Source organism: Macaca nemestrina, chromosome 4, assembly GCF_043159975.1.
Source record: "Macaca nemestrina isolate mMacNem1 chromosome 4, mMacNem.hap1, whole genome shotgun sequence".
Taxonomy (NCBI): Eukaryota; Metazoa; Chordata; class Mammalia; order Primates; family Cercopithecidae; genus Macaca; species Macaca nemestrina.
Window position 1 is genome coordinate 64,460,699 of NC_092128.1, and position 288,358 is coordinate 64,749,056.

Consider the following 288,358-nt stretch of genomic DNA (forward strand, 5'->3'; position numbering starts at 1 on the left):
CTCTAAACCTCCGGGAGAGGCGGTTCTGTCTAATATGTCTCTTAGAATGGAGTCATAATACTTAATTTCTAGACGCTATCACTCTTCACTTCTAGGCAGCAGAGCAACATTTGACAAACAGATCCTCCTCAAACTTAGCAAAGAGGCTTTATTTGATATTTATTCGATACTCATTCCAAAAACAGCAATTGGTCTTAGCTGAAAGGCTAATGTTAAAACAGAAAAGTAACTAAATGTTTATGGAAATAAAAGAGCTTTGACTTCACAAATGTGAATGAAAAACTAAGTAGAGTACTATTAACAATTTCTTGACTGTGGTGAAATAACATAGATATTCTTATAACAGAGTTTAAGGGTTGGACTTGAAAGTCAGGGCTTGCTTTGTCAATTTTCAGCCTAAACCAATAGAGAATAAATGTCAGAATAACCGAATTTGGGTTCGAGTCCTATCTTTGTTCCCATGTGGCCTCAGACGAGATATTTAACCTCTCTGTGCCTTATTTTCCTTATCTGTGAAATCTAGATCAAAATGGTACTGACTTCAAAGAGGTTGTAGGAATTAAATGTTGCTAATATTCTTAATACACTTAGAACTGAAACAAACTATGTGTATTAGTATGTGTAAAATAAAATATCCTTGGATAATTAATCTAATGTGGAATTCTAAGTTTTTTCATTAATAAATATCAATTAAAATGGTATTTACTTTATTAGATTATTAATGGATTAATATTTTGCATTACATAAAATACTAGCTTCTATAATTATTGCCTATTAACAAAAACAAAATTAAATATCTTTTAGCAGTAATAAGAATACTTACTACTGATATTTCCAATTTACTAATGGGCCAAAATATAGTATTGTTACTGTTAACAACTTGGAATTTAGATCAGACCGCCTGGATGTGTATTTTGGTTCTGTCATTTACTAGCTTTGTGATAGCTGTAACAATGTTAAGCCACACATTTATTCTCTGCCAGTCTCAGCTGCTGCTTCTGAAAAATGGAGCTAATAGTTCCTATGTCTAAGGGTGGTTTTGAATACTGAATGAGATTATAGCTGCATAGTAGCTGGCATATAGTATGCATTCAATAATTGGTGGATATTAATAACTTCTTTAGTTTTTATTATGTTCCCAGGTTTGAAACTCATATCTCATTTTTTCCAAGAAGCTGTATTTGAGATTGTTGCCAGTAAGTATCCTGGAAAAGTCCATGGGAGACTATTTCACTGAAAAATTAACTAAAATGAAAGTAACATTCCAGTGGAAAATATAGTGGTCTAAGTAGTTACTTAGGAATTCTGGACTATGGGTACCGTCACTGGAAGGAGTCCTCTTTGTGCGGTAGCATCTGTGGTGGGATCTGTGTCCACAAAGGAGCAGACACTCCCATGAACAAGTAGCTCAATAGCGGTCCCCTCTCCTGTGGATCTGCACAAACTGCATTGCTATTTCTTTCCCTTTAAAACCTCAGTTACAGAGACTTGAGTTGATTACAGCCCACAGTTCATCACACATTATTATCATTGGTTTGTGCAAATCCACTCTCTTAGCCTAGCCCACTATAATTGTTGGGCTGGGGCAAGAGTATAAATGGAAGACTCAGGCTTCAGGTTCATGACTGACTTCTCTCTGCTCCCTGAACCACAACCAGCCTCAAGCAAATGCCATGTGAATACCCCAGCCTACACATCTGTATTCCATCCTCCACTACTAACTTCCCTTTTGGGCCTGGGAGTGCCACACTGACGAAGACTCTCCTTGATCAAACTTTAATCAAGCTTTCTAATCCCTCCTCTCAACTAGGCTTTTATCTTGAGTTTCAGTGTCTATCCTTGTTGGGCCTGCCTTGCTGAGTTTTAGCAAGAATCCTGTCTAGTTGATGTAGCTAGGATCCCTCACCCTTGATATTTTATCCCCCGATTATCTAATCAAATTCCTCATTCCCAGCATCCCCCAGGTAATATCTGATCACTGGACTGCCTTCAGCAGGAATACTGTCAAGGCAGTATTCAAGGCAGGTCAAGAACCTGCCACTGACCCTGATGTTTCCTCTTAGTAATTTTCCATCCACTGACTACCAAGTGGTTCCTTGGCTACAAAACTCCACTTGTCCATGTTGTATTCAGAATTGAGCCCAGCTCTATACTAAGGTCTCTTTTCTCCTACTGCAGTAATTCCTGAATAAAATCTATTTTTATTGATTTAACCATTGTCCAAGTCTGTTTTTTCTTTAATAACATCGTGGATTACTGGACTCAAGAAACAGAAATTCACAAGCCCTAGAAGTGTGCTTGAGTTTCACTTACGGAGCAGAGGGGCAGAACATGCAGCTGCCCAATTCCTGGGGTTTTACGGCAGATACTCCACTTTTAATTTCCTCTCTCTCCTTAAACTATCATTTATTTATGTTAAATTTGTATATTTTGAAGTTTAATGACTATATTTGTGAACATGAGTGTTTCAGCTTCATAGGCACACATTGTTAATGTATAAAATGATAATAGGTTGGATATTTCAATCATTTCATTATTAAGTAAAAATATACTGTTCTTTTTCACTTACCTTTCATAGATTAGTTCCTTGTGAATCAATAAAGCACAGTGTAAATGTTCTATAATAATTTTGATTGGAATTCAACTCAATTTATCTTATTTGGAAAAACTTAAAATCTTTTATTATAATATTAATATTGGCTTGTTCAATCCTTTAGCCTAGAATGTCTCTACATTTGTTCAGATCATATTCCAATTAAAGTTTTAATGTTTACTCCATAGAAGTGTATGTATTCTTAGTTAAATCCAAGACGTTTTATAATTTTTCTTATTTTTGTGTTTTAGTCCATTCTCACATTGCTATAAAAATGCTACCGGAGACTGGGTAATTTATAAAAGAAAGAGGTTTAGTTGGCTCACAGTTCTGCATGGCTGGGAGGTCTCAGGAAATTTACAGTCATTCTGGAAGGTGAAGAGGAAGCAAGGTACATCTTACATGGTGACAGGAGAGACGGAGAGGAAGACGGGGGAGCTACCAAACACTTTAAAAACCATCAGCTCTCGTGAGAACTCCCTCACTATCATGAGAACAGCATGAGGGAAACCACCCCCCATGATCTGGTCACCTCCCACCAGGTCCTTTCCTTGACACGTGGGGATTACAATTGAGATGAGATTTGGGTGGGGACACTGAGCCAAACCATATTATTGTGTGATTAGAATTTATTTTTAGTTTATAATTTTATCTGTTAATTCTGTTTTAAATAAATGCTATAATTTTTAGGCTAATTTTATGTTTATATTAATAGATGTTGCTTACTAATTTTCCCCATTAGAAGATAAATGTATCATCTATCAACAATGATGTATTTATCACTTCTTTTCCAATCCTTTTAATTATTGCCTACTTATCTTTCTTTTAATATTGAACATGACTCTCAGTACTATGTTAAACAGTAGCATTGATAATAGGCATCCCTGTTTTGTTCTGCAATCTAAAAGGAATGTAACAAAATTTTGTCCATATGTTTGCTTTATACATTTGATTTATAACCTTTGCCAAATTACAGATTTTTTTTCTACTTAGAATTGGCTAAAGAATTAAGTAAAAAAATCATTGTTTATCAAAAGTTTTTTTTCTTTTTTCCAGTTAGAATAATAGCTAGGTTTAATTCTATGTAGTTGCTGGTAAATTACATTTATCAATTCTTTTTTTTTTTTAATTTTATTGGGATATAATTCATGTACTATACAATTTACTTGTTTAAATTGTACAACTCAATGGCTTTAGTATGTTCGCAGAGTTGTAGATTCCTTTGTTACTGAACTATACTAACTTTCTGGGATAAATCCTTAATCAAATTATTATTTGTCATGTTTAATGTAGATTTTATTCAGCTATTAACTATTTATCAATTGATATGTAATGCAAAACTCAAAATTGTGATAAATTAAACTCACTTCTGCATCTGTCTTCCAGATCATGAAACAACATTCTTAGAACCCCAGAAGCCCTTATTCTCTTCCTGTTATTTCCCTTTCCCTCAGGGAAACCACTATGTTGACTAGAGATTACTTTTGCCCATAATTTCTTTATATAAATGGAATCATAGAGCGTATATTTTTGTGCCTCATTTTTTTTTCAACCCTTATATTTTGAGATGGATCCATTTGTATGCAGTTAAAGTTTACTAATTCTCATTCCTGTCTGAAATTCCATTTGCATAAATGTACTATAATTTAATTACTCATTCAGCTGTAGAAAGAAATTTGGAATGTTTCCAACTTTTGACAATTAATAGTGCTGCTGTGAACATACTTGTCAGTGTATTTTTAAAAATGCAAGTATACCTTTCTGTAGGGGCTGTGCTAGGAGCAGTATTGATGAGTTATAAGATACATCATGCTCAGCCTTTACAGATTTTGCCAAACAGTTTTACAATATTTGCCTCTGTTAGCTATTTTCTTTTTTTTCTCTTTCTTTTTTTTTCTTTCTTTGAGACAGACTTGCTCTGTCGCCCAGGCTAGAGTGTGGTGGCATGATCTTGGCTCACTGCAACCTCTGCCTCTCAGGTTCAAGTGATTCTCACTTATAATTGGGAGGCAAATTATGAGAACACATGGACACATAGAGGGGAACAACAAACACTAGGGCATTTCAGAGGGTGGAGGGTCGGAGGAGGGAGAGGATCAGAAAAAAATAACTAATAGGTACTAGGCTTAATATCTGGTGATGAAATAATCTGTATGACAAACCCCCATGACACAAATTTACCTATGTAACAAAACTGTACTTGTACCCCTGAACTTAAAATAAAAGTTAAAAAAAAAGAAAAAAGAAAAAAAAGAAATAGGAGCTACATCTAATGATGAGAGTGAAGGAGAAGTAAAGAAGAGCAGAGATTTAAAAAAGTCTTCATTGAATTCAGATCGCTCCTTCTAGTTATTTCTGGGGTCCAGCCACATCTTTGTCTTTGTATCTTATTATGCATATAACAAATTCCCTTTTTAGCTTAAACTAAAAAATAATAATAAAAAAATATTCTTATAGGCTAATACATGATCTATTTTTGTGAATCTTTTATATTTCTTCAAAATGTATATTACCTCTCTTATGAATGTGGTGTTACAGTGTTATATATATGTTACTGTATTCTTCACTTACTCTTTTGCTACTTGTACTATCAGCTCCCAGGAATAATGCATTAAAATAGCCGACTAGGAGAAATAGGAACACTTTTACACCACTGGTGGGAGTGTAAGTTAGTTCAACTATTGTGAATGACAGTGTGGTGATTCCTCAAGGATCTAGAACCAGGAATATCATTTGACCCAGCAATCTCAGTACTGGATATAGACCCAAAGGTTTATAAATCATTCTATCATAAAGACACATGAATACAGATGTTTATTGCAGCACTAATTACAATAGCAAAGACTTGGAACCAACCCAAATGCCCATCAATGATAGACTGGATAAAGAAAATGTGGCGCATATACATCGTGGAATACTATGCAGCCATGAAAAAGAATGAGTTCGTGTCCTTTGCAGGGACATGGATGAAGCTGGAAAACATCATTCTCAGCAAACTAACACAGGAACAGAAAACCAAACACCACGGATGTTCTCATTCATAAATGGGAGTTGAACAATAAGAACACATGGACACAGGGAGGGGAACATCACACACCGGGGCCTGTCAGGAGGTGGGGGGCAAGGGGAGGGAGAGCGTTATGACAAATACTGAATGCGTGTGGGGCTTAAAGCATAGGTGATGGGTTGATGGGTGTAGCAAACCACCATGGCACAGGTATACCTATGTAACAAACCTGCATGTTCTGCACCTGTCTCACAGAACTTAAATTTTAAAAATAGCCAACTAAAGTTATTGATCATTTAGATTTTCCTAAATTAATCATCCAGTTATTGCTTAGATTTTGTGATATTCGATACATATGCATTTTAAGTGGATGTATTTTCTCTCTGTTATGACTCTCATCTGAATTTAACACCATTTTTTGCCCCTTTACATTTGCAAATTTCCTTATTATGCAAATTTTCAAAAATGCACAGAAGTAGGGAGAAAATAAGTTCCCTGCATCCATAAGCTAGCTTCAGCAACTATTGTTTCAAAAGTATATATTCTACTTTTCTTATTCTAAAAATTATCTCATTTCAACCTTTAATGTTTGTCTTAACAGATAAAAATGTCTTTAAATATAATCACTAAGCTGCTTATATTTCTTCACCTAAAACATATTTTGTCAGATATTAACTATTTTTTGCTCATTTTTGCTATGTATTTCTTTCCTTTAAATAATACCCTTTATTATTTAGAGCCGTTTTAGATTTGCAGAAAAATTTAGTAGAAAGTATGAAGATTTTCCACTATCCCCACACATGCATAGGCTCTTCCCACTATCAAAATTCTCTACCACCATGGTACATTTATTACAATCAATAAGACTACATTGACACATCATTATTACCCAAAGTCCATAGAGTGCATTAGGATTTATTCTTGGTATTGTATATGTTCTATGGGTTTAGACAAATGTATAATGGCATGGAGCCTCTCTCACAGTATCATAAGAATAGTTTCACTGGCCTAAAAATCCTCTATGCTCTGCTTCAATTTCATTTAGCTCTGCTCTGATCTTGGTTATTTGCTTTCTTTTGCCGGGCTTGAGTTTGGCTTGTTCTAGTTTCTCTAGTTCCTTGAGGTTTGACCTTAGATTGTCTGTTTGTGCTGTTTCAGACTTTTTAATGAAGGCATTTAGGGCTATGAAATTTCCTCTTAGCACGACCTTTGCTGTGTCCCAGAGGTTTTGATAGGTTGTGTCACTATTGTCATTCAGTTTGATGAATTTTTTAAATCTCCATCCTGACTTCATTTTTGACCCAATGATCATTCAGGAGCAGGTTATTTAGTTTCCGTGTATTTGTGTAGCTTTGAAGGTTCCTTTTGGGGTTGATTTTCAGTTTTATTCAATGTGGTCTGAGAGAGTGCTTGATATATTCTCAATTTTCCTAAATTTATTGGGGCTCATTTTGTGGCCTATCATATGATCTATCTTGGAGAAGGTTCCATGTGTTGTTGAATAGAATGTATATTCTGTTGCTAGATGGAATATTCTGTATATATCTGTCAAGCCCATTTGTTGCTGGGTATAGTTTAAATTGATTATTTCTTTGTTGACTTTCTGTCTCGATGACCTGTCTAGTGCTTTAAGTGGAGTATTGAAGTCCCCCACTATTATTGTGTTGCTGTCTATCTCATTTCTTAGGTCTATTAGTAATTGTTTTATACATTTGGGAGCTCCAGTGTTTGGCGCATATATGTTTAGAATTGTGATACTTTCCTGTTGGACAAGGCTGTTTATCATTACATAATGTCCTTCTTTGTCTTTTTTAACTGCTATTGCTTTAAAGTTTGTTTTGTCTGATATAAGAATAGCTACTCCTGCTCACTTTTGGTATCCATTTGCCTGAAATGTCTTTTTCCATCCCTTTACCTTAAGTTTGTGTGAGTCCTTATGTGTTAGGTGAGTCTCTTGAAAGCAGAAGATGGTTGGTGAATTCTTATCCATTCTGCCATTCTGTATCTTTTAAGTATTGCATTTAGTATTGCATTCAATGTCAGTATTGAGATGTGAAGTACCATTTGATTTATTGTGCTATTCATTGCCTGTATACCTTGGTTTTTTGTTTTGGTTTTTTAAATTGTATTTTTTTCTAGGTCCTGGGAAATTTATGCTTTAAAAAGGTTCTGTTTTGATGTGTTTCCAGGATTTGTTTCAAGATGTAGAGCTCCTTTTAGCAGTTCTTGTGGTAGTGGCTTGGTAGTGGCAAATTCTCTGAGCATTTGTTTGTCTGAAAAATACTGTATACTTCATATATGAAGCTTAGTTTACCTAGATACAAAATTCTTGGCTAACTGTTTTGTTTGAGGAGCCTGAAGATAGGGCTCCAATCCTTTCTAGCTTATAGGGCTTCAACTGAGAAATCTGCTGTTTTTCTAACAGGTTTTTTTTTTTTTTTTTTTTTTTTTTTTAATAGGTTACCTGGTGCTTTTGTCTCACAGTTCTTAAGATTCTTTCCTTCATCTAAACTTTAGATAAACTGATGACAATATGCCTAGATAATGATCTTTTTTGCAATGAATTTCCTAGGTGTTCTGTTTCTTGTATTTGGATGTCTAGGTCGCTAGCAAGGCCAGGGAAGTTTTCCTTGATAATTTTCTCAAATATGTTCTCCAAACTTTTAGATTTCTCTTCTTCCTCAGGAACACCAATTATTCTTCGGTTTGATTCTTTAACATAATCCAAGACTTCTTGGGGGCTTCTTTCGTGTTTTCTTATTCTTTTTTCTTTGTCTTTGTTGGATTGGGTTAATTCAAAGACCTTTTCTTTGAGCTCTGAATTTCTTTCTTCTACTTGTTCAATTCTATTGCTGAGACTTTCCAGATAATTTTGCATTTCTATAAGTGTGTCCATTGTTTCCTGAAGTTTTTCTTGTTTATCATTTATGCTGTCTATTTCCTTGAATATTTCTCCTTTCACTTATTGTATCATTTTTTGAATTTCCTTACATTGTACTTTGCCTTTCTCTGGTGTCTCCCTGATTAGCTTAAAAACTAACCTCCTGAATTCTTTTTTAGGTAAATCAGGGATTTCTTCTTGGTTCAGGTCCATTCCTGGTGAACTAGTGTGATTTTTTGGAGGTGTTAAACAACCTTGTTTTGTTATAGTACTAGAGATGGTCGCTGGTTCCTTCTCACTTGGGTCAGAGGAGAGGTCTAGAGCTGAAGACTGTTGTTCAGATTCTTTTGTCCCACAGGATGTCCCCTTGATGTAGTACTCTCCCCCTTTTCCTATGGATGTGGCTTCCTGAAAGCTGAGCTGTAGAAATTATCTCTCTTCTGGATCTAGCCACCCAGCAAGACTGCAGGCTCTGTGCTGATACTGGGGATTGTCTGCACAGAGTCCTGTGATGTGATCTGTCTGTGGGTCTGTCTACCACGGATACCAGCAACTGTTCTGGTGGAGGTGGCAGTGGGGTGAAAAGGACTCCATGAGGATTCTTAGCTTTGGTGGTTTAATGCACTATTTTTGTGCTGATTGTCCCCCTGCCAGGAGCTGGAGCTTTCCCGAAAGCATCAGCTGTGGTAGTATGGAGAGGAACTAGTGGTGGGCAGGGCCCTAGAACTCCCAAGAGTATATGCCCTTTGTCTCCAGTTACCAGGCTGGGGAGGGAAGGACCATCAGGCAGGAGCAGGGCTAGGCATATCTGAGCTCAGACTCTCCTTGGGCAGGTCTTGCTGTGGCTGCTGTGGGGGATGGGGGTAAGGTTACCAGGTCAATGGAGTTATATTCCTAGGAGGATTATGATTGTTTCTACTGTGTCATGCTGGTTGTCAGGAAAGTGGGGGAAAGCTGGCAGTCACAGGCCTCACCCAGTTCCCATGAAATCCAAAGGGCCGGTCTCACTCCCACCATGCCCCGCCCCCAACAGCACCCAGTCTGTTTCCAGTCAGTGGGCGAGCTGGGCTGAGAATTTGCCCCAGGCTACCCACATCCCAGCTGCAAAACCAAATATGGCTTTCTTTCTTCCCCGGCCTGTGGAGTCTGCACACTGAATTCACTCCCTCCCCTGAGTTCTGGCCAGGAGGCTTCTCGATCAATTCAAATTGTTACAAAACTCAGCTGGAGACTTCCTTCTCCCTGTGGACTTTTTCCCGTGCCTCTGGCTGCCCTCCGGAAGGACCCCTGTGAGGCCAGGCAAAAACAGCTTGCTAGGGAACCCAATGAGCTTCCAGGCCTTTTTCTGCTGCTTTCTCTACCGCTATATTTCACTCAGTTATCTAAATTGACTCAGCTCCAAGTAACGTCAAAGTCTTCTCCCATAATCTAGGCCCTCAGTTTCTTCAGTGGAGGGTGTGTTCGAGGGTGGATGATCCCCCTTTCCCACTTCCACATTTTGGACCCTCACAGTATTTGGGGTGTCTCCCGGGTCCTGCAGGATCAATCCACTTCCTTCAGGGGCTCTGTGAGTCCTCTCAGACTTGCTGATTTGTTTCTGCATTTATTCTGTAGCAAAAATTCATGATGCAGGCCTCCACACACTGCTCTGGGCATCCGAGTTGGAGCTGCAATCTAGTCCTGCCTCCTGTCCGTCGTGATCCCCGTGGACTCTTTGCTCAGTATTTTTAATATATATTTGTCTTCTTTATTTCTGTATCTTTTTGCTTTATGTTTATTTCTTATTCATAACTTGCTAGAATTTTTTAAGCCTATCTGAATTCTTTGTCTTAATTAATGAATTGAATATTTTATTTTTCCATTTGTTTTACATATCATATTAGGTCATGTTTCCATTCCCTTGTTTCATATTTGATACACAAAATCCACCCTCATTCCTTTCTTTTGTTCTGCTTTTTCCTGGATAAAAATAGTTCTCTTCAATTAGTTTAAATGACGTTATTATTTTATTTCTATAATGATTGTCCTTAAGACATATATGTATTCACGGTTATGATTTCTTACACTTATTGGTATCTATATTTCCTCACTTATAAAATAAGAATTGAACACTTTTATTTTCATTTGATTCCTATCACCCTTCACACTATCCTGTTGACATTGTCTTTTAGCATTTCTTTAGGGTTAATTGAGAGGGATAAACCAGAACTTTATCTAATTTGCCATCTTGGAAAGATATGTCACAAAATACTTCTCTATGCTATTCACTCCCTTGGTTAGAGTAAATGGAAAATAAAGAAGCGTTGTCTAAGCTGTGTGATTTTCCTTCTTAGATTGCATAGATATACATCTCTATCATATACATCTCAGTTAATTCTCTACATACAGAAATATATTAATTTTTATATTTTTGTTAAATTATTTGTATACTTATATAAAATGATGCTATATGAATGTTAAATAACCAAAAGATACTATTTTTGTTTGTTATTTGTTGTTTGTTGTTTTTATGTAATCACAAAAAAAGCAAAGAGCTACAATTTTCATTAATGACTAGAAATGCTTGTTTCTGAGGAGCTGGTCCAAAAGAGCTGATTTCTGTTTATCAAATTACATGTATCATCCTGGGTTCAAATTCAAATCAAAATTCTAATATATATGTATTTTATTTTTAAAAATACATAATGAGTTTTATTGTTACTATTTAAGTCGATGATAGAAATTAACTTTATTATAATAGTTTGTGTAAAAGTAATTGAGGTTCTTATCATTACTGTTAATGGCAAAACCACAATTACTTTTGCACCAACTTAATATTTTGCTGTTAATGGATCAAATATGTAAATATATCCAATATGCCTAATTCAACTACATTTTTGAGACGATATACGATGGTAGAAAATGGATGAGAAACTGTTATAATTTTGGTTTGGTCTCATTTAGTGCTGAGATTTAAAGTTCTAATAGAATTTTTTCAAGAAGACTATATCTAAGACTTTGTGCTCTTTAAAGTAAATCAAACAGAAAAATAATAGGAAAAAATAATTTAAAATATTTTTAACCCAAAACTGTCAGAGAAATCTGTCAATATTTTACTATGCCATGAATTTACATCTTTAAAGCTTTCTTCAAAGACCTCTTCAAAGTTCCTGTGCTTAAAGAAACCATCTATTACAAATTCTATGGGCCCCCCTGTCTATCAGTTTCAAACTGTGTAGTTTATGGCACTGAGTCCACCTGAGTCAAAGCAATGTGACAAAAAAAAAAAAAAAAAGAAAAGAAAAGAAAAAAAAAAAAAAAGATCAACAGCATCAGTTTGTAATTGTTTTCTTTAAAACAGATGAGCATTCAAAATGAAAATAGAGCTTCATCAATTTACTAATTGAATTTAAAAATAGGTACATGGGGTAGGAGTTTTAGAAAATGCTTTAATTTGGTGGAATTTTTTCTTACTAGTTTTTACAATAACAAATCATAATTTAAAGAAAACTTATTTTGCAAAAGTTTTAACTGTTTTAGTTGATACAGATTGTAGTAGATATTAAGAATAAAGATTTAGTCCTTAATAAAATTAGTTTCTGATAAAAAAAGGAAATTCATAAACTTTAAGCTCTTTTATACCTTAGAAACATCGCATTGGGGTACAGAGAAATTAATGTTGACTTACATCAACATATACACTAATTTTAGCACCAAGTTGACCATCCCTTTCTGTTTATGTTCATTGCATTCCCTACTACATTGCTTCTGTCATCTGTAGGCCAGAAACCACAAAATAACCCCAACTTTCATTTTGCCTGAACACCAAACCGATATATAAAACTGCCTACTGGATACTCCTCAAATCTTCTCATACTCATAGAGTTCAATGCTGAAACCATGTTCTCCCAACCCCATCCTGTTTCCCCCACTGTACTTCCTCTTATTTTTAAATGACACTAACATCCACACAGTTGTACACCATGAACATCAAGGAGTCGTTTTAATTCTGTGCTTATTTTTCATATATGAAAATTCTGAAATCTCACTATGCCACTTCTCTGCTTAAAAATACCAAAATGTCTCCCCCGCCTACAGGATTAAATCGCTACATAGTGTGAACAAGAACTTTCTAATAATCAGACCCTTGTCTTCTTGTCAAACTTTCTGTAATTTCCAACACATGAATAAAGTGTGGCAATTCTCACTCTTAGTTTTTGCCATAGCTACTGAAACCAAAGGCTACTTCCAAATATCTTTAAAGACTAATTACAACAGCACAAATTACCGCAGGAGATTCAAAGTTTTTTTGTTTATTCGTTTTTCACTGATAAAAATGACCTGCAAGAAAGCTAGAATTGAAACACAATTCAATAGTTGGAGATAATTGTGCAACAGTAATTTATTTCAATATATTAAAAGCGTAGAGAAATATCACCCATTGAACAACCGTTTTCCTGATTCATTCAGTAAATTGGTCTCATTTTCTCCTTATCTATGTTTTTGTACTTTAAACTAATACTCTCAGAATATGCTACCCTATACTTCTAAAATACTTGTTTAAATATTCTAGCTCCGGCGGGGGGCGCGGTGGCTCAAGTCTGTAATCCCAGCACTTTGGGAGGCCAAGACGGGCGGATCATGAGGTCAGGAGATCGAGACCATCCTGGCTAACACGGTGAAACCCCGTCTCCACTAAAAAATACAAAAAACTAGCCCGGCGAGGTGGCGGGCGTCTGTAGTCCCAGCTACTTGGGAGGCTGAGGCAGGAGAATGGCGTGAACCCGGGAGGCGGAGCTTGCAGTGAGCTGAGATCCGGCCACTGCACTCCAGCCTGGGCAACAGAGAGAGACTCCATCTCCAAAAAAAAAAAAAAAAAAAAAAAAAATTCCAGCTCCTCACTAGCAGAACCCAGTAAAATTGAGAATTTGCAAAGGTCTAAAATCTTGGGCTAAATTTTGACCTATGTCTACACATAAAATTTTCGTTGTGAATTAAAAGTGAAAATTAAATTGATATAGAATCATTCTTTAAGAAAATAACCATGTGTGAGACCATTTAAAGACATCTAAAGTGATGTAAATATTTCTTCTTTATGCTTCAGGTTACATAAAGAGCATGAGTTGGTTTATAAATTTGATTTGTAAGCCAGGAAAAATAAACTTTATATTTTAAACATTAACCTTAAACAGTATTCAATCTAAGAAAAGGCCAGCTCAGCTGTTCAGAGTCTTCTGGTATATTAAGCAAATAGCTTGATATCCTAGATGTCTTAGGCATTTTCACAACAATATGTTGTTACTTTGAAGACTAGACATTATTCTTAGATCTCTGAGGTCAACCAAGGTCTTAGCTGACATATTTTTAAAATAATCAGGGTGTTCAAGAAAGTCCATGTTTTAAGAGCAACTGGAACTGTATCTACTGTATAGTAGCCGAATGTTTACTATTTCTGTGTTATTCTTTTTTCTCTTTACCTCTCTCTTTGTCTTCAGAATTTACTACTGAGTAATTTGTTCTTTTGTTGAGGTAGAGATACTTTATGTACTTTTTATTTGAACTATTTCAAGCACACAATTATGTTGAAAGTAATATAGAGTACTGAAATTGTAATCTAACAATCAACTTTTTAAAATTCAACTTTTTATTATATTGGGTTTAGATTTTTTTAAAAAAGAATTTTAGGCCGGGTGCAGTGGCTTACAACTGTAATCCCAGCACTTTGGGAGGCTGAGGCGGGCGGATCACAAGGTCAGGAGATGGAGACCATCCTGGCTAACATGGTGAAACCCCGTCTCTACTAAAAATAAATAAACATAAATAAAATTAGCTGGGCGTGGTGGCGCGCACCTGTAGTCCCAGTTACTCTACTTGGGAGTCTGAGGAAGGAAAATGGCATGAGCCCGGGAGACAGAGCTTGCAGTGAGCTGAAATCGCACCACTGCTCTCCAGCCTGGGCGACAGAGCAAAACCCCGTCTCAAAAAGAAAAAAAAAAAAAAAGTATTTTAAAAGCTATTGAAACAATTGTAGCTCCCTATGTCCTCATCTTTTCCTTTGATACTTACAGGAAAATTTATTTTGAATTTATTACTTAACTTTTCCAAAAATTGTTTTTGTATATTTACTACTTACATATGAGCATATGTACCATAAGCGTTATCATTTGCTTCTTTAAACTTGATGTACCCGGGACAATTTTTTTTGCATCCCTAGACTCCTTGATTTTACTTGTTTAACATTATATTTTTTAGATTTTTCTGTTAATACATACAACCTTTCTTTTTTTATTAATTTAAATTTCTGTATCTATTTAGTAAGCATATTTCAAGTTATTCATTCTCCTTTTATTGAACATATAGATTGTTTAGTTTTTCTGTTATAATTATCCTGTAATAGAGTTTCAAAAATGTCTACTACTACACATGTGGAGAAGTTTCTCAAGGGTATATATTAATTGTTAAGAGCTTGTTCTTGAGATAATTATACTCCAATACAGTTAAATATATAGATGAGTATTTTTAAATAATCAGACGGCAATCGGAAACTTTTTTTTTTTTTTTTTTTTTTGAGATGGAGTCTCACTCTGCCTCCCAGGCTGGAGTGCAGTGGCCGGATCTCGGCTCACTGGAAGCTCCGCCCCCCGGGTTCACACCATTCTCCTGCCTCAGCCTCCCGAGTTGCTGAGACTCCAGGCGCCCGCCACCACACCAGGCCAATTTTTTTGTATTTTTAGTAGAGACAGGGTTTCACCGTGTTTGCCAGGATGGTCTCAATCTCCTCACATCATGATCCACCGGCCTCGGCCTTCCAAAGCGCTGCAATTACAGGCATGAGCCGCCGCGCCTGGCCGGAAACTTTAAAAGAAGTAGTTACTTGTGGTCATAACATTAATCTCAATCCACTAAAATCCAACTTCATTGGATATTGCCAAATCACTCTCCAAGGTGAGTGTTTATGCCAACATATATGTAACGTAAAAGTATACGAGCTTTTGAAACAAACAATAAAGGTATTTTCAACTTCATCTTCTTTGGGCAAGAGGTTTTTTGACTAGTAAAGCCATGTTAATAAAGACAGCAAGTTGTGTGGTCTTTTACATGCTTTCCATTCTCAACTAAACTAATACATTCTTCTTTCTTCTGTCTTGGGAATTACTTAAGTGTCTTTATGTATTCCAACAAATATACCTGAAATTTTCTCAATTATTAATCTTGTATTTCATCTACAGTAAAAGCTTGGACGTGATCTAGTACCTAACAGCTCTGCTATGGTCTGAATTTTTGTGTTCCCTCTTTCCTCAATTTATACATGAAAATCCTAACCCCCCCGCCCAAGGTGATGGTGTCAGAAAATGAGGCCTTTGGAAGGTGATTAGGTCATGAGAGTGGAACCCTGATGAGTGGGATTATTGCCTGTGTAAAATAGGCCAAGGAGAGCTCATTCACCCCTTCCACTAGGTGAGGACAAACAAGAAGGCATTGTCTATGAATCAGAAAGTGGCCCTGACAAGACACAGAATCTGCCAGTACCTTGATCTTGAACTTCTCTGGCTTCAGAACTGTGAGAAATACATTTCTGTGGTTTATGAGCCACCCAGTTTATTGTATTCTTTTAGTAGCCCAAATGAAGTAATAATTTTTAAGTGTTTTGTGTGAAAATTATTTGTTCTTTTAAAGACTATTAGTGTAATCTTACAAGCTTATCAGTAAAGTCAGAAAACTTGACATTTCTCAACACAGTATCTCTCTATATTATTTGAGTACCATATTTGTAGAACATTATATTATTTATTTGCAAATATTAAATGTTCTTCATGTGTGTCCCAAATTGGCAAGAAATATGTCTGTAAAATAAATTTAAAAAATGTTTTTATAAAGCAAAATTAAAGACAATCCACACCTTACTCTTTAATAAATTATACTCCAATACAGCTAAACATATAGATAAGTATTTTCAAATGATCAGATGGCAATTGGGAAATTTAAAATAAGTAGTTATTTGTGGTAATAACATTTATCTCAATCCACTAAAACCTAAATTAAATCACAATAAAGCTTAGCAATATAATTGTGTCAAATTGGGTGGGACACATTCTTTTCTTTCATAAATGAAATTACTGCGTACTTACAGTGTAAAACACATCTACTGAACATTTCTGAAAATACTGCATCTTATATTTTCTGTAGTCCCATTTTACATAAAAAAATTACCATATTTGGGGTTTAAAAACAAAATTTGCACACAAACCAGTGGTTTTCATAATCATAGAACACTAATGTTTATGTTTTATTATAATACAACCAAAATATACATTTAACAATTTTTAATTATTTCATCTACAAGACTACATTTCTTTTAAAATAGCAAAATTATAAATTCAAAATTGATTGCTAACCACTCACAATACTAGAATTAAATTACATGATTAACTATGGCATCTGACAGATTTTGCACCTTTCCAAAAACCATCTATCTCAAACACTTCCCATAAATACTTTATACTACAAAATATTTAAATGAGAGGTATAAGTCATGTGTACGATCCTGTCTTTGCACTCCTAATGTATGGAATCTGGGAATCTTAGATTTTATTTGCTTTACCTCACTTGTAAGATGAATTATTTAAAATTGTGATCATTTACGATGATAAAAATACATCTCCTATAAAAACACTTCAAATATCTTTTTTTCTCTTTTTTTTGGTTTGTTTCTAAATTATCCATTCCCAATAAGGCTAACCAATTCCAAGATGTTTTTGAAGAAAAATGTGACATTCTAAAGGGAGGCTATTTCAGTTTTGATTTCCACTTGCATTATATAAATAAATATGAAATATAACATTTAAGTTTAAGAAAATCAGTATTTAATGAATGTCCTTTTTATTATTTTGTGGACAGTTGAATGATATCAAGCTGTTCTTAGAAATTTAATTTTGATAATGAAAAGTAAAAAGTGACTACTGATAACTTATTGTTTAGCTGAGGCTGTAAAATTCAGCAGGAACAAAACATACTAGAATATGAAGAACCAAAATATGAACCAAAAGCAAAATTCAAGAGTAAGATCATTTTGTAGCCAGCATATTGTAAAGAGCATTATTTTAGCCAACAGAATGATGAGACTTTAAGAATTTTAATTCTTCAACTACTGTTGTGCCTTTTGCAAATTACTAAGTTTCTCTATGACTACTTTTCCATTTCTTGAGTAATTTGGTTGGTTTCCGAAAGTGTTTATTCAATAATTTGGATGTAGTGTTTTGAGCTCTTTGGAAAAAAGGACTCTACATAAATTAATTAGACTATTCATTTCTAAATAAAATCTTCAAATTTACAATAAATTGAATGTAAATGAATGCAGACATGCAGGATTCTATTTAGCAGCATAGATTGCTGAAATGAAATTCAGAAAATTCAGAAAAGAACACACAAGGCAGTCAAAGACAAAAGTATTAGAGACAAGAAAAATTCAAAAACATGAGTAAACAGGCATTTTAAGATCCCCTCCATAGAGAATCAATTTCTTAGAATATTTGAAACCATTAATTATACTTTTCTTTTTCATTATTTTAAGGCACATTTGATGACATAGTCAGTGGTAAGGAAGTATATAGTGTGTTTGTGGATTTAATATATTCATATTCTCTCTAAATGTTCTACACAACTAAAAAGCTAAGAAAAAAACACAGTTTAGATTTTCTTTATCTTTAAAAATACACATAAATATTTGTCCTCTATGTTGTTTTTTGTGTGAAATTTTATTTTACCTATAATATTTTTAATATATTTTAACTAATTATCATAAATTAAGAGTATTGTATCCAAAGCAGCCAGAATATTAGAGGTGGTCATAAAATAAGTTTCCAAAATTTTGTTTGAATAACTAGGATTAGAAAGAAGTAATTAAAAAATGGTTTGGACATTCAAATTTGGATAGAAATAAAATTTATTTTCATAAGTCAATCCTAACATTTGAGCTTCATGTAATTTTTCCAAAGTCATTCATATTTACTCTCGGACCCACAAATATTTTGAATTATTTTTTAAATTAAAAATATTCCCACTTAATTGCTTTGAGCTCACTATGAGTTCCTGGAACATTTTGTCCAAGCAAATCTATAATTACAAACACTGTTGTTATGCTATTCAATTAGAAGTCTGGTCATGCCACACAGTTCTTCTGAATTACTTTTTAAATGAGTGATTTGTTCTGGTTCACTTTTATTAACATTATTCCTTAGGTTTCCTTACAGTGAAACACCTACAAATATTCATCAGTATAATATCAAAAGGGAATACTCAATCTCATATATCAGTTTGACCAGTTTGACTACTTTGAGATAGGTAACCAATGCAAATAAAATAAATATAACAGAGAGATAATGCTCTCAACATAAAGCCACAGATTTTGCATTAAGTTGCCCTCTAATCACATGGGTTTCTCACAGACTTTTCTTTCAAGATATGTAGAATGCATGAGAAACGAGCAATGTCTGTTATTTAGTTTTCTGAAAAGCTGCCTTCCATGTGAGGAAGTGACTAATTTTTCATTTCACACTATAAAGGGCGTGAAAAGGCAAAACCGAGGAAGGGTAAGGGTTCTGTGTTACAAGAAGGAAAGGTGAGTTCTGCTTAAACAGACAGGAAACACATCATACATAGTCAGAGGGAAAGTCAAATTGAAAACATTTGAAAGTACTAACAAAATATGAAAGATGTTTATGTTAATATTGTGAGTTTGGTTCTTTTTACACGTGGCAGGCTTATTTATTGTTAAATTACTAAAACAATAATACTACCATTACAACAGATTAACTCAGCAATGCGAAAAAGTTGTGTGAAGAAATGATGTCAAAGAGTTAATTTAACCCTTTCCGTTGTCAAAATTTTACACTTGTTCTGCTATTCAACAAATATATATCCCCACTCCCCAGCAATGTCATTTTCTTAATTCTCTGTGTTATATATTGTTTTCTCCTATTCACTGAAACATAATCACAAAATCCAATATACAGGAAAGAAAAAAGGCAGTAAAAAGAAATAATATACAGAGAATGATAAATATTTTTGAGAGAAAATATATGTTGAAATATCATTGGTTATAAATAAAATGTCTACCCTTCCTATGATTCTTCAGAAAAATTTATTTTTTCCTCAGACTTTTGCTAGCAGTTTGTTATAATCTAGATTTTTTTTAACAGATGAATTACAAATTGGCAGCTACTTATACTCTAGTGAAAAGAGCTCCATTACTCTCACTTTATTTGTGATTGTTCTTCCTTTTCATGGGGATATGAGTTTTCCCCAAAGACAGAATTTATGGCTGTCTTTCCTTCTGTCTTCTAACAAATCCCATCTGCATGCCTTTCCATCAGGATGCATTATACATCATTATGTTTTCCTTGTTTTATTAAAATATTTTCCCATATCTTATTAAAATATTTATTAGGCATTCTGTCCCTGTAGAGCTTAGCATATATTCTAAAAACACATAACTAAGCACCAACTTGTCTCTGTGAACCTGTTACTCCTGACTAGTCAATAGAAATCCTGGGGGAAACATTAATGCCCTTCAGTAAATCAATGTTGTAGTACAGTAAATTTAACCCCTGTGGCCACAAAGAAATAATGCACCTCTCCAAATTCCTATACCATTCTCCAGGAGCGAATGGCTCCCTGGGAAAGTTCCTGTTGATAATGGAAGTAGTCTTAATTTGTGTCTGACCTCTAATTCTCTACCACAAGGTAGCTGGTTCTCAATAGGAATGATATATCTGTTCATAAGAACGTAGCACAACTGCATGGTAAATTCCATGCTTAATGGACATTTGAGGGAATAAAGCACCTTATATACTATCAACTTTGGTGCTTACTTAGCTCAATTATTTACATGACAATAAATTTCAAAACTCAAAACATGGAACATTTACAAATGTAAAGCCCCTATTTTTAGGATAATTCTTATACTTTGCTGGTACAAGATTTGTTCTTGGAAAACTTGTTCAAATGATTTTTTTGCCCTTTCTTATATTCACCACATATTGTCTTAATCAGATTATTGTCTTGTGCCTTAGCAAAACTCCATGGGAAGCATTTATGAATTATTATAAGGGATATACAAAACAGAAGACAGTGTTTTTGTAGGTAAATAATTCTTTTCTTTAAATTAAGTAGAAAACTACGTGGCCACAGCTCTAGGGAGCTCATCCAGGTCTCTGTGATGTCTTCTATTTCTTTTCTTCTTCATTTCCTGCATGTGCTTCCACTTTGGGCCCCCCTTGTTTCGCTGTCTCCGCTTCTCCCTGTGCCACATCTGTTCGCAGTACTGGTCAAGGCTGAAGTTTGGGCTGCTAAGGATTTGGATGTAGTCTTTGTATCTCAACCGTGACTCAGCCAATAGATCCTTGACCTGCCCCTCCTCATGCTCTGCCCTCTGGGTATTTTCCATCTGTTCATTCTCAATGACATTCAAAGTCAGCTTCACTATGGTGTGGATGAAAGTGTGCTCCTGTGCTTTGCAGTAATATATCCCAGAATCCTTCTTCTGCAAACTTCGAATCAGTAGCCCATATTCCGTTTTGATGATTCTTTCATCAGGCTTCAACTGCAGAATTGGAAAAATATAGGTAATAAATTAAAAACAGAGAGACCTAAGAGCAAATGAAAACAGGCTACATAGTTTTACTTAGATGAACCTAAAAGACATATTCACTGTCTCTTTGTCTCTGTCATCAAGCATAATATTGTCAGCCATAGTTTAAAAGGGTAAAAAAATTCAACTAAAGTAATCGCCCCCAAACTCTATCCTTAATTTTTCACATTTGTATCTTAGTAAGTCTAACAGCCTTTGGAATACAGTTATTTTTTTCTCCCAATTTACAGATAGGAATGAAAAACTGGAAACCATCAAGTGACCTTCTTTACAGAGATTTCATATACAAATTACTATACCAAGATCATAAATTAGCACCTGAAATGTGGAACAAGAATACAACATTTATAATCATTGTATAGAGAATGAGCTTCAGTCCATGCTACTACCTATAATGTAGAATAGAACAATAATTCCAAGTGGAATTTACTATTTTTCAGATATCACCAAATAAGCTATGTGAGTAGCATATGAAAGCTGTAAATGATGACGTCTTTAAAGTCAAACTCAAAGGTATGGGTATAGTCTTTTGGAAGTTAGAGGTGTAATTGAGTAGGACTCTAGTCAGAAGGTTAGCAACATTGAAAGCTGAATTTCCCTCTTTATTGTGGATTGAATTTTCATACTGTATGTATACGTGATACTTTCAACTGTCATTTGTGGAAATATTTGCCATGCCTTCGTATACTATTACATGGTAATGTGATTTCAAGTGTGAGAAAGCACAATGAACACAAAGAACTTCCACTGAAATGTGATGCTCTCCAGCCTTTGAAGCAATATTACTAAAAGACAATTCTAACATTAAGCTTGCCTGGCCCATGATATGGTGTGAATAATGAACCTATCTTCAGTCAAACTAGAGGCATGTTTAACCACAAAAGAGCCCTGCTTAATGTGGAGTATTGTTGAGTGGCTCAGCATTAAGTGGAATAACAAAAACAACAACAGCAGCTACAAAGAAGTCTGGAAGATTTCCCAGTTTACACATCTGCCCCTGTATTGTAGACTTTTAGATGATGGAAATCAAGGAGGCATAAAGATGGTTAAATTAAATTTATTCACAGTGGGTGGATTGTACTCTGCATCTTTATGTGAAAAATATGTAGGAAAAAATCTCCCCAATTCTAGAAATATGAGAAAAGGAAAAGAAACATCTCTGGCTACCAGCCCAGTTAACTAACAAGTATATGGCAAGCCACCCTCTGTGCCAGAGAAGTGCAGCTGGCGGGGAACCATTTGAGGCCAAAGGCAGGTCACAGCTCAGATCCCTGGTTAATGAGGCTGAATGGTCTCCAGGCCTGCCTTCGCTCTGCACTGAATCCACACCATCAGAGCTTTGTGTGTTTGTTTCTCTTATGTTGCCCATTTGGTAAGCTGGATGTGGTATTCTTTTTCTTATGGATTTATTCTAAAAGCCCAGACATTTAGAAATGCTATTGTAATACAAACTAACTTTGAATTAATTTACATTCTCAGAAACCATAGGAGTCTCATGCCTAAAATAAATGTGATTTGAATTAGGAGAGTTCTAAATGGCCAATCTTAAACAGAAATGACAATGTCAAATTTAATACACTATGTATAATTATTTTTTTCCCCTTAGATAATTTCACTGTATATATATTTTTTTAATTTAATACATTTTAGGTCTCAAAATACTAGCTTCATAGCCGAACCTTCTGGTCTCTACTCTGTTTCCTATGATGACTCATTTATCTTCCCCCATTGGTCTCCCATCTATCAAGTTGTGGTGCAGCATATGGTGTATTTGGGGGATTAAAAGCGAAGCTCTTTGAAGGTTAAAATGTGAAGTATTATTAGCAACATTACATACTACTGCCATGCTGCTTGAGAGGTAATATTTTGAAGTCTTTATTACTGTAATTCTTTTAATAGAAAATGGCCTGAGGTTATTAGCATGACAATCAAAGTGGATATCTTCAGTTCTAGTTCATCTCTAGATTTCCTTTACATAACTGGTACTCTTGCTAATGTTTAAATTACATTTAATGTGGCTTTTAGAGATTGTCACAGCTCTGACCAGGACTTTTGATTGTTCTCTTTAATCTTCTGACAGGAAGAAATTATGACTTGATCTCACACATATTGTGCAACGCTTCATCATTGCTTTTGCTATTATCTTTTGTATCCTGTTTATGTTGTTGTACTTTGAGGTCTGGTCCCCTTCCATCTTTTTCCCTCTAATTCTGTCCCCACAGGACTCAGGATTCCATAAACACCTGGCATTCCATTATGCGGTCATGATCTTTCAACTTTCTTTTCTTCTGTGGAGTGCTGGATTTGTTCTCTGGTTTTTGACCTACAGATATCATACTTGATTTAATAAATTTTCAGCTTTCTACATCTAACTAATGTCAATTAGATCATTTAACAATTTTTTTTCTTGCTAAAATTTCAATAATATGTTTTTAGTAAACTGGCAGCTCTAATAAAAGACATTTTGAATAGATATATTTACAGAGAATGTTTACAATCTAGAGATAAAAATCTGTGACCCAGAAACTAAGTAGTTGATTAACATTTGCCTTTACATTCTCTTTCTCTGTAATGCTTTCATTCTTTGCTGAAATAGGATGCATTATGCAGACTGTATCTCAACAGTGAAATGTCAGCACAGTCAATTTAGAAAATTCAGCTCCTCAAAGAGGAGATAATGTAATCTCTGGTCATTGATTTAAACTCTTGGAATTTTCTCCACTCTAGAAGTGATAAGTAAAAACTGCTCAACTTTACAAATTAAAACCACGTTTGAGCTGGGGTCGACTATCCATTTGCCTAATGTGAACAAGGATAATATATCTGGCATTATTAAATGTAGATCTCCAGTGAAGGGCAATTCATTTAACATGAGAAGAGTAACATGGAAGGGACAAAGGACATTTAAGTATTAAGCAGCAGGTAAAGGTCAGGGACTTTATCTCTTATAATAGCAGTCTAATGGTAGTTCTTTTACAGATAATTCACCTGTGAGTTCTTCCATAGTAAAAGCACTGCACATGCCTTGGAAGAGGTCAGGGCTTCAAAAATATCCCCTTTCTCTAACAGAAAATATTACTAGTGGGAAATTAGGATTAAAAAATAAAGAAAGCTGCTTGTGTGAGAGAATAAATGTCTGCAAAACTGTGGCAAAAATTTTTCTGTATTTAAAAAATACACTGAAAACTTTTCTTATTTAATTTGGAAGAAAGGAAAAGGAACTGGAATAGAATCATTTGTATACATGTTTTTAAATTATCAGAGTTTACTTACATGACACTGTATATGATCCATCTATTAATATACCACGAAACCAATAATTCATATTTTTAAGCAAACATTAGAAAAAGGAAAACTTGCTAAACCGATGCTAGAGCAATGAGCTCATTATTAAAAAGAAAAATCAAATATATACATACATAAATAACTACTAGATTAATTTACAATCTTTGAGTACATGTAAATATAATATGTAAAATATAAATGTAAAAACTCATAAAATAACTAGAAAAAATATATGATTGGGGAAGGAGTCTTTTTTTTTTTTTTTTTTGAGACGGAGTCTCGCTCTGTCGCCCAGGCTGGAGTGCAGTGGCCGGATCTCAGCTCACTGCAAGCTCCGCCTCCCGGGTTTTACGCCATTCTCCTGCCTCAGCCTCCCGAGTAGCTGGGACTACAGGCGCCCGCCGCCTCGCCCGGCTAGTTTTTTGTATTTTTTAGTAGAGACGGGGTTTCACCGTGTTAGCCAGGATGGTCTCGATCTCCTGGCCTCGTGATCCGCCCGTCTCGGCCTCCCAAAGCACTGGGATTACAGGCTTGAGCCACCACGCCCGGCCAGGGGGAAGGAGTCTTTAAGCATAACAGGTGAAATATCAGAGCCATAAATCAACAGATTTGCCTGTATAAAACGAAATGTGTAGGAAAGTCAGAAATTGTCAGAAACAAAAGAAATGTAAAATAAAATAAATGTATAAATGTATAACATTAAATTATTAATATATGTAATATACAAAGGACTTATTACAATTGTTATTAAACAAATATGCCCATATAAAGTAAGCAATGACAGGCAAGACAATTCGCCAAATACAACTGAAGCCAAGAACCAAGACACATAAGAAGGTCAGTTCGCATCCACTAATATGCAAAGAAGTAGCTATTAAGGCAATACAGTTTTCATATTAAACTGGTAAAGATTTTCTTAAATTGTGAACCATAATTTTGCCTCAGGGATTTATAACAGACACTAATACAGTGATTTTTATGTGAAATTAGCAATATGGTGTTGTTTATCAAAATCCACAAAGATAACAAATGTCTTTAACTTATTTTACTTCTAAGATTTTTTCCTAAGAAAATAGTTAGAAAAGCAGAGAAAGACTCAGATATAACAAAGTTCATTATTATTATTTCAAGCAGGAACATGATCTAGTGAGAGAACACCTGGAATACCTATGGATAACTACGGCATCAGGGTGGGATGTGTGGGAGACAGAAAAAGCATGGTATTGACATTAAATGATAATGGAAAATGCTCACAGTGCAATGGTGAGTGGGAAAAAAAGCTGGAATAGACATCAAAATATTATTTATGCTTATCTACACTTAGTGGCCTCATACTTATTTTATGTGTTACAATAATTTTAAAATCATTTATATTGCTTTTAGAATAAAAATCAAATAAGATCGACAAGTGGAATAATGCAAATATTTGAAGATGTTTTAAAAATATTATTAACATAAACAGAGAAAATATAGTACGGCCTCGTTTACTTATTCAGATCCCAAAAGTTCAACAGAAGCTTGGGGACTGCCAATTGACTCGTTAGTTACAGCATAAACATCATCAATTTTAAGAACGGTTTTATAAGAAAGTCAGCAGATAACTGACTCATGACCTCCCGTACAGCACCCAACTGTGAAACAGCTCAGTAAGGAAATGTTCTCCTCCTGGCAGAGAATAACCTGGTGACAGCCTCTGTGCCACAGGAGATCACGGTCCCTCCTGCAGGCTGTTTTGGAGTGGAGGAAAGATTCCAAACTGTGACCTTATGGGTAAGAAGCAGAAGGCATCCTGCTGGGAAAAATGCTTCAAGTATAATCTGGATATTGCCCTTTTCCTCAGCTCAGGAAGCAGTATTGCATATCCTGGATAATGTGAAACTCTCTATTTACAAAGATAAATGAAAATACCAGTTGAAATATTACAGTGAAGATACTTTTAAGTAAAATTCAATAAATATTTCTGCTCCATTGAAATTCATGGAGCATGGTACCATTATGAATATATAATATGCTTTTAAAAGGTAAATTAAAGTAATGCACAGAATTTTCAAGAAAATGCAAGATGTGAATGCAAACAACCACAGGCAAATGTAAGTATCTAGAGCTGAGAGATGAACTCAAGCAGAGGACCACATAATTTTAAAAATCAGATTAAATTTCCCATGAAGAAAAATCCATTTATTAAAGACTTATATTTAACTGAAAAGCAATTATCAAACTTTATTTGCTATGAAATTCAAAATATTGGTTTGTGACACTTAAGATTAAAACATTGCAACATAATAAAAAAATCTGCAAGTTAAAAAATTTCAGTATCGTTCTTTCAACATTTCTAGTAAATGCCTTGTATTTTGAAATTAAATAATCATTTCTGTATCAAATAATATTTCAATATAAAGGTAAAAAATTGAACCCTTAAAATAAATATGCAGTGTAAATATGAATCTGCCATAGTCTTAGGACTTATAGAAGTCAGGAATGATGATGTATCTAGTTTTATTGGTGAAATTTGACTTAACAAAACATGAAGTTATTCTTTTATTTATATATTAAGTATGTAAAGAGTTAACACTTAGAAAAAGTTATTCTTGTAGCTGTTAGATGAAGAGAATGATGTTAAACTCTTCATGTAACAGTATAACTATATCTTTAAATCAATTTCTTATGATAAAATTTGATTTTTTTTTACCTGAAGTTTTCTTAACCTCAGCATCTTTGACATTTGGAGTGACATAGTTTTTTATTGTGAGGAACTGTGCATTGTAGAATTTTTGGTATCATCTCTGACCTCTACCCAGTACACACCAGGGGCACCCACTTGGCCACCCACCCACCCAGCTGTGATGTTCAAAAATGTCTCCAGACATAGCCCAATGTTGGTACTCTGGAAACAAAATTACCAGAGGTTGAGATCCACTGTTCTGTACTAATATTTGACTTAATTACATGTACTATTTTAAATGTTTATAGACTTGTCAATAAGGCTGATATTTTAGGGAAATTTGATCTACTTATATAAGAGAGAAACTAAGTGCTAGAGAAGTTACGATCTGCTCATGAATTCTCAGGAGTCAAGCCAAAGGTAGAACTAGTATTTTCTAAACACATGATTAGTACTGTTTCCTGATGCACATGTAAAATACCCTCATTAATAGGGTATCTGTAATTTTACATGCATATTTTACAGTTGTGAGAGCCTCTTTATTGAAATTCTACATTCTCATATGCATTTTTTCACTTAATATTATAGTAACTTTTGAATTTATTTTGTTCACTTAGAAAATTGGGGGCTCAGGAACATTACCAAAGGTTTAAGGACCATGTTTCAACTCAAGATACATAATTCTGAATCCTGTGTTTTTTCCATTATTCATTACAGTGTCCTTAGTTTAACATGTCTGGATACTTATCTAATTTGCTCATATAATTTGATAAACATAGATATTTCTGTTTTGTTTGTTTGTTTGTTTTTAGATGGAGTCTTGCTCTGTTGCCCAGGCTGGAGTACAGTGGCACGATCTCGGCTCACTGCAAGCTCCACCTCGTGGGTTCATGCCATTCTCCTGCCTCAGCCTCCCCAGTAGTTGGGACTACAGGCGCCCACCACCACGCCTGGCTAATTTTTTTGTATTCTAAGTAGAGACAGGATTTCACCGAATTAGCCAGGATGGTCTCGATCTCCTAATCTCATGATCTGCCCGCCTCAGCCTCCAAAAGTTCTGGGATTATAGGCATGAGCCACCGCACCCGACCAGATATTTCTGTTTTAATACAACCTCAACATGCTTCATTTCATGATCTAAATTAAACACAATGCAAACTAAAATGTAGTCACTATGCTACTGTGGGAAGAAAAATATGGTGTTCTTGTTATTAGGGATTTGTTCCTAAATATAGGCAATCTATGAAATATGCAATTTGGAAAAAAAATGTAAAAGTCTTTAAAAAATTCAGTCTACTTTTAAATATATTTTATGAAAACATTTGTGTGAAGTTGGCCTATTCTTATCTAAAAGCTCTTGTTACTTTTGGTGTTAGTAAGCAAAACCTGTTTTTTTTTTTTAATCAAATAATGATAAAAGTAGCATACAGCACTAAAAGTTGAACATCTCTCAATCGTACACTATTTCCCTCAAAGTGAGTATTCTTTGATGACAACAGCTTACCTCCTCTCGATGCTCATCCCCTGACCTCTGGATATACCATTTAATAGTTGCTTGTTGGGATTTAGGTATACATTCCAGAAAGGTTGAGTTAAATTCAATGCCAAAAATCACCTTTTCATCAGCAGTTTCATGACTAATGCCTGGAAAGCAAACATGGAATAAGAGATTAACCTTGACCTGATTTTAAAAGCAATGGGAAAACAGACTGATTCAGAACAGATGCCATAGGGAAAGAATCATATACATTATTAAAGAGAAAGGAAATTCATGTTATAATATTGTTACCTGAGACAAATATTACACAATAGATGGATTTTTAAAATTTTATCCCTGTATTGTAACTTTTATTCTTTCATCAATATATTAGCTATTTGCACTTGATTTTAAAAAATAATGTTCATAATATCTAACTCTATATATTGAGATTTTTTTCTTTGAGCTGAATAAATCTTTTGCATCTTTTAGTGCTTTAATACTTTTTTGTTAATATAAAATATAAACAATTTTGTAGATAGTTCTGGAGCAGTTTGCTTTAATTTAAAGGCAATTTCTATCATGAATTGGTCCACAGAGCTGATCAGATAACATAAAATTTTGATATCAGAAAAGTAAGTTATAGTGATCTACGCTTGACAAAATTCTATGATGATGATCATGAGCCAGATGCACTAATACTCAATATCTGGGCCTTATCTGTATTAATCTATCATTTTTATGCTTTTTTATACAGAGGGATATTTTAGCCCAATATACATTTGCTATGAGATAGTTACTGGGATGCTTAAAAGAACAGTGTCTCAGACACCTTATTCTCGTAAATCAATGCACCATCTGAAATACATTCCATCTAGAGTAGCCAAAGGCTGTGTCCCTTGTGTGATCTAAGAGCTCTAGCTCAAATTTGATCAAACAAAAAATGACAGCTGCTCAGCTTAGCCCAAATATGCACTATCTCATCATATATTCAGATATCTCAATTTTACAGATTGGCTTACTTAGCACTATAGAACATCACCTAGAGTAAGGTTTAAAAGACCAAGTGAATCCTAAACCTAAGCATACAAATGATCAGCAATGGCATAAATGCACATATGTTAGTTAGGCTTCTTTTCAAGAAACTTATTTTGAACTTACTTGTGTTTTACCAGCAAGGATTAAGTCAAGCATGCTGACACCATTATGAATTAACCTCATCTAACCTTCAAAATGTGTGGATTCCATTTAAAACCTGTAGTCAATCAACTATCTCCACCAATTCAACAGATTATAGCTGTGATTTTCACAGTTAATAAATTCCTAATGCACAAAAAGATCACTGGTGCCACTTATGGAAAAGAAAGATATGCACCATCTTATAATAACGGATACAATTTTCCTGAGAAAAGGATTTTGTCAACAAAGTAGGGGAGGATGCAGGTTAATTTTTGGGATATGGGGCAAGGGCTCAGGAGAAATGCCATTAGACTGACTTGACCAAAGAATTGGTCAATTTAGTAAAAGATAAATTGGTGAAATCAACTGGAAAAGTGATAGCGAGCTCATTATCTGAACTCTTTTTTCAAATTAATAAAAATAATGTCTGACATCTCTACATCAGTTTCACTGAAAATGAATTTATTGTTACTTCCAACAACGTTTGTTTCATTTCTGAATTCTAAGTTTTCCATTTTAAAAGTTTTTAAATGTATATAGATGTATGCATATTATATACACATACACACACACACACACACACACACACACACACACACACACTCATACACAAAGGTTCTGCATCCTTAATTCAAAAATCTGAAATCCAAAATGCTCCAAAATCCAAAACGTTTTCAGCACAGACGTGAACCACAAGTGGAAAATTCTACTTGATGGGTTGCAGTCAAAAGGCAAGGACACAACATACAGTTTATGTGTGCATAAGATGATGATTGCTTATTGGTAACATCTAAATTCAGAGTCAGGAATGGTGGTGATGCCATACAACCACAGATTGTCCACATTGGTGGCTAAGAAAATAACACCTTTACTTTCTTATGATACAATGCACACACACTTTGTTTCATGCACAATATTATTTAAAATACTATACAAAATTACCTGAAGGCTATGTGTATCAGGTGTATATGAAATATAAATAAATTTTGTGTGCAGATTTGGATCCCATTCCAAGATATTTCATTATGTATATGCAAATATTCCAAAATCTGATAAAATATGGAATCCAAAAACCTTCTGATCCTAGGCATTTCAGATAAGGAATATTCAACTTGTTTTATTCTATCATGACCTAAATTTTAAATGTGTAAAAGTTATATACAATAGTGTTTGAAATAGTTAAAATAGCTTCTTATGACATGTAAGATAATAGTGGAGTATTTTTTTTCCTCCAGATTGCAGTCAAAAAAATTTTTTATAGTAAAATGCCTAGAATACCTCTTTATAATAAATATATAGCTTATCATTGAAGTGCAAGATTGATCTGTTTAATGTTGTTGAACTATTTTTCTGTATGTATTGCTGGTTTTATGTCATCGATAACCATGCAGTTTTGCAGCTTTTAACAATAAAAGCAATAAAGAAAGAAAATAAAGAAGAAAAGAAAAATCTTTGCCCATTATTCAAGACTTGACTTCCTAATAAAATCCAGCACACATTTATGATGGATTAGAGACAAGTCAATTAATTTGTAAATATCTTTACAGTCTCTACTCTAACTCCCACAATTGATTCTCCACCTCTAGCATCTCATATTCCAATCAATGTTTTATACAGGTATCAATTACTTTTATTAAAAAAAAAAACTTTTCTGAGCAATATGAAATAGCTCCTAGCACCTATAAAGTAAACATAAAATTAATAGAATCATGTAGACACTTTCACAAACTTTACCCAATCTATGTGAGGTCTTTCTGATTTTAATTATTGTTTCTTCATTACTTTATAAAATCTAACTTTCTCCTGAAGGCATGGCTCAAATGCTATCCATCTGAATATCCCTCTATTTACTTGTCTATTACACAACTGCTATTGTGTGCCTAACACACTAACATCATTTTAAGTGCTAGAATAATATGACAGGATGAATATGAATTTCACTGCCCTCTAGAAACTTACATTCTAGTGACATAGACAAAGTAATCAAGTAAATGAATAAAGAAGTAATATCTGCTACAAAACAATAAAGGAGATTAGAAAATACCACGGGCAAAAAAAAAAAAGTACTTTAAATGGGATGATCAGGAAAGGTCTCTCTGAATAATTAACATGTAACCATAGGATTAATTGATGTAAAAAGATGGAGCTAAATAAACATCTGAAAAACGAGTTCCTCAGGTACAGAGGACAATGAATGCAAACATACATAAGGCAGCAACTCATTGGTGCTTTTGAAAAAGAGAAAGCTACTAAGTGAATCTAGCAACAGTGATGTGAAGGAGGGTCAGAGAATATACTAGAGATCAGGTCAAGAATAATCTTACATGCCATAGGAAAGCTTTCCATTTTTTTACCAATTGTTCTAAGAAGCTATTGAAAAATGTTGAGTAAGGGAGTGACATGCTCTGACTGAAGTTTTTAAAAAGATGACTCTGGCTAGTAAGTGGGGTATACAGCTAAGTGGGGTACAGATAGAAGTGGCACAAGTGTGGAGGCAGAAAGACCAGTGAAGCAGCTACTGAAGAACTACTATGGCCTTAGTTAGGCTGGCATTTGTGGGTGTGATGAGAAGTAGGAAAGCTTGACCATGGGCCAGAAGGACTAATTGAGAGGTTGGTGATAGGATGGGAAGGAAAGAAAATATTATAAAAGTGACTCCTAGCTGCTTTTTGACATAAGTAGCTGGGTGAATGGTGTGCAATTTGTTAATAAAGGAAAGTCTGCAGAACAAATAGGTCTTGAAGAAGATAACAAGAATTCTTTCTCAGAATAAGTTTAAGATGCTAATTAGGCCTTCAAGTGGAGCTCTTTAGTAGGCATACAAGTATCTGTGTCTGGCATGTAAGGGTGAGTTCAGAATTGGACTATGAATTTGGGAGGGAAATAGCCTCTGACAGTGTTGAAATAGACAGTATTAGAGAGTGAGTAGACAGAGAATGGGAAAGTGGCTCGGGACACTCCAATATTTAAAAGGTGGGACAAAAAGGAAAGTTAAGGACACTCAGAAGGCACAGTTTGCAAGGTAAGAGGTAAACCAGAAGGATACGGTACAAGGGCACATAGGTATGCTGGAACATCATTTCTCTGAAAACACAACAAAACAACCAAAAAACTAATTTGTAGTGCTTGCTGATTTTGCTGGTGTAAATACTCCCAACATGTCTGACTGATTCAAGCTTTCAGTGGTTTAAAATCAGCTCACAAAATTTCAAAATTTTAAGCAACCAACTTATATGAGGCCACATGAACTGGCTCCAGCACACAAATGCATGGAAGTCAAGAGAAAGTGTTTCAAAAAGGAGGGAGTCACAGCTTAAGTAAAAATGAGAACTGAAAATTGGTCATTGGATTTGGCAAGGAGGAAATTGCCGGTGACCTTCACAAGAATGGATTGGATAGAGTGATGATCATGATGATTAGAAAAGACTGCGTGCAGTGGGTTATAGCATGAATAGGATATGGTAAAGTGAAGACAAAAATTGTGAGTGCCTTAGGCAGCAACTATGTTTTGTGTCAGTTTCTTCATAACATTTATCATTGACATAGCATTTATTTTACTTGTTTTGGTATTTATTGTCTGCTCTCTCCCCTAACATACTCTTGAATATAAGTATTGTGAGTGCACAGATTCCGTTGTTGTTTTCTTTGTTGTTCATTGCTATATCCTCAATACCTATAATCATCCCTGATATATTTCATATGCATGTGTAGAAAATTGCATATGTATCGCACAGTAATGATTGGTAACTAAACCAATGGACATCACAATGAATCACCTACACATTAGAACAAGAACCCAAACATACTAATCTGGATGAAGGCTTATTTTTCAGAAGAATTAAGTTATAAGTTAAAAATAACTGTTTTGCTTTTAAATCAAGAAAACACTACCAGACCACCGGTTATAGATTATGAAATCTGGGTTACTTACATCTCTGGTGGGGTGGTCAGTAACATTGTGATGAATGTGCACTTCCTCTACCAGTTTGTGTGTGTGTGTGTGTGTGTGTTTGGTGTGTATGTGCACATATTTTCTATCTGAAGGTAGAGCTGGAGAGTGGAGAGTAACTGAAGCTCTGGAATACATACTTTTATCGATTTTTTTTTTCTCTGTTTTCAGAATCACTCACCAGGCCTCCTCTCTACTCCCCCACACTGGCCTTCTCCTTCAGGCTTTCAAGACCTTCTATTCTATGATTCATTTTTCTAAACAATACAGCCTCTCTTTCACTAAACTCCCCTATCACTAATTGTGCCTTATGACATTTCCTCAAAGATTCATAAGCTCTCTAAGGAGTTTCTTAGTCACATAGTATACCCAGGACAATTACATGCATATGAAAGTCGCTTAATAAATATTTATTGATTAAGTGAATATATGATTTGATAGGTGAATATAAATAAAGTATAGGCTACCTAAAAACTTCTTTCAAAATAAGACCTACACTTTTACCAGACTTCTGGGAGGTCTATTTGAGTTTACTCTAAATGTCCAAATGTTTTCTGTTATATCCTGTTTTATCTCTAATAGCAGTTTTCAAACTTTATAAGGATGGATATGGTAGTAAAAAGAAACAAAGGCTACAGTTTAGGAATTTTAAAAGACATATGAAACAAATAATGATATAACAAAGGATTATTCTATTAGGCACATAGACAGGGGTTGATTTATACAATTTCCTGTTGCTCTTCCAGAACACGTGCATTACACAAAATGGAGATATTCCCAGATAATAGATGGTTTAAGTCATATAATAAAAGTACACAAAAGAATGGGCTTAGCATTTTAAATCACAGAAAAAGCATATCGAAGCTGTACTTACTGTCTTCGATGTCCCAGCACTGGGTGATTGGGTCACCATATTTTACGTCTTGGCGTCTAGCTCTCCTACGGAAAGGGGATTACACTGATTAGAATCTCAAGCATGATTACCATCATATAGAAAGGCTACATCTAACACTAACAACAGTAGCAGATGCAGTTTTTTGCTTGTCTTACAGCTCAACTTAAATGCAAGTCAATATTCCAATCAATCTAACATTGATTTAAAAAACTACTGGTAGTGAGGTCCTAATAGAAGAAATCCTGTTCAGACAATGAGATGACATGAATTTTATTTAACTATGCTTCTTTTTCTCTGATTTTTCACAAAGTATTCAACAAAAAAGGTTAAATAAAAATATAATCCTGGTTTTATATAATTAAAATGAGGATAGCTACTCTTGTTTTTTTTTTGTTGTTTTTTGTTTTTTTGTTTGTTTGTTTGTTTTTGAGACAGAGTTTTGCTTTTGTTGCCCAGGCTGGAGTGCAATGGCGCGATCTCAGCTCACCGTAACCTCCGCCTCCCAGGTTCAAGCGATTCTCCTGCCTCAGTCTCCCTAGTAGCTAGGATTACAGGCATGTGTCACCACGCCCTGCTATTATTATTATTATTATTATTATTATTATTATTTTGTATTTTTAGTAGAGCCAGGGTTTCTCCATGTTGGTCAGGCTAGTCTCGAACTCCCGACCTCAGGTGATCTGCCCGCCTTGGCCTCCCAAAGTGCTGAGATTACAGGCATGAGCCACTGCTGCCCGGCCAGTTACTCTCTTTAGGAACTCTCTTTTTAGTCAGTCATCGAGAAATAATAATATATAAAAGAGTTCAGTCAGTGGATAGGAACATATACACAAATACAAAACACCTTGTCATGGAAAGATTCATTATTGCATAGATTTAATTAAGCAACAAACTAAATACTGTAACTTGAAATAGAATTATAAGTTCAATATGGTATAAAAGACTACCTGTTATTTCTATCTGCTGATGAGTAGCTCAAATTGTTTTTCTGGTAGTTATGATAATAATAATATTAAACAATGGCTTTTGTATTACATCACACATTTTCCTTAAAATAAAGTAGTAACTATTTTATAAAAAAGAAAAAGAAAAAGAAACAAACAAAAAAACCCTGCTACATCTAAGCAAGTTCTTACACCCTTACAGCATATTTTCATTTGCTTGGGCTATTTTATTTTATCACTTCAGAGACCAGAAAATCACCAATAAACGTTCTGTGATATCTAGAGTGTTCCTTGAGGGTAATGCTGAACAGATGACAACAGATGACAAGATTCATCCATTATACACATCTTTTGGCTCACATGACATTATGTTAGGTAAGGGAAAACATCACAGTGGCATGTCTGAAAGATCAGAGATACAGTCTTGGGAAATACAAGAAGAAAAAATTATGATGGTATAAGGTAAAAAAGGTCAAGAATGTTTTTAAATCTTGGCTTCTTAAGGAACAGGGTCAATTCATCACACTGAGGTTTATTACCAACTAATGAGCATTCTTGTTTTTCAGCTTTCCAGGAAAGCATTCCCCAAAGACTATAATGAGTATGTTCTTGGCCAAAAACTATAACAAAATGTGGGTGACTTTTAACTTGTAATTTCTAATAATCATATGTACCCATTTCAATTTAATTCATGGATTTCAGGGAATATAAAATGTTTTCTAATTTTAAGTAATATTTGTTATTGCACTATACATTCAATCAGTAATTTCTTAGAAATCAGAATTTGAGAAATCCATAAAATTCCAAAAAGAAAAAAGTGTACATGTGGTAATGAGACTAGCATGTGCCTGTTAGTTTGAAAACAGACCTAAAAATACATTTGCTTACATTTCACCTACAGGAAAATATACTTTGAATACTTTAGAAAATAATGTTACTATAATTGACATTAAACTAATTAATATAATATATTTAGCTAGCGGCAAGCATATCAATGGACATTCAGATTGTTTGCAGTTATTTTGCTATAAAAATAATGCTGAAATAAACATTCTTGAACATAGAACTTTGTGGTACTTTTGCACATGTGTATATAGAACAAATTCCTAGCTTGGAATTGTTGGCTCAAAATAGCAATATTTCTAAGAACACATAAAGCAATGAACTACAAACAGCAAGGAAAATGTTCGTTGTTTAATTATATGAGTGGCAGAAATTGACCAAGTTATAATTATTAGAGTAAAACCAAAATTATACCAAGTAACTGGGCTACACTGTGGGTTTTATACAATCTGTGCTTGTACCATCATATATATTTATATATTATTTGCAAAACAGTAGGCATCAGTATATGCATATTTAGAAATAAGAAATAGGGAAGGAACAATTATAAAAAAGCCAAAATAGTGAATAAACAATTTATTAAAATTGTTTGAAGTTCCATATTTCAGAATTTCAGAGCGTCTGTTTTATCCTCCTTCAAAATTAAATTTTATGTAAAAATATAAAACAACATTTTGATTTCAATATTCCTTCCATAGGCCATGTTTGGTATATATTTTCTCTTTAACTTAAACTATAAGACAAGGCATTAATGTGAGATATTCATCTTGTAGAAAGGAAGGCTTTATACTAACTCAATGTGCCTCTTACCTTTTAGAAGTAGGAGCATATCGAGAGCATGCATTTCCATCCCAGGCACAGTAGGGGTCTCTGGCAAGACAACAGTCTGCACAAGCTTTCCCATAAGTGTCGCATCTGTGCAAGGAGAGCTGAACTAATCCATCTCGGGAACCAATGTACAATTGTTGCTGCAAATCGGGTAAAACAAATGAATTAGAAGCATCTTTCAGACTAGTCTTAAGAATCTTCTTTTCTTGAATATCACATAATACATATAAATCTGTTTCTCTGGGTGTCCTGCCCGTTGTAAACACTTGTACAGAAACATAATGAGGAGTAAAATAAGTCAATCATTTCTATTCTGGTTGGATGATAGTTTGAAGATTTTGATGCTGAAATAGACAGCATTCTACAAGCTTGGCAGTAATTTCAGAAGGTCAAAAACCAGCTGCTAGACAGGAATTAAGATGTCAAATTCTTTCTCAATACTAGAAAATGTACTTTGAGAGATTATGTCCAGCACAGATGCTATAGGCAAAGCTCACGGTCTTCCCAAGACTTCCCATGACTCCTTATATAAGAGATGACTGAAAATAAATTTATAAAGCATTCCCCTGGTTTCAGTTAACCATTTCATTTGTTTCATTTGTTATTGAAGTACTGATCCTTGAAAGAACATGAGTTATTAGTGGGAGAGAGAGTATTTGTTATCATTCTGAAAGAAAGTATTAAACAGGCTTGAGGGATGCCATATCAAAAATGCAAGGCTGCATGATACTGAAAAACCCAGCAAATAAGATCACATTCTCAATATGAGTCCTGAAAGTAATGAATTACTTCCCTTATACATTCTTTTGAGTATCTGTGGTAGTAGTGGTGGAGGAGGAGGGGTGATAAAAGTGAATAAGCCACAATCTGTGCCAAAGAACTCATGGTCCACTCTAGTGGACCATTTCAAGAGTTAAAGGAGGGAAATCCATGTTAGAAATAGGTATCGGCATAATAACATAGTACTCAACTTACAGAAATAGATCTTACACCTCTAGCATCCATTAAACTGTCAATTAAGACTTCCTAGTTGCTAAATGCAATGAACACTGTTTAGTATTTGTTTTACTGAAATTCTCTATACTGTTTGACACTAATGACTATATATTCCTTGAAACTTTCTCCACTTTCTATTCTCCCTTTTTATTTCAGATTAAGACATTTGTCTCCTTTGTGATTTCTTTTTTTGCGTTAAATGTTGGGTTTCTCTCTTTTCGCTTCTTATTTATTTACCTTTTATATTGTACAAAAGACTTAGACATATCTTGAAAACAGTATAAATATGAACATAATAACCCCCCTAAATCTATTCCTCCTGCCCTACCTTGGAGAGCAGCACCCTCATCCACCAAGTCATCCAAGACAGAAATCTGGGAGTTGTCTTTGAATCTTCTTTCTCTCACATTCAATCTGTCATCACTTCATTTCCATTCTCTCATACAGAATTTTCTAATCTATTTTGTCTCCTCCCTCTCTACCGCCACTGACTTTGTTTCAGTCCTTATCACTTCTTTCCTGGATTACTTGTAAGTGTCCTATTTCTGCTGGCTTTGATTTTGTTTTCCAACAACCACCACCTCTACCCCAGTACCCAATCTATCTTCCACACTGCCACACCAGACTGATTTTTCTAAAAAGAAAATCTTATTATAATACCCTTCTGCTTAATCATTAATGTATTTTTGTTTGTTTGTTTTCCTTTTCAATGGCTTTTTTCTTTTTTTTTTTTCTCTCTTTTTTTGAGCCTGGATCTCACTATGTTGCCCAGACTGGACTTGAGCTCCGGGGCTCAAGGTATCCTCCCACTCTAGGTTCCTGAGTAGCTGGACTACAGGTGAGCATTACCGAAGCATCCAGGGGTTTTCACTGTTTTTAAGATATGCTACTAAACTTCTTAGGAGGATATATAAAGATGTGTCTAATCTTGTTCTGTCTTACTTCTCCAGATTCATTTCTAGCCTTCCTCCCCTTTGAGCACACATATGATCCATAACCTAATTGTACACACACTTATTACAATAAGCTATGGTCTCTCACTCTTCACACTTTTGCAAAGATTCTGCCCTTCTGGTTGGCACATGCTCTTCCATTCCATTCTCCTTTTAATATCTGGTTAACTAGGACATCCTTCATAATTCAAGTTGTATGTCTCGTCTTTCAGTTATCTTTCCCTGTTCCTTCTGGCTCCCTTTAGGTCACTTTCTTGTCTCTGTCTCTCTAGTATATACCCTATTATTACTGTGCAGTGTTAGCGTCTTCCTTTGACTCTCAGCTCTACTGTGAGCTTCTGGAGGTTAATGGCGAGCTGTGTTATTCATTCATTTATGTACCCTCCAAGCACCTTAGGCCTTCAATAAATAAATGATAAGTGAATAAACAAATAAATGACAAAGACCTGAAGAAGAAAACTATGTAGATCATTTTCTAAAAAAATCACTCTGCCATAGGAACTGTAATAGATTAAGACAATTTTAGCAACACTTTGATGTTGAACATGTCATATGGCTTTCTTAAATATTGGGGGTGCAAATAGAAATAATAGTGCAGTCTGAATCTCTTGAATCAATTACAGTTTGGAATATCATCAGAGAGTTATGAAATCATGTTAAAGATTATTACTATTATTATAATTAGTTACCATTTACTTTACACTTGTGTGTCTGCTCTCTGTTTAGAACATTACATGAAGCATCCTCTTTAAACTCCCAACAAACTCTGGAGGTGGATATTGTTTTTCTAACTTCACTGTTGAGGAAATTGATTGTGAGAGTTTGATATTATGTGACATGTTGAAGGTTGACTTTTGGGCTGTTTGTCACCACAGTTCATATTCTAAATCCTAGACTCCCAGATTTAAAACCCTTTATAATGGTTAGGGTTGATATTCTACATGAATGTCTAATGGGCTTGAGAGAAGGACATTCTCATGAGACTAGGAAAGTGAGTTCAGTTTTTAAGATCCAAAGGAAGGGGAGAATGCATCATTCAATTAATGAAATTTAACTCAATTTCTCCCAAGGCAAGGCTGAAACAATGGTCTCTAATGAATTATAAGATAAACAAATAACATTTTACATTTCTTAAAATTTAACTTCCAATTTCAATGGATTGTTTTCCAAATAAAGTTTGATTCAAGCAGCCCATTGCTTTTGTGGTTAACTTTCACACAAAAGTTAAAAAGTACCTGCTTCAGAGACAATTCCATGTTCAAGATGATCGACGAGTGCTGAAAAAAGAAGTTAAATGTCAATAAAGATAATCATTAACAGGTTTTTATATTAAACAATATGTTGTTTTATCTGATGCCATATATCACTGAAGTAAACATCAAGTCTATTACATAAGGAAAAAAAGTTCTTATTGTTTGCTATTTTCTTCAAAATTTAGTGTTTGAACCTTAACAGAAATGATAAAAATCATTATTTATAGTATCCTGTTAAAGATAAGTGACCTAAATACATAAGAAAATACTCTGCATTGAAAATTGTTCCCAGTTACTCCCAAGTGTTCTTCTTCTAAATCTGCTTATCTTAACGGCTTCCATATAAGTCAAACTAGTGTTGACAAGAACATCTCTGTAATTATTTATTACCTCTTTCTGCTCTTACTTAGATCAGTGGTTCAAAAAGTTGTTTTAAGTAGCAGAGTTTTGAAAAGTTATAGTGCTCCTTGTGGATGACCACATTCTTTACGGAACACTATACAATACTGGTGCAAATGATTTCACGATATGAACTAAGGCTAGTTTTATTTGTAGAAAATATGGCTTGATGCATGCAAGATAAAATCAGAAACATGAACAAAAAAGCTACCAAACGAAAAAGGACAAGATGATTTAAAAAATTTCCATCTACCTATCATCTTTCTGCTATTTTTCATTTAGCACCAGCTCATATTTACTAATTGACAAGGACTACCAGATGTTAAAGTTTAAATAAATATGTTAAAGAAAAATTTCAGTGAGAAAGTTCTATCAAATAGCATTTTTTTGTTATCAATTTTAAAAACATGGCCAAACATCAAATTATATACATAAAATATATTCAGTTTTTTGTTGTATCTCAATTATACCACAATAAAACTGTTTTTAAAATGAGAAAAGAAAACAAAAGCTGGTCATTATGTAATTTTAACAGAAGAATCCAAGTAATTCTTCTTGACCACTGTCTAACACCATTGAATGAGACTTGTTCTAATGCAACTATGTGTGTTACAGGGACTGTATTTTTGGCCTCTGGGTTCACACTTATATTTGACATCTGGCCTTCCCCTAGGAACCACCCAAGATTTTGTTTTGGTAGACACCAGATAGCAGGTCTTGTTCTTGTTAACTCCTTGACCACTATTATCATCACAATGTAAACAGGATCCTGTGGAACTCAGTATGTTAATTAACTTGAGCACCTCACAGAGGAGGGCTTTATTCTCTTTTAAAGCATTAGATATTGACATGGAAACAATCTGTTTTAATAAACAGTCTCAATAAAAATGTTCTAATAGACAAAGCATATTTTTTAAAAAGTTTCTCTAAGCAAAAAAGTATTTCAAATGTTATTATCAGCAAATAATTGTAAACTTAATTTTACCGAGGATTTACAAAACATGCCACAGTTGAGAGTTACTGTTAAAAGTCAAAGGTATTCATTCTCCAAATCTGGAGAACTATTCTTCTAGATCTACTAACTCTTTTTGGCGGGCGAGAGGAATTTAGCATACATGAAGACTTAGTATCATGCAACCTATATATTTTTTTAAATTTCCTTACAGAAAAGCAGGGACACATGATTTATACACTGGTCTAGTTTTCTCAAATTCAATTGGGGAAAAAATTGAAAAGTAAAATTTATAAAGTAGAAAAGCATCTGGATAGTAAAAGAGCCCCCAGGCTTTCATTTAATGTGGCAATTTGTCTGACTATATGCTTGGAGAATGCAGTAATGAGAGGCAATCCCGGGAGCCCTGAATTCAGCGGTATGCTACAGAGGAAGGTGAGTCCCATTCCTAGTCGCCTATAAAACTTTTTCCACTGCTTCGGGAAAAGAAAACTAAGAAAGCTAATTTCAAAGGCTTCTCTGGGAAACGTGATGATGTATTAAAACAAGGGTGCCCTATAACAAGGGCTACTCAGTTTCAACATCTCTTCTCCTGGAACTCTGGACTAAGTCTTACCTTGAATATCTGCAACTCCTCCAGCACTACCTCTTCCATATTCCACTTTTCCTTTGAAATGCTGACAACTTTGAGGACAGTTCCAATGTCTGAAAAAAAAGCATAACGCATGATTCCATTGTTTCTATCTCAAAAATCAGTGGTAAGCATATTCCCAGAAACCTTCAAATTACTCCCCTCCTCTTTAAATGCCTTACAAAAAAGAGATTAAATGAAACATATATGAAATGAAGTTTAATGTATAAGTTTTGTCCTCCTAAAATATAGCTTTTAGCTAGTAGAACACCCATTTATAGAGAGAATATTAAAGGATGCATATTCAGAGTATATTCTTAACAAAAGTAATATATATAATGTCGAATTTAAATATTGTTTGAAATGTTAACAAGGGTAGAGCAAATGTTTTGAACCTTAACTTAAAACGTTAACAATACATTAAAATAATAAGTTCTCTCTCTTCCTTCCATGTAATATATATTTATTTAATAGTTATTATATCCAGTTCATGGAAGACAGATATATATTCTTTTAATAACATTGCCAAATGAACAAAAAATTCATTGCAGCTATCTGAGGGAAACTGTAGCTCACTCTTCAAATGTATTCCATCTTCAGAATCATTATTAATAGATGAGAAATGGAAGATTTGTTTAAAATTATTTAACGTCAACTTAATACAAGGTTGATAATGCAAACCAAAAATTGACCTTTAAAAGAGGTATCTTAAATACATCATCTTACATTGAAATTCCATGAGGTGTAAGGTTAGTATAGAAAGAAAATTAAAAGAAGAGTTTAGAAAAAGAAAAAACAATCCCACTTTAATTTATACAATATAGGCATTTTTAAACTTCTGAGCACTGGGGTTGGAGTATAGTAACGTATATAGTAAAGATCCTGTTTGCACAAAATAGTCTGAATTATGTAATTGTTTTTAAATAACTCTGGGAATTTTGAAGAATTTTAAATGTACATTTTTCCAAATATCAAAATTAAAAGCCTATCTTAGCAGGTCTAGAATTTTCTCAGTAAAGGTTAGATAGTACCACCTAGTGGCTAACTGACGTTCATTGCAGTGAATTGCTGAAGACCTAGTTTTGGGTGGAGGGTGCAAATTAAGTGTCAAACTTGTGGGAATTAATAGCAACTAATTAATTCTACTTTTGACTCTTTAACTTCTATCTCTGTTGTCTTGGGAATATCCCTTATTTTTCTGGTTTGTGGAATTGCCATCTGGAAAATAATCAGGTTTGACAATCGATGACAAAAGTCCTGTGAGTCCATCACACACATACTTCCTAATAAACCTAACTTCTATAAGACCCATAATTTTTTAAAATAAAATTATTCTAAAATTGTTTTGAACTCTTAAATATCTATTCTAATAAAAAGTTTTGTTTCTTGAAAATTCTTAATTTTTAATCTTTATGAAATGCTTGATCCATTAAGTTATATAACATGATATGGAATACAGTGCTTTTGTTTTAATGATACATGTTATTTTTACTGCCATTAGACTTTCCATGACATTATTAGTTAATACTTTTACCTTTTTTGAGATTAAATTTTTCTTTTTATAAAAACATTTTAATCATTTCATAGTTATTGAGTTGACATGCAAAGGAAAATACAATGGGCTTAAAACCAAGTCTATGAAATACATTTTAATGCACAAAATTCAAGAAGAAAGATAATCTCCAAGAACTTTCTATTTAAAGACCTTCACAAAGTAATGCTTAATGTTTTCGAAAATCTATCTTAAGTCAACTAAGTTAGTGATTCTCAAAATCAGGTGAAGGAATCTTTTGGGCGTATACTTGTAAAGAGAGGGAAAGGCAAAGTTTGAAAATAAAAATTGCTTTGCCCTACCTGTTTAATTTTAGTTCAAAATCATTCAACAAATATGTATTGAGCATGTAAGGTAGAGCAGGCACATTGCTGTCAAATACATTTTGAAATCTCAAATATGAAGTTCGGAGATATTTATGATTATCAATTAAAAGCTACATAATTTTAAGAAATGTTGACAAGGTTTTATCTAATAATTACTCATTTTGATTTTGAACAATAAATATTTTTGAAGTTTTTCTTCTCTTTGTCTAATAATAATGAAAAATTCCTTTTGAAAAAATCCGAATCCAGTTTTAGCTTACCTGTCCCAAGAAACATTACATCGTACTGGCCATCTTCTGCAGTGACATGATCCACCACTATCTGTGTCAGTCTGTAATCCACATTGATTCTCTTGAATGTTGGTCCTCCTGCAACTGGGTATATGGACTTATACATCACAGAGTGCCGCTTTATGAAACTGATGACATCATCTGGAAAATCTCGGGTGGATTTAATCAGTGGGTCATAGGTTTTGCTTGGACACTGAAAATAAATGTGGAGAAAAGTAAAGACATTGTTTATGCACCTGAGAAGTTCACACTTATTTCCAACAAAGCTTGTATAGCTTATCATCAATAGTATTAAATGAATGGACAACAGAGTCAATATGGAATCATGTGTACTTGTAAATAAATGCAGTGTGCCTCCAATAAATGTAAACCCAGTTTTCTCCTTCAAAAATTTTCTAAATTATATCTGCATTTTTTAACGTTTCCATAGTGAATTATTTTCTTATGAAGATTATTTCTTCTGAAGATTGTTTCTAATGAAGATATTTGAAATCTAACTTGAAATAACTGTTAAGAAACTGATCTATAAACATGAGAACATGTGGAAAGCCATTATTTTCAATTTCCTTTGAGTAATTTATAATTTCGGTTCAAATGAAACCATGTTTAATTAAAAAATAAAAAAGGAACAAATAAACAGTTCACAAAAATTAATTTCAAAGTATTTAATAGCTTGAAATTGTAATTATGTAGTTTCTTTTATAATTAGTGTGAAAATTACACTTCGAACAATTCAACAGCTCTTCTCCTAAAGAGTCTGCGAAGAAACCCTTACGGAATTTTATACTTCTGTCTAAAATTGACTTATGCGCCTTTCAGCATCCACTAAATCAATAGTTAGCATGACCTGCCCCCTGGTGGTAAGAGTAAAAAGTTCAAAATGGTCCAAATCAAATGAATTTTATGTGCCTTTATCCAAAAAATAAAGGGGAAAAAAACACTTTATGATTAGACTTTTTTTTTTTTTTCCAGAAAATATCACCTCTCCCACATCCTAAGTCTATTTTATGTTTAAACATATTGCAATTTAGGAAGGTACCTCATATAGAACGGTTCTGTTATAATATTTGAATTCCTAATGGACTAATGCATTCTTTTGGAGTGGAAAACTTTAGTCAATTAATGCAGTCATGGAGAATAAAATGATTGACAGTAAGGAAAGGTTTTTTTTTTTTTTTTTTTTTTTTTTTTTTTTTTAAATGGTGCCTTTCCTTTATTTCAGTTTTTAGAGAAATTGGAAACAGTCTCCATGGAACTGAACCATTTATACTTGGCACTAATCAGAATCATGCCAAGGCTCCAAAAACATAATGTATTCATATCAAATATTCAAGAGTGTCATTCTTAGGGAGCTGAAGATACTAGAACTAGTTCCAATATTTGACTTTGACCCCAAATTTTATACCAATAAAATAATAGTGACTCATTATGAATTAAAAGAAATATCAAAGAGGTTTTACTAAAAGTCTGTTAATGTTTTCCTGTAAATACCTTAAGAATATCTTTAACAAAAATTTTCAATGTCTGGTATTAAGAAACTGATACTTTCTTGATATTTACTTATTTGTCCCAGGTCTGCATCAGAGAGCTTAGAAATGTTCTAGAATATTAGCCACTTTGCATTTACTTAACACACTCTTAACTGGATGTCGTTCTAAAGATCTAAGTCTGCAGGTTCAATCATTATTTCCAGCACTTAACCTTCAGCCAAGCGGAATCCGTCAACTCGATAATGGAAGAGCCCTGCATTAAGCAGATTAAGCAGGGACTCAAAATGGATATGGAGCTCAAATGATACAAAGCTCTTGTCCAATTATAGGCTGCGTGTTTGAGGCTCAGTCAAAGACGATTCATAGCAGGCTTATAATGCCTGCGGTTCAATCTGGTTGGTGTATCATTAGAATCAAAGCCAGAGCAAGATTTTGCCTGCACACATTTTTTAAAAAGCCCTCCAACTTAAGAAAAAATCACTTTTGACTTTGCGGCTGTAGTTGTGCAGTAGCCAAAGTTTTCAAAGAAATAATATCATGACATTCAAGCCATAGTTTTTGATATCAAATTGTTAAATAATTAGAAATTTTAATGTAAGAAAGTATAGCTGAATGAAAATATAAACATTTAGGAAAAAATAAATATTAATTTTCCTCATTGCTCTGACAAAAAAGGTTTAAGTGTAATAAAATCTAAGGGGAAAAAAAGGGAAGGAAAACCTGGTTTCTATTGACTATAAAATGATCTTTGAAAATATGTATTTTTTCTTATGGCAGCTTTTCCTCATGGCATGTTGCCAGTGTTTGGATAAGATCTTTATCCTCTCAATTGCTATGCGTGATATCTCAGGTCTGCGTCTCCACTATGCTTGCACAAACGAAAATGATTTGGTAGAGTTACTCTGTGAAGTTTAGGATAGTACAGTTTGAATTAAATATTGTTATTTTAGTACATTCAAACCCGGGAAATTTTTGCTTTGATATCATATAGCTGTGCCGCACACAGATCTAAAAATAATGAGATGCCAAGCAATGTATGTAGGTAAGAGTAAAGTAGGAAAGAAAAATTCCATAAAGGCAAAGAGACAGTGTAGGGAAATGCTACATCTAAAGCAGATGGTCATTCATATTCAGTTATTTTCCTTTAACAAATTCTAGAAAATTCTCCTATGGCAGCTATACATCTCAGGTATTAGAAATCTAGTGGGTTTTTCTCTGTATGTACGTACTTTTAATTTCTCGGTATTAACACAGCCCACCTGAACATACCATAGGCGGCCATTTATTTCTGCCTTCAGTTTTCTTACATTTGCCAGTTTAGCTACTAGGAGTGTAGGAAATAAATCAGGAAATGTATCTGTGTCTCTACCCACTGTTGTAAAATACTCAAAGACAGTATTCTTGTCTTGTGCTGGAAATTTTAATACCAGAGCAAAAGAAGAAGAGAAAATAGAACATGCCTAGACATACCCTGAGATGAAAGGGAAAACCCGACAGCAACAAGCCCTGGTTCAGGGCCTATCTCCCATGGCTGGCTGCCACAGCTGGCTAGGTGTGATCATGTTATGCTTGGCAAGTCCGTGTGTTTGTCTAGGGCCTTTAGTAGTGGAGTGGGAAGCAATGGATAAGAGGAGAAAAATGGATTTTATCCAATGAGAGAACTTTTCCCCTTGGCAAGACCCCAGATAGCTGCCAAAGGATTTTTCTCCCTGCAGCTTCAGGCTATTCTCTACAGGTTGCAGTTTCCTTTTAAACAAATCAGAGGAATGACTAACGTGAGGGAAGACATAGCAAAGGAAAGACAGAACTAGGCTTTCGTTTTCAGAAGCTTGAGTTTTATTTATAGAGTAAAAATGCAAATGTAACAGTTGCCATCTTATCCCCCTGCTTATTCATCGAAGAGTCAATCTACAACAGATAAGGGCAAGGAAAGATCCTATATTAAACATCAGAGACAAAGAGGCCTGGGGCAAACATATAGAGGTAAATTTCTGTCCTTCCCTCTCCCTCTCTTTCTCTTTAAGGTTCCCTTTCTCTTAGAGGAATTTCTATGCCAGAAAAAGCAAAACACTATTGAACACAGTAACTAGCCTGGGATTTGAAGAACTTAATTTTAAAAGCAAATTACTTGCCCTCTGGAAAATAAAGCTGAAGCCAGTTGGAAAGGTCAATTCCTGTTGGAAGCCTCTTGACTATCTCCATTTTAGGGAAAAATGGCCTACACACAGTTAAAGGGAAATGACAGTGATATATGATACATCTCCTTTAGTGTCATCTGTTTTAGGAATCTGGACTCAGAATGTCCACAGTCTAGTCCTGCCTCTGCTTCTCCCTTCTAGAACCAAAACCAGGACTGAATGAACAGAACTAGAGATATCCTCAGTAATTTAGAGAGATGATAAAGTAATTGTTATCCAATAAGTGGAAGGTAATGGAGTGAACAAATATTAAAGAGAAAATAAAACTGTGAATTCAATATGCTAGAGAGACATGAGTGAGCTACTGATGCCTAAAATGAGATATCCCCAAAAGTTTTCTGCAGACTTTGAATTAATTAGGAAAGACTTGCTTAAATGAAACAAACAATAACAATAAGATGTTAGCTACATTCCTCAGGCACACAAATGGGAAGATAGTGTGAGACACTATGAGAGAATTCTTGCATCATACTCTGTAGTTTTCAGTGTCCTTTGGAAAGACTATTATAGTCCAACACTAGACAAATTAATAGAAAGTTCTGGATATTATTTTGAATTACATTTTTTTTGTTTTGGTAAGTTACACTTATCTTTGAAAGTCAACTGTAAAACATGTCTTTAAAAACTCTTACTTAATAGGATCAGCAAAGTTTACAATTAAAATCTAATGTATGAGGTTAAGAAATACATATATTCTGAGAAACATCAGCTCTTTAGGAAAAGAATGTATTTAGAATCATGCTGAAGCTTAAGTAAAATAGTTTAGGTGGAGCAGGAAGAGAAAACAGGGTAGCTAAAGAGTTTTGACTTGTGGAATCCATGGTTACCTCAAACCCTTGCTGCTGAGAAGATCAACCAAGGTAAAAGTTGGAATTTCTAAGCAATATTCCAGTTCTAGTTGAAGAACACATTATGTACTTCAAGTCCACTATGAAATCCCAATTGTTGATATTATGTGTTATTATCCTATGATCCATCTTCTCCAAGGTTTGCTTTTGTAAAGCAAAATCAGAAACCAAGCTCAGGCATGGCAGTGATGCCTTGATATGTTAGAGTGAAAAAGACCTTTCTACAACAGAAGGGTATACCAGGACCCAGAGATGGTTCATGGTAGTGCATCTGTAAGATGAATTTTTCAGTGGATCCAGAATCAAAAGAACTTCATAATTTCTCAATGACTCTTACAATGTTAGAAAGTCTAATGATTTGATGGGAAATAAATGATTGTCAGACATATCTACACCTATATCTCAAGTTTGAAGGTTTTATCATATAGCAAAAAAGAGGAACAATAAAGGTCCTACAGCAAAAGAGGAAAGTTTTAGCATTTATATTTGATTTTCTCTAGTGAAAACCAACGTGAGTTGTACATGATGGGGCCTTTTTTTTTAGACAAAGATTTGAAATCTTGCAGAAGGGGACATATTTCATTATTTTACATTGGTGGTAGTTGAAAATATGTATTTTTTTCTTAATAGAGTTTTACAGAATATTCTTAGTCAAATTTTGTTAATCAAGATTTATAGGGTATTTTATTTTATTTTATTTTCTCACTGAAAGGACATATATTCAGAAGAAAAACCATGGAAGACAATTAGCAGAAAGAAGGAGGTTAGCTTAGTGTTTTTGATGTTTTATGTGACTTAATGTTTGTTTTCTCAACATAAAAGAGTATTAAACAAGGGTTTCATTGAACACAGCGGCAGCTTTTGGGGTTCCTGTGTCTCACTTTGCAATCTGAGCTGAGTGTGCACACAAACAACCGTGGCTCATGGACCTGCAATTGGTATTGATCTTGGCACCACCTACTATTGTATGGGTGTTTTCCAGCAAGGAAAAGTAGAGATCACTTCCAATGATCAGGGAAACCAAACCATGCCAAGCTATGTCACCTTTACAAATGCCAAACAATTGATTGGTGATACTCCAAATAATCAAGTTCCAATGAACCGTGCCAGCATGACTTTTGACGCCAAATGTCTGACTGGATGTGATTTGGATGATGCCATTATCCAGTGTGATATGACCCCCTGGCCTTTCACGGTGGTAAATGATGCTGGCAGGTCCAAGGTCCAAGTAGAGTACAAGAGAGAGACAAAAAGCTGCTACCCAGAGGAGGTGTCTTCTATGGTTCTGACAAAGATGAAGGAAATTGCAAAAGTTTACCTTGGGAAGACTGTTACCAATGCTGTGCCAGCTTACTTTAATGACTTTAATGACTCTTAGCATCAGGACTATCAAAGATGTTGGAACTATAGCTGGTCTCAATGTACTTGGAATTATCAATGAGCCAATTGTTGCTGCTATTGCTTACAGTTTAGAGGAAAAGGTTGGAGATGAAAGAAACATGCTAATCTTTGACCTGGGAGGTGGTGTTTTTGATCCTCACTATGGAGGATGGAATCTCTGAGGCCAAATCTACAGCCAGAGACACCTACTTAGGTGGAGAGTACTTTCACAACTGAATTGTTAACCATTTTACTGGTGAGTTCAAGTGCACACATGGAAGGACATCAGTGAGAGCAAGAGAGCTGTCCGGTGCCTCCGTACTGCTTGTGAACGTGCTAAGCATACTCTCTCTCAGCACCGAAACCAGTACTGAGATCAGTTCTCTTCATGAAGGAATCAACTTCTATATCTCCATTAACTGTGCCCAATCTGAAGAACTGAATGCTGAGCCTGTTCTGTTGTCCTCTAGATCCCACAGAGAAATCCATTTGAGATGCCAAACTAGACAAACCACAGATTCCTGATATTGTCCTGGTTGGTGGTCCTAATTGTATCCCCACAATTTAGTAGCTTCTCCAAGGCATCTTCAATGGAAAAGAACTGAATGAGCGTATCATTTGATGAAGCTGTTGCTTATGATGCAGCTGTCCTATCTGGAGACATCTCAAAATGTTCAAGATTTTCTGTTTTTGGATGTCACTCCTCTTTCACTTGATATTAAGACTGCTGATGGAGTCATGACTGTCCTCATTAAGTGTGATACTACCATTCCTACCAGGCAGACACAGACCTTCACTGCCTACTCTGACAAGCCTAGCATGTCATTACCAAGGATAAAAATCTTGTTTGGCAAGTTTGAGCTCACAGGCATACCTCCTGCACCCCTTGGTGTTCATCAGATTGAAGTTACCTTTGATATTGATGCCAAGGGCATCCTCAATGTCTACTATCACTGATGACAAGGGCCATTTGAGCAAGGAAAACATTGAGCCTATGTTCCAGGAAACTAAGAAATACAAAGCTGAAGATGAGAAGCAGAGGGACAAGGTGTCATCCAAAAATTCACTTGATTCCTATGTGTTCAACATGAAAGCAACTGTTGAAGATGAGAAACTTCAAGTCAAGATTAACAGTGAGCACAAACAGTAGATTCTTAGCAAGTGCCATGAAATTATCAACTGACTTGATAAGAATCAGACTGCAGAGAAGGAAGAATTTGAACATGCACAGCAAGAGCTGGAGAAGTCTGCAAGTCCATCACAAACAAACTGGACTAGAGTGCAGAAGGCATGCTAGGAGGAATGTCAGGGGGATTTCCTGGTGGTAGAGCTCCTGCCTCTGGTGGTGATTTTCAGGGCCCACCACTGAAGAGGTTGATTAAGCTAACCCAAGTATAGATGAAGCATTGTTCTACACAGTTAAAGCACCGAAGAACCCAAATTTGCTGCAAATTCTATGGCAGTTTTAAGGTCAAGTTGCTATAATAAATTAGTGGGCATTCTCAATGCTTGAATATGGAACATGTGCACAAGGAAAGGAAATAACATTGCACTTTATAAACATTGTATTGTAAGTGGAATGTCTTAAACAAAACTGTATTTAAAGTTGGTATCAAAAAAAGATTAAACAAAAGAAAACTAACCACAACCTCCACCCCTGAATAAAAAAAAGATTTTGAGCTGAAAATGAGCATTTACTTAGTGTCTCTAGTGTTGGATAGTGGAAGAGGCAATGCTGGCGTGAGAAGTCCAGTCTCTAGGTTTTCTATCCGGGCTGTTTCTTACCATGTTATGATGTTCCTTAAATATGGCTTTGTTTCAAATTTTTGAACCAATAAATTTTCAGGAAACCTTAGAATCACCATTTTTCACCAACTATTTTTTTTAAACTATGTAGATACAAAAAAGTAAAAATAAAAGGCTTTTCTCATAGTTGAGCTATTAATAGAAATTATCATGCCTTTATGTTCATCAGCGTCCACATAGTAAAACGAACTTATGAAATATTTAAAAAATACTTATAACTACCTCCTTTTATTTCCTACCAAAAAATGGAGACTTAGTTGGGAAATTCATGTGTAAACTTTTATCTGTAAAAGTAAAACTAAAACAACTAACATTTAACACAATAACAATTTGGGAGTAAATAGAATTTAAAAAGGAATTGTTATTTTTACAAAATCAAACATTTAGTAGTTGTTTAAAAATGGTGGCAAAAGGATTCAAGAAAAGTAAAACATGCATTCTTTTTGATAAGGGAATGGTTTAAAACTGAAACTCACTTTTGAGCAAACATTTATTAATACTTTACATTTACACATAAATCTAAAAAATACCTTGACAACACAAAATAAAACTGCAGAGTACATCAGTTATAAAAAATCAACTATCAAATTGGAAATTTTCTGCCTTTACAAATCTTTCTTACATTCTGGGTTTTCTAGTAGTTTGTTATTTTGGGTTGGATTCAATTTGGTTTCTGTCTCTGACCTGTATGATTTATTCACTGTATCATGGACCCTTTAATATTTTATTTCACTTGGAACTTCCTATTACCAAGACCCGGCAGGTCAATAATGATTGAAAAAATCCTCCTGAACAAAATATGGCTTGTTCAAATATTCTATCTGGACAGCAGAGGGCAGAAGAATCACTTGAAGTGAAGGCATTCTGTAATATATCCTTTTGCATCCTTGCATTTCTAGGCTTATTAACATTGCAGAGCAGTGATGTCACGGTTAAGCTAGGAGTTTAAGTTTGACTTTTTGTCAAAGAAGTACAGCATTCTGTCAAAACCAAAAACTTAAAGTAAGCATGGCACACTGCAAGTTGTAGTGTTTATTTAACTGAGTGATAATGTCAACAGAAGTAACTACTGGGAGAACAACTTAGAATTCAATCTTAATAGCAATACAGGTGCAGAAAATGTAAAAACAATTTTTTTTAAAGTAATCTATGTTAAAGCTTTAACTTAAGTGTAATACAGCTTTTAGTAAAGGTTCTAACAATTTCATAGAAAGCAAATTAATCAGCAATACTTTTATTAAAGTAAGATGTGTTCCTCTGAATTGCAGTAAGATAAATAAGTGTAATAAGGTTTCAAAATTCATTATTATTTGTGCAGAGAATAGACAAATCTCTGGAAAAAATAGCATAAGGTTCTGTTTGGTTGTTCATTTGTTATCATTTTGAAGGTAGAACAAAAGGTGGGTTAATGGCTTTTGATTTGGAGTTAAGTAGAGTAAGTTTAATTCCAGTTATAACAATCCATAAGCTGTGAGATCATGAACATATGTTTACCCTCACTGGGCTTGTTTCTTATCTATAAAATTGGGATAATAATACCTATGTGTTTGTTTTAAGAATGTAGTGAGATAACATATAAGGGCTTATCAGAGTGTCTGGATCGCAAGGAGTGTTAAATCATGACTTTGATCAAAATATGCTGGATATTTAGAGAAACAGAATCATAACTTCATGTAAACAAAAATTACTGAAATTGGGCTGCTTTTAGAAAACAAATAATAAAGAATGCCAGGAGATAATGTAAAATTCAATGCAGCTAATTTTAGGTGGGACATTTGGCAGTATATCAGTGAGATATATATTAGGAAATAAGTGCATATTAGATAATATTAACGAATAGAGAGAGAAGATTGATCAGAAAATTCAAGATCCCTCTTCATTCTGCTGTTTTTGGCAATATGATATTGGTAAAGTTATTTAATTATTCTGGGTATTCATTCCCTCCCCTGTAAAATGAGGGTGAATTATGTGGTCTTTATCATTCACTCCAGTTCTTACATTCTCAAATTTTATAAGCATACTTACCTGATATGCTGTGAAATATAATTTCAATGATTTTATGTGTAGTGTTATTAATGGTAAAGTTAGTTTCTGTAAAGTGTATTTGTATAACAGATTTTCACATCACATACATGATGCTCCTAAATTCAACATCAGTATTCTAAATATAAGACATAACGTAGAAAAGCAGACTAATAGCATTTAATGCTAATAGAAAACAAGATGTTGTAAAAATGATTGAAGAAGCAATGAAGTAAAAGGCTACCTATCTATGCATGATTTTAGACTTTTCAAATTTGGTCACAGTGATTTCAAAGAGAATACATAAGTAACTAGTTATTTGGAAATAGCTGATGTCCTTAGCTACAACAGATTTCTATATAAAGTCCGCAAATATGTTAGTAGAAATGATTGTCACTATTCTAACACAGAACCAATTGGATAGGGTTGATCAATAAAAATATTTTAAAATACCTCAATATTGTTAGTCTCGTACTAATAAATTTATATTATGTGGTTTCTACTTATCTAAAGAGAGCATAGATATAACAGTTTAATTCAGTACAACAAAAAGAAAATCTTCCTTCCTTTAACCACGCCTGTAAAAATAAATAAATAAATTTTGACAGTAACTGGCATGTTTAAAATCTCTCTGTTCTATAAAGGGACATAATATTTGATGAAAGAGAGTTTTCTCGGTGGAGTCTTCCAGAGGGAGACTTGGTCTTTCTGTCTCTATAACCGATTATCACCTTAATAGAGGCTACGGTGGAAAGATTCATTATTAGGCATGGTTCTCAGAGCTCAACTTCAGGTGCAAATGCTTTTACATATTTTTAAAGGCATAGAAATTGTCTGATAAACATTAATGTTGAGAAAAAATTGAGTAACAACTCTCTTAAATGACCCTTCTTTAGTCCTAATAATGCTTTTGTTTTCTCAAGTTGTTAGAAAGGAAAAAATAAGTATTTATTTGATGGTTTAGATACAGGCTATTTGCTAAATAATTTTGAACTTTCAAGACAATTTCTTACAGCATAAAGACTGTATTCTGAGTAGCCAGCAGAAGAGACCACTATGTTGAACATAATTTGGTGTTTCTTTTCTCATCAATGAAAGACACTCCTCACTGACATTTTTGTTTTCCTACTTTTGGGGAGTCATTTACTCATATTTCAGAGAAGTGTATGTGTACTTATGAGGACAGTCATGTAAAACGGGAGTTCTCTTTAAGCTTTGCATGACATTCACAGCTGTTCTAGGCAGCAGCAGGGAAAGCGGTGACAACCACCACTTGTAAAGCATCTTAACTTACACTCGAGTTGGAAAATAATGTAACCGTGATGCATCAGCATGTAGTCATTTTGATAATTATTTTCTATTTCTGAGTATTATAGGACTCAATGTCTACATATGCAAATAATTTGTTATTGTTGTAATAAATGTGAATAGTTTCAGCTTCCAATTCATTCTCCTATGATATCTAGATAATTGAAAAAAAAAAAAAAAATGGCCTGAATGGTGACAGTCTTTATTAAAAACAAATAAAAACAAAAACAACCCAAAGCCAAAAAGCTCATGTAGTAAGAGAAGGCTCAGAATGTGACAGTCTATAATATGTAACCCCAAAGTATTAATACCGTAAAATTTACCCAGCTAGAGCCGTTTCCCAATTTTAATCACACACACACACACACACACACACACACACACAAACACACACTCCTATGGAAGGTTAAAAATTTTAATTTAACATTTTTATAGTGCAATATCATAGTATAAAAACTAATAACTGGGACTTAGAGTAAGAACAATGACCTTGAATCACAGTAGAAACCAAGAATTTGGAGCTTGGGGTTGAAACCCAGTCCTATTACTAATTAGCTTTGTGATCCTGAGCAAGTTACTGTATCTGTCTGTGCCTGACATTCCTCATCTGCATCATGGAATAAATGATAATAGCATGTGTTTCATGGGATTATGATCGGTATTAAGGAAGTTAATATTTGTAAAACATCTAGAAGAATATCCCCATATCCTAAGTGCTATATTACTGTTCAAATATAAGTAAATGAAACTAGCAAGTACAGCTATGATATTCAATGAATAAAAAATAGTTAAAAAAGAGAATGACCTAGGCCAGGTCCAGTGGCTCATGCCTGTAATCCCAGGACTTTGGGAGGATGAGGCAGGCAGATCATCTGTGGTCAGGAGTTCGAGACCAGCCTGGCCAACATGGTGAAACACAGTCTTTATTAAAAATACAAAAATTACAGGTGTGGTAGTGCACACCTGTAATCCTAGCTACTCTGGAGGCCTAGGTAGGAGAATTGCTTGAATCCGGGAGGAGGAGGTTGCAGTGAGCCGAGATTGCACCACTGCACTTCAGCCTGGGCAACAGAGCAAGACTCTGACAAAAAAAGAAAAGAATAACCTAATTAAAAATTGGGCTAAGTACTTGAATAGACATTTCTCCAAAGAAGACATATGAATGGCCAATGGATACGTGAAAATTGTTCATCACTAATCATCAGTGATATTGAAAACAAAACCACAATGAGATATCACTTCACATCTGTCAGGATGGATAATATGGATAATATCATAAAAACAAAAGGTGAGTATTAAGGAGGATGTGGGGAAATTGGAACCCTTGCACACTGTTAGTGGTAATGCAAAATGGTACTACCACTATAGAAAACAGTGTGGCAGTTCTTAAAAAAATTAAAAATAGAACTACTACATGATGCAGCAATCCTGCTTCAGGATATTTATCTAAAATAATCAAAATTCAGATATCAAAGATATATGAAATATTATCACTCTTAGATAACTGCAGCACTATTCACAATTGCCAAGACATGGAAACAACCTAAATGTCTGTCAACAGATGAATGGATAAAGAAAATTTATGGTTGGGGTGTGTGTGTGTGTGTGTGTGTGTGTGTGTGTGTGTTTGCGCGTTATATGTATACAATATATCTGGGATTATATATTATATATCTATATACATATGAGACTTGTATCATATATATAAATGTATATATGATACATGATACATTTAGACATTCACACATCATACATATATTTATATATGATATATGCATCATATATGTATATATCTATATACATGTGATACATATATATCTCTATATGTGCATATAGAGATATATATATGGGATGTGTGTGTGTGTATATGCATAAAATGGGACTGCATTCATCCTTGAAAAACAAGGAAATTCTACATACACTATGCAACAACATGAATAAATCTTAAGGACGTTATGTTGAGTGAAATAAGCCATTTGCAGAGAAATAAACACTGCATGATTCCACTTATATAAGGTATCCATAATAGTCAAAATAATAGAATCAAAAAGCAGAATGGTGGTTTCCAAGGGCTAGGAGGGAGCAAAACGGGAAGTTACCAATCAGTGGATATAAAGTTTCTGTTAGTTAAGAAGAACAAGCATTAGAGATCTGCTGTACAACATTGTATCTATACTCAATAATAATGGCTGGTAAATTTAAAAATTTAAGGGGATAGGCCTCATGTTAAATGTTCTTATCACAATATTAAAAAGTGAGAAAATTAAAAAATGACTCCTGAAAATCATGCTATTATTTAAAAAAAAAACACGCTTTCACAAACATTGTTATTACTTTATAATCAAGTCAGAAACTATCCTTGAAACAAATTTATATTGAGGAATTATTAAGGGGAAATAGAGATGGTTGTATAGTATGCTTCCCAAATTTAATTAAGTTATATAACAGGAAGATGGAAACAGAATTCAGAAAGCATATCTACCAGCTGGTTCTCCTTTAAGAATGAACATATGAAAAGATAATATTCAGTAAAACTTGAGGAGTTAAGTCAATATTTTTTCTCAGATATTTTGGTAATCATTTTATACCTCTTGGTTGTAATATTCAGAATAAATCCAAAATGAAAAAACACATTTTTCCTCTAATATTAGGTCAATAAATAATCCTGATGTTAACATAACTTAAACTGTCATAGTAATATCAACAAACGTTTTAAAAATCCTTTTACTTAAAATGCATATAACAGCATTTTGAACTGCAGTTGTTTTTTGTTTTAAACAACTGTATAAACTTTAAAATACATTCTTACATCATTTGTGCTTTAAACATGATTTATACTATTTGAAAAAAAATTTTGACTGAGGGTTGTCTAAAATTCCTTTCCCATTTAAAAAATGCATGTTATTCTAAGGTACAATTAAGTAAAGAAAAGATAAATGCATACCAAAAAAGAGATAAATTAAGTGAACCATTATGATGTGGTCTTTTCAAAGTAGAAGTGGGGATTAGAAGACTAGAGCTATCTGCAGAGCTGTATGTGAGAAATAATACTTCTTTGACATTTCCATCTAATTTAGAATAGCTGTCATTCTAGATAACTAAATCTTTCCAGTGATTCTATAAACATAAACATGCTGGGGATAAGCTCCATATTGTCAGCATGGTTACATCCTTATGACATAGTCCATTGTTTCTCAAAGTAACTAAAATTCTTAGTGAAATGTTAAATTTAAATGAAGGATGAAAATGCTAATACATCACTGCAAATAAATAATGGTTATTACAGCACATGTGGCTCTGGTGAATAGCAGAATTTATCACAATTAAATTAGGAATTAAATATGAGCTTAGGAAAATAATTTGATTATTAGGTTGGATACATACTGTACCAGGCCGTGGATAAGGAATTCTCCCATCATACTGCACCCAACGATGGTCTGCACTTTCCTTATGAGCATACGGACCGTTAAAAACGGCTCTGATGTCAGCCATGCTATACACACAAACAGCAGAGCCTTTGAAGATGGAGCTGAAAAAATAAGCGACATCATTCAATCATTCACTGATGAATTCAATAAACATTGATTGAGCACATACTACCAGCAGGTGCTGTGGACAAAATTTACTTAGCACATTAAATTTGACGAGCACTGTAGACACAATGTACCTATGTCCTCAAGTGGCTTATAGCCAAACAATTCTAAACAAGGTGCAATAATAACTCCATTGCCAGTAAATATGGTAAGCAAAGTAGAACATGCATGGGTACCCAGTATTGGGCTGCCAACTAAGTTTTCAGGGAGGAGGTGTCATCTAAATTGACACCTAATAGATAAACAGAAATTATCTAAAACAAACCCTGGAGGATAAAGAGGAATATATGCATGAAAGATTGTTATATTTTTCTATATGTTCTTCTATTTTATTTAAAGTTATCATAGTGTAATGCATTTCAAAGAGCTTACAAAATAAAAAAGTGATATTATTTATTTTAAAAATAATTATTTAAATATTTTAATAATAATACTCTCATTTGTTTTCTTACAATGAATGAATATCTATAAACATTATTTGCTAAATTACTTATATGATTTTTATTAAACTGATTTTAAAATGTTGAAACAATCTTTTTCTTTTTGGTCCTCAAATTTATGAGTTTATGTATTACAGCAGCTCATCTGATACTTAAAGTAATTAAAATTACACAGGATTAGAGAAAGTATTAAGAGGCAAAAAACTCCATAGGAATGTTTTCAAATTTTTGCAAGCTAATAAAAATGAACACTAATCAGATGTCTTTTTATTTTGCTTTATTTCTAGAAATTAAAAGATACTTTGAGTTGAAAACTTTTAATCATTCCCATTTTCAAAAATGAGATCACCCTTTATGATCTAAGAAATATATTAAACATTTTAGCATTAACAAGCTAATGATTCTCTAGCATGGAAACTCAATTATTAATATTCTTGGAGTGACATTAATGGGAACCTTTAGAGAGGTAACAGTAAATAGGTAGGTGGGAGAAAAGTAGCTGCTGAGAATAGAGGTGGTGTTGCCACAAAAATCACAGAACCTGCCTAGGATATTTTAAAGGTATGATGCCTCATGCTTAATGGCATTGCCATTATTGTAGGTTAATTATGTCTTCTTGCTGGACAAAGGATGTGATATGCATTCCAATGTCACCTTGGTCTTTAGGATGGCATTAAAAACAAACGAATAAAGTATAAGAAGAACAAAGAACTAACTTGTAACTTCAAACTCTGGGTGGGCAGAAACTTAATAGAGAAAAAAACGAACTATCTTGGGGCTATATTTTCCTGGCACATATCCGTGCCTTGTGTGTGGAGCACAGTGACTTCAAAGAAAGTGCTGCAATTGGAAAGGTGCCAATGGAACTGGGATTGAGATACTTGACTAGAGGCACTTTTTATACCTTTTTACATTAGGATATAAATTAACAGAAAAATGGAGTCCAAAATAGCAGCTTCCTAGGAAATCGTCTTTATTCTCATATTTAAACATTCACATCCTATATCTTATAATTAACCAAATAGTGTTTTGTTTTCTGATATATTCTGAACCAGCAGTGCATTTCAGTTTATGAATAAGGTATTGTGAACTAAATGAGGATTGTGCCACAGAAAAAAAATTATATTGTGCATATAAATAGATTAAAAATTTATTCACTAGGAGGCAGTAAGACCTTTTCTTCAGTACCAATATCAGTATCTTCAATTCCTTCTATGCTGATGTCAATATACATTGATAACGATTGAGAGCAAAACTGGAAAATATGAAAACTATTTCCAACAATGTAGGCAGTCATAGGGAACAGGAGTAAGGGTGTGCTTTGAACATAGTCAAATTTAAATTACTGAATTCAATAAAATTAAGGCAGGGGGGCCTACATATTATTTGAGAAAGTTTTATAGATGCTAGTACAACTTTTTTTTTTTTTTTTTTTTGAGACAGAATTTCCTTTTGTTGCTCAGGCTGGAGTGCAATGGTGCAATCTTGGCTCACTGCAACCTCCGCCTCTCAAGTTCAAGTGATTCTCCTGCCTCAGCCTCCTGAGTAGCGAGGATTACAGGTGCCCACCACCACACCTGACTAATTTTTTGTATTTTTAGTAGAGATGGGGTTTCACCATGTTGGGGAGGCTGGTCTCAAACTCCTGACCTCACCTGACTAATTTTTTGTATTTTTAGTAGAGATGGGGTTTCACCATGTTGGGGAGGCTGGTCTCAAACTCCTGACCTCAGATGATCCACCCACTTTGGTCTCCCAAAGTGTTGGGATTACAGGCGTGAGCCATCACGCCCAGCGATGCTAGTACAGCTTTTAAGAAAGTCAGAAGGTCTCAATGATAAGTACATGAGAGCATTATGCAAAAAGAAGACAAAAATACAGGAGTAGAAAACATGAAATTATCTTCATTTTCAATCTTTTTTTTTTTTTTTTTTACTACTTATAGGCTGCTTCTCTTTGAGCAAGTAATGTAAACATTCTTTGCCTAAATTAGTAAAGCGGTGAAATACTCATAATAGCCACACCTATCTTTGTAGGGTAACTGGGAAATGATAATAGGATAGCATGTGATGATGTTTTAAAACTTAAGAGTGTCCCATCTCATGATTATAGCCTTAAAAATGAACTTAAACATTTACCCACGTATTTCCTTAGTACTATCAGTATGACACATATCTTGGAATTACGATGATGAATATATGCAAACAACTTTTTTTTTTTTTTTTTTTTTTTGGTGACAGGGTCTCTCTGTGTCACCTAGGCTGGAGTACAGTGGTACCATCATGGCTTACTGCAGCCTCTACCTCCCAGGCTCAAAGACTCCTCTGACCTCAGCCTTCTGAGTAGCTGGGACTACAGACATGTGCCTCCATGCCCAGCTAAATTTTTTTATTTTTATTTTTGTAGAGACTGGGTCTCACTGTGTTGTCCAGGCTGGTCTTGAACTCCTGAGCTCAAGTCATCCTCCCCTTGGACTTCCAAAGTGCTGGTATTATAGGAGTGAGCTGCTGAGCCCGGTCTGCATATGCCTTTCGTACACAGAAAATTTATTTTAGGATTTTATCTCACAGATATATTTGTTCCTATGGGGAATGGCATTTGAACAAGATTAGTCACTGAAGCATTATATGCAAAAGTAGGAGTTTGGAAATAACAGAAATATCCACGTTCAGATGACTGGTTAAATAACTTGTCGTAATTATTATAGGGAATGCTATGCTGGTGTAAAAAGAAAAAATATATGATTTTTACATTGATATTAAATGATTTTTAAGGAACATTAAGTAAAATGGTAAAATGAAAAAAAAATGTTTACGACATGCTACTACAAAGGCAGGGACAAAAAGATCCTATAACTATATTGGCTTGCATACATATACAATTCTCTAAAAGCATTAAAAGCATTTTGTTGAACATACCTGGTTGTAGTAAAGACTCCGTATACTACAGGATTTCTTTCATCTCTTGTGGGGAGTAAATATATATCTTCTATTAAAGGGAAAAAATAAATATTTACTCTTATTTTTCAGTATTACATTTGCTTTTTTGTTAATAATACAACTGAAACTCTGAAAATCTAAACAGTTTATAAGATTAAAATAACAGAGGCACTATATTATGCCTTGAGAAATCAAATATAAGATTGTTTTTTTCTCACTGACTATGTATAGTATGGTACAATTGATAATCTCTAAGGCAGTTTCCAATTAGAAATCTTTGATTTCATAGAAAATACAAACCAAAAAATAAGTAATTTTTACCCTCTAATGTGAAAAAGTTCTGTCCTATAATTGTGTCATTAGTAATTAATTTACCTTTTTTTTTCTTTTCTTTTCTTTTTTTTTTGATGGAGTCTTGCTCTATCACCCAGGCTAGAATGCAGTGGCACGATCTTTTCTCACTGCAACCTCTCCCTCCTGGATTCAAGCAATTCTGCTACTTCAGCCTCCCAAGTAGCTGGGATTACAGGTGCCCACCACCAGCCCGGCTACTTTTTATATTTTTAGTTAACAGACAGTTTGAACTTCTGACCTCAAGTGATCTGCCTACCTCCGCCTCCCAAAGTGCTGGGATTACAGGCGTGAGCCACCACGCCCAGCCTCATTTACTTATTTGGTAACCGTAAGGAAATAGTTACCCCAAAATTAGTGCAGTATTGACAGTAAGTTATGTGCGAATAATATTCTTTAAAAGATTAAGATGTGAATGTGCTTACACACAATATGAGAGGTCATCCATGATTACTCAATATATACTTTAAGCTTGTAAAATACACAATACTGATGAAATAATTTAATGATACAGATTATCATTTATACATTACATGGCAAAAACAAGAACAAGTTCAAGAAGCTAAAAGCTAATAATGCTAACATTATACACAACCAAAAAAGAAAAAAAAATCATTCTAGGACTTGGAAGGAGTTTTTGAGGGAGTGAAGAGGAGAAGTGAAATAGAAAAAGCTGTCTACTGCTTGTGCTTATTCTTTTCATCAACAAGTCGGAGGGACAGTGTTCACCAAGTCTCCTGTACTTGCCAGCAGAGGGCATCCGTGGAAAAAGGAATCCAACTTTTCCTAACTATAGAAGGTGGCTCCTTTCAAAATGAAAGACTGCACAGAGAATGGATGAACTTTGTAGTTTCAGAGCTCATACCTTTCTGTGTCTTGCTGGAGTTTTGTTTCCTTCACTTACTTTGAGGACTCTTACAAAGAGAAGAGTTACTGCATTACTACGTGTGCCCAAACCTAGAGCACTTCCATGTACTTTGCGTGTGAATTTCAGTAAGAACCACTCCTGTAAGGTTTGCTCAGCTATAATTAATCAGGCCAAATTGGAGCCAAAGGGAAACAAATGCCAAGTTACTTAATTAGGCAGTAAGGCTTTTCCAAGAAAGGAGGAAAGAAGGAACTTACGAAGCTCATCAAAGTAAGTATCTGCCCCATCACTTCCAGGAATTGAGCAAATCAATCTGGCCTTAAGAAAAGTCGTCCACTTGTTTATCAGGCTGCGTTGTCCTCCTACATCATTCTGACATGGAAAACAAAAACAAAAGATAAATATTTACCAGCACAATTCTTTCATTCACGAAAACTGGTAGCTATTACAGGTATTACAGTGTTTTATTGATGCCATTGTTTACAAAGACACGGGATCCAGATATTGAATCCTTGAACTTTAAAATAAGGGAAAAGATAGTATATGCCCTCAATCTTAAATGTTTTTCTCATTGTTAAATGAATTCAATACAAGCAATTCAGCTCTACTGGATGAGTAGATGCATATAAGGTAATAGTAAAGGCAACTTGAAATTAAATCCCACCTGCCAATTTTTTTGCTTCATAACTTGCAAGAGACTATTTATTTTTTTAAGTCTCTACTTTCTCATTGATAAAAATGATAAATCTCTTGAAATATGGTTAGTTAATTTTGTTGTTGTTTTTCAGAGATGAGGTCTTTCTATGTTGTCCAAGCTGGAGTGCAGTAATTATTCACAGGTAAGATCATAGCCTCAAACCCCTGGGCTCAAGTGATCCTCCCACATTAGCCTCCTGAGTAGCTGATACTACAGGTGCATACAACTGTACCCAGCTGAAATACGGTTAGTTTGATGAGTAAATGGGGAAAAAAAAAGTCTATAAAATGCTTAGCATAGTCCCAGGCAACTTGAGTTCAATGAATGCTAGTACTGGCTTGTATAGTATTTATAGGATTAAAAACAGTATTTGTAGCCTTTAGCAATATGTCTCTTTATAGACTTAAAAGTCTTTTTCAAATTTAATATCTTACTGATTAAACATCAATGCAACATAAACATATGCATAATAATACATATATAGAAACCATCCTTTTGCCTATAATCACAGCACTTTGGGAGGCTGAGGCAGGAGGATCAGTTGAATCCAGTAGTTCTAGACCAGTATGGTCAACATAGTGGGATCTCATCTCTACAAAAATTAGTCATGTGTGGTGGTGTGTGCATGTAATCCCCGCTATTCAGAAGGCTGAAGGAGAAAGATTGCTTAAGCCCAGGGGTTCGAGGCTGCAGTGAGACATGGCTGTGCCACTGATTCTAGTCTGGGTGACAGAGCAAGATCCTGTCTCAAAAGCAAACAAAACCAAAACAAATCTTTTAAATAATATTTATCTATATTTTCCGTTCTTTATTTTTACTCTGAAATGATTCATTAAAAACGTTCTTTAAGCATTTAGCAAAACATAAACACTTAAATCAATTACACAATAAAAAAGATTACAGGCCGGGCGTGGTGGCTCACGCCTGTAATCCCAGCACTTTGGGAGGCCGAGGCGGGCGGATCACGAGGTCAGGAGATCGAGACCATCCTGGCTAACACGGTGAAACCCTGTCTCTACTAAAAATACAAAAAATTAGCCGGACGTGGTGGCGGGCGCCTGTAGTCCCAGCTACTCCGGAGGCTGAGGCAGGAGAATGGCGTGAACCGGGGAGGTGGAGCTTGCAGTGAGCCGAGATCGCACCACTGCACTCCAATCTGGGAGACACAGCGAGACTCTGTCTCCAAAAAAAAAAAAAAAAAAAAATCACAGTATTCAATAATTCAGCATAAAAATTTATATTCTCATTTTTAAATTAATATATACCTGTTGATATGGTTTGGCTCTGTGTTCCCACCCAACTCTCATTTTGTAGCTTCCATAATTCCCACATGTTATGGGAAGGACTCTGTGGGAGATGATTGAATTATGGAGGTGGGTCTTTCCCATGCTGTCCTCGTGATAGTGAATGGGTCTCACGAGATCTGATGGTTTTAAAAACAGGAGTTGCCCTGCATAAGCTTTCTTTGCCTGCTGCCATCCAGGTAAAATGTGACTTGCTTGTCGTTGCCTTCTGGAATGTGAGGCCTCCACAGGCGTGTGAAACTGTGAGTCCAAGTAAACCTATTTATTTTATAAATTCCCCAGTTTCCAGTATGTCTTTATCAGAAGCATGAAAACAGACTAATACACCTGTGAACACTGAATAAGTATGATTTTTCGTTCATTTGACTCAACTAGCTCTGCTGTGCTTATGATAAAACTAATTTATTTAAATTACTACTGGAGCCTATCTTTTCCAATAATTTATTTACATTTAAGTATAAATTACAAAAAATCATTTATCCTTGAATCAATCTATGTTCTGTAAAGTTAATGAGAAGTTAACTGTTAAGTTTCAAGTCTGAATATCTAGAAACTTTCTTCTTTTATCTCTGAAATTAAACTAAATTAGAGAAAGGCATTTAAATGACTACAACAAACAGGAGAATTTGAAATCATATAAATACTATGCATGAAGAAAGGGGAAAGGGAAGAAGGAAAGGAAACCAGAGACCAGAGGTATTTTTATAGCCTTAGCACCTAACACCACGGGCATCTATGGTATGTGATACCCAGAGTGAATCATTTTTTACATTCCTTTCCCACTAAACAAAAGATACATTTTCAATAATAGTTCTGTAAAACTCAGGAACAATTACTATTTTCTTTATTTGCTCCGTAGTTTATAACACACAATTTTAAAATAATAACTTTGAAATTTAAAAGCAACAACACTCAATAAAATATTTCATGTACGAACTAAAAATTGGCACTTAAGGAACAAACTATCACACCTCATAGTTTGCACTATGTCTCACTGTTTTAAATTTTAAATGATTCCAAATCATTATGAACTTACTCTTGGAACATGTGTGTAACTGAGTACATGTGTGCTGGCGGCTGACTATCCTCACAAATATCCATATATACACATATACATATACATAATAGATACACAGTAGTAAACAACAATTTAAAATCTAGACTGAAAAGACTCTTCTATGATTAGCATATTGTCACTGATACTGTTTACAATTACTGGCATGTGGTGATAATAAAAAGCACAATAATTTTTAATTGGTTTTTGAATAATTTTTAATTCTTGCTAGACAATGCACTCCCTAAAATTCCCTCCACTCAACTCCCGATATGTCACTAAATCCCTATCACTGTTGAATGAAGACATGATTAGTAGTTAATACATAACTAAGAATAAAAGACAAAATTGAAAAAATTTTCAGAATGGTATAGACTAAGGGCCAAGGAGTTTGAGTTTCCTCTAAAATTTCATTATAGTGGGAAAATGGCAAAAGCTTCACTGAAGAGTTGGATTTAATGCTAACTTTTTACAATAATAGATGGGACCAAACTACATACGGAGAAATTGGTTCAGGAAATACACTTAGTGCTGGAAACTAGGGAAAAGGACAATGGGTGGAACAATCCAGCACATCTAGGGAGAATCAGGATAAACTGTGTTTAGTTGAAGACTGAGATCAATTAAAATAGTGAAGGAAAAAGTTATAAAAGTAAATTGGGGTAAGATCAAGGAAAGCTTTAATGCCAGGCCAGAGTGTCTGTATGTTATTAAGTTCGCATGAAGAACTACTAAAAAATTTAGTAATTGGTAAGGAAGTTAAATAATCAGTTTCCTTTTAAGAAAATGCATAATATATTCTATATAGTGACTCTCTTATAAAAAATGTCAGTAATTGCTCTTACATTTATATTTTATATACAATAACTTTATTATGAGTATCATTGTTAAAAAATAAAGTATATTTCAGCTAGTTATTGGATGATTACAGATGTCTGCAGATGCAGACAGATTTATCTAGATATGACTTATTTTTAATGCCAATATCCTCAGATCATTTATGAAAAAAGTCTATACATTAATAAGAATGAGCAAAAATATTGAATCTTTCTCCTAATGTAACAATGAGTTCTGTGTTCACATATAGTAGGATTCCAGTGAGAAGATGTATATCTGGAATTATCAGAAACTAAGATAATTTTAAATAAATTTAAAAATATATTTCCCCATCTATTTCATGACCCTTGGCTTAGACCTTTTTAAAGTAATATATCTAATCTTTACATTTTTCATCAGCTTTCTAGTTGTGCTAAGAAGAGCACTGGTAAAAAAAAACAATTTTATTTTAATGCATTCTTATATATTGATAGTATTTATTAAATTTTCTTTGCCTACATTTGTATGTTTTGAGAGGGTCAGCAGTGAATACTGAAAATAGTGTTGATTCAATAAATATAAACAAAGATATCAGTGATCATGAATATAATGCCAGAGACTCATGTTTGGCTTACCCAACTCAGAATATGTGCTGAAATTATTTTGTTAAGTGAATACATATATAAGCAGAATATCAGCTTAATGACATTCCTTTAACAGGCATACACAGTATTACTTCATAAAAATGAACAATTGTATCCTCTTTTAAACATTTTACTAAGTAAAAGCGACAATAAATGTTCATTTTCAAACATTGCCTCCCTTTCTATTTATAATTATCACTGATATTTAAGGTAACCATGAGAACATTCTAACTAGTAGAATAATCCTATCTAGATTTGAAGGACAGAGAAGGGATTTATACTGTACTTGCATTTCTTTTAACCTGATTTTAAAAAAAAATGAAATTTTTTGAATGAAATAATCTTACCTACCCATCCTACAGCCTTCTCTAGCCCCTCAGAAATAAAAAGATAAAAAAACAAGACAAAACAAAACCAAAAAAAATCCAAGCCAAAGATGAAAGCCACCTGTGGTCAGAAGGGAAACAAATACAGTTCCCGAGATAATAGCACTCAGGAATGGATTATAAGCATTTAATGACTGGATAGTAACTCTTACAGACATCCAGAAGCATGACCTGAGATGGCAAAGTTCAACTCACAAGGAGTTGTATTTCTCCTGCAGGGAAATGTCAGTTGGGTGGATTTTGTTGACCAGTTTCTCAGTCCCTGGATTTGTTTGCATATCCACACAATCTCCTCTAAGAACTTTAAGCCCAGGAGAGGGCTGAAAGAGAGGTAACCACTTTTGTACTAAATTGTCACCTCCTTGCTTATTTTTGTGAAGTTCTAAAGAATACAACCATCTCACTAACACAACAGATTTATTATTAAGATGTCAAAATCAGCAGTTCTTAGTCACCAGTCACTTCTGTGAGTCTCTACACTGTTTATCATTCACTTTTTGTAGTCAGGTTTCCAAAAGCCTTGACACCCTCTACTCAAAGATGCAGATGAAAGTAACAAAGAAATTATGTGTAAACAAGCCTGATCACATGTGTTCAATTTGGGTGGTAAGTAGAGAGGCTGCCTGTTTTCTTTTTCCTGTACTTTTCTAGGTGTTTGCAATATTTCTTAATTTAAAATGATTACTTAAAAAAAGAAAAAAATAAAGACAAAACAAACCACAATTTGCAATACTTCAGCAGCTTTAAAATATAGTACCTCTGAGTCGTTTGATGGTATGATGGCTACATGTTACGAATTACTAAGATCTTCTAATCATAGCGTCTACTAATAGGTAGATCAGACTTAAAGCAGGGTAATATGGCATTACATTTTCCTTCTACTGTCCCAGAAAAACTCAAACTCTTATAAATCTTACATAGACATGTAAAGTAGCTAGCAGCTGTCACACCTGAACTTTTATTGAGTGTGCCTTTTGACCTTTGGGTCACTATGCTGGGTTCCTCTGTTAAACATGATGTTATCTGTATATACCATCCATCCTCTTCAAGGATCCCTCAGTACTTTATAAACGTTGTCATTTTAACCTATATATTAGATAATAGTGGCTTTTGGAAAATGTAATAATTGACTTTCAGCTCCTATGCTCTTAAATCCTGAAGATTTTATAAAATCAGTTTACAAGATATTTGAAAACAAGTGTTTTGTTAATCTACTAATTTGTGTGCAGAGATTTGTAACCCTATTAATGAGTTTAAGTTGAAGGATACTATTTTCAAATCAATAGAAACTGGATAATGACAAAGTTTAAGAACTTTAAAAAAATAGTTGATGCTGGAGTTAGAGGTTATAAATTATTCTTTGCTTAACATTTAGTTATTTTACCTAATACTGCTCTTCTGTATCTTTGTGCAAGCAAGAGAATGAAATTCTCAGACTCTTTGAAAACCATGATATATGCATCCTTTGTGTGCCCCACTCCCTGTTCTACCCATTAGTAACACTTATGCTTATAGATTTTAGTTTGAATTAATACTACTCACCTTCTTTTGAAGCGTGATATAAATACTACAGTATTACAAATTAATAAAAACCTATTCCATTACTCAAACTAACACGGAGGCAAACACACAGGCTTCCTGTTGGCCATTTTTACAAATTCAACAAATAAGATTAGAGAAATTTAATACTTTTATCTTTTTGATTTAATGCCTGTTATATTTCAATCCATCATTAATATTATTTGCTTGATTTGTCATTTATAATAGATCCCACAGCAACTGTCCAATCTACATCTATCTGTGTTGTCTCAATCTTCACTGGGTTATTTCTAGAGACAGATTTTAGAATCTTTCTTTGAAAACTTAGTACAAATGATCTTCATGGGGCTGTATAAATAAATAATGATAAGGATAATCCAAACTCTGGGTGGCCTATTCAGAAGGTTGAAACTATGACCATGACATGGTAGAAACAAAAAGTGAAACCTGGCATAAGCCCCAAGGACACTCATTAGAAGTGTATGCCATATATTGACCTATATTACTATATTGTGAAGAAGATCTTAAATGAGTATATTTCAATACATTAAGTGAACGAATGGAAGATAGTGAAGTTATGCTCATTAAATCAAATGAAACAAACTATGTTGAAATTCACTTTTTAGCCTGTGGGTCTTCTTTTGCAATAGTTGCAATGCTATAACTATGTTTCATTTACCTGGTTCATTGGGATTAAAAAAAAAGGGTCTGACCACTAAAAAGTAAAGGCAAAAATAATAATATGAATTTTAAAAATAAGGTTGTGAGTTTTCACCTAACCATATTTGGCCACCAACTCAGGTAAGTTAAGTTGTAGAAACAACTATGTAACATAGAACATGTAGAAATATAACATGTAGAAACAAATATCTCTTCACTTATTTTCTTTGGCAACTGAAATTATAAGCATTTTTTAATATAAAGAGAAATTTATGGATACCATTTCTCTTGACTAGAGGAAGATCTATTGGTACTTGCCCTTTACTATTTTCAAAGGTTTTTGTCCCATTTCTGATACTTAGGAAGCCCCCCAAAATTCTTGACATATAATAACATAGAGTCTTTTACCTCACCTACTAATAATCTTGAAATAACTTAGAGGAAATAAAAATATACAAACTCAAACATCTAAGGAAAAGGATAGACAAGAAAAAAAACAAAAAAACAAAAAACAAAACCTTTTGTGGCAGGTATTAAACACACTAAGTTTTAATGGATAAATTCTATAGAGGCTTTCAAGGCAATTATTTTTTTTCTGAAAAAAACACTTCGTATTTAGAGACTACTATTTATGATTTGCTGTTAATGACTAAGCAAACAGAAATGGAGAGCATGTTTTTCTAACTACTTCAGAAACTCATAAAAATTATTGGAAATACAGGACTGGTGTAATACACTATCCTAAACAACTCAGTTTCTAAGATTTAGCACATTCAATTAGGTAAATCTAGGCATGTGAAGCAGTCCTTTTCAGGTAGAATCAGAGTTGATTCAATTAAAAAAAAAAAAAAAAAAAGCTGTAGCAAACAGTATAAACCCTTTCCTAGGAATTTCTCAGACAGGAAAATAGATGGAAGTGAAGCAAAAGCACATCTGTAACTCGTGGGCACTAAATCTCTCATTTAGGTTGTAAGTGACATGCTGAAAGTAAGCACAAAAACCACAGCTCAACAGAGATCAATAAATACGGAAAGTGTCATCGGCCTAAAAACACAAATCTTCAAAGGCAGTAATTGTCCAAATAGGACCATATATCAAAATAGACAATGCAAGTGGAATTGAAGCAAAGGGCTATTAATGAGACCCCCAGGCAAGTTATGTGAAAGGGCCATCCAAACTGAATTCCTGGCATGGGGAAAGGAAATACTGAAAAACAAAAAAGAGAATTGGCATAAACTACAGCTGGGATCTGGAGTAGACTCCCGTAAGTATAATGGAGAGCTCTTCCAAAAATGAATAGAATTAAAAAATAATGCAAAACAGCATTGAGGTGAAAAATTGAAAGCAAGTCTCACTGAAGAAACTAGTATTTCCACCCATTGGCTTAAAAGGTGGGGCATGAAGGGAAACACACACACACACACACACACACACACACACACAGAGTAATAAACATCACACAGACATAAATAATGGTATTTTGAAAGTACTAACTTGCAAAGTAAATAGACACAAATCTTTTCATGGGTTCATTTCATGTGGTTTTGGCTGTTCATTCAATTAGCATTTAATACCCCATCACAAAGATCTGTGTTATTTACCATCTACGAGAGCAGTTCTTTGGGGTGTAAGTTGCACCATTTTGTGCTTCAAAATATTGACTGCTTCACAAAATGAAAGAATTGTAGAGCTTGACAAGGACTTTAGAAATCCTTCAAGGTTAAACAATTTATTGGAAAAATAGAGTAAGTAGTTTGACTGGAAAGTGGGAACACTACTAAAAATAATCCATTAGAAAATGTGCTCTACCATGTACAATTATAAACATATTAAGTTTAAAAGACACTCTGTGGATGAAGGTACTTATTCTCCTCAGGCTCTCATTGATCAATATTGCCAAGTAAAATTATCTTTTAAATCAGTTTATTTATTGTGACTCTCTTCATTGATATCCCTTGACCAAAATTTGCATTGTTCAGATCATTTATGCAACTTTGTCCAAATACAGCTCCAAATTACTTTGACTGTGTTCAGAAATAAGATCAATCTTCAAAGCACAAATTCTCTTAAAGATAAAGAAAAATAATAATGGTAACTCCAGCCTTTAAAACTAATAAAATGACGTATCTTATCTTTGGTAACTAACCTGCCCCTAACACCACAAAATACACACACCACTACCATGAACACCAACTTCTTCCACTCCTAAGGACAGGTACACTGATACGGCTCCAAATGTATGTATGATGTGTGTGTGTGTGTGTGTGTGTGCATGCACGTGCACATGAACGTGTGCATATGTGTGATTGTTGGGATTAAATTCACTGTAGTGTGACCAGATATTTACATTATTTATTCATCAATCTCTTATAGTAAATTGTGGCATGCTTGTAAACTTATATATCTAAGTTACTCTTGTTTTTGGTAACTTCCTCAGTTTCTGTCACATCCAAATTCATATGATCTCATTAAAGCCTTACATTTGTTTGGTAAAACAGTCATGGAAGCAATAGGTCCCTGGTGTCCTCATTTGTTTAGGTTAAGAAACTGAGAGAATGAGAAGTAGAGCAAAATGTAAACCTAGATCTGATTTTAAGTTGAACATTCATATACTCCAGGCAAAGGTCATTGATGATATCTTTACTGCCAAATCTAACACCTAGTCTTTAATCGTAACCTTACTTGACCTGTTTTTGATAAGCGACATTTTTGATAGCTGCTTTCTTCTTGAAGCAGTCTTTTCCCCTGACTTGTGACAACACTCTTCTCCAGTTTTTCCACTCAGCAATGACACCATTCCACTCTGCAAATTGCCTTTGCAGACATTTTTCTCTTCTATTTCTTTTTTTTTTTTTTTTTTTTTTTTTTTTTTTTTTTTTTTTGAGACGGAGTCTCGCTCTGTCGCCCAGGCTGGAGTGCAGTGGCGCGATCTCGGCTCACTGCAAGCTCCGCCTCCCGGGTTTACGCCATTCTCCTGCCTCAGCCTCCGAGTAGCTGGGACTACAGGCGCCCGCCACCACGCCCGGCTAGTTTTTTGTATTTTTAGTAGAGACGGGGTTTCACCATGTTAGCCAGGATGGTCTCGATCTGCTGACTTCGTGATCCACCGGCCTCGGCCTCCCAAAGTACTGGGATTACAGGCTTGAGCCACCGCGCCCGGCCTTCTTCTATTTCTTAAATGTCATTGTCCCTTTGGATTCTATGCTTGCCCTTTGATCTTGCACTACAAATCTGTCTGAGCAATGTCAGGCACTTCCATAACTTCAAGATCTGCCAGTATACTGGTAATTTTCAAATTTATTAGTCCAGAGACTACTGAGCCTCAGGTTATATTTTCAACTGGCTATTGAGTCCCCATATCTCAGAACCACATCAAGTTCTTCATGTCCAAATATAAAAATCTGTGCTCATAATTTTTGTTATTTACTGTCTCATATCAAAATATGTATCTGTGTACATGTTCCTGGTCCATACTGTATCTTCTAGGAATCACAATTACGAAGAATAAAAGGGTACTTGTCTACAAGGTGGCTATCAAAATCTCTGTGATGGGAGAAAGAGAATTAAAATGCATTAAAAAATTTAGCTCATGAGTCATGCCAGTCATATTTGAAGACTAACATCTACATAGCATGGCTATTGGATAGTGCAGGTGTGGAACAGTACCATCATTACCAGAATGCTCTATTGGTCAGCCCTATGCATACCAGGCAAATAATAAAAGAGCAGTAATAAAGTGAGGACTTTATAGAAATCTACATATACTTTCTACCTGAACTATCTCTTGAACTTACTCTTAGTGCTTATCTCTTTGTTCCTGTTGTCTTTAGGGAACAACCTAACAGATTCTCCCAGTCACAAATATTTCTGGATCCAGATACATTCTTTAAATAGCTGCTAGCTGTATTTACCTATCTTGTCACTTCTCTGCTTTAAATATTTTATAATCCCTCATTGACTACAGGATAGAGTTCACACTCACTAACATGGAAACACGACTTCTTATCAACTAATTTACCACTCTAATCTCAAAAGTCATTGCTCCCCAGACACATCCCTTGAATTCCAATTACAACAAGATTTCACCGTTCCATAAACAAAAAATAAAACCAAAACAAAACCAAAAAAAAAAAAAAAAAAACGGTCACCACGCTGCCTCAAATGCCTGGCCTCCACTCCTTAGTGTTGTTCCACTTCCTCATAGAACTCAACTAAAGCACCACTTCCTTCGTCCTTGGGCTTCACCAAATCCTTGAGTTCTCAGCTCGTAACTCTATCACATCACATTATGATTATTTGTTGATATGTCTATTGCCCCCACTATAAACTTTGAAAGAAAAGGGACAGTGGTTGATTATTTACACTAATTGTCCAGTAGAGTGCATTTTGCACAGAAATTATTTCATATTTTCTTGCTGTTGTTGAAAAGTGAGATGATAAAATAATAAACAAAAGAGTTATAAAATTGAGAAGATTTACCCATGTTCTGCGAATAATCCTTTACCCATTTTTATATAATGTTTCCTATTGCCAAAGCCTTTTCCCCACCAATCACAGTTTACTACTTAGTCTAATAATAATATCTTTGACAGGTCAATAAAACGAGTTTTACAAGTCAATAAAACAATTGTTTTTCAGTTAGTAAGATGAAGGGAGCTCTTAAATTGTCAGCAGTTCTTTACTGTGCTAACGTATTCAGTGAAACATGAAAACAAATGAACAACTATAACAGTAAGAACAACAAAACCTGAGTATTTCCAAATATGTTCTGTGGGAATATGCTGATGGAACAAATAGAATAAAGGACTCTCATGTTACTAAAAAATCTTTGTCAATTCAGTGAAGCATACAGAGTTTACTCTTAGTTTCCTCTAACGTGATTTGTTCCTTCTTAGATCTTTACTTGTATCTATTGAACTCAATTTTGTTTCACAGCATAGAGGTGCATTCTGTTATTATTTGTCAAAAGAAAAAACAATATTATAATGACGTTGGGGGTAAGAAACAACAGAAAGGAATAATAAGTTTCAAATAATGTCAAAATAATCTTTTTTATGTGAAAATAAGATACCACAGCAACAATGATGCTGAGGTCTTTTTAAACTATTGCTAAAATTGTTATAGTTTTGTAGGACATCTTGTCATATTTTAAATAAAGATTTTCAGTCATTTCTCATGTTGTCAGTGAAATCTCCACTTGAAAGTGTTCACTTTTTGACACAACTTAATCTTAGATTATTAAGTTAGAAACATGGGCAGCATGTGATGCAACTAAGAAACTGCAAGGAAAGCATTTAGAAGCAAAACATTGTAGACATTTGACCAATGGATTATATGTACAGTGAGAAATTCTGAAGACGTGCTCATTTAAAAAAGTGATTGAGTAGAGATACACTAATTAATGAAGAACCTCTATTTTTTTAAAAGTAAATTCATCCATTATATATTCTTCTTTGATCTCACAATTTGTTAGCTTTTTAACCAAGAACAATAGCATGACAGACTCTTGCTGTGTGGCCTCAGAGGTTTTGTGTGCGTGTGTGTGATTGGAAAACTCATTTACGACAATTTTCTCTGCCTTTCCAGTTCTCTAGGTGTTTTTTTCATAATATAAATAAAATATTACATGTTGATGTTTAGAGAATAGGTTATAATTTTAATATAGGAATTTATACATGGGGCAACTACATTTTTCTTTAATATATTTCTCCACCTCTGAGATTAACTTTCAGTATATTTATACTAGGGTAAGACATTACTTTGTTATAAATACATTTCTGTTAAATGGATTATATTTATCAAGAAATAAGCATTGAACTGGTGCACAAAATATATACTTACTTGCTATGTATGTTCATCAGAAAGTGACTCTTGAAGTTCATTTAATTGATTGTAAATCCCTTATTCTTTATTTAACAGAGCTCATTTATACAAATAATGTCAATCCACAACACAGCTTTTCAGGATCAGGATACTGTTGCTATAAGGCATGCTTCAATACACTAACACACTAGGACTACTCCAAACAACAGGCATTCATCTCTAGGCAAGAGGCTTCAAGAGAAATTACTGTGAATTCTTAGAGTCTGAAAGAATGAGAATGCTTTTTGGAGAATCTGTCCCCTGGGGGTGAGGGGATCAGTGGGAGACAGCATTATTGGCCAGGACACTAGGTAAAGAATGATCTGGGCTCACAAGTTGGCCTCATTCAAAAGCCATGTTTTCATTAGCACTTTTAAGTGCAATGATGGTTTGTATTTCTGTCCCCGAAAGTGTTCAGAAGCCTGAGGGTACAGACTGAAACAAAAACGTGATAGGTTCAGATGGAAGAAAATGAGAAGTTTGTACAAGACCAAATAAAGCTTCCCGCTGAGAGTATTTATTAACAGCTCTTCCCCTTAATAACTGAGTTGATGCTAAAGGTGTATATTTAAGAAAAGTTATTTCAGTAGAGACAAATCTAAGCAGAAAAATAGTATACTGAAGTCAAAGTATGATTATAGTAGCATTATTATTCCATAAAGCTTGTATCAATAAAAAATGGAAGCTTCTCATAGAGTATCTGTACTTATCTATAATTTACATAAAATAGCAAGATTAAAAACTCATTGCAGTTTTCTTCAAAATAAATATTTTTCCTTGTGGTTATTTGTTTTTTCCTCTTTGCTTCATTTTCTCTCAGAACCTAATCTAGATTACAGGTCTAGAAAATATTTAATAGAGTAATAATATAACAAAATTTCAGCTTGATACATGTAATGATATATAATTTTACATATGTGATGTGCATGATGATAAAAATATAGAATATACTTCTGATGATACTTAAATTACTCTAGGGATTACATTAAGTTACTTTCATTTAGATTATTTAACATTATATAAAAACATTTTAAGCTCCAGGATCAGGAGAATCAGGACAATGCAATGATGTTACTGGGAATAGCAATCACTGGCAAAGGAATAGCCCTTCAATAAAAGAAATAAGCTGCCAAAGATATGTAACTCACACCAGGGCAACAGTTCAGGCACTGTTGGAAAACAAACTGTAATGTTTAAAAAATGTGAATTCTTTTCTTTTTCTTTCCTTTCTTTTCTTTTTTAACATTTGGATCTCAAAAATTACACATCTAGGGTAGTATGAATCATACCATTTATGAATAATGGGCATTAACTTTGACTTAAACCTTGCATTTTTTCCATATATATATGCTTTAAGTAATATATTATGTATATATACTATGTATATATAATGTATATATGCATGTATATAGGTATGTAATATATTATGTATATATGTATGTGTATATACACATACACATATATATATGTGTATATACACATACACATATATATATATATATGCTTTAAGTAAAACATATAAATATATCTTGCCTTACAAACTCTTCCAACTCGAGAAAGAATGGTTTTATCGGAGGTACTGCCTTCTTGAGATGATTCACGAAAGAAGAAATATATTTTATCGTCATCTGGATTGTAGGTGTCTGGTATGGGGAAAGTTCCAATAAATTTTGCTCCTGTTTGAAAGAAAAGAAGCTATAAATTAAGATGCTGAAACAATCCAGTCATCATAGTATGGTGATATTTCCATGTAAAAGCAATTAGCAGTAGGATTTTAAAAAAATGAACTATGGGCAGGATGTGGAAAATGAGATGTTGTATATAAATGAACATGACACAATGTATAAATATGTATCAGCATAGAGGTACTGAACAAGTTCTCCAGGAATTCCAGAGAACAGGTGAGAACATGACTAGATCAAATTACTTGTAGATCTTTTCAGATACGGAGATACTATGATTTTATATTCTCTTTCTATATAATGAAGTTTTTAACCACCATGTCTTTCTTTTTCTTTTTTTCATTAGGAGACTAAATTTTATTTTTAAAACTATTCTTCACAACTTAAAGCTACAACAAAGGGCAGAGGTTGCATATTTCATATTTGAGTGCTTGTAAGGTTACTGTTCTCAAACATTTATTGTCTGTTCTGCTTATAAATATTTAGTTTCATGAATATTCTGGCATCATGGCTCAGTTCCTCTTTTCTCATTATGAGTAGAGGCAGGGTTATGTTAGCAAACATAATAAAAAGCACGTTGATATTGTTGACCATGAGGTTCTGAGGTCCAGGTGGAGTAGGCTCTGTTTATTTCAATTTATTTGTTCACCTACATAAGAGATTCTGTTGCTGCCCCTCTCTGCCTCTCATCCTCCTATCTTTTACTGATGGATTATAAATTACAGTTGGTAAAAGTATATACTGTTGAGTTTATAATCAGATAGGATGTGTCCTTTGAATTATGTCTCTATTGGTGGGGCATGATAAGATTTCTCTGAGGCAATAACTTTTGTTTTTTAAATATTCTTTTCCTAATTGAGTATACCCTTTATTTCTTTCTTTTGCTGATTGCCGTGGCCAGAACTTCCAATACTATGTTGAATAGGAGTGGTGAGAGAGGGCATCCTTGTCTTATGCTGGTTTTCAAAGAGAATGCTTCCGGTTTTTGCCCATTCAGTATGATATTGGCTGTGGGTTTGTCATAAATAGCTCTTATTATTTTGAGATACATTTCATCAATACCTAGTTTATTGAGAGCTTTTAGCATGAAGGGCTGTTCCATGTCCTTTGCAGGGACATGAATGAAGCTGGAAACCATCACTCTCAGCAAACCAACACAAGAACAGAAAACCAAACACCGCACTCTCCCACCCACAGGTGTGAGCCGAACAACGAGAACACACAGACACAGGGAGGAGAACATCACACACCAGGGCCTGTCTAGGGGTGGGGGACTAGGGGAGGGATAGCATCACGAGAAATACCCAATATAGATGATAGGTTGATGAGTGAGGCAAACCACCACGGCACGTATATACCTATGCAACAAACCTGCATGTTCTTCACATGTACCCCAGAACCCAAAATACAATAAAAAAAAACACACCCTAAGAAATCTTCTTACTTAGTGTCCGGCCACAAATAACAATCATATGGTGGCCAAGGTTAGAGGGCCCAGTCTGTGGTCAGTGTTAGGGGTTCAGTCTGGAGCCAGGGTTAGCTAGGTGCCAGGGAACACATTGAATGATTAGTTCAGGTTAATCCTCTCTTAACTTTTTCTGTACCCCAGAAAGGTATTTACTTTTATGATCCACCATCTACCACATTCTACTCAGAGAACACAGCCCTGAGGGAAGCGATCCCTGAGCTGGAAGGTGGAGGGCAAAGGAAGGAGGAGGTGAAGTCAGAAGCAAGTCCAGGCTGGGGCAACACATGCAGCAGCTGCGACTGTGGGAAGCTCAAGTAACCACCATGTCTTTCATAAAAGGCTTAGGAAATAGTAAATATCTAGCACTGATTTTGACATATTGTGATGTATTAATACTTTGATGAATTTTGTGTAATTGCCCTAGGGGTATAAAAATGGAAACAACCAATAGTGTTTGGTTCAAGTTCAATATAGCAGTACAGGCTCTAGATAAACTTTCTGAGTGTATATCTTTTCTCTGCCACTTATTGGAGTGGTGACTTTTGATACATTATTTACCTTTTCAATGACTCAATTTACTCATATGTAATATAAGACTACCAATGTCATCTACCTAATAAGATAATTTATATTATTACCAAGTGAATTTATATGTGTGTATATATAGCATTTATATACATAAAGCATCTATATAAGCATTAAATTCCTTTTTATATGTGTATATATGCTATATATAGCATTTATATATAGCATTTAATATATATAGCATATATATAGCATTTTATATATAGCATTTATATATTATATATATTATTTATATCTATATATAAATAAATATATAGCATTTATATATATAGCTTTATACAACAAACATTTAGCTTTAACACCTCCAGTATTTCCCCCAAAACAATTTTTTACAATACAAAAGCCAATGTTTACCAGAGTTCTATAAAATCAACAATGACTGAATAAACAGAATAAGGCTATTTATGGTATATATTAGTTAAAAGGTAAAATAAATAGCACTTCAAAAAATATCCATGCTTTTTCCTCCTCCCACCTCATTGATGTCATACTGAAATGTATATAGCATATATATATACACAGCATATATATATATATGTATAGCATTTAGCATCAGGCAAAGGCTGATTTTACAATAAGTGTTTAATAAATGCGATTTATTATTAAGATAGTTATGGGGCTGATAAGCATTATCATTATGATGACAATACAGAGGGGTTAATAGAAAATTTAGTACATCCATGTACTTGTAAAAACAATATGTCATTATTAAAAATTTACTAGATCTGTATGTACTGACCTGGAAAGATGGCCATAATATATGTACAGTGTAAAAATGTTTGCAATATGATAAACCTCTTTTCACTGTATCAGTGACAAATCTATTTGGGTTTCTAAATCCTTGTTTAAGAGTTATTGGGCATTTTAAGTCTTGGTTTTAAATAACTGTGAATTAACCAGGTAACAGATGTGTAATAGGACGTTATTAGTTCAGAAATAATTGGATTAAAGCAAAGAAGACAGACAGTATGGTTATTGAGAAATGAAGGAAAGACTTTAAGTAGGAAATGTGTGGCACCTGGAAAGAAGCAGCGAGCACTGATTTTTTAAGAAGTAGAAGGAAGAGAGAAGAGAAGCCAAAAAGGTTTAAAAGAAAAATAAATTGGCGGGGGGTGAAAAAGATCAATATTGCCTTTTCTAGAGTTTTGCCTAGAGCTCTGATTGCTGTGTGCCCCATGTGTTATGAAAATCACTCTCCTGCAAATGCACAGTAATTGGCCAATATCCCAATAAAGAAAGCTTCACAGTAGCCTTTTTCAATAGACAAAAGTTATTGTTGGGGTTGGGTGTGGTGGCTCATGCTTATAATCCCAGCACTTTGGGGAGCCTGGGGTGGGTGGATCACTTGAGGTCAGTAGTTTGAGACCAGCCTGGCCAATATGGTGAAACCTTGTCTACTAAAAATACAAAAATTAGCCGGGCATGGTTGTGCACATCTGTAATCCCAGCTACTTGGGAGGCTAAGGCATGAGAATCCCTTGAACCCGGAAAGCACAGGTTGCAGGGAGCCGAGATCGCACCAGGTCACTCCAGCCTGGGCAGAGAGAGAGACTACGTCTCAAACAAAACAAAACAAAACAAAACAACAACAACAACAACAAAAAGTCTCAGCCTCTCTGGGTTGGCCGTGTGTCTCCCATCCAATCTCTTCTTTGCTTTAATGCAAAGCTTTGAAAGGAAAACAGAGGAGGGAAATACATTCATGAACTTTCTTCTCCTTATTCTATATTATTTTCCTGTTTTGTTTTGTTTGTTTTGTTGGTAATTTAGAACTTCAATGGACTTTTTATATTCTTGATAACCCCACTTCGGTATGGTTTTTCAAAAACATATAAAAATAAAACTTTAGAAAATCACATAATTTATTTATTTATTTATTTTCTAACTAATCTCAAATTGTCAAGGTCCATTAACAATTCCATTCAACGTCTCCCCCCACCCCCGCCCCGGCCCTCTTTCAAATTATTAGTAAATCAGAAACACTTGGTTTTAATCACTGAGCAAAGTAAAAATCTTTTTTTTTAAATCTCAAACCAGTACTTCAGATTTTTTATTTAAATATGTTTTCTTTTAAAAAGCAACTCTTGGTGTGGCTCACACCTGTAATCCCAGCACTTTGGGAGGCCGAGGCCGGCAGATCACCAGGTCAGGAGATCGAGACCATCCTGGCTAACATGGTGAAACCCCGTCTCTACTGAAAATACGAAAAATTAGCCAGGTCTGGTGGTGGGTACCTGTAGTCCCAGCTACTCAGGAGGCTGAGGCAGGAGAATGGCGTGAATCTGGGAGGTGGAGCTTGCAGTGAGCAGAGATCGCACCACTACACTCCAGCCTGGGTGACAGAGCGAGACTGTCTCAAAAGAAAAAAAAAAAAGGAACTCTTTGTGGGATCAAATTGTTCTATAAATGTGAGATTCAGGTTTCTGAAATTTAAGAAAACAGAGAAATAATGTATTTAATTATTATATTCAAGGAACTTAGTGCAAAAAAAGAAAACTATTGAATTAATACAAGAATTAATAACAACTGACACTCTATATCAAACCAAGTATAATCTGGATTAAGGAAATATTGACAAATGGTCAAGACATGGCTAAGGAGAATGCCTAGCCATGATTTTCCCATTGACTTGAAATGATATTACAACAATGAACAGAGAAAAACAACCAACTGTGGGTTCCCACAAACACAGACCAGGGATGAATAAGAATCTACAGAACTTTTTGAATTTACAGATGTTTAAATCCAGTGCTGCCAAACTGGATGGAATTCTCTAGCTGGACTGCCATGTGTATTTCAAACATATACAAATACAAAAATAAATAAAACCCTATGTATACATGGAATGGGAAAAAGATACATTTAGACTCATTAACTCAAGGTCAGTAATACAGTTGTATGGACAGAGTGGTATGGTGACTTAATAATAAATTCTTAAGTAATATAAATGGGAAGATATATAAAACTGAAACTATGCAGAAATTATAGGAAATGATGGGCTTTCCTTATCTTCACAAATATGTGGGATTAAAATTGGTATTAACATTAGTAGAATTTATCGTGGCACTTACATATAATTAATATAGAAATTACACATGCAGCATGATGGCCCTTGAAATTTTAGTGTCCTGTCAAACCTACAAAATGATTGAATTGAATTTATAATTTAAAAAATAACATAAAGGTACAAAGTGTATAGAATCTCCTCTCTAGAGAGAGAGAAAAAAAATTAGAACTCAGTGATTTGAAACAGGAAAACATAACAGTTAAAAGGGATACCAATATGAAGGAGAGAGTCGCTTATAAAGCTTTCCTCAGTCACTCAAATGGGAGAAGAGGTTCCATGAACTGATTTCTGTTCACTTATTTTCACATTTCAATTAAAAGAAAAAGAGCAGAATAATAAAATAGAATAGAAAGATAAAAGATGTCTAAAAAGAGTATAAATAAATATGGCAATTCATTGTCATATTGTAGAAATGCATAGGACAATCCATTTAGGATATGAAAAAAATCATCCAAGTGTTGACAGGTATGGCTATTTGAAATGGCCAATAGGTAGGCTATGACACCAGTCTACGTTTCAGAAATTTCAGTATGACATCAATGAGGTGAGAGAAGGAAAGAGCATGGATAATTTTCCAAGCGATATTGATTTTACCTTTCAACTAATGTATACCATAGATAGTCTTATTTGTTTATTCAGTCATTATTGATTTTATTGAACTCTCTTTTAAATATTGGTTCTCTTGCCAGCACTGTAAAAAATGTTTTAGAGGGGAATACTGGAGGTGTTAAAGCTAAATGTTTATTGTATAAAGAAATTTAATTATAAGAAAAAGAGTTAGTATCAAATAGTGCTTTATTCTGTGATTTAAACAGGAAACATACTTGAGAGTTAAAAATAAATACAAGTTGCAAGAACAGAATTCCTTTCTTGTAGATTCTGTTGAGGTCCAGTCTTAGAACTCTGATGTTAGTATTTTATGACAGAAGCTCTTCCTGATTTGTTGCCAAATTTGGATAAAAAGAGGTATCATTTAATCAGTGCATACTTGATGAATTCAACAATTTAAAATTATACCATTAGGCACCTGGGCTTTATTATAGCACATTTTCTCCATTTGGCATTTAAGTACATGCCCCAAAAGGAATGCAGTTTGAAATCATGCATTTTCAGATGAACTTCTAGCATGACACCAAGAGGCACTGCCAAAAGAAAATGGCATAAACTCATGTGGCCTGCAGCACACACTACTTCCCTTTCTCCCTATAAACCTCTTTTCACCCAGATGAGCACACTAGCATTATTGAACAGACAGTAAGTTCCTAACTTCCTTTTACTACTTCTTATAGTCTCATTTTCCTATTACTATTGTTTTAATGTTCTCCTTTCATGTGGAAGGAGAGTTTACAGACAACAGATCACCCCAAGAGAAACTTCAAATGAAAACTGTCTCCATATGTTAAAAATGAAACTTTAAAACAAAAGTTCTCATCTATTCCAAGAAAGAAAACAAAAACATCTGCTTGCATCTGAGGCGTTATTGCTCTCTTTCATCTTCCAAGTGGTAACACTTCTTAGTTTTATCCTAAAATTGTAACAAAAGCTCAACTGCATTTGAGTAAACACCCTAGTTTGCATCTATATTCCTATTTCCTATATGTTTTAAGATTAAGTTGATAAATCAAAGTGTGGAACCATCAGTCTTCATTTAGAAATGCCCATAAAAGTACTGTAAAAAACACTTTTTACAACTTCAAATGAAAACTGCCTCAAAGATGAAAAAATTTCATCTTTGCCATTTTGTATCCTCCTCGTAAGGTGTTTGCTAGATGGATTAGTATCTTAAGGAAGGAATCAGGATTCCTACTTCTTAAATCTTGAAACTGGATTAAACAGTCCTAGAATAATTCTGAGAAGGATCCTTATACTGTTAAGTGGTTAGCTGATCTCACTCTGGTTAATGCCAAGTGGGGCACAGAACACAATACGGCATGCACACATGTATCAAGAATTTTAAACTCCCTGAGTGCTTCAGTGATAAAAATGGATTTATAAAAGATTCATGTAGCATCATATTAAAAATGATAATTCTTTAGAAACTGCATCTTAACAGTTAAATATTCAGTTGTCGCAGTTCATCTGTATTCTCTCCACTCCCACTCCTGACTCCAGACAGATGACCCCATTGACTTTGGACCTTAGGCTGACTGTATCTGGAAAATGGCCATTTCTCATAAAGGACAGAAACATCCTCTTAGCAAGCCAATATTTTGTCTAAGTCCATCAGATCCCTCTTCATTATAAGAATATCATCGTTTCTATAATTTCTCCCCTTACTCTGCCCTAGTTTCTGTGGACTGGGGAACTCCTGAATGACTGAGTCTCCTGAAGCATTGTGGTCTTCTAGCTCTGGCCTGCCTTTCCCTCAGCAAACATCTGACTGGCTGCTTGCACTTTCCCTGCTTTCCCTGGCTCCAGCCAGACTGCATAGGTCTCCCTCATTGCTTGCTGAACTCCATTTTCTCTATCTGTCCTAATTCCTGCTACCAGACCCACATCCTTGGTTTGCTGTTGCCCTACATGGCATGCACATATGGCCCAGTTTCTAGTGAGGCTGCAAAGAGCTGGGGATATGCCATCAAAAGAGTGGATTTTGAGCTGATGAACTGTATCATACAACGGAAATGATACAATGTCGGGGGCTAGATACACATATTCGAGCTTCAATCTCACCTCTACTAGCTGTTTAACTACGAACTATTATCTGACATCTAATATATCACCAAATGTAAAACAGTGCAAATAGTAATTCTCTCAGGATTATAACAGTCAAATAAAATAGCACTTTAAAAGTGCCAAAGAAAGGACTAGCATGGATATTATATAAAATAAATTTGAATGGGAAAAGAGAAATGGGGAGAGCTGTTAGTAAACAATAAAATGGTGGTAATAAAGCAGAGATGAAGTAATGAAAGCCCTATAGGAAAATAGTAACCATAGAAATAACAAAGTCAGCAGATATTTTCAAAGAAGTAAAAGCTCTTAGCAATAGATTAGATAAAGGAGAGGAAGAAGAGGAAGGAATCAAAGATAGCTCCAAGGTAACTGGGTGGATGAAGTTAAGAAAGTTAAAATAGATAAAAATTAGGAAATGGATATTGAAGGACAGATTTGAAAGAAGAAGCAATATCTATAACATTCACAAGATTTTAGACTTTAGATCCAATTAAAACAAAGGGTCATTAAACCACTTGTAAAAACCTTAAAGCAATTTAACAGCACAGTCAAAACTAAGGCTTACATATCTTGATTTTTATATAAAACAATAATCTTTTTTCTTTTAATCTAGAATGAAAATGGAAGTCATCCAAATAAATTATTTTTAAGGCCACTTAGTTACAGGAAAAGGTTGGAAATACAATTTTAGGAAACACTGGAACACAGGAAACAGTGGAAACTATTCGGATGGATGAGCTCACAGAATTATGAGGTGTAGAGGGAGAGAATGAAAAGACGGTCAATAATACAAAATGCTAAAGAGATGGTAGAGAATCACACGGAATTCAGGTTTTAGCCCCACTTCTACCTCCCACTGCTGCCTTCAGGAATAATAATGATCACGATGAGATTGACATTAATTCAGCTCTTAAAATTGTCTTCTAATAGACTTCCCAATATGATTTAATTTAATCCTTATAATACCCTGTGAATAGATTCTGTTGTTAATAGATTCCATATTTACAGACAAATAATTTGAATGGACGTTAAAGTTTGATCAAAGTCACCATTCAGGAATTAAGCACAAATAAATAAATTCCACGGAAACAAAGCTATAATTTTGGTCCAAACTGGGATACTTTTAAGAGTAAAAGAACAGAAGCAAACTGAAAATGTCCTGGGCAAAGTAGGTCATATGATCACCCTGACTTTTAACTGCTAAGCAGTCTGCCTTGAATCTCCTAGAATCATAAAAGTCAGTTTTTCTGCATCATAATTATTTACTTGAATTTGGTCAACTGAGACTTCCTCTACCATTTGTCTTTTCTCCTACCTTCAATTTCTTCCATTCTACTGGCTTCTTTAATTGCAAATTTTCCCAGCATCCAAATCTCTTGAGTCCTGCCTCGAGTCCTTGGATTCTTCTATTTACAAGCCAGTGTATTCTCTCTCAAATATTCTTTGCAGTATATTCTCATGCCCATCCCCACTTCCACTACCTTTGTTGCTGTCCCTTTTTCATTTCCCTAGTTTCATGCAATGGCCTCTTGTCTCTCTGTCCTCATCCTTCTTCAGTCTTCCATTCATGCTATTATAAAACATGCTATTGTTTTTGTAAGTTACCTTTAGAAAAACAAAGTTCTGACTCCTTGATTAAAAAGTAAGCCATCATGATTTCAAGATAATATTTACAGCTTTGTAGCCTTGTCTGCCACTCTTGCTTTATGCTTCAGGCTGAGCAAGGCATTCATCATCTGTGAGGTCAGTGACCCTCCCCTATCTATCTATGCAGGCCACAAGGGTAGAGTAGCACCCAATAGGGTCTCAGAAGTTATTTATTAAGCAAATTGTTAAACCAATTCAAAGGCTTCCTAATCTCTAATCTTCTTCATACAGCACTAAAAATAGCATATCTAGGCAAATAAGAGTTGAATGCATATTTCCTACATTTATTGTATTGACAATGCTGCTGACTTATTAATGAATATGTTACAGTAATGGAAAAAAATACTATTGTCTTTTAGATGAGGAGAAACGTGATATTTGCCATCCCAATACAGAGATACAATCTTATACTTCATTTTAAGCCATAAAATATCTTTTTACTCAAATAGGTGTCTAAGCTATTCTATAGGTGACATCTAAGAACTTACTCTCAAACCAAATAATTCCACAAATATCTGACAATGCACAAAAAGATAGCTTTGCTTTTCATGTGTGTCAAGAAATTAATGGATAATCACATAGTCCTGGATATTCTATATTTGTTTTCCCTTTTAAGACTACCTATTAAGGGTACTTTTTTGGCTGATGAGAAACACATTGTTGTATAAACAAATAGATCTGGAGTTTTTGACTAAAGAAATGTTTTCAAAGTGTTTTTCCTTTTGTTTATGTTGTCACTGCTTAAAAGGCACTGAGAGATAAAGAGATAGCCCCTAGGAAATCTCTACCCTGGCATCCTTCACTAAGGTCCAATATTTATTATGGGAATGAAAAATGCCTGCCTGCTTAAATTATAGTGTTAAGTCATTCTGCCACGCAATGGAATAAAGTCATATGTTAGAGAATCATGATAAAATTTGATCTGTTGTAAGGCGGTAGTGGGGAGTGGGGTGGAGTTGAATGCCTTGTAGTGTTCCTTGGATTAATTAAATAAATTCACTTATAAGACTCATGTTTTTTTAAAAAAAATAAACTCAAAATATTGTATGATTCTTAAATAAAATGGTAATCAGACAAAAATATGTCAGTATTAATATGCTTAAAATTTTGAAGAGAAGTGTCTTAACCCAAATATATATTATTTTTAAGCAACAGAAGTTACCATTATAATCTAACCCCAGTTCATTGGGCTAACAGACAGTACATGCCTTGGTCTCTACAAAGACTGCAAGAGTAAGACTGCCTGCTTGAATTCTCACTCTGCATCTGACAAGTTGTAAGACCTTGACCAAATTACTTCTCCGTACTTCAGTATTTTTATAGTATAACAGTTTATGCGTATTAAAGAATAAAATAATCATACATCCCAGATGTCATTGTAAATATGTAAAATATTAATTAGAGCATAGAAGAGTGTTGAGGAATAGCACACACTCAATAAATATTATGTATTACTATATAAACAAAAGGGTTTGGAGATTTTCTTAGTGAGGAATTATTTCAAATGTATTTTATAATGTTGAGCTAAATCAATTATTCCAAAATACATTTGAATGAATAATAATGCACTTCTTATCTATCTTAAACCAAAGGCAAGACAATCAAAAGCAAACAACAAAAAAATCACTAACCATTGAGCCAGTAATGCTCTGAAATGTCCGTTCTGATGTAGTGGTGGTCATGAGTAGGCCCAAGGGATCGAGTGAATGCAGTATCTTTGCCAAGGAAATCAGAGGCTGTTCCAGAGTAGAGGTACTCATCTGAGAGGGAGAAAAAAGTACACAGAGCTTTTAAGAGTACAGCAGTAGATGCTATTTAACATATACAAATTTTACAGCATGACACCAAAGATGTTTGTTGTTTAATATCAGAATGTATTGTTTCATAAATTTCACATTCAGATTTTGAAAATTTATCTCAGTTGAAGAAAGGATAACTCAATTTACTTTGGTAAGCTGATGCTGAATACTTGAATATAAAACAGGGCAAATTCTTCTGAATTAATAATTGCACATGCATCAGCTTCCCTTTTCAATAAATAATAATAAGCGATTCCTCTTTCTCTTCTCCCCACAAGTAATTCAAATAAGTATCATAATTAAGAGTTCCTCTTTAGAATAGACACAAAAAATATGAAAAGCTAAATGCCATAATGAGGAATGGATTGTGTAATTAGTACTTAACTGACACAACCTCAATGACCACAAATTTTCTTTGCCTAACCTCTGCTGAAAGGGAGCTTTCAGCACTGAAGTCATTCTTGGTAATTATAACATGTTGGATTCTTTGTAGCTAATCATGTCTCTAATAGTTCTGATAAACAGGAATTCTTGAAAGGGGAAAGATGTTGCCATTACTGCATACCAAACTTCTTTGTTCTGTTATTTGTGTAAAATGCATGTTCTGTTTCACCAGAGACAGAAAGAAAGAAAAGAGAGAAGGGGAATGTCAAGGAGAAGAAGAGAAAGGAGAGAAGAACGAAGAAGAAAGGAGAAGGAAAAGGAGGAGGAGAGAAGGGATGGTGAGAAGGAGGAAGAAGGGAAGTAAGAGGAAGAGGGGGAAAAGTGGAGGCAGGAGAAGGGGAGGACAAAGAGAAAAGAGAAAAGGCAGGTTAGAGAGAGGAAGAAGATGGAAGGAAGGGGAGTGAGAAAAACATAAGGGAAGGAGAAGAAGGGAGTAAGGATCCATGTTCCCTAATGTTAGTCAGGATGTTGGGTAGGGGTGGGGGTGGAGTGGCAGGAAGAAGGCTGTCCCTGCAGGAGAATATGTTGTCTCTTTGAGAGGTAAACCTTTACTATTTCAAGAAACTTGTTAGTCAACCACTTGGCTTTACATGTAATAGAACAATGTAAAAAATGGCTAATTCCTACAAAGCATTTAGATTTTATGAATGCCTAAATATGAGAACAAATACATTGTGTTGTCATTGAAATTTATTTTTGCTCAGAAATATATCTTTAAAATTCTGCCTTGTATAAGAAGGCATGAAGATACTTTCTATAGTCCCTGTTTATATCCATCTAAATAAGATTTCAATGAATGGTCAGGGATAATTCAACCTCAAGAATGAGATAGCTAACTTCTAAAGAAACACACACACACACACACACACACACACACACAGAGAGAGAGAGAGAGAGAGAGAGAGAGAGAGAAAGAGAGAGAGAGAAAACTCCAGCTATGTAAAGTAGATGTATATTAGGTACTGCTTCCATCCTCTTACAGTATTTCCCTACGATGTATCAGGTAAATGGCAATATTTCATTGTGGGCATATTTTTTAAAAAGAATAAAATAACAACAAAGACATTATTAAAAAGTTTGGTAAACGAAGCGAAATGTCACTTTGAAAACTATAAAATTGCAAGTATTTGAATGTTTTGTTAGGAAAAATATATTTCAACATAAAAATTAGATCTGAATATCCAGGCTTTCAAACTTCTTTCTTGTACCTAAAATTACTTGGAGATTCATAAGGGGTGTAACAACTGCCACCAATCTATTGTTTTGTTTTGCTTTTTATTAAGAGTGTGCCAACTCCACTTCACAAATCAGAATCACAAACCATGTATCTCATTTTCTGAGAATAATGACTGATCATTAGTCACATAATTTTCAAAAAACACAAATACACACATGTTGTCACTTCAAAGCAAAATCACTAGTTTTCACTAAGTGAAAATTAAAATGTCATAGTGCTTCACTCTTATCGTCTATTCAAACATTTGACAGACAAGTTAAATAGAAAGAGACTAAAGTCATGAACTAAACCAAGACAAAAGGAGTCCTTATAATGGTTGATATTCAGAAGTCTTGGCGACATTCCTTGGAGCAGACTTCAGACCACACAGCACTGCTTCTTTGAACAAGATAGCTATCTCATAAGAGAATTTAAGATGTATACAAAGTGAGAGAAGACTAGCTATGCTAGCAGAAATTTCATGTTTCCACTGATAAAATCAGGTTATAGTGAAATTGCAAAAGAAGATGTTATAACATTCTATTATCTGTATTCTATAGCTTGATTAATTTGATTTAATTCACCCACATAGGGAATTGCTAAATTTAATTTCCATACTAAGTCAGATAGGGAGATATTACAACATAAGAAAATCCCCAGACATCTAAATATAAAATATAGAACACATAATTATGTGTTCTTTTACATTATAAAAATTCAATCAGAAGTGCATTTAAAAAGTAACTGTGCAGACACCATGGATTGCTGTGGCCTTCCTTTACTGAGAAGGATGCTCAGTACAGACAAATCTGGCACTAAAATAATGGAAACAAATTGCTGATGGTAGATTAGTCAACAATTACTTTAACTCAATAGGAAAATGTGGTTCAGTCAACAAATAACTCTTAGAAAACCATTTAAGGATAAGAACTGCCTGTCATTTATCTTACCTGTCATTACTGAAGCAAAAGGCTGCTGAGGATCGAAAGGACATTTCAGTCTGCCAGACTCCAAATTATGTGTGTCTAGTTTGAATATAACATCCTGTTATGAGAAATATTAATATCAGTGAGCTTTTTAAAAATATTACAAACAGTAAGAATGTGGGAGATACAAACTGAATTCCAACTCATGAATTTGATAAAATTAATTGAGTATACAGTGCATCATGCTGGACTCCTTACCTTTTTAGCAAACATATCTGGCAAGACTTAATAACCATGTTTTGGTCTCCCTTTGCCCAAAGTGGCAATGATAATACTGAGTGAGTTTTTCAAATGGAAGTAGTAATGTACTCATCAGTACATTTAGTCTCCACCATTATCAATATCAAAATCACCACTAAGAACACACATTTCTTGAGCTTCATGAATAACCTATTAAGCCTAATAAAACCAACTTCATCTTTTAAGAAATAGATTTGCTATAATAATCATACTTTCAGGATAATGATTATGATTTATATAACTAAGCATCTTCAACTATGTCAAATGACTTAAACCTTGTAACAGTTTTTAAAATTACAGTAACATAAAAGTGTTCTAAGGCGGACAGTTCATTTTCAAGTTGTTGATACATCTGGGTAAAAAAAAAAAAAATCCTGTGGTAGTATTTCACTATTATGAAAGCACTGTACACATTAAACCACATAGTTACTTTGGCTGAAACATCTATTTTTATAATAGTGGCCACAGACAGAATGACATTGGCAGACTTTTAGTATTCGGGAAAACAAATAACATCTTAAGTTGAACTTTCCAAGAAAAAATATGAATGTATAATGAATATGGCCCCATGAGATTGAGTGTTTCATAACAATGACAGCACTACCATCCAGCAGAAAGGATGATGACTCACTCTGTGCATGCACTAGTTACAGAAATCCTGCACTTCAGACATTCTGGCTAGGTGACGTATCTATTAGGTTATATCACAGCACCCATGTAATAAAAAGGGACCATTCAGTGCAACTTACGTAGAACACAAGCAACAAAGCAAAAGAGACAGAGAAAATTATGTGTTATGTTGCACTTCAGATCTTTGTTTTTCTTTTGAACAAGACCAATAGTAACTACTGCCTAATTTAAAAAAAAAAAAATACTAAATACTAATAGCAATTTAAATAGCCTGGTTAACAATTTATGGATCATAATTTTAAGTAAACACTTTAATACAAATAATAAGGGTACCTAAATAGGTACTAATCTAACGCCAGCAACTTTATGCCCTTTATCTCATTGAATTCTCACCACCAGCCTAATAATGTAGCTGGTAATACTTTAATAATTCCAGACTTGCAAATATCGCATTGAGGATAGAAAGGGTTACTGACCTTATTCTCTCACATAGCTCGTAAGAGGCAAAACGGAGGTTGAATTAATGACTGTCTCCAAAATTTATCCTCTTAACTAATCTAGTCTCAGAATTTCAAACACATAAATTTAAAAATGTGTTGAAGTTAATTTGTAGACTCACTGTGACCACAACATGATCAAATCCGAGTTTGTTTTGTTAGAATAGGCCAACTAATGAAAAGTTGTAATAGTGGAACTGAGCTATGAAAAAAAGTTTAATGAGAACACATTTAGGGCATGCTTCCCAACTGTGGATGGGGTCAGAGATATGCCAGGGGAAAACAACTGCAGATGGTGACTCGGAAGCATATTTAAATATCATTAAGGGTACATTATTCTCCACAGATCAAATAGATTTATTGACTCAAAAATCTGTAATGGGATATTGTAAAGAGAAAAGTGAATTGAATCCTGATGCCCCAGAAAATTACAGTAAAAAGCTGGAAAAAAAAAGGAAGGAAGGGAGGCAGGGGAGGGAGGAACTGAGGGAAAGAGGAAAGAAGGAAGTATTAAAGAAAAAAAAATACCTGGGAAAATGTAACAGTGGATCCAAGGTACTAGATAAACTCTTAAAATTGTATAGACTTCTGTTTTTGAATACAATATTTGATTAAATGATCCGTGGAAGCCCATTATATTGATATTTGTGGAAGCTGAGGACAAGGTCTCCCTTTATAATCTACTGGAAATAGAAGATAGCAAGAAAGCAAGTTTCCTTGAGCCAGTCAAGGACACATACAAGAAAATAGTATATATATATATATAATGGATGATTCCATGTGCTTCCTGAAATAAACTGACTGAATTAATGGCACTCTATATTTTGAGACTTCAACTTTATAAGATTGCTTCTATGAAGTTCCTTATTCTTGATTAATTATGCAAAAAGCACCTGTCTGAGCTACGCAGATGGAAATATGGGCAGAGAAGTAAAGATGATACAAGTAGGTAGGAATGATAGTAAGAAAACATTTAACAATCACAACAGCTAAGCAACATTATTGTCAATATCATGGCAATTTAAAGATAAGATCTGCAGCAGCAGAGGGGAGGTCCCAGAGGAAACGATACCAAGCCAAGTATTAAACAACTTTCAAGGTTTCCCAGCACTGTGGGATACAAATATTATTTTATAGAAATATGTAAAATATACATATTGTGTATATCCACGCCTGTTTAGCTTTCTGTGTTTCTGTTATCTAGAAATGGATGAATGTTAAGTGACTAGAATGAAGCAAGTGCTATGCCAAATAGTATACAATCATTTTCTCATTTTTATTCTCAAAATAATTCTGTGAAATAGTTACTATTATCATTATTTTACTGAATAAGCAGAAGCGTAGAAAGTTTATAGAGTATGCACACAGCAATGGAGTTAGTAAACTACTGGAACCATATTTCAAACTCTGGCCATCTGTCCTCAACTTACTATTAGAAGTTGTTGACAGCAGCACTGACTTCCATCCTAAATTCCAGCTCCAGTTGGCCACTTGGCATGACCTACTGAATATGCCTCAAACGCAGAATGTGAAAAACTAACTCACCATATTTCCCTCAAACTTGCTACTACTCTCACCTCAATAAATAACACCACTCTTCAACTCACTGGCAAAGTCAGAAATCTGGGATTCATCTTAGCTTTTCCCTGTTTCTTCCCATTGCCCCAGCCACACTGCATAGCAGTCCCTGAAGTATACCTTCTTCTGCTCCTTTGGTGTATTGCTGTTCCCTCTTCCCAGCCACCTTAGGAGGAGCCTTATTTATTTGAAAATGGAAGGTCCTTCTAAACTCCCTCTAGAAGTACAATGATTTATTGGGACTAATGATACATTTAAAAAGTTAACAACTTTCAAGCAGGGCTGCCATACAATTACCTGTACGCCAGACCAGCTGAAAACTGGTCTGAAAACCCCTGTTTACTCATAATTCTCTTATTCATGAAACTTGTAAATTTGACTGCCCCAGAGCTTCTTGACAGTCCCAAGCTGCTAATTAGCTACTAATTAGCTCCATCTAAAATCTAAATTCCCTTTCAGCACTTGTGACTTTTTTTTTTTTTTTTTTGGAGACAGAGTCTTGCTCTGTCACCCAGGCTGGAGTGCAGTAGTACAATCTTGGCTCACTGCAACCTCTGCCTCCTGAGTTCAAACAATTTTCTTGCCTCAGCCTTTAGAGTAGCTGGGATTACAAGCACGTGCCACCACGCTTGGCTACATTTGTATTATTAGTAGAGACAGGGTTTCACCATGTTAGCCAGGCTGGTCTCGAACTCCTGACCTCTGGTGATCTGCCTACCTCGGCCTCCCAAAGTGTGAGCTACTGTGTCCGGCCAGCATTTGTGACTTTTAAGAAGCTATAGAACACTATTTGCCCTCCTCAGCAGGTTGTGAGTTTGGCCTTTATCCTTAGGCCTCAAAACACACTCAAGCTGTGGGGCTATATCACATAATTACACCCTATGCTACAAGCTAACGTTATATATTACCCTGCATCAGAGCTAGACAAGAGAGCATTACACCACCAACAAAGAATGATAGATTCAAGTTTCCTAGTCTCCTAGTGGTTCAGAAATTTAACTGTCAGGGTTGCTTTATTTTCAAACAGTTGAGTCTGGGCTGGTTAGACAAGTTGGTTAGAGAGCAAAATCTATCCATCCATAGTTGTGGGTTTGATTTCTGTTTGAATCAGTTAAGTCAGTATAAAGAAACCTTTTCCATAATCCCAGACTTTACTTTCAAAAACACAGCCAATTATCTTGCAAATATGTGTGGTTACTCACAAAAAGTACAGTCATGCATCACTTAAAGACAGGATATGTTCTGAGAAGTACATCGTTATGCAATGTCATCGTTGTGTGAACATCACAGAGTACACTTACACAAACCTAGATAGTATAGCCTACTGCACACCTAGGCTATATGGTATAGCCTACGGCTCCTAGATTACAAACATGTACAGCTCGTTACTGTTGAATACTACAGGCAACCATAAGACAATGGTAAGCATTTGTGTATCTAAATATATGTAAACATAGAAAAGATACAGTAGAAATAGGGTAATACAATCTCATGGGACTACTGTATTATATGCAGCCTGTTGCTGATGGAAACTTTGTTATGATGCACATGACTGTACTTACAGAAACATCAGGATGACATTGCACATCACCAAGAAACAACTGGGAGCACTTATCCTAAAGCTCAGTTGCTCATGCTTGCTCTAGAGTTACACTGCCTTGATTCAATTTGTTGCAAGACCATTTATTAGTTGGGTGATTTAGCATATTATTTATTCCACTGAGACTTAATTTTTACTAACCTGTAAATTGGTAATTATAATGACACTGGCTTTATTAAGAGTGTTGTGAAATTCCAAAGCAATAATCCATGTAAAGTGGATGGCATGAAGTTCATAACACAAGGACAGTAAACTGAATTATTGGTAAATAATTTAATTGCCAAAATATGCATGTTTCTCACTTATTAAAGTTCTAATTGATATCTGGAATACATGACTCCTAATTAATACATCCTTTATTTCCATTATGCCAATTTGGTCCAGCTGAAACAATAAATTCATTGTGCCAATGACTATAAAGTTTTAACAAAATTATTAAAATATTCTTTACTTAGTGTCCACTATTATACATAACAGGTAAACTTTATTAGATGGGAAAATGAAATTATTTATATAATACAATTCCACTACAAGATCTTATGGAAAATGAATTTTTACCAACAGCAACATTCTATATATATATATCTAGTTAAAAAGGAAAGTCAATAGAAAATAAAGACATACATGGAGCCCATAAAAACAAATGCTTTTAACATTTTACACTATTAATTTTGATCATCCTGCTAAAAACCACTTTTAATAGAAAAACATTTTTATTAGGTAGATCAAGTATATGGTGAAAATGACAGTCCATAGAATGGCTAAGAACACGAGTTACTATATTGTTCATAAACTATTCATTTTTTGTTTTGTTTTGTTTTAAAATGGATCTTCCTATGCTGCTTAGGATGGATTTGAATTCCTTGGCTCAAGGGACCCTCTGACTTCATCCTCTGGAGTTTTGGGATTACAGGCATGCACCTCCATGCCTGGCCATATATGTTTCAGTCTTTATATTCAAATCTGCCTCTTTTATGTCATAAGAATTAAGTAACAACGTATTACAATAAATTATGCTTTTCATGCTTTTTCATTATTTACCTCCTTGTAGACTCCAAGATCAATATATCCACATATTGGATGAAATGCTCCAGTTCCACACACATATATGTGAGTTTTGTTATATGGCTGAAGTACTCTGATGAAATTTGCACATTCTGTCTATTGGGCATAAAAATTAAAAGCATTAACACACAATTCAGGTTTTTGAAATATTATCATTTATGCCACCTGTTTTCCAAGTAGATTAGTCTTCAAAAGTAAGAGCACAAATGAAAAAAGATTTATGAGAAATTCTAGACATCTGTTGTAGCAAAGAAGGCAAGACAAATATAGAAACCATGGGATAAAGGAGTAGCTTTTTACATTTTCGAAGTTATAAAACCATTGAACTAATCAGAATTAGGGTTAATTAGAATGCAAGCCTCTAAAGTGGAACTCAGTGAGGCCTAGAAAACGGATATAAACAGAATGTGAATTAGATGTCCATATTTAAAATTTTCTTTTTTAAATCTTTTTAGAGATGAGACCTCTCCATGTTGTCCAGACTGGCCTCAAACTCCTAGGCTCAAGAGATCCTCCTTACTCAGCCTCCCAAGTAGCTAGGACTACAGGCACCAACCACCACACCTGGTATCCTTACTTTCTACAAGAAATACATAGAACACAAAATCTATCATGATCTGTTATTACCACATAATTTATACTATATAGCTACTACTGTGTGCAATGTCATCTGTCTCAGCTACACTGAACAAAACACTGAACACAAACGTGCATCTCTACCTATTTATTCTATTCTTATTGACCAGATGTCCTACCACTTTTTGCCATTTATTTTCCAATGTTTCAGAGCCTTTAAGAATCAGATTATTTCTGGTTAATTTCAATAATCCCTGTTTTTCTCATGGACTTTTTTTACACCGAGTCAAATTTTTGAAGAAATTTTTGTTTCTTTTTGTTTTGCATAAGCTTATGCCTAAAAATATTTCCTTATGTCATCATGATCTTTAGAATTTAATTATTTTATATGCTTCAGATAGCAGTAAATAGTGACTCTCTCTTTTTCAAAGTATTTATTCTTGTTATTACATATTATTTTCAATCTATCTCCTGCAAGTGATACTGTATCTTTACATATTTGTTAGATGCAATTTCTTAACCATGGCTTCATGATTCTTAGATCCAAAGACACTTAAGTAAACACTGGGCTGGAGTACACTTTTATTCTAGATTGACTTTACCCAGGAGACAGGCAAGTGTTGGGTTATTAAGGAAGTTGGTAATCTGATTATAAACCACTGGATTTCACAGAAAAAGTTCAGTTTATTTCTGCCCAAGTGGCCATAGGTTACTCACCAGTCAGGCATGGATCTAATGGTCCACTGCTGTTGTTGGGGTTCCTAGGAGGAATATATTTAAAAAAACAAACAAACCCCAACAATAGATGATAACCTAACTGGTAGGGTGTTTCTTAGAATGAAATAAAATTTTTTAAAAAGGCAGACAATGACTTACTGATAGGATTGTTATGGCTGTTATGTAGATTAAGTGAAATAATATAAATTTAATACTTGTGTATTCCTTACCCTGATTTTGAGCTACAACGTTTCAACTGGCATACACACACACACACACACACACACACACACACATATTTGTTTGTTGTTTGTTTGTTTAAGCTGCTGGAGTATAGTGGTGCGATCTCGGCTCACTGCAGCCTCCGCTTCCTGGGCCCAAGCAATTCTCCAGCCTCAGCCTCTTGAGTAGCTGGAACTACAGGTGCAAGTCACCAACTCCTGGATAATTTTTGTAATTTTTTGTAGAGACAGGGTATCGCTTTGTTACCTAGTCTGGTCTGGGACTCCTGGCCTCAAGCAAACCCCTAGACACATGAGCCACCGTGGCAGGTCAATACTAATAGTTTTGAACAAACAATGAAGACAAAGTAATATGAGAAAAGATAAGATAAAAGTATGAAAATGTACTTGATCACCAGGTAAATTTTATTGATGACCTCATGGCTAGAGTAGGAAATTTTATAATTCAGCCTTTAATTTGCTCACTCATGCTCGCTTTTTGAAAAGACTTTTATTCCTTGTTTTTTCCTGCACAAAGACGGTAGTGCATCGGGGAGAGCATGCAGGGCAGGGAACAGTAAAATCATATGGCTGGAGTGAGGGAGGACTGACTCACCACCAATTAGTTCATTTTTTCAAAAGCTCAGTTAGAATTTAGAAAGTAATTTTGCAAGATTCTGAAATAAATATTTGGATAAAGAAATATAACTCCCTTTCCAGATTTTAAATTATGGAGTCAAACAGATTAGAAGCCACCAGTGACGCAGCACTGTTTAAAAAGACAAATATGATCCAGGGTAACATTTTATACACAGTGGGGATATAATTTTGTTGATTATTTAAAAAAAAATTCTGAATCACATCTAAAGTATTTCATTTCCTTTCACTTTTCTAGGAGTACTTTATTAAAATGGTGCTAGTCCTAGAAAGTTGCCTAATATGCCAATTTCCTGACTTGACAAGGCATACCTCAGATTAATTTGTGAAATTCCTCCTTCTGTCTGATTGGGCTGACATGGAATAATAATAATAATAAAATGTACGGGTGAATCTTGAAGTATCTGACACAGTTTACAAAAATGTCAGTTGTGCTCAAAGTTTTCTGTAGGGAAGTTGAGAGAGGATGGTTCTCTCAGCAGCCTAGAGGCAATAGAAAGGCCTTGGCTGACTGAGCAAAAGAAACCTGTGAACAGAGATCATGAAAGATAAGGTCTCCCACTTTAAATTTTGGCTGAGGTTGACATTTAAGCCAAACAATCCTTGTTGCAAAAAAAACTTTACAATGACTTCCCTTTCAATTCATAACTTCACTTTTTTAAGTCTCAGAAATCCTGTATTGTTTTATTCTTATATACAAAGTTTCAAAGATTTGTTTAAATAGCATGATCAATAATTAACTTGATTTAATTCACTTAGTGACCTGCAAGGCTATCAATGGTAGTGTAATTCTGTGAGGCATGAAGAAAGATAACTTTGAGAAGCAGCCTTTGTAACTTTCCCTGAAAGCTAATTTGTCAGCTATTGCCCACAATGTCAATCACTGCATGTAACCAGACAACCCAGGGAATAATATATTCAACTTAGGAAAAGTATTGAATTTCTCCTTCCTTCCTTTATTCCTCCTACCTACATGACTTTCCATAGGCCCTACCCTACCCCCACTGGGAGAGAAAGAAAAAGAGAAGAGGGGGAGAAGAGAGAAAGAACCAAAGGAAACATCAACTTTTTAATTATCCTAAGTAATATTAGATGTTTCAATGTTTTATCTCTCAGACATATTCATACATATATAAATAACTAAATAGACAAGTATAAAGATGAATTCATACTTGGAGAGAAAAAAAGCAAAAACATATTAGTCTATGCATTAACACTTAGAATTTTAATTTCTCCCCAGATACCTGGAAAGATAATAGAAAAATAGAAGTACTTGTAATTCTCAAGACGTACGTAGTGTCCAATAAAATCCAAAACAGCTTTATATCTAGTATGATAATTGACTTACAATAGCTAATTTTAATTTATTTATGTTAAATATTAGAAGATACTAATGATTTAGGAATCTTATCTGGTTTTATTTTTAATGTGTGTTACAGAATATTGTTATCATCAAACATTTTTTGACTTTTCACCTATATCTGTCTCTGTGCTACATGTTAGGCTTGTCTAGAAGTTCTCAGACAGGATCCAGGATGCAGAGATATCAGTTTAGGTCTTAAAATCTTTAAAATAGGGCCGGGAGCGGTGGCTCACGCCTGTAATTCCAACACTTTGGGAGGCCGAGGCGGGTGGATCACGAGGTCAGGAGTTCAAGATCAGCCTGGCTAAGATGGTGAATTTTCTCTACTAAAAATACAAAAATACGAAGAAACAAAAATAGCTGGGAGCGGTGGCAGGTGCCTGTAATCTCAGCTACTCAGGAGGCTGAGGCAGGAGACTCACTTGAACCCGGGCAGCAGAGGTTGCAGTGAGCTGAGATTGAGCCACTGTACTCCAGCCTGGGCGACAGAGCGAGACTCCGTCTAAAACAAACAAACAACAACAACAACAAAAAACTATTTAATAGATGGTTAACACTTCAAAATAAAAATAGAAACTCTCATATATCACATTTATACTTAAAAATGGGAAATCTAACAGTGAAGATTTCTAGAGAGCAATAATCAGTTACAGTAAAAGTGCAAAAGAAAACATTTTAAAGAAAAAGATAGAAATGACTATTTAAATAAAGTCTATACATCAAATAAGGTAACTGATAAAGTGATAAAGAATATGTTTTCATGCATGGAACACAAGGCACTATACCTTATGTATACTCTATACATATTTATGTTATTATATACATCTACATATACGTGTGTATGTGTGTGTGTGTGTATATGTTTTATAAATCTGTAAATAATCAGCACAAAAAAGGCAAACAGGAAAATTAAAAAAATACAGCCCGCAGGGATATGCTATTTAAAAATTTTATTTTACCGCTATATAAGATGTTTAGAGTAATGAAAAAAATTCAAGCTAAAACAGCAAAAATAATTTTCTTTTTATTGGCAAAGAATATACATATTTTATTCATTCATATGCATTTGTATTAAGCATTAATTGTATGTTGTATCCAATATTAACAATGGTATATTAGGTAAATACACCCTCCGTTGATCACATAATGTTGGTTAGAGCATATGAGCCATAAACTTTCTGGAGGGCGATTTGGCAACATGTTTATAAAAATTTTTATGTCCTTAACTAATAAAAGTCTACTCAATAATCAAAGATGTTCATAATATTTACATAAAAATTTTTCATGTACAGTGTCATTTTCTATAGTAAAACTGGATATGTACCAAACTTCTAACAATAGGGGATTGATGAAATAATACATAAAGAAATGCAGTGTAACTATTAAAATAGTGTTATAAAAAGGAATTTAATGACATGGGAAAATGCTCATGGCAGTCTGTGAAGTAAAAAAAATAAGTGTTTTAAGTGACTATGTACACAATGATTTCATACTGAAAAATAGTAAATAGATAAGATAGAAAAACATCAAAATGTCACCAGTTATCTCTGGTTAGTGTTCATGGGGGAGGTATTTATACATGACTTGTTTTTCTTTTTTTGCTTGTATATAATTTGCAAACTTTCTACAATGAACGTTCTATTTTAGTTTTAGACTTTCTTGAGAGAAAGAAAGGAAGAAAAAAAGAAAGGGAGAGGAAGGAAAGAAGGAAGGAAGGAAGGAAGGAAGGAAGGAAGGAAGGAAGGAAGGAAGGAAGGAAGGAAGGAAGGAAAGAAAGAAGGGAGAGAGGGAAGGAGGGAGAGAGGGAAGGAGGGTGAATATAATCAAAGAACTGAAGTTCCGGAAGACGCTTTAACTCTGTGTAATGTCTGTGTGGACAGGCTGTGCCCCTCTGTGGTTAAACTGACAAACAGCCCAGGCTCCCCTCACCCTGTGGTTTCTTTTGCTTGGAGTAAGCTGTTGAACCCACAATTATATAGTCAGGACTAAAGACATTTCTTTAGTTACTTTCTTTTGAATAACTTTCCACTAAACAGAAGTAAAATACTACCAAATATCTTCCTGTCACCTCTACCCTTCTTTGGATTAAACTGGGGACTATGTTCAACAAAGTGGAATAGTTCCCTTTTGTTTCCTCATCTTCTACTATCCCCACCCCAATTAGCTAACTTTCATTAGGGTAAATAATTCACTGTTTTGCAGTTATATAGTACCTTTGTGTAAAGGGACAGTCTTTCCAAACACTTGTTAATCCTAAACACACTCTTGGGAAGTAGGTAAAAATTACTAGAGAGGAAGGAGGAGAGAGGGTAATGCCAAACATAATAAAAGATGTCAATAAAATCACAGAGCTGTCTCAGTTTTCTGTCGGCCAAAATCTAAGTAATGCTGTTAAAAATGAGGATCTATGTTCTGGTGATATTACGGAGAGAAATAATTTGAAGGATATAGTTTTTGGATCTTATATGTATATTTTATAATGTTATGTAAGAGCACAGACCTTGGGGCAAGACTTTTGGATTCAATCCCTGGCTTTACCATTTACCAGATGCATGATATTGGGCAAGCCATTTAAGATTTTTGGCTTTAGTTTTCTCATCCAGAAAATAGAAAATAATAATAAAATCTAGCATATAGTGTTGTCATAAGGATTAAATGAGGTTATAAATGTAAAGCATTGAAAACAGTTCCTTGAACATGGTAACTGCTACAAAAGTGTTAGTAGCTATTATCAGTAGCTCTAAAATGAAACATTATTTTAAAGGAACAAGTTAAAATGAGGCAAAAATTAAAAATTATCACTACATGATTCAACAGCAAACTATAGCCTTTAGCAAAAAGCAAAAAGCTCCTCATATCTTTAATCCTGGGTTAGCAGCAAATGTACTTAAAGGTTAGAGGTGGTTGCTAGCTCATAATTATGACCGAATTGAAACAATATGTTCTATATACAGAATCCTACATGGTCAAGGATATCACCTCCAGAAAAGTTTATCTCCGTTTGCTTTAACTTAATAAGAGAGGCAATTAAGTTACTATGTAACTGGAATTAGTGAACATACCCAAGTGAGAACACTGTCAGAATTTAAACCTTCACTGACTGTTTGACCTTGACTGTTTATCCCTGATCTACTCCATGGGAAAACCAGTTTATTGGAGTCAATTGAAAACATCCTTTTCCTTCTTGCCTCCTTATCGTATACTCAATACTGGTGAAACAGAAATATTAAAATGTTCATGGTGGTTATGCCATGCTTATACTGTCCATTAAATGAAATAATTTGAAAAACTCTCATAACCAAAGCATTTTTTTTTTTTCTCCATGAGTGTTCAGTAAAGTATTGGTGCTTTTGCAGACCTGGGTACCTGTTTGGTGTTGGAATATTGAACTGGATGAAGATATCAAAGCCATGGGAGGAAGAAGAATACATTACAGAATAGTTTAATCTCTTTCATCTCTAGTGGCCGAAATGTAAAAACTGTTTCCCACTGCATTTTATGTTAATACTCCCTGATATATTTCTGCTAATATAAATATGCCTGAAAGGATGACATTTAATTCTGTTAATAAGTGAATATAAAATCAGGGGTCACCACAAGTTTGTTTTGTTTCATTTCAATTATTTTGCTTTGTAGTTACTATGTAGAAGTCATCATTTGAGCAAATCTGTATCCCCCATTAGATTGAAAGCTGCATGAGGGCAGATATGATATGAATTTCATATACATATTTAGGATCTCTAAAAATATTTTTTGAATAAATGAGTAAGAAATGAGTGAACTAACCTGTTGTCTGAGATTATTAGCTGTCTGAGCTTCTCCTCACATCATTAGGCATTATGTGTTATATTGTTTTATTTATATCACGTTGATAGAGGATTCTTTATTCATCCTTTCATAACAAACACTATTTGTTATTATTAAATATGACGGTAATACTGAGCTTAATACCCCTGCATTATTGTGGTTAGAGGTACGATTAAAGGATGGTGCAAAAGAAGCCTCAAGGTGTCCATTTTTCTGCCCCAGGTTACGATCTGTTGTCATCTTGGGTTACAACTTGATGTGAAATTTATTTTGCCAAAAAAAAGAGCAATTCTCCCCATTACCATAATGCAAGAAGTCAGGGCAGAAGACAGAATATCTGGCCTGAATCAGAGCACTCGGATGAGGAGAGGAGCCAGTCAGAGTCATGGCCCTCATTGCTGGAGATAAATCAGGTAACACGATTAGAGGGAGCATGCAGGACAGCTTGAACAGTGCAGAAATCAAGGTAGATAAGACCATCCCGCAGACAAAAAGTCATACCTGTTTAAGGGTTTTCTCTGCTCTTCAAGGCAGCTTAAACTAAAAGCTTCTATTAGTACCCTCTAGTTGTCTTTTATGAGTTATTTTATATAATCATTATTACTAATATGTAAATTTCAGAGGAAGTAATTACTAGTTCTTATGCCAGAATTGTCATTCATTATTAACTAATTCTTATTGTTCTTTCCATCATGTCACTACATAAAGGAATTCTTATAGATATTTTAATTTCAACTCAATTGAAATTACGTATCAATTCTGTGTGATGCTAAAATAACTGATGGTTTTATGTACACTTACAAAATACATGTGCATACATGAAAAATATATATTCTTACAACTACAATCTTTTGGATGGTTTATTTTTGAATATTTTAATGTGTTTCTAATCTTTTTTGTGACAAAAAATAATATTTAGAATTAATACATTAGAATATTTCTAGATTTCTTAAATTTTATAAATAATATCATGGCTTTCGGTAAGGTAGAGATATTTTATTCCACAGTAATATTCACATGGAATATGTTAGTTTAGTCTGAAAAATAATACACTAATACCATTAATTCAATAAAGCCCAATATAAATATTTATTCTCATATCAGTAGAAGTTTTACAAAGATAATTGTTAAAGTTTCATACTTACATTGGCATCTTTCCCAGCTAATTTACATAATTCCACCCGTTCCATTGCAGCAGGCCAATAAATCTGCAAAACATTTCAAAGTATGTTACAATCTGAGTATCTGAAACACCCTAACACTCTGCAATTCTGATTAGAGAGTGATGTGTGAAATTGAAGAATGGGTATTAAGCATGTTGTTAGAGTCAGTGTGGGAAATCTGAGATTTAAATATTTCCCAAAGCCACTCTGAAAGTTTCTAAAAGAAAAGTGTCTAGTACTATCCATTTTTGTTAATCTTCTAGTTTCTAATTTAATGTATGTAACAGTAGATACATTATGTTCAGAGGTCCACAAGCTTTATCATGATGTCAACAGAATTTCACATGAGCATTTGTCTAAATAAGCGGCTGTATGTACCATGTTTTTCTGTGTTTACTCAGAGTAGCAGTACATCATAAACATGTGCCATGAAGTGTTAGAAACAACTCTCTGTCAGAGCATAAGTTCTTTCTTCAAGCCAAGGACCAGTGTGAATTTGTTGACAGTATTTAACATGCTTGGAACTCAGATGCATCTGACACTTAGCTAAATGTTTTATAAGCATTATCTTATTTAAATTTCACAATGACCCTCTGAGATGGCTGTACTTATTCTTCCCATTTTGAGATCAGAAAACTTAGTCACGTAGTCTTTAAATAACATGTTGAGGACCACAACACTATGGCAGAGCCACAATCTGACTCAAAGTCCATCTCACTCCTGAACTGGGGGGTTCTCAACCATTATATAACTCAAGGGTTCCAAACTCATTGGTTGATAGCTTTTAATTATGCTTCACAATCTTGTGTTCAAGCCTTTTCTTTCTTTCTTTTAAATTCTGTCAGGAAGTTTTTGTAGGAATTCTGTAAGAAAGTTTTTGAAAAATAAAGTTTAAACAGTTATGTTACTTCATTAGCTTACAGAAAGAAATGCTCTCTGTTAAGCTATAAGCAAGAAGGAACAAGAAAAGCAAGCTCTAAAATCTTATAATATATGCTCCAGGAGTTCCGGACAGACTTTTATTATGTTTCTTACCAATGGTAGCAGAAAATATTTTAATAGGTGAGAAAAAAAGGAAATATCCTGAGGGAATACACTGAAAGAGACTTGTTAAACCTGGAATTAACAAAGGATTTAGACGTCATCAATGTTTATATGATATTATCTTTGTGGTGAAATTTTAGGGTTTTATGTCTCTAAATAAAGAACAGAGAATAGCATTCAAAATAGACGAATACAATGAAATTTTTGAGATTTTAAACGGAAGCAAGATTGTTTACTTAGAGAAGATCTTAACACTCACAAATTACAATCCAGATATGTATATAGGCAGGTGGTAGAGGCAGCAGGAGGCTCAAGTGATGAGCTAACCTTGATAAGGTACACAGTGAAGACCAGAAAATGCTATTTATTCAGAAATGGTTTGAATCACTGTAGTTCTACTATCACACAACTTTAAATAGCAGCCAGCAGTCAAGTGTCAATGAGCTACAGCAATGTAAAGCAATATGAATGGAAATTAGCAACTCAGTAATAGGTCAAAAAAGAATATGTCCTCAGATTGAAAACCGCACGATCTTGCTTTAGATTAAAGTTAAAAGCAACTAAAGTAAAATGGTTACATTTCAGGTGTATAGGCGGGTGCATTTAGAAAAATGGCCAGCCAAAATGGGAGACGAGGAGAAGGATGACTTGGTGGTAAGAAACAGGTTATTTATCAGATTCTAGCATTTGTATTTGAGGGTACATTTTCAGGCATTTAATACATAATTAAGAACAAGAGATTAATGTAAGTTAGTAAATAGATTAAAATGGGCAATGCTTGGACCAATGGACAATGGTTAGTCGTAAACCCAGAATCGTGAAGCCATAACTTAATAATCCAGATGGAACACCGCAGTTGGCCACAAACTGGAGAGTTTCTTCCAATGTTGTTTGTTATTTTTGTTTTGGTTGCTCCTTTGTTATTCATCATTGCTAGCAAAAATAGTGGACTGAGTGCTCTTTTAAAATTGCATTGGCCAGGAGTGGTGGCTCATGCCTGTAATCCCAGCACTTTGGGAGGCCGAGGCGGGAGGATCACGACGTCAGGAGATCAAGACCATCCTGGCTAAAACGGTGAAACCCTGTCTCTACTAAAAATACAAAAAAATTAGCCGGGACTGGAGGCGGGGACTACAGGCGGGAGGCTGAGGCAGGAGAATGGTGTGAATCCGGGAGGTGGAGCTTGTAGTGAGCGCAAATTGTGCCACTGCACTCCAGCCTGGGTGACAGAGCAAGGCTCTGCCAAAAAAAAAAAAAAAAAAAAAAATTGCATCTTGAATTCAGAGTCTTTGCTTTAGATATGAGATTATGAGATCTCTGGGTATCCTCTCACTTTTTTCCCCCTCCAATGGTCCAATTTTATTATTATTTTTAATTTTGGTTAAAAACGCATAACATAAAAAATTTATCATTTTAACAATTTTCGGTGTAGAATTCAGTAATGTTAAGTATATTTACATTGCTCTGCAGCCAATCTCTAGAACTTTTTCATCTTGCAAAAGTGAAATGCTGTACTTGCTGGTTCTTCAATATTACAGTGATTTTTACAAAGGACAACTCTATGTCATTGGACTGAAAATAGTACACAGACTACTTATCCATAACCTGTCAATTGATTTAATCTTTTAATGCACTCAAAATATATTTATTGATGCAGATCTTAAGCCTAGAATTTTATTTTATTTTTTTTTAAGAATATTTTCTTTTTTTTCCTCTTTCTTTGTAACCTTTATTTTAAGTTCAGAGGTACAAGTACAGGTTTGTCACACAGGTAAACTTGCGTCATGGGAGTTTCTTGTAAAGACTGTTTCTTTACCCAGGTATTAAGCCTAGTACACATTAGTTATTTTTTTCTGATTCTCTCCCACCTTCCACCCTCCACCCTCCAAAAGGCCCCACTGTGTGTTGTTCCCCTCTATGTGTCCATGTATTCTCATCAGTGAACTCCCACTTATGAGTGATGAGAACACATGGACACACAGAATTCCATTTTATAAGTATTTGGCTTTCTGTTCCTGTGCTAGTTTGCTAAGGATAATGGCCTCCAACTCCATCCATGTTTCTGCAAAGGACAACATCTGTTTCTTTTTTTATGGCTGGGCAGTATTCCATAGTGTACGTGTACCTCATTTTCTTTATCCAGTCTACCACTGATGGGCATTTAGGTTGATTCCATGTCTTTGCTATGGTGCTAGATTAATGTTTCTTTGAACCATTTCAGCATGAAAGATCCTGTTCTTTTTTTGTTTGTTTTAGATGACAATCAGGTTTAATCGCAATTCAGGAATACATATAGGGCAAATATCTATAGATTTGTTCAGAATTACATATCATACAAATATTAATAATGTAGGAAACGAAAAATACATAACTCTTTCATATTAAGTAAATGAGTTCTTAAAAAGGATAAAGGGTTTTAAGGGTTTTATCTTGTACTTCAAATCATAGTATTGGGTGATTGAGCTAAATTATGAGATAAACGATGCCACCAAAATTAAGTGTGAATATATTCATTAGTAATTCTAAGAGGAGGGGCTTATTTAAAGAATGACAAAATGTGGAAGCAATCGTTTTTGAACTCTAAATCAAGATTTCAAAGTTAGCATCAAGTAGTTACTCTTCATTAACTGTTTGTTCACTAGACATATAATTATGAAGGGCCTTCTGTATGTCAGCCAAGATTGAGGTGCTTGGATCTGAGTCAGGATGGGAGAGACAGAGCGAGAAAAGAGTACACAAGATGAAACCACTGTGCCCAGGGAGCACTGTGGAGCGCTTACTGGTAAACAGCGTCTTTAGCAGTCTCTACTTTTGAGCCTCTGTTTTAAATTACTTGCTCTTAATAGTTTCAACTCTAATGTAATAGTTTGGTTTAGTTAGGTGGTTTCAACTCTAATTTTGTCTCAGGGACTTGACACCAAAATAGCAATTGCACATTTATTCTCTTTGTAAAGAAATACAAATCTGTAAAAGATGCTTTAATGTTTTTGTTGTACATTTTCAGTTATTGCTTATAAGTCATATAATTGTAATTTGAGTTGCATCATCCTAGTTGATGAAGCCATACAACTAATTACAAGCTTCAGAGAATTGACTTTTTGATTAGCAAGTAAATGTTACATACAAGCACAGGGATTCTGAGATGGGATCACAAAGAAAATTTTACTTCTTAACGTAAAATTAAAACCTTCAAAAATAACGCTTTATTGAAATTACATATTGGCTTATTTTGACACAATGCTGCCAAGGTTTAGTAATCACAAACAGAATTACCTTAAATAAAAACAACCCATGATATATCTGATTGTCTTTTAGACTCTAAACATTTACTTAGAAGGGAAAAAGAGTCATTATAGCTGTGTTAATATTGAAAAGATGTCAGTTTAATTATGATTTGTGGTGGACTTTTTTCTTACAGACTACCTAGTCATTAGAATAAAGAAATTTTAAAAAAATATTCATTTTTATTTCTAATTGGAAAATAATGTAAAGAGACAGAATTTCCCTTAATTCAATCTAAAAACACAAAAAACAAGACAAATTCATTTTTAAAGATCCACTCTTATTCTTACATAGAATTGGCAAAATTTTCAATAATCTTTTGAAGTGTTATATGTATATATATCACATTATATATAATGTTTATAGAATGCGATATATAATGTACAATGCACGCACATATATAATAGCATTCCACTATTTTCATATTTTTCTAGTCTCTCTCTCTCTCTCCCACTCCCCCTCCGTGTGTGTGTGTGTGTGTGTGTGTGTGTGTGTGTGTATAGGTACATGTGGAGGGGGAAGTAAGAGAGAGAAAGTCAGAGACACATACAGTTATATAAAGGGAAAAATAGAGATGTTAACTATAGGGTGACTGGGTATAGAATAAGATATGTTCCACATATAGGCTGAAGTTTCAGCATATTTTGTACAACAGCCCAAGACATACCTGTGTTCCTTGGATTATTTTAGTAGCCTAGTCAGTACACTTTGAGATTGTGTCAGTATTAGACAAAAGTCACATGATGTAGTTAAAAAATATAATATCCACATTATCTATTAAATGTCAACCCTCAGGATCAATAGTTAATATGGACAATTTTGAGACAGTGATTATTAATATTCTTACTGTATTTTGAATTCATTGGCAATAAAATGCCTCATAAATCTTCCTGCACTGTAGTGTGTCTTGCACACAGTATCTTGACATATTAAAAGTTGCATGAAACAGCACACAACAAAGCACATGTCCCTGTTTCCAACTGTGTTTGTCCCTTAGAAAGTCATCCACAGATATTTTTCCTTCACTTATCAAAGAGAATCATATCAGAAGCAGAGATGCCATTGCCTAATGGCCAGGTTTTAATTGTTCTGAAATATTCCCACATAACACTAATTCTTAACTAACCTTGTGCTGATGCACCAGATACAGATTTTAAGGATATAATTTTGGTGGGTTGTGGTCTTTGGGACCTTAGAGCCTTGATATCAAGGACTGCAAACATGCGGAGAGCTTACTGTTGCTATCTATCCACGTGCAGGAGACATCAGAAATCAAATGGAGATCTTTTCTGTGGATCCAGAAGAACCTAAGAATTCCTCTCAACTTACTTATTCAGGGTATAATTACTAATTGAACAATTATTAAATAATACTTGCCAATTGGTTTTAATTTGAGTGCTAATTCTTATAGATCTAGTTGATAACAGAAAACTGGCAAACAGAAGTAAATAAATTTATAACATTTCTTCACTTAGAAATAAGAGTTTATGGGTCAACACTGTAAAACAAGTATGTCTCATAAGCCAGTCCTCATATTCTATAATTTACTGACTTACCCATATTACTGTATTTATGTTGCCTTTATAGTATTTCACAGTTGATCATTTGCAAAGGATTAATTTTTTCATGCTAACCTTGGAAGGCTCAAATATTATTGTCTAAACATATATCTGTATATTTTCTTTTAGAGTCGTATAGCTTACTACTACGAAAAGAGACCATATTACTGAAATAAAAATTGTCTTCAGTTCCTCCTTAAATAGGCTTTGTGCATAAAGTTATAGTTTAAACAGATTCTTAAAAAGATTTAATAATATTTTTTAATGAAAATGTAGTGGAAACTGTGTGAATTTAAAATACAAGCTGTGATCTAGTTATATTGATTTTATTTGCTTATCTCTGTCCAAAATCCAAAACAACTTTTTGTCCTTTTAATATTATTTTTACTTCACTTTGAAAAAAAATACTTAGAAGGGACTCACAAAATATTGCAGTATCCCTAACAATTATTGTTTCATTCATGATTTATATAATTAATGAACAGTCATCTTTTAGTAAGGTGAAAATGTCAGACAATTAATTTTTAATTATTCAGTGTTAGGCAAGTCACAGAAACATTCAAATAATGATAAGACCTTATAACATCATCCAATGGAAATTCTAATTATATCTGCTCTTTGTTTCATCTTTGGAGAAGCGATTTAATTGTCTCAAGTTAGCAAGTGCATGGTCAGTCAAATGCCCCTTGGCCTAATTCAGAGATGTCAAAACAACTGAATGAGACACACAAAAGGAAGTTGAAACTTGTTCATAGAACCTAATTAAAGACAAAAATTCAGAACCCTTGAGATAGTGGCCATCTCTTTCAAAAAACAGGATACAAGTTTTTGAATGTCTTTAAAGAAAAAAAAAAAGTCACTCTGAGTGCTATATAAGTATTTGAACAACTAAAAGAGCAATGGTTAATCTGGTTTCCCAGGACAGGGAGGTGTTTTCCTATTGCAAAACAAGAGCAACAGCGCCAAAGGTAAAGCTTGCACAGCTTTACAATTTCTGTCTAGGCCTGGCCTAGACAGAAATTGCTACAGAAGGGAAGTTTAAGTTCTCCACTTCTTTTTTTTTAGATTTTTATATAAGGGCAGGCCTACAAATTTTCCAAGAAAATGTCCTTCAATACAGAAGATGGAGTTCCAGGCACAGTCTAAAGTGGTGTTTTCCATGATATTTCTTCTTGAAGCCTTGGGTGACAATTGTCTTTCCCTTTTCCCGACTCAGCTCAGGAGCCTCACCTGCATTTTAGCCTTCTACCACGAACTATCTCTGTCTTCTACTACACTTTTGCTTATCACATCCATTTGGTACTTTCTTTTTCAAAAGTAAGTTTAGTTTGAGACCTTTTTCCAGGTGTAAAGATCAATTAAATGCAGTGCAATCAGAAGATGTGAATGTGAGTCCCTACGGCATCGCCACTTGATTTGTGACTTTAGGTAGGTGTGAGTCTCAGCTGCCCAGCCTTAAAATACAAATCATCATCTCCACCAAGTTAATACTCATTTGAAAGAAACGTTCAAATGCCAATTTTATTATCATCTCCCTAGAAAGGTCTTTTCTAATAACAATCTGAAGTAGTTTCCCAGGAACACCACACATTTTTTAACATAACACTTCACAATAAGTGTTATTTTATTTGTTTCTTTTTCTCCATTAACTCTCTATTCCCAAATTGAAGACACTATGAGCACAAATGTCTGACCTGTTTTATTTTTCACTATATTCTCAGGATCTAGAAGAGTATCAGGAATATAGTAGAACCTCAATAAATATGTATTGCAAGACCGGGTGCCATGGCTCATGCCCTGTAATCCTAGCACCTTGGGATTACAAGTGAGGTGGGCAGATTGCATGAGCCCAGAAGTTTGAGACAAGACTGGGCAATGTGGCAACACCCTGTCTCTATTAAAAATAATAATAATAAAAGTTAGCTGGGCATGGTGACAAGCACCTGTAGTCCCAGCTACTCGGGAGGCTGAGGTGAGAGGATTGTTTGAGTCCAAGAAGTCAATGCTGCAGTAGGTCAAGATCACATCACTGCAGTCCAGCCTGGGTGACAGGAGTGCGAACCTATCTCATAAAACAAACAAACCAACCAACAAACAAACAAAACCTACCAATATGTATTGCATGAAAGAGAGAGAAATGCTAATATACCATACAAATTAAAATACATTCAAAGAAATTCACAAATGGTCAGTAATTTAGAAGTTGCGGTCCAATTACTCTTGTGGATGGACTTCAAACTTTTGTAGTGAATCCTATTCAATACCTCTAATCCATGACTCACTGAAGTTTAATAAGCACTGATGTCCGGTGTCAAGGAACATTGCTTTTTCTTCCCATCACCTTTAGTACCTGGCATAGAACCTGGCATAGTGAGCGCTCAATAATTATTCATTGAAAAGTGATCTGCAGAGTTTCCCATAGAATTGGACACAGAGAATGAGTTCTTGTCAGAGTTCTGGCGAGGTCTGAGCAGTCTGACAACATCCTGACAGTCCATTACAGTGACCAGATGGGACCTGCACATGAGCACCCGGGCTAGAGAGCCAGCACATCCATGAACGAGTCGATTGTTTTAGCTCTGTGATTACTAGACAGCATATGCTTGGCAGGCAATGGAAACAGATTAATCCCATGAATCTAAGCCGGGTGCCTTATACCGAAGTTAATTTATTAGGCTGTCCACATGCTTTCCATGTGTTTATATTTTCTTAATTTCAAGTATTAAATAAGACTTAAAAGACTGACAATTTTGTTTTACCAATAACTTGATTTTAAGTGAGAAGGTTATTTATTCTATTCTTTTCCCACTATATAATAGACTTCTTACAAGCTAAAGCATTAGACAGAAATGTCTTATTTAGCCCTAGAGTAAGTTAATAGAACTGGAGTCAGAAAATCATTCTGATTTATAATAGTATTTTTGCTTATACTTAATATCAAACAAGCAAGTGTAGAGTCCTCATGTATCAAAAGTCTTGTTGTAGACTTCCTTAAAGAAAGGGAAATAACAAAGCTCTTTTTATGTTAGGTAAAGAAAGGTGTTTAAATAGTCCACTGAAAATTATTATATGTAAAATTATAAACTCATTTAGGTTAGTTATTTTCACAATATAAATGCTCAAACATAAGGGTGTAGTATTAAGGATTTCAAGTAATCTGAGTAATTTTTATGATTACATGCAAAAAGAAAGAAGAAAGAAAAGAGAAAGAAAGGATAAATAAAGGAAGGAAAGGACGAGAGAAGAAAGAAAGAGAGAGAGAGAGAAAAGAAAAAGAAAGAAGGAAAGAAAGAAAGAAGGAAAGAAAGAAAGGAAAGAAAGAAAGAAAGAAAGAAAGAAAGAAAGAAAGAAAGAAAGAAAGAAAGAAAGAAAGAAAGAAAGAAAGAAAGAAAGAAAGAAAGAAAAGAAAAAAGAAAAGAAAGAAAGAAGAGAGGGAAGGAGAGAGAGGGAGAGAGGGAGGGAGGGAGGGAAAGAAAGAAGGAAGGAAGGGAGGAAGGGAAGAAGGGAGGAAGAGAAGGAAAGAGAAGGAGAGAAAGAAAGCCAACAAATAAATCCTTGAATTATATAGACACAAAAGCAGTACTCAGCTTGGTAAGTCATACGTCATTCTCTTTGTGACCCTTTGCTTTCATACTGGTTTAGAGACTCGTTCCATCCCTGCAGGTCTGAACTGCTTCCAAAATAAGTAACATTTTCATATGGACGAATCCCAATAATTCATTAACTCAGAAGTCCAACTAAGTAACATAACCAAACAGAGAGCATTGGATATATTTTTTTTACCATCAACTATGACTCCATTAAAAAAAAAAAGAGTGAGAAAGAGGGAGAGGAAGACTTTCAGTTTGTATACATTATTCCTGAAGTTTACATAGAGAGGGCTCTGGATTTTTTATGAATTATTGCTAGGACTACTTAAGGCTGGCTGAAGTAGAGAATGTTCACTTGTAGTCAAACTGACAGTTACTATGTAGTTTCGAATCATTTGTTTGGAAACCATGGGTCCTTAAACCATATTGTACAAATGTCAAACACATTCATTATTATAATAGCTACACTGAACAGGCTTCTAATGCATCACTTGTAAATGAATGATAAATAGATATAAATGTCTATTCACAGTTGGCCACCTTTCTGAAGGACTATTAAAAATTCTTCTTTTATATACTTCCTCTGACTAAGGAGATGGAGTAGGATGTTAAGGGCTGGGGCAGGAAAATGCAGCTCTCTTAATTTAAACTATGAGAAATCTACATACAATCGCTTCTCAGCCTTTTGGCTAAGATCAAGTGAGAAATCTACATACAGAATAGAGAATAGACTCTCTTCTGCTCCATTTTTCAAACATATATTTCCCCATTCAAACTGAACAACAAAGAAACAGCAAACCCTAAGTTCCAAATTTAAATGCAAACATTTTAAACTAACCAGTTAACATTAATCCAAATTTTACTCATCCATCTTGTGCTAGTTCAAAACCATGAACAACATGTAATTGTTTTCCCCTCTCTAGGTTTCTACCATATGTGATCTGTCTTATTATTTTGGACATTTAAAATTTTCTAACTTTCCTTGTAACTGTATTATGCCTTGTCGCCCTAACTACGATTTAAGCAATAAGATCTGAGTTTTATATTCTATTACAATATGCTTAGTGATAATAATAGATACTCAATGGATTTTTGTTGAACCAAATGAAAAAGAAATGCTGGCTCAAGTAGAAGGGGAAAATAAAAAATATTCAAAGTGTAGTCACTTATAAAGTATCCCAAGTTTTATTTCTATAATGCATATCAGTTGTTTCGGCTGCAGAGACTGACAAAACCAAACCAATAAAAGCAGCATTATTTTATTTATAATTACACTAAGATATATATTAAATGGTACTTAAGTCATATTTATTTGATTTTTTAAAAAATATGTTCTCTGTACATTAAATAATTAGCATATAATGCTAAATACTATGATTATAGAATAACATGTAAGTCTTTGAACTAAGTTACAATCTACTCTTTCTCATCAAAGTCAGCCCCCCAAAACAGTCAAAATATTAAAGGGAGAAAACTTACATGATACTACCATAAAAGATTTGCAGCAGACCAGATTTCATGAAGTTTACATTAAATCAAGACAGAGAAAACTTTTGCAGAGGCAAATAAACTCTTGTGAAGGAAAATAATTATTTATGACGATTAGCAAATTTTTCAATTCTTACTACACAAGATGAAAAAACTACATCATTTTTAGGATTTTTACTGGCAACAAATACCTTCCGAGGCTATCTACTGAAAGAATAATAAATTCTTCCAGATAATTTTCTTGTAGAACTAGCTAATCTTTATAAGTCTTTCCAAATAGGCAATATATCCTCTTCTTTTTGTTTGGCTGAGAAAACTTTTATGTTTCCCTTGCGTTACCTGTGTTAAACTGAAAAAGAAAAAATCAGTCTTCTAAGTCAATTAATTTTTAAAGAAAGTTTATTTTCTGCTCCCTCTCTGTAAGTGTTGTAATCAAAGTGTTTGGTTCCTAAATATTCCTTCAACTTGAGGTGATTGATATAATCACCTTATAGTTACCCTCCTTTCCATGCAAGTTTGAGAGTTGAAACTAATATATTTCTGGCCAATGAGATGAAAGAAAGGGTTTTACAAAACTATTTTTGTTCCTGAAAAAGAGATATAAGTGATTATCTATTTTTCCATTTATATTTCTTTGTCTGGATGTGACCCATGAAAACTGTGGCAGTCATCTTGCTACCAACCTAAAGATAATGCCAACCCCAAAAATGGCTGACAGAGAAAGAACTGGGTCCTCGATAACATCATTAAGCAAATGATATTTTCATCTTTGTAATCACTCAGTGAACATATTTATATGATTGTATTTTCTTAATTTTTAATTGAAATTTAGGTGTCTTTTTTTCTGTTAGCTATCTATTCCATGCTAACTGATAAAAGCAATATAGTAGTTTCTTACTCAAAAAAAGGAAAACTAACAAAATCACAAATTCAAAAAAATTAGAGAAACACACCACTTAGTGTATTTTATGTATCAGACATTGTGCAGTGTGCTAAAAGAGAATCAGAAGTGCATAAAAGATTATCCCCATATTCAAGGAATGTATAATGTGGATGAAGACATACTGACACAAATCAATACCGACAACACTGTCAGCTAGGACATCTGACATTGACATAAATATACAAAATGTTCCAGTAAACGTGAAGAACACTTAAATTTCCCAAGGGTGAGGTGAAGCCTTGGAGAGCAAAAGGTGAAGCCTTGGAGAGCAAAAGAATATAATTTGATAAAGTCTTTCAAGAATGAAGAGCAGTGAAATGAGCAAGAAAGTGAAATCCAGGAAGTTTTAGAAAAGGCACAGAACTTGATAGTAAATTCTTTATTTTATGAAGAATAAACAGGATGCTTTGAGTAAAGTAGAAAGAGAGGGGTGGGGAGAGAGAAGCAGAAAATAGAGTGCATGTGAGAGAACAGTGAAGAATAGTTAACAGTGAGACTGGAAACAGGGTGGAAATGCGCTAGGAAGAGCCTTAAAAGCATTGGGAGTTATACCTGATGTAAATGATGAGTTGATGGGTGCTGACGAGTTGATGGGTGCAGCACACCAACATGGCACAAGTATACATATGTAACAAACCTGCACGTTATGCACATGTACCCTAGAACTTAAAGTATAATAATGAAAAAAAAAAAAAAAGTCAATGCTAAGAAGCCTGGAGTTTATTCAAGTTGCTAGGAAAAACTGCCAGAGTTGTATGAGTGAGTGAGACACATTCAGACTTTTAATTTTGTGACAATAACTCTTATGGTTGTGGTGAACAGATTAGATAGGAGAAAAGGATAAACTAAGTTAAAAATGGTATTATCACTCACACTAGGAAAATATATTGAAATGTTTGCCACATTATCAGCTTGGCTTGTCAGCTGAGGCTTTTGCTGGGACTGTGTCACAGCTCAAATCTCCCTTTGCCTAATACTGCTTCCTAGCTTTCCTCCCACTGGGCTGATTCCAAAAACACTCTCTGATGATATAATCTTCATCTCAGAGTTGGCTTCTGGAGAAACTCAACCTACACAAAAGTGTCAGAAATGGCAAACACCGTTCTAGATCCATGTCCTTCTCTCGCAATGTGATCACTTCTGGGTGGTTCTGATTGCTCCATGTTGATCTAGTATTGGGGGAAGGGACTGTCAAATCAATAAGCATCATCTTTCCAGACCCCGTCCCAGAGAAGGAGTCCACGAGTATTCGCTAGCTGAAGAGAGGCCTTACGGACCAAATTTGGAATCGTTAAACTTCGGAGTAGTTAAGTTGTGAGGTGTCACATCCTTGCAATGTGTGCTTATACTTGCTTTTAAGTCTAAGTTCCTATAGAAATAGTTCTTTCTCTCAAAAAATATTTCAGAAAAGACAAAAAGAAGGTCATAATCTCATCCATCTTCTTTAAATGCCAGAGAATTTAAAAAACAGAAACAAAAAAACAACTCAGTCTACTTAATTTTTATTTTCTAGATAGTGGAAATGTTCCCCAAAAATCTAATTAATTTTGACTTTCTTCTGCAATCATTTATTTGTCAAATATTTACTAATTATATACCTGCACTATTCACTCTAGTAGACTCAAAATCTCGTCTGAACAACAGTAAAGAGTAAAAAGGTATTATTAAATAATTATTACAAAACGCATTTTGTGAATGATTTTGCTATAATTTCTGGTGATTCTACGCTAAATGCCCATGGCAAATATGAATGATAATGGCCTTTTTTTCAAGAGGCACAGCCTTGTTTGTACAAAACCTCAAAGTTCACATATATTGTAAATTTTGCTAACTTCGAGTTTTTCTACAGATTTTTTTTTTTAAATTTCCAAGGGAAAAAAAAAAACCCAACCAGTCACTGATAACTCAATTATATGTTGTAGGTTGCTTTAACCCTAAAGAGTACAAAGGACAGCCTTCAGACCCTTAGAGTCCCAACATGTGTGGTTTCCTCCGCAGGAGAGTTTGGATCTTTGCCGAGGGGCACTGAGCCAGTGCAAACTAAGTGGGTCTAAACACTGCTAAAGTACTACATTTTGACACTTATGTGCTACTGTGGAGTATCCTTAGCAATGGAGTGATTTATATAAATTGGAATGGTGGATACCTACATAATATAAATTATTACCTTTGCATACATAATCCCCTTATGAATTATACATTTTATAGAGATATAAAGAAATATCAGTTATGTAGACAACATCTAATTTTATAATGTATTCAAATAACTTTATTTTAATGATATCATAAGATAAATTGATACTTCATAAACATTTACTTTATTAAATATTAGCACATTTCATGCATGAAACATCGCCAAAGAGAGACTTGCTTAAAATAGTCACAGCAGGAAGTTATGCTATAAGAATTTATTTTAAGCAATGATCTAATACACTCAGTTCAGATAAAGGGACTTTTTCTTCCAATCCCTGAAGGCAGAGAACAGAACAAGAACAAATTCCCTTAAAAGTATGATTTGCTTTTTCTAGTATAGTAAAACTGAGACATATTTGGAAAAAACGCCTTTTAAGCTACGTGGCATCTCTTAAAGCAAAATTGCAAAGTTAACTAAGATTTTTTCCCTTGGCCACTTTCATAAAACATGTCATCTGCTGCTAAGATATTTACTGAAAATTAAGATGTTACTTGATGCCATCGATTGGCTCATGCTAGGAGTGTCAGTATTTTTAAAAGAAATTCCTGAAGAAAAAAATACAGCCTTAAGAAAAAAACGGAAAGGAGCTATAATGGTAGATTAGAATGGAGGACAAACTTTCAAATTCTAGTACATAATCAACTGCTTATTTTATTTACATTAAATAATATCCAGGCTACCAGATAACTTTGATTTTTTTTAAGATAATCATATGAGCTTCTTAGTGTGTTTGGATTAACAGAAGTCAAAAACAATTGCTAGCAGTATTTTAGCCCTCAATTTTTCATCTGAAAACACAGATTACATGAAATGTATGTGTACACATTTGCAGAAATAATTTTTTTATTAAGTATGAGCCTTTATAAGCAATAAGTCCTGTTCCTTTAGCAGACCTTAAAAATGTGTGAAAAAACTACTTAAAAGTTAATTGATTAAAAACCAAATAACATTGTTCTATTGCAGAAATTAAGTAAGTAATATACTGCATATTAAGATAAATGTTTTGTGTAGACTAAAGCCCTGAGAATAAATAATTCTAAAATAATTGAGCAACTGATATTTGGCTATTAAATCTCACAATTAGAGAGTTAAAGTGGTCATTGTAGATGAATACTGTATGTAGCTTCAAAGTCTAAAGTCCTAGGATGGCCTATAAACAATTCTCTTTGAAGAAGAACAACTCAATATTGGTAACTATTGGATTTAAACCTTGCAATTGCTCCTAGTCTTTTTTTTTCAATACTTCTGAAAAAGATGGGTTAAAAAGACAATAGAAGATGTCTCAAAGATGCAGAAGAGATCTGATATTATGTAATCTTATTAGCCATTCAATCTCTGCCAGTCTTAGCATCTATCTCTGCTTACATAGATATTGATATTTGCTAAAGTACTAGTTAGTAGACGACATCTAAAGTGTGGCACCCTTTCCTCCGGGTTTCACACTGGTAGTTGAAAATGTAGGACATGGTAGTAATTGCCTTTTGATTTTTAAATTACTAGTGTATGTTTCTTTGTCATGGTAAGATTGTCTTAATGAACCCATATTTGGGAGATTATTTATCTATACTTGCTGAGAGTGATTGACTTGTAGGAGAAACCTATTTGGATGTGAAATGGGAGTGTGGAAAAAGCCCCATGGTGTTTGTTATTATAGCCACATTATCATTTGAAAGTATGCTTATTTGTGAACTGAATGTTAATCAAATTTAATTTTATAACTATTGTTATGGATATATGGATATATTCATTCTTGATGTATAACTCATTTGTCATTTCTTCAATCTCAAACTTTGCATTTCTATTATACAGCCTAATGTACATTAACTAATTTTTGATGTTTTCATTTATATTTTCAAGGCTTTTATTATATTTATTCACTCTTAATAAAGAACATGCATATGTACTTAAATCCATAAAAATCCAGAATGTGTATCAGAGGCAATATATTCTTCAAGTATACTACTTTTTGACATGTACATGATGCACTGCATTTGACATTGCGTCCCTTAAAACAAAGCAAAACAAAACGGGAGAAGAAGAAAGATGAAAGTAAATGAATTTAACCAAATGTATACATAAATATACTGACCTTCTTAAAATTTTTGTTTAAGTCAACCAGACTGAGTAGAAAGATGTGGTCTTTGGCTCCCAAGAGCAGCCTGCCTCTTTCCTCATCTAACAGAAGAGTTTGAAAATCCAGTCCTTCTGATGAACCCAAAAAGGGAATACAGCTATTTGAAAGCAGCAAGTCTATGGAAAGCAAAAAAAAAAAAAAAAAGAAGAAGAAGAAGAAGAAAGAAAAAAAGAAGGGAAGGAAAGAAGGAAGGAAGGAGAAAAGAGAGAAAGAAAGGAAAGAGAGAAAGAAAGAAAAAGAAAAATAGAAAGAAAGAAAGAGGAAGGAAGGAGAGAGAGAGAAAGAAAAAGAAAGAAAAAGAAAGAAAGAAAGAATTAGTAATAAGCAAAATATTTACTTGCCTAAATATACATATTGTCCCACTTTGTAAATGAATACATACAGCATAAAAAGGCCAATATAGCTATATGTAATTACGGTTTTCAACATAATTATTTATAAATAGATGTAATATATTTGTACTTTAACACAATATTTATGTGTGAAAAATACGCAGTATTAAAATGAATATAAAACATGTAAACACACAAAAAGTTAAATACAAAATATTTTACAACCCTATGTTCATATTCTTATCATTTAAAGCATCTATCTATATCAATATTTGCAAACCTATAAAATTAATTAATGTATACAAAGTAAATATCAAATCAAGTGTATCATAAATCTCTCAGCATTTTTTTTCCTACTTTTAAAAAAAATACGCTTCTTTTTTGGAGCGGTTTTAGGTTCACAGCAAAACTGAGAGATACAGAAATTTCCCATATACCTCTTACCCCACACATTCATAGCTTCTCCCATCATCAACATCCCTCACTTCAGTGGTATAATTATTACAATCAATAAACCTACAATGGCACGTATTAATCATTCAAACTTCATAGTTTACTTTAGGGTTTAATTTTGGTGTTGTATATTTTATATATTTTGACAAAGGAATAATGACAAGTATCAACCACTGTAATATCATATAGAGTACCTTCTCTGCCTTAAAAATTGTCTGTGCTCCACCTGTTCATCCTTCTCCCCTACCCCTCTCCCTGGCAATGACTAATTTTTTCTGTCTCCAAAGTTCAGCTTGCTACAGGATGTCACATAGTTTAAATCAAACAATATGCTACCTTTGCAGATTGGCTTCTTTCACTTAGTAATATGCATTTAAGTTAGCTCCATGTTTTCATGGCTTGATAGCTCATCCTTTATTAGTGCTAGTATTTTATTTCCTGGATGTACCACAGTTTATTTAAATTGTTACCTACTGAAGGACATCTTCGTTGTTTCCAAGTTTTGGCAAGTATGAATAAAGCTTCCATAAACACCTGTGTGCAGGTTTTTGTGTGGACATACTGATATGGTTTGGCTGTGTCCCCACCCAAATCTTATCTTGAGTTGTAGCTTCCATGATTCCCACATGTGGGAGGGACTCGGTCAGAGATAATTGAATCATGGGGGTGGCTTCCCCATACTGTTCTCGAGGCAGTGAGTAAGTCTCACGAGATCTGATGGTTTTATAAGGGGAAACCCCTTTCACTTGGCTCTTATTTTCTCTTGCCCGCCGCTGTTGAAGACAGGCCTGTTGCCCTCCGCCATGATTGCCAGGCCTCTCAACCGCGTGGAACTGTGAGTCCATTATACTTTATTTTCTTTATAAATTACCCAGTCTCGGCTATGTCTTTATCAGCAGTGTGAAAATGGACTAATACGCATAGTTTTCAACTTTTTTGAGTAAATATTATACTAAGGAGCATGATTGTTGGGTCTTCTGTTTAGATTTGTGAGAAACTGCCAAATTGTCTTCCAAAGTGTCTGTACCACTTTGCGTTTCCACTAACAATGAATGAGAATTTCTGTTGCTCCATCTTCATTAGCATTTGGTGGTATCAGTGTTTTCGATTTTGGCCATTCCAATAGGTGTGTAGCAGTACCTTATTGTTTCAATTTGTATTTCGTTGATGATATGTGATATGGAGCATCTTTTCATATGCTTATTTGCCATCTGTATACCTTCCTTGGTGAGATGTCTGTTAAGGCCTTTTGTCCATTTTAAAAAATTAGGTTGTTTTTCTTATCATTGAGTTTTAATAGTTCTTTGTATATTTTGGATTACAGTCTTTTATCAGATACATATTTTGCAAATATGATTTCCAGTCTGCAGCTTGTCTTTTGCCCATACTACTTTTGATAGTATTTAGGTTGATGCCTGTGTTTGAAGAACTAAACTTTTTCTATTCCATATGTGCAGAAATAAGATGTAAAGAAAGAAACTGAACCCCAGAAAATGTACTCTGAAAGAGATATGACCCTGAACCAGTAATCCAGTAATATCAAAAATTTAATGCTAGAATGGGCCTTGAAATTAAATTAATGCAAAAGCGTAATTATACAAATGAAGCTCTTTAATCGTTTTGAGGTGAAGTCACATGCCCTAAAGTTATAAAACTACCTAGCAGCAAAGTTGATAATTGAATTGGATTCTGCAGTCTTGATTTTTTTTTTTTTTTTTTTTTTTTTGACACTTCTCTTTAGGTCCCAATTCTTTGTTTTATTTATAATTGTAATATGTACAGACTCCTATAAGTTATCCAGATTCTGTCACTAGATTTTGCCTCAGGTTGGCCGGGCGCGGTGGCTCACGCCTGTAATCCCAGCACTTTGGGAGGCTGAGGCGGGCGGATCACAAGGTCAGGAGATCGAGACCACGGTGAAACCCCGTCTCTACTAAAAATACAAAAAATTAGCCGGGCGCTGTTGTGGGCGCCTGTAGTCCCAGCTACTCGGGAGGCTGAGGCAGGAGAATGGCGTGAACCCGGGAGGCGGAGCTTGCAGTGAGCCGAGATTGCGCCACTGCACTCCAGCCTGGGCTGGGCGACAGAGCGAGACTCCGTCTCAAAAAAAAAAAAAAAAAAAAAAAAGATTTTGCCTCAGGTACTTACAATATCATCTTATTTTTAAATCCTAGAATAATGAATGCTAATAAGGTACTAATATTCATCACTTTATTAAAGCTCTTTATGTGCTATCTGACTTTTAACCAATTCATTATTTAAAAGTAGCTTATCATTAATTGATGAGAAAGATAAAAAGAGATAATGTCTAGGATATAGGCACCAAGATAATTCTAAAAAGTATCATGGCAGTTTTAACCTCTGTAAAAATGATATTTGAGTCCCTTAAATACAATGGCTTTATATTCCATCTACCAACAATGGGCTTTATTATTATTTCATATTTTTTAGCTTTTCCTTCCTTCTTTTTTCTACTTTATAATGGTTAAATGTTATTTACCTTAGTTTCTAAGCTGGGTTTTGTCTTAGATTTTACAAAGCAAAAGGCAGTATGCTGAAGAAGACATGATATTTGAAATCTCAAATGAGCGTGACTTTACCGAACATAAATGTCTCACTAACATTTATGGATCATGCTTTGTGTACATTGGATAGAAGTCTGAAATTGATACTAATTATTTTTCTATTAAGCTAAATATAACTTTAATCATTTTTCAGACTAGAGACCCAATGGTGTAATATTTTATAGCAGTTCCGAATGCAGGGATAATATCCAATAAACACGCCATACTGATTGTAAAGTAGAATTGAGAAGAGAAGAATGGAACCAAGACAAAAGGTAAACGAATGTAATCTAAAGCCTTAATGAGAAAATACATGTCACACAAACCTTATTTCAATCAGGCAGTTGCCTTCCATGCAATTTCCCTTATTTAACAAAGACTGAAATCAGCAAAATCAAACATATGTAAAAGCATTCCCAGGGGTATATTTTGACCCAACTAGTAGAGTAAGTAGTTTATATAATCGAAATCCTTATTGTTTCAAGTGCCTATGAATAATATTCAATTATTTTGAACCATGCATTACATTGTTAATTACAAAATGAAATATTACTTCTCATAATGAGTAAGAGTATGAGCTTTAGGTCCAGGCCACCAGGGCATTATCCTGCCTTCCAACTCACTGGCTGTGTAATCTAGAACGAGTCACTTAACTTCTCTGTGCCTCAGTTTCCTCATCTATAAAGTGAGAACAAAAACAGAAACGATGTAACAAGCCATGTTGGTGTGAGGAATAAACGAGTTAATACATGATCAGCATTATGAATAGTGTCTGGCACATAGTAAGTGCTATGTATCTATCAGTCATTATAGTGATGATGATGTATTTTTAAAAGTCTATACAAAATGTATAAAAAGGAAATCATAATATTTCCCAACTCACAGTTCTCATGATGATTAAAGGAGGTAATTTATATAAAGTTCTTAGAACCATGCTGGGTAGATAGGAAAAGTCAATAAATATTATTTTGAGTATGATTATTAAACTCTGCTTTGGGCCAAATAAGATATATTTTAAAATCATATATCTTATCTTCCGTTAAATCAGAATTAGTAAGATGAGAACATCTCTGCATTTTTTATGATAATGGAATAATATTAAAATGCTATTAAAGCCACATATATTTAGAAGTATTTAGCGTTTATTAAATGTTGAGTATGGTGTTAAGATTGTGGGATAGGCTGGGCGCAGTGGCTCACGCCTGTAATCCCAGCATTTTGGGAGGCCGAGGCGGGTGGATCACGAGGTCAGGAGATTGAGACCATCCTGGCTAACACAGTGAAACCCCGTCTCTACTAAAAAATACAAAAAATAAGCCGGGCGTGGTGGCGGGCGCCTGTAATCCCAGCTCCTCGGGAGGCTGAGGCAGGAGAATGGTGTGAACCTGGGAGGTGGAGCTTGCAGTGAGCTGAGATCGCGCCACTGCACTCCAGCCTGGGCGACAGTGTGACACTCCGTCTCAAAAAAAAAAAAAAAAAAAAAAAAAAGATTGTGGGATTAGTGAGCCTTGTTTGCAAGGGGCTCACAGATCAGTGTGGAAACAGTTATGTATATAAAACACAACATATGTGAAATAAATTCTAATAGAAGTATATATAAAATGTTAAACCTTTCAGATAATCAATTATACATCATCTTCTAAAAGGAGGTGAGATTGGAGCACAGCCTTGAAAGACAGATAGAATTTTGAGGGGAAACACATAAAGAAAAATTTTTTCCAGGCAGAATGAACACTAGGCTGTACAGGCGCACATGTTACTCCAGGTTGCACATACATACTGCACTTCTAATATGTCTCCTACTCTGGAGCGTGACCTCTCTCAGGGCAAAGACCATGGTGTAATTATCTTAGAATTCCCAGCACCTAGCTCAGAGTCTGAGACAAATTCAGTACTTAATAATTATTTGTAGAACTGAGGAAATGTGCTTTGCCGAAATATAGGGACTATGTGGGATGGAAAGAATTGAGACTAGACATAAAGGCAGCATCTAGATGATTACAGCCTATGATGGCACGTTGAAGATTTTGGTTATTATGTAGGTGATTGGAAGCTACTAAAATGTTTTGTTCAGAAAAGTGGCAACAACTATAGCTGAGTGTTGCAAAGATAAGTCTGGCTAAATTATTCAGGATGGGTGAGAACAGGGAAAGGTGGGGTCAGGAAGACTATCCAGAGGTTCTGAAACATGAGGAGTCCCTGAATTATGGCAATGAGAAGAGGAAGGTGTTTAAGAGCTGTTTATGTCATTTTTTGTCTTTACTTATACAGTGAGAAAAATAAATACAAAGTTGATATAGCCACTTGCTTTATTTTCTTTAATCAAAACCAATTCTATGGGGTTTAGTTTCAAACCAACTTGACAAGAAAAAACAGCTGAAAAAATAGTGACTAACCTGGGGTATTATCATTTCCAAATGATTTAATATTGCCCTGTGACAATGCTAGCAACAAAACGATTAAACATCCTTCAACAATTTGTTGTAGCCAAATTAAATAATTAGATTTAGGCATTACATATGAGAATTTCTTAGGCTGACGCACACATTATGAAAAGACTTTGGGACAGGGATTGGAACAGGTTCCCTCTTTTCCAACCAGCTTATCTTTCTTGCATTTCTGCCAAACCAAGCAAAGACACTTTTGTGTCCACAGGATTATTAACCAAAACTGAAAAAAAAATGATAATTTTAGAGTCTGTATCCTAACACATAAAGCGAAGACACTCAGTGGATTTCATAAATCAGAAATGGATGCTGGCTCTGCTGGGGTCAAACTCATCAAAGTTGAAGACTAATAATTTGGCAATATACTTTGAAGCTTTTTTAAAAAAATTCTAAACTGGAAGTTTTTGGGCATGTGATTTTTGAGATTGTCCATAGTTTTAAAGCTTTTTGGACAGGAACTTTGTTTTGTTTTTTTTTATTTTTCCCCTTAGGTAAAAGGGTGAGTGTGTTGCTTCACACGTGCCATTGAGAGGAGGCCAGCTCTGTGCTTGGTTAAACAGCCTCACCCTTCCTCGGGATGTCAGCAGCACTTACCTCCTAAATGACTCCTTTGTTCTATCTCCCTAAACCTTTGACCTAATCCACCATAATTCTTTTTCACTGTTCCTTTTAGCAGTGCATTCTCCTATTACCTTGTTCCCAGTTTGTAATCTTAATCTCACAGATGTTCAAATTCCCACTTTTGCTCTAGCAACACACTTTTGGAAAAATCTACAGTGTCATCATTTCTAAAATTAATGAAGCAAGGACATGATTTTTTTTATTTATCTACTTGGTTAAATATAGAAATCATTGCATATTATGGATTTTGATGCATGGGTGACACAGAGAAGATGTTCTTGACCCATTATCAGTAAACCACCATGGGACAATGAAATGGGTCTGAGGATTGAATTTCATGTAAACAACATGACATTTTCACGTTTGTATGTATGTGTGTATTTTTTGAAGAGTTTCTGCATGTGTCTTTATTAACACCTCTTGATATCTTACCAGAAGTCACAGGGAAAATTATATGTTTTCCACATGTAGTTAATAATCATATCTAAAATAATTTCTCATTGCTAGCACAAGAAAGTGAGCCAATACCCTCCTAAAATGTGACTTTTGCAGGCAATAACTGACTCATCTAAGAACACCAGGTATCTGCACATGCTGGAAAGACACTGATTACAAGTTTGACACACTCCTGTCCTCATGGAACTCACAGCCTAGTGGAGAGAAAATGCTCATCTACAAGAAAAATGAAAATATACTTGTGACAAAGGACAACCATATAATGTAGTAGATCAGTAAGTACCTCTAATGGTAAAATGGAAATATCTTTTTATGTATATTTCCTGTAGCAAGTCTAATAAAATGAATCTCCTAATTGACAGCCAGATGCTTCCCTACTTAAGGGAAGGCTAAGGATTAGGTAATCTCTGCTCTTATTTGAAATACTTTTGTTCTAAAAATAATTCTTTGTGTCTCCCTTTTAGTGTCCCTTCATACAATTGTTCATTTAGCCTGAGGAAACATTTGACCCAATGGTCTATATTCTTCCTCTTCACCCCAGAAAGGAAGGGAGTGGTGAGTCATATTGAATCTAATAAATTTAGGATTAAGCAACACAGACTTCCTCAGTATTTGAGTGTTAAATGAACAAGATCCTATAACCTTGAAATCCTGCATTTATTGCCAGAGATCCCGAACTGGGTGGAGTTGTCAGTTTCTCTCACGAGAAGACTACATAGATAAAGAAAAAAGAAAAAAAAGAAAAAAATGCTTCCCACATCCTTTAAAGAACATTTTATGAAAGACAGAAATTCATGGGGCTAAAAAGAAAATCAGCTTTGGAGAAGCTTAAATTCCAATGTATTCCAATCTAAAGAGGAAAATTCCTCAGCAGAGAAATGTTACGACTAAAAATAGATCCAGATCAAAATACAATCACCTTTCCCTGCCATCTCAGGATATTCAGCATATATTCTTGCCCTACCCACTTTTCTTTTTCCTTCAGGAAATAGCAGTTTTATCAATAGGGCTATTCTCAGGTTTCTTTAGTGTAGTCAGATCTCCAGTGTGTTCTCTACAAAGCTGTCTAAGTAAAAACGTTTCTCTTTAAGCCTTTCAGCATCCTTTCTACTTCTGCCTTCCCCCTAAATTCAGCATTTCTCCTCTGATCTCTAAAATTCCAGGCTTTTTATGCTAAGTTACTATCAGAACATCATTTCTATGAAGTGCCTTCAAAGCTTCTTCCCATAACTTCCAGAAATACTACAGCTTTTTGTCCAAGGCAAGACACTGATTCTCCCTTAGATTTAACATTGGGAAAATTAGCTCATCTTAACTTGGCATCAGCTGACTTCCAATATGTTTTCTGAGGCTTGAGATCATGTGAAAACATTCTGGTTATAAAGATAACTCATAATTCACCTCTACCAACACAAAAATACCAATGATTCTCTACTGTGTACATTTAGTCTTTAAAGCTAATCTTTCAAAGCATATGAAGAAAAAATATTAGTCAAACCTAAAAGCGCTACAAAAGACTGCTTCAAAATTGCAGGTGTAGATTATGTTATTATTGTGCTGACTTAGATATCATTATGCTATCCATGCTAACCATTATCTCCTTGCAAATGCAAGTCCAAATCAGAAAGAACACAAACAAATCAAATTCTCTTGCTTTTCTGTGATGGAATGTTATAGATCATTCTGTTCATTAGGTCTTAGAACATTATCTATATCAATAATAAAACAGATGATATCACATAGGGAAACATAAATTAGAAACAAATTAAACTTATTATGTCATGGGGGCTGTGTTCTTGCCAAGACAGGTTGTGGAGTAGGAGTGTGGCAATTATACACGGTTGTATTTCTGTCATATCCATACTTTTAAATTACATTTTCTTCTTATTTGGCCAGCTTTCAATAGTGGATGCTTTATATAATCCATCACTGTGACATTTGTGATTTATAGTTATGGAGTAAATTCATACTTTGAATAAGAAGGAGTCCTTTTACATTTTCAAAAGCTTTGCTGTGATCTTTTTTTCTACTGACCTGTAAAAAAGTTAGTGTTATAAATATCTAGTACATTTCAAGAAAAGCAATGTCACGATAGAATAAACTTCCTGATAAAAAGTTGAGAGTATCATTCTGAGCACGATTGATACTACTTTTACAATTGTTTCGTAGCTTCCTTCAAGTTATTCAGAATTTCTCCTTCTTCAAGTTTCAAAGAATGTTTAAAATGAAGCACCATGTCACACATATTTGGTACTTGTTTCAATCAAGTATATATATTTAATGTAAAAAACCTCGGAAGGTCTTAACTGAATACAACATCTATTATTGACTCTAAATAATAGACAAATATGACAAGAGAAAATATTTCCTCAAGGTAAGATCCCCATAAATTAAGGAATAAAGCAAAAAGTTATGTGTGTAATATAAAACAGATAACACTTTTATAACAATACTGTTTTATAAAATTAATTCGATTAATTGAAGTCAAGTATATGTATATCAAAAATAATGTTAAAAGGTATATGTGAAACTTCTCAATTGTTAGAGTCATAGTTGAGATGTCTCATGCCATCTGTACTAGTCTGTTCTCAAGCTGCTATGAAGAAATACCCCAGACTGGGTAATTTATAAAGAAAAACTGGTTTAATTGACTCACAGTTCTGTATGTCTGGGGAGGCCTCAGGAAACTTACAATCATGGTGGAACCCACCTCTTCACAGGGCAGCAGGATGAAAAATGAGTGCAAACAGGGGAAATGCCAGATGTTTATAAAACCATCAGACCTCTTGACAACTCACTCACTATCAGGAGAATAGCATGGGGGAAACCGCCCTCATGATTCAATTATCTCCCACCAGATCCCTCACAGGACATGCGGGGATTATGGGAACTACAATTCAAGGTGAGGTTTGGGTGGCAACACAGTCAAACCATATCACCATTTGTATTTCCAAGCCTTTGAATGTGCCTTCTGTTTTTCTTGGAAGCTGTTCAAATCACATCCTCTCTCTTGCTATTATGAAATTTTAAATAATTTACCAGAATATATATATAATTATCTGCATACAGATACTATCTGCATACAGATACAGATATATATAATTAATCATTGATCATACTGGCCACTCAGTGTGACATTTTATCTAAAATTCAATTTTCATAGATTCAAGAAAATTTCACTTTGGCTTTTCATCTACAACAAATTAATGTTAATCATCTGTGAGACTTTTCTCAAGGTTTTCTCCAGATGAAAGTTCTTAATCACTTGCCCAAGGAGCATCACCCTGGTAAAGGTGTGCAGAGAATTTGCATCAGAACTTGCACATATACTTCAAGAGGGAAATTTACAAATATCATCATGGAATATTGTTCTCAATTTCAGGTACTATTCAGTGGGTATAAGCAATGAAGAAATGCTTTCCATTTATGCATTATCTTCCTTAAATAGTTTCTCTCCCACAAATTGTTAGTTCTCTGCTGATGACTTTAAAATACACAACCACAACCCCATCATCGCTCCCAAGTGTTCCAGTTTAGAATTTGCCATCACTTGCTAGGTATTGTCAGTTTTTCCTCCAATCATCTGATCTCATTGATTTTAATGACTTCAATGAAATTATCTAGTCATGAGGCTCAACATTTCTGAATCACTTTTGGTTTTTCTTCCTTACTCTTCTCTCCCCTATTTATATAATCCATCACTCTAAATCTGTTTAATCCCCACCTCACACAACATCCAGCTAAATTTAAAGCCTTATAGAGTCTATCAAGTAAATTTTCTATTCTCCCTTTTTGAATATTTATTCTTATTGCCTATCATATTACTACTTCTCCAAATTACTGTAAAGAGTTCATAAATTATCTTTTGCTACACCCACTCTCCCAACAGCGTCTCCCACATGATGCTGCCTATTTCATTTTCCCGACAATCACAATTAAATTAGGTCAATTTCATGATTAAAATACTCCAATACCAACATACGCTTCATTGAATAAACTTTAAACTTTCTCCAGTGCTCAAAGTTCAATTTCATCTCCAAATTCTTCTAAATTCTTTTAAACTTTTGGTTTTATTTATACTATGGCACTGGTCTTTTGGCAGTTATTTTGTGTAGTTATTTTGTTCCTTAAAAACACTAGAAGCCCTAGAAGATAAGAATAATGTCAAAATCATTTCTGTATTTCAACACCACCTCTTATACATAAGTCTAATAAAGTTTTAACTCACAATATTTTAAACTAGTGATTTTTGTTTGCCTTGGTTTATCTACTTTCGATATAAATCAGGATTTATTACCATCTTATTAATAATTTAGAGAAGTGAAGTGCTATTTAGAGACCTAATTGTGATAATGTTTTGCAGTCATAAGGGGTTCCTTTTGTAATCTCCGTATTTCACATGTATCGCGGGGATCCCTAAGAATTACTTTTCAGGATGTAACATGCATTCAAGGATTCTTGTTAAAATACAGTTATTTTTGTTTAGAAGTCACAGAGTATATCTGGGATTCTGCATTTCAAACAAATTTCAGATTTTGCTGATACTACTGCAGTTTGAACCACACCTGGAGTAGAAAGGTTTAAAATAAATACAGTGTGCGCCTGTTATTCTCAGCTTGCCTGCATTAAAGAGCTGAATTATTTCATTCTTCCTCACACTAGAATGTCTCTCAAACCTTTACCTCATGGTGTGTGTTAATTTATGCAAGGTGGCCAAAGTATTTTTTTTTTCTTTTACAATTCTAAATTGGTCACATTTGTACATCTTTATCTAGCTTATTCCTTAATTTCTAGAAGTGATCAATGAAATGTTTAGTTTAAACCAATGATATATAAGATTTTTCCCTTCAGAAGTGAAGTACATTAATTTAACACAAAGAAGAAGTACAGTACATTAGAAGTGAAGTACATTAATTTAACACACATTTACTTGGGGGAAAAAAAAGGTGTCAAGATGAGTATCCATTGTAGACTTCCATTTCAAATATCTTTGCTGTTATCTGTGGTAGCAAAAATTCTACCCAAGATGCTAAATTACAATTATATTCTTAAACATCTTAAATTTTCTTTATATATTCAATTAATTATAAACATGTATGGTCTGTCTTTGAAATCTGTCACAACCTCCATTTTGTGGTTTGTAACATCTGAGGAACTTTCCCATTTATTATTTAATTTGATCCCCAAGAAGAACTTAATTTCCAGATGAGAAAACCTAGACTCAGAAAGACAATTTACGATTCTAGTGGTGCATAGACAGTTCATGTCACAGAAAGAGCTCAAACCTATCTTTATCTTCTGATTCTAAGCCCCATCACCCATTACAGCTATATTTTATATTTTAATGTTTAGCATTACTTAGATAAACAAGATTCTTTTTCAAAAGTTCTCTACTTATATTTCCACTGAATATTCCAACAGACAGGTTCACTTCTATTGCTTCTTCCACTTCACCACTCCATCGGGATTACTGAAGTATTTATCTTAATTTCCAAACTGTGTCTGGCTCACTGTGGCTTTAGTCAAATAAACCCCTTTATGACCATCTTTGTAAGTAAAAAGGACTTTCGTTCTACTTTATGCCTCTTTTGAATTAGTAGGATTAAAGCAGTATGTTTAAAGGATTCTTACAAAAATGCAAACTGTATATTACTAGTTCTTAAGAAATCAGAGAATTGTTTGTCAAATCTTCTGTTTAAAAAAGACCTAATGACATTATTTTTTAAACTGCCATTGAATTTATATTTATACACATGTATGGAAAAATCTCACTGTGAAAATTCCTTTAATAAGGCTCAAGAAATTAGCGCCAAATTTAGGGAAGTTGAATTGTGAAATGAGCAGTTGCACATAAAAACTTTTGCTCTTCAATAGTTTATAGAATAGTAAACCAGTTGCTTACAAGATCTATTCAAAAAGAGTTTTCCACCAAAAGGTAGTTGACTGGATTTTATCGCAATAAAAATTGCCTTTAGACAAACTATGCCCTTTTTAAAGTTATTTCCACATTTATGCAAAGACAAAGACACAACCTAAGTGCCTCAAGGCTGAGCTCTCTTTTACCCTGCTAGGAGTACATAGATGATCACTGTAGCCCTTAGTGATTTTTATCTATCTTCGTAATTCCAGGAAGGCTTCTTGTGTGTTTGCATGGCAATACTGCATCATATATTACCTTATATTATTGTGGCACTCCACCACTCTGTAAAGTTCCATAGACCAGTAATGTTTAGAACAATGTTCCATATACAGTGTTAAATGGATTTCAATTATTATCGTATAAAGAGATTGCATACAGGTAAGCTGTATTAATAATACAAACGCTATTTTACTAAAAAACAGTGGATTTAGATCTGAACATCAGTTTTTAAAAAAAATTATCTACTTATGTGACCCTAGCATTATTATTTAATCTGTCTGTATTTTTGTTTCCAAATCTTTACATATTAATCTCCTAAACATATATAGTGCCTACAGCCTGTATCATTATATCGTACTTAAGCATTCCTCCTTGAAAACTTGTTTATGTTTAACCTAGCTTCCTTTCTAGACAATAGTTGCAACTGATAATGAACTTTATTATGCAAAATAAGCCACTTTTATTAATACATGTTCTAAATGTACCCTGTTTTAGGGAAAATAATCTCATCAATACTTTCTTCAATAAGGTGTAGATTATGTCTCCTGAATCATCAATTATTATTCTTCTAGATTATTTCAATTAAAATACAAATATGTTATTTCTTGCATTAAAATAAGTCTCATGATCGCTTTGCTCCTCCAGCTAATGCCTATGTCACAATTATCAAAAATTTCCTTGAGAGAATTATCTATAGTCAGTGTCTCCAGTCCCATGCTCTCAAGAATCCATCCTAATCGGGCTTTGGCTGGCACACTCAGACACTGCTTTTATCAAAGTCAACAGTGAGCTCTGTTAAATTTAATGTTACTTTTTAGTTGTCATCTCTCTAGACGTATTACCTGACTTTGACACCACTGATTATCTCTTTCCTTTTACTTTTTTCATTTAATGCCTTCTGTATTATAACTCCTAATTTTTCTCCTATATACCTGGGCATTCCTCTTCAGTTCACTTTGCAGTTAATTCTTCCTTTATCCCATCTCCTGACTTGGTAGTACACCAGAAGCCAATCTTTTGAATTCTGCTTCATCCCTTAATTATTTCACAGTCTTGTAGATTTAAAAATTTCTATATATTAATGGCCAAATTCATATCTCCAATTGAAATCTCCGTGAATTTCAGGGTTATATATGTACTCAAATGCCTTCTTGGCATCTCACTTAGGTGTCTAATAGCCTTCTCAAACAAAATATATCCACTTGATCTTCTCCACAAAACTATTTCTTCCACAGTATTTACCACTTTAATTAATGGTACCTCCACCTGTAGACCACATCAAAACAAAACAAAACCACAAAAGCCATGGAGTCATCTTTGACTTCTCTCTCACTTTATATTCAGCTCATCAGCAAATCTTGTTGGCTCTATCTATGTGTATCCACTCCTATCACTTTGTGCCACAGACCATTAATTCTCACATGAATTGTTACAATAGCCTCAAATTTGGCTCCCTATTTCTTGATCTCTTTCTTTCTGTGTATTCTCAACATGCAAATTACAATGATTCTATTATTCTGAGAGTCAAATCATGTCAGACTGTGCTCAGAATTCTTCAGTGGATTCCCATAATACTCAGACTAAATGCCAGCAGTAGAAGATCTAATCCCTCCTCCCTCCTGTTAACTCTCTATTTAGTCAATTTTCTTCTTTCTTCCATCCCGCTATTTGTTTAGCCATACCATCTTCTTTAGGATCCTTATACATGCCAGACACACTTTCACTCCAGGGCCTTTGCACTTGATGTTCTTTCTGCAAAAATATTCCTGATATCTACATGACTAGCTTAAGCATCTGTGAAAATATTCTCTCAGGAAGTGCTTTCCTGACCACAGTATTTGATGACTGCACTCCCACCACTACTGAGCTCCCTGTCTTGATTCATTTTTCTCCATAGTGCTGGTCACTTTCTGTCTTGGTAAATAATTCACTGCTATATCATACTGAATCCAGATAAAATACATATTATTAGATGTATCAATACAAATCAAACAAATTAGATGAGTTAAATGACATCTCTACTTGACACACATGCTAAATTTCACAGCTAAATAATTTGTAAATTACAGAAAAATATATAGCCTTACTTATTCATTTTTTAGAAAATTCTGATAAAACAAAGAACAATTCTAGAAGATACAGTAATCCCTAGTTATAAGATAGGCAGATAAAATTTCAAAAGGGAATTTTGAAGTTTTTCTTGTCAATGAATATACATCTAATAAATGTTGGAGGTGCACAACATAATTACTACTATCAGAAGTTATTGAAAATAGCTTGATGCTAAAGAAATAATGGTAAAACCTTGTTATTTTTTATATCTTAATATTTTTCCTCTTGAAAATGTAATGTTTTCCTCAAGGGCATGGTGAGTTGACAGTAACATGGACCTTGAACTAGATAAATGTAAGCACACAACGTGGTTGGGCTATTTAATAGCTTTTTGCTTCTGGGCAAGAGACTCCTGTTCTAAGCCTGTATCTTATCTATAAAGTAGGTATGAAAACAATGGGTATAAAAACAGTGTTGTGAGGCTTATACATGATAAAGTCTGAATAGGGTACCTGGGCCCAGTCATTCTCTGGCTTTATAGTCTTGATAGCACTTAGCACTATCTGAAATGATATTCACCTGTTTGTTTGCTTGTTCACTGTTTGTCTCCCTAAGTGAAAAATAAGCTCCAATGAGACAGTGACTTTTATCTAAAACAATGCCTAGTAAATAGTGATTCCATATTACGTATTTGTAGAATGGATGAATACATGGTAAATATTAAATGAGTTACTTTTCTTGCTGAAGACTTACACCTATCTCATCTTCTAGAGTTTTCCAAACAAATAACGTTACAGACACCAGTGATTCTTGAGTATAAATATCTCCAACACATTCAAAGTCTATAGTGATGATGGTGAGATAGAAAATACTTATACTATTGTGCAATTTAAGAAGATCGTCTCTCAAATATTATTTTTATAATTGCGGCATGAACTGTAGAAGTCACTATGAGAAGCCCAATTTATAAGACAATATTTATAGTAATAATCATATAATACAAAACCTGGAAATATAGAACATTCTGACCTCCATGATTCCTTACTTATTATTCAAGAAAAAAGTTTAGTAGTCATAAATATGCAAGAATTCACAACATGGACCAAAGGGAAATTTCTTTGCACAACAATGGAACCAAACTACCAAGCTCCTGTGGATTCAGAAGGTCTCAGTTAAGTCTTTATTAAAGAGCATTCTTTGGATAAAATGGTTGCTACAACTCTCTTGTTGTTTAAGAAATACTTTAAGAAATCCCTCAGTAGGCCGGGCGTGTTGGTTCACACCTGCAATCCCAGTACTTTGGGAGGCCAAGGTGGGCAGATCACGAGGTCAAGAGAATGAGACCATCCTGGCCAACATGGTAAAACCTCATCTCTAATAAAAATACAAAAATTAACTGGGCGTTGTGGCATGTGCCTGTAGTCCCATCTACTCGGGAGGCTGAGGCAGGAGAATCGCTTGAACCCGGGAGGCGGAGGCTGCAGTGAGCCGAGATCGGGCCACTGCACTCCAGCTTGGCGAAAGAGTGAGATTCCATCAAGAAAGGAAAGAAAGAAAGAAAGAAGAAAGAAAGAAAGAAAGAAAGAAAGAAAGAAAGAAAGAAAGAAAGAAAGAAAGAAAGAAAGAAGGAAAGAAGGAAAGAAGGAAAGAAGGAAAGAAGGAAAGAAGGAAAGAAGGAAAGAAGGAAAGAAGGAAAGAAGGAAAGAAGGAAAGAAGGAAAGAAGGAAAGAGAAAGAAAGAAAAGAAATCCCTTAATATTACCTTGCAGCTCGTCCAAGTAGCTAACTCTACTACCATAGACACTGCCTGCATCTTTGGTTTACACTGAGAAGATATGAATTATGTAAAGCAAAGAAAACAAAGCTAATTTTATGTCCATAAAAGTTAATTATTTTTAAAACTAAAATTAGTATTTTTTTTTTATTTTGGCTGATTATTTTTAACCTCACGTTCTACCAGTGTATTAGTTTCCAAGAATAACCTTTCAGACTCTCAATACTGTCTAAGCAAAGGATAGTCCCAGCTGATCTCAAGTCAATAAGTTGTCATGAGAGAAAAAATGAAAATGTCAAGAAATGTTGTGGTTCTTACCTCAGAAGCAGGAATCTGGTATGTAAGCAGTTTGCCCCACCAGAACACAAAATTAACGGTAATTTTTGTGTCACAGCTTTTTAAAATCCAGGAAAAGACAGCTTTTAAAAGGTGGTATGTCAGGATTTCAGCTACTTTCTTTCTCAAGTGCTTGATTTTACAGAGGCGGATAGGAAAACTTGAAATTTTTGGAAGTGAATGGGAAATATACACTTCACAGTGCTGAACAATTGTGATATTCAAAATGAATACTCTGCATTCATTAAAATGGTTCAGCATTCCTTAAAATGGTGTGTTGTGAGCAGCAAAGGATTAGCAGTAGTTCTCTTAAGAAAGGTGACTACTCTATTATTAGCATACAGTCAAGAAATGACTCACTAACAGTAGCCCTGGGGAGCTGGGAGGGAAGTATGGGTGTGTGCTGAGGGTGTGTTGGAAGATATCTAGGATTTCTATCCTGCATTCAGTCTCTGCTTCTGATTACCAGCATTTGACATGTAGACAACCTAAAACATCTGAAAAAATTATGAATTTGAAATGAATACTGAATATAAGAAGCATCAAAAGAGTACAGCTTTTTGCATTTACTCCAAGAAAAACATATCAATTATCCTTATATATAAGAATAAGGTGCTGAGAGGAATGAAAATTTAGAGAAAGATAAATAAAACAAGATTTTTAATCCTTATAGAGTTGGCTCTAAGGCCAAAAACATACATTAATACAAGCTGTTATTTTCAGACGACAATTTATACATTTGATTTAATATTAAGACTCACTTTTCTATGAAATTTTGATTATGAAGACAATTTATCACAATCAACTTTTAAAAAATAAGTTTAGCAAATGGCATAAAATCCCACAAAAATCAAATAATCTTTTTGGCTACCCAGTGATCTTAAAGAGTACATGTAATCTTCTTCAACTTCATTTAATGTTGACAATTGAAAATCACATAATCAGTTTTAGTCAAATATCAGCATGATGCTTCTGTAAATTTATTCACTATGACAGGTAAGTGCCTCAGGAAGGAAATACTTATGTCTACAGTGAGAGAGACTTGGCTAGAATCCTAGCTCTAAGTAGCCTGGGGTTGACCCAGGAGTTGAGCCATGAATTAAATTAGTGACCCTGGCAAATTTCTCAATCTCTCAGTACCTCAGTATCCTCATACATAGGAAGGGGATGATAATACGCATCTCACAGCGAGGTAATGAGATAATTCACACACAGTCCTTATGCCAATGTTTTGTTCATTATGACTCTTTAGTGAATATTATCAATTATTAAAATATATTTGCAAGTGTGATGTTTGCATTACCCATGTTTGTCAATGCAGTGCTTTTGCGATATTCACTGTATTAAAGAAACCAGAGTTTCCCTTTTTATGTCTTCAATTCCTTTAGTTCAAACTTTCCATATCCTTTCTTTATTCCTTGGATTTTAATGTTTGTTTTCTATTCATTTTCTTTTTAAGGCAATATTATATATAGGCAAATGGACAGACCTTACATGTGCAATTTAATAAGTTGTGACAAATCTCTACACTTAGGTATTCAACATCCCTGTCAAGACAGAAAACACATCTATACTCCCAGAAAATTTCCTCTCATGCCCCTCTCAGTCAGTCCTCTCTGTCCCCCAACAACAAGGGCAACTGTTATCATATTTTTAAACCATTGATTAGTTTTGCCTGTTCTAGAACTTCAAATGAATGTAAGTGCATGTATAATAGTATAAGAAACTGCCAAAACAATTTCCACCTTAACTCTTACATTAGCAATGTTTGCAAGCTCAAATTGTTCCACAGATTCACAAATATTTGATATAGTCAATGTTTCATGTTTTTAGCTATTCCAACAGATATATAAGAGTATTTCATTGTAATATTAATTTGTATTTACCCAATGACTCATGAGGGCCAGTATTTTTAAGTGTTTATTGGCCATGTATATGTTTGTGAAGTGTCTGAATAAGTACTTTACCCTATATAAACTTGTTTTTTATTATCAATTTATTTCAGAGATATATATATATAAGAATTTATATATGTGTGTATATATACACATATATATATATATATGTATCAACAATACCTCCCATGCCACAGCTCCTTACATATGTGACTTTGACACTACTATGATTGAGAAGTACAGTCTTTGTGCTCTCCTTTTAAAATTGAGTGAAGCTTTCTCATGGTTCAACCAATAGAATACTCTGGAACCAATGCCATGTAACTTCTAAAGCTAGGTATAAAAAGGCAATGAAACTTCCTCTTTGTTTGTTTAAATGTATGCACTTGAGGCCCTGAGCAAGCCCAAACTACCCAAGTGAAAAGACTCCCTCGGAGGAACCTGAGGATACATCAAGGAAGAGATGCCAGCCAGACCCTTACTGTTATAACTCTAGCCGTTGTCTGATTACAATTCCATTAAAGAGTACAAACCAGAACCACTCAGCTAAGCCTTTCCAAATTCTTGACCCAGAGAAACTGAGGGATATAGTAATTGTTGTTTTATTAAGGGAATGAGTTTTATGATGGCTTGTTATACAGCAGTAGTTATCCAAATTACATTTTGGTTTTAGAAATGGGCACTGCCATAACAAAACATAAAACCTGTGGCTTTAAAGATTATCTTTTGGCCAGGTAAGGTGGCTCACTCCTATAACCCCAGCATTTTGGGAGGCTGAAGCAGGCGGATTGCTTGAGCCCAGGAGACAAGCCTGGGCAACATGGTGAAACTCTGTCTCTACGAAAAATACAAAAATTAGCCATGCATGATGGATCATGCTTGTAGTCCAGAGGCTGAGGTGGGAGGATTACTTGAGCTTAGGAAGTCAAGGCTACAGTGAGCCAAGATCTTGCCACTGTACTCCAGTGTGGGAGACAAAGCAAGAGTATCTATCTGTCTATCTCTCTCTACATATAGGAGACAGAGCAAGAGTATCTATCTCTCTCTCTATATATATAGTATATCGAGAGATAGATACTATATATAGAGATACATATAGATACTATATATAGAGATAGATATAAATATATATAGATATAAAGATATATGTATTTTTATAGATAGATACAGATGTAAAGAGATATATATATATATATTTATTTAAACAATAGAGCTTCAAAGAATTTAAAGATATCCCATTATAGTCACACAAAGAGCATAAGGAATACAAAATAACTTTCTAGATATGGCTTTGGTTTAATGGAATATGTTATAAATTGACATGTAAAAATCTCAAGGTTCTTTATATTGGATGATCCCTATTTCTCTATCTTCTGGTTTACTGAATGTTGTTCTGCTATCTCCAATCTGTAATTCATGCAGTAAGTTTTTAATTTCAGATACAATTTTCATTACTAGAGTTTTCATTTAGTTTTGTTAATACATTTCACTTCTCTGTTGAGATTCCATATCTGCTTATTCCTTTTGATAGCATTTTCTTTTAAATTCTTGAACATATTCATAATAGCTATTTTAAAATCTTTGCTAATGTGAACATCTGCATCACTTCAATTTACCTTCCATTAACTACATGTTTCCCTTGTTATCATTAAATTTTCCTGTTTCTTTGTAGGTCTAGTAATTTTTTTTATTGTATCTGGACATTATGGATATTAAATTGTTGAGAATATGGTTGATTTGGGTTTTCTTATTTTAAAAATTGTTGAGATTTTTTTTTTTTTTCTCGCGGATATTGAGTTTACTGGAAGATCAGTTCAATCCTTTTGAGACTTATTGTCACATTTTTTAAGGCAGGACTAAAGTATCCCTTACAGTAGGAATAGAATAGCTGAGCTCTTATAATGTGACCCTTGTAAATTTGTTTAAGTTCCTCATAGATGCTTTATATTAGATCTTTGTCAGATTCATAATATGTAACAGTTTTCTCTGATTCTGTAGGTTGTCTGTTGACTCAAGCCTGCTTACTCACTGTCAACTGTTGATAGTTTATTTTGCTATTCAGATGCTCTTTAGTTTAATGAGATCCCATTTGTCAATTTTTGCTTTTGTTGCAATTGCTTTTGGCATCTTCATCATGAACTCTTTGCCTATGCCTATGTGCTGAATGGTATTGCTTAGGTTGTCTTTCAGGGTTTTTATAGTTTTAAATAAACAACACCATTAAAAAGTGGGCAAAGGACATGAACAGACGCTTTTCAAGAGAACACATACATGCGGGGAACAATCATGTGGAAAAAAAAAAAACAAAACTCAACACCAGTGATCATTCTAGAAATACAAATCAAAACCACAACAAGATACCATCTCACACTAGTCACTCAGAATGGCTATTATATAAAAAGTCAAAAATAACAGATGCTGGCAAGGTTGTGGAGAAAACTGAATGCTTATACACTGTTGGTGGGAGTGTAAATTAGTTTAACCATTGTGGAAGACAGTGTGACAACTTCTCGAAGATCTAAAGACAGAAATACCATTAGAAACTGCAATCCCATTACTGGGTATATACCCCCAAAATATACATCTTTCTATTATAAAGACACATGCATTTGTATGTTCATTGCAGCACTATTCACATTAGCAAAGACATAGAATCAACCTAAATGCCTATCAATGATAGACTGAATAAAGAAAATGTTGTACGTATATACCCTGGAATACTATGCAGCCATAAAAAAAGAATGAGACCATGTTCTTTAAAGGGACATGGATAGAGTTGGAGGCCATTATCCTTAGCCAACTAATGGAGGAAAAAAAAATACCACATGTTCTCACTTATAAGTGTGAACTAACCAATGACAACATGTGGACACATAGAGGGGAATAACATAGCCTGGGGACTATCAGAGCGTGGAGGTAGGGAGGAGGGAGAGGATCGGGAAAAATAACTAATGGGTACAGGGTTTGATACTTGTTTGATGAAACAATCTGCACAACCAATCTCCATGACACAACTTGCCTATGTAACAAACCTGGGCATGTGCCCTTGAACTTAAAATAAAAATTAAAAAATAAAATGACCCTTGCAGCATGTCAACTGAGTGCCCCAGGTTTTGGTGAAGTTTTAAAATTCTGGGTGGACAGAACTGCTATGTCATTCGGCACTCCTTGACCTCCAATATTTCATCTCAATATCTCGGCTCAGCACACAAATTCCCCGTTTGTCCCAAACCCTTTCCGAGTTGCGCCATTAAGTGTGTTTTTTTGTTTTTTTGTTTGTTTGTTTGTTTGTTTGTTTTCTTTTTTAGAGACAGAGTCTCTAAAAGTGATGCAATCCTAGCTCACTGCAGTCAAACCCCTGGGCTCAAGCAATCTTCTCGCTTCAGCCTCTTGAATAGCTAGGATTATAGGCATGTACCACTGGTAGTTTCTTTCTTTCATCTTTGCTGCCTATTGCTCAATGTCTAAAAATAGTTGCTTCATATAGTTTATCTAGATGAATAGTTGTTTATGGAAGAAGGCATAATTCAGTACTATTTATACTGGCATGGTTAAAAGCCTTGACTTTGTTTTTTATTTATGGCCTAAACCTTGCCATAACTGTTAATGTTCACTTGAAACTAAGATAATTTTAGGGGAATGACAGAAAATTGAATATATCTATGATTAAGAAATGGAAGACAATCAAATACAGGTTTTAGTTATTGATTATGGCCGGGCAAGATGGCTCAAGCCTGTAATCCCAGCACTTCGGGAGGCCGAGGTGGGCGGATCACTTGAGGTCAGGAGTTCGAGACCAGCCTGGCCAACATGGTGAAACTCCATCTCTATTAAAAATACAAAAATTAATCAAGCGTGGTGGTGGGCACCTGTAATCCCAGCTACTCAGGAGGCTGAGGTGGGAGAGTCGCTTGAACCCGGAAGACGGAGGTTTCAGTGAGCCGAGATCATGCCCTGCCCTCCAGCCTGGGCAACAGAATGAGACATCATCTCAAAAAGAAAAAAAAAAGGTTTTAATTATTGATTAAATAAGACATCAATAAATTATATTTCATAATGTGATCAATGTTTCCAGATAAAAACATCCTAGATTACCAAAAAATAGACTTCCAATGCAAATGAGTTTGATACATATAAAAATGTAAGAACTCAAAAATATATAAATTGTTTAACTCTTTAATACATGACATATATTCTGTACAAATACCAACATATAAGATTTGTAATGGATATAATGTGCTAATTCAACTTACTCTTAGATTTAACATCCAACATGCTTTTATTAGTATTTTGTTTGTCTATAAAATGTCATCTTAAAGAGATCAGAGGATATCAAATTGCCAGCATAATTTTTGCCTACCACTTTGAGAATAAAGAAGTTTTATTCTCCCTACATCCCTTTTATTTCTTGAGGTATTAATGAACCCCAGAGTACATCAAAAAGGGAAACCAAAGTAAAAACTATTTGGGCATGAAACTGGACACAGACACACACAAAGATGACCAACCGTAATTCATATAAACTTTGCTGTTATATCAAACATTTAAAAACTAGCTTAGCAGATTTCATTTTTTAGCAAAGTTGTTTCATCTTTTTTGTATTTTAAACCTTTCACATTGTCTTTTTCTATTACCAAATACATATGTAGTTGAGAACTTGAAGCTATCCTGCTGTCTTAAGTTCTTTTTGAAGATATCTTACTGTGTTTTTTTTAAAAAATCCCCTCTGACTAGGAATAAACTAGCAATAGTTATGTGAAATTAGTTAACATTTTTCTATTTTTAAGGATTGATTTGTTTTAACACCAAACCGTTTACCACTTGCAGATCAAACTGATTATTATAAATACTGGGCTGAAAAGCATACTTGAATAGCTTTAGCATATTTTTCCTCATAAAAATGAGTGATTGGGCTTCGTGTTCTATAATTCTATTTTATGAATTGATGCCAACATAATAAACATTTCACAGAAGCCAATATGCTTTTCTAAAAAGAAAAAATATAGCAGTCAAAAAAGACATTTAAAAATCTTAATAAACAATTTAGAAAATATGTATATATTTACCTTTGTAGGTTAGCTTGAGTCTTGGAATATTTTGTTTTGAAGTGCCAATGACTGGAAGAAACAACATGGCCATGCTTAGCATCATCAAAGCAGGAAAAAGGTGAAAATCTTGGCTTCTGGCCTTAAGTCTCTCATCTTTATTAGCATTCATGATGAAAACAATGTTATCTTTCCAACAGTGTTAATTTAAATCTGAGAAAGAGTAAAAAAAAACAAAAAACAAAAAAAAAGCTATTAAGGTATCAGCAAACTGACACAGGAACAGAAAACCAAACACCCCATCATCTCACTCAGAAGTGGGAGTTGAACAATGAGAACACTTGGACAGAGGGAAGGGAACATCACACACCAGGGCCTGTTGGGGGCTGGGAGGCTGGGAGAGGGAGAGCGTTAAGGGAAATACCTAATGTAGATGACAGGTTAATGGTTGCAGCAAACCACCATGGCACGTGTATACCTATGTAAGAAACCTGCATGTTTTGCACATGTATCCCAGAACTTAAAGTATCAAAAAAAAAAAACAAAACAAAAACTATTAAGATAGCAGTTGGCAGGTTTTCCTCAATTTACTAAATTATAATTTATTGAATGTGTATAGATTTTTTAAAATAATTTCTCCATAGCTCTTATTTTACCCTTACAGAAACGAATCGGAACTGAGGAATAAAATTAAGGACTGGCTTTCTCCAGATGTAGAAATAAAAGCACCACTAGAATTTAAACTATTTTGATATTTAACATTTTTTCCTTGACTAAAGTTGTTTCTGTGTTTTGTTTAAGCAAATATCTCAAGAACCAACTTTTTTTGAAACTTGAATTATTTGATCAGATGAGACCACTTTCACTGATAGAAGCCCATACTTGCCCCACGTCATCCCCAAATAAAAAGGTCCACCAACTAAAACAGACAAAAGCTGTCATTTTGAGACAAGTTATCCTGTTTCTGAGTTTAGAGACATTTAAAAATTCCACTTAAATGTGAGAAACTAAATTTAATTAGGTCAGGGCCCCAGTATAGGTGTTATGCCTGGAACAATGCAATCTTACCTGAAACCTATATTATTCCACACAGGGAAGTAATGAATAGAAAAACAAATTATAAAATATAAGCGTTTATAAGAAAGGGGGTGGTTATTAACTGGGTTGCCATAAAATAGGCTAACTTTGTTGTTTTCTGTGAGATGTAGAGTAAATCAAAACACGTATTCTAAACTAAGCCTGGTAATAAAAATTATAAATCATATTTATTGAGCATTTATATGTACCCAATACTTTTTGAAAAGTGCTTTACATAGATTAAATGATTTAATTTAAAAACAACCATTAAGGGTGGGTAATTATTTATCTCACTTCACCAATGAAACAAAATTGAGGTACAGAGTTAAATAGTTCTTCCAGGGGTACACGGCAAGTAAGAGATGGATCAAATCAACGCATGATCAGGACTTTAGCTGGAGTCTGCTTTCTTCGCACCTAAGTCTTCGGGTGCTTTGCATTATGGTAGAAACCAGTGATCTTCAGCTCCTGCTAGAGTCTTCAACTTCTCTTCTATGTTAATTAACTTACTGCCATCTTACTAGGAAATAGGCCACAGAACCCATAATTTCCTTGATGATACATTGCATGGTGATAGCTTTGATCATAATAAAAAAGTATTAGACTTTAAGTCATGTTCTAATTAGTTAACATTCAGAATCAATATTTTATGCCTATATGGTTTAGTTTTAAGAGAAGGCCTAATAAGGGATGAATTTTCCTTAAGTGAGATCAGCTCTTCAGTGTATTAAAATGTCTCCCAGATTTTGAATACCAAGTTTTCAGTTACCTTAAATCTCAGCAGCTAAGTCAAGTCTTTGAAGTAAAATAAAATCAAATTTTGATGTGTATTATGTTTATACATGATAAATAATTAAGGATAGACTTCAATTTTATGCTGAATTTCTTCATGAAATGAAAAGTGAGTGCTTAATAAGTTGTTTCTTCAATCACTTTCATTACATTCAAAGATACCTACAAGAAATACTAAATTATTCTTCGTATATAATCTGTCAACATTTAATTCTTCTTTTAGAAGGTTACTCCATATGCAGATAATCAAGTTGATTTAGATACTCTTTCAATCATATTGTGTTAAATATAACAAACGTTGCATATTTTAGTCACATTTAATTGACATTTCCTGAACGTTTCCCCTAATTAGATAAAATGTGAGAGACAATAGGAATGTCTTTCTGATGAAAAACACCTACACCATCAGCAGCCCTTTATGAAAATTTTAGTTTTAAATATTTCAGTTATGCTAATTTTAATATAGAACACTAATAAAGCCTCTTTTAAAAAAAGACATGAAGTCCTAAAAATTATATTATTTAAAGGCCAGTAGGAACACATTAATGCTATTGCCACAAAACAGTTACTTTAACTGATCTACAGAAAAAAAAATATCAGATTAGATTTGAATATGAGTTTTGAATCATTCAATCTCAATGCATTCTTACAACTTGTTAGTTTTAAAAGTTAGTTTTAACTTGTTAGAATACCAGTATTCTTTGACTTATAGATTCTTCTTAAAAACTTGCTGCTTTTGGCCGGGCGCGGTGGCTCAAGCCTGTAATCCCAGCACTTTGGGAGGCCGAGGCGGGCGGATCACAAGGTCAGGAGATCGAGACCACAGTGAAACCCCGTCTCTACTAAAAATACAAAAAATTAGCCGGGCGCGGTGGCGGGCGCCTGTAGTCCCAGCTACTCAGGAGGCTGAGGCAGGAGAATGGCGGGAACCCGGGAGGCGGAGCTTGCAGTGAGCCGAGATCGCGCCACTGCACTCCAGCCTGGGCGACAGAGCGAGACTCCGTCTCAAAAAAAAAAAAAAAAAAAAAAAAAAAAATTGCTGCTTTTACACAAATTCCAATACAAGTTTTAAATATTTACATATTTATACGTTAATAAATATATATTTATATAACTTATGATGGTATTTGAATATATCTAACATATTCACTTATATATATTCTTAGCCATTGGCATCATATCTAATCGCTATTTATAAGGTGAGGAAATGAATAAGATTTTTTTCTGAAGGGAATGGTTAATTATAAACAATAAAGTACCATAAAATAAATTCAAAATGGAGACATTTGTGACACGCTATGCAAAATAACTCAAAGGAGTATCATATAGGCTTAAACAAGACAAGTATACTTTCATGGAGGACAGAGAAAAGAGACTGGGAAAGCAAACAGAGACAATTCCAGAAAACAGTGAAACCTTGTTAAGGACTCCTGAACACGGAGGCAGTCTGCATGATAGACTGGGTTATATGGCTGTGAGAAGGAAGAGAATGTGGCATAATTCAGGGGCATAGAACAGAAGCACACCAAAGAGAATCTTTGGCTAATTCCTAAATTTGGCTCATGCATGTTCTTGTACCTAATATATTATGACTCGAAACAATACATATGATCACTCCATACTGCCTTTTGGTATTGATCAAGTGTGCTGTTCCACCCACATTCATCAGTGCTTCTCCAATCCCATTACCCTGTTCCTTCCATTATTTCTTGTATTCACATTATTAGCAAAGCACAGATATCTGATTGCAGCAGACTCACAGCCTTGGCATACAAACATGTATTCTCCCTCCTACCCATACCCTCTAAAAAAAGTGAAAGGTAAAAGGAATGTAGAGACTAAATATATTAAATTTCTCATTATACTTAGTTGTTTTCTTTTTTTTTTTTTTTTAGCTTCTGGACATGTGAAATACTTTTTTATGACATGTAACAATGCATGTAATGTGAATGTATGTTTATATACATAGGCAAAAAAGAGGGAATTTTCCATATGTGCATTTTATTAGCAATAATGACCTTAGTGCAGGACATTTCCTGGGAATTAATGACTAGTTGGGGTTAATGGCCCTTGGCTATGCATTGAGATATCCACTCCTCCAACTGGTCATTAATCGCTAAGACATGCCCTGTGCCTCTAATGTCGTAAGTTAAGAAGATTGATGTTTTGGTTTTCAATGAACAGTAGTAACACTGTTCCTTGTAACCCAACTAATTAATATTGTTAAATAAGTTAAAAATCAAAGCCCTGCTTTCCTACTAAGACATTCTGAGAAGTGCCTATGTGTGCTGAACCTGTACTTGGAGGAACAAAATAAAGCAAAAATGGCAATACCTCTGGAACTTAAAATAAAAGCCTTTATATATTTTTCTACTATAAAACAGTCAAGACCTACAATCTGCTGGTCCTGATTCTTTGTTTTTCTTCCCAAAAATCCTATAAATTCAATAGTTAATCTTTTAATTGAGATAATTTACGGGTTAGTCTTGCCAACAACCTCCTCCCTACTCTGTTGATATTTTGCTGTCTTCGTATGTGTGTGTGTGTGTGTTATGTGCACGTGTGTGTGTTGTGCATCTGGGATGAATTATGGAGAGAAGTAGGTGTGATTTAACCCAAAGTGGGTGGATTTAGTGAAATGCATAGGTTATACTGCATGCTACTGTCTGTAACAAGCTTGATCTGGAGCCAATTAACTGAATATAATCTATTCCAGATGCTCCCTGATAGAAACAGCACTCTTGGGGATCTTCAGATGTGGAGCCAATAGGGAGTGTTCTGATTATGAGAGACTTTTACACACTGTTCCACTAAATCAGAGATCCAAATGCATAATCTAAACTCAAGAAGACCTTGTGCCATTTCCCTAAGGAACACAAAGAGTCCAGAACTTATTAGATGGATGGTAACTTGTCAAAAAATTTATTTCAGGAGCAAGAGATACAAAATTTTATATGTGAACTTCATTGATTTGTCTTATTTATTCATATGCATTTGTTCCAAAAGTCATTAAGCCAGGATCAGGTACTATTTGTGTGAAAAAATAGCTTCTATGCACAGAACAATAATTAGAATATATAAGTCTTCATGCCTGAAAATCTGGAACACTTAGATGTAGGACTCTTTTTCGTGTGTGTGTGTGTGTGTGTGTGTGTGTGTGTGTAGGTGTGTAGGTTGGGGAAGGGAAGAAAGGAACCCCTGATTTTTTAATTTTATAAAGAGCTCTTTGTTCTTTATAACTAAGTGGTATGTATAAGGTCACCTGAGAATGTTTTTTACCCAATTCAGAAAGCACAAGGAAATATGCCTATCTCAATATTAAAAGCAATATCTGTATTAACTCACTCTGGCCAAATTGCTGCTCCTATTTTGAGCTATTGTTTGATTAGATGGTTTTCCTGTAGGGTGCACATGACTGATCAATTATTGGTAACATTGCTTCATGGCATGGCTGTGGACAGAACAACAAAAAGGGATTATAGAAAAACACTTGAAAGCTAAAGAGGTAACATAGGCAAACAAAGAGAAGCTTTATGTTACAGGGGGCTGTTATACATTCCATTGATCAAATGCAATAATATCAAAGTAGGATTCAAGTGGTATGTGAAAAGGTCCACAGGAGCAGAGCTTGGAATGCTGGAACTTTCACTTGAATTTATCCTATCCTTTTTAAGTTTCCTTCTGTGTATTTTCTAATAGGCATGTAAAATATTCTACTACTTTAGTAAGATAGCAAGTATTTGTTGAAAGACTAATTGTCCATTAATGGACTTCATTGTCTTCAGATGTCATGAATTCTCCATCAATTGATATATTCTAAAGGAGTGTGGAAGGCCATCTGACTCCTCAGAGATCATGAAGAGTCTTATATTTGATTAAATGCTAATCAAATATAGCATTTAATTGGCCTCTTTATGATGGCCAATGATATTTCTCCACACACCAAACAAATTATGATTATCATCAGAATTAGTTGTAGAGCTGAGCTAAGCTATTTGTCAGTAAATATAAATTAAACTACCTACATTTTAATTTTTTAGTGGTTTAAACATTATGTTTGCATTTCTAAAATACACTGAGAGTATATTGTTTTATAATCCTTGTTCAACAAAGCAACACTGTTAACATTTTACTTGGGTTTGCATGCGTTATAGCCATATACTAAAAGCCAAATAAAATTCTGTAAGATCTCACCTCTAACGAATTCAACATACAATAATACAATTGTGAGATTTTAGAATGTATGTGTGTAATCTCTTAGGTTTAATATTGTGAGTTTCTTTTTTTTCTTACCTTAACAGTAACAACAAAATAATGTTTAAGTTGTAAAAAGGTCCCAAAGAAATAAAGTGCCTCCAAGGTCTAAACTGTTGAAGTTGTTAATACGTTTATACAAATTTAATAAAATACTACTGTGAATGACTTTATTGATATTAATTTTCCTCATCCTAAATCTCACATCAATTTGCTGTTCAAAGCAGCAATTGATACTTATCAATTTGAAGGGTCAGAGAAAGTACTAACAACATCATCAGAGTTGGCTTTTCTTCAAATCAGATTAATCGACAGTCCAAAGTTTCAATATTTTCCTTTCAAATTCTTACACTCTTGGGAGCATTTTAACTCATGCAACTTTTCATGACTAAGATAATCTTATAATATGCTTTTGGAGAATTATATAACATTTTGTCAAATTTTAATGTGCACACTCGAAACATAAATTGGTTGTTTTTTAAAACTCAAAAGCATCGACCTCAAATATTCTGATATGTGCCTCTTAGGTACTTCTGCTTTTTTTAATGAAGTGACTTGAAAAAAGCAGAGTAGGAATTATTGAAAATATGAAGGCAAAATTATTATATTTTCTTGGAATAATGAAGTAAGAATTAACTTTTATTTTATTTTATTTTATTTTATTTTTTATTTATTTTTATTTTTTTTTTTATTTTAAGACAGAGTCTCACTCTGTCAACCAGACTGGAAAGCAGTGGAGCGATCTCTGCTCACTGCAAGTTCCATATCCCCGGTTCAAGCAATTCTTCTGCCTCAGCCTCCTGAGTAGCTGGGATTTCAGGCACGTGCCACCGTGCCTGGCTAAATTTTTTATATTTTTTAACAGATATGGGGTTTCACCATGTTGATCAGGCTGGTCTCGAGCTCCTGACCTCATGATCCAGCAGCCTCGGGCTCCCAAAGTGTTGGGATTACAGGCATGAGTCACCACGCTGGGCCAACTATATTTTTATTATTGAGATATGCTTATTTCTAATTTAGTCAAGCCCTTTTATTTTTTAGAAATGTCATTTTTATCAAAACTAAACAATATTTTGGCAAATATCCAAAATTTCTCTTTAATCTTTTCTGAAATTCACATTCAGTTATTCATTTAGCTGTTGAATTACATGTCCATTTAACATTTTCCCAGAATTTATAATATGTATCTAATATTATAAGTATTCTGCCTATGTGAAGAATAAATGGATTCGAATTTTAAAAAATTGATTATTCACAATAAAATGTAGAGAATATTCTGTTTTACAAACCAAGTTAGTGGCTCCATGGTCTCTGTGGCAGCATAAATAATTCTGCACTTGGAAACTTGTTTTTCAAAGCAATACAAGTATTTTTATGATATATGTATATTTCCTTTTTTTTTTTTTTTTTTTTTTTTTTAAGAGATAGATAGGATCTCACTCTGTCACTGAAGCTAGAGTGCAGTGGTATGACCACAGCTCATGGTAGCCTGGACTTCCTGGACTCAAGTGATCCATCTGCTTTGGCTTCCTGAGGAGCTGGTGTTATAGGCATGTGCCATCATGCCCAGCTAATTTTCTATTCTGTTTTTTTTTTGTTTTGTTTTGTTTTGTTTTAGAGATAGGGTCTCACTATTTTGACCAGGTTGGTCTGCTCTTGAACTCCTGGCCTCAAGTGATCATCCTGCTTCAACCTCCCAAAGTATTGACATTACAGGTGTGAGCCACTGTCACTGTGCCTCACCTACTTTATTATATTTTAAAATATTATCATGGTGTTTGTTTTAGCAGCACTTATTCTAAGGTAAGAACAATACAGAGATGCACGAAGAGAAGAGCACAACACCTAGATAGGAAAGACAGACAAATGTGTAAAACAGAATTTCTTTTCATTTATTGACGTGTGGTAGTCGTGTTTCCCACAGTCTTCATGTGTATATTTTAATTTTCCAATTAAAAATATTTACTGAAAAATTGGTCATGCCAAAGGAGGAAAAATTGATTTTTTAAAAATTATTTAATACATGTCTTATCAGACTGTGAGATGGGGATTTCATCTTATCATGAAAACAACATACAGAGGTTATAGTTGCCAATATGTAAAACTATATAAGCCTGCTTATACAAAACCACTTATGTATAGGAAATAGCATTTCGATAAGTTCCTACACTGAGACTAAATTATAACATGGGGTTATACATACTTAGTTTAGAATCTTAAGGTTGTAACTATTGGAAACCAGTAAATAATTATGAAGTAATTAAATTACATTTTTGAGATGTATGCTGTAGGACAATTATACGTATTCTTCATAAAAATCCTAACCCTTTTACATAAACAGATAAAGAAATGCCATCAAATCTACCAGCAATGCCCATATTTAATAGCAAACTTTTAATCTAAAAAAACTGCACATAGCAGGAAAACTATGACCTTGAGTTTCATACTCACATATATTCTTCAGGAACACATAAACTGTTGAGATCAAAACACTTATAATGAGTTAAATGAATCCTATATAGCCTTATTTTATCTTTTTTTTTTTTTTAACAAAAGATGTGCTAAACACATTAACACTATTTGTTTGTTTCTTCACTCTTTAATGAAACACCTTAGGGAAATAAACACCCTAGGGAAATAGGAGAAAAATGTAAATAATTCACTTCATAAACATAATGCTATCTGGAAACACAAATAGGCAGCATGTAAAAAGAACTTAGCATCACAAGTGGAATTTAGGAACCAAGTCTTCATATCCGATTTGAATTTCATTGTATTTGACCCAACTCATCAACTATTAATAATTAACATTTTAAATTCAACACCTGATGATGACTATGCAATCAAAAAGGCAACTTTTCTTTCAACAAATAAAAGAATGGTCCAGCACTCTTAGCAGTAATAGTTATTTAGTGATCATTGTTTATGTCTCTAATGATGTTATGTCTCATATGTTCATGCATTTCATCTTGTTTTAACATGCTTCAAATGCAATTGTTCCAACCCACTTGTATTTCTAATTGTGTCATTATAAGGTAAACATTGTAGAATACATTTGCACATGCTCATTATTGGGGTCTCCTGGCCCAGAAAAAGCTGGATATCTGGAAAATCTTATCCATAGGAGAAATCTGAATTTTGCCATAAATAATCTACCAGCTTCTACCAGAAATTCAAAAGTTTCAAATCCCTGGTTCAGTAAATATTCCTATGTTTGGTCTAACTCTGCTATTGAGAAAGTTAAAAACAACTTAAAACAAATATATAAGTTTTATAAATAAATTGATATCATAAGTTCCATTATTTGTACCTTATATGACTGCCTTGTCATACAAAGTAAAAGCTTCTTTTAGCTACACTTCCACATATCCCAGGTTATATAACTCTTCTGGGACATGTCAAAAGGATAGTAGCACTGTGGTTAAGCGCACAGACAAAAAGCCCAGGTCTATCACTTGCTTTCTGTTTATCCATGGGCGAGTTACTTAACCATACTGTGTCTCATGTTTCTCACCTGAAATTGTGGATAACAAGGGTATTTGGTTCCTTCGTTGTAAGGACTCAGAAACCATAATGTAAAGCGCCACACCCTGCCCAGTACAGAGTAAGTGATCTATCAGTGTTAGCCATTTAAAAATCATTATAATCAATTTGTCTTAATTTTCTATTAAAACTCGATTTAAGAACAAGAGAAAATTATGGTTTTAAAGACAACTCATGATTATCTGAAAGTACAATTACAGTTTATAAGGCCTTTAAAGCAGAGTTTTCAGGAAAATACTATATAACATCCAAGAGTATGAAAACAAATGAAGAAAATAATTTTAATTCTTTGAGATCATAAACACAACTAAACAAGCAAATAAATAAATTTCTTTTCTATACTTTAAAAGGGGAGAATGAAAGTGATGGTTTGAATCTGATTATGAAGGATATAACATAATTGTATCTGGAGCGCCTCTAATGCTACTTATTTAAATTAAATCACATAATTTATCAAGAAAGAGAAAATAACTAAATACCTGATCAACAATAACTTCATATAAAATTTTAAAATCAAAATAGAATAAACATTGGTGAATATGTGTAGTACTTGACTTGAAGATTTTTACTTGGATTAAAAAGATTAAAAGAAGTATGCTTCCCTGAGTGCCTTCTCCAGAAAGGATACTACCTTCTAAAGGGGAAAACAAATTTTAAAAATCTTGTGGATCCTGTGAAATACAAAGATATAGTACATTCAACAGTATATTCAAAGTATAACGATTATGTATGTCTGCAATTCAATATATTCTTTGTATTGAATCTTAACAGGTTGTAATTTTAAAAAAAAATTTATGTGGCCGGGCGCGGTGGCTCAAGCCTGTAATCCCAGCACTTTGGGAGGCCGAGACGGGCGGATCACGAGGTCAGGAGATCGAGAACATGCTGGCTAACAGGGTGAAACCCCGTCTCTACTAAAAAATACAAAAAACTAGCCGGGCGAGGTGGCGGGCGCCTGTAGTCCCAGCTACTTGGGAGGCTGAGGCAGGAGAATGGCGTAAACCCGGGAGGCGGAGCTTGCAGTGAGCTGAGATCCGGCCACTGCACTCCAGCCTGGGCGGCAGAGCGAGACTCCGTCTCAAAAAAAAAAAAAAAAAAAAAAAAATTTATGCATCTATGAGACTTAATTCAGTGTTCTAGTTTCCATTCCCACACCTAGTCTTTAGTTTTACAACTAGTATAGTATGGTTTAAAGGTATAAAGATCTTTAACGAACTCTTATTAATGTCATCTGTTTTCAGCTTTCTTTAAAAAATTATTCTTCATAATTATGATGTCACTTAGGCACCTCACCAATTTATATTTTTGAACACATGTTTCTGATCATTTTTGAACATATGCCTGAAATTATTTTAAATAATTAATTAAAATAATTTTTACATGAAAAAGTAATCATGTTTAAAAACAGCTATATTGTGTTTATGATCAATTTTTGAAACTAGTTTTACTTACATTAAAATTGTTATGCTTTTACCAAGTATATTTCAAAATTCATACCAGCTTAAAAAACCGTTTTGATCAAATTTCATTTATAATACCCTGTGATTATATATCAAACATAGCGAAACTTTCATATATAGCAGGAAAACAAAAATTATTTTATTGACTATAGTAACGCATAAAACGGTGAAGCAATGTTTCCTAAGTTAAAACATGGCAAAATTGGATATCATATTGAGATTTAATTAGGTTTTGGTAGGTTAAACATACAAAAATACTTTTAATAACATTTTAAACCATTTCACATGTGTAAACATGCCAGTATTATTTGTAACAGTTTTCAAAATTACTGTATTTGTAGCATACCAAGAGTTGAAGTTGTCTCTGCCACAGATTCAAAGAGCTACTATGAATCTTAGAACATCTTAATATTTCTGGTAGTTCTAAGATGGACTATTAAAAGAACACATCAAAAAATTTATTTCATATTAAATAGTTATTGAAATACATATTTGCATAAGGATGAACTGTTTCTCTAGCATGAACTTTACTGTCCTCAAATATAAATTAATAAAATTAAAAATTAATATCAACATATTACATAATTCCAAATAACATAATAAAATGTACAAATATCATCTTATAATTAATACAAGTTTTATATTATCTATATATATGCCTTCACATGAATTTATTATATTTTAAAGTATGACCTCATAACACTCTTTTAGAAACATTATTTGATGTACTGGACATGCAATATAGAAGCATAATATGGATCTTATTAAAGAGCTTCTATCATTAAAGCTGAATTCATATCTTTTACCTTCTCTTAATGTGTATAAGGGAGCAGTTCCTGGACTAATATATTTGTGTTTAAAAAGTAACTTGCAGTTACCCAGTGCATACGCAATGCGTATAGAATGAGTTGGGGTGTTGTCTTGTAATAGTGAGACTAATAAAGTGCCAGAAATTTCAGCTTCTTTATCAGGCAGTCACACATTTATAAAAAACCTCTCTGGTCTTCCTATGTAGATATGTTTGCTTGCTTTCTTCTTTTTGCATGACTGTTCTGTTGAAGTCATGTGTGGAATATTTGTGCTCCCTCCACCCTTATCACCCTCCTTATCTAGTTCTCTATCAACATAGTACTATCAGTTTCTGAGCTGTGTTTAGTCTCATCCTTATATCCTCAGCTACATCTTAACAACTGGACTTACACGAATGTTAAAAAGTGTCTCAGTCAGGATAAGCAGGGGATTCCTGAGTTGAGCATACAGCTGCCGATGGATATTTCTCCATTTTTATTTTTTACATCTTTCCCTCTTGGAGAAAATATAATACCTTTTACTACAATATCTCAGAAGTTGACTTGAAAGCTAGCACAATGTTCTAAAACTAGCACAACATTCTGAATTTTTAAATACAGAGTTCAACTCAGATAGTCTCTCAAAATCCTCAATAATTAAACTTACTTGTTTTTACCAAGTGTTATAGCAACTGAGATAAAATTCTTGAATTTTCCAGGGATCGCTCAGCCTACTGGTTAAAATTTCAGGTTCTGGCTATAAGATGGTTTGGTTGTAATTTCTATTTTGTTACTTATCAACTTTATCCTCTGAGAGAATTCACTTAATTTCTCTAAGTCCAGTTTCTGCATCTACAAAATAGGATTATCAGTTCTTATCAAATATGATTGTTGTGAGAATAAAATGAAATAATGCATGAAAAGCACTTACTATCTTCTCTGGCACATAACTAGCTCTAACAAATGTTAGCTTAATGGTCTTCCATTTTTACATGGACTATGATAGCAAGTATTTTCTAAAGATAGTAAGTAAATATGAAACTTAAAAGGAAGTCTGGAAACTCCCATATTCTCCTATCATAGTTACAAATGTGTTTGTATAATTTGGCATTAACGTTCTCAACTCTCATTCCACAGTGTACATGTTTTTCAATGCACAATTAGATAAGATCCCTATTGCAGTATTAATAATACATTGTTTTCCTCTGAACTTCTAATTCAATGGGCCCCTATGCACTGCCAAACTGAAATCCTAATAAAAAGAACATACTTAATTGCTTTATTGGATGTGGAAATTGTCAGACTATACAGAATAAAAGGGAGAATGAAAATATTTTTTCTAGAATTTTCTACTAGAGATTACTAAATATGTTTGAAGAAAAAGTCTATGAGGGAGGTCTTGGAGCTGATATAAATGCTTAGAAATGGTTTTGACAGAAAGCCAACCTAAAGTTATTTTTGAAGGCTTATTTAGATATTATAATGACCAACAATGTTTATGCATATCAAGAAATTTAGTTTTAATTATAACTTCTGTACTTTTTAGAGTATTCAAAACATGAGTCCTTTGTTATATCATAATAAAATCACAGTTTAAAATATATTTCCAAGTCATTAGAAGATCATTCCCTAAATCTTGCAAGTTTTTCATTTGTACCTTCCAGAACAAGCATAATCTCCATCTACTGAATCATGTACTTTTTCTTCTTTTGTACCACATGAATTCAGGACATCTATTAAATTTACCACTGTATCCTCAAAGCTTAACACAGTCCCTAGTATGGAGTAAGATATGAGTATTTATTTATTAAATAAATGAAAGAAGAACTCAATCTCCTCTTTCCTTCACCAGCCCACTTCTTTGACATATGATGGAGAAGCTTTTCAAATCTCTTTACAGCATCCTTATGTGTAATATCAGAAAAACTCAAAAACCTTGTGTCTCCCCAAGAGTCCAAGGAACATATGGGAATGTGGGGACTAAACTAGAAAGAGGTATAGATGTTATAAAGATTCATACCCTCCAAAATGGTAGGAATATCTGAGCGATTCAGGGACATTCTTTGTAATTCTGGGTATCTTTTTGCAAGTTTTTAGAACAACACTTTTTTCTAACATCACTTGAGAATATCCTAGAAAACCCCTGCGTGTAGAGAAGGGCCGTGAGATAATGGTAAGCATTTGAACTTTGTAGTCAGACAGGCTTGATTTTGAATTCCAGTTTTACCATTTCCAGGGTAAGATTTTCTTTGAAATTTAGCAGATAATGACAACTTTGCTATGTTTTTGCATTTGAAATAATGTACATTAAAATCTGTACATAAATAGTACTTGCAGAAAAACAATGGCTGTTATGACAGCTATTTCTTTTTTGTTTTTTTTGAGACAATTATTTCTTATTATAGATTAAGATAGTTCCATTCCCTCAACTGGGTATGATTTGTCCATGAATCATGTCGGTATTTATAATTCAGAAGTGAGCAAATGCTCATTTAACAATTTGGAAAGTTTTGTCAAGTTTCTCCCTCTTCCTATCCCTGCTGGCTCAGTAAAAAATAAATAAATAAATAAATAAATAAATAAATAAATAAATAAATAAAAATATGTGTGTGTGTGTGTGTGTGTACATACACACATATGAAAATGATATATTTACTGGTATTATTTACTATCATGTTTCTACTTCTCTTCCTCTCTTCCTGTGAATTGTTGAGTTATATCCAGAAGACAAACCATAAAATTAAGTAGAATTTAAAGACATATTCAAGAATTATCCATTAAGCATTTATCCTATCTATATGATTCCCACATTTCTAGAAAATTCACAGCACGGACCTTTTCCTAAATAAATGCACACCCAGATTAAAAAGAGGATGAGAGAGGAATGTCTAAGTGGTAAAATATGCAAGCTACTCAGAGGAAAAATGTAGAGATGTAGAGATTATTGCTATCTTGGGTAAGAAAGAATGTGGAATTCAATTGTAATAGTGCATGAGTGCGTCCTTTGGAATGTCAATGAAGAGTAACGAATTCTTGATTATAAAACAATGAGAAAAAGATATCTTTCTATACTTGTCACTACAATAAATCAGTTTTCAGACAATGCTTCATTAAACTCTTGTACTGCATTATCCTCATAAAATTAAGAATTCTCCTTTAAAAAGTTGACTTGTGTACTTTACCTAATCATTCAACAAAGACTGCCAACTTCCAGGGATTATGATAAGCATCAGCATTAAGTATACATGGAACTTTGATTTTCCAAATACTGCATTTGATTTATTTAAAACAAGCTTATATCATCTATCTATTGACCAATCAATGTAGTACAAAAGGGTAAAGTAACATATTTAAAAAAACATTTTTATAATATGTAAATGGTATTTCAAGATTATTTCAGTTTAAAACAAACTATACAATTGTCTATAATATGTTTTTATTTAAAATATTAAAGAACAGTAAAAACATTATGCATTGAAAGGCATATTATGCTTTGTCTTGCTAAAAATATGTGTATCAACTGGGAAAATACATTTTTATTTTTTACAATTTACAGATTTTTATTATCATTTAACTTGAACTATTAAATTCTGATGTTTTATATAAGTGTCAGATTTTCCAGTTACTCTTTGATAAAGAATGCAAAGGGAACATGAATAAGGAACCACTATGCTTTAGAGGAAAGTGCTCTGAGTTAAAGGTCTAAAGACATGACTGTAGTCCTGGTTTGCCTCATACAGGACATCTTATTTTCGGGAATTCAATTAGCCACTCAGGGTCAGGGTTTTTTTTATGTAAATTTAGTCTGTTGATATGTCATCAATATTACAGGAATATGACGTACGTAGTTTTAGCAAAGCAAAGTGTCTATGAATATTTTTAAATAATTAACAACATACATAGACTTTTTTCTTTAAAAAGAGATTAACCTTTTTGACTTAATTCAAGTTTACTTTTTTTAGGGATCAATGTTATTAAATCTTATGTACAGCAGAGTCAGATATGAGAAACTCTGATTCAGATATTGCAATTTACTTTTATGAAATAGAGAAGTACCATGTATTACATATGGCATATATGATATACATAAAAGTCATATAAGATGTGTATATATGTGGTGTATATATGATATAGATATGACATATATAGTCTATACATCAGATACATACAGGATATGATATATAAGACATATATGGTATATACATAGGAGTGTGTGTATATATATATAAATCTCATATATACTCACATACATAACACAGACACTACAGGGATATGGCAAGGGAATATCTGCTCTTTATCAAAGTTGTCATCAATATTAATGATACCTTTAATAATGTACATGTTCTTTTTTACCTAAGATTAATTTTTCTACTCCATTTTCATGCCACTAATGTAGCATCGAGTTGCTCTGATTGAATGCCTGGGTTGCTACAATTGGTATTCCGGACTTGACCCGTAGACTTCAGTCCTGGAAATGGATAACTTGTTTTCCATACTTGTTTTCCTCAAATGTTTGCTTTCATAATGCCATCTCTAATTTGAAATATAAACTCCCTAGGTTGGTATCTAAATCCCTTCTTTAACTACACAAATTACTTTCCTTGTTCCTCAATGTGCACCCCCTGTTCCAGGCAAAATAGTCAGTGAACACATCCCATCTAAATTATATTATTTTCCTTCTTCCTGTGTGTGATGTTCTGCTGTCCTGATCCAGTCTCATCCAAAAAGCATTTCTGGGTAAGTTCCAGATCAACACACTCACACACTTTCTACCAGGGAAAGTACAGCAGATTTTTTCTCAACTACATCGACTTACAGTCAAATTTTCTTGCATATGGCCTGAATTTTACAAGCCTCTTACCTCTCCAAAAAATTTGGAAAGATGCTTAGGCACAGAAAATGTATACTGTCTTAAATCTACTTCAGATAGCTCATAGAAGCTGAATGGGCTCAAAGTAAAAGCATAATAAATGTTTAGTAGACAGATAAGAAGTCAAACAATTACATAGAGGAAACATAATAGAAATCTGCTATTCTGACTCATTAAACAATTAATTAACTTTAGGAATAAAAGGTTCTGTAAATTTTATAAGAGCAATAACTGATATTATTTTTTAATTAATAATTTTACTTCTTTTTTTTTGATACAGCCTCACTCTGTCACCCTGGCTGGAGTGCAGTGGCACAATATCTGCTCACTGCAACCTCTGTCTCCCCAGTTCAAGAGATTCTCACATCTCAGCCTCTAGAGCAGCTGGGATTACAGGTGTGCACCACCACGCCTGGCTAATTTTTGTTTACTTTAAACTTTTTATCTTATTTTTTGTTTTGCTTTTTTATTATATAAAACATGTACGTAACTCAAATATCAAAATTATATTACATGTATATTAATATATCCTTTCATCCCTGTGTTCCATTTTGTGCCTCCCTGTCCTTTTTTAAAAATATATATATAATTTAAGTTCTAGGATACATGTGCAGAATGTGCAGATAGGTTACATAGGTATACACGTGCCATGGTGGTTTGCTGCACCCATCAACCCGTCATCTACATTAGTTATTTCTCCTAATGCTATCCCTCCCCTGTGATGTTCCCCTCCCCCTGTCCTTATGTTCTCATTGTTCAACTCTCATTTTGGAGGTTGCTGGAAGATCAAGATTTGGTTTTGTATATATTCTAGCTTTCTATTGGACGTTCACCTGGCAACACTGAGAAGGCAGCTGAATTAAAGTCAGAAGGTGAAAGTAGTAGTCAGAGATAGATGTATAATTTTGGCAGTCATAAGTATATGGGTGGCATTTATGAGAGGTGAGATTGCCAAGGGAAGAAATTCCGATAGAGGAAAAAATGGGTGCAAGGACTGATCTCTGGCACACTCCATTATTAAAAGGTCAGAGAGATGAGGCTGAACCAGCAACTGAGACTGGTAAAAGCTACTTGTGGAGAAGGACAATGAGAAATATGTGAGACTCTGTATTCCTTTGAAATCTTCACAGGAATCAGAAATCAGAGGAAGATAAATGATCAACAGAGCCACCAGATTAAATGTTACTAATATGTCAATAAGGTAAGATCTGAGCACTGATTATTAGATTTAAACAGTACTAAAGAGTTATGCAATGGATCAAAAATATCAAGTTATTCAAATAGATATATACATTTATATATATATTTTATTTTATGTTCACAATGAAAACATCATTTTATATCAGCAAATGCTTTAAAGTTAAGATGTATAGCATCCTAAAATCCTTGTAATAATATTTCTGTCTTTTTCACAAAGGAACTACAGATGAATACTATTCTTTAAGAACAATGCTTTTGAACTTATAATGAAAATGTCTCTAAAGAAGGTGAATAAATATTATTTATTATAACTTATTTAATCTAACCTAAGATACCATTTTAATATACATCATTATTTTAGGTGTCACTAAGAAAACAATCTTGTCAATTTAACTATGACATGGCATTGGTTGTAAGACGTCATTGATTTCAGACATTGAAGTGAGAAAAAAACAACCATCTTAAAACTTATGAAATACTATTGTATTTTCTTTTTCTGACTATATTAAGATGTACTTTCTATTTCTGTATCAAAGAATTAGACAAATGATAAATACTGTTATGTACAGTGCTGTTGCAGAATAAACAACTATTCCCATGACACAACAAACACACCTAATAAATAACCACAGAAAAAGTGATCAAAACAAATTAGATGAAATTAAATTAGATAAATGTGTTGTATGCTGTAATTATTACACAGGCTACTATTAATTACATTAATATATTAACAATATATTACTGCAGACTACTATTAAGTATCATATAATTTTCAAAATGTTTATATATTAACATATTTACTAATATTTAAAAAATTAACTTTATAAGAGCATTTACTTAATGTTTTTTTAACATCAATAAAAATGTTTTATTTTACCCAATAAAAAATAATAATTTATTTATTAAATAAGACTTCTGCATTTTCTCTTTTCCTCAAATATGCAAAACTTTGATTGTGACAGAATGAAAATGCACAGCATTAGAAACCATGTAAGCTAAGGTCTGGTTTAAGCCCTGCCAGTAAATGTTGTTAAATTATTCTATTTTTGTGAATTGCAGTTTTATCATCTTTAAATGAAAGGACTAGTGAAGATGGGATTTAAGGTGACTTATTGTTCTGATATGTACAGGATCACTTACATTAAAAAGAAAAATTGAGACATTATTGATCATAGTCACTTCAAACATCAGCACAAATTTCTGCCCGACATGTTACAGCAGAGTTTTATGTATATATACATGATATTTACTCCCTATAATCTACAGCCTACAACCTGCAAGACATGAACACATTATTAAGTGCTTCTGTTAAGGAGTCATTATTAAGAGATAAATCTATTTAATACAAGTTTCTTCTGGTTTCCCTGGGGATTGGCCTAATAATGAATGAATTAATGTATATATATTTTACTGCCATTTAATTATTCTATTAATAATAGACTGTGATTATTATAAAAGTAGTTTTTTTACATTCTACCATTAAAAGAAGGTAGGTATGCAAAAAGAAAATCAAAACACCATCTTCCTATCAGCACATCAGTTAGAGATGATCACTGTTAACATCTTCTATATTTTCCCTATTTTCTGTGCATATACATAAATGTATTTCACAACAATGAGATTATATCAATAATCTAGTTTATAAATTACTAATGAGTTGTTTCCACTTTACCCATCACTATGTTTTCATTTTATTTAATATTCAGTCACATTAAAAATTTTAGAGATGTTTCAAAACTGTTTTTATGGTGGATTTGTCCAATTTGGTATCTAATTCTAAGCACACTATACCTACCTAGTTGCAGCACTATCATTTTTAATATAGTACACATATTAACCCCCTCTCTTATTTTTCATGATGTTAACTTGTTGAAGAGGGACAAGTTCAAGTTATTCCTTTTAAAATGCTTTAACCTCTTCAGGAATTTTAACATTGTCAAAAACTTAATAATTTATTTCAAAACCATATGTCAACTAACTGCACAACATGCCCTATTTCTCAGTTTTTATTGGAATCCAGAGAAAATTAATTATTGTACTATTGGGGATTCTGTCCTAATATTAAAAAAAAAGATTGGTCTCTTGATCTTTCTCCACTGGGAGAAGGACATGATGCATGTCCTCCCTAGCACAGGATCACTGCCCTACATGAATGAGCACAAAGTCTTTCTAAGGATAGTCTTGACTGTTACTGAAATTTAAATCACTTAAGTTCCCTTCTTTTTTATCTCTATAAATCATTTTTGACACATATTCTTTCACCCATCAGAGCAAATCTAAATAAGAACATGTTCCTTTTGGGCTGAATAGTACCAGTTTACCTAATTAATGTTTATTTAGTATCTAATAATGTTTTCTATTGAGAGGAGCTGGGCTCTGTTTTCTCAAGGTTTTTGCCAAGTCTCATAAATCTGGGAAAAGGCGGTCAGTGTAACCCCTACTAATAACCAAAGTGGCCACACACAGAATAAACAAGGGCCCAGTTTATAAAGCCTTCACTGAAAGACCTTATTGGCATAAATTTAGATTTCTCAATTTAATTTATGATGTGTGCAATGCACTTTGCATTAAAAAAAAAAAAAAGAATAGGAAAAAGAGTTAAAAATGCATTTAACCAAAGCTTTAATGCATTAATGTACTATTTAAATTTAATAGCCAGCAAAATAGAAGATAAGAGAGAAAAACACAAAACAAGTTTCTGTGAACTATACGGAAGTTGGCAATGCATTTTAGTTTTGATGTATTAAAATTTCTAAGCAATTAATAATATATATCAACATTGCTAAAAAGGACAATTTTCTGGGTGTCTGTCTACCAATTTCTAAATTACTTAATTGCTTATTTAATCAAGGTTTGAGATATCAAGGTTCAATATAATAAATTTTTGAACCAATAATATCTAGTAAAACACCGAGAAAGTACTTAGCTTTATCTACACATTCAGTATCAGCCAAAGTTAATTCCATATGAATTGTATTGTTTTAAAATCAAAATTTATTTCTCTAGACATGAAATTATAACCTTATTTAAAACTCAATAATAAAATCTTTCTAAAGATGTCATAATTTATTTACAAAAGACACAGATTACATCAGGGAAATAAGGCATATAGCTCATGGTGGTCCTGTTTTTATTTAATCATTCTCCATGGTAATACGGTATTTTCCCCAATTTGCATTGGACATGGATCTCAAGAACAGAATTTAGACAAGTTTTAGGAAGAAGAATAAAGGCTTTGGATATTTGTTTTATTTCAGAGAGTCCAGAAAGAGATTCTTTAGAAGAAAGCAAAGAAGGATGGCATTTTTGTGTGTGTGTTTGTGTGTGTGTGTGTGTGCGCGCGCGCGCGTCTAAAAAACCCCATCAATGTTTTCTTTAATTTTATGACTCTTCTTGCTTTTACACTAGAAAGATTCCCAGACTAACCACATGATGTGAATGGAATAACCTTTTCTCTCTTTGGCTGGGTGATGGTTTCTCAAAATAAATATAACACATCTTATACATTTTTTTTTCTGAATATGTCTTTCTTGAGCCATGTCCATGAGTTGAAAAGACTTTCTCTGGGAATCCCAAATGCTGAGACAATGCCACCTTAATTAGGAAAAGTAATGTCAAGAGGAATTCTACCTCAGACAACTTACTAAACGTTTTTCTTATCTTTTCAATAAATACGCCTTTCATATGTTTACTCATAATGCAATAATTATTTCTAATAAGACAATCTTAAAAGTAAGTTACTCACAATAATGATAATGAGTACCTATCACATAGCTATCATGATGCCACACATAATTAGGTATGAAACTGACATGACATGGTACCTGCAGATAAAATCAGGTTATATGAGAAAAGTGATTAGCAGAATGCCTAACGTATAAGCTCTAAAGTAAATGTTAATACTTTCATTATAATTCTAGTGATTTCAAAGTTATTAAAGATAAGAATAGCATAAAAATATACAGCCATGCTTTAACAATGAGAATATGTTCTGATAAATTTGTCATTAGGTGATTTCATCATTGTTCGAACATCACAGAGGGAACTTAAACCTAGATGGTACAGCCTACTACACACCTAGACTATATGGTATAGCCTATTGCTCCTGTACGGCATGTCACTGTACGGCATGTCACTGTATTGAACACTAAATCTGTACGGCATGTCACTGTACTGAACACTAAAAGCAATTGTTACACAATGGGAAGTATTTACGTATTTAAACTTACCTAAACATAGAAGAGATACAACAAAAATAAAATACTATAATTTTATGGGAACACCATCCTATATGTAGTCTGTCAGTTGACAGAAATGTTGTTATGCAGCACATGACTGTAATATATAGCAATATAATCCAGTTGTATAATATATAGTGCTCTCTAGTAAAAATATAAGGCATGTAATTTTTTCTTTCTTTTTTTTTTTTTTTTTTTTTTTTTTTTTTTGAGATGGAGTCTTGCTCTATCACCCAGGCTGAAGTGCAGTGGCATGATTTTGGCTCACTGCAATTTCTGCCTCCCAGGTTCAAGCAATTCTCCTGCCTCAGCCTCTCGAGTAGCTGGGACCACAGGCATGCACCACCACACCTGGCGAATTTTTGTAGTTTTAGTAGAGACGGTGTTTCGCCACATTGACCAGGCTGGTCTCAAATGCCTAACCTCAAGTGATCCGCCCACCTAGGCCTCCCAAAGCGCTGGGATTATAGGCATGAGCCACCGAGCCTGACCCGAGACACAGTATTTTAAATTTTCTTGTAGTTATATATGAAAGTAAAAAGTAACAGATAAAACCAATTCTTATATATTTAATCCAATATATAATCGTGTTAACATGTATACAATATAAAATTATTAATCAAAAAACCATTGTCATACTAAGTCTTCAGATTCAGGTGTGCATTTTACACTTTCAGTGTTTCTCTAAGTGGATGCTGAATTTTTATTAGCAATAAAAATTGGTTTGTATTCTGATTTCATAAAATTTACAACTAAAAAAGGAGATTGAATTTACTCAAGTTGTTTCAAGCAAATGTAAAAGTTTTCGGATAACTGAATCGAGTATCATTTATTAAATTTAAATTAATTAAATTAACTCAAGCCTGTAATCCCAGCACTTTGGGAGGCCGAGACGGGCGGATCACGAGGTCAGGAGATCGAGACCATCCTGGTTAACACGGTGAAACCCCGTCTCTACTAAAAAATACAAAAAAATAGCCGGCCGAGGTGGCGGACGCCTGTAGTCCCAGCTACTCGGGAGGCGGAGGCAGGAGAATGGCGTGAACCCGGGAGGCGGAGCTTGCAGTGAGCTGAGATCCGGCCACTGCACTCCAGCCTGGGTGACAGCGCGAGACTCCGTCTCAAAAAAAAAAAAAAAAAAAAAAAATAACATAAAAGTTGAATTTAAAGCTAGCTTTGAAACAAAAGCAAGATGTAAATACCTGCAAACTTCATCCTCTTCCCCAGAGGTAGAAAATATATTTTACATGAGATAGAGGGGAAAGATTCTCAGAATAAAGATATATTTTTTGCCTTATGCTTCGTGTAATAGAAAAATGAACACAATTCACTCAACCATCAGGATTTCTGTAAGGATCTTTATCAAGGTTTCTAAGAATGTATACTCATATATACATTTTATTTTTCCTTTGGGAACTGGCCTGCAATATCCAACATTTAAGTCAGCCTAGAGCCCAAAATTAAAGCTGCATTTGTTCTTATTTTTTCTGTTCCCCCTGCCTCTAGTATGATATGTATGAATAGTGTAAAACAAATAATAATATGTCATAGAATTGGATTAGGATTTATTATAGATTCCTACTTTAATCCCAGCCCAATGATTAACATTTCAAAGATGGGAGAAATTGGCATCATAAATTAATCTGGCTTTGGTGTCCACTGTATTTAACTAAGGAGAGCAAATCAGTTTTAGAGAGAAATCCTGGAGCAGCTGGATGATATACACAATTCTAGCTTGGATTTCATTTGTGTTTAGCTTGGTTTAATTTTATTTGTTTATAAAGCATGGAGGAAAAATAAAATACTTGAAACCTCATTAGGAATGTTTCAAGGGCTCTGAATTATGAATAGACATGAGAGCATCACAAAAATCGAATTCCAAATTTTTAAACTCTTTCTGGAATGATGCCATTCAAGTATGGGAATTATGTTGACAGTGTTTTTTTAACCCTTATTTGATCCCAGTCTGGCATAATACATGTCTCAATAGATGTGTTAAATTTATTATGTAAAACCAAAGAAAAAATGCGTGAATGAAAAAGTGAAGTCAAATATAAAGTGTAAGGTGACATGGATGTGATGGTCTGAACAATATATCAAAAAGTTTTTAATGTTTTATTGGTTTGGGGGGATAGACAAAAGTACTATACTTAAATAATGACATAAGAAGCAGAATTGGACATATTTTTTTGCTATCATTGTTAGTTACTTTTAGTTATTTGGTATTTAAGTACTATATAATAAATGGAGAAATGCCATTCTAAAAGCTACATTGCTGGAATCTTAGAATACTAAATCTACAACTCATACGTAAGAGCTCCCATTAAAGGAACAGGAAATTCTCAGGAATCACATCTTGTCACCAAGCAAGATGATACAGTATGTTTAATAATACAAAATCTGGTGGAAAAAAGGATATTTATTGGAGGGAAATTATAAGGCATTTACAAAAAGAAGTGATTTCTTATTCTCAAATACAAAACTTTGAGATTAAAAACACACTGTCGTCCCTCAAGATTCTTGGGAGATTGATTCCAAGATCCTTCTTGGATACTAAAATCTGCTGATGCTCAAGTCTCCTATATATGATGTTGTATTTGCGTATAACCTACTCACCTCTTCCCCTATACATTTTTTCTTCTATAAACTTTAAATCATATCTAGATTACTTATAAAAGCTAATGCAATGCCTACACATAATTTCATTCCCATGGATTTGGCATAGAACTTAGTGGGCAGCAAATTTAAGTTTTGCTTTGTGAAACTTCAGATAATTTTTTTCCCAGATATTTTTGATCTGTAGTTGGTTGAATCCACGGGTATGGAGCTCAAAGATACAGAGGGCTAATTGTACATATAAAGAAAAACCAATTGGTGTAAATAGATAATTCAATCTTTCTTATTCAATCAACTTTATATTTGTATGACATCTTACAGTTCTTTAATGACATATATACACATATGTATACATATATGTATTTTTACACATACATACAATCACATTTCACATATACTATTAAAAATCCTTAGCCAGGAGTGGTGTCTCATGCATGTAACCTCACCACTTTGGGAGGCTGAGGTGGGCAGATCACTTGAAGTCAGGAGTGCGAGACCAGCCTGGCCAACATGGTGAAACCCTGTCTCTACTAAAAATACAAAAATTAGCTGGGCGTGGTGGCGGGAACTGTAACCTCAGCTACTCGGGAGGCTGAGGAAAGGGAATCACTTGAAACTTGGAGGCAGAGGTTGCAGTGAGCTGAGATTGGGCCACTGCACTCCAGCCTGGGTGACAGAGTGAGATTCCATCTTAAAAAAAAAAAAAAAAAAAACTTTTACTTAACAATTCTGCATTTAAGATATGCAATTGTGCTGGTAAAAAGAAATAAGTCATATTTTTGAAAGAAAATAAAAACTAGCCTAATAGCAGGTATCACAGATAAAAGAAATGGAGAAATAAGATACAAGCGCCAGTCTTCTGTTTACAAGTATATCTTTCTGGAAAAATGTACAGTAAAATCTCCAGATATGTTTGGATGATGACAAAGCAGAAGACTCCAGTGAATGGAAGCAGGCTACAAAAGCATGTCGCAGATTTGTGGGGATACTCAGAGGAGTAGCAAATTTAATATGAACAATTCAAGGGAGTAGCTTCAGGAATAGAAAGTCTAAAAGAAAGAATGTTGGTACAGCAATTAGGAGGAAGTAAGTGAACCAGAAAAACATAGTTCATTCCTCCAGAGAATGGGCTCATCTTTCCGTATACCACAGTGTCAACATTAGATGGCTACAGTTCCAGTCACGGAAGTGGAATTTTCTGTCCATCTTTCTTTCTTTTCTTTTTCTTCTCTTTTTTTTTTTTTTTGAGATGGAGTTTTGCTCTTGTTGCCCAGGCTAGAGTGCAGTGGCATGATCTCGGCTCACCGCAACCTCTGCCTCCCGTGTTCAAGTGATGCTCCTGTCTCAGCCTCCTGAGTAGCTGGGATTACAAGCATGAGCCACCATGCCCGGCTAATTTTATATTTTTAGTAGAGATGGGTTTTCGTCATGTTGGCCAGACTGGTCTCAAATGCCTGACCTCAAGTGATCTGCCCACCTGTTGGTCAGGCTGGTATCAAAACCTGACCTCAGGTGATTTGCCCACCTCGGCCTCCCAAAGTGCTGGGATTACAGGCTTGAGCCACGGCTCCTGGTCTCTGTCCATCTTTCTAATGATCCCTATTTCTAATTATCTGTAAATATATCTATTTATAGACATGCTGTTAGCAACCTGGCTAGAAAGCAATTTATACCAATAATGAAAAATACGATGTCTCAATCAATTTAGAAGCAAAATCTTGTGTCTGTATTTTTTTCTGATATTTAGATAACAGAATTTCATGAAAATCTTAATCAATTTTTTCAAGTACCTTATTATTTAAATATTATTTATCCTAATGCTTTAGTTATCACTGATATTGTTTCACTTACCTATATATCTGCTAATTTATTGTTTTCTGATCTTGTAGTTATATATGAAATAACCAGACTCAGTTCTGGATATACAACATAGGAGAAGTGCCCTTCCTATTATTTCCTAGCAGCATAATTCATTTGGCCAACTTCCTGCCTCATCTCCCTATCAATTTTCAGGAGTCTTTCAACTGGGAGAGTGCACTCTGTCCCTAACATACCAACCCACTCAGCACTAGCTTTGAGTTTCATTCTCTCAAACACCCACTGCCTAGTAGGTGTAAACAATTTCAACCAATGAACAAAAGTTAATCATATTATCTCTGCTATGGTCAGAGATCACGATGACAATCTATTTAAAGGTATGGAAACTTGATCAGCAAAGTAGGTTCTAGGAAATGAAGATTAAAAATAAACATGAAGATTAAAAATTTGAATTTAAAATCACAAGAGTGTCAGAAACAGCTGCTAAGTATCACTATTAATGATGATCATTAATTAACCCTCCCTGAGATCTATAAGAATTTTCTGTCATCATATCTTGTTTCCCTTTTCACTTACAAAACAATTTATATTTTTTACTATTCATCTTAATATGACTTGTTTTAGTTTTCTGTTCTGAGCTTTCAGTGTGGACACTGATGGCACTCACAGTTTACTGAGCAGGAAATGGTTAACATCATCTAGTTCAAGGACTCTCATATTTGAGTTCTCCTAATAATCCAGATAAGATTTCCACTAAGGTCCTTAGCTGAGAGAAAATACACATTTCTATAAGATACTTGTTTTTAAAAGGAAACAGTGTTTATATAGTTAACTGGGTTACTGAAACACGAAAATGAGATAAAATGAAAAATTAGTTCAAATCTCCTTCCTCAGAGCACCCCCGGGTTTATTTGCAGTTAGGGTAGACTCATGAGAAGACAGAATTCTCCTCTCAGTACAATACATCTCACAGGAATGTTAAAACAAGTAGCTATTCTGAATATAGTTAGAAACTTTGAAAAAAATTAGTTAAATCAGTCTCAGTAATATCAGATAATGTCTCTAATTATATATGTGCAGTGTGTATGTGTGTGTGCATGTGTGTGTGTGTGAAGATTTTGTTGTTGTTGTTGTGGTTAACAGTACTACATGAAACATTTATATTGCTTAGTATTTGAGAAACTTTCAGGTGATATTAAACTTTTAAATAGGCTAAGCTTTTAACTGCGTTAAATTATTTTAGAACTTTAGAAACTTTTTAAAAAATATTTTATTTTTCTAACATTTACAATAAAATGAATTAACAAGAAACAAAAAATAAAACCATTTGCACAATAAAAGGGATTAAAAGGAAACACAAAATAACACCAAATCTTAAAATGCTATGTCAAAATTTAAAATGTCTTAATAAACACTGATAATATTATTTTCTTAAAAATACAAAAGTAACACTTGGTTGGGCGTGGTGGCTCATGCCTGTAATCTCAGTACTTTGGGAGGCCAAGGCAGGTAGATCATCTGAGGTCAGGAGTTCAAGACCAGCCTGGACAATATGTCGAAACCTCGCTTCTCCAAATAAATAACTAAATAAATAAAAATACAAAAAGTTAGCCAGGTATGGTGTCACGTGCCTGTAATCCCGCTACTTGGGAGGTTGAGGCAGGATTGCTTGAACCCAGGAGGTAGAGGTTGCAGTGAGCCAAGATCGTGTCACTGTGATCCAGCCTGGGTGACAGAGCAAGGCTCTGTCTCAAAAAACAAACAAACAAACAAAACAAACAAAAAACAAAAGTAACACTTGCCTTAAACAATGATAGTGGTCCCATTTACCATCACTGTCTAACATCAAATTTTCAGTCACAGACTCTGTGATACTGTAAATCCTAGGAAATATTTGGCGTATTGGACTGAGAAAAATCAGAAAACAATGAGATTAAAGAAGATACTGAGCTTTTATAGTCGCCATACAGTGCCTCCATTCACTTCCACCATGTCAGAGGCTTTTGGACTTCTCAATTAAGATTCAGGGGCTACGATTAACATTAGCATCTAATAGTCTAACACTGTGATTCCAAAACTATGTGCAAGGCACTCTGGAGTAATACAGTGAACTCACCAGGAATGCTGTAAGATATTTTAAAATTTCAAGATAAACACAACAATACTCATTATTTATCAGACACTGTATTAACTACTAATCAAGCTGTTTCTTAATTTCAACACTCCAGGGGGTTACATTCAAGGGGTCACAGGTATGTGAAGTTGGGTTCTCAGTAAAGCAAGTGTCCTCAAAAGTCCTTGTGGAACAGGTACTAAGGATCGCAATATTCAATCCGATTCCAAGGTTTGAGAAGCTGCACAGTGCCCAACACATATGCACTTCCCATTAGTAAGTAATTCACATGTAATTTAAGGATATTTACATTTAAAACATGTAAAACATTTTTATTGTTTTAATTTATGTTGTCAGGACATAAACACTTATTAAGTTGTTTGGCCTTAACTATAAAAATCAGAATTCTTAGTATTTGTTTGTTGGCCTAGAAGTGTGATGAAAAAAAAAATTGAGCTGTTATGGCACTAAGAACTGAAAATTTTGGAAAGATATTTCTGTTCTAAATACTTTTCTAGAAAAAAAAATATATATATATATTTTTATATATATATCCCTGTAAATCGAATCACTTCCCAAATCAAACCTGAAACCTGAAGGAGAATTTGGGTATGCAATGTACCAATCAATTTATTGCTTACATCTTAACGTTCATTTTGTCTCCTTTACTCTTCAGTATCTTCCAGCTTTTGCTACATTTATACCCAGAAGATTATAGTCATTGCAGCTTTTCTATGTTTTGGTTCTCTGAGTTTAGGTATAAGGTAATGAAGTAAGTAAGACCTGGCATAACAATGTCCCTATTGTGGTGCCACGATTAAGCCTCACTGGAAAGGATCCAAAGATGACTTTCTTTACGTTGACTTCCCTCTGTGGTGAATGGTGTTATTTTGTGTTTCTTGTTAATTCCTTTTATTGTAAATGTTAGACAAACAAAATAATATTTTAAAACAATGTTTCTAAAGTTCTAAAACAATTTAACTCAGTTAAAAGCTTAACCCATTTAAAAGCTTAATATCACCTGAAAGTTTCTCAAATACTAAGCAATATAAATGTTTAAATAGCACTGTTACCTACAATAAAAAAATCTACACACACACACACAGACACACAAACACACACACCGCACATATATAATTAGAGACGTTATCTGATATTACTGATACTGAAAGTCTAGTAAAACTATGTAAAAAAAGTTGCTGCAAAAACCCTATGTAAAACTGAATAGAGAAAGTGTTGTCAACTCAAGAAAATGGTTCATTTTCTTATTCCTTAATTTGGGCTTGTATAGTCTGTCCTCATTTCTTCTTTCATTCTTCACTTTGGAAATCTTCAAAATAAACCAGCTAAACATCTCCAAGTTTATATATGTATAGAAGATTTCTGGAAATTTTTCCTAACCCCAAATTGAGACAAAGCAAACAAAAACAGTGTCATACTCTTAACAAACAGTAACACATTATTTTCAAATCAGTTCCAGAAAGAATATAGTTCTTAACCTGAACTAGGGATTAGACAATATATATTTCTATATGGGTTAAACTAGAACATCGTAGTTGATGTGTGAATGCATCTGTGTGTGTGTGTCTGTGATCAAGGTATGCAATTTTCAGTATATTATAGTGTATTTAGTACTATTTCCTTTATATTCTCAAAGCATCTTGTACTGGCACAGCTTTTTGTGATAATATTTTCTGTTTAGTTCATCACATTGATCTGAAGGTTCTAGATAAACTTAAACTATTATATTAGAAGAAAATTTAAAATTCCTATTTAAAAATTCCAAAGTTTAGACTGTCTGAAAGAAAAAAAAAAAAAAAAGGATTTTTGACCTTACTATGATAAAAATAATGAAAAAGTCCACAAAACTTTTTTGCTAAGAACATCTCTTACAATTGTATTATATGCCTTGAGATGCTTTCTTTGTTTTCTAATTATATAATAGTTAATTATCTTATAGCTTCTATGGCTGAATATATGAAACAAAATTGTTTAAATTTCATAATCATTGATTTCATAACCACTTTATGATTTTTTCTCACTTTGATTTACTAAACATTTACCTCTTCCTTGTTTTGTTTTTATGTTTTATTTTATACCTGTACTTACTTGTAGGACAATATTTGTTTGTTCAGAGTGAGGGTTCTTTAATCTTTGGTTTCGATTATTTCAAGTACCTGTTAAACAAATTTTACTGTAATGTGTAAATAAGTAATGACTGAATTACCTATTACTGATTGTTAGAATAAGCCAAAGATGCGTGTAAAAGAATCATTGTCAGCCATAAGCAAATAAAAGAGGAATCAATATTTACAATTACATTTGATCTCTGATCACCAAATTAAATTATATGGTAGTCAAAAGACATCATTTTTCTTGCCTGAAAATTAATAGTTTATAATTTGAGGACAACGCTATGTCTAATTTGAGGAAGAAGACAAGTTAGCTAGGATGAAAGTGATCTCAGGCTAAGTGCCTAAAATGTTAATCACAATCTTATAGTAAAAGGAAAATGAGAGCTATTAATTATGCCTATCAAACAATGAAACAACACAACAATAACAGAATATGATGTTGATTTTTGGTATAGTAATAACTCAACAGAGCATTGCCAAGATTACATACAAGCAAAGTATCTTCAAACATAGATTAATAATCTCATCAAAATAATTTATATTGAAAGAGTTTATTTTATAAAACAAATACACACATGTATTAGGATTAGAAACTGATAAATTACTTGGTGCTTACATGGTATATGTTGTTATTCTATACAACAAATAAAATAGTAGAAGGCACTAACGTAATTGTTCATCTTTAGCTCTGGAGCTGAAGCAAAAGTAGTCACTGATGGAAGTCAAAGTCAAGTCTAGCAGCCTAAGGAACTGGGACACTGTGACATGTTCAAATCAAGAAATCACAAGAAAGCTATGTCTGCTAATTCTGAGAGAGGTAAATAACTATTTGCAGGTGATTACTAATGTAATGGCAACATTATAATGTATAGTCATCCCTTGATACACACCAAAGATTGGTTCCAGGATCTCTGCCATTCCCATATGCCCACGTGTGCAACATTCTCCCACAGTCCTCCCTGCAGAACCCTGCTATATAAGAAGACTGCCTTCAGTATAAGCAGGTTTTGCATCCTGAGAATACTGTATCTGTTTGGAAAAAAAAATATTCTAATATAAGTGAACCCACCCAGTTTAAACTCATGTTGTTAAAGGGTCAACTGTATATAACTAACAGGACTCAAAGCATTACAATTACTTTACACTATATTTGTTTTGAGAGTCATTGATACAGCAGAGACCCAATCATTATTTGCATTCCAAGGTCTTGGAGTGATCATGTCTAGAAATAACATCGTATGTAGTGTGGACATAGATGATCCAAAGTTTGCCCTAACGAACCGTCCTGTAGAGTGCTTCCTCTCCAATCACATCAGCCCAAGGACAGTGTATTAGAATTATTCAGAGAAACAGAACAAATAGGAGAATACATGCATCTATCTATCTATCTATCTATTGAGGTTTATTTAAGAGACTGACTCACATAATTATTGAGGCTGACGACTCCCAAGATATGCAGTTGGCAAGGTGAAGATTCAGGAGAACCAATGGTGTATGTTCAAAAGCCTGGGAACCAGGACAGCAGATGTTATAGTTCTAGTCCAAGTGTGAAGGCCTGAAAAACAGGAGAGATAATATTACAGTTCCAGTCCAAACACCTTCAAGTTCCAGGACCAATAAGGGCAGACGTTTCAGTTCAAGTCCAAAGGCAGAAAAATAAATATCCCAGCTCAAGGTAGTCAGGCAAGAGGAAATTACCTCCCACTTGTGGGAATGTCAAGCTTTTTTTTCTATTAGGTCTTCAACTGATTGGGTGAGACCCAGTATCCCATCAAACATCATACAAACCCTACCATGTGGGGGGGTCTGTCACCTTCTCTGTACCAAGGCTGACCAGACATTTACTTATTAACACCTTGGAAATGAGCATGTATGAAATGCACTTGCACAGTTTGTGACTTTTATTGCAAATGAAGTAATGGTCAGGATGGCAGTGATTTGAAATACAGTAGAACAGATTGTTTCCTTGTTTATAGGAAACTAGAAGTGGAGTATAAAATGCACTTTGTAAATGTACCAGAGAGAACCATAAAACTGAATAAGTGCATTGACTAAAATACAACACAAGGTGATAAGTTTAGGTTGGCCCTAAATAATAGACAACCATAAAAGATAATTAGGTTTGAACACATAATCTAAAGAGAAAAGAGTAAAACCTTTTTACAAAAATATGCAAAAATCTGAAAAGAATTTAGCTAAGCTCAGATGTCATTATTTTTAAAGGTATTCATTTAAAGATAAAGCACAACTTGTCTTTCTACATATAAAAAATTGTGTCATGTTATTACCGTCATCTCCACAGTTTTTCAAATTGATTGCTTTAAAAATAATGTAATGATCTTGCATTGCGAAGATTTTTCAAACATTTTATTATAAAAATTTTCACACATACAGAAAAGTTGAAGTATACAAAAAGCATCTGTATACCCAGACCTAGATTCTACAATCACTCTTTTTTTTTTTTTGACATTTGCTTTATTATCACATTATACATTCCTGCCAATCCATCTGACTTAAAATATTTTTTTCAAAGCAGGACAGTGATATCCATATACGTTACCCCTAAACACTCTAGCAGAATAAAAATATTTGTATTTTCTCTTGTAACTTAAATATATATGTTGCTAAGGGATAAAAATATATAACAAAATAGATGTCTTACTGTGCACTAAATCTGTTGGACACTAGTTACTTATCCATTGGAGTTTAGTGCTTATGAGGCTATCATCTTAGTTTTAATCTCCCTGAGGGTCCATTAGTTATTTTGTTTTCCATAGGTACATATTAAACCCCTAATAACATTTAGTCATACTGAAACTTAATGTACTTCCAACAGGGGTGTAACATGCCAAAGACACAAATCTTAAATAATAGACAAATCAGGGAACAGGTCCAACTGATGGTGTTAATTAAAGACATTTTACAAATGATTCACTTATACATTTAGATACTATAAAACAAACCTATTATTTAAAAAATATATAATAAACAATAATTTATTTACCTTTTAGAGATGTCATACTTACCTATATTCATGTTTTATTTTAGTTATATATTTATTTCTAATGGGGGTTAGCTCTTCAACAGAGTATAAATTATAAAATGTCTAATATTGCCAGAGATAATATTTGCATTTATCATACAGCAGCAAGTAATGAGCCCTTGACATCTCATAAAATTGTGGCACCTCAGTAAACGACAATTAAATGCTGAGCTCTTGCGAATATGAATGAACAATATGACTTATGTCACACTTACACAATTCCTTTTATTTTAGCTGATGTGCTTCTAAGTCCAAATGTGCACTGGCTTATCCAGTTGTTTTTATTTTTCTTCTGATAATTGTTAGCTTTATCACCTATTTGTTACGTGTGTGTGTGTGTGTGTATATATATATATATATATGCTTAGAAATGTAGACAAAATAATATTTTAATTTATCTTGCATTATGCTGTAATATAAGTGATTTTTTTTTTAGATGAAGTCTCGCTCTGTCGCCCAGGCTAGGGTGCAGTGGCAAGATCTCGGCTCACTGCATCCTCCACCTTCAGGGTTCAAGCAATTCTCCGGCCTCAGCCTTCTGAGTAACTGGGACTACAGGCACGCACCACCACACCTGGCTAATTTTTGTATTTTTAGTAGAGACAGGGTTTCACCACATTGACTAGGATGGTCTCTATCTCCTGACCTCTTGATCCACCACCTCAGCCTCCCAAAATGCTGGTATTACAGGCGTGAGCCAGTGCGCCTGGCCACAAGTGATTCTTAAGATAATAAAGCAATCTCCAACTTCAATGTATTGCATAGAATTATAGAGTTTGATTCTTCCAACTTAAAGGAATAATTGAATTTTCCAGAGTATAAAGTTATAAAAATCACATTTCAGAAAAATAATATCTCTTTAAGACCTATGTTGTTAACTATATTTTAGTTTGGTATTGAAAAATTTTAAGAATTTTACTAATTTATGAGCAAATTTCAACCCCTTAGGAGTTGCTTACATTTTCCACCCAAGTCATCACCTATAAGCCATTTATATTCATGAAATATAGAGGACACACAAAGAAAGAGAGCTGGCACAGATTAAAAAGTAATCTTTTTAACAAGCTCTTTATGAAGTAAATCAACCAGTTTACCAAAAACACCACAAAATACCATTAGCATAACAGACAGTAAGAAGAAAATAGTTATATCAGCAAATATCTTAGCCTACAGACACTTTATGGAAATCACCACAAGAAAAATAACACAAAAAGTAATGGTTCTAAACATGCTTTGTTTGGAATAATGATGCCATTAACACTTGGCACTACAGTGCCCAAATGGAAGTGTGTTTGCATAATGGTTTACTTTACTCTTTATAAAGATAAACACAGAAGGTCACTGTGCAGAGGCTGACATGCTTCGGGAATAAACGGCACTTTGAAATACAGAATGTCTCACTGTTTCTGGCACAAACCTCCCTTTTTAGTCTGATTAAAAAAAAATAGACCTAGGGTTTTATTCTATTTCTTATTTTTATAATAACAATATTTCATCCTTATTTGCTGAGATGGATAAGGAAAGTCAATACTAAAAATGTGGCAGTTAACAAATAAATTATGTTAACAATATCAAATATGGTAACAATTTTGATATCAACGTTAAAATATCAGCACAGTGCAATAAAAATAACTTGTATGAAAGATTCTGGTTGTATTCAAAATATTAACCAAAATATTTTTGTTTCTCCAAGTGAGACTAAATTCCTGAAAAGATGCTTTTATAAGTTGACAATTTGGTACACTTAAACAGCTCCCCATTGTACATTTTATGCACCTTTTCTTCATAATTTGACCCTTGCCTACACTTTATGTATACTGTCTAAAATGTGCTCACTATAATACTCTGATGTCTGAGTTTTTTGTACCATGTGACAATATGATCTTATATTTCTCTTGTGACTTGTATTTTACAAGGCTTGTAAGTAAATAAACTGCATTAATTTATGCTGTACATACATCAACATTGTTTGGGGAGAACAAAGCAAAACAAAACAAGCCAACAAAGGCTCTGCTGGGCGGAGATGTAGCTCCTCTCAACAACGCCCAGCAGTCCTCACATTTTCACTTCAGTCCCCCAAAGCACACTGATTTGTATCATCAGAATTTTTTCTGTTCCACTAAGATCAGAAACTCAATTTCTGGCCCTTTCTACAAATTCCTCATAGTGACTTATTTCTCCCCTTCTCACCGACTGTGTCTATAGTGTCTACCTGCTTTGCTACCCACATCACCGTCTTTACTATCACCTCAGCTACTGGCAGGACCCAACACCTGTAGTTCCTTAACCCCCTTCGTCTGTTTTTTCCTCTTACTTACCTTAGACCCTGATATTCTCTTATTTTGACAATGACTGGCTGCACTTTCAGCTAAAATTTTGTAACAAGTATAAACACATAAATCAAATGGCAGTGAGGGTAGAGAAGGGTGTTAAATTGCAGTTTCCAGGCCATCATCTTCAAATATTTCATTGCAGCAAGTCAAAGAGGGGTGATAAGGAATCTGGATTAATCATGAAAGCACTCCAGGTGGTAGGACAGAATCTACCCCTTTTTAACAGTCATTGAGTTTAAAATCGGTTCCCAAATCTAGAGTGCCAGACTCAGATTTTCCTCTAACTTTAGTCCTCATCTGTCTTTATTACCTAATTCATGAACCATTACATTATTTTCTATCTTCTGTCACTTCCGTCCTCTGGTCATATACAAACCACATGTGTACTATGAATGTGTTTTGATACAACTGATTTGGTAGGCAATGGGGAGCCATGTGTTGTTTTGTAAACCAGAAAGACAAACTTTTCAAGTGGTCAAGGTTCTTCTCAGTATTATCAGAAATTTTATTATGGCTTTATCTCTAACTAGGCTTCTAATTTGTGAATAAAACGTTGTCTTATTCTCACTTAATCATCATATTGCTGAACTCCACTTCAGTTATGAGTGAGAACATAGTGACAGAATGTAAATGATTTGATGTAGCTGCAGAGCTATTCACTTTGACAGCAGGCCATCTAATACCAGTGCGCATTCTTTCCTTCACACTGTCCTGCAGATGGTAGGATTTCAGTAACCATTACATAACTGGAGGAAGGAAGCAAGAAAGATAGGAAAGAAGGAAGTGAACGAAGAGAGAATGACCAACTAGTGTTCAAGAAACACAAGCCATAAGTTCTACAGTAACTACTCCAGAGATGATATATCTATCACATCTCTCCACAAACTATATCACTTGTGGATAAAAACTGAACTGTTATTTTATTGAACTGAAAATAGTAATGTTGAAAATAATATATATCTCAATTCAACTTTGATAAAATTGAATTTTCAAGCCTAACAGGATAATGTCAAACTATTTATTGATCTGATAAAAAAACAAAAAGGTAAGGCATTATATAAAATAAGGAAATATGTATATTTTTTTACCATTGAAGTGTGAACAAAATTGATATGGTTAAGAGATGGATGAACATGCAGTCAGAGTGACAGAGATTACTATCAACACCAGCATGAAAGTATAGCACTGGGAAGATAATGGATCTGATCAAGATACAGAAAAAAAATAAAGAGGTCAATAAACACATGAATAAGATCTGAGTCAGGCAGAATAAGTAAAGATAAAAACTATAAAGAACAAGAGAGACAGAGTCATAGTGAAAGAGAGAGAGAAACTGAAACCGAGATTTCCACGATGGAAAAAGAATTAGCCAGAAGGCAGCTGTAGGCAAATGGGGGCGACGCAGTGTGCCTGACTCTCTGCCTGTGGAAACACGCATCATCATTCTAATGAGAACCTTAGGGAACAAGAAAACATCATAGCAGCACAGGAGGTAATGGGACCCTCCTAAACAGGACTGGTGGGACTGCACCTGGTGTTCAGACCCGGCATCTCGTTATCTAAAAGGTGCAGGGAAGCTGGAAGGAGTTCAGAGACATGATGGAAAAATGATTAAGATACAAAGAAAGATGATTTCTGATGGAAGATTAAAGCACTAAAGAAGCTCAACTTGGATGAGCAACAAGTTGACGGGCAAAGTATCTCTCTACAAACCAGCAAAATATATCAAAATTCTGGAGGAAAAAAGTATTATTAAATTTGGTACTAGGAGAAGAGGTTTATGAAGAATAATTGCAATGAAGCAGAAAAGAAGTCAACCCTAAAATTAGGAAGTGAAGTATAAAAATGCAAGCAATGACTACTTGCATGTATGGAGGAGGGGAATGGACAACATCAGTTGGACAATGTAAATAAAATACAGGCAACTTGACCACACAGAGGGTGACCGTGATTCTGGAAGACAAAACAACATAAAATAAGGAAATATCAGAATTATATTAATAATACAAACTCAATTTTCAAAAGGACGAAAAATTTTAGCTTTATCTTCCATGTTTTCGTGTTACACTAGCCTTCACCTGAAATAATAAATTAATTCAGTAATTTCCAGAAGGGAACTAAATAAAATCGAATAATTGGTCATTTTAACACGGCTTACAGTGATTCTTTGTGTTGATTTGCAAATTAATATTTTAAAATATTGAAATGTGAATAAATCACTCATATAATTAGCAATGGGGGTAAATATAAAATATATAAATAACATATAGATATGGAAATAAATCATAAATATTTTATAATGTTTTAATCATTAAATTATTCCTCCCTCCCCTGCTGTAACTTTGCGGGGTATGAAAAACCCAGATACCCATGGCCTCTGGAGGGGCAAAGAAGACAGGGCTGGAACTGAGGATGGCTGCAGGTTGAGTAGGCAGGGAGAGTTGCAAGAAGCAGGAAGAGAGGAAAACAACTATCATTCATGTAGGAGTGAGGTGGCTCTTCACAGAAGGAAGCAAACAATTCTCAGGTGGGACTTATTTATCCATAATAACACAGGCTGTTGCATGTACATAGAGGTCAATCTGTATTTTTTTCTATGAATCACTCTGTAATACCCATCATAGGAAGAAAGTGAACTACCCACACAGGTATTATTTTTGGATTATGATATTTGAGTTAGCAAAACAGGTATGTCATCCACCATCTCGCAACTTAAATATTCACAATGTTGCATACAAATATATTTTTATTAAAACTCAAAGTGAAGATTTCTGCATTTTAAGAAACATCTGATGCACAATAGAAAACTCTGAAGAAATGAAATTCTCACTCTAGTCAGACTGTCCATTTGTTTGCGTTTTATGCATTTGCTTGTCTGACACTCATCTCTGTGCTTTGAGAGTCAATGTAATAATAAACTGTACCTGTTTTGCAGCTGTTCCCAATTTGTAAAACATGTGTGGTTTTTTTTTTTAATCTCATTTTAATTTCAGCTTTGGAGTTAGATATTGCTCTTCCTCTGTTTCACAAGTAACAAAGCAAGAATCAGAGGGGTTTCTGAGCAGCCTAAGTCAAGTAGAAAGAAGGGCTAACAACAACAAAGACCTCATCCTCCAACTGCCCAGCAAGTGATCCTTCCACTGCATTGTAAGTCCTGAGCAATTCATGTACAAAGTCACAGCATCAATAAACACAGAGTTAACAAAACAGCGATTACTGCATAAAACCACACCCTTATCATGAGTTTGTTGGGAAACATAAAAAGTGCAATTATTATGAAAGAAAAATGAAAGAAGCAGGTGAAGTAGATCAAGTAAAAATTAATAACAAGAGTTATTAGCTTAAGTTTCCAGAATGTGTAGCCATTTGTTTTCACAGAATGACCTTTGTTTTCTAAGAATGACATGTCATAGTTGATTAAAATGCAACTCATGCCACAGTGAAAAAAGCCAGAAATTTCATGTAGGTTTAAGCATTCAGAACAAAAGGACACTCTAAAGATGGGTGGAGTGGAGCAGTAAATGGAAGGAGGAACAATATGGGAAAGGTGTACTGGGAGGGTGAGGAAAACCTGAGGAAGAATGTGGAAAAAGAGTGGAAGCTCTGACAAGTTTCCAGAAACTGAAAACAAGCATATGCACAAAAAGAAACTTGGCAACGTCTTTCCAAATGCACCAAGGAGCAATCTGCAGAACAGAAGGTTCCAGTAGCTGAGAGGAAATACACTTAGCAGAGGCAAACATCATCTTGGAACTGACTGAAAGGAAAATAACATTTAAAATGTTCAGACTCCTTGGAAGACAGAAGTAAAGGAACTGAGTCAGCGATTGAATGTCATAAGGCAGAGGTTTAGAGGCCGAGGACATCCAAGGAGGTGAGCTAAGGAGAAGGAAAGACAAGGATGTGAAGTAAGAATATAAAAGAAGTATACATAAATCCAAAATATACAGTAAGATTAGAAAGTAAAACAGAATACAAAGAAAAGAAAAAAAAAGGCACTTGGAAAGTGGCCTCTCCATAACAGTGAAGAAAAAAAAAAAAAAAGGCACATGGAAAGTCGCCTCTCCATGAAAGTGAGCTAACGCTTGTGCAGCAGTGAAGAGCTTAAACTCTAAAATCCAACTGCCTGGGTCCACATTCTATCTTCACAGCTCAGTAGGAGGAAATTGGGGCAAGTTATTTAATCGCTCTATGCCTCAGTTTCTTCACTTGAAAAAGGAAAAGGTATCACCCACCACACAATAAATCAAGAGAATTCAGTAAGAAAATTGTTATAAAGCAAAGAATACAGTGCTTGTCATCAGAGGGAACAGTAAACTATAATCTTAATTTCCAAAGTCTTGAAAGATTTATAATACTTCAAAGATCAGAAATGGAATCTGAACAAAAAAAGGCTATAAAAATGATCAGCATGATGGAAAAAATAAGAAAAAAAGAATCAGTCCAACAGAAAGGATAACAGGACAGTAGGAAATAATTAGGCAATTTAAAGATGAATTTTTTAAAGTAATGAATAAAGTGAAAGATGTTACTTAAAATTTATCTGATCCAAGACAATTTACTATGAAAAATGTAAATTCATGGAAAATGGGCAAAGAAACCCCTTTTTTTCTGAAAGACCTAATTCAGAAATCCAGCTTCAATCATTTAAAGTGGCTCCCTTATTCTCATTCCCAGAATTGCTTTCAACCAGCCAAATATTTCAATCCTGATTCAAGTAAATAACCAAGCATTTCATATCTGAATGCTTTTCAGAAACAGTAAGGGAAAGTAATTTTTGCCAATCTTGCAAACATAACTTGAACTGAGTAAAGTTACAGACTTCCATTCTAACAGGAAAAGTTTCAATTTTCATAAGTTAAAAATGTTTATTTTGTAAATGGAAACATCAATAACAACAGTAATAATCATCAATCTTTTTAGAATGTTTGCTATGAAATAAACTCTACACATCTTATTTCAGACTCTTTTGGAAGACTTTTCAAAAATGCTAATTAGTTTGCAATAAAGTTGATGCTCAGAGAAGTGTAGTGAGTGCTTCAGGTCTTACAGTCAGTCAGTATCAGAGCATGGATTTGAATAAAGGTTTATTTGAGCAAAAGTATGTCCTTTTCATAACGTTGCTACCTGGGAGCCTTCAGTGAATAATAACTTGAATAGAGTCACTACGTAATATCATTGTATAATGATACCATCAATCACGGATTTAAACTAGTTATTTAAACTAGTTGTTATTGTTTGTTTGAACTGAAACCTATCTCTCTATCTGTATGTATCTATACATATATTTATTTATCTAAACTCTTATGAACTTGATAACCAAATTTCTTAAAATTAAAGCAGATAGAGAGCATTTTTGAACTGCCACTGTTTAAAAAATATTTTTTTGGAAAGGAAAACTCGATTCCCTTAGTCATTCTAAGTTCTCATAGTCTGAGCATCTCCGCAAGCTGCATTTGATTTTCATGCTTAAAGATGCATGGATTTTTTTCATACAACACAGCCTCTAAAGACAAGCTAATTACTTCATCTGGTGCTGAAGTGAAGAAAGTGACTTGACGCAATACAGGAAGAAAACTTTCAGTGTTGTAGTTTATTGAAAGACTGAATGTCAGCCACTTTTGTGGCACACAAATTTTGTGTAATACATTTTATATATTACATTAGGATTTGTCTGCATAATGCTGACAATAGTAATTTTTAACTTTAAATATTGACTTTAGAACTTAGAACCTGTATAAAACTCAACTCCATTGTATTTGTAGCTGGTAAATACAATATGGTCTTTTATTCCAGGAAACAATAGGCACTTAAAGATATAAAACATGTATACAAAGAGCTGTAATTTAGTAGAATGAAAGTGCTATACAAGAAATATAGAAGATGAATTAAATAGTAAAAAAAAAAAAAAAAAAAAACTTCTTGAGTGGGATGGATGGGACATGTAGTAGAATCAAAGAAAATTTCACAGTAGAGAGAAATCATTTAAGCTAGAGTTTGTAAGTAGATAATGTTTCCATAGACACATAAGATATGGCATGAGAAAAGATGTGATGTAATAGTTTCATGTGGCTAAGATAAGCACGGACTAAACTGCAAAGTTAGATTACAACCCAATCATGACAAAGGTATTGTGTTTACAATGGATTCTGCCATCACTTGCAGTAGGCAGTGAATGACACCAGAGGTATCTAAACAAGGCAGTCACTGTATTTGAGTTTACCTTATCAGGCGAAAATCATGCTTCACCCACAGTAGTTTCATCACTTGTGATGTTGCAATATCTGAGTACATATGCATACCATTTCTCAAAAAGTTAGCAATATATTTCTTTAAACCCAATTCAGGTCATTCCCTTTAAATTAAGAAGGACATCAATTATTCCTTACAATTATTCTCATATAAAATAGGAGCAAGTATGTGGTGCAAGTCTCCATTTATGGAGAAAATGTGTAGTAGAGAAAGCAATCATGCATCTCAAACACTACAAAGTATTTGCAAAAGTCAGCCTTTTACAGAAATATTCAGAAAAGACACTAAAAACATAAGCAAGAGAAAATGCAGATGGGTTCATATGCCTTAAAAGGACATATATTATTCCTAACAAAATTATATAAATATGTACCTGAGTATATAATGTGCTTCATCGATTTTTTAATAGAGGAAGGTGCCAAGAAGATGGTTAATGGCATAAGCAGGTTTAAAAACCATGAGAATCTGACTTTCTTAGAATGATATTGTTCTTCATTTACTACTATATTTCATATACCTACACACATATACACATTAAAACAGACTATATATGCACGTGATACTTAATGTCATTGTTAGTTTTGCTTAAATTATGTATTTTTCTACACGATGTTGACCTTACCAAATAAAGTCTTACTAACAATGACAAAGGTTCTTAAATGCAATATCTTCACTTGATTAGGGCTTATGATGAAATGAGAACAGAAATATGAGTTAGAAAACTAATAAAATAGTTCAGGCAAAAGAACATGAAGGTTTGAATCATGGTGTTGGCAGTGACGATGGAAAGGAGGCAAGTTTTAAGAAAACTTGCTGAAGTAATTGGAAATAAAGAGCAAAGGAAAGTGATAATAATAGTAGCTAACATTTATGAGGTATTACTAAGGACCAGACATTATTCTAAGTTGTGAACACATATTAACTCAATCCACACAGTAATTTATTAAATACTCTTAATACTTCATTTGCAGATGCTGAATCTAAGGCATAGAGAGATAAAGCAAGTTGCCCAAGGCTACAAGCTTGTTAGTGACAGAATCAGGATGGGAATCCAGGTGGGGCTAGGTTCACAGGACCTGCTCTGTATTGCATTAGGGATGACTGATGTGTAAAGGTCAAATTACTAGCCGTATGGTGCTGATAAAAACAAAGAAAAGAGGTTCAGTGAGTTGGTGAGGGAGAAAATAAAAATGAAAGCCCTGTTTTATTTTGAACATTCGATATTTGAAGGGCTGAAAGAACATTAAAGTGGATAAGAAAACATGAGTTTGAGGTTTTGTACGAAGGTGATAATGGATTACAGCCAAAGCAACGGATCAGAGGTATTAGATAAATGATGGCATACAGTGAATGTGAAAGTAAATTACCAAATTAAACAAAATTTAACTGAAACAATGTCCTGAAATGAATACAAATGGATTGGCCTTAGAGAAATATCCATTAGCAAAGGTGGCTGGAGAAACAGCAGATATTTCATTAGACACAGGTAAACTGAGACCCTGAAGATCATGAAAAGCCAAAACAATATTATGTTTCATCATGCAGGGAGCTACATCAACTACACTGAAATGTCAAGAGAAGAAATGTTATAATAGGCTGAAACATTTTGCTTGAAATGCCTCATCTGGAGGTCTTGGCTGGTTAAATACAGAAGTGAGGCCAAGAGTATCTGGAAATATACAGAACAGTCAAGGGTGGAGATGTTCTCATGGAAACATAAAGCATTTCAACAGGAATGAAGAAAAGTAATTAGAAAGCTAGAAGGATAGGTGGTTGTGTTATAAATTTTCACCTTTGAATGATATAATTTACTGTGTAGCTGATACTAATGTTGGAGGTCTATTTGTGGTAGATTAGTAAGAATGTGACTTTGCCCATAAAATTATCTTGATTTACCGTGATAAATATACAGAAATATCTTCAGGAAGCATTATAAGCATTCAAGGTTTACCGGTAGAGACATACAATCAAAAGACCAATATATTTAAGAAGGAAGGGTGTATTTTCATGTCAAATCTCCAGTTTAAAAAAATACATCGAAAACTTGGGGAATTATGATTCCAGGAAGGATGGAATTTCCCTCTACAGGAAAATATCTACAACTGAAAGATATAATGCAATAAATAAATACATGATTTAAAAGAAAAATAAGACTGCACATCTGCTTCCTGATAGAATTATGATGAATACATTGGGAAATGTTTCTTTTGGTTTCTATTATTAAAGGTGACCACATCAAGAAAACATGATATTGTGTAAAAACATTATCTTTCTCTTTGTTCACATCCAGATATCAAATGGAAAATGGTAATACTTTAGATAAGTCTACCTCCCATAGACAAATAGCTAGAAACAAAACACTAGTAGGGGTATTCTATACTGTTCCCATGCATATTTATGATGAAGACATATATTTTGGACTAAAGTGTATATAATAATTGAAAAGTTTGACAGAATTTTATACTTTTCTTATCATAGTCTAATGGCTGAAATGGATTAATCAACCTGTGGCTCTTACTATTTTTTAAAAACAACTACAACTATGTGGAAAATGGCCCATCTCCACCTACAAAGCCTACCCATTACTTAATATTTGGGTGGCTTGGTGGGGAGAGGATGCAGTCACACAGTAGTCTCAAGAAAGTTTCATCCTTTCTACAGGCTAGTCAGAACAAGTTTTCCAAGAAACATCTAACAGCAAATACCACTTAACTTTTTATCAATGTATGATCTAATTTTAATTCTTATTTTAAAATACCTCTGTGACTTTCAAAAACTTCTTTTTTACAAGTTAGTGTATGAGTGCAAGTTCTCTTCAAAACATGCCTATCCCTGGTTTATACTTCTTGAATGATGATGTCACAGTAAAATTAATAGATAAGAGCAATGTAAATCCAAGGGTACTCAAGCAAGACAAAGAAAGCCAAACAATGATTAACAATTTAAAGTTGTCTGGAAGAATTGTCTTGAATAACTTAAGTCAGGGCGAGCATCACAAAGGACACTTGACAACATTTATCCTGTAAAAACATTAATTATTTTACACTTACTTATTGAGAATCTACCATGTATTTATAAGTACCATAATGATAAAACGGTCATCAAGACAGACATGTTCCTACCCTAATAGAGTTCATGTAATAATGGAGGAAATAGAGTAGAAATAGGCAATTTCAAGGAATAAGTGTTATACTTGGAGGAGAAGCATTTGGGTCAGTGTGTGATTTCATGCTATTACTGTCATTATAAGAACTACTTTACACAGGAAATTTCTGAAAGTTGCTGTCTGCAAACATTCTCTTATGTACAATATATAGTATATGCAATCATAGATATACAGTATATACAATCACATATATACAAGATAGAATTAGCATGTTATATAATAGGCATTTATGTATACATGCATATACATCGGTATATATGGATAAATAAATATAAATTTGTATAGTGTTAATAAATGGTACACGTGTATAAATGTACTATTGTGATTTTGCTGTTGTTGTTGTTGTTGTTGAGACAGAGTCTTACTCTGTTGCCCAGGCTGGAGTGCAGTGGCATGATCTTGGCTCACTACAACCTCCACCCGCCAGGCTCAAGTGATTCTCCTGCCTCAGCATCCCAAGTAGCTGAGACTACAGGTGCACACTACCATGCCTGATGAATTTTTGTATCTTTAGTAGAGACAGGCTTCACCATGTTGACCAGGCTAGTCTCGAACTCCTGACCTCAGATGATCTGCCACCTTGGCCTCCCAAAGTGCTCGGATTACAAGCATGAACCATGGCGCCCAGCCAAGTTTTTATAAGGAATATATTCTAGGTAGAGACCGTGCCAGCTTTATAGATTTGGGTGCTCATAGCAGAATAGAATCCTTCAGCATCTGATACAAAATTTAATTTGCTCATCTGGAAATGCTCATTTCAATATGACTATTATTTGTCACCTTGCTTTGATAGGTGTCAAGAATTCTGGCATTACAGGCTTCTTTCTAAATTAGTTGTCAACCTCAGTAAGAAGCAAAAAGTTTACTCTTGTGGGAATGAAGAGGCTTCAGTTGTAATCTCAGCTCTGTGATAACTCAGTCATGTGCCTCTGAGCACACTATAACCAGTGTCTTAGATTGGTGCAAAAGCAATTGCGGTTTTTGCAATTTTTAATTTTAATTATTTTTTGTACCAACCTAAGAATTGGATTATGAATTACTCAAGCCCAGGGCAATTCTCTTCTGAACACTTAGCATTTATTTTAAACTATATATATAGTTTAACATATATATATATATTCATGTTTAAAGAGATAAGGATGAAAAAGAGAAAGAAAGAAAGAAAGAAAGAAAGAAAGAAAGAAAGAAAGAAAGAAAGAAAGAAAGAAAGAAAGAAAGAAAGAAAGAAGGAAGGAAAGAAAGAAAGAAAGGGAGAAAGAGAGAAAGAGAAAGAAAGAAAGAAAAAGAAAGAAAGAAAGAAAGAAAGAAAGAAAGAAAGAAAGAAAAAGAAAGAAAGAGAAAGAAAGAAGGAAGAAAGAAAAAAAGAAAGAGAAAGAAAGAAAAAAGAAAGAAAAAAGAAGGAAAGAAAGAAAAAGAGAAAGAAAGAATGAAAAAAGAAAGAAAGAAAGAAAGAGAAAAAGAAAAGAAAGAAAGAAAGAGTCAGTAAAGCATTGAGGCAGGGGAAGGAATTCAAACCAGCTTGTGCTTAGTTATCCATGTAAAATTAAGAAATTAGACTAGACAATATCTCAGTTTGTGTTTTTATCCTGAAATACTATGAGTCCATGAGACAAATTAGATAAAAAATATTTTATCATTATTTTCTTATACTATGAGTCCATGAGATACACTAGAAAAAATTATTTTATCATTATTTTATTAATTAGAAAGATTTTCAAATAAATATTCTGAATCCGACAGTTTGTCACACTCATACTCCAATTACATCCAAAACTGAAATTAAACAAAACAAAAACCTTCAGATACTAGTTCTGTTAAACAAGTTTTAACAAAATGCAGCTTGTTGGAGAAATTCAAAAATTACTTAGTGGATATACACTAATTTAATATATTTAGAATAAAATTGAACTTTAGAGACACTGTTTTCTGAACACTAACAGGTTGTCTGCTACTTTCACAGGATATTTTGCTCGTAACATTCTTTTGAATGAAGATAACCTAAAGCGAAACGGACTGATAGTAAGGAGGCAAAATAGAGTACTTAGAACATTTTCATAGCTTATTAACTTAATGTTACGGAGGTTAAAATGTACATCCTTCCATCTAACATATGTTTTAAATTAAATCAGTACTGCCACCTAAGACACTGATTTTGGATATCTTTGATTGAGAAAAGGATAATCTTCTTAAGTCTTTCTGATTCTAACAAAAATTGGAAAAGAAGTGCTGTGGTATCTATTTCATTATTTATTTAAACAAAAATATTTTACTGATGCTACATACAACTCAGGATTTTAGACTCTTTTCTCAAAACTCTACTTACTTTTTTTTTTTCATTTGCAATTACAAATCAACAACTGTTGATTGCTATGCTAGGTATCTCACAGAATGAATATGAAATGTGGAACTATCAGTTCTTAAGAACTGGTAGATTGCTAGTGAGACAAAGTATCCATATGAAATAGTTTTAAATTTAAATTATTTATTTTGATGTGTGAATGTGAGTTTGTGAATGTAACAATAAAAGTAAGTTCAGTATACATGTGATCTGATTTGGTATTCTGATGGATAAAGAAGGTGAAATGTGATTTGGTTTTTAAAAAATAGAATAGCACAAGATTTAAAAAAAAAAGAGAGAGGAAGAAGGAATTCCTTTCAGGAAGAACAGCATGAGCAATGCTGGGCCCTAAATATTAAATATAAATGACAACAAAATAAGTATTCACTACTTTATTTCACAAAATAAATATTTAGTAAGATTACCATTGGTTTCTATTTCGAGTTCTATGATGTATGTTTGAAAGTTGCTGCCTGTACAAACCTATTTTCTGTACCTCATTATTTCAGTAGTCTGAAACAGTCATCTTCCTTTATCAGGAAAAAGATCATGAAGTATTTTATATACTGCTAGAATCAAGTCTGACCTCAGACTTCTATGTATGTGGAAAGATATTTCTTGTTCCACGGTGAATTCTGGGAACAATACAACAATCATTTCAAAAAGTATAATATCAATGGAAAGGTATGGATCTTAGGGAATCTAGGTCCTGAGAGGTATAGAAAAAGTTCTATGTCCGGCAGAGTGTTTTGAATATAGAATAGGGCAAAATCATAAACCATATGACTATCAGGCAAAGTCTGCCATAATAGTCTAAAAAATTATTTCTTATAATTTATCTGGTATCCTTCTTTTATATTATCACTACCATTGCAATAGTCTAGTCCATATCACATATGTGAAAAGGTTAATTAATCTCCTTCAAAATTATTCATAGGTTCATCTTCCCAAGACACTAATTCTTGGGTTATTTCATTGTTCAAACATATTCAGTCATTCCCTATCAACTATGGAATAAAATCCAAATTCCAAGTCACAGCATTTCAAGTTTCTGCAACCAGCAGAACATGCTTAATATATACTGGTGAGAAGACATCAAAACGCTAGTGTTGACTTTTAAAATAACAATGGTGTCAGGCACCAGAATAGATTATTTCTTTATATATTCTCTTTAAAACTCATTGCATTTTGGATGCAAAATTGTCATTTGCCTCTATCTCAATATATAAGTACACTAAAATTTTCTCAAATAATTAATAGAATAATTGTGACTGTGGCTCAAAATGAGCTTCCTTTCCACCAAAATACAATGTACACACTTGTGCATACAAAGTCACAACCAGTAGAAGATGGCATGTGACGAAATCATAAGAATATAAACCCCTAAGTGGATGATTCACTGCTGTAGACTAGGGCCTACTGGAAAAGCATGAAGGCTGAGAGGTTAGAGTTAATAATTTATGTGTATTTCCCATTTAAATAATAACTGGAATGAGCAAAGTGAGTGGGTCAGTGAACAAAGTCTATAGAGAGAAAAAGAACAGAATATGAACAAAGAGAATGTAGTGAGAGGAGGAGAAAGCAACCGTGATGGAGCTAGAGAGGGAACAGTCAGGGGAAGCCTGGGAATTATGGGGGCCTCAAAATAACCCACATGAAAGCCCTAGGATTGGTCCATCTTCCCTACCTGTGTTCAGTCCTAGGCTATGGACTTGGAACAACAATTGTAACCTTGATCAAGATCAACCTTTTTATTAGTGTCCTGGAACTACCCAGAAAACCCACTGTTTGATAGGCATGTCCCTTAAACAACACCTAAAGTTAATAATTTGAAAAAGGACACCCTGTATGTCTCCCACAAAATAATTAAAAATTAATATTGTTTATCTCATTTACTAAAAATCTCATAATCAGCCAGCATATTTATAATATGTATTCACTAAAGTAATAAAAGTACATAAGGAATGAATGAATTTATATATAAAAAAGGAAAAATAAAACAAAAATGAACCTTGAATTGAATTGACTTTGGTTTTAGTCTTTAAAATTGTTTCCTTCTCTTGATTTGCTCTAACAAAATTATCCTAAAGGACTCATGGAATAGAAAATTACACATGCTAAAGCGGGGTGTGTGTGTGTGTGTGTGTGTGTGTGTGTGTGTGTGTGTGTGTGTGTTTATAATATATGTAGAGAGAGACACACACATACATACATAGACACATATATATGAGTAAAGGCTTCTTTTCCCTCTGCACTTGAAAGAGTACAAGAAACATTTTATACCAATTTATCTGCAAACATGGGGCAATATTTAATATTCCCAAGATGAATATTGTAGAATGATTATTTAGAAATCAATAAATAATTATTTGTGATTACTTAGAAAATATTTAGAGTAATTGTTATTTATCCTATCTCTAAAACATTTCACTTTCTGTAGATAGGGTTTTGTAAATTATTATTAAAATCTGATATATTGATGAGGACCCAAAAGCAAAAGAGACAATTATGGGAATAGCCTAATTTGAAACCATACCAAGAAAAGCACTCAACAAGTATTTTCTCATAAAATAATCAGAACATTATTCAGTTTCACTTCAACTTGCTCAGAAGCTGAAGTGACCTTCAAGTTCAATTTCTGGAAAACATCATCGATTAACATACTTTGCTGTTTCTATTAAACTGTATTCTAGGGAATGGCCAAGCCGATAAAGCAGCATGGAACAAAGATGTACTTTGCACATTAGATTCCCTACAGATGCAGAAGTTACTCATTTATCTCTGGGTTCTCCCTAAACTTGCTTCTTGAAGGATTCGTGCTTAGCTTCTATTAGGCAACTTGATTGCACAAGTGCTGTACTGCAGGTTCCTACACAGTCCTCTGAAGCCCAAATTTAGGGAGCAAGCATTCTGGGCTCTCTTAGTAACTAGACAGCTCAAGTAGGGCAAGTTGAGCACTGGTGTGTGGTCTACAAATGATCCTGTCTCTGGGCATGAGACTGCACTATGGAGAATGTTTCTGGGCTGAGTTCCAGACCCTTGAGTGAGTGGATGGTGAATTAGGTCATTTTGTTTCCCCTCACTTTCTTATGAAGGAGACTAAAATAGAATATTCTGAAACAGCAAAATAGTGAGAGCGTTTAACAAAAGATCCCAAGAGCAATACCTGGTTAGAAAAGGCACAAGGAACGAGGCACAAAAGAAACAAGGTAGTGATCACACAGTGGAGATAAACTGGACAAGGAGATGGGAATGAGAGCAGATCCAGCTTGGAAGGCTAAGTAAATAACTATGCATTGTGTTAAAAAGAGAGAGAGAAAAAGGGAGAGAATTGAACAATTGAATACATTGCACATTTGAGGGTGTATAACTGGAGCAAAAAATATATAATATTATGAATCCAGTAGTAGATAGTTTAAAAGTGAACAGAGAGATGCTAGGAAATAAGTCTGGGAATTCAGAGTGGGGGTGCTTAAGGCTTTTACTACTTGCTGTTCAGCTTCTATAACTGGCTGATTCTTCTGTGGCAACTAGGATTAAGGGTTTACACTGTCCTGCCTTCTTCCTCACATCACTGTAACATGATCCATTGCAATGTGCCCCAAAATTATCCCTTTAAACACACTTCCGTGCCAAAACAGATGGGATATTCAATTCTAAAACACCCTTCTCTTATGAAAGTATATACTTGAAGTAGGCCACCAAGGGGCTGTTCTTTGAATGAGATGGATGCAACTCAGTAGATAAAAAATACAAAGGCAGGAGAATGGAGTGGGAATTTGATCTATTGTAATACACATAGTCTGTATAAGACAAAGAAAAAGTAACATACAGCTCTTGGAATATGCCATATAGCATTTGGTTTCCCTGTATTAAGCCATGTATTCCTCACAATAACTCTATGAGATTAGTGTTTTCATGAACTCCAATTAAAAAATGGGATACTGAGATGTAGAAAGTAACTTGTCTGAATCACAAAACTAAGAACTGACAGAGCTAGGACCTGGACCCAGGATGTCTGCTTTCATAGCCCATAGTCTTAGCCATGACACCACATTCATTTCCATACTTTAAAGCTTCAGTTGAAAGTTAAACTAATCAAGGACTCTAACACTTTTAGTTACTAAAGTGAGTGACTGCCTTTATAACTGAAATATTGAGTAATCAGGACTAATACCACGTGTTGAGCCAGGGCTCCTGGTGTGCTGAAATAGCTGGGACCCAAGAAAGAAGGAAGGGAGATAATATTCTGAACATAACCTCCACATAGATAAAAGCAGGTGAGGATGAAGGCGATGTAATTAAGCATAGGCTGCAGAGAAAAAAGACCAAGACTACAAACAGATCCTGTTGTTGATTTGTGTTTGATACCCTAAGGATATGTGATTTAACCCATGGGGATAAAAAATTCTTTTAAAATTGTCTACTTCTGGGCACTAGCCATGTTTTTTCATCTGTTTTTCATCAGTGACTATTATAGCACCTGGCATGTAGCAGGTGAACAATAAATACTCATTAAAGAAAAGACAAAAGGGGAGTTGGAGTTAGGAGGGCTTCAACAGCAATATAAATATATGGGAAATATAGGAGTGACATAAGCTTTGTGATAAGATCCGTAGCCCAAGTTGTCACAAGACAAAAAAAAAAAAAAAAAAAAAAAAAAAAAAAAAAACAGATGCATTAGATTCTAAATGGATTAATTTCAATCAAGTATTAGAAACTGTGCACTCATTTTGTGCAATACTTGGTAATATGCTAAAAGAATATGGAAAAAAGATACCTAGGTAACAACCATTTGGTTTGTATCCTTTAGAAACAATCTTGTGGCACTAGAAGAAGTAAGGGACAGGGCAAGAGCTACTGAGGACTGAAAGAGATCTTACAAAGAAGTGGGTAGATTTGGAATGAAAAAATCTTTTCCAGGTGAGATTAAGTGGGTGTCTGTGGGGTAGGGAGTAGGGGCATCGGTTGATGGCTGGGAGAGTTGGTAGCAATAAAAGATATAAAATTATTCCAGTTGAAAAGGAAAATCATAGCCAGAGCCCCTTAGTGAAAGAGCACAGCAAAACTGTAGACCCCTATGCCTGGTCCATACGGCTAATGCTGGTTTGCTCTGCTTATCAATTTAGCAAATTTACAGTAGATTTTTCTCATCCTAATGCACTATCAACTTAAAGCACACACATACATCAACACTGTTTGTACCCAGTTAGTAAAGGAAAACTCAAAATCTTCATGTACGATTATTTTTTTTTCAGTATTTAAATTATTATTTTGTTTCTGTAACAGTATGGGCTAGATATGTAGAATAACGATTCTTTATATAATATAGGTATGTACAGATAATATCAACATGCAACAGATTCAGAAATAAAAGTTCTATGCTTTATACTTTCTTTCTAAGAGACCATGCACTCAACTATCTTTCTTCATAATGTCATGTACGATTATTGAATGTAATAAAGGGTTGCAAGTATACAAAAGAATGATTGTTTGTTGATGTGGAGATGATGGTTTTGTACTGCTGAATACTAGGGGAAAGTAAGCCTGAATGCCATTGTGATTTTTAATAACTCAAGTGAAAGTGCACAGGATATGAAATGACTATTCACTGTACACTATTAACTTCTGAAATATGAATCAAAGTACTATTTCCTGAAATATGAAAAGACCCATGTGATAGTGACATAACCAAAGAAGGTTTCTAAACAATCAACATCCAGAGACGGGGACTGGGATAGGGTGAGGAATCCTGTAATATCTTAACCCAGGCTCTCTGAAGGTTTATTGAGTACACATGTGTAAGCATAGCATTCCTTCTCTTTGCAAGTTATTCTGGCCAAAAACTTGCCCTTTTTAAAACCCGAACAATGAATACTCTCTGCCAAGCCTCATCATAGTGAAGTCTAAGTCAACAATCCCCACAGCTCTGTGAAATGTGCATCGAGCCAAAGAAAGGGAAATGTTATTTCACCCGTCTGTGCATCCAGTATAAGTGCTTTTAAACAGCTACTTTACAGGTGATAGGAGTCAATTTCAAAATCTACTACTATAATTTCTTAATTTGTATTAACTTCCATTTCCAAAATTATAAATAATTTGTCTTACACTCTGTCATCATGCAGGTAATTTTGCAGACAGAATAATCTGGCTACTTTTTTAATGGCCAATCTACTTGGGAAGAAACAGATAACAATGAATTAAGTTATGATGGGGAACTATATAAATATATGAAGAAACAAGACCAAAGATAGTGTGGTCAAAAGAATGAATTTTGAATTTTAAAATATGTCAAGGATAAAGTTAATATATATAACTGCAAAAATATATAAAGAATTAACTCTCTGGTGTGTAAAGTCAAACCTAAAATCTTGTTAACATTTGAGATGGTTATTTTCATTTACAAATAAAATTTTAAAACTAATACTCTCATTATGATTAAGTATTCACAAGCCATCACGATGATATATATATTGATAAAAGTTTAAAACAAAGAGGTAGACAACATGAGTCTGTACAAAAAAAGTGAGTTGCACATACTTAGTGTGCAAATTAAGTATGCATTTAAAGAATTTTAGTCAGAATATTATATTGCTTCATCCCTCTATTGGATTGAGCTAAGTTGTCAAGACAAGATCACTCTATAAAACATTTTAAAATTTATTTTGTGTAATGGAAACTAAAACCCAAAATCTAAGATTCTAGTAAGAGTCCAAATCATATTAGTCATATTGATCTTAGTCTTTTCAGACACTTGTATTGTTTCAGAAATTTCAGTGGGATATCACCCTTTAGTCACACATTCTGGGATCAGGTTCCGTGACATTTTCCAAACAAGTTCTTGAAATGTGTTTTGTATGCTATGACTCATACAAACTAAAACCAGAAATAAAAAAGCATGCCTAAACTTTCAGCCATTGCTCTGGTATAGCACAAATTCAGCAGAAACTCCAGTTAACTGTAAAGCACAGAATCAGGTCATTATTAAATAAGTATAAATATAAGGTAAAAAGAGTATGACTTTGGTATGTATAAAAACTTATATAGAAAAGGGAAAACAACTTTGGGTCTGACTGAAGGAAAGCTTCCCGAGAGACAGTAAAACTCAATTAAAAAAAAATTCGACAATTTGGAACAAAAGGAATAGAAGGAATAATGTGTAAAGTAACATGTATATGCGTGTGTGTGTATATATGATATATACATATATGTGTGTGTGTATGTGTGGGGGTGTGTGTGTGTATAGAGAGAGAGAGAGAGAGAGACAGAGAGAGAGAATTGACATTTAGAGATATATCTGTGCAGTCATGTGATGTATACAATGTTGTATTCAAAAATGGATCACATATATCATGGTGGTCCCAAAAGTATAATCATGTTTTTACCGTATCTTTTCTGTTTAGATATGTTCAGAAACACAAATACTTCGCACTGTGTCACAGTTGCCTACAATATTCAGTATAGTAGCATGCTGTATAGATTTGTAGCCTAGGAGCAATAGGCTATACCATCTAGGTTTGCATAGGTTAATTCTATGATGTTTGCACAATGACAAAATTGCCTAATAACATATTCCTCAGAACGTATCCCTGTCATTAAGTGATACATGACTGTATAAGTGCATGTATTCATAAATGGATGGATGGATGTACAGATATGCACATATGTGTGTAAAATGTAATAGGGAGATAGTAAGATGGTAGCCATATTTGCTGCCCATTCTATATTGTCTGGAACACATGTAAGTCTCAGCTTCTAAAAGTTATTTTAGGGGGAGGCAGAAGCCTCTTGGGTATAATTTAATATTCAAAATTGTCATGGTCTATATATTACACATATAACATTTGATGGCAAGTGATTTTTCAAGCACTTAATGTGGTAGACGTTATTGAGATTGAAAGAGAAAAAAAGAGTAAGTAGTCACACAGTAATTTTGGCAAGAATCTTGGAAGCATAATCATCATCTAGAATTGAAAACATCTGGCACTGATGTGTCTTGTCAATATCATTAAAACAGCAAAGACAGAAGTAAAAAATGCACATATTTTTTAAATGTTTAAGATTTATTTATAGAGATGACTAATAAATAGCATTTTTGCATGACAGCCTTTAATTATAATCATCATTTGAATTCTGAATGTTTTTAATAATTCAAGTGTTATTTTATTAGAAAAATAAGTAATTACAAGAACAGCTAATTTACAGTACTTATTTATTATGATAGTATTATCAACAGAAAAAATGGCAGCAAAGTAGTAAATGGAAGTAGAGGAAAACATAAGCATTCAGTTGAAAGGCACTGATATGGTTTGGCTCTGTGTCCCACCCAAATCTCATCTTGAATTCTAATCCGAATTGTAATAACCATGTGTTGTGCAAGGGATATCATGGGAGGTGATTAGATCATGGGGATAGTTTCCTCATGCTGTTCTCATGATAGTGAGTGAGTTCTTATGGGCTCCGATGGTATTATAAGGGGCTTTCCCCCACTTCTCTTTGCACTTCTATCTCCTGCTGCCATGTGAAGAAGGACATGTTGCTTCACCTTCTGCCATGATTGTAAGTTTCCTGAGGCCTACCCAGCCATGTGGAACTGTGAGTCAATTAAACCTCTTTCCTTAGAAATTACCAGCCTCAGGTATTTCTTCATAGTAGCATGAAAACAAGCTAATGCAGTACATTGGTACTGGGTAGTGTGGTGCTGCTGTAAAGATACCTGAAAATGCGGAAGCGACTTTGGAACTGGGTAACAGGCAGAGGTTGCAATGGTGTGAAGGGCTCAGAAGAAGACAGGAAGATGTGAGAAGGTCTAGAATTTCCGAGACTTGTTGAATGGTTTTGACCAAAATGCTTATAATGATATGAACAATGAAGTGCAGTCTGAGGTGGTTGCAGATGGAGATGAGAAATGTGTTGGTAACTGGATAAAGGTGTCTCTTGCTATGTTTTTGCAAAGAGACTGGTGGCATTTTGCCTCAGCCCTAGAGATCTGTGGAACTTTGAACTTGAGAGAGATGATTTAGGGTATCTGGCAGAAAAAATTTCTAACTGGCAAAGGGCTCAAGAATAAGCAGAGCACAAAAATTTGGAAAATTTGCCTCCAGATGATGCAACAGAAAAGAAAAACCCATTTTTAGAGGGGAAATTTAAGCCTGTGCAGAAATTTGCTTAAGTAACTAGGAGCCAAATGTTAATTATGAAGACAATGGGGAAATGTCTCCAGGGCATGTCAGAGACTTCACAGCAACCCTTCCTGTCACAGGCCTGGAGGCCTAGAAGAAAAACATTTCATGGGCTGGATCCAGGGCCTCCCTGCTGTGTGCAGCCTCAGACTTGGTGACCTGTGTCCCAGGTGCTCCAGCCGTGGCTGAAAGGGGCCAAGTTACAGCTCAGGCCATTGCTTCAGAGGGTGCAACCTAAGTCTGGCAGCTTCAATGTGGTGTTGGTCCTGCAGGTGCAAAGAAGTCAAGAATGAGACTTGGGAACCTCTGTCTAGATTTCACAGGATGTATGGAAATGCCTGGATGTCCTGGCAGAAGTCTGCTGCAGGAGAATATCCCTCATGGAGAACCTCTGCTAGGGAAGTACAGAAGGGAAATGTGGGGTGCGAGCCCCCACAAAGTAATAGAGTACTGGCCAGAGCCTCCTCTAGGGGCACTGCATAGTGGAGCTGTGAGAAGAGGGCCACCTTCCTCCAGACCCCAGAATGGTAGATCCACCAACAGCTTGCACTGTGCTGGAAAAGTCACAGACACTCAATGCCAGCCTGTGAAAGCAGCCAGGAGTGGGGCTATACCTTGCAAAGCCACAGGAGCAGAGCTTCCCAAGGCTTTGGGAGCCCACCTCTTGTATCAGCATAACCTGGATATGAGACGTGGAGTCAAAGGAGATCATTTTGGAAATTTAAGGTTTAATGACTACTTTATTGAATTTTAGACTTGCATGGGGCCTGTAGCTTCTTGGTTTTGGCCAATTTCTACCATTGGAATGGGTGCATTTACCCAGAGCTTGTATCCCAATTATATTTTGAACTAAATTGCTTTTGATTTTCCAGGTGCATAGCTGGAAGAGACTTGCTTTGTCTCAGATGAGACTATGGATTTGGACTTTTGAGTTAATGCTGAAATGAGTTAAGACTTTTGGAAGGCATAATTTTGTTTTTAAATGCAATAAAGATGACATTTGAGAGGAGTCAAGGTCAGAATGATATGGTTTGGCTCTGTGTCCCCACCCAAATCTTATGTTGAATTGTAATCTGAATTCTAATCCCTATGTGTTGTGGGGAGGGACCTCATGGGACGTGATTAGATCATGGGAGCAATTTTCCTATGTTGTTCTCATGATAGTGAGTTCTCACAAGACATAAGGGTTTTATAAGGGTTTTTTCCCTCTTTCACTCTGCACTTCTCTCCCCTGCGGCCATGTGAAGAAGGACGTTTTTGCTTCCCCTTCTGCTATGATTATAAGTTTCCTGAGGCCTCCCCAGCCATGTGGAACTGTAAGTCAACTAAACCTCTTTCCTTTATAAATTACTTAATCTTGGATATTTCTTCATAGCAGTGTGAAAATGACTAATATATGCATTAATCTTATTGACACCAGAGAATGGTTCACTATTAGTAGAGTTTTCCACTATATAATTTAAATATACATTTAAGATAGTCTTTATTTTTTGAATACTTTTAAGTTTACAGAAACATTGAGAAAATAGTACAGATAAGTCTGCCATAAACTTATGCCATAAGTCTGCCATAAATCCAGTTTTTCTTATTATTTATTGGTATGGACATTTACATTGGTATGGACATTTTTTACAATTAATGAATCAATAATGACACATTTTCAATAATCAAAGTCCATACATTGTTCAGATTCTCTTTGTTTTAATCTAACTTTTTTTTTTCTCTGTTCCAGAGTCCCATGCAGGATACTATATTACATTTAGTTGTCATATCTCTTTAGGCTTAGGCTTCTCATGCTGTAACAGTTTCTCAGACTTTTTTTGCTTATTTTGAGGCTTTCGTTTGTTTGGTTTTGTCCATTTGCGCTGAGAACTGATGACTTTCTTTGTTTTTGAAGACAGTTGTGAAGATTACTGATCAGGTGTTTTGTACAATGCTACTCTAGCGTAAGTTATCTGATTTTTTCTTGTGCTTAGATTGAAGATTTGAGTTTTGGGGAGAAAGATCACAGAGGCAAATTGTCGTTTTAATGCAGTAATATCAAGGGCATATACTATCAACATGATTTACCACCCACTGCTGATTACCTGGATAAGATAGTGAGATAGGGCTCCTCAGGCTTATCCACTGTAAAATGCTATCCCATGCCAATCTTGCTTTCTAATATTGTTCTCCAATAGAAAGAACCAGTAATTTTTGGAGAAATGGCTCATTCCAGGACTGGATCAGGGTGAGCCTACAGCATCTTGAAATGCCAAAAAATAAAGACATGCTCACAACACACACACACACACAATGCTAGGGGTGTATTGAAAAGACAGAGGAGCCAATTGAAAGAGCTCCCAGAGGCCAAAGCTGGAAAAATTTGAGCAATAAATAAATTAATTAAATTAAGTAGTACTGATTATAATGCAAGTATAAAATAAATAACCATGATAGTATGCTAGTATAAATAAGTGACTGAATAAATTAACAAGTATGGAGGAAAAGACAATTCTTCCATGCACAATAATTTCAAGTAATGTATGTAGCTACTCTGCCCACGAGGAAGAGAAGCCTAACTGTCTACTCCTGAAGTGTGGGCTAAGCATGCTGACCTCCTTCCAAAGACTACAGCATGGAAAAAGCAGGGGAGAAAAAGACGGTAATCTTTGTAGCTTATTGAGCTTTGCAAATGAGTGAGCAAACTGAATAAATTGACCAGTGAAAGATTAGCATGCTAGTTAAAGATGACCTAGTTGATGGCTATTAAAATTATTAAACATGAACATGGATCTAAAGCATCCAAGATTAATAATGATGGATTGAAAATCATCACAGTTATTAAAATGCAAATATAAACAGTATAGTTCATTACAATGTCAGCTTTTTAAAAAGACTTACCTATGTATAGATGTTTAATTGTTTATATTATATATAAATGTCTACTAATCTTAGTATCACTCAAGTTTCAAAATAATCTCAAAAGTGTTGCAATTGTTTATCACTGTATTTCTTGGTTACAGTGAATTATTCTTTTCTTTTATTTTTTTTAGTTATAATTTAGGTATTTAAAGTTAGGATGAATTAACATGGACATACATGATGTATACCTATCTTTATTAATTGGATCCTTCTAAACATTACAAAAAATAATTTTAAATAATTTTTAACTATTATTTTTATATACTCCATCTGATCTGATCATTACACTATTTCTGTATGTTATGCATTATCATAAAACTCCCAGTCTCTCACAATTTTTTATGAGGGGTAAAATCCTAATATTATAAATAACACTTTTTGCTAAAATCTCAGAGAAAGTAAATTATAAACTCCAAAATCTTTAGTTTGACTTTTACAGTCAATAAAAAGATTCAAAATCACTATTACCTATTTAAACAATTGGTTATACTTCAATAGTATTTAGAATTTGTTCAGCATTGAACAACAGGAAGGTATAAAAAGTTAGGGAAGACAAATTCCTACCCTCAAGATTCTTTATTACCTAGTAAGGGATCATAACCACAGAAAAAGTAAAGAAGAATACAAATGTTTGAAAATAGACTATTAGCTTGAGAGGTATGGAAAATGTATAAAATTAAAAAGGATTTTGGCTATGTTTCCTGGAGAATGGGAATTGTTTTAAAACCACGTTTTCAGGCAGGAAAGAATGTGATCAGTGTTATTGCCCATAGAAAATCATCATTACTGTTATTGTTATTATGACTTATTCCACAAATGTGAATCCTCCTTTCAAGGATTATGTTATGGAGTGTTGAAATACTACTTTACTTAAGTACTCTGTGCAGCTCCAGGTGTTTAGACGAAGAATAATAAGTTTTCAAAACCAGCCTATGGCTACTCTTGTTGATGAAGAAAATTATTTATTAATTGACAAGGATGATTCTCAAGGAACATGTGTCAGCAATGTAGTGAACTGCCCAGACACAACAGCAAAGTTCAGAGCGAACATTTGCTTTTCCAAAACAATGAAGCTATAACAAACAACCTGAAGACATAATACTCATTAAACTAGCACCAATTAGAATGTCTTCCCCTTGAGATTGAGAATTTGATATTACACAGGCATAATAAAATTAGTAATGAGTTAGCCCAGTAGCTCTATTAATGTAGTAAACAGATACTGAGACACAGAGAGGCTTGCCAATCCCTGAAGTTATCTTCAGAGACACCTCTGGTTTATGATAACCCTTTTGATAGTTAACAAATAAATGTCCATGCAATGGAATGAGAGCACAGTATGAAGAATAACTGGAGACTATGAAACTTCTTGAATTAATTTAACTTCAACCCCAAGCAATATCCTTCTTAGTTTTGGAAAAGAAAAAAATGTGGGAGTAAATCAGCTTGGTGACTCAAGTTGAAACCTGAAGTCCGGTCTGTTACCCTTTCGGAAACAGTAGAAGATGTGCTTCCTCTGCCTTTCCAGTTGTTTATATTCCTGACCTTCCCTGCCACCAAAAATAATTCCCATTCCCACGCTTACTAGTCCTCCCCCTATATAAAAGAGTGATTACAAATTCAGTTTTTCTTTGTGCATTTTCCTTCTGCAAAATATAAAGCAAATCATTAGTAAAGACATACCTATGAAGGCAATTCTGGTGAAAGGCAAAAGAAAGCCACAGCAATTACTTCTCTATCTTTTATCATTAGTTTCTGCTAGTGTTGATTATAGTTTCCTGATAATTCCAAAACATTTTACATTGCCAGATACTTTTTCTTAACCTCCCATCTCAAAATGTCAACAGGAAAGTAACCAGAGCAAACTACAAAAGTGAACCAATGGTGCTGAAATAAGAAGTAAATTCTTAGGTATTCAGGTTATGAGGACAATAAGTAGACAGAGGAAAACTTAACTAATCTCAGGAAATGTTCTTAACATAACCATGGGATTTCTATTTGATAAATTATTTTCTTTTTTTGTTCCCCTTTATGGACATTGTTAAAGAAACTAATAATTCCTACAAAGGAAAATGAAACCTATAGGTATGAATAGATCTTTAATATCACATACATATGATTCTGGGCTTATCAATTTGATGTGGTTCATTCTCATTCTCAACCATGAATTGCATTTAAATTTTTGAGTGTCCTCCACATGTAAATGATAACAGATACAGATACAGCATCATAACTGACCTCAGAAAGTCCTCCCATTAAGTAGGGTCACGACAACTTGCTTGAAGTTTCTGAAAGGAGACCCACACCCAGGTAAAACAGTTCCTATCTCAGCCCTGTCCCTTACTAGCTTATATTTGGGCACATCAAGCAACATTTTTGTATCTCATTTATTATCATGTCTAAAATAATAACTACCTAGCTTATTCCCCCATCAACACAACTTTTTAAGAATTATGATTCTTTGTTAAGAACATAAAAGCCAAAATGGGACAATACCCATTTATAACTCTTTATGTCTCTGGTTTTTTTTTTTTTTTCTTTCTTTTCTGTTCAAAAAGAAAAGAAAAGAATAAGAGAATAATAACACTTGTATCATATTGTTGAGGATATTAATTGTGATAAAGTTCACAGCATCTGAAACATGATAGGTGTTTGATAAATGTCTCTTCCCTTCTCTAGCAATTTTCCATTTCACAATTGGGCAAATTCCATTGGAAATGTTGGCAATCCGAATCAGTACTGTGTTACTGTCTCTCAGCCCTTGACCCGACTCTTATCTCGTCCCACATCACCTTCCTGTATTTCCTGGCCTTTCCCTTCCAAGAGCCAAGGTCTCTTCCCATCTCCCTGACCAGGATCATCACTTTGCGCCTGTCAGCGATGGCACCCCTGACCAGCCTTAGCTGCTGGGGCGAGTCTCAGAGACTCTTAAGACCGGAGTGGGTTAAAGCAGTGGCCAGCTGGGGCTGATCACTCCCAATCCCGATCTTCTTGCTCATTCTCCTTGCTGTCTGGCCTCGGAGAAGGAAAAGGAGAAGGGAGGGCATCACTGGAGTGATGATATGTGTGTCTTCTTGCTCATCCTCCTTGCTGTCTGGCCTCAAAGAAGGAGAACGAAAAAGAGAAGGAAAAGGAGAAGGGAAGGCATCACTGGAGTGATGACATGTGGCTCTCTCCCTTCTCCGCCTTTCACATGTTTCTTTCCACGTGCAGGACTGGGAAGGCTCTGACCGCCCTTGCCCCCGCGGTTGTCATGGTTACACAATAGCAGCAGCACCAGACCCAGGAGATGTCTCAGACCTCTCCTCTACCTCCGCCTCAACCCTTCCCTCTCTGTTAGGAAATCCTCCCCCTCGTCTCCGCGCGCCCCCACCACGCCATCCCCAGCTTGCGCACACATTCAGGAGAACCCTTTTTAGGCTAAACCATAAACTTCAGATCCTCTCCTCTCTTCTTTGGCTTGTGTAAATAGCACTAATTTAAGGGAGAAGTGGTGGGGTTTTGGTGATGAAATAAGAGTCCACGCAGAGAAGCTTGCATTTTATTACCGCTTCGCTCGAGGCGAAATCGCTGAAAGTTCGCCCGTTTAACTCCTGTCCCCATAACTCGGAATCCCGGACATTAGCGGCCCCAGCTGCTGGCGCGGCTCTGGTCCAGTACCCTGGATCCAAGAGCGCCCTGCCAGAGCGCGGTGTCTCCTCCTTCTGTCAATTTCCTTCCTTGCACTGGGACGGAGTCAAAGCAACTCAGCCCAATAGGTTGAACTCAAGTCATCAGAGGAGGAGAATCAGCGCCGAAAACGGCCCGTGCGCTACCAGCGTAGCCCATTAACGCATTAACTCCGGGCTTGTTGGGCGGAAGCCGGGAGGAAACACCCGGGGGACCGCACTCCTGGTTAAATGCCCAGCACGAGTCAAATCCGGCCTTTCCAAAGTGAGCCAAGCCCACTACTACAAAGGGATCCCCCGAGTGTTTTGCCTTAACCACATTTCAGACAGCCAGCTCTGTGGCTGCTCTTTGACTCCAACTTTCCCTCTAAATCTAAAAGGATGCACACTTCCATCAGACGGAGCGTCGCGATTCCCCGGCGAGGAAAAAGGCGTCGCCCATTCCTCTCCCAAAATGCTACAAAAAACCCCACCACGCTTCCCTTCCGTCTTCCTTGCCCCTTTCGCTTCCCCCTAGACCAACAGCGAAAGGAGCGAGCGAGGGCGCAGATGCCCTTTGGTCAAATCCTCCCCGGATGTTCCCGACCAAAGCGTCTCCAAATGAACCTGCAGCCGGCGGAAGCCCGGGACACGTTCATAGGCGCTCTCCGCTGCCCAAAACTGGAGGGGTGGTGGGGGAGCGAGGAAACCAGGGAGAGAGCAAAGTTCCTGGGTGCGTCTCGGGAGGAAAACTTCGTGCAGTGCTGCCAAGCGGAGGCTTGGGAGGAGTAGGCTCCGCAGCTGCTGAGGCGGGGTGGGACTGCGCCTCAGGGGCCGCGCTGAAGCCGGTGCCGCGCTTACTGCGCACCGATTTCGCGTCTGCTCCCCTGGGCGCCCACTCTCTGTCCGCTCGCGGGAGCCTTCTCTGTCTCAAGACGGTTCCTTATCTCCCAGACCCTGCTCATCCACCACTTCGGACACAGCCACCCCCAAATCCCACTACCCTTGCTTAGCACCGCGGTCTCCAGCACACACTCCTACTGGAGTAGCAGGTGACCCAAACCAGACTTACCTGCTGTGAACTATTCTCTCTCTCTCTCTCTTTCTCTCTCTCTCTCTCTCTCTTTTCCTGGTGGCTTTTCAGGGAGAGAGGAACGGGATGCAGGCTGAGGTCCAGCGGCGCGGCGACCCGGGACACCGGCGCGCGTTCCTCTGAGCCGCAGCCCTGGCTGAGCAGCGGAACCGCCAGCAGCCCTGGTAGAGCCGGGAAGCTGCGGCCGCAGGGGCCAGGCCGGGAGGCAGGGGGCGCTGCTGCCTCCCCGAGCGCCGCGCTGGGACAGGCGGAGAGCGAGGCACCAGCTGGAGCTTTGGGGAGGCGAGGGTGGCGAGGAAAGGCACGCTCCAAACAGGAGGGCGGCTTTTAAGTTTGTGGTGTGACCGCAGCAGCTGTCCTGGGAGATACTCAGTCTTTCTAAAAAGAGGATGCTGAAAACGCCGGGGATTACCTTTCCCCTTCCGATCTCCTCCCCCAGCCCCCGCCCCCCTTCCACTGCGCACGCCAGAACTCCCAAGCGTGCAGAAGTTCATCTCTGCTGCGCCGAGGCTGCCAGTAGCATGGATTTAGAGGTAGCCCCGGTCGCGCTGACGGATGTTTATCAGGACAGGGCACCCTAAATGTAAAGCAACCTCCGACGTCTGATCTTCCTTCTAGGTGGTTTGAGGACCTCTTTATTTCCTTCTCTATACCATAAAACCTGTTAAGGGACCCCGTGAGGAAGAAACAGAGAGAGTGACCACAAGCACCGTCCTAAAAATGCTAATCCCACAAAACAATATCTGCGTTCCACTATGTAAAACCTCAGTCCATAGTTAATAGCCTTGACAAGGCAGGCATAGGGATGAAGAACAGGGATCAGCCCTCCATTAAGGGGCTGGCGCCCAATAAAGACAAAACAGAAAAAGATAAAAACGAGTAGAATGTAATCCTTTCTTCCTCTTTCCCTTACACCAGACCTACAAAGAGATATGCTTCATAATCTTTGTCTTCGGGAGGGTTTTTTTGTTTGTTTGTTTGTTTGTTTTGTTTTGTTTTGTTTTTAGATTTTTGCACCCGTTATTCACATAATAGGAACTTAGAAGTATATGACGACAAGGAGAAGATCTAAGTTTTGATGAACCTGGAACCTATGCAATTTGAATGCAGGATCCTCTTTAAGAAAAAGTAATGCAGAAATATCTCACTTCTACCTCTTTAAGCAAAAGTAACACAGAAATATCTCACTTCTACAGATTCTGCAAAAATATATGACAATGTGAGCTCATGAGGCCACCGTCAGGGACATTAGAAAAAGGCCCGTGCATTTGGTGAGCCCTGTAAGTCAGGCATTTTTAGCTGCATGGTAAATCCTTTGTGATGGGAAATCCATGTTTATAGTCACACACCTTGCCCTTAGTCCCAAACATAAATCTGACATGAGGTAGAGACATGGAAAGAAAGCAGCCATGGGATCCTTCGTTTGTCAGCTTGGTTTAAGAACACAAATCAAGGGTCCCAAAGCTTCCTTAGCAAGTAACAAGAGATATCTGGATTTGGAGATGGTGAACAGAAAAATGCAGTAATGGAATAACTGAAAGGGGTAGAAGACATTCTTCATTTGACCTTTTATCTGTGACAAAGGGCTGAGGGCCACAGAAGCTAAATGAGTCATTCTAAGTTATAGGTGGTTGATGGCAGAGTCAGGCTAAGGAAAGGCTCAGGTTTCCCAAATCTGACCAAGGCTCTTTCTTGTGTCTCATGCTGCCCCACTCTATAACCTTGGTTTGGACTCACAACCAATCAACCCCATAAATACCCTCTTCGGATAGAGAAAAAAAAATGTTAAGTCCTCATAGACTATTTCAAACTACAGCAACTTTTATTTCATTTTTTTCTGAATGCTTTATATTTAATGTTACACCACTCATTATGCACCTAGTCATGCAATTGTTTATTGTATTTTTCTATGTTTTTGTATTATTTTCATTTGTATATGTCATTGCACTTCCCTCCAAACTGCAAGGTCGTTGTGAAAACAAAATATCTTTTTGTCCCCCATATATGGTGGGTCTATAGTAAGTAGTTTTTGATTTAAAAAAGAAAAACAACTCTATTTTTAAACTTTTAAATAATTTTGTCAGTTTATTGGCCAGAATTTTGTGTGTAACTAGAATTGTGGTAAACTTTGGATTTCCCATTTTCCTCTTTTCTCTTTTAAGTTGTAGCTTAATATGCTTAAACCAAATGACACCTTCCTTTGCTACCATTCAGTCCTTTCCATAAAGCCCCTACAGAATTAATCATTCCCTTCTGTTTTCCCAAAGCACTTTGATTTCACTACTATAATAAGCTCTTTTCATGTTATATTATAATTAGTTATGCATGTGTCCGCATCCCTTACAAAAGTGTTGGCTGTTTTGTGTCTTTGTTTCTTCAGCCTCTAATATAATGCCTATGATATTGTATTGTAGTGATTTAGTTTAAGATGTTCAGACTTCAAATTTAGACAGAATTTACCAGAGTATCCTGAACATACCATGAGAAAACAACATCTGGAACGTGAGTTTTATGCTTTCCTTCCTTTTAATGACTCTGAGCACAAAGCAGACAGAATCAACTGTTAATATATTGCCCAATGTGATAAATGGCCTCAGCTGTGTCCATGGCTCCGTAATCTTCAGGCTGCTTCCCTGAATGTCTTGAATGTGCTAGGTGTTTAACCAATAGTTGCATGTTAAACAAGTTAATAAAAAAAAGTAGAAATAATGTTAATATTCAGTCACTGGATTTATTTCTCAATTTCTAATAACTGTATAGGGTCCCACCAAGATAGCTTTAACAACCCTTTCTAAGAGTTTGAGATTTACCTTCATCAAAAGCAATTTAGAATTCTGTCCTATAGGGGTAATACCCTATCTAAATTCTTAAAATAAAACCCAGTGGGGGAAAAAATATGTTTTACAAAAAATATAAGGTGTGGTTTAGTCTTCAAGGGTGACTATTCAAGATTTAACAAGTGAGCCTTAATTTCACTGAAAGCGATGTGTATATCATCAGTTAAAACCACCTAATTGCTGCTTGTATGCCTGTTTCAATCCAAGGGGAAAAATACAAACAAAAAGAAGAAAAGAAAACAAATAACTTTCATGTTCTTGGAAACACTATTGAATAAATAAATTGTGTGCCTTGAGAATCTAGGCTATTCTGAGACATACTACTCCTCACCCATCTCTATGCAGGCTCACAGATATAATATGAATAAGTAATTTTCATTTTATGGTAGTAATTTGTGTTAGGCAATATGAAATACACTATTTCTCAAAGGATCACAGTTGATGCCAAACAAATCCAAAGAATAAAATTCTAATTGTATAATTTCAGTAATCATCAATCTATGTTGAGAGCCATGGGAAAAGGCGGCAGGGATGGGTTAGGGTAGAATAGACATATTGTAGGCTTCTCCAATTCCACATATAGCTACCTCTGCCCAGAAGACAGGAGAAAGGTAATTACTGGGTCCAGAGCTTAAATGTAGCAGAAAATTTGGCTGTACTCTCAGCAGCAGATACTAAACCCAACAAAATCTACGATCTTAGTTCTCTCTGAACAGTTTTATATTCACAAATCAAATGAAAACTTGGTGAACGTGAAAGAAAATTATTGATAAAGGAGATCCCAAAGTTTATGCACAGAGGCAAGCAAGGAAAATTGGCTTAAAAAGCATGTCATTTTAATGCTTACTTCTCTAAAACTAGTCATACCTTAGTCATACACAAAACCTCTCTGTCTTATAATAAATACCACTTTACAAATGTTTTCTCATATATCAATTTATCAGCACTGACAGATAAGGAATGTTGTTATCCTCATCCAAGAGAATCGGCATATATGTTAAATTACATCTAATTGGAACAAGTGAGGGCATGAGTTTAAAGCAGCTCACCTAGCTCCTTATCTTCTGTTAGCTATTTTCTTCTTATAAACTCCAGGTATTTTTTCCATCTACTTCATTTGATCATAGCAATACACTCATCACTGGATCATTAGGTATTTATATTATAAAATCATTCGATGTGTTTAATGGTGGGAAAAAACACACCTGACTTTCATCTTTTATTTCTGTATTAATTATACATACATAGAACTCTCCGAAGTAAATGTATCCCTGCTTCTCATCATCAGATAAAGACAGAAAACAGTTTATGTTTAGCTAATTGGGATGTAAAACTGTCCAAACGTTGCTTCATACTTTTAAGTTTTAAACTCTTATAAAATCATAAATAATCATAAACTTTCAAAGTTAGAAGACACCTCAAAACCTTCTAGCCCTCATGTTAGACACAAGGAAACCAGGGCCAAGGAAGACATAGTTATCACTCAGCTCCTTGTGAATTCTGCCTCAATGCCCTCTATAGAATATTTCACCTTTCTATAGAGACTTTTCTTAAAAAGAAAGAAAAGAAAAGAAGAAAATTAAAAAAAAAAATCGGCTATTTTTCAAAACTGTCCAAGCCAGAATCTTAAGGCTATATTTACTTAGCTGGATTGGGGTGTGCTGAATAATTAAACTCAGCAGGAATGTACTTCAAAATAAAAATAAAAACACAGTCCAGCCTCTTTGGCCCAAATCCTGAGACTTCAGAAAAGAAAATCCTCCTTGACTATGAACATTCACTAGAAGTTGGAAAGGCTTTCCATGCCTGATATAGGAGTCTACATGGCTATTGCAGATTGGTAGAATTTAGTCAGATAAATGACTCTTTGTGTTTGATTTGTAACAATGTACTTATATCAATAAACAATCCCCAAGGAAGGACTTTAAGGAAAAATAAACAACTTTCCTATGCATAATATAAAAAATCATATTTAAGTTTGCTTTTTAAAAATACCTTCATACCACCATCATTCTACCCTTAGAGCATATTTTAGACACAGTGTATCCTTCTAAGAAAATGAGGTTGAAGAAGGAATTCCTGTGATACCCAGCTGAGGCAAGCCTTATTTGTATATGAGTGGTGAAATAAAGAAAAATATGCCCTCTTGTGGCTTATTTGTTCTGGTTCACAATTAATCAACAGTACTCTATTATTTCCTGAAACCCAAACATACCTGTATTCCATGTGGAATTAAACTATTTCTTTGTGCAGTAACTGGCAAGCGCAGGTCCACACAGACAGCAGGAAGGCATTCCAAGACTTCTGCTTTGTTCAAGGTCATAAGCAGCTGCTTAGCCACAATGAAATCAGTATCCCTGAAAAGCAAGATTTTCCAAAATAACCCATAAATTTGTATAGATGTTATCAAAACCCCTTCCAAATAAATGCATTAGATAGAGTTTCTTTGCTAAAAATTGAAGTTTATTTTGGATAGACTTAAACCATCGGTTTCCACAAATGTGAGAAAATTCATGATTCCTTTTCTACTATATTTGTGCCTCTACTATTTCTTTGACTGTAAGAAATGTGTTTATTTTTCCACTACAAAAAGTGAAGTATATAATGAAGCAATTAAGAGAATAGTGATTTTCATTCTTGCATATTTTTCTCTCCTTTTGCCCTACTTTACTCAGAAATAAGGATGTAACAAGTGTGTTACATATTGTGGGCTGCAGATGTAATTAATTTTATAATATCACAAAAATGCCCACCATGTTTTTCTAAAACAACACAAATTTTGTGTTAGTGTGAAACAGTTTCTGATCAAGAAAATGACTTTCATACAAACTCTCGTTTAAGTAGCTCAGTAACTAAGTGAATGTCAAAGGCTTAAAACAGGTCAGGTTGCTAAATTTTTACTTCAACTGTATAATAATCACTATTATTATTTTTAGTATTATTATTATACAGATAATGAAACTTAAAGATAAGTGACTTAAAAATAAAATATTTACCATCTGACTGTATCTCCTTTGTTCATTAAGTGAGCTAGTAGGGTACTTCTAATCTTCACCCTTAATTTAGCAAGTTACTATCGAACTAGACCAAATTCTGTCTTACTAATCAGAAAGAATAAATGCAGTTTCTCAAAGTGTCCAATTTAATGTCCAGAGTTACTGCTTTTCTAAGGCACACAATAACATAGAATCATGTTGCTTTAAGTCTATTTAACATAGTGTACATTTTGACCTTTGATGCACAGATGTACTTTCATTAGAATTATTAGGAAATAATATTCATAAAACAGTTTAGAATTTTTAATTTCATTTTATTGTAGTGAATAATATTGTGTCATCATAATACTATTAACAACTTGTATTCTTTTTCTATTTGCCACTTCAATAAAATTATGTTTTCTTACATCAAGCAAAGTTTTAGTTTCCAACTTTTATTCCTGAGTTTGTCAAAAGCAAGTCTACATTAGGAGTCTATGATAACCCATTTATTTTTAAAAAATCTCTAATTTTACTATATTTAAAACTTACAATTCTAAGAAAAGAAGATAATTACAAAAGATGATAACATAGCCATTAACTTCTGGGTTTCAGTCCAGCATGTAGGGAGATTAGCGGCCAGCACTTCATCCCAACAACAAGTAAAAAAACTGAACAAAATGATGAATCAACAGTTCTTCTTGTATCGCTCAGAGAAGTAAGGTCACAGGGCAAATTCTGTCCACCAAATAGGAGAGAAAGACAGGGGAGCACAGTATCACAATTTACCAGGACAAAAATCACAGGAACCTTCTTTAGGTGGGAAAGCCTGAACAGAAATTCACAAATTAATGGAGGCTCAGAGTGGACAATTAAAACATTCCAGGGAGACCCAAACAAAGGATGATCCCTACATTTTTGTGAGCTTTACATCCTGGAGCTGGTCCTCACAATAAGTATCAAGAAAAAATATCCCCTTGGCCTTTAGCAGGGAGAGGGGAAAAAAAGAATCATTTTAAAATACTCTGGAATATTCTGTTCTTGTTGGCAAGGCTACCCTCAGCAGAAACTATATGACCAGAGCCTGACCTGCTGGGATTTTATCAGAGCCTAAGTGACATGGGAGAAGGGATATACTCAAAGCCAACCTGCTCTAGCCTACCACTTTGCAAGTAGAAAATATTCAACTCCAGCCCCTTCTGGTCATCCTATCCCACATAATGGAGGGGGAAACAAAACAAAACAAAACAAAACTGAGAAGCAATGATGAAGTTCACAGTTCACGTGCACAAGTTTAATAAAAGACTGGGATCTAACCATAGGACTGTAGGCTACTTCCTCTTCTTCTGGATCTTACCACTACATTGCTAAAGTTTTATTGCTGCAGTTGTTTTTACATAGTATTTCATGTTCATCTTTCAACAATAACAACAAAAATTATAAACCATACTGAAGGAAAAAATAAAACACTGTTTAAAGAGACAGAGCAAGCATCAGTACCAGAGTCAGATATGGCAGGAATGTTGTAATTATCAGACCAGGTACTTTAAAAACCTGTGATAAATATGCCAAGGGTTTAATGGAAAAAGTAGAAAACCTGGTAGAGTGATTAATTTTTGTAGATAAGCTTTATACCATGCAACCTTGCTATAATGCTCGTTAGTTCCAAGATAGTTTTTTTTTTGTTGATTCTTTCAGATTTGCTAAGTAGATTATTACGTCACCTGCAAACAAAGATAGTTTTATTTCTTCTTTACCTATCAGTATGTCTCTTATTTCTGATTCTTGTCTTATTTCACTAGCTAGGAGTTTTAGTACTTTGTTAAAAAGCAGTGGTGAGAGGAGATAACATTGCTTATTTCTGATCTTAGTGATAAAGCTTCCTATTTCTCACCATTAAGTATGAAGTTAGTTCTAGGATTTTTGCAGGTGTTCTCTGTCAAGTTGAGGAAGTTTGCTCTATTCCTATTTGCTGACAGTTTTCATCATGAATGGGTGTTGGATTTTGTCTAATCCATTTTCTGTATTTATTGATATAATTGTATAGTTTTTTTTTTTTTTCCCCTTTCTTTTGACTGTTGCTGGGCAAGCAGAAAAAAAATAGCTTAATTGTTTTAAGGTAAACTCTGTCAGTAATTATTCAGCCATTTAACATTTTAATCATATCTCAATCCAGGGTTCTACCATTTTTTGCTTTCTCCCAATGGTAGCATTTAAATTCAAAGAGGGCTTAAATAAATCTAGGAGTGGAAGGAAGGTATATTGGGTTTTCTAGAGCTGCCATAATAACTAACACAGATCAGGTAGTTTAACAAGAGAAATTTATTTTCTCACATTTCTGGAGGCTATAAAGTCAAAGATCAAGGTATCATCAGGGTTGGTTTATTCTAAGTTCTTTGTAATTGGTGTGTAGATGGCCATCTTTTTTGGTGTTTTTTCATCATCTTGTGTGTGTGTGTGTCCTAATCTCCTCTTCTTATAAGGATATCAGTTATATTGAATTAGGGCCCACCCATTTGATCTATTTTACCTGACTTACTTTTTTAAAGGCCCTATATCCAAATACAGTCACATTCTGAGGTGCCAGGGTTTAGGACTTCAACATATGAATTGATGGAGGTCACAATTCATCCCACAAAAGGAGTGAAGGGAATTTTTTGTTTATAGACATTTTCTTTCTTCCACTGGCATACACTAAGATGAATACAAAGTTCCCTACTAGGATTTATCTTGTTTTCCCATTGTGTCTGTGAAATACCTATAGTTTAGTTACAGCATCCACTTATAAATCCCCCTTAGTCTGCCCTTTATTTTAAACACTAGGTTCCTTTGGTTAAATGCTGGTAAAGGACATTAGTACCTTGCTTCTGGGCCTCTGCAGCCAGCAACCTCACAGTTGTACCCCATAAATACAATGGGGTAGGTTTAACCAAAGGTACAAGATATTCTATAATCCCCAGACTTTGCCAAACATTGGGAAACTGAAGAAAACCCACTAACTTTTTCTTTTTCATTTTTTTTCTTTTTTTGAGACAATGTCACTCAGAGTCTAAGTCGCTGTCACATCCAGGCTAGAACTGGAGCGCAGCATCACAGTCACAGATCACTGTAGCCTCGACCTCCCATGCTCAAGCACTCTTCTCGCCTCAGCCTCCTGAGTAGGTGGGGCTACAGGCATGGGACACCACACCCAGCTAATTTTCAACTAATTGTTTTACTTCTCGTCAGCTCAGCGCTGATTTTTCCCAGAATGTTCAAACTTCATATAGCCCTAAGTAGGGATAGTCTTGTTTTTCACCTATTATCTTTCTTAACTCTTTTTTTTATGGCATATACTAATTTTTTTTAGAATTTAGAAAGTTGAAAACAAAGAGACTTTTTGTGAAAATACCAACCCTTCAATTTTGAGATACTGCTAAGCATTTAAATAAGTCTATTTGGAAATCTTAAAGCTGAAAGTTGGCTTTGTTTTATTCAATTCACTTGTCTTCCTTTCAGTGAGTGATCACATAGTTCATGGAACACTTAGTTACCCAAAGCATGACGAGTCCTGAGGCAATCAGGAATTGCTGGGATAAAATATTTGTACCTCAAAAATGTTATCTCCAAAATGTATGGCATATATAACCAAAGATACTATTTAAAATCTGTGAGACAAAGAGATATAATCAATAGTTTTAGAATAGAATGATTAATTAAATATTAAGAAAAGTTAGCAGCTTTTTTCCCCACAACATTCCTCCAAGTAGAATGCCTGCATTAACATTTGGAATGTAAAAATGAACTGACATGCTCAAGGAAAACTGGAGACCCCTATTACAAATATAATAAAAGTGAATCTAAAATCCTACTTCACACCCAAACACAATAATTCCAGAGGGATTTGATCTAACAGTGAAAGGAAAAACAATATCATTTAGAAAACAACAACAGCAACAACAACAACACCACCACATGGAAGGACATCTTCATGAGCTTAGAGTAGAAGAAGGAAGTTTGAACAGTACACAAAAAACGTTAACCGTAAAGAAAGAGCTTCATAAATTTGACTGTATCAGATTAATAACTCTGGTCATCAAAAGAAACACTTAAGATAGTAAAAAGTCAAGCCACAGAGTGAGCGAAGATGTTGTCAATCCGTATATCTTCACATCCTTTACATATACAGAATATGTAAAGGATTTATTTGAATGAATGAGAAAAAGGCAACCTAGTAGAAACAGGGAATAAAGACTTAAAAAGAATCTTCATCTAAGGGGTATTCAACAGTTATTAGATATCCATAACATATTTTTTAAATTTTAGAAAAGAAGATTCAAAAGGCCAACAACTTGTGCAGTGATCAAGGAAATGCAAATAAAAACCACAATGGGATTCTACTACATACCCACAAAAATGACTAAAATGAAAAAGACAAAATGCCAATAGTTGCTGAGGCTGGAAGTATCAGAATTCTCATACACAGTGGGTGGAAGTATTTGTACAACCACTTTGGAAAACCCTGAGGACTAAACTCTGATTTTTTTTTTTTTTATCTTGCCCAAATTCCTATTTAAGAGGTCTGTGGAGTCATGCCCTACAAATCATGAATTTTCATCAGATGTTTATTTTTTTATTTATTTTTTTTAACGCTGTGTAATGTGACTTACTTTCCAACCTGACTCTGTCATAACATTACAAGACAAGGAAAAAAATCAACATGTTTTATCCAAAAACATGTTTCTTTGCCATATTTTGAAATGGTCCTGCAAAGCTGTCACTTGTGGGGTAATATTTGCAACTGGAAAGAATCTCTATTAACATAGCTAGATCTTTTTCTTCCAGGCCCTCCCAATCCTAAAAAGATTAACTAAAAGCCTAGCACCTTTTAAATATCTGAATAGGAAACAGTTGTCATCTATTGCCTCTAAGGGCAGCCACTATAAGACTTCAAACTATAAGACTTCAAAAGAACCTTGGTCTCCACAATCTTTTATCTTAATCTGAATGTTTCCTTTCTGTGATCCCAGGTTTTTAGATAAACCCAACCAATTGTCAACCAGAAAATGTTTAAATGTACCTATATTTACTTATATCACCTATAGCCTGGGAACCCCCACCACCCCTGCCACCTCTGCTTTGAGTTGTCCCGCCTTTCTGGACCAAACCAATATATTTCTTAAACGTATTTGATTGATGTCTCATATGTCCCTAAAATGTATAAAGCCAAGCTGCACCCCGACCACCTTGGGCACATGTTCTCAGGACCTCCTGAGGGCTGTGTAATGGGCCATGGTCACTCATATTTGGCTCAGAATAAATCTCTTAAAATATTTTACAGACTTGGACTCTTCGTTGGCAAGCCTTTGGCAGTACAGATTAAAAACTAAATGTTTTAATAACCTATAACCCTGCAATTCTACTCATACAGCCCAAGAAATATGTTTTCAACAAAGAAATGGACAATAATGTTCATGGCAACACTCTTTGAAATAGCCTCACATTAGAAATCACCCACACTATTTTCAATAGTAGAATGGATGAATATACTGTGGAAAATCCACGCAAAAGAAGGTTATACAGCAACAGAAATAAATGAACTATAACTACACCAACAATGTACACGTCTTTAAGAAAATTAGTAGTCATTAAAAGAGGACACACTCAGTACGATTTATGGTTATCACCATGCAAAGTCTTCTCATTTTTAGGAATAAACAAAATGATGCTAAGATTCATATAAAAAAATAACTCCATAACATTAGGAGAATTGACTCTTTTTGATATGACTCTTCCAAACCAATAGTAAGAATTTCACTCCATTTCTTCAAGTTGCCTTTTTGCCTTTCAAAAATGTTTTAAAGCTTTTTCCCATATAGGTTTTGTCCATTTCTTAATGATATCATTACTAGGTATTTTAACTTTCTCACTGATACTGTAAGTAAAGCTTTTCTTTCATTATATTGTCTCACTAAATATTGTTTTTGTATATAAAGCCTATTGATTCTTGTATGTTAGTTTTATATTCTGCAAACTTTTGGAATTATTTTATTGTTTTCCTACCTTTATCACGGATCCTTTGAGATTATTCAGGAATACTGTTATATAATTGAGATTAGCTTGGGTTTAAAGGTTTGGTGTAAATCTTTAGTAACTATTTCTTCTGTAGAAGTATAACTCTCTCTATACTGGGATAAATTTAGATAAATTATATTTTCCTTTGAATGTTATCTATTTTATCTAGTTTTATCAATTTATTTGCATATTGTTGGGCAAAATCATTTTATGTTTTCATTTTTTCATTCAATAATTATTACCACTGGTAATTTATTATGTTTATGTTTTATGTCTTTTATGTTTTAATTTGTTTATCTAATAATTATTTTACTTTTTAAAAGTTTTTTCATTAACTGGTTTAACTGTTTTTCCTTTTTAAAATTTATTGACTTTTTGCTTGTCCACTAATTATTTTCTTTTCGCTCCTGTTTTAAAGGATTTTCTATTTGTTCTTTAACTTTTTTGGGAAAATTTGCTTCAATCCTATTCCTTCTTTGATTTGTATTACTATACATATAAATAGCCATACATTTTCTTATGATTACTACTTTATATCGTTAGTATCTCAAATGTAGTGTTTTCATTAATATTAGTTTTCAGAATTTTATTTCCTAATTCCTCTTTCTCCTGTGTATTAATAGGAGAAGTTCTTTTTTTTTAATTTCAGGATAAAGAGACATCATTATTATTTTTAATGTCTAGTTTTTAATTGTGTTATTTTCTAAATCTATTGTAGCTCTGTGAGAAAATGTTGCTTGTAATATTCGTGGTAAGTTTGGGGATTTGAAGGGCCAAATATATGTTTAATTTTCATTACTATTTCTTGTGCACTTGAGATTAAGGCATTTTTCTGTTACCCTGTGTATTTGCATAAGATTATGTTGCTTAAGTCTTCTTTAACATTATCATTATTATCAGTATTTGCTCTACTTGAATTTTGTACGGAGAATGGTGTGTTCAATTCTTCTACGTTTAGGTTTTTCAGTTTCCTTTGCATCACTTGTAGTTTCTACTATATAAAGCTAGTTGTTTTGTTAGTTGTTTAGATATTCATAATATTGTATATTGTGGTCTTTAGCATTATAAAGTATATATTTTAATGCCTTTTGACCTACTGTACCTTGTCTGTTATCAGAAATCCAATCCATTTTTTCTTATTTACTTTTTTGAATACACTTTCACCCATTCCTTTATTTTTAGTATTTTAGAATCACACCATTTTAAGTTTGTCCCATGCGTTCAGCGTATAATTGAGTTCCAGATTTTGAGTTAGTTCGAAAATGTTTATCTTTTGTTTTATCCTTCACTTTTTTCTTGTTGATATTATTTTGAATAGATATGATTTTCATCAGCTGAAATTGTTCATTCTCATTTTCTGCTTTTTTTTCCCACTGAGTTTGATATGGTTTGGGTGTATTCCTACAATTCCCACGTGTCGTGGTAGGAACTAAATGGGAGGTGTTTGAATTAAGGAGGCAGGTCTTTCCTGCGCTGTTCTCATGAGAGTGAATGAGTCTTACGAGATCTGATGGTTTTAAAAGAGAAGTTCCCCTGCACAAACTCTCTCTTTCCACCACCATCCACGTAAGATGTGATTTACTTCTCCTTGCCTTCAGCCGTGATTGTGAGGCTTCCCCACCCATGTGGAACTGTATGTCCATTAAACCTGTTTCTTTTGTAAATTGCCCAGTCTAAGCTATGTCTTTATCAGCAGCATGGAAATGGGCTAACGCAGTAAGTTGCTAACAGTAGAGTGGGGTGTTTCTGAAAAGATACTAAAAAATGTGAAAGTGACTTTGGAACTGGGTAACATGCTGGGGTTGGAACAGTTTGGATGGCTCAGAAGAAAACAGGAAAATGCACAAAATTTGGAACTTCCTAGAGACTTGTTAAATGGCTTTGCCCAAAATGTTGATAGGGATATGGACAATAAAGTTCAGGCTGAGGTTGTCTCAGATGGAGATGAGCAACTTCTTGGAAGTGGAGCAAAGGTGACCCTTGTTATGTTTTAGCAAAGAGCCTAGTGGTGTTTTGTTCCTGCCCTAGAGATTTGTGGAACTTTGAACTTGAGAGAGATGATTTAGGGTATCTGGCAGAAGAAATTTTCTGCAACAAAGCATTCAAGAGGAGACTTGGGTGCTGTTAAAGGCATTCAGTTTTATAAGGGAAGCAGAACATAAAAGGTTGGAAAATTTGCAGCCTGACAATGCAATATAGAAGAAAATCCCATTTCCTGAGGAGAAATTGAAGCCAGCTGGATAAATTTGCATAAGTAACAAGGAGCCTAATGTTAATTGCCCAAACAATGGGGAAAATATCTCCAGGGCATGAGAGAGGTCTTCAGGGCAGCCCCTCCCATCACAAGCCAGGAGGTCTAGGGGGAAAAAGTGGTTTAGTGGACCAGCATCAATGTCCCCATGCTGTGTGCAGCCTAGGGACTCGGTGCCCTGCATCCCAGACACTTCAACTGTGGCCGAAAGGGGCCACAGTAGAGTCCAGGCCATGAAAACAGACTAATACACAGTTGCATATGGGTTTTATTTTATTTTTGCTAATTTATCTTCTGTTTGAATTGTCTCATATTTTCCTAGACCAGCAAAATAGGTAATTTTGTAAGAGAAGTTTAGGTATGTGGATTCTCAAGTTTCTTTGTTCCACAGTATCCTCTTCTTTTGATATACCAAAACGTGATTTTGTTCATAGATATCTGTCTTCACCTCAACAGAGGAAAATGATTAATGGGTCTTCTGATTTTGCAATTCTTTCTTGTTTTCATAGGATGCTTGGTTTCCAACATTTGTTCTCTTCTCTTTCACCAGCCCCAATTTCCAAGGAATGCCTCCTCCCCAGAAGCTGTGCTTTCTGAAAACTACTAGCTTTGATCACCTACACTTTTAAGCCCCTTCATTACAATTCCCCAGTAGTCCATGCTGTGACTCTTCTCAGTAACTTCCACCAAGTATGGAACTCTCTCTTGAGTCATTTAACATCTCCTGCTATTGCTAGGCTTCACCACCATCTCCTTTCTACTCAATTTCCTTCTTACTCTTAGCATCAGCTTGGGTTCCAGGTCTGACCCTACTCATTTTGGGGAGTTTATTTTATTATTTATATGTAAATTAGAGATTTTAGTAATTTCTGTCTACTAGTTAATCTCTAGATCTGAGTTAAGAGTGGTTTTGTGTGTGCTCTCTCTTGTTCTATGTGAGTTTTTAGAGGCTGTGTGGAAAGATTTCAATTGCCACTATTCTATGGAAACCCAGAACTGAGTAGGCTTTCCTTTTTCATTTCCATTATTTATTTATTTATTTTTTCAGAGAGGGTCTGTCTCTCTCTCTCTCTCTCTCTCTCTCTCTCTCTCTCTCTCTCTGTCTTGCAGGCTGGAGCTGGAGTGCAGTGGTGCATTCAGGGCTCACTGCAGCCTTGACCTCCAGGAATCAAGCCATCCTCCTGCCTTAGCTTCCTGAGTAGTGGGGACTACAGGTTTGTGCCACCATGAATGGCTAATCTCTTTTTGTAGAGAAGGGGTCTCACTATGTTGCTCAGGCTGGTCTAGAATGCGTAGGCTCAAGTGACTGTCTCACCTCATCCTCTCAATGTGCTAGGATTACAGGTATGAGCCACCACACTAGTCTCTATCTTTTTTTTAAATATAAAAACAATTGCACTACATTTTTTTTTACTGATGAAAACTATATAGTGGAACAAAGGATACTACATGATTCTAAAGAATTGAGAAATAACTTCTGGATGACATTGTTGCATAGGTAAGAGAGGGTGAGGTCTAATACCAAGTTGGAAAGTTTGCATACTAACAGGAAAGACAGTTAATGTGTGGTAAAATGAAGTAGGACAGAATAAGGTTCCTGCAAAGCAGGTTGACAGGTAGATAATTTTTCATGAGATTTTAGCAGTTCTCCTCATATTGTCTCTCTTTTCTCAAAAATACAGGATTAAGCTCAGTAGCTAAAGTGAAGATCGGAGAGGATGTAATGAGCAGAGAGCAGAAGGATGCAGGAGATATCCAGAAGAGTGTGGGTGTGGTAGTCATCAAGTTAGCATCTTGTATGTTTCTATCTTAATTTATTGTAAAAATGTAAATATGTTCTTATAACATGTTAAATGCTCAGCTGCATGTGTTTATAGACTGAGTAGAGGAAGTGTTAGATTTAACTAGAATTGAAGTTTTTGCCATTTGTTTTGAAGACAAAAATATTATTTTCAAAGAGACTAAATCTAAAGTTTTATTGGAGTTCAGAGGAAAAACATGTAACCGGACATTGTGCAGAAGACAGTACAGGCTTGAGTATATGAATAGAATATTATTAAGAGGGATTTTGAGCAAGATCTTGCATGATGAACAGAATGTAAGCACCTGGAAACTGTGTGGGTGGAAGAGGTTGTAAGGCGAGGCTATTTCCTGAAAAATATTTCATGTGAAGCAACTCCTGATATGAGAATGCCAGCAGTGTTAAAAGGGAATCTGAAAATTTGCAATTTTTCTGGAATGAGGATCTATCAAAGAGTAGGAAACGAGGTTGTAAAAGTAGTTGTGGAAGAGGTTATGGAAGGTTGTGGATGCCTGACAAAGAAATGAGGACTTTACAGATTGAGCTAGAGAAATATTGGGTGGAAAAAAACAAAAACAAAAACTTTGAACCTAGTAGTAAAATCAATGCTCTTCTCTTTAAGAAGGCTAATCTGCCAGTACCATATGTTAGAAGTGGGAGATACTGGAATAAAAAATTCTTTCTTAGAGATTATTCCATATTCCAAGGTAATAAAGATCTGAATATAAGCAATGACCCATGGAATGAAGGGAAGATTCAAGTATGAGAAATATTTTAAAACTACATGTCCTATATATTCTAGATTAAAACGTGAAAGCAGATTTTAAAATGAATACTTTTTTATATTACTAATTTATAAAAAAAACACTTGAAAAACTTTGAGCTCTTAAAAATGAATACATAGTTTAACATTGGAAAGGAAGAGACTCTTGCTAGACCAGAATAGACTATTACTTAATTGACCTTTTCTGCCTTAGTCATATGAGAGCAGTGACTTTTCCAACTTGTAAAAGGCATTTGAAATCAAATGAGCATTACACCAAAGAACTTGAATAATGAATAGACCTTTTAAACTGCAGCTATTGATCTAATACCGTAAAAAAAAAAAAAAAAAAAAAAAAAAAAAAAAAAAAAACAGACTCTAGGCCACTTAAAAATACCCTTCCAATGTCATTTCTTGATTTAGTTATACTTAAAAAATTGTATTTCCTAGATTCAGTTTTAAGCTGGTAGTTAGTTCTCCAGGCCCAACCCAGTGTAAACCAGCTTAAACTTACTACATAATAACAATTTTAGTGAGGAGGCATTTTAATTCTTTCAGTGTAGGATGATGAGAAAAGGGCTCATGATAGGTATGGGAACTTACTCCCTTCTATATTGTTGATTACTATGTTCATCAACAAGGAGAGGCTTCTTGCACAGTGGTCAAACTAAAAGGGAGCTGAGGGTACTGAATAGAGGCTTTTAGAAGTACAGAGATCTTTGGAACCAATGTTTCCCAGTCTGACTCATTTTCTTCCTCTAGCCTTAGGAACCAACCTCTTGCATCCTTTTTTTCTATTATCACTCTGACTTCCATTCTTTCCAAATATAGTAAGAACTCCAACACACCATTACAGTTTTCCTTGGAACACTCTATACCTTGAAATAAACTCAGAGATATTTCAAATATCCTAATAAATAGTAACATCAGGAGCTAGAGAAAAAAAATGGAGCATAAAAGTTTTCTTTTTGATAACAGTGATTCTAATATACTTGAGGTGTTATCTCAATGTGGTTTTAATTTGCATTTCTCTAATAATTACATATTTTGAGCATTTTTTCATAAATATGCTAGTCATTCATATGTCTTCTTTTGAGAAATGTCTATTTAGATTCTTTCTCCATTTTTTACTTGAGCTATTTGCTGTCTTACTATTGACTTGTTTGAGTTCCTTGTATATATTGAATATTAGTCCATTAGAAATATGGTTTACAGATATTACCTCCCACTCCCTGGGTTGTTTCTTTACTTTATTAACAGCATGGTGACTGAAGTTAATAAGAACACATTTGTATATTTCAAAACTGTTTAAAAAGTAGATTTTAAATGTTCTCACCACAAAATAATGGTAAGTAGATGAAGTGATGGATATGCTAATTAGCTTAATTCAATCATTATACAAATATCAAACATCATTGTACCACGTAACACTTGTAGAATTATTATTTGTCAGTTTAAAAAGTGCCCTTTAATTTTTTTTTCTCTTTCCCTTATTACTTTCTATTTTTCCTTCTTCTTGACCCCATCATTTTTTCTGTTCCTTCCCCTTGACATCCCTTAGTTAGCATCAATAATTTAAATATTCCATTAAGTAGTGTTCAGTCTCTTGGATTAAGAAAAATCAAAACCTGGGACAATTTGTCCTTCTTTTGCTTCTTTCCCCTAAATCATGACCCAGTGCAGTTAAGCACCAAAGCAGCAGTTAAGCACCAAAGCCCTGGGGTGTGATGTCTTCAGCTTCTTCTGTCCTCCAGAAAAATATGCCTTATCCATGTGGGTGTTGCTGGCCCTGTTAGTTTCTTCACTAAAGTCCGTAATTGGAACAACTAGTGATATTTTGGTTTCATAAGGCCCAGCAGTGTTTCAAAACTGTCTCAGGCTTGTCTCAGCCCTCGCTGTTTCTATGAAACTCTCTGAGATCTGCCTGCTATGCCCACATAGTCACAGGACAGGCAGTTTCCCCTGCATGTCTCAAAACAGTTCCTGCTATGACATTCTGACCTCCCTGGCAGTCTCTCCGAACTGTTAGCTAGGTCTCTTTAGCTGAGTCCCGTGAAAACTAATGTTTCTGAGGAAAATGACATCTTAGGACCTCCCTTACAGAGATCACTGAGTTGATGTGAATGCGCCAGGTTGGTGCATGGTTAGGGACATAGCCTTCTTCCACACTAACTTATCTGATGAACTTTCCCCTCATCAGGTTTAAATCGGGATACATTTGACAACATCATGACTCTGCTTTCATTCCTCCTTCTCCTTTCTATTCTCCATGAGATGGAAATTACAAATATTTTTCTTCTTTTTACTATTTCCAAATATGTGAACTTACCATACATAAAACTCTTTGGTCCAGCAGGCCAAGCTTGACTCTGAACATATTAAAAGATAAGGGGAAAAATAGACAATTTTCTTTCAAGACAATCCTGCATCACAATATTGCTGCTTGCTGTAAAATCTTATTGTTGAACATCATATGCCTATTGTAGTTCTTTTCCTAGAAATTATTTTGAAAACACTCCAGGGCTCTAGGAAACAGACACTGCCGACAGACCAAGACATTTGCCAAATTTCCAAGGCATTTAGAAAGTGAGAAGCACATGAAGAGCTTTTAAAATTTTAGCATGAAGGGCTGTTGAATTTTGTCAAAAGCCTTTTCTGCATCTATTGAGATAATCATGTGGTTCTTGTCTTTGGTTCTGTTTATATGCTGGATTATGTTTATTGATTTGCCAATGTTGAACCAGCCTTGCATCCCAGGGATGAAGCCCACTTGATCATGGTGGATAAGCTTTTTGATGTGTTGCTGAATCCGGTTTGCCAGTATTTTATTGAGGATTTTTGCATCGATGTTCAACAGGGATATTGGTCTAAAATTCTCCAGCCATTTGATCTTTGACAAACCTGAGAGAAACAAGAAATGGGGAAAGGATTCCCTATTTAATAAATGGTGCTGGGAAAATTGGCTAGCCATAAGTAGAAAGCTGAAACTGGATCCATTCCTTACTCCTTATACGAAAATTAATTCAAGATGGATTAGAGACTTAAATGTTAGACCTAATACCATAAAAATCCTAGAGGAAAACCTAGGTAGTACCATTCAGGACATAGGCATGGGCAAAGACTTCATGTCTAAAACACCAAAAGCAACGGCAGCAAAAGCCAAAATTGACAAATGGGATCTCATTAAACTAAAGAGCTTCTGCACAGCAAAAGAAACTACCATCAGAGTGAACAGGCAACTTACAGAATGGGAGAAAATGTTTGCAATCTACTCATCTGACAAAGGGCTAATATCCAGAACCTACAAAGAACTCAAACAAATTTACAAGAAAAAAACAAACAACCCCATCAAAAAGTGGGCAAAGGGTATGAACAGACATTTCTCAAAAGAAGACATTCATACAGCCAACAGACACATGAAAAAATGCTCATCATCACTGGCCATCAGAGAAATGCAAATCAAAACCACAATGAGATACCATCTCACACCAGTTAGAATGGCGATCATTAAAAAGTCAGGAAACAACAGGTGCTGGAGAGGATGTGGAGAAATAGGAACACTTTTACACTGTTGGTGGGATTGTAAACTAGTTCAACCATTATGGAAAACAGTATGGCGATTCCTCAAGGATCTAGAACTAGATGTACCATATGACCCAGCCATCCCATTACTGGGTATATACCCAAAGGATTATAAATTATGCTGCTATAAAGACACATGCACTCGTATGTTTATTGCAGCACTATTCACAATAGCAAAGACTTGGAATCAACCCAAATGTCCATCAGTGACAGATTGGATTAAGAAAATGTGGCACATATACACCATGGAATACTATGCAGCCATAAAAAAGGATGAGTTTGTGTGCTTTGTAGGGACATGGATGCAGCTGGAAACCATCATTCTTAGCAATCTATCACAAGAACAGAAAACCAAACACCGCATGTTCTCACTCATAGGTGGGAACTGAACAATGAGATCACTTGGACTCAGGAAGGGGAACATCTCACACAGGGGCCTGTCATGGGGAGGGGGGAGGGGGGAGGGATTGCATTGGGAGTTATACCTGATGTAAATGACAAGTTGATGGGTGCAGCACACCAACATGGCACAAGTATACATATGTAACAAACCTGCACGTTATGCACATGTACCCTACAACTTAAAGTATAATAATAATAAATAAATTTAAAAAAAATTTAACCAGTTACATGTGCATAGGAATTAATGAAGTGTCTTGGGGGTCTAAAGATTAAAGAAAAATACTCAGACACTTAAAATGATTTCCCAATTTGGAGAAGATGGCCAGATGATTATCTAGATCACTTTTCTCTGCCAAAATGTGGGTGCATCTTGACATGGGACTGGAGTGGAGGAGGAAAAGAATGGGTACATTGTGTGGTCATTAAAGTGTGTAATCAGGCTCATTGTTTGATGAAAACATACTGTTTATCAAATGCATATATCCACATGATTGCTATTGTTGCTGAACTTTTAGACAATCAATAGTCCTATAATTAATAAATTTTCATCATATCCAATGCATTTGGCTTCTGCTTTAATTCTTCATTAACAGGATTAATAAGGAATTTGATATGGATTTGATATCAGAAACTAACACCATAGTCTATTTAAAGAGATTTATGGCATGGAAAATCAGTAATTGCTATATACTTATCAACTTGTCCTAGACAATAGAACAAATAGTGAAAGCTATGATTAATTTAGAAATTAAAAGCTTAAAAGGTTTTTTTTTTACATCCTTTATTTGTATTTTTGGCAAGTGGTTAATGTGACATGTGACAGAATTACTGGTCATAAGTAGAAATCTATCAGGGGTGTTTTCATCTCCTTCAGCCAAACACCATAACAGAGGACAGGCTTTGTAACTGCCCTCTCATTTCAGCCAAACACCATAACAGAGGACAGGCTTTATACCTGCCCTCTCATCTGTTTATGCAAGATGTTTCAATGGGGTAGAATACCAATTTTCATACATTGACAAGGAGGTTTCAATAAATGTCTAAATACTGTATTTTTAGGTAATAAATATTTAATAACATCCAATGGTTGATTACAGAGAAAATAGTTTGCCAAAACCAGCTGTAGAAGACATTAAAATGATATTCTTTCAAAGTGCAAATGTTTCCCATGATATTTACCGTGAATGCCCTGCTAATCACTCCATTTCAGGAAATTTGTGGAACGAAAGGTGTATTAAAGGAAAGTTAAGACCTGGGTGAAAATTCAGAATTTTAAAAAATTTTACATGTCAATTACATTGCTCTGTTGCCATATATCTAGATTGACGGATTGCTAATTTTTTTCCCAAGTGATTTTGTGAAGCAGCAGGTATTTTAAACATAAATAAACATATAAATTAGAACAATCATGTTAATTTCATGAAAATATTCACAAATTTCTTTAATCATTAAAAAATTAATCTGTGGATTGCTTCAGTGAAATTCATCCTTACCACTCTTCAAGTTATAGAGCTTACATGGAGATAGATCTTTATCTTGGTCATTTATTAGAGGAAAAAAATCATTTAATGCATTAGTCATAACATTACTATCTGTAATGCATGCTGTCAGTTAGATGAAAATATCTTGTTGCTTTTACTGACTTCAGATGATATTGAGCATGTCTTTCAAAATTTCGATTTCATTTGTTTAAATAATATGCTAAATGATTCCCAATTTACTCACATTCAATTTTAAAACTTGCATGTGATAATTAACAAAAGAAAGTTCAGCAACTGTTAATTACAACATACCATATACCTGTTAATTTACATAATTGCATTTATCAAGTAACTACCCTAAGTGTAAAATATTGCTTAATTAAAAATTTAAAATATTTTCATATATAATATCAACACAAATTGAGACACTGCTTACCTTATTTAACCGTTGTATAATGAATAAAATTTAAACAACTCTGAATGCCTAAGATTGACACAGCAACAGATATAATATTTGATCATCCATATGATATTGTAGATTTATAATACAGTACCTGCAGGAATAAAGAAGCTATAGTGTTCAGAAATTAGTGCACCATAATGCCAAACTTGAAATAAAATTAACTGTTTGATTTTTAGCAAAATAATTAATTTTAAATATTATTTTTCTTGTTTTCTAGAAATTCATTCTATGCTTGTGAAATTTAGATTTGGTTTCAGGTTCAGTCGAATTTCGATTTTGCTACCTGCTTATTTGGCATTTGTCAAAATATAAATTCAGCAGATCCTTTGTACAAAATCCAGACTTTGGGAATTTGAGCCTGGAGATGCAGCACTAGTAACTTTGAGGAAGTGATAAGCTTCTTTGCACTCGCCTGCTCTATCAGATCTCTCCCTGCCCTACCACTGGAAATGTGAGAAGGGCGGGGTGGCAAAGAGAGTAGGTAAGTCAAGGCAGCTATGAGCTATATCCTTCTCTCACATGCATTTATGTTTGTTTATTTATATATAGCTTTATATAAAAAAGAAAATATACACATTACTACAAACAATCTAGATATGTTCATTGAAAGAGGGTAACTTAGTTTTAGATTTGAAGAGATCAGGACCACCGAAGGAAGATAAGTATAAGGCATGTGTCCATTCCAGTCAAGTGTAGCTAAGGACAATTGACACTTTTATGCCTTGTTAGCCTTATTTAACCAGAGACTAAAGCTACAACATTGCATATGACCAGATTTCCAAGTTAATAAGTAGCAATGACAAAATATATTAATTAAAATCAGTTTATAGCATATAGCATAGTATGTAGCACAAAATTTGACAGAATGAACTCAAAATGTATCTACTGACATGATTTATAGCAAAACCAATTCTGGTATAAGTGGTAAACTACCACACACGTACAACCGGTGCTGTAGAACTAAAGCTCTGTGCAAATTATTGTCATCAAAGTTTACATACACAATCTGGTCCACTGGGTAAATACTAATTAGGCAAATGTGAATCAGGAAAAGGCCTCTGAAGGGATGATGGGGAGGAAGCAGGACAGTGGGGACAGACTGAACCATCATAATGCATCACCACTGATTAGATGCTCTGTTTCTCACTGATCGATTACTTAAAAGCTTTGAAGAGCAAAAAGAATTATTATTCTTTATTGATTACCTCCTTTCTTATCCTCTGATTCCCATGTTTGCTTTGATATTTTGTAGTGATTCACTTCCTTCTTCCCAAATACAATTTTTATATAAAACTATCAACCTGTAGAAACTAGAAAACACGCTGTCCAATGCAATACATTAAGACATTTTCAACAATAAATAATCAACTAGTTTTTCAGCTCTTAAGCTTGAAACACTTTATATGCAACATGTATGCACAGATTTAATACCCACAAGGTCAATTAAAACACGTTTTTTTTTGAACTTTGACAAAATATAGTCTTCACTGAAGTTGTCAGTCTTTGTCTTGGTTATTATTAAACCTTGAAAACTATTTATAATGCCTTCAAAAATTTCCAAGAACACCAGTTGTGGATTGATAACTCCTGGGTCTACCACAGAAAACAGTGGAACTCTAGGTTTGGAATGTATTGATCCAACCTCCTCATATACTGATGAATAAAGTAAGGGTCAGATCTGTTTGACCAAGGTCACACCATTAACTAATGGGAGGCTCTGAACAACACTCATGTTTTGCAGATTCTATTATAGATCACAGCCTCTCTCAGCAGATGCTAATTAAGTAAAACCATTGCAAATCTTCCTTTGGTCACAAAACCTGGGTCTCTACATTAGGGAAGATAATCTATTAGTTCTTCTTTCCTTTCTTTTTCTCATTCAAATGTTCGTTTATCATTATGTAGTCATAACAAAATTAATTTTTAAAATGAAAGGCTATTGTTAAACTACTATAACTATATAAGATACATTTTCTTCTTTTAATTTAATTTATGCTTTTAGTGAATTCCTTAAATCATTATTTGATATTCCAAAGGTAATTGGAAATTATCCATATGTGCATAAATATTTTAGGATTATTAGGAGATTTCACATAGGAAAGGAACAATGATGAAGGATTCTATGTAGCTAGACTCAAAGCATAGGTCTGAAATGAATAAAATTATATCAAAGTCCATACTTTGTCCTACATTAGCAACATTTAAAAAGTTACTGTCTACAGTAGATATACAAACATTCAGCAGGATTAAAGGTGATAAAGCATTCACTAGGATTCAAGATTGAAGATACTATATTTAGAAATGGAAACTTGTTTATCTATTGTAGAGTAACAGAAGGCAATAAATTCAAAGTTGCTATGTTAGGCTATCCCAATTATTACTGTCTAATTTGTGTAATCTTCAACACCATTCGATCTAAGAAATATACAATATTCAGGCTATTTGACTTATTACTTACTATGGTCTTTAGTAGGATTAGGCTAAAGTATTCTACTATAACCTCCTCTCTTTTTATTCATTTATTAATTCATCAAATATAATTGGAAAGTCTATTAAGAGACAATATTGTAGATGCTGGAGAGAACATGGTAAATAAAAATCATCTTTCACTTTATGATTAATATGGGGAGACAGTAGTTAATATGGGGAGACAGATCTGCTGTCAAATTAACTACAAAATAAATGTAAAAAGATTCTCTGATTCTCCACAGTCCCAATTTAATATCTCATAAGAGCAATTATCAATGCTATTTAACCAAAGAGGATGAATGGGCTTAAACGCCAACAACAGTTTCTGAAAAATTAATTTAATAAGGTAAATGGATTCCCCAAAGTAGATGTAAATATAAAGAAACATGTGACCCAATTCTAAGCATTTGTTAATTCTGTTTCTGTTCTTCGATTTTCCTCTTCTACTTGCTAATCTCTGTGAGGACATTTTCCACATTGAATTCTCAGTTTTCCCTCTGTCTTTCCTTTTGTTGATATGTATTTTAGAGAGGACTCAGGCAGCCCACGCTGTTAGGTGAAGATAGAAAACCTGAATATTTTATTTTATATTGATACTTGAATTATGAACATAAGAGAAGTTCAGCAGAACAGAATTATGTTTGCTGTTGAAACTTTTTCTTCATTCATTGCTATGTTTGAGGCATCTATAGCAAAATACAAACTAACAATAGAAAGACATACAAATTTATTTAATATAAATTTTAAATGCATGAAAAGCTTCAGAAATAAAAGCCTAAATAGACAAGAGAACTGTCTACTGTTGATGCTTGAACAACACAAGTTTGAACTACTTGCGTGTGCTAATATGCGAATTTTCTTCTGCCTCTGTTACCTCTAAGACAGCAACACCAACCCCTCATCTTCCTTCTCCTCAACCTATTCATAATGAAGTTGAGAATGAACATCTTTATGATGATCTACTTCCAGTAAATTAATAACTATATTCTATCTTCCTTATAATTTTAAAAATAACATTATCTTTTCTCTAGCTTACTTTATTGTAGGAATATGGTATATACTACAAAAAACATACAAAAATTTATGTGTTAATCAATTGTTTATGTTATCTGTAAGACTTATGGTCAACAGTAGGCTGTAATGATTAAGTTTTTGGGCAGTCAAAAGTTATCAGTGGATTTTTGACCATGCCTGATGCCATCACTAATCTCCTACTTGTTCAAGGGTTAACTTTTTTTTTCTACTTAGGCTTAATAAATACTTGGATAGTCATGAAGAAATATACTTGGACAAATGAGGTATGATCTAATAGTACAAATGGCATAGGGGAATTTAGCAAGGCCTGTTTGTTCAGATTATTCTGTGTTTCTGTGTCTTCAGAAATAAAATATTCCTTTCCTTCCAGTATAGGGAGGGCATCTCTCAAACGAAGGTCTTATGATTTATTTCAGGGGAGAAGGGCAGGAAAAATCCAAAGTGACTTTCCTAGATTTTGTTACCTCCTTCTGATTCTTTCTCAAATGCCGACATGCCATATTTTAGAGTAACTTGTCTTGAACCCCATCACTGGAAAACCCTTCAGTCTCAGAATAGCAATGTGTACCTGTTAAACTTGTATTTTTCCTGAAACAAATTACAGAGCTGATCAGTTATTCTTCAGATAAATATGGTACCTATGTAGTTTCTTCCACTTATCAACTTTGATATCCACTTAGGTTAAAAAAAAAAAAGTCTAAATGCATGTGCATGCACCTGTGTGTGTGTTGTGTGTTTGTATTAGATGTGAGAAAAAATATTTCTTTTCAATATTAAAATTTTATAACATTGAAATAAATTAAGCTTCGTTTAATGATTTACTATGGATAAATTTTTGATATTAAAACTTCAACTCTGGTAGCAATGTTTTCTTTTAAAATCTAATTTACACATTTATATTAGTATCCTCAAATAATGAAGTATTTACTCTTTATTTCAGGTATTTTATTTCCACTCAATATATAGCAGTTTTATGCCAAATGATTACATTTCAGGCAAAATATCTGCTAAATGAAACTTCATGCAATAATGACTCGTACAGTGAATTAGATTAAATTATACACTTAGCTAAAATATTGCCCAGAAGAAAACTTATTTTGTCAAATATTAAAAGAATTCATTCAGGTTTATTCTAGAATTTATAAATTATCAGTTTATAAAAGTATATTAGAATAAATTTAGGAATTGTTACTGCTAGCACTATTGGATGATTAGTTTTCCCAAGTGTTAAGCAATGCATAGTGCTGATTTTCATCAATCACAACAATCACAATCATTATATGTTGAACACACTACTTATGGTCATTGCCTTTCTCACAACCTATTTTATCAGTAGGTAACAAATAGAGATAGTGTGCTTAATTGATAAGCACACACACAGAATTAAAAATTGTCTCTATTTGCAGTAGTATAATTTAAAAGACTTTACTAGATTTTTGAATAGTTTCTACAAATGCTAAAAGCATCTAAAGGGATGTTAAGCTTTAATAGTTGAAATTTATTAAAAAGTATAGTCTTTTAGAATCCAAAATGGTATTATTCACTTCATTTAAATGTTATCAGATGGACTAAATATTAATTGCAAGAAAAAAAAACTACTTTACAATAAGTTTTAGGTAAGGCCTTTGTTGTTGTTATTATTGATTGATCACTTACTTGTTTTTATACAATTATCTCTTAAATTCTGTGTCTCCAGGGAATGATTTTCTAATTATTCAGTGTGTTGATGGCTGTCATGCATCTGCCAGGGTCTGTATTTCTTCAGAGATGGACAAAGGGAATTCCCTTCGGTTCTGTGTGATCCTTTAAGACGACAAGAGGGGACAGTTTCCTAGGGCATTAAACAGAAGCTGCTGTCTCTTTAATGACTTAGTGTAAGTGCATGAGGTCTTTCACCTCTGTGACCCACAGTATTTGATTAGTACTAAAACTGCATTTGATAAGTGTGCTTTATTTTTAATTTTCATTTTGTTTGTGCATTATTATGCTAAATTTAATTTCGTTTACATCAGCAACATTTCTAGATGTGGCTCTCTTTGGCTGCCTTTCAGTCTCATGGGCTATATAAAAAAGTACATAAATTATTAAGTTTAGCATCATTGAAAACATGTGCATCTATGTAAAAATGTCATACATTCAGTGTGGCTACCATCTGTGGTTATGGTAATATAAACCCATAAACGTGCACAATCCTGTATATTGATTCAAATAAACAAAATCCACTTGGATCCATAACCTGATATTGTGGTTTGGGTAGGTACCATTTTATTTTGTCAAACATCAAATGGGAAGAGTAATGAAATACACATATTGTTCTGGTTAGTTGACACTTCCCTTCTCTAACAAATGGGATCCACTCTTTAGAGTGAAATAACTAATTCAGCATTGTGGATCAACAGCACCAAGGACTTTTCCTTGGTGCTAACACTGGTCATCATTGGAAAATATGCTTTAGTTGTACATATATTGTAATAAAATGTTCCCACTATATTACTAATTTTACCTACAGTGACATCTCTATACCATTTACATTAGGGTAGAAGGTAGAGAAGAAATATATGACGCATAGAGAGAAAAATATTTAATTTTAGCTGGAGGGAGTGAGATGTGTATTTCTTTATTAAATTATTTTAATTAATTAATTTATTTATTTATTGAAATGGAGTTTCCCTCTTGTTGCCCAGGCTGGAGTGCAAAGGTGTGATCACGGTTCCCTGCAACCCGGCTCCCCGAAACCTCCCCCTCCAGGGTTCAAGCGATTCTCCTGCCTCTCCTGAGTAGCTGGGATTATAGGAATGTGCCACCACGCCAGACTAATTTTTTATTTTTAGCAGAGTTGGGGTTTCACCATGTTGGTCAGGCTGGTCTCGAATTCCCAACCTCACGTGATCCACCTGCCTCGACCTCCCAAAGTTCTGGGATTACAGGCATGAGTCACCACTCTCGGCCTGTTTTTGGCTCTTATAATGATGATTTCAATGGTTATTTCTACATACAAACCCAGTATCAATCATTCTAAGGACTGGTCAAATGATGTACATATGTACATTTTACTTGGATTCTTTTTGGCCTCTTCATATGGCAACGATTTTGCAGTATTTTTCCTATAGAAAGAGTAGGAAAAATATTGTTTCCCTATCAAGTTCCCTATCAAGGTTATTTAATGTTTATATTTTGTCATTGATTGCTTAGGAGAGGTCCCTTTAGCTGTATTATAAAATTTAGGATTGTTGTCAAATTTGCAGTAAATTCTACCTAGTCTTTTTTTTTTTTTTTTTTTAAATAAAAGCTTTCAGGTTTCTGGGCATTTCAGATTTTCTTGGACTGTGAAGAGTAACTAATCTCAATTGCCCTACACTCATTAACTAGGGCTTTAGAAGTTGCCTGTGCAAATCACAGGGCTTGAAAAGTAAATTTCATTAGTTTCATGTTGCATTCCCCTCTGGAAAGACCCTATGAAATAGGTGTTATTGTTGTTATATTAGAAATAATGAAACTGAGACTTGGAAGCATCAAGAGATTGTCTCTTAGTATCACAGAGTTAGTTATCTGGAGCAGCTTGAATTCAGGGCCAATATATTTAATCTAATTTCAAGTCATTTGTACTAAACTACTTTGTTCTATGCCCTCCCCAAAACAAGACCAGGGATCAGAGCAAGAGATGGAGAACTGCAATATTTTTCTCCCTCACCTTCTTCTTTGAGTAATAGTCCTCAAACTGTTAATCTCAGGATACTTTTCACTCAAAAAATTCACCAAAGGTCCTAAGCTTTTGTTTCTGTGGATTATAACTACCATTACAGAAATTAAAATGGAAAAAAATTAAATATACATTTATTAATTCATTTGAAAATAACAACAGTAAATTCACTACATGTTAATGTATATTACACTTTTTATGAAAAAAAAATATTTTCCAAACAAACAAGACATTTAGAGAGAAGAGTAGAACCATTTTACATTTTTGCAAATTAATAGCCTTTTCAGATAATTATAGATTATTTTCTTTAAGACTACACTCAAACCTGAAAAATAATAATTTCATGTAAGCTAGTTGCAATGAGAAATTTAAAACTATTGGCTTATTTTGCACTTTTAAGATTCTTTTTCATAATACATAACTTTTCCTCTGGAAAATATTGATTCTTTGAGTTATGCAGACCTTCCAAATGTTAACATATTTTATTATATAATAGCAAACTATTACATTCATTAATATTTTCATTGATCTCATCAGAGATGTCTTAAAATTATTGAGAAGCTGTCAAGCTCACAGTGTGGATATAATTTTTCCAAAGTCCTAATTTTTGCCTGAAAGCTCATTTATCAAAGACAACACGTTATTTTTATTGAGGTTACAAGTTTACTTCATTCATTTTTGAGAAAGTATAAGCCAAACATTTAACTCTAAAGTATACTTTTTTTTTGTTTTTGTTTTTGTTTTTTTTTTGTCGGTTGTTCTTTCAAGTAAAGATAATTTTACATAAGAAAAAGAGTGACCAGTTCAACTTGTAAAACAAATAAGAGTGCTTTTTTTAGGGGGGGGGGTGTGGGTGTATGTGTGTGAAAATCATTGTAGTTTGTTGTGCAGCAAAATTGTTTTGTGCAAACTTCCCACTTTATCACACACAATATTTAAAAGCATGTATACAAGAGTTGAAATTTAGTAAAATTAATATTTTTTACTGTATCACCGAGGAAATTCTGAAATTAAACTGGCTTTTTTTTTTTTTGTAAGTGCAAGCTGGTAAAGAACACAATGACTGCTCTTGGAATTTGACATCACTGTTTTCATTTATGCTAATGTGCTGGTAGTTTTACCCAGCATTGCTTTTGTGTTATCAGTGCTAATAATGTCAACTAAGTGGGACAGATAAAAATGCAAGAAAACAATAGTGTTAATTAATAAAATATGTTATTTTTGTGGGTTTTACAATGGCTATGAAATTTGTTGTTTTCTGTAATTGTAATTTATTGAATTTTTTCTCATTCTAAATAAATATTTAGTTTTGTACTTAATTTAATATTCTTAATACTGAATTCTTAAGATGATCTCCTACCCCCAAATTGTATAAGCTTCAGGCTCCAAAAAACTTGGATTTGCCCTTGAGTCTCTGTGGTCATTAAATTAAGTAATCTATTTAAGATTTTAGTATGTTGTCTGATAAAAAGCATTTTATATAAATGTTAAGTATTTTATTATTCCTAATGCAAAATAGAGCCACATGATTATTTAACATTGAAAGTTTAATAGCTTCATATAATTGCACATAATATATAAAGATGTAATACAAAACATTATAGTTCTATACATAACATCTTTATTATTTTCTACTTATCTGCACTTCTCTAACTATAATGCTGTGACTGCTTATTATTTAAAGGCCTTCAGTCCTTAGGCCAAACTTGTGCTTATTTGTGTTCTGTTTAGCATCCCCCTCAGTGATAGTTGCATATGCCTGTTTCCAAGCCAGACTCATATATTCAGTCACACATTCATCGAATATTTATTTGGCATTGGCTACATGCTTCAGTAATACTCCTGGGCTCAAAAAAGATAAAGGTGAGTGATAGAAATATGACCCTTGTTCTCACAGATCTTATAGTTTAACAAAAACAGAGTTGGGAGAGTATAAACAAATAATTAAGCAACTAAGATATGTATTCTGGACACTTAATTCAAGGTACAATGACGGATAAGTGAAGAAAAGTTGGCATCATGAAAAAGTGCAAGATTTAGCCAATGGACTAGAGGATAGGAGAGTGTTCTAATTCCCAGGGACCAGTAGATAAGGGCCCTTTTGTTGTGATGTTTCTTTGCTCAAGAATGCCCTTTGCCAATAAGTGCCAGCAAACACCCAATTGCTTATCAAAGGCCAACAATAATGTTCTGTTTTATGAAGCCCATTAGAATTCTACCAAGTAATTTGTTTCTTTTATATAGGTGTTTTCCTCATTTATACATGGAGATAATTGCCTTTGACAAATGTTTAGTGCAATGCCTGTCACAAAGCTGTCATTAAATTATTGTTGTTATCATTTATATCATTGTCATTTACATCAATATAGTTTAACAATCTCAAGTACTCTCTGGTGTCATCATTTTCAATGATCGATTGCAACATTCACAGCATTGTATGCTTCAATAATTAGTATTAGTTAAATAATCATTTTGCTATTTACAGATTTGTCAACAAAAGTGAAAGTTACTCCTGGTCATGGCCGAGTGCCTGATTAATGCCACGAGGGTAGGAGTCTCAAATAAACATAAATTGTTCATTTGAGATGAAAGGATATTCAATTATTTTGCATTGATTGGGTTTCTGAGATAAGATAAGAAATGTATCATTTCTGAAGAAAGATGTCCTTTAATTGGATAAAAAAAGCAGGAAACTGTTACATATATGGTCCACAGACTTTTCTAACTGTATACGTCTTTGAATAAAAACTATCAAAATGTATTCTTAATATATGTATATTTATTTAAGTGATGGGCATGTACCAATACATTGTACACATTATAAAACATTCATACAATAGGAATATATATATAAAATAATTACTAAATAAACCATATTTTGATGTACTGTCTTTTTAATTTTACTATTAAACGTGTACCATTGCTTATCTTTGATGAGATTCTATATTTCAAATAGTCTTGAAAATTTTGGATATTTTTATATAATTTCTCATATATCTTATGAGATTATACCTGACTTTACATCACAGTGTGCAGAGAAGGTAAATCAGCTCTTTTTTGTCTGTTTCATTTGTGTTTGTATTGGTAGTATATGCATCAGTCTGAGCTTTAACAAATAATTTATTTAATTGGCCATTTATTTTAAAGAAAAATTAATACACACAAGTTGTAATATTGTATTTCTATCACAAGCAAGCCAGTGATGCCTACCTTTTTTGGAGACCAATGTCTTAGAATTTTATTTGTCATCTAAAATTAGAAACTATATTATGAGATTTCAAAGCAACTTTTAACACTCTGCAGGCTTGTTTAAATAATGTGGGTATTTCCAGGTTTCAACTATCACAGATCCTGATTCAATAAGCCCCCAGTGAGCTAAGGGATATGCATATTCAATGTATTACTCAAGTTATTCTGATACCCACTTAAAACTGAGAAGTAGAAGATCAAGCTTCTAGAAATGGGCTATGCACCTATTTTGAAAACTTTTCCCTTTGTTTCTTAACCATGTTTAGTTGTAGAACTTTTAAATAAAAAATGGCCCATGTTCTCCTCTTGGGTGGCAGCAAACAATGGGTGTACAGCTTAGATTTCCACATCCTCTGTACACCCAGGCTTGTGTGGTGAAGAACCCTAGGGGAAAGAGTTTGTGGTGACATCTGCCAGAGGAAGAGAATGGAGATTGCTCTCCAGAGCCCACAGAGTTAAAAAAGGAAAGAAAAAGAAATAAAGCCAGGAGTCCTTTGGGGAAAGAAGAGGTACCTATGACTAAAATATCAGAATTGGTTATGCTGGCTTCACTGACAGTGCCCTTGATGTATTATAGCTAAAAATGAACATACTTAGAAAGCTAAGTATGTAATAGCTTATATTATAGTCACTCACATGAATCAATCGTATTTTACTCAAGTTTATATATCAGACACAATTTTTTACCTGATTTATGTTATTAGTACATTAATACAAAATGAAAGTCATTTTATTTGCTTAGCAATACAATATATTACCAATTCTATAGTTAATCTTTATCATATGGTAACTGTATGTGATTTCAACTTACTTTATAGAGGGAATATATATAGTAAAATTAATTAGATTATAACATCTATTTTAAAATAAGATTTCTAATAGTAGTATACAGAGTCATAAGAGATGAAACTACATACAGGCACACACTCACAGGAGAGCTATTCTAGGTCGTGTAGGAGTCTTTCAAGGATATGGTTATGATCAAAATATATGCTTGCCATTGAAGAGATAGTGATACTGGTGAAAGATTGTCCATAATTCTAAAATTATACATGCAAACTATGTTATTTTACTCCCAGCAATATGGTTTAACAATATCAAACTTTGTGAAAGAAAAATCAATAAAAAGTAATTGTGTGAAGTGTTTTGAATTATAGATTATTCACACAGCAATATAGAACCTATGTAAGCCACCTACAATAGGCTTGTAGAATGTTTTCATTAATATTCCAATTTTGTTGGTAGTAAATGTTAAATAAGCAATGCTTAAATATGCTATCTGATATTAGCAAATTGTCAGTCAATTTGGAAATTGTCAGTAATTCCCTCCACAAATGTTTGTTTGCTCCTAACTGTAATAATAATAAAAAAAATCAGTACTTTAAAATATTCTACTTTATTTTTCCTTTTTCTTCAAGGTGTTATATTCAAATACAACCGGTATTCTGTCCTAGATGTTCTGAGTCAGATCTGGATACCATGTGTTGTGGCTGTGTATCTAAACAATTCATTCTGTTACCGACACTTTGATTTCTTGGGCTATGTCAACAAGTCAGCCTAGAAAAATTTCCATAAAAAATACATATGGGTGGCAGAGGTTCAGGTTCTTCTTCGTCTTCTTCTTTTTTTTTTTTTTTTTATCTCTACACAAATTTCTATTTACCAATTTATGTTAAAATTCTAGGCACATCTCTTCCCCAGGGGGAAACAAAAAAATGTTTATTGGCACTCTGTCTTCTCTCATTTCAATTCACAGTTTATGAATGGGTCAGTCCTATGATTATTGGGAAAACTGATAGTGGTCTCTGATTTAAAAAATTCTGAGATTATAATGTCAGTTCTGCACTGTGCTTACTGTGTAACTTTGGGCAACTAATTAAACTTCTCTGGATTTAGCTTTCTAGTGTGTAAAATTAGGAAAGTAATAACACCAGTCTTTAAAAGATAATATATTTATTATGGGCTTTATCAACTCTAAAAAGACTACAAATTTAAAAATAACACATTGCTCTTGCCTGATCAAGAAACAGTGCTGTTTGAAAGACAACTATCGAGACAGTGTCGGCAGAGAAGGAAAGCAGCTCTCATTGTTTCTTTGATCCAAACAGAGTTATCTCTTAAATCCATGGTACAATCAGTTGGTTCAGGTCAGAGGGACCTGACCTGGGCCCAACTACATAGAATCATGTTGCACAAACTGCAGGACAAAGAGTTCAACACAAAAGTGGATCAGAGCAGTGAATAAGTCGGAGTAGCATACTGAACTTTATTTTTTTATCGAGTTGGGGTCAGGTATAAAAGTGACGAGGGAGTCCACAGGACCTTGGCCTCAGATCCTTTCAAGCAGACATGTGCTCCAATGTCATGACCCCAGAACAGAAACAGACAAAACTAGCATAGATCCCACTGAACCATTAGGAAAGGAATGAAGAGTAAATGTGTAAACTATCCATTGTTCAACTAGGTAATTTTATTTTGGACAGTGTTTGCCTAAACAAGGGAGAGAGAATAAGGAAAATATAAGTAAAAAGCCACTCAGTAAAGAATATGATTAAAAGGCATACCAAGATGCAAAAGTAGGGGAAATAGAGATGTAGGTAACACTCTATTGTTTGAAGTAGAAACTGCCTCTTTTTAAAAGTTAAGACTTCAATATATCCTCACTTTACCACTGAGGAAACCAAACTTTAAAATAATAGATCAGATACTAAAGTTCACATACTGACCAGTATTCAAATACATATATTCTTTTCTGGTATTGAACACTGTGTTCCTGAAACCTGTGTTATAGTATCTTAGATGATTATCAAGATGTTCTCATTTGGTGGTCACCAATGATAGTGTTTATTATGTTTAGTGTTCTCAAAATACAAGTAAATATAAAACAGAAAGCTAAGTATATAATAGCTTATATTATAGTCACTCACATGAATCATACACCCAGCCACTTAACAAACAAACAAGATGTCTCATGCAAAATGTCAAATAATGTTATGGGTATCTTTAGGAGAAAGAAAAGGAAAAATCTATCTTAAAATAAACTTAACAATCAATGCTATGAATAGCACAAAAATGTGAAGGATTAATAGCATTGACTTAAATGTCAAATTATCCTTTGATTAAAAAAAACCATAGTGTCTAATTATAGAATTTCAATCTAGATTGTTTTATGACACTCAAATTTATCACACATAGGTTAATATGTATATTAACCTAACTTGCTATTGAGCAAGTCTTTTAGGAAGGCAAGAAACACATAATAATCATTGCAGATAATAAAATTGCTGAAGGCTGCAGTGAGGTTTAGAAATCCCCAATCAAATTTAGCTGTCTGTTCTCAAGATGTGTACATTACTAGACCAATTTTCTTAATATATGTTTTTACTTCTAGAATATACACCCTTAAAATTAGCAAAACATCTGAAAGTCCTTATCTCTTGCAAACTTATTTTGCTACCACTTACTAACCCTGCGAAGTTAAACATTTCTTTGTATGTATGCTTTTGAAGGTGGTTTGATATTTTATTTAAATAAAGCTGTTTTCAAAGTAAAGGTAAAATTGGAATTTTGCATTTAAATTTCAAATTACTTTAACATGAAAAAACATCTAAGCTGGGTGTCTGGTAATATGCAGAAAACTAATCATTCCAGTGCAACTTCAGTCAATATATGCATGAAAGACTATAAAACACTATACACATATTACATGTATTTGTGTATGTACATAAATATATGTATATAGTCTGTTATTTTCCATGTTTGTTTTTGTTTCCTACTATGTGTTTTGTTTTAAAGATGGATTCAGGTAGTTTACTTTTCTGTGTGTGGAGTATATTCACTGTTTTAAAAGTATGGACAGAATTAATTAATTTCCTTAAAGTTAACTTGAGAAAATATTAATCTCCCCAACCTCAACTGGTCAAGGCATAAGCAACCCTCCGTGTCTGCCTCACAGAAAGGAAGGCATTGCCCTGCACTTCAGTCTTTAGCAGAGTCTTTAGCATCATCAACAAAGAATGTGACCCTCAGCCAGGACCTAGGAGATAACTATGAATTTCTACTTCTGCGGTCTCCATCACACTATTTAGTGGAGATGAGGAAAGGACTTATGAAAATATCAAGGTCTCTTAAAAATTATTTAAGGGTCACAGAGTGGGAGAAAATTTTCACAAACTATGCATCAGACAAAGGACTAATATCCAGAATCTGCAAGGAAAACTAACAAATCGGTAAGAAAAAAACAATCCCATCAAAAAGTGGGCTAGGGACATGAATAGATGATCCCCCAAAGAAGATATACAAATGGCCAACAAAAATGAACAAATGCCCAACATCACTAATTGTCAGGGAAATGCAAATCAAAACCACAAGGCAATACCATCTTACTCCTGCAAGAATGGCCACAATAAAAACATAATAATAATAGATCTTGGCATGAAAGTGGTGAAAAAGGAACCCTTTTACACTGCCAGTGGGAATGTAAGCTAGTACAACCACTATGGAAAGCAGTATGGAGATTCCTTAAATAATTATTAGGTTGGTGCGAATGTAATTGCGGTTTTGGCCATTTTAAAGACAAAACCACAATTACTTTTGCATCAACCTAATAAAAGAACTACCATTCAATCCAGCACTCCCAGCACTGGGTATTTACCCAGAGGAATATAAGTCATTGTATGAAAAACAGACTTGTACAGGCATGTTTATACCAGGACAATTTGCTATTGCAAAAATATGGAACCAGCTCAAATGCCCATAAGTCAATGAGAGGACAAATAAAATATTGTATGTATATTTAATGTATATATATGTGTGTTTGTGTGTGTGTGTGTGTGTGTGTGTGTGTACCATGGAATACTACTCAGCCATAAAAAGGAACAAAATGATGGCATTCACAGAAAGTTGGATAGAGTTGGAGACTGTTATTCTAAGTGCAGTAACTCAAAAATGGAAAACCAAACACTGCATGTCCTCCCTTATCAGTGGGAACTAAACTATGAGGATCCTAAGGCATAAGAATAATCCAATGAACTTTGGGGACTCAGGGAAGGGTTGGAGGGGGTGCGGGATAAAAGATTACACACTGGGTACAGTGTACACTGCTCAGGTGATGGGTGCATCAAAATCTCAGAAATCACCACTAATGAACTTATCTGTGTAACCAGCCATTCCAAAAAAGCTGTTGGAAAAAAAAAAAAAAAGTCTCTAAGAAATAATGCAAAGAAAAGAACCACACACTACAATTCCAAAGCTGGCAGACAAAGGCAGATAGACACAGGAAAAACAAACTGGAAACAATTTGTATTATATGTTGTTGTCACATGGCAGTGCTACCTTGTTGTAAAACAAATATATCAATTTTCAAATGAAAACAATGATTCAAGGGTCAACAGTTTATTTGTGTAACTTCTTGATAACACTTTATAAAGAAAGCTACATTATTTACTTAGAAGAGCACTGGAATTATTTTTGTCATTCCTGTAACACACACACAGGTCTGTTTACAAAATTGCTGAATATTAGAGCTTGAAGGAAACTTAGAGATGATTTTACCTTAGTTTGTATTTGTAGGTGAGGGAACTGAAGTCCAAAGAATTTAAATAACTCTTCTGAACACCTGCAGCAAATCTTGAAGTCCTGAGGCCAACTCCTAGTGCTGTATTCCGCATTCCAGAGCACAATTCATCTTCTTGGATAAATGGTAGTCCACTTTGCAACTTAGATCACATCACATCATTTGTTAATGGAACTATGTAATAGGAAAGTTATGGCTGAAATTATTAATTCACCTAATGGAATTTATTGCCTTGTAGGTAAAAAAAGTGAGGTCAAACAAAGTTATGTAAAATAGAAAGGAAACTGCCTAAAGTAACAGTGTTAGATGAATGTGCATATTTTATATACTAGTTCAGCATTAGCTAGATTATGTAACAACCTTGTCGTATCTAGGCTCATCTTTTTGTTTTGAATTATTTAAGTGTCATCTTCCTATCTTTCACTAGAAATGGTCATCTAATTATCTTTCACCCTACAATACTAATAAACATATAGTCAAATAAAGATGGCAAAACAGCCTTTAAAAGCAGAGATGCCTTGCTATCCTCCATGGCAATATTTTTAAAGCCTTGTTTTATATTGATAAATATAAAAATCTCATTTTCTTTCTTCCTTACCACAAGATGCCTATATTTATCCAAGAAGATTTTGTCTAGTTTCATTTTGAATCGTTTGCATCATGAAAACAATACATTTGTTTCATTTTCGAAATACAAAATTATTATGTTGGCTATGCTTTTCCAACCATACAATCTGTGGAGTTTCCTTTTTGAGAATCTAGTGGAAATCAGAACAAGCTGTGTTCTTCTGATCTGTGATCCTTCCTCTTCCTTTTCCTCTTTTCCTGTTTTCTTTACCCCTTCTCCTTCCTCTCTCTCTCTTCCTGAACAATTCAGCCCTCCAGTCTTTAGGTGATACGGGGCACAGTAAGAAAGGTACACGCTCACTTGGAGATGCAGCCTGGTGAGGGATGTTAGAATCCTATGTTTAATCAGGAGGTCTTCCAGGTGGAATGGCTAGAGTGCCCTGGTGAGTAGGGCATCAGTATAAAGTTTGCTGAGTTGGCTATTAAGAAGTCACACTTATCCAGATTGAAAAGTTAAAAGATTTTCTAGATAACTATCGCAATTTTGATTTAGGTACATATTCTATCTTAATTGCCAGAAAAATTGTGATGAGCCGCCTACAGACGGCTAAATTAAAAGAGCACCCTATAACACACGCCCACTGGGGCTTCAACTGTAAACATTCACCCCTGGACACTGCCGCGGGGTCAGAGCCCCACAGCTCCCCGCCTGTATGCTCCCTACAGCTGGGTGTTGAGGAAGCAAGCCACACCCCTCATCACACCCGGCCAGGGGGTCAAGGGGACCTTTCTCATTTCAGTTTCATGTTACAAACATCATTTCTTAAGAAAGATTACATTACCTTGAAAGTTTTGCATACTATCCTTTACAAATACAATAATATACAAATAAAATATATAGGACTATAAAGCCTCCACATTGTACTAATTTTCTAAATTACACTTAATGGCTTCTCTTTCACTAATCCATCATTAAGCTATCAAAATCCTTGTTTAGCTCCTCCCCATCAAATTCCCATTTTTTTTTTTAACAAACGCATTATTAGTACATTTTCTTATAGTATTAAGTCTGTTTAACATTCCAGGGCTTTCATTTGTTTTATTCACTTTCTCCACTGTAAATAGTCTTTACCAGCTTGAATTTATATGACACATTGTTCAACAAAACCTCTTTTTTTCTTTTGCTAGTGTGCTCATGAATTTACTTTCAAATGAACCTAACACATACTTCTTTCATCCTTGTTTTTGAGGTTTGATAAAATGAAACTGCAACTTCATGTTGCAGGTAAAAATACTAATAACTTGAACGTTTTTTCAACTTCAATCCAGAGATAATGCAGTATCCATATTTTTTATAAAACTAGCGTATATGCATGCTTATTAAATGACATATTCATTGTATGCTTGGTAAGCTCCTTTTTTTACTTAAATATGGAATTAAACTATGAAAGATAGCAAATTTTACTTTGATTTTTGTGGTTGTGGAAACACATTAGATAACATATTTGCAGGTTTTGTGGTACTTGTGGTAACAACAGGATTGTGAACTCATAGTTTGCTTTGGTGGATAGTCACATTCAAGAGAAAGGCAGTTTTCCAGTTTCAACATTGAAAAGTAAGATGAGGATTTTTTTTTTTGTTAGTCTTCATATATAAGAAATGTCTTTGTTGTAACAAGTCAAAGTTGCATAAAAATAATTAGTATTGTTTAAAGTGAGGGTTAAACACAGCCTCCTTTATGGAATAGAAACTTTACTGACTACAAGGCGGATATTTTCAAAGTGCATGCCACATACTTCTTTACTGAGTTTATATTGTGGAAATTTATGGTACTGCAAAGATTTATCTATATATCAGTGGATAACTGATGGTAAATGAAAAGCTTTGTGGTTTCTTTTAAAGCATGTGCATTAAGCACAGTGACCTTTATGTGCTTTCAAATAAAAATAAGATTGAATTGTAAAAGCAGTAATTGAGATCCCTTTCCATGGTTTATTTTCTTGAAAAATGATATTGAGTTAATTGACTCTTTTTATCCTTCGTATTTATATTTTTTGCTGAATAGTATTTATTCTGCTGGAAAGTATTTCTGTAAATATTACAAATGTACTTTCTATGAAATATAAGGATTAGGGCTAAACTGTATGAACGTAATAAAAATATTCACATCACTATTCTTTGAAACATTGTAAACCTACATGATGCCATGGTCTCAATGTTTGGGTCTCCCAAAATTTATATGTGGAACGGTAACCACCAATGTCATGTTAGGAGATGGGAACACTGGGAGGTGATTGGATCATGAGGGCAGATCCCTCATGACTGGGATTAGTGCCAGTATAAAAGACACCCCAAAGAGCTGCTTTGCTTTTTCTAACATGTGAGGGCACAGAAAGAAGGCACCACCTATGAACCAGGAAACAGGCCCTCACCAGATGTTGAATATTCCAGTAACTTAATCTTGAATATCTCAGCATGCAGAACTATAAAAAATAAATTTCAGTTGTTTATAAGCTACTCAGTTAATAGCATTTTGTTATAGCAGCGCAAACAGACTGAAATATGTGGCATTTAATTGGAAAACATGAATGACAAATATATAAAATATATGTAATATATGTATAAATATATTTGATGTCAGGTCTGCAGAAAAAATTACATTCTTTTAGTAGAAAACAAATGTATGATGAATTTGATAAATTAGAATTCTGTGTACTATTTCATTTTGAAGAAAATTTCTAAATTGGACCTTATTAATCATAGTGCAATTTCTTCCAGATTGTTTGTACAATATTATAAAAATGTCTCATGCCTGTGGTCAATCATATTTTTCCACAGCAAATCACATTGGAACAAAGATTAACATAGGCAATAATTACATGACTCAAGTAATTTAGAAAAAAATAAATTGTTCTTCCTCTGTTAGTTTTTATATTGATCAACTTGGTATTGAGACGAAGAAAATCTTAGTTTCTAATATTTGTTATCGAAGTATATGACAGTGACCAAAAGCACAATGTTAGGCTGTACTTTTTATAAATTTTATGAAGAAAAATGACACGTATCTCCCTTCAAACTGTGACTTGTGTATCTTTTACTTTTTATGTGTTTGTCATACTGACAAATATTTTGTTGTTTTCTATTCTTGTTTTCCTTGTCAAACATTTGCATGAAAAGCGAGTAAGTATTCTGCACACTACAAAATCATGGTTAAATAAGTTCAAACTGTGCAGATAAAAATTGGGAAAGAAACACAATCATTCAGATGTTTTCTACACTATGCCAATTTTCTGAATGGTAATTTCATTTTCATTTTTTAAAAAAGAGTTTATCATTCACTAAGTGGTATGTTTATTAAAAAATAGAACAAACCAGAAATAGGAAGAGAGATATGTAAGACTTCACAAATACCTACTGGTACACAGTGGTCTAATATTTACTTCCAATGTAAGATCTGGAAATCTCATCAGATAACCTATGTTGATGCCCTCCAAGCCATCGAGTCAAAATTCTGGTCTTTCTTTGTGTAATCTCTTAATTGTATTCCTTCCTTGATCACATACATTTTCTGCATTTGTTTTTCCCCAAAACAGCTGGTAATCCATAATTTTTCTCACCCTTTATCTTATCTCCTCTGTTTATCTTATTGTTTTATGCCATCTTAAAACTGCTATTTTGTGATTTCATTGTTCATGAAAGTCATAAGAGAATTATGAAAAAGACACAGAGAGAGGAAGTCATGTACACATTTTGTAATTCATTGCTCTGGGGTAAGAAAGAAACAACAACAAATAAAACCTGTTTAACGTCTCTGTCTTGTGGCCTGTTGTTTTACAATATTGGTAATCCCAAAGGACAATTAAATAACCCAGTTTATAAAATGCCTTACCTAGCACAACATACTCTAGAAGATTCCATAAAGTGAAAGAAGAACTTCTAGACATTGTTTCACTGCTTTTTTTTTTCTTTCAGTCCTAAGTAAAACAAAACCTCAGTTAATCACCTTGTCTCTGAAAACTGCATTTCTTATTTTCATTGTATTTATTTACCACAAGAAGACATACTAAGTTGTAAAATAGAGTCTTTGCATATTTAATAAAAAGAAAATATATGAAACCATATTTTAGAAATCTTGAAACTACATATAATTGTAAGCCTTCAGAAGATAAACAACTTAAAAAAATTATGAGACAAAATCTTTGTCTTAGATTTTGTTATTTCACTCAGAGTAATCCAAATGCTTTTAAAATATAATTGAAAGGCTATATCAATAAAAAACACTGTCTTGATCCATTGCTATGTTTCAAAATACCCTCCAATAACTGAATATTTTAGTTCAATAAAATTATTTTAAAAATTCTCCATATTCAATAAGAGCATTTCATGGAATTAGGGCTTCAACACCATTGGATCTTACCAACAAAAATGTTCATGGCTCTAATAACTGTTTTTTATAAAAACATTATTACTAAACTCCAAAAATTACATGTACTGTTTGTTAACAAGTGTTGAACTTTAATATGAGTGTATCTTTAAGTGCTCTTGATGTAAAACCAAAGGCAATGAATAAAATTTCATAGTCTTATTTTATCTTAGCAACTTTGAAAACAAAACACTGGAAATGATTAGATATAAATTCCCTTCTAATAATAGAACTTTGCATATTTTGCATATTTTATATTTTCCCCTCTACTCTACTAACGTGTCTGATCCAATTTATTTTGAATCCCTTGCTTCTCTTTTTCCTGTTCTTCATTCTGTCTCAACTACCTACTTTGCCAGCCTTCTACTTACTTTTCATTACATCTTTTTGAACCTACTTTTAAATGTAAGTAAGCTCCAATGTATTTCTACTTTTCAAAACAAAAGAGAAAAACTCTTCTTAACTGCTTTAAATAAAACTCAGTTTTCTGGAATGGTGAAACTCTCACACCTTTTTCTTCTGCCGTGTATTTAATGGCATCCAATTAGAATGAATATTTTGTGCCTTGCCAATCCCTTACTACTTCCAGATAAATGTGCAGCAAAATAGCTTTGATTATATCCATATTTCTACATTTTAAGCAATACTCTCCTTTCACATTGTTCACTTCTTCCATTCTCTTGAGTCATATTTTTGCTACCGTGACATTTCTCTGTGTCTCATTCAGCCACTCTTCACTCAGCTTTTTAGAGGCTTTCCAGAATCACATGCCTCTGCTTACGACCAGCCATTTCAATAATGGCATTGCTTGAATACTTAGAATTTACTATTGCGTTAATCAACTTTACTCATATCCAAAGTTGGGATATCTCTACAACATGTTTCTGTGTTGTTGATTTTGAGCTGCACTTTGGATTCAATGCATATACATGGGATCAATCCTTCAAGGATCCTCAGGGTTTACAGTTCCAGGAGTGTTTCACATAATTATATTCTAAAATTATTCTTCACCCTCACTAAAACAGTCAACATATCTCATTTCCTGCATTGCAGAGCTTGAGGTCTTCTAATACAAGGTGTTTTCATTTCCCTTTTCCTCGGTATCTTTCCAGTTTGAATAATTAAAAGTATATCTCCTATTAATGTGCTGAATCCTCCTTGCTCACTTATTTTGAATTTTAATTTGTCGATATCCATACTTCTTCCATGGTCTTTAGATCTCCTCTCTTACTTGGCTGTTTGCTGACTTCCTGAATGTATGCTTAGTTCATCCCTTCATTAAAATGCCTTCTACTTTCTCGAACCTTCTACTTCCTCATGTAACCATTAAACTAGTCTCCTTCCTCTCCATGTCGAAGAATATAATGGAATAATTTCTACCTGCTTCTTCCATTTTTTATATTTTCATTCAACTTTTCTTTCATACCCAGTTGCCAAACCAACAAACTCAACAAGAACAACAACTTCCCTCTGATAGTGGACTTTACTCCCAGTTCTTGAACACTTTGAGCTCAGTTTCTGTAATAGTTTACACTTTCTTGTCTTTGAGAAATGTGTTTTCTTGGTATATAGATGTTGTTTCCTTAAAACATTCTTTTCTAGTTCTCTCGGTGTGACAGTTTTTTGTTTTTAGTTTTCATTTGTGTCTTCTCAGGTCTCTTCCTTTCTCTGTCTTAAATGCAGACAGTCCCAGGATTCTATCCTCGACTTTCTCCTTTCTATCCAATCCTTTTACTATGCTGCAGCACTGTAGCATCTACTTTATTGCTCATATCCATCTTGATATGTTATGATTACTGACAAATCAACATCCACAATGACAAATTAATCATTAATTTTCCTGAAATGGATATTCCATTCTTTATTTTTAAAACTACTGTATGTATTTTAGAAAGTATCCGAGTGTTGAAATATCCAAATCATCATTGAATTATTCCAACTCTTCTCGTTAAAACTAAGTATGAAGTCTCATAAGATCAATCTTTACTGGGGTTTCTTATATAGCAATAACGTGTTAAAATTGTATTTTTTGCATTTTTCCATCTTTTGTTTCATACAAACTTTCTTCAAGTCAGTTAGAGGCATTCACATTGGCTAAGGGAAAAGTGGTACTGTTTTAGGCAGAGTGAAAAGAGGAAAAACATATTTTTCTTAAAAAATAAGGTTTTTGTGTATCAAAAGGAAGATTAGAAGAAAGTAGAAAATAAAGTTTATGCAAAAATTGTAAAATTAGAATGAAAACGAAAAAGATTCATCCACTCTACTTAATGGACTAGGAAATAAGTGGGTGATTACCAGGGTTGGGACAGAAAAGTAGATATGGAAATACGATCTGGAGGCAGGAGTGTTGACTACGAAAAATGAGTGCATTTGGCATTGGGAGGAGTGAGTTGGCCTCAGAAATTAACTGTCCCTCAGACTATCAGTGCTGGGGAATCACATGGAAGCTAGGCCAATATTTTCTTGTGCCATTATGTCATTATGCATTATGTCATTGCTTGTTAGCTTTGCAAGACTAATTGTTGTGGAGTGTGAGCTCAGGATTGAAAGTTGTCTGCAAATCAACATTACATCATCCAGAAGAACAACCACTTAGTCTGGAACACTTGGCTAACACTCGGCTAACACTCATCTGAATTGTCCTGTTTTTCTAGTAATTCAGTACATTTGTAAGAACTTCTAACAAATGGTTGACAGACTTCCACTAAAAAAGGTGGTGGCAGTGTAGAAAGAAAAATCTTGGTATTTATGCTTGAGCAAGGTGGGATGATATCCTCCTGCATACGGACTATGATACAACCATCATTACTCGTGAATCTTGTGCAACTAAGTTTTATTGCGGAAAAAATAGCACCCCTAAATAAGAAGCAATACTCTCTTTTTCTCTTTAATTGTTGTATCATTTTTTTTTCAGGGGATCCCTGGATTGCTATGGGAAAGAGTTAGGTTTGTCCTGAAATATTGATAGTAGGAATACCTACTAGCTAAGAGTGTACAGGTGAAGGTTAGAAATTTCCTTAAAATCAAACTAGATAAATGTGAAACTATTCTAAAAACTGAAATCTACTGAAACAAATAAACAAACAAGTAAACTAGCTCTCTTGGGAATATCTACTGTGCTATGCTATACCAACTAAATCGTGGTTCTAATGAAACTTCATGCATTTATATGCCTGGCCATGAACACTTTATGAGTCCTATTTCTGAATGGAGAGGAAGGGACATAGAAAATCATCCTTAAACTTGTCCCTACCCTCTAGCAACATCACACAATCCTCTTTAAATCCTCTTCATTCCCCGAGAAGGGAAAGAAAATCCACATTTAACTTATTAAATTTAATGGTAGACCTCTGCTCAGTGTCAAAAATATTTTCTGACCAAGAAGTAAATATGATTTAATCATGAGGACATTATTTTGAGGAAATCACTTTTCTTATTACTGAGAAAAATGTGTTGATGTTATTTTTAGAAAAAAACTCTTCAATGCCAGGTGAAATGGTTTTGAACAATGGCTAATGCAAATGGAAAAAAAAAAAAAAGATGTTACTTGAATGAAAAGTCAATTTAAGAAACAGAGCACACTGTTGGAACGCTGGAATGGCTCAGCCTTTGAGATAATTAGTACCCTCAAATGAAACTGGTTTCCAGTGATCAAGTTAGAATGTATAAGTAGCCTTGAGTAAGTTTCCATGTATAGAATTAGAGAGTAATACTGCCTTACTTCTAAATCCTTACCAGAAGGCAAAGAAAGTCTGCACATACTTGTTTAGGCTAGATAATCCCACGAGAAAGCACAGAGCAGAAGATGAGTAGATAGATAAGTACTCTGGAACCTCAGTTTAGTCTGCCAAACACATTATACTTCCCTGGACAGCAAGTCTCCTTGTGGAATTCCTGCCCTCCCTTACTTTGTTGTTATTAACAGTGGTGTCAAAAGTGAATAAAGATGGTGTTTGTAATCATTTTGGATGTGGAGATCAGCCTGGTTTTACTAGTTTTATCTGATTGTTGATGTTGAGTAAGAGATACAAATACAAGCAAGAATAAAAACAGTAATAAAAGCTTCTCCTACAAAACAATATGCCAACCTTCAAAAATATTTTCGTTGTGAAAGACAAAGGAAGGTTTCAGAGCCCTTCCAGATTAAAAGAGACCAAAATGACATGGCAACTGATAGCAACATAAGAGTCTGAACTGGATCCAAATTAGGGGAAAATGCCATTAATGATGTTATCAGGATGACTGTCTATAACCTGAATGAAGGAAGCATATCAGACAATGTAATTTTATCAATCTTCAGTTTACTTAGTTTGATAATGTTAGAGAATGTGTTCTTGACTTTTAAGATTACAAACTGAAGTTTTTGGTGGTAAAGAGGAATGCAGTCTACAATGTTTCTCTTTATTGTTTCCGGAATAAAAACAAAAAAGCTTCCGCTGAAGCTTTTCAGGGTTTTGGAAGCAGAGTGGGTATGCTCCCTGAGACACCCAGAAATGTCACCTGCCAAGATGAAAGGCTTAATAACTAATTTTTATCTGTTATCTTTGTAGTGCCCCTGGAAAATACTTGAAGATTGCGAGAAAGAGATCACAACTGGATGCACCTACAGTAAAGTATTGGAAGAGATAAAAGACCCTAACTTTCCTGAGAGAAACCAAAGTAGTTTCCTATCATCCTGTCCGCTAGAATATTTTTCCTCAGGTCTCCTGGGGCCAGGCTGCAGGCAGCTATGAAGCACAGCCATTGGGAGATAAATGAGAGATTGGGACATCAGCGGTCTTATTGCAAATGACCACAGTACTGGCGTTGCTCACGAGCAAACATCTGAGCCATCTCCACCAGCAGTTGCTTGAGGGCCGCACCAACAGAGCTTTTAAGCTCAGAAAAGCTCAATAAAAGCTCAGAAAAATTTATGAAAGGGTTATAAAGTGAAAACTTTTTACTCCCAATCTTGCATAGAGAGAAAAAGATATCCAGTGTAAAATTAGTTTTCCGAAGAATAATGATAAAAGAAAATAACAGGTGTGTTAAAGGAACTAAGATGATTTGGACAGTTCTAAGAAATAATGAGGCAAATAGTATCATTCACTTTAATTACTCCATTTAGGATTTATAGTTTGGCAAAACAAACTGAAAAATAAGGGAAGGGAGGAAGATTCCCTTTCCATCACTGCCCAGGTTTCTGTAAGATATATCTGAGCACAGGCTTCCTCACCCAGGGCTGGTTAGCAGCCCTCGGGGTTTCAGATAAACACTGATTCCTAAGGAATTTCTCAGCTGCTTGGGGAGTGAGCTGCTTGCACTGGAGCTGACACAGGTGTGTATGTCATTAACCCCAGCAAGATCTTCAGACAGAGAAGCCATATATAACTGCCCAAGCACTGCTCAGTAGCACCTCTGGGCATACTAAGGAAGAGAATAATAGTGTTGGTGTATGGCATTATTTTCCCTTTCTAGAAAAATTTCCTATCTGGGATTATCACAACTCTGCTACTATCAGAAAACATATATGTGTATATATATATATACACACACACACACCTATATACACATTATTTCTCTTACAAATTTTCTTATAGTGGTACATTCTGAATGTATAAAAACAACTTTTGTCTAACAGAATTTGAGCGTCTTACCAAGTGTGTTGTGGGGGGTATTGATAAGGCAAATATCGGGTGCTCTTGTCTTATTCATCAGCAATTTAAAAATCTAATTTTTCAGAAGATCTAGAACACTGATTAGTGGACATGAGATCATTAGTTTGCTGATTTCACCATAAAACTAAGCATTATCAACTGAATGACTATTTCTCAGAGGGAAAAGGAAGGTAATGTGTAAAAGAGGATGTTACGTTCAAGGGAATCATTTTTCTTTATTCTTGACATCTGAACAGAACCCAGCTAAGGATTTGGAGCTAATTGAAATGGTAAAATGTATAATATGGGTGAAAGATAAAGCAATTCATATTCATAAAAATATTTTAGAAGAAATAGAGGTCATGATTTTTAAGCATAAGTGGAGGAACTATCCTAGAATGATGTGTGTGTCAGAAGCTGAAAATTGTGACTGTGTAGGTACAATTTCATGCCAAGTATCTGTTTTCTGCAAAGGGAGGAAGGGAATACCACTGCAGGTCTGAGTGCAGCCAGTCTTAGGAGCATGGCAGGTTGGAGTTGAAGGGAATAGGAGAGGTGGCTGACATTTTATTTATAGAAACATCCTAATTTCGTCAATCTCTAAGCTTAAAAATAACAATTTTCCTTTATTAAAAATCTCAGCACGCAGGGCCCGGCAGCCCCCAGGAATCACGGATAGGGCTAAGGTTTTCACCTTAACTGTGAAGGCAGGAGGAATAGGTGGCTGCCTCCTTCCGCCCTTCACAGAGCTTATACTCACTGTCCCTTCAGTCCAGGGGGCCGGGGCTCAGGAGCCATGACCGGGTGTCTCCTGCCCACCCTGGTCCCAGGTAAATGTGAATGGAGACAGGTGTGAGAGCCCGTCCTTGTCTTTGATTCCCCCCAACCCTACCTCGGGCCTCACAATGGTGCTACCTAAGAAAATCTTCCCTCCCACCCACCGTTAACCTGGTCAGTGGTCAGCAAATTGGAAGAAGATCCGATGGGAGTGTAAATGTGAGACACAATGTCTTGATTATACCTGTTTGTGGTTTAGCTTTGTATTTAAACAAACAAGGAAATAAACTTGAAAATTATTTGTCATCATAAAAATGAAACAAAAATTAAAATATTTATTTCCAGGCAAGGCCAAAAAAAAAAAAAAATTTCTTAGTTTATGAGTTACTTCCGTACAACTAAAATTTTGTAAGGCCCTCTTTGAGACCTTATACCATTCCACTTTATTTATCCCCAATTTTCATATGTAACTTCAGACATCCCCGTAGTTAGGTATAAGAACCTTCTAACTGGCTTTCAGATGCCAAATGAGCTACCATGAGCAGAATTATGATCATTTCAAGCTGTTTCCTAGTGATACTACCTGCAACCCAAGAACTCCTTTTTGTAGGTCATTATATTTATCAAAACACTTGCATTTGTTGGCTAGATGATTTAATATTTTATTTATTTATTTATTTATTTATTTATTTATTTATTTAGAGACGGAGTCTCACTCTGTTGCCCAGGCTGGAGTGCAGTTGCATGATCTTGGCTCACTGCAACCTCTAACTCCCGGGTTCAAGCAATGCTTCTGCCTCAGCCTTCTGAGTAGCTGGGACTACAGGCACGTGCCACCATGCCCAGCTAATTTTTGAATTTTTAGTAGAGACGAGGAATCAACATGTTGGCCAGGATGGTCTCAATCTCTTGACTTTGTGATCTGCCTGCCTCGGCCTCCTAAAGTGCTGGGATTACAGGCATAAGCCACTGCACCCAGTCAATATTTTAATTTTTTAATGCTTTGTTTTGGATTTTTATAAAATTATTGGTATATGGAAAAATAAAAATAATGTCACTAGTTTTAAAAATCATCTCATAAACTTAATATGATAAGATAATGCAGAAATAATGAAACAAATATTTGGAGTTTTAAATAGTGAACCTGTAACTATCAATTGAATTCTCATTTGAATTAAGCCAGATAATGTACAATTTTAAGTCAAGTACACAAGCTAATGAACAGGCACAAGATGCTAGAGCTAAAGAATTAAAATAAATGTGTAAAGGCGGAGGGAGTATTAATAAACTTTAATTTTTATGTAATTATATATTAATATGCATTTGAAATAGTACAGAGATTTATTGTACTTTTTACCCAGTTTCTTCGATAACTTTTTGCAATAATATACTACAAAATCAAACCAAGAAACTGACATTGGTGAAATTCATTGGCATTATTCAGATTCCAACAGTTTCCATGCACTCATAATTAAGGGATTGAATAATTCTTTTTAAAATTAATACATTTTTTTAGAGCAGTTTTAGGTTCACAGCAGTATTTAGCAGAACATACACGTAGAATTTCCATATACCCCTGTCCCTAAACACCACAAACTTCCTGTCAACATCCCAAACCATAGTGATAAATTTGTTACGATCAATGGAACAACATCTACAAATCATTTTCAAAGCCCAGAGTTTACGTTAGGATTTACGCGAGATGGCGTACATTCTATGGATTTAGATCAATGTTATAATGACTCCTATCCACCACTGTGGTATCATACAGAACCGTTTCTCTGACCTAAAAATTTTTGCTTTTTCCATAATGTCATATAGCTGAAATCATGCAGTATATACACTTTTAAGATTGGTTTCTTTCATTTAGTAAAAGGCATTTACATTTCTTTCATATCTCTTCTTGGCTTGATAGCTCATTTCTTTTCATTGCTGAAAAATATTCTATTGCCTGATGTACCCCAATTTTTTTATCTATTCATCCTACTGAAGGCCTTCTTGGTTGCCTCCAACTATTGACAATTGAGGATAATGCTCCAATAATAAACATCCATGTAATAGCTTTCGTGTGAGCGTAAGTTTTCAGTTCATTTGGGTAAACACTAAGGAATGCAATGACTGGACCTTATGTTTATTTTGTAAGAAACCACAATCATGAATTACAAGGGAGCTGCACTACTTTTCATTCTCATCCCCAATGAATTAGAGTTTCTGTTGTTCCACATCTTCACCACCATTTGGTATTGTCATTGTTTTGGACTTTGGCCATTCTAAAATACGTGTAGTGGGATATCAGTGCTGTTTTAATTTGAAATTCCTAATTACATATAATGTTGAACACCTTTTCAAATGCTTGCCATCTGTACATGTTCTGATGAGGTATCTGTTCAGGTATTTTGCACATTTAGTTTATCCATTGGTTTGTTTTCTTATTGTTGAATTTTAAGAGTTCTTTGTATAATTTAGATAACTTCCTTTATCAGATGTACCTTATTCAAATATTTTCTTTTGGTCTATGGTAAAGTATACCTTATCAATTCTTTCTTTTATGCATTGTGCCTTTAGTGTCATTTCTAAAAAGTTATTGCCATACCCGATGTCACCTTTATTTTTTTCCATTTTATTTTCTAGAGGTTTTACAGTTTTCTTTTTACATATAGGTCTATGATCCACTTAAAGTTAATTCTTATGAAGGGTATAAAATCTGCATGTAGATTCATTTTATTGCATATTGAGTCCAGTTGTTCCATCATCATTTGTTGCAAAGACTGTTTTTATTCCTGGATTGCCTTTGTTCCTTTGTCAAAAATAAATGGACTATAATTATTGTGTCAGTTTCTGGGTTCTCTATTCCGTTCTATCAATCTGTCTCTTCTTTCGCCAATACCACACTATCACTATTACTGGAGCCTTCTAGTAGCTCTGGAAGTCAAGTAGTGTCAATCTTCCTACTTTGCTTTTCTCATTCAATGTTAATTTGGCCATTTGGGGTTTGGGGGTTTTCCATATAGACTTCAGATTTAGGTTGACAATATCCACAAACCAACTTTCTGAGCTATTGTTTGGAATTGCATTTAATCTGTAGATCAAATTGGGAAGAACTGGCAACCTGACAATATTGAGTCTGCCTGCACATGAATATAGAATTTCTCTTCATTTATTTTGTCCTTCTTTTGTTTCATCAGAGTTTTGTAGTTTTTCTTTCATGGATCTTGTACGTACTTTTTTAGATTTATACCTCAGTATTTTATTTTGGGCAGTACTAACGTAAATAGTACTACATTTTTAAAAACTTTAAATTTTTAAAATTTTATTTATTATCTTTATAAATGTACTTAAAATTATTTATTGCATTCTCATTGTCATCAGGTAAAATAAACACATCTTATTAACGTTTATCAATTCTATTATTTCTTTTTTTTTTTTTTTTTTTTTTGACGCAGAGTCTTGCTCTGTGCCCCAGGCTGGAGTGCAGTGGCGTGATCTCGGCTCACTGCAAGCTCCGCTCCCCCGGGTTCACGCCATTCTCCTGCCTCAGCCTCACGAGTAGCTCGGACTACAGGCGCCTGCCACCTCGCCCGGCTAATTTTCTTGTATTTTTAGTAGAGACGGGGTTTCACCGTGTTAGCCAGGATGGTCTCGATCTCCTGACCTCATGATCCGCCCGTCTCGGCCTCCCAAAGTGCTGGGATTACAGGCTTGAGCCACCGCGCCCGGCTATTATTTCTATTTCAGTGCTTCTCAAATGTTAAAATGCATTAGGAATCACCTGGGCATCTTGCTAAATGCAGATTCAAATGTAGTGTGTGTTATGGTTTAAATGTATCCCCTCCCAAATTCATGTTGAAACTTAATCCCTATTGTGGTAGTATTAAGAATGAGGCCTCTTGGGAAGCGATTAAGTTGTAATGTCTCCACCTTTGTAAATGGATTAGTGCCTTTTAAAAGCTAAGGAACTAGCTTAGTCCTGTTTTTTGTCCCGCTTTCACTGCTACATGAGGAAACAGTGGGGCATCATCTTGAAGTAGACAGCAGCCTTTGACTGATGCTAAACCTGCTGGTGCTTTGCTTTTGGACCTTCCAGCTTCCAGAATGATGAGAAATTCATTTCTGTTGTTTGTGAATTATCCAGTCTGTGGCATATTGTCATAGCAGCACAAATTAACTGAAACAGAAAGTCTGCAGAGACACCTGAGATTCGACATTTCTATGAGCTCCTCGGTGATGCTGACCACTTCTGAAATCTCAATATATGCTTCATAATAAACTAAGGAAAATTATGCTGTAACTGTACTGACAAACATTAACATTCAGTTGGTCTGAAGTTTTTTCACAAGTTCACTGAATGGTTTGAGCCAGTTGTAGTTGATAACTACTACCTATTTCACTTTTTGCTTCTTTTAACTTAAATTGTGCACTCTGGTGTTGTATCTTTAATTTCAAATTCCACTTTCTCATTCCTTTATAAAAGAAAGTGTCTTTTGTATATTAACTTCATATTCTGTAATCAACCTGTAATTATTTATTAGTTCCAGAAGTTATTTTCTGGATTCTTTTTAATTTTCTACATAATCATGTCTTCTACAAAGACAGTTTTATTTCTTTTTTCCTGTTAGGTCTAACATTCATTTCTTTTTCTTATCCTATTTGATTAGCTAAGACTTCCAACAAAATGTTGAAAAGCTCTGATGGGAGGGGACATCTTTGTCTTTTCCTTGATCTTAGGAAAAATGCTTTAAATTTCTTATTAAGTATGATGTTCACTATAGCCTTTTTGTAGATGATCTTATTCCAGATATGAAAGTCCCTTTCTACTCTCAGTTTGCTGAGGGTGAGTGTTAGATTTTTGTCAAGTGCATTTTCTGCATTGATTGATATGATCATATGATTTTTTTTTTCTTTTAGATTGTTGATGTGATGTATTACATTACTTGATTTTCCAATGTTGAACCAGCCTGCATGTCTGAGATGAATCTCATTTGGTTGTGGTCTATTACTCTTTGTATATATTATTGGATTTGATTTGCTAATATTTTGTTGAGGATTTTTTCATCTATGTCATGATAGACATTGGTCTGTAGTTTTTCTTATAAGTTTTTCTTCTGGTTTTAATATTAGAGTGATGGTTACCTCATACAATGAGTTTGGAAGTATTCCCTCTGCTTATAATTTCTAGATTAGACTGCAAAGAATTGGCATAATTTCTTCCCTAAATATCTGGTAGAATTCACTAGTGAACATATCTGGGCCTGGTGTTTTCTGTCTTTAAAAGTTGTTAATTATTGATTGAAAGTTTTAGAAGATATAGACCAATTAATATCTATTTCTTCTTTTGTGAGTGTTGGCAGATAATTATGTCTTTCAAGGAATTGATTCATTTCACCCAGTCTATCAAATTTGTGTGCATAATTTTGCTCTTAGCATCCCTTTATTATCACTTAAATGTCCATGGGATTTTAATGCTGTCATTTCTCTTATTAGAAATTTGTAGGGGAACATCACGCATCAGGTTCTATTGTGGGGAGGCAGGGGAGGCATAGCATTAGGAGATATACCCAATGTAAATGACAAGTTAATGGGTGCAGCACACCAACATGGCACATGTATATGTATGTAACAAACCTGCACACGTTGTGCACATGTACCCTAGAACTTAAAGTATAATAAAACAATAAAAATACAAATTAAAAAAAAGAAAAAAAAAGAAAAGAAATTTGTGTCATCTTTCCAGTTCACAGAGTTGGAGAAAATCTTCACAATCTATACATCTGACAAAGGACTAATATCTAGAATCTACAATGAACTCATAAAATTATCAAGAAAAAAAAAATCCCATCAAATAGTGGGCTAAGAGTATGAATAGATGATTCTCAAAAGAAGATATACAAATGGTCAACAGACATATGAAAAAATGCTCAACATCACTAATTACCAGGGAAATGCAAATCAAAACCGCAATGAAATACTGCCTTACTCCTGCAAGAATGGCCATAATCAAAAAAATCAAAAAATAACTTACATTGACATGGATGCAGTGAAAAGGGACACATCTACACTGCTAGTGGGAATGTAAACTAGTGCAACGACTATGTAAAACAGTATGGTGTTTCCTTAAAGAACTAAAAATAGAGCTACCATTTGATGCAGCATACCATTTGATCCATATAATGGGTAACTACCCGGGAGAAAAGAAGTTATTATACAAAAAAGATACTTGCACAAACTTGTTTATAGTAGCACAATTCACAATTGCAAAAATATGGAACCAACCCAAATGCCCATCAATCAATGAGTGAATAAAATTTCCATATATATGTATATTTAATTAACGGAATACTACTCAGCCATAAAAGAAATGAATTAATGGCATTCGCAGCAACCTGGATGGAATTGGATACTTGTTTTAAGTAAAAAAACTCAAGAATGGAGAACCAAACATCATTATGTTCTTACTCGTAAGTGGGAGCTAAGCTATGAGGATGATACAATGGACTTTGGGGACTTGGGGGAAAAGGTAGGAAGGGTGTGAGGGATAAAAGACTACACATTGGGTTCAGTGTATAATGCTCAGGTGATGGGTGCACCAAAATCTCACAAATCACCACTAAATAACTTACTCATGTAACCAAATACCACCTGTTCTCCAAAAACCTATGGAAATACAAATGAACAAGTAAATAAATAAACTACAATGAGATATCTCTCCTCATTTAAAATGGCTTTTATCCAAAAGTAAGACAATAACAAATATCTGCCAGGATGTGGAGAAAAGGGAACGGTTGTATTGGTGGTAATGTAAATTTGTACAACCACTATATAGGGAGAACAGTTTGGAAGTTCCTCAAAAACTAAAAATAGAGCTACCATATAAAAAAAATAAATTTGTGTCATCTTTCTTTTCTGCTTAGTTAATCTGACAAGCAAGTAATTCCTCTTACGGACCTTCTCAAAGAATCGGTCTTTGGTTTTGTTGATTTTCTGTATTGATTCTTTGTTTTCATTTTCATACATTTCTAATGTTATTATTTATCTTCTTCTGCTTACATTGAATTTAATTTGCTTTTCTTTCTGTAGCTTCCTCAATGAACACTTAGATAAATAATTTTATATTTTTAATATATTTATTCAGTGCTATACATTTTACTCTCATCACTGCTTTTACTGCATTTCACAAACTTTGATAAGTTGTATTTTCATTTTCACTTACTTCTATACATTTTTAAATGTCTCTGAGATATTTTTTATTGACCTATGTGCTCTGTGTGCTATAGAAAGGTATGTGATTTAATCTCCAAGCATTTTGAGATTTTTCTGGCTTTCTATTGTCTCTAGTTTAATTTCATTGTGGCCTTAGAGCAGACATTGTTATTTAGTGGTACTGTTGAGTTAAATTCTGTTCCTACTGATTTACTGTCTGCTGGTTCTGTCTATTTCAGATACAGGGATGTCATGGTCTGCAACAATAATATTGGATTTATCTACTTCTACTTATGGCGATACCAGTTTTTGTCTCACATATTTTGATGAAGCTCTGTTTTGGGTGCATAAACATTAAGGATTGTTAAGTCTTCTTAGATTATTGACCAAATCATCAATATGTAGTTCTCTCTCTTTATCCATGACAATTTTTCTTTCTCTGAAGTATGAATTTCTATCTGAAATTTTTAAAAAAACTAATTTTTTACCTTTAGTAAGTCTTGTAATTCTGTCATCAACCACAGACATGATGTAGTAGAGAAAAGGAACTGTGGTAGAAGGCTTTAGCAATATAGTAGTAAGGTTTGTGGGGAGGGGAAGTGTTGTATAGTTTTATGGATAGGTGCCAGGCTTTGTTGAGCCTGTAACTCTGGACTATAGTCACCAGTTCTGCTTCAGTCCCCCACACCACCAGGTGAGGTGAGATATGTAGAGTGGGCTTCAGTTGGGTATTTCCTTTCTCCTAAGTCAGTCTCTGATGGAACTTCAGCAGGTTAAGTTCTAGTAAAATAATTTATCCTGAAGGCGAGCTTTGTTTCTGGTGACAGGATGTAATGGCATATTTCAAAATGGTTTGCTTTTCCCTCCTTCGGCTGGAACCACAAAACATTTTTTTTTCTCTGTTATTCTCTATGGATCCTGTAAGAGTTCCTGAAGGTAAAGTTCACAAAAGTGTAGGGCTTCTCATGAGTGGAATTTTTCTCTCTCGTATTTGTTCACACTAATTCTCCAGCAACTTGTAAATTCCAGTACAGGTTTTTCTACCCCAACACTGGATCGTGTGGAGGTGTCTGTTTGTGGATTTCTGCTCTGTAAGTTGTAATTCTTGTATTTGCCTGTCTGTCTCAAATTTTTGGTGCAGCATTTTGCCCTATGACTTCATTTCCCTGACAAATTTAAAAAGAGTTGCTGATTTTTTAGTTTGTTCATCTTTTTACTTGTTGTTAAGATGGAATAGCAATTTCTAAGCCCCTTATCTGCTGAACCAGAGCCCAGAAATCTGTACTTTATTTATTTATTTATTTATTTATTATTTATTTATTTATTTTTTTTTTGAGACGGAGTCTTGCTCTGTCACCCAGGCTGGAGTGCAGTGGCCAGATCTCAGCTCACTGCAAGCTCCGCCTCCCGGGTTCACGCCATTCTCCTGCCTCAGCCTCCCGAGTAGCTGGGACTACAGGCGCCCGCCACTTCGCCCGGCTAGTTTTTTGTATTTTTTAGTAGAGACGGGGTTTCACCATGTTAGCCAGGATAGTCTCGATCTCCTGACCTCGTGATCCGCCCATCTCGGCCTCCCAAAGTGCTGGGATTACAGGCTTGAGCCACCGCGCCCGGCACTTTATTTTTTAACTACAAAAAAATGGAATCTTCAACGTGAAATGTGAAGTCTACAGACCGTTTTTAATATTTGACTTGCCATTCTTTTCAGAAACTCATTATATTGGAAAGTGTAAGAATAGCTTTATTCTGAATTTATTTTAACGTTTTCCCACCGAAGATGTCGCAGTTTCAGAATTTCTTATTTTGTAAATCACATCCACACTATCTCATATTGACAATAAGAATATTCAGCTACATTAGTGTTGTTTACTGCATTCAAGAAAATAATTAATTACTAGGTAAGTTATGGGGATATGATAAAGTTACAGTATATATCTTGTTTAAGTATCTGATATACTCACTGTATGTTGTCTTGGTCCATTTAGTGTTGCTATAAGAGAATACCCAAGGCTAGGTAACTTATAAAGAAAAGAGGCATATTTGGCTAAGGATTTTCATGAGTGATAAGTCTAAGGGCATGGAATTGGCATCTGCTTAGCTTCTGATGAGGACCTGGTGCTGCTTCATAACATAGCAGAGAAGCAGAAAGATAAGTGGACGTGAGCAAAGAGAGATGCACTAGAAGCTGCATTCACCTATAACAACCTGCTCACAGAAAAACTAACCCATTTCCACAAAAGTGAAGACTCGCTCACTCCTGAGAAGTGGCATTAATCTACTCATGAGGGTGGTACCCTCATGATCTAAACATCGCCCACTAGTAATCCCCACTTCCACCAACACTGCCATATTGGGAGTCAAATCTCAACATGAGTTTCAGAGGGGCATAATCAAACTGTAGCATATATTTTCTCCATTCTTTGTGATCATTTTGTTTATATACTTATAAAACATTCTTTGCATTGGTGCAAGCCACATATCGTTGAGTATGAAATAAACTGCAAATCTCTAGGTTGTGATAGTCCAGGAGGTATGTGTCAGCCTAAAGTAGGAAGCAAAAAATAATGACAGGAGTTAGAGGGGTAATATTTTTATGTAGTTTTAAAATCTAAATTATTTTTACATACTGTTTATTATTTAGTATAAAGCTAGAGGCAAAAATAGTTTCAGAGAATTATTAATAACTTAGTCCCACCATGTGCTCCTGTTTTTTATACGTGACCAAGATGCCCATGTAAACGCTCACCTCAGAGATGTAGTAAGCTCCTACAGTTCAAGCATAGGGTAGGAAAGGACCTCATTTTTATTTGCTACTTCTTATGTTTATGCAGTATTTGTTGTGGCTATTACTACATTTTTAAACCAAAATTTGGTGTCAAAATTTATGATGTCAAGTTTCTCCCTCTGCATTGTGTTGTTATCTTCACCTAAGATGAAAGAAACTAAGAGGTAGCCAATAAAAACAGATTTCAGGTATATACTACCGAGTATCTCAGCAACCCCTTTTAATACAATATTAGTGGCTTTAAGAAATATATCATCTAGTTTAAGATCTAGAATAGCACAGCATGATTATTTAATAAGGAGTAAATTTTATTTTTAAAGCTGTTCTACTTTTACAGCAAAATTGAGCAAGAAGTACATATACCCCCGTCCCCACAGATTCTCCCACAATCAGTATTTCGCAGCACAGTGGTGCATTTGTTATGCCAATAAGTCTACACTGACACCATGATCAACCGAAGTTCATAGTGTAGATCCAGGTTCCCTCTTGGTGTTGTACAATCTATGGATTTAACAAATGTATTATGAAATCATTCACCAAAATAGTATTCTAAAAAATAGTTTCAGTGTCCTCAAAACCTTCTATGCTCCACCTATTCATCCCTCCCTACTTGCTAATTCCTAAGAACTGCTGATCTTTTTACTGTCTCCAAAATTTTATTTTATCTAGAATGTCATATAGTTGGAATCATATAGCATGAATGTTGCCTGTTTAGATTGACTTATCTCACACAGTAAAATGCGTTTAAGTATTGATAGAATTAATATTTTGATATTAATTACATTGTGATGTATTTTCTCCTCAAGATTATCAACTGTGTATTTGATAGCAAATATTAAATCTGTTACCAGTTGAAATTGTTGGTTATAAATGTGATACGAATTGTTTCACAAACAGAAAACATGTAAAGCAATATTAAAATTTGGCCAACCTCCCCCCCCCCCCCAAAAAAAAAGAAAAAAAAAGAAAAACTGTAAGAGAGGCAAAGTAAAGGAATTCAGTTTCAAATTTTACCCAAGACCATCCCCACTCTTCCTGCTTCTTTAAATACTGCTCACAAAACAAACTCAGGACGTAGCAATATGAAGCTTAAAGGAAAGTCAGTTCACATTTTAAAAAATTTACTTTCTTTAACCAAGGATTGTAAAAAGCCAGTCACTGATATTAGACACCTGGGAATTATATTTGATGCTTCTGCGCTCTCCCTTCCATTATCAAATTATCACCAAATCCTGTATCTTCTACTTATCTAGCAGGTCCCCTTCTCTGTAGACTAACTCTTCCTCCTGTAGTTCAGTTTCTCATTTTTTTTTTTTTCTCATATAAGGGACATAATTTCATTACTCTAAATGTTATTTCTTTCTCCATGTATTTTCCATTTCTATCTTTGGCATTGCTCTTATAGTTAGCTAGCTAAAAATCAAAGCCAATATTGTCACTAACTTAAAAAAATAGCAAAAAACATTAGCATAATGTACAATGTTCTTAATAATTTGACTGCTTTGCCCTTCATTGTTTATACCCAACCCTTATCTATAGACATATTAATTTGCCTGAGGTTTTAGGATATTCCATGTTCGTGAATTTACATTTGATTTTAATGTTAAAATGCAAACTTCATTCCCTTTATCCACTTAGTATACTCTCATTTATCAAATATACATTAATTCAATTAGTCAACAAATACTTACTGAAAACTTGCTCTGTGCCAATCACTGTCCTTTTCCTGGGGCTACCAAGATGGAATAAGACAGCACGAGATTAAAAACAACAACAACAATATTAAAATAATGGTGTTTACATTCTAGTGTGGGAAACAAAAATAAATGACAGTAAAAATAATCATATAATTATATAGTTTTATATAATACTAGAGTCACTGAATCCTGTGATAGAGAATATCTGTGAGCATATGAGAAACTATATTTGATAGAATGGGAAAAAGCTTACTGTTAATTGAGCTTACAGCTAAATAATAATAAAAAAGCCCCGAAGAATTGAGGGACAAACCATATAGGCAGACAGAAATATATAGACAACCGCAATACGCAGGCCCTTGATGCATGAGGGGGTCAAACTTGTGCTAGAATTGAAGACATGCTGTGACTGGGTATAGCTATGGAGGGGGAGTAGTATGGGGTAAGATTATAAAAGAAATCAAAAGAAAGATTATGCAAAATCCTGTGGAACAGCATAAGGGATTTACATTTTAGTTCCAACTGCAGATGAAAGCCTTGGAGACCTTTAGGGACATTATGATCTGATTTATATGTTAGTGGATATTCAAACTGATTTATAGAGAATGAATGGAAGGTGAAAAAATGAGGAAATCAGTTTGTAAGTGATTAAAAGTAGTTTAAGAAAGAGATAGAAATGACTGGAGCCGAGGTAGTGGCAGCCAAGATAGAAATGCATATATATGAAATATTTTACAAAGGTAGATATTAAAAATTCTTATGGTGCCATGCATCTGAAAGATAATACAGAAGGTACGTGGTGGCAAAAGATGAATTATATAAAAAAAATAACTCTCAGTTTTCTGGGTATGATAAGTGGGTAGACTATACATTATTTTTAAATGAGGAAGAATGGAGGAAAATCAGGTGAGTTTTAATCAAGAGTTCTGTTTTGGATAATTTAACTTTTAATTTCCTTTAAGGTATTCTACTCAAAGTATCCAAACAGCAGTTAATTCTATAAATTTGGGTTTCTCAAACGAGGTCTTTGTCAGAGAAGGAAAATTGCAAGATACTAGCATGTAGCTGTTATTTAAAGATGTGGGAATCTCTCCCAGGTAGAGAATGCAAATAAATATGACAGGAGGTCAAGAATATATTTCAAGGATATCTAATATGTATAATTTGGAGGCAAATCAAAAGTGTATACTATAAGAGAGAAGACAATCTCAAGAAAGAACAGAAGGTCAAACTCTGTTATGTATTCCCAATGTCAAAGAGGATGATGACCAAATAATGTCATTTGAATTTGTGAATAAAGACATCATCAGAGGCTTGAATAAAGACATCATCAGAGGCTGTCACCCCAGTGAAGTTATATAAACTGAAACTAGACTTGGTTGTGTTGAAGAACAAAGGAGAAGTTTTAAAATCTGTTAAAGAATAAATGAGAGTTAGTGAAAATGAATCAAGATGTATGAGGCACATTTAAGAGAATTTCTTTTTGAGAAGGAGATAAAAATCAGCACTATCTGGAGGATGATACAGATAGAAAGAAATATTTATAGAAGGTCTATGCTGTCATAATAGAACTTATGGTGTATGCTAATGGTATTGCCTCATTAGAAAGAATAAATGTGAAAATTCTGGGAAATATTAGTACAAACACATGGCCTGCACTTTCCTTTGTTGGATGGTGGGGTATTTCCCACTTGGAAAACAGGTAGCTGCATGTTGACTTACAGGTTTGGTTTTAAAAAGATGAAGGAATTCATGTTTGAAGTAGAAAGCCATTAGCCACAAGGTTGAGTGAGAAAAGGGAGTGTTCAAGGTTCAGAGACATCATTTTGATTATTAAAGAAACTCTTGAAATTGTTTAAGGTGTTGATCTTGAGTGTACAAGAGGCATGAGGAGAAGAAAGAAAATATAATCTATTTACCTTAGAGCGTGGGAATGTAAAAGCTCACGAAAAAGATGCAGTAGGACCTCTGGCTGGTATTGTTGACCAGAGGCCCTGGCAGTGACCTCCGAATTTCGAGAATAAAATTTATGATCATGAATTTAAAGTAAAGTCAATTATATCAGCTTCTTAACTTTTCTCAAGAATTATTTAAAGTCTAAGATGTAAGCCCAGAAGAGATGGATAATTTGGTTCAGGCTCAATTGGGTTTCTGTTATATAAAAGGAAACAAAAGCATTAAGACTATTTTCAATGTTGTGATTATATTAACAGATCATGGAATTTGAAGCTGTGCAAGAAAAAGAGGAATTTGATGAATTGTGAAAAAAATTGTGAGTTCAAGATCATGAATATCTGAACAACTACGGTACTGGGGAGTGCAAGAATATGTGAACTGAAAAAATAAAATTACTGGGTCAAATAATAGGATGAACAATTGAAGATCATAGATATGATATAATTTCTGATGATAATGGTTTTATTAGAGATAATGATTAAGTGGTTATGGCATAGAAACTAATGTAACACACCATTACTTATTGTCCCTTTATTTCTTTTGATGATAAGCCCCCCACTTTTCTCCAGAGCACATGGAAGCCAAGCTAAAAACCTGTTCTTCAACATCCTTTATGTCATTCTTTGATCTTGAAAATAATTTTGTGTAAGGTACTATGAGTAGAATTTATGTGGACAATTTCAAATAATATCTTATAAAAAGAAAACTCTCTGCCCTCTAAGTACTAAGTTTCTCCCTCCCTATGGATTATTACGGGGACAAGGTACTAGCAGGTAAGCTTTGACCATGCCAAGTAGGGCAAAACCTAAGGTATGGGAGGACAAAATTTAAAGAAATTTGGGTTCTCATACGATATTGTGTAATTGAGCCGTAGTGTCAGTTGTAACTCTTACATGGGGAAAAAAGATTCAAACTTTTTTGAGCTGTTGTATAGTATCGAAGAATGAGGCAGCTTATTCAGTCAGGATTTACATTTTGCAGTGAAAGCGGCATCTTGATCAAGTTAATGGATAGCCAAGGAAGACGAAGGAGAAGGAGAAGGAGAAGGAGAAGAAGAAAAAGAAAAAGGAAGGGGCATCTCGAGGTAGAAATCTGATGGCGTCTTGCATAGTAAAGTCCGCCTAAGAATATTCACTCGCTCCTACTCTGCATGATCAATTCAATGGCTACTTATTCCTTGCTCTTGTGGTCCTCCCAATATTACAGGTGTCAAGAGTAGTAATTATATGTTTGCCTGTTTGTACAGTGATGTTGTGTGCCATTCAGGGGCAGAGACCCTGCCTGTTTTTCATCTTTGTAACCTCAATGTCTAGCAAATGAAAAGAGTGATTCAATATATGTTTAAGTGCCAGAAATAACATAAAATTGTGCTAATTGTTGAAATAAATGTGAATGAGACAGTGTTTCTATCCTCACAGACTTTACAGTGTAACTACAAAACCATGAGTAAGGGCAGGCAGGAAGTGGTGTAGAAGACCAGCTCAGAAAAAGGTTTATAATTATGTATGATGAGAAAAAAGGAGCAACTATTAATACTGAGGAACCCTGGGATCCATACTCACATCCCATTCATTGCGTAATGTTACGGTTTCCCATGACATCGCACATGCAGCATATCACTCTCAATTGCGTATCCCCTATTTCAGATGATGCTTGAAACATCTAACTTTCTTCCAAAAGAAGAACTTGGCAGTCACACTGGATTCCTCCAACTCTCCCATCTGTAGCCACTCTGGTTACTGAGTTTTGTAGTTCTTACCTTACAGATACTTTATAAGTCTGTGTGTGCCCTCATGCTTCATTTCCAACACCACTTGTTCAGTTCAGGCCCCTAATCTTTCTCCTGTAGATTATTTCATGTCTCTAGTTTCTGGACTCTGTTATTTATCCTCCAATCAACTCCCCAAATTAATTTTTCACACTATTCCAGAATATCATATCTAAAATGTAAATATGACCATGTTGATCATCTGCCTCACAACTATAACAAGTTCTTGGTCAAATGACATATGACATTTATGATCTTCTTTGATTTAGCCCCCATTCAGCTTCATCTTTTCCCAGTATCTCTGGTCAATGTTTACATTTTGACATTACTGAACTACCCCTAATTACCCATCATTATGTCCACGTTGTCTCTTTTGTTCTACGTCTTCCTGGAACTTCTTATGGTTCCCAGCAGGCTTCCCCACTACTCCTATACTTGGCCTGCCTTACTCTTGATTAAAGCATTTCATTTTCCTGAAAGACTTCTATGTGCTTCCACAATATCCCATGTGTCTCACTATCTATTGAAATGTATCTGAAACTATTTGATTACATACATGTCTTCTCTTCTAGAAAAGCTCTTCAAAGTGTGTACATCGTTTATTCATTGCTTAAATATATCAAATAAAATGTTTTCAAGGAATTGAATGAAAATATTTAAAATTCTTCATACTGCAACTTTGAATTACAACATTAGATAAGAATTTGTGTAGGCTCATTAAATTTCAATGAAGACTTTTTATAAGGCGTTTTCTAATGAGACTTTAGAAAATCTGGTTAGTAATGTTTCTGTGGTTTTTTGTGGTGTTCTTGTTGTTAAGTTCTACATTCATTAAAATTTTGTTTAGAAAGAATCTTAAATCACATAGTTTTAGAATGCTGGTATGCAAGTATATTAAACTGTGATTTCTAACATGAAAATTCCCAAAGAAACTAATATGTCTATTTTAGGATTTTTTGTCATCATATTTCATAACACAAGGAGAAAAAATTTTGTTGAAAATATTTTTCGACAGTGTATTTTGGATGGTAAGGTAGCCGGTACAATACTGAGCAGAGGTAAAATTAAATATTGTCGTTATGCTAAATGAAGCAAGTTGATCCATGAATAAGAATACATAAATAGATTTTCCTCTATATGCAGAAGGGGGTAGGAGGAATGAATTAAAACTTTCAGGAGATGGGATTGGCTTGGGGGCAACACCCTGCATACCAGACATTATTTTACAACGAAATCTTTATTTATGCTTTACCCTTGAAAATGTGAAATCCTTCTGCACCTTTTGGGTACAGAATGGCATGCCAGTCGAGCCCTGTGACACTGCTAAAAACACATTAGTAAAACAAGTTCTTGCTTGTTATGCTGATAAAATAACAACTTTGAGTGATGACTAAATGTTTCATTTTCCTTTCAAATATTTTGCCACTAACACACCCTTTTCTGAACTATGTCACCACACAACAGCACTGCGGAGCAACAGCATACTTACATGTCTCTTAAAGGGGGAGAGTGACCCCTTGTCCTCATTCTCAAAGAATCAACAGCACCTATTGAAATGTTAAACTTTATCACTGACTGACAAGCTTCCACTTAAAAAATCTGTCTTCTTCAAATGTAAATATGACAACATATGCCCACTCTCCTGCCTGTCTCATAGTCCTGTTGTGTGAAGCTTTCTTTATTCAAAAGAAATTAAAATATGAACCCAACCATAAAGAACTGTACTCACATATATGATCAATGTTTCTGTGTATACTAATAAATTATTAGATTATTGGATTAGAATTGAAGTGGAATTATCTCTTACAATGCATATTTTCAAAAAGCTGTATCTATATGAATTTTTACAAAGACTATTTTTTCATTGACATAATCAAATGAGAATTTGAGGTAACTGTTTTGCCTCATGGATCTCTAAATGTCCCCAAGTCATCCAAAGTACTCCTTAGATAGATGGAGAAATATCATAAAGCAATGATTCACCAAACAGAGAAAATCCTCAGCATCAAATTAAAACCTATAAGGAGCAAATGGTTCCTTAGAAATATGCTAATTAAAACGATGATAATTAAATAACCATGAGGTAACAATTTTTTCATTAATTACATTGCCAAAGGAAACAAAATTCCATAATGTTGGTGAGATTCTAATTAGACAGCCCTTGTAAAAAGCAATTTGCTAATATAAAACAGACATTAAAATATTCATATTCTTAACCAAGTGATTCCAAAAGTGTTAGCTCCATCCTAAAAAAAAAAAAAAAAAAGAAAAAGCTATGCTATCAAAATGTTAATTACAATGTTAAATATTGTATGAGGGAAATGGAAATCAAACTAGGCAGGATGTCTTACACCTGTAATTTCAGTACTTTGAAAGGCTGAGGTAGGAGGATCCCTTGAGACCAGGAGTTTGAGACCAGCCTGGGCGATATAGTGAGATCCCATCTCACAAAAATAGAAAGAAAATAAAAATTAATTTTAAGGCCCAAGATTGGAGGTGGTTAAATTTGTTGCCCAAGAATTTGAGACCAGTCTGGGCAATATAATGGGACCTATTCTTATATATATATATATATATATATATATATATATATATATATATTTAAAAATTACCCAAGTGACTTGGTATGCACCTGTAGTCTCAGCTACTTGGGAGACCAAGGTGGGAGGATCACTTGATCCCAGGAGGCAGATGTTGCAGTAAGCCAAGATTATACCCCTGCACTCCAGCCTGGGGGCAGAGCCACACCCTGTCTCAAAAAATAAAATAAATAAAACAAAATAAAAGTAATGCAATGAATCAATTCTCTACATTCTCAAAGTTATGATGGATGGTAATGGTACATGTTTAATAAGAATAAATATTAAACAAATAATATAAAATATAAGCATAGTTAATAGAATGCAAATTTAAGGAATTAATTAACAGCATTTAATACATAGTCATAAATGAATAATGACTATGATTAAATAAAACATATCTATGATGATGTGATAGCATTTAATCATCACTTATTTGACTTAACAAATTTTACATCCTTTTGTCAAATTCTGAGAAGATCTAATTTTACAATGTATTCCTTTGTTTTGAATTGAATGGGGAGAATAGAGCTAAACAAACTTCATCATCAACTTTTAAATTATATGTCCCTTTTATTTTTAATTACTTCTATTCAGTCTCTCACTTTTTCTCTTCCTCTGCCTTTACTTGCTTATTCTCTGTAGCCTGTAGTATAGTTCTGAAAGACTTTTACCTTCACACTACACAGATAAAGAAATTATTATACTCCTTTGTACGATACTCAAATACCACCAAATATTGTCAGTAAAATATTACTTAAAAGCTTAAGTGTGTTTCTGTTTTTGTTAATCAGTTTCTTTGTCTTATAGTTTAGCTGGAAATGTTAGCTTTCTTACAAAGGTGAAATAATGAGAATCAATAATATGCTGTACTAAAATACATATTCTAACCCATAATCTATTATATCTTCACTTACAAGACTTGATATTTTGAAAACATGCATGAGGGAATATTTTTACCGAAAAGTGCTTACTGCTGGGAAATACAGTAAATGCTCTCCCTGTTGTTAATGTCTGCATTTTAATTTTGCATATATCCACCAGATTTATGTTTTTGTTCCATAGGGATCTCTAGCAAGATGAAAAACAATCAGATAATATCGATAGCTGTGTTTATATTCACTAATCTCAAGATATCTAACTGTTCTTTCAAAGTTCTTTAAGAACTCCTTCAAGATATCAGAAAGTTCACATTTTTTGCTTTGATGAACCGTGGCAGGTTATTGGCCATAATAAGAACCCAGTGTAGAATTCGGTGATCTACTCCTAATTTTAGGGAGTACATTTCACATCATACCCTATTTACCTAAGCCCAGTCTCTCTGGATCACAAGCCAAAGTATCAAAGAGTGAGATTTAGTTTCTAAGCATCTTTGAAATGCATACTTGTGTCCAGTCATTATCTTCATAGACCTACAGAATGTAGGAGTTAAAGATTATCTAGATCAATCTACCATTCAACAGACAAAAAAATTAAAACTCAGAAGAGGTGAAGCTTGCTGCTTTTTAATTAGAAGCTATAAATTTTTATTTGAAAGGAAATACATTTTATTTTTTAAATGAGTGCTTTAGTATTGTTCTCCAAATATTTTTTCCTAAAAATATGTATTTATCTAAGTAAGTGATATAAACCACTTGAAAGAAAACTATTTCTCACATAAAAAATTTAAAAAGTAGCACAAGGGTCAACCATCTATTTTCTGAGTTCTCAAAGTTAATGACTTAATGCATTATCATATTTATGATTGTAGTCAGCATCTGTTTTTTTTTTTTAATCTATCCATTATCTATTATCCATCCATTATCCAAACTTATTTATCCCAGTTAGATTCAGTCTTGGCAGAGGGTTTGTCATGCCTCTAAAGCTAAGCCAATTTGACTCTTTTTGGAATTTAATTCTCATGTTATTATCTTGGTAAAAGGCCATCATTTTTTCTCCTCAGGTGCTCACTTCTTTACCTCACCACAACTTTATATTGAGTAATAAGTCATGTATTACTTCCTGTGTAGTGTCACTTCTCAATTCCCTAGGAAATCTCTTTCTGTGGCACTTTAAACATCCCACTTTATCCCCAGCTATTAACAGAAACTGTTAATTTGTAATTATTGTAACTGTGATGTTTCTTCACATTTTCACGATTCAATGCGAATTTCACTAATTAATATCTTTATGTTAATACTTCTCAATTTATTGATGTTTTCAATTTTCAGAAATGTTTCTCCAATTTGAGACTTAAATATTCACTTCAGGTGTGAATTTACTAACACCTACTTATGAGGCTTATGTTTAGTTAATTCAGAAAATGTTAATGATTCATAAAATAGCATAATTTTAAATAATTGTAAGGTGTTGATAAAATAATCTTTATTAAGTATTTTAATATTCAGTACCTCAAAAATAAATACGTGAAAGGAATTCAAAATGGCTGAGTAGGTGGATCTAGTAATACCCTCTTCCACTAAAAGAAAATAAAATAGCAAGTAAATAACCATACTTAGAATAGATCATATCAGAGAGAACACTGGAATTCAACAGAGAAGTGACCAGAAGCACTAAAAGCCAGGGAGGAGAGGAAAACAAAGCAGGCTGTTTAGTCAGGATTAGCTGGGAGTCTGAGCATCTTCCTAAATTGGGGAACAGGTATGTGAATGATCCCCAGAAACCCTTATTCTCACCCTTTAGATATAAATAGTGAGATAGATTCCAACACCATAATACTTGGTGTCTTTAACACCCCACTGTCGGCATTAGACAGATCATCTAGACAGAAAATTTACAAAGAAACATTGGATATAAACTGTACATTAGACCTAACAAACATTTGTAGAAAATTTCATCCAACAGCTACCAAATAGACATTCTTCTCATCAGCAAATGGAACATTCTCCAGTATAGACCGTATATTAGGACACAAAACAATTCTCAACATATTCTTTTAAAAATCAAAATTGTATCAAATGTCTTCTAACACCACAATGCAATAAAACTAGAAATCAATAACAAGAGGACCTGTGAAAACTTTATAAATACATAGAAATTAAATAACATTCCCCTTAACAACCACTGTGTCAAGAAAGAAATTAAGAAAGAAATAAAAAAAAAATTTGTAAATGAAAATTGAAAAACAACATACTAAAACCTATTCAAAGCAGCAAAAACAGTATTAAAAAGTCATAAATGAATACATCAAAGAAGAAGAAAGATTTCAAATAAGCAATGTAATTATGAACCTCAAGGAAATAGCAAAGCAAAAACCAACTAAACCTAAAATTATTAGAGTAAAAAAATGGAGTTGAACCAAATGAAATTGAGACAAAATAATACAAACAATCAATAAAATGAAAAGACTTATTTTGCTTTCATAATTTCAATTTTTATTATAGATTAAAGGGCACACATGCAACATTGTTACATAGGTAAAACACATAGTGAAAAGAACGTTTTTTGAATAAAAAAAATTGATAAACTGCTTTCTGGACAAATAGAGAGAGAGAGAGAGAGAGAGAGACAGAGAGAGAGAGAATATCTTAATAAAATCAAAAATGAAAAAGGAGACATTCAAACTTAAACCTCTACAACACAAAACATAATCAAATGCTATTAAGAACTCTATATGCATAAACTGGAAAAACTAGAGAAAATGGGTAAAATGAATTACGATGATTAAGTCAGGAAGAAATAGAAATCCTGAACAGACCAAAAATGAGATAGATGCAAAAATTCTCAACAAATAGTAGCAAACAAAATCCAACATCACATCAAAAAAACAACACACCATGACCAAGTGGGATTTATCCCAGAGGTGGAAGAATGGTTGAAATCAATAAATGTGATACAACACATCAACAGAATGAAGGACGGAAATCATATGATCATCTTAATAGAACAGGAAAAAAAAAACATTTAATAAGATTCAACATCCCTTCAAAATAAAAACTCCCAGCAAACTAGGCATAGAGGGAACATACCTCAACACAATAAACACTATATATGACAAACCCACAGCTAACATCATATTGAATGGATGAAAGTGGAAAGCCTTTTCCCTAAGAACTGGAACAAGACAAGGATACCCACTTTCACCACTCCTACCCCACAGAGTATTGGGATTCCTAACCAAAGCAGTCAGGCAAGAGAAATAAACAAAAGGCATCCAAATTGGAAAAGGGAGACATCAGATTGTCCCTCTTTACTGATGACATAATAATATTATATCTAGAATAGTCTAACAATTCCACCAAAGGACCTCTTAGATCTGAAAAATAAATACAATAAAGCTGTGGGATACAAAATCAGCATATAAAAACTAGTAGTTTTCTATACATCAACAACGAACTAGCTGAGAAGAAAATCATGCAGGAAGTCCCATTTACAATAGTTACAAAAAAATAAAATAACAAATACCTAGGAACAAATGAATAAATTTAACTAAAGAAGTGAAAGATCTTTACAAAGGAAACTATAAAACACTAATTTAAAAATTGAAGAAGACACAAAGAAATGAAATGACATCCCACGCCCATGGATTGGAAAAATTAATATTGTTAGAATGACCATACTTTGGTTGTATTGGTAGAAGTGGAAAAAAAAAAAAAGAAGAAAAACATACTATCCTAAGCAATCTACAGATTTATTACAATCCCTATAAAATAACCAATGTTATTTTTTATAGAAATAAAAAAACTACTGAAATTTATATGGAAACAAAAAACAGCCCAAATAACCAAAACAATCTTGAGCAAACAGAACAAAAGCTGAAGGCATCACACTACCTGATTTCAAAATATATAAAAGTCTATGGGAAGAAAACAGCATGACATTGGGATAAAAACAGATGCATAGGCCAATGGAACAGAATAGACAATCCAAAAATGGGTCCATATATTTAAAGCCAACTGATTTTTGATAAAGATGCTAAAAACATACATTGAGGGGACAACCACTTCAATAAAAACCACTTCAATAAATTTTGCTAAGAAAATTGGATATCCATATGGAGAAGAATTCAACTGGTCCCCTATCTCTCACTGAAGTTAAAAAAAAATCTCAATATGAATTAAATACATAAACATATGACTTGAAACTATAAAGAAAGCGCAGGGAAAAAAACAAGGGAAAACCTTGGTCTAGGAAAATGTTTTACGCCTAAGACTTCAAAAGTAGAGACAATCAACACAAAAATGGAAAAACAGGTCTATATTAAACTAAAAAGCTTCTCATAGTAAAGGAAGCAATCAATAGAGTGAAGAGACAACATACAGAATACGTAAATAGTATTTGTAAACTATTCATCCTACAAGAGACTAATATCCAGAATATCAAAGGAACTCAAGACAAGGATATTCAACACGACTCAAAAGTAGAACCTGATAATCTCACTAAAAGGTAGGAAAAGAACATTGACAGACATTTTTCAGAAAAAAAGACATACAAATGGCCAACCAATATATGAAAACATGCTCAACCAATATGCTCAAACATGCTCAATGTCCTTAACATCAATAATCGTTAAGGACATTCATATCACATCCATAATGAAAGATTATTTTACCTCACTTATAATGGCTACTATTAAAAAGGCCAAAAAAAAAAAAATAGCATGCTAGCAGGGATTCAGAAAATAGGGAACTCTTATACACTGTTGGTTGAAATGTAAATTAGTACAGTCACTATAGAAAGCAGTATGGAGGTTTTTCCAAAAAACTAAAAGTAGAAATACTATACAATCTAGCAATCCCACTGCTGATATTTATCCACAGAAAAATAAATCAGCATACAACAGGGATATCCGCACTTGCCAACACTTGTACATTTGTTGCATCACTATTTCCACTAGTAAAGATATGGAATTAGCCTAAGTGGCCATCAATGGAGAGATGGATGATGAAAATGTAGTATATATACACAATAGAATATTATTTGGAGATGGAAAAGAATGAAACTATGCCTTTAATAGCAACATTGATGGAACTGGAGGTCATAATGTGAAGACAAATAAGCCAGATACAGAAAGAAAAACTTTGCATGTTCTCAGTCATATGTAGGAGCTAAAATGTTGATCTCTGGAGTTAGAGAGTTGAATGATAAGATATTACAGATTGGGAAGTACGTGAATATTGGAGGAGAGGGTAAAGAGGCTGGTCAATGGTTACAAACATAGTTTGATAATAGGTATAAGTTTTAGTGTTTGATAGCAGAGTAGGATGATTATAGTTAGTGACAAGGTATTATATATTTCAAAGTAGCTAGAAGAGAGAACTTATAATGACCCCGAAATATATAAATGATAAATATCCCACATACCCTGGATCATTACACATTCTATGTGTGCAATGAGATATCACATATATCCCACATATATATCCCATAATATATCCCACATATATATATCCCAAAATATATCCCATATTTATATATATGGGAGATATATAACCCATATATGTATACATATATGTGTATATATACACACATATATACACATATGTTATAAAATTAAAAAAATAAAAAATGTAAAAAATTAAAATTTAATTAAAAATTATTTAATTAAAAAATTAAAAAAACTCTGTCCACAGGAAATTTGCAATATAGGGACATAGTATGGTAATTTCTATGATAACAATAATTATAAAATAGCATACTTTTGTTTTCTATACTTCAAGGTTTTGAAAGTCACTTTAGATGTACAGTATATGTTTTTATCTTCATGCTGCCAAAAAAGGTATTCTATGATACTATAATTATTCTCATATTATGGGTGGGGGAACTACAATGTTTAAAAATTATTCTAGAGATTGGTGGCAATTTTAAACTTTTAACCCACACTAGCATGGCAGCAAATCTAAGGACTTTGTCTCTAGTCAAAGAAGATACAAATTTGAGATAAGGAAAATAAGATGAACTTCAAACTGTTAAATTTAAAACAATCCACATAGCACTTATATGATTAGACATCTGAAATAGTAAATAAACTAATCTCTGCAAACTCTAATCAAGACCATCAGGGAGTCAGGATTCGCATGAATGTAATTAGTTAGTCCTAAATATTGCGTTTTTGAAAGAGACTCTGTAGGGGGAATGAAAAGAGGTAGTCAGCCTGGAATAATACAAAGAATCCCCAAGTGGATAGAAATTAGAAGTGCCCAAAGGGGCTCTGCCAAGAGTAGAGGGTGTCACATCAAAGACAACTTGTGGAGACAGGTGTATAAAAATATTCAAGCCTGCTGCCTTTAAACATGTGAATTACATAACTGATGTCTGATTCCAGGCTCACATGGAAACTTAATTATGTTTTCCACGTACTATGATAAAAAACAAAATAAAACAAAACAAAACATCTGGACTGTTTCTGTTATAAATGACTGAAATGTAATTGAAATTGGCTTAGGGAAAAAAGAGAATTAATGGATACATGGAACCAAAACATCCAGACAAGTAGAATAGCTATAAATCAGGATGAGTTCAATCACTCAAAATAAGTTATCAGGACTTGATCTGTCCACCCCTGGGCTTTGCTTTTATCTATATTGGCCTCATCTCAGGCTGATTTCTCTTTGTTGTGGCAATAATGTCCTTTGACAGCTTCAGAAAGTCTTAGGATCGAAGATGCCTTAATCTGTCTTAGGTCATGTGTCTAATTATGAAGGCTTTGTCTCTGTCTCTTCCAAAGAACTATTAAACTTAGTGTTCTAAAGTAGAACTGAAGTGCTTTAACTAAAACCAGGATGAAAGGAATAAATTTAGACAAAGGCAAAATATGTTCGCTACAGCATGACAATTTTATTTTTCATTATGATTAATAAAACGCTATTGTGCAATATGATCACACATTTCAATGAGCAAGATTAGCATGATTATCTGAAAAATGAAAGTGCATTTAAGATATCATCAAGATCAAGTTGGGTGCTGTATCAAACAATTATACCCCATCTCCTATCTTCTTAGCTCTCTGTTTACTCAAATCATTGGTCCTTCTGCTGCATTCTGTCATTTGCTTTCTGTTCTGGGGCTTCATTGACATAAGGTCTGTGAGATCCCACTGGTCACTTTACATATGTGAACCTGGAAGTGTAAAGAATGTAACTCCCCAGAGGGCATCCTTGAGCAATGGAGCAGATTAACACTACCCTCTTTTGTCCCTCACGTGGACAATTCTTAAGATCCCTGTGGGACTCAGCCCAATTACCACCATGGTGACAAGTTTTTTAGTACACCCTTGTTTTGATTGGCGTTCCCTCCAGTTTCATTTTTCCCATTTTCCCCACTCTTGTTCCCTGGGATCACTTCCCAAAATAAACTACCTTCACAAAAGCCCTTGTTTCAAGTTGTTCTCTCTGAGAGAAGCCAAGACTGAAAGAGCCAAATGTTAAATTTTGCAGTAAGCCTTCACAGACTAAACATAGGTAATATTTATATAGCACATTCATGGTACCAGACTCTTACCAAGCACTTTGTATATTGTATAATCACTTTTAAACTTAAAAAAACAAAACAAAACAAAACAAAAACCCCTTCGAAACAGATATCATTATTCCCATGGTGAAGATGAAGCACTATAGTTGAGGAAATATTATACTCACCAGCAAGTGCTCTTGTGAACATTTCTAGTTTTTCTCATACCAAACCAATGATAGGATTTATTTCCTGAACTTTGTGAAACTGGGCATGGTCATACTAAGGTTGGAAGACATTAAAAACCAATTTCTGAGTGTCCATATT

The 288,358-nt window shown here is 34.3% G+C and overlaps 1 protein-coding gene across 3 annotated transcripts; it reads right to left on the reverse strand.

Moving 5' to 3' along the window:
- Positions 1-16,355: 16,355 nt before the first annotated feature.
- On the reverse strand, positions 16,356-212,001 carry LOC105475424 (semaphorin 3D). 3 transcript variants are annotated; one of them, XM_011730636.3, is made up of 20 exons: positions 211,601-211,960; positions 179,087-179,218; positions 151,974-152,079; positions 146,781-146,972; positions 122,602-122,762; positions 106,395-106,457; positions 97,885-98,004; positions 92,263-92,356; positions 89,485-89,613; positions 78,262-78,404; positions 64,024-64,138; positions 62,527-62,596; positions 58,960-59,104; positions 44,494-44,716; positions 42,341-42,429; positions 40,356-40,397; positions 37,154-37,311; positions 34,536-34,600; positions 28,561-28,700; positions 16,356-21,061 (listed from the first exon to the last, which is right to left on the reverse strand). In XM_011730636.3, exons 4-20 carry the CDS (start codon positions 146,929-146,931, stop codon positions 20,636-20,638), a joined length of 2,334 nt encoding a protein of 777 aa, XP_011728938.2. In that variant the 5' UTR covers positions 146,932-146,972; positions 151,974-152,079; positions 179,087-179,218; positions 211,601-211,960; the 3' UTR covers positions 16,356-20,635. The 3 variants fall into 3 exon arrangements, with proteins under 3 accessions (XP_011728938.2, XP_011728939.2, XP_011728937.2); XM_011730637.3 differs by lacking the exon at positions 151,974-152,079 and adding an exon at positions 178,554-178,692; XM_011730635.3 differs by lacking the exon at positions 151,974-152,079 and having other exon boundaries at positions 211,601-212,001.
- Between the last annotated feature and the right edge of the window lie 76,357 nt (positions 212,002-288,358).

Bases quoted from the DNA above. Each gene is read 5' to 3' on its own strand.
- LOC105475424 (XM_011730635.3), bottom strand. From the start codon at position 146,931: ATGAATGCTAATAAAGATGAGAGACTTAAGGCCAGAAGCCAAGATTTT. The intron at 92,357-97,884 runs GTAAATAATGAA...TTCTCATAACAG, and splicing joins ATCTTGGAGTCTACAAGGAG to GATGTTATATTCAAACTAGA. The intron at 78,405-89,484 runs GTTAGTGATTTT...TCTTTCAAACAG, and splicing joins AGAGCATTACTGGCTCAATG to GAGCAAAATTTATTGGAACT.